This window comes from Canis lupus, chromosome 30, assembly GCF_003254725.2.
Source record: "Canis lupus dingo isolate Sandy chromosome 30, ASM325472v2, whole genome shotgun sequence".
Classification (NCBI taxonomy): Eukaryota; Metazoa; Chordata; class Mammalia; order Carnivora; family Canidae; genus Canis; species Canis lupus.
This window is the reverse complement of record NC_064272.1, coordinates 7,980,964-8,241,618: the sequence shown is the minus strand read 5'-3', so window position 1 is coordinate 8,241,618 and position 260,655 is coordinate 7,980,964. Positions and strand designations below refer to the sequence as shown.

At 47.4% G+C, this 260,655-nt stretch overlaps 12 protein-coding genes and 2 long non-coding RNA genes across 21 annotated transcripts; 5 read left to right on the top strand and 9 right to left on the bottom strand.

Annotated features, from left to right (window-relative positions):
• Nucleotides 1-225: 225 nt before the first annotated feature.
• Nucleotides 226-2,612, bottom strand: CHAC1 (ChaC glutathione specific gamma-glutamylcyclotransferase 1). Its single transcript, XM_025473153.3, has 3 exons — nt 2,226-2,612; nt 1,774-1,809; nt 226-1,317 (listed from the first exon to the last, which is right to left on the bottom strand). Exons 1-3 carry the CDS (start codon nt 2,454-2,456, stop codon nt 916-918), a joined length of 669 nt encoding a protein of 222 aa, XP_025328938.1. The 5' UTR covers nt 2,457-2,612; the 3' UTR covers nt 226-915.
• Nucleotides 2,613-14,641: 12,029 nt separating this feature from the next.
• DLL4 (delta like canonical Notch ligand 4) lies at nt 14,642-24,191 on the bottom strand. Its single transcript, XM_025473154.3, has 11 exons — nt 23,698-24,191; nt 23,323-23,592; nt 22,742-22,799; nt 21,623-21,886; nt 21,161-21,221; nt 20,943-21,073; nt 19,014-19,183; nt 18,625-18,844; nt 16,868-17,570; nt 16,257-16,365; nt 14,642-15,727 (listed from the first exon to the last, which is right to left on the bottom strand). The coding sequence occupies exons 1-11, from the start codon at nt 23,761-23,763 to the stop codon at nt 15,722-15,724; spliced, it is 2,058 nt and encodes a 685-aa protein (XP_025328939.1). The 5' UTR covers nt 23,764-24,191; the 3' UTR covers nt 14,642-15,721.
• On the top strand, nt 21,109-35,378 carry LOC112676100 (uncharacterized). The gene is made up of 3 exons (XR_003146277.3): nt 21,109-21,244; nt 28,540-28,838; nt 29,712-35,378. It is a non-coding gene; the product is annotated as an uncharacterized LOC112676100 (long non-coding RNA).
• An 11,494-nt stretch (nt 35,379-46,872) lies between these two features.
• On the bottom strand, nt 46,873-55,766 carry VPS18 (VPS18 core subunit of CORVET and HOPS complexes). Of its 2 annotated transcripts, none has more exons than XM_025473156.3 (5): nt 55,347-55,766; nt 54,153-54,294; nt 51,521-51,612; nt 49,495-51,365; nt 46,873-48,219 (listed from the first exon to the last, which is right to left on the bottom strand). In XM_025473156.3, exons 1-5 carry the CDS (start codon nt 55,435-55,437, stop codon nt 47,494-47,496), a joined length of 2,922 nt encoding a protein of 973 aa, XP_025328941.1. In that variant the 5' UTR covers nt 55,438-55,766; the 3' UTR covers nt 46,873-47,493. The 2 variants fall into 2 exon arrangements, with proteins under 2 accessions (XP_025328941.1, XP_025328942.1); XM_025473157.3 differs by lacking the exon at nt 55,347-55,766 and adding an exon at nt 55,000-55,140.
• A 22,230-nt stretch (nt 55,767-77,996) lies between these two features.
• RHOV (ras homolog family member V) lies at nt 77,997-80,073 on the top strand. Its single transcript, XM_025473158.3, has 3 exons — nt 77,997-78,299; nt 78,501-78,559; nt 78,748-80,073. Exons 1-3 carry the CDS (start codon nt 78,092-78,094, stop codon nt 79,189-79,191), a joined length of 711 nt encoding a protein of 236 aa, XP_025328943.1. The 5' UTR covers nt 77,997-78,091; the 3' UTR covers nt 79,192-80,073.
• Nucleotides 80,074-94,337: 14,264 nt separating this feature from the next.
• SPINT1 (serine peptidase inhibitor, Kunitz type 1) lies at nt 94,338-107,303 on the bottom strand. 2 transcript variants are annotated; one of them, XM_025473159.3, is made up of 11 exons: nt 107,158-107,303; nt 106,345-106,863; nt 98,623-98,750; nt 98,272-98,410; nt 98,009-98,179; nt 97,808-97,834; nt 97,358-97,483; nt 97,194-97,244; nt 95,815-95,985; nt 95,586-95,633; nt 94,338-95,238 (listed from the first exon to the last, which is right to left on the bottom strand). In XM_025473159.3, the coding sequence occupies exons 2-11, from the start codon at nt 106,778-106,780 to the stop codon at nt 95,018-95,020; spliced, it is 1,518 nt and encodes a 505-aa protein (XP_025328944.1). In that variant the 5' UTR covers nt 106,781-106,863; nt 107,158-107,303; the 3' UTR covers nt 94,338-95,017. The 2 variants fall into 2 exon arrangements, with proteins under 2 accessions (XP_025328944.1, XP_025328945.1); XM_025473160.3 differs by having other exon boundaries at nt 107,071-107,286.
• Nucleotides 107,304-117,037: 9,734 nt separating this feature from the next.
• PPP1R14D (protein phosphatase 1 regulatory inhibitor subunit 14D) lies at nt 117,038-129,562 on the top strand. Of its 3 annotated transcripts, XM_025473165.3 has the most exons (4): nt 117,122-117,500; nt 128,749-128,829; nt 129,012-129,044; nt 129,254-129,562. In XM_025473165.3, the coding sequence occupies exons 1-4, from the start codon at nt 117,246-117,248 to the stop codon at nt 129,317-129,319; spliced, it is 435 nt and encodes a 144-aa protein (XP_025328950.1). In that variant the 5' UTR covers nt 117,122-117,245; the 3' UTR covers nt 129,320-129,562. The 3 variants fall into 3 exon arrangements, with proteins under 3 accessions (XP_035564624.1, XP_048960335.1, XP_025328950.1); XM_049104378.1 differs by lacking the exon at nt 129,012-129,044 and having other exon boundaries at nt 117,121-117,500; XM_035708731.2 differs by having other exon boundaries at nt 117,038-117,500; nt 128,749-129,562.
• Nucleotides 129,563-130,411: 849 nt separating this feature from the next.
• ZFYVE19 (zinc finger FYVE-type containing 19) lies at nt 130,412-137,824 on the bottom strand. The gene is made up of 11 exons (XM_025473161.3): nt 137,633-137,824; nt 136,263-136,384; nt 136,042-136,095; nt 135,527-135,645; nt 135,282-135,427; nt 134,898-135,006; nt 132,070-132,279; nt 131,556-131,635; nt 131,152-131,250; nt 130,933-131,060; nt 130,412-130,848 (listed from the first exon to the last, which is right to left on the bottom strand). Exons 1-11 carry the CDS (start codon nt 137,684-137,686, stop codon nt 130,770-130,772), a joined length of 1,200 nt encoding a protein of 399 aa, XP_025328946.1. The 5' UTR covers nt 137,687-137,824; the 3' UTR covers nt 130,412-130,769.
• Nucleotides 137,825-137,971: 147 nt separating this feature from the next.
• Nucleotides 137,972-179,852, top strand: DNAJC17 (DnaJ heat shock protein family (Hsp40) member C17). Its single transcript, XM_025473162.3, has 11 exons — nt 137,972-138,134; nt 169,575-169,644; nt 169,957-170,015; nt 170,228-170,315; nt 171,701-171,786; nt 172,030-172,126; nt 172,702-172,745; nt 173,201-173,278; nt 173,795-173,875; nt 174,231-174,341; nt 179,659-179,852. The coding sequence occupies exons 1-11, from the start codon at nt 138,057-138,059 to the stop codon at nt 179,779-179,781; spliced, it is 915 nt and encodes a 304-aa protein (XP_025328947.1). The 5' UTR covers nt 137,972-138,056; the 3' UTR covers nt 179,782-179,852.
• C30H15orf62 (chromosome 30 C15orf62 homolog) lies at nt 175,340-179,659 on the bottom strand. The gene has a single exon (XM_025473164.3). It carries the CDS (start codon nt 177,269-177,271, stop codon nt 176,744-176,746), a length of 528 nt encoding a protein of 175 aa, XP_025328949.3. The 5' UTR covers nt 177,272-179,659; the 3' UTR covers nt 175,340-176,743.
• Nucleotides 179,853-180,041: 189 nt separating the features above from the next.
• On the bottom strand, nt 180,042-184,822 carry GCHFR (GTP cyclohydrolase I feedback regulator). 2 transcript variants are annotated; one of them, XM_049104379.1, is made up of 3 exons: nt 184,156-184,822; nt 181,698-181,792; nt 180,042-180,538 (listed from the first exon to the last, which is right to left on the bottom strand). In XM_049104379.1, exons 1-3 carry the CDS (start codon nt 184,234-184,236, stop codon nt 180,415-180,417), a joined length of 300 nt encoding a protein of 99 aa, XP_048960336.1. In that variant the 5' UTR covers nt 184,237-184,822; the 3' UTR covers nt 180,042-180,414. The 2 variants fall into 2 exon arrangements, with proteins under 2 accessions (XP_048960336.1, XP_025328951.1); XM_025473166.3 differs by lacking the exon at nt 184,156-184,822 and adding an exon at nt 183,557-183,788.
• Nucleotides 184,823-188,949: 4,127 nt separating this feature from the next.
• RMDN3 (regulator of microtubule dynamics 3) lies at nt 188,950-205,867 on the top strand. 2 transcript variants are annotated; one of them, XM_025473167.2, is made up of 13 exons: nt 188,950-189,083; nt 189,405-189,598; nt 191,417-191,609; nt 192,042-192,185; nt 198,104-198,389; nt 199,201-199,303; nt 202,038-202,098; nt 203,551-203,626; nt 203,759-203,836; nt 204,253-204,351; nt 204,548-204,601; nt 204,689-204,769; nt 205,215-205,867. In XM_025473167.2, exons 2-13 carry the CDS (start codon nt 189,412-189,414, stop codon nt 205,266-205,268), a joined length of 1,416 nt encoding a protein of 471 aa, XP_025328952.1. In that variant the 5' UTR covers nt 188,950-189,083; nt 189,405-189,411; the 3' UTR covers nt 205,269-205,867. The 2 variants fall into 2 exon arrangements, with proteins under 2 accessions (XP_025328952.1, XP_025328953.1); XM_025473168.3 differs by having other exon boundaries at nt 188,955-189,083; nt 189,507-189,598.
• LOC125754082 (uncharacterized) lies at nt 200,616-204,733 on the bottom strand. The gene is made up of 2 exons (XR_007407446.1): nt 204,612-204,733; nt 200,616-201,360 (listed from the first exon to the last, which is right to left on the bottom strand). It is a non-coding gene; the product is annotated as an uncharacterized LOC125754082 (long non-coding RNA).
• Nucleotides 205,868-207,277: 1,410 nt separating the features above from the next.
• RAD51 (RAD51 recombinase) lies at nt 207,278-242,931 on the bottom strand. Of its 2 annotated transcripts, none has more exons than XM_025473169.3 (10): nt 242,467-242,931; nt 236,034-236,136; nt 233,206-233,343; nt 224,338-224,455; nt 223,311-223,402; nt 218,877-218,971; nt 209,089-209,202; nt 208,365-208,494; nt 208,048-208,169; nt 207,278-207,597 (listed from the first exon to the last, which is right to left on the bottom strand). In XM_025473169.3, exons 2-10 carry the CDS (start codon nt 236,118-236,120, stop codon nt 207,474-207,476), a joined length of 1,020 nt encoding a protein of 339 aa, XP_025328954.1. In that variant the 5' UTR covers nt 236,121-236,136; nt 242,467-242,931; the 3' UTR covers nt 207,278-207,473. The 2 variants fall into 2 exon arrangements, with proteins under 2 accessions (XP_025328954.1, XP_025328955.1); XM_025473170.3 differs by lacking the exon at nt 242,467-242,931 and adding an exon at nt 242,352-242,466.
• Nucleotides 242,932-260,655: the final 17,724 nt, after the last annotated feature.

Here is a 260,655-nt window from a genome sequence, read left to right as displayed (position 1 = left end):
ATCCTGCACGACTCGGAGCACTTCTTGCCCACACTAAGTCCCGAACAATGTCCAAGGGAGTGATGCAACCCTATCAGTAGCCCTGCCTGCTTGGCTGCTCTCTCCCTGGAAGAGAGGGATGGAGACAAAGAGGGGCCCCCTGTCCCTCTTATGTGCCTTCCAGAGTTCGAGCTCTTCACTTGCCCCAACACCCCATCTGAAGAAAGAACCACATTCCAGCACAGATAGTAAGAGATCAGTTTATGGTTAACGGTATGGGACAGACCGGGAAGGTACCGGGGCCCCTAGTAATGAGCTTCCCAGGAATAGACTGACAGACTTACAAGTAAACAGAGGGGCAGGGAAACAAAGCCAAATGCTGAGAGACCCAGGCCCAGCCTCGGTGGCTGTACCTGGGCCCTAGTTCCAGTTCTGCCCTGGGAACCTGATGGATGAGCAGGACCTACAGGTGCCTCAGTTCTTGTAAGGCTCCCATCTCCTCACTCCCTCCTGTCCCCTACCAGCAGGCTGGGACTTCTCACATGTGGTGTATTTCCAGGGCTAGGGAATGGCTGGTCTGGGGGTGGGAAGGCAGAGGCCTGGGTAGCACAGGGTTAGCAGCAGCACTGGGGGGAATCTGGTCAGGCACCAGGTGCCTGGGGCGGGGCACCGCTCAGCAGGGCCCCTTTGTCCAGGGCAGGCCCCCCCCCCTGCCCACCACACCAACATGGTGCAATAAATAGTTTCAAGTACTAAATCCGTGTCAGGCAGGAGAGCTGGAGGCTGGTGGGACAGGCAGAGGCTTATGGAGAGAGGCTCCCAGCCACCCACCGAGTCCTCTCAGTGGGCTCCAGGTATATCAAGTCCACTGTGTGTGCAGGAGTGGTGACCTGGCCCCAATGTCTATGTGGACACTCCCTGCAGGGGCTCAACCCCTCAGACCAGTGCCAAGGCCTGCTCTGCAGGGCAGAAGCAGGGCAGCATGGTGCCCACAGCGTCCACAATGGCTGCCAGGTGCTCATCCTGTGCCTGGGGCCCACAGAGCTGCATGAAGTCCGCCAGGCGCAGCAAGTACTCGAGGTTGTGGCCGGAGAAGCCACGGCAGGCCAGGATCTGTGTTGCAATGGCCTCCTCAGGGGCAGGGCCCAGATAACCAGGATTCTGTGGAGTGGCTACATAAGCCAAAGCCTTGAGTGGTTGGTCAGGGGTATCCTGAGGGTAGAAGGTGACTTCCTTGGTATCATAGCCGCCAAGTACTGCTTCCCGCACGTTCAGGTACTTCAGGGCCTCGCTCACCTGCTCACCTTGAACCTGGTATGCCACACCCCAAGTGCAGCCCTAGGAGGAAACACGAACATTGGGGTCACTCAAAACAGCTCCTGGCTAGTCCCACCCCAGGTCTGTGCTCTATTAGGAAAATGGGCAGAGGACTGATGAGTCGTCAAGAAGCCACACATCAAGCTCATTTTCCCTTTCTTAACAAGAGTTGATAAGGTGGTCTGGCCCCAAGGCCAAGAGGATTCCTACTCAAGAGTGTGGCTTGAGATCCAGTAGCATCATTTGTATAATTAAGAGGAATCTGAGTTTCAGGCCACACTCTGACCTTATTAAATCGGAATCTGCATTTTAAGAAGATGCTCAGGTGATTCTAATGAGAAGTACTTAGCTAGACCACTCTTACCCTCTGCCTGAGAGGCATCTAATCTACCCTATAGCCATGGACCCATGAGCTCTGCCTGCAACCCTTCACGCTAGTTCCCCGGGGTCTCTCTCTCTCTCGACTCAGGTACTTACCTCATGATCTTCGAGGAGGGTCACCACACGACCAGGCTGAGGAGGGAAGAAAGATTTTGAAAAAGACAAGTTAGAAATCAGCTGTCACCAGTGCCAGAGGAAACCCTTATTAACCCTGCTGGTCCCTTATTAACCCAGAGGGTCCCACTCATTCAGAGGGAAGTGGAGAGAGTGATACATGGCTGCAGGAGAAATAGATACATGGCAGTGGCCCAAATCGATCATCAGAAATATCCATCAACATGGTGATCCACAGGATCACAGATTCCAGCCATCACACTGATCCGCGGGGCACAGAAATTGAAGCAACAAACCCCAGGCACAGGTTTACACACTTCCCCCACCAGCACGGAGTCACCCTCTGCCCAGAGAGCCCCGAACATTCCAGGGCCCTGGTGCCCACTACCCTGCCCCCACCCCCTCCCTTCCCCTGGGCATGGTCAGATGCTCACCATCTTGTCGCTGCCCCGATGGAAGGTGTCTCCCTGCCAGAAGCGCCGGCTGTAGCCGCGCACGAAGCCCACACGGCTGTCGCTGTAGGCAAAGTCTGGCCTCCACACCAGGGAGCCGTACCCGAAAATCCACAGCGCTTGGGGGTCGCTGGCATCCCGGGGGCGCTGCGCGGGTGGCGAGGGGGGTGGCGAGGCGGGCGGGGTTTCCTGGGCTGTGGACTCCTGCTTCATGGTGCTGGGCACAGGGACGAGCCCGGCGGCCTCCGGGGCTGGTCTCCGGCGCGGGCACGGAAGGACCGACGGACGCGCACACCTGGCCTGGCACCGCTCGGTCGCTCCAGCTGCGCGGCCCCTCCGGAGGCGCCTTTTAAACCCTCCGGCCGGGGGGCCCCGCCCACCGCGCCGGCTGCCGCGGTGATTGGGGCGGGGCAAATCCCCTTTTAACCAATCACCTTCCTGGTTTGCTTCCCGGTTAACCGCGCCGCCCTCTGAATGGGTAACTGAGCGGCCTGCCCCAGGCCCAGCGCGCCCGCTGATTGGCTCGGCTCCACCTCTGTAGCAAACCTGGCAGGAGTGATGCAACCGCGGGGGAGGTTTCCCCAGCTCCGGCATGCAGCAAGGGCACCTCGGATTGCGTCAGGCGGCGGGCAGTGGGCAGTGGGCAGTGGGCACGGACGGGGACACTGGCCGACTCTCAGGCAGCCCCTACATGGCCTAGGCCCTTCAGGAACCAGCACCGGCGTGGCCCAGGCGGGCGGCTCCCCTGCAGCTCTGTCGGTGCACCCGGTCGGGTCACTGCCACCCCAGGCAGCACGGACTCATTAACAGGGCCAGTGCAGGGGACGTCCCGGAGGAGCTCTGTGGGCGGCGTAGATGCAGTCTCTGGGGCTCCGCCGGGGAGCACACACTTTAGAGAAGCTGTCGGAGGCACCCTCTGCATTCCGTACAGGTGCCTCACGCGGTTGGTCCGCGTGAGCAAATGGAGAAACTGAGTCACGGGGCTGGCAAGGGTTTCTGCAGAAGCTGCGACGCTGAGTCAGGCCGGGGGCCGAGAGCTTACCGGCCTCACGTGAGGGCTACTCCCAGGGCCATGTGTGGAACCCCCTGCGCCCAGGTAGGCTTGGGGTAGAGCCTTTCAGCGCGCTTGCAACCATCGCTGTCACTTGGGCGATGGTGTGGAAACCTGCGGAGAGAGGCCGGAAAGACGGGCATTTCTGCCCTGAGGCGATGGGCAGTTCAGAAAGGACCTGAAAGGTTTGCAACAATGGGGTCATCCTCAGGCGCAGAAGTTCCGGGAGCTTCCGGGAGCCGCAGGCAGGGCAGCCCGATTGAGGCTTCCAGACGGCTGTAAGCAGCTACCGGCTTTCTCTCCGGCTACTGGCCTCCTGGCCTCCTGGCCTCCTGGCCTCCTGACCCACGGAGGGCCGTCGGCCGTCTGGGGTCGGCTCCCTAAGCAGGGGCAAGAGGCTGCCGCCTGGGGGTGTTTCCGGCTGGACAGGGGGAACAGAGACCGCAGAAGGCCTGCCCCTGGAACTGCAGAACTGGCTCGGGAAACAGCTAAGGAGATCCGGGGTGAGCCCTCTGGCAGGCGAAAGGAGCAATATTGCTTCTCATTAGATTCTAATTAGATATTTAAACTAAAAATTATCTGCACCCTTAGTCATTCCCAAAGTGTGTAGGATATATTCTCCAGTAGTAATGTTGTACTACAGTGTGTATAGTATGAAGCTAGTTCTTTAAAAACAAAATAAGGGGGGGATCCCTGGGTGGTGCAGCGGTTTGGCGCCTGCCTTTGACCCAGGGCGCGATCCTGGAGACCTGGGATCAAATCCCACCTCAGGCTCCCGGTGCATGGAGCCTGCTTCTCCCTCTGCCTATGTCCCTGCCTCTCTCTCTCTCTCTCTCTCTCTGTATGACTATCATAAATAAATAAAAATTAAAAAAAAATAAAAATAAAAACAAAATAAGTTAGGGATGCCTGGGTGGCTCAGTCCATTGAGCCAGGTCATGATCAGGGTGTTGAGATCTAGCCCAGGGGTCACGCTCACCGGGAAGTCAGCTTGAGATTCTTTCCCTCTACCCCTCCCCCTGCACTCTGTAAAATAAAGAAACAAATCTAAAAAAAAAAAAAAAAGCTACACATTAATATTTGTAAAAGAAGGGATCCCTGGGTGGCGCAGCGGTTTAGCGCCTGCCTTTGGCCCAGGGAGCGATCCTGGAGACCTGGGATCGAATCTCACGTCGGGCTCCCGGTGCATGGAGCCTGCTTCTCCCTCTGCCTCTCTCTCTCTCTCTCTCTCTCTCTCTCTCTCTCACTATCATAAATAAATAAAAATTTTTAAAAAATATTTGTAAAATAAATAATCTAGAAGAGGGGCGCGTCGGTGTCTCAGTGGTTGAGTGTCTGCCTTTGGCTCAGGTTGTGATCCAGGGTCCTGAGATTTTTTTTTTTAGGGTCCTGGGATTGAGTTCTTCATCAGGCTCCCGAAGGGAGCCTGCCTCTCCCTCTGGCTCTGGCTCTCTGTGTCTCTCATGAATAAATAAATAAAATCTTTAAGAAAAATTATGTGTTTTATTTGCATAGAAAAGAATCCACAAGAACACATGAAAAGTTTCAGTGATTACCTCTGAGTAGTAGGAGCACATGAGATTTGCTCTTTTTTATTTATTTATTTTTTATTTTTTTTTAAATATTTTTTATATCTTTGAGAATTAGCATCTTTTTTTTTTAATTTTTATTTATTTATGATAGTCACAGAGAGAGAGAGAGAGGCAGAGACACAGGCAGAGGGAGAAGCAGGCTCCATGCACCAGGAGCCCGACGTGGGACTCGATCCTGGGTCTCCAGGATCACGCCCTGGGCCAAAGGCAGGCACCAAACCGCTGCGCCGCCCAGGGATCCCGATTTGCTCTTTTTAAAAGCCAATTCAAATTCTTTGGGATTTTTGAAGGGAACATAAACCACTTTTATTTAGAAAAGAAAAAGTCAAAATAAAAATCCATTTTGAAAACAATGTAGTGGGCAGCCCTGGTGGCGCAGCGGTTTAGCGCCGCCTGCAGCCCAGGGCGTGATCCTGGAGACCTGGGATCGAGTCCCACATCGGGCTCCCTGCATGGAGCCTGCTTCTCCCTCTGCCTGTGTCTCTGCACCCCCCCGCCCCCGCCGTCGCTCATAAATAAATTAATAAAATCTTAAAAAAAAAACAATGTAGTAAAAATGCCCGAGGCTGCATAGTCAGGCAAAAATGCAAACTATGAACTATCACATGCACTGTGATTAAAACTATTAAAACAACAATAACAAGATACATGAGGAAAAAGATGGGGGGGGCATCATATACCAATGATGGATGTGTTGAGATATTAGGATTATGGGTGATTTTTTTTAAGATTTTATTTATTTATTCATGAGAGACACACAGAGAGAGGGGCACACAGGCAGAGGGAGGAGAAGCAGGCTTCATGCAAGGAGCCCGATGTGTGGGACTCAATCCCAGGAATCCGGGATCATGTCCTGAGCCAAAGGCAGATGCTCAACCCACTGAGCCACCCAGGCGTCCCTATGGGTGATTCTTTTCTCTCTTTTTCAAGGCTTACAGAATGTAATTTTTTTTTTAATTTTTATTTATGATAGTCACACAGAGAGAGAGGCAGAGACCTAGGCAGAGGGAGAAGCAGGCTCCATGCACCGGGAGCCCGACGTGGGATTCGATCCCGGGTCTCCAGGATCGCGCCCTGGGCCAAAGGCAGGCGCCAAACCGCTGCGCCACCCAGGGATCCCCCAGAATGTAATTTTTAATAATAAAAAGTTACTTTCATTTTTAAAGATTTTATTTATTCATGAGAGACCCACAGAGAGAGAGAGAGGCAGAGACACATTTAGAGGAGGAGCAGGCTCCACGCAAGGAGCCCAATGTGGGACTCGATCCCGGGACTCCAGGATCACGCCCTGGGCCGAAAGCAGGCACCAAACTGCTGAGCCACCCAGGGATCCCCAAAAAGTTACTTTTAAAGAGTCATTAATAGTTTTCTGGTGGCTAAGGGGGCAGAGTATATCAGAATAACCTGGGGAATATTTTCTAGCTGCCCATTCACAGACTTCCTCCCATCCGAACAAAGCCCCATTGGTGAAATCATCAGGAACCAACTCTTGCTCCAAGTACGTTAGGCACTTCCTCCTCTATGCTCCCACAACCCCTTACCTCACTTCTATTTATCTGTCCCCTTCACCTCATGCTTATAACAGAAACAATCGTTTGTTGAATGTTTACCATGAGCCAGGCATTGAGCTAAATGCTTTACATTCATTCTAATTACAAACTTCTCCCCTAATTTGTGAGGTAAATATCATTTCCCAGGTGAGCCTAGTGGAGCACAGGAAAGGCAGGTAAGCCACACATGGTGAAGCCCAGCAAGTCCTGGAATCCAGGTCTGAAGGCAGGTAGATCAGCCCCAGATCCTCCTTGCTGGGAGGCTTTGGATATCCTGCTTCCTGAGAACTCTTGAGAGCTCCCTGAGAGCAGATTTTATCCCTGAAGTCTCAGGGAGACCCACACAGTGCTGGCTCATGGAAGGTTCTCCACAAAACTATGCAGAAGAAGTGGAGCTTTTACTTTGGAAAGGCCAGGTCACCCTGAGGTTCAGAGGAGGAGGAATCCTGAAAAGCACAGTTTCAACCCTGACCCTCTCAAAATCGGAATCCCCACAAAAGTTGGCCCAGGGGTCTTGGCCACCTTCCTGGGAATGTATCTTGCCTGTTCCCATTCCTCGTTTATCTTTGCCAACAAATGTCTCCTTCCCGTCCAGTGGGACACTCCCGGGCAGTCAACCATCCCACTCAGCAGATTCCTCTCCAACTTCTGCAGCAGCCGTACCATCTTTCCTCTGAAAATCCCCTCAGGAAGGGGCTGCAGATGTCATGCCCACAGAAGTACCACCTCATGAGGGAGGATTACTTCCACCTCGAAGAGTGGCACATGATTTGCACATGAGGCACACGTGGTGGCTTCCTTTTTCTGGACCTTTCCCAAATTAATCTTTCCTTATTGTTCCCCTTCAGGCAATCCTTTCTCGTTTCCTTATGATCTGTTCCTTCCCACTTCTCATTCCAGTCACCGCAATCAACCTCTGGCATTAGTGGGCACAATTAGCTGAACAAGGGAAGAGTGCATTTTAGGAGCTCGGGGACTGTGTTAATTTTTTATGCTAAGTGATAAGGTTGCTTTATAAAGCTGCCGATGCCCAAGGGATGAAAATAAAACCTTCCCAGACATGGGCTGTAAAGCCCCAATTGCCCAGATTTGAGCCCAGCTCCACCATTTACCATCAGGCCTACTGTCTCTGGTTCTCAGTTTTCTCAACTGTGAAATGGGGGATAATAGTGTCCACTTTGTGGGTTCTGATGAGGGTTGAAAGAATGTGGGAGCCCTCAATATACTTGGCTCCTTATTATTTTTACTATAGACTTTTCACTTTCCATTTTATCCAGGATAGAGCCCTAACCTACTACTGTGATTCATAATTAGAAATATATAGAGGTGCCTGGGTGGCTCAGGCAGTTGAGCATCAGACTCTTGGTTTCACCTCAGGTCATGGTCTCGAGGTCCTGGGATCAAGCTCAGCATTGGGCTCTCCACTCAGCAGAGTCTGCTTGTTTTCCTCTTTGCCTGACTCCCTGCTTGCACTCTCTCTCTCTCTCTAAAATAAATAGATAAATCTAAAAAAAAAAAAGAAAAAGAAAAAAAAGAAAGAAATATAAATTTTGGCTTCATCCTGTTCCTGGCAGAGCTCTTAAAACCCTTGGAATTTCCTAAGTGATAAGAGTGATAAAGGTGCCTTTTGTTATTCATAACAAGCCCATATCAACCACACCTGAATTTAGTTAATGCGCAGGCCTTTTGGGAAGTCCCTAAGGATGGGGGGGGGGGCGGTTGCTGGTTGCCAGGGAAACCGACCGTGTGATTAGAGGGTTGGAACTCTCAGCCCCAACTTCCAACCTCTGGGCAGGGGAGAAGGGCTAGAGACTGAGTTTAAACATCAGTGGCCAATAATTTAATCAATCACATCTATGTAATGAAGCCTCCATAAAAACCCCAAAGGACAGGGGTCCAGAGAACTTCTGGGTTGTTAAATACATGGAGGTGCCAGGAGGATGGCACTTCCCAAAGAGGACATGAAAGCTCCAGATCCCTTCCCACATACCTTGCCCTATGCATCTCTTCCATCTGGCTATTCCTGAGTTATATCCTTTTACAATAAACCAGTAATCAGTAATCTGAGTTCTGTGATCCACTCCAGCAAATTAATCAAACCTAAGGAGTGGGTTGTGGGAACCTCTACAGCCACTTAGAGGCACAAGTAACCTGGACTTGTGATTGGCATCTGAGGTGGGAGGCGGTCTTGTGAGATGGAGTCCTGAGTCTGTGGGATCTGATGCTGTCTCCAGGCTGGGAGCGTCAGGGCTGAGTTAAATTGCAGGACGCCCAGGTGGTGTTGCAGAATCACTTGATATGCGGAAAACCTACAGGTCTGGTGTCAGGAGGGAAGCAGTGAGGGCGTCTGGGTGGCTCAGTAGGTTAAGTGTCTGCCTTTGGTCCAGGTCATGATCTCAGGTCCTGTGTTAGGCTCCCTGCTCATTGCGGAGCCTGCTTCTCCCTCTCCCTTCCATCCTCCCATGCTCATGCATGCACACACTCTCTCTCTCTGTCATAAATAAAACCTTTAAGAAAAAACAAAAGTGAAAAAAGGTCATAGGAGAGTATTGAGAGCAGATGAGATGCACAGAAGAGTATGTTTTCCTTCACCCTACGTCTCCGTCTGACAGAGTTCAGAAGAATTGAGTGGGTCAGGAAAGTGGTCATGGTATTTTTGATTCAATGGATGAAATCTCCAACTATCTCACCCTCCATTCTTGCCATGCAATTCCCAGATTGTTCCAGCAAAGAAGGTGCTAAAAGAGTGTTTTTAAAAGGCAGATGGGTGATAGTCTGCCCCAAAGCCACTATTAATAGAACAGTTGCTTGAGCAAAGAGATTTTCTGTGTATGTTTGGAGGAGAAAGATGTTAAAATAAGTGAATAAAATTAATAATCCACAATCAATAAGGGCTTTACCTCCCACAGACTTCTGAGGGATAAGTGTATCCTCAGGTCCTTGGCCCCTGTGCAGGGACATAGTTTCTGCCAACACTCTGGCAAAAGGATGGGGAAAAGGAGTAGCTGAATCTCTCAATACAGTCTGCCTCAGATGAGAGAGAGAAGACAGCTGCTCAGCTGGGTATGCCAGCTAGATCCTGGGCCAAGGCGGGAGGGCTCCTTGGACCCTTCTATAAGCAGGGACTGTAAGGATTCCCCCATGCCCTGACAGAGGGTGCATGGGATAGGAAAACTTGGCTCCATGTCTAGCTTCTAAGGAAGGAGGAAGACACAGCTGACAGGGTACCCTAGGGCGGCCAGTGTTCTCGTTATTCAGACCTTGGGCCTTGTCCACCTGGAAGGGGAAGGACCAGGGCTCCAACAGAGGGTGGGATGGGATGGTGGAGCCTCTTTCCCAATTCCAAGGAGAGAGGAAGGCGTCCTTCATGGCAACAGCAAGTGGCTGGCTGCAGGGTTGAGGAGCATTTCAGTGAAGTGGCAGGGATGCTGAGAGGGGGACCATGGGGTCAGAGTCAAATGAATGTCAGACCCTACAGAAATGCTGCAGTGTGGTAGGACCTGGCTTAAAAGAACCCTAGAAAAATAGCCCCTGTGGAGAAGTATGGCTCAGGCCCCCAGAGAACCAAGGAAGTAAAGCCCCTTAAATGAGATCAGCTGGGACACCATCCCCCATGAGCCTACTGCAAATGGGAAGGAGACAGCAGACTTAGATCTCTTTAGAAAGAGCCACTGGTGGAGGTGATACTGAACAGACCAGGCCTAGGATGCTGGGCCTGGCTTGATGTCTGCCAGTGTGGGAAACCGACAGCAACTCTTGGACAAGCCAAGTGGTACGTGCCTGTCTGCTAACCCCCATGGCTGGCTTTGCCTCCAAACTGAGCCAAGAAGCGGGAACACTGGAGACAGGCTGGCCATGTCTGGCAGGACTTTGGCTCTGCCCTGCAGGGGGTGCCATGACACAGGACAGGCTCCTGCCCAGAGCCAACCTGTTGCAAAATCCAGACTCTGGAGATACTCGTTACCTTGTGTCTGGCCATAGCTTTGGCTGGCTTCTTGGAACCTACATCGTAGACTCAGGGGGTCTTTGGGCATGAAGGGAACAGGCTGAGTCCACTCTTGGCCAGAGTGTTAGAAGGGTGCAGGGCCCGAGAGGCAAGGGGAAAAATGTGGTGAAAGCCACTGTGACAGATCTCCAAGGGGAAGGGGAGTCTTGAGGACTTGAGGTCCTGCCATCCCTTCCCAGAGCCAGGATCCCCCTTCCACTACCTCCCACAGCTGAAGTTGACCTGAGCTAGAGGTGTTCCTTAAAGACGGAGACCACCTGGGATCTCCTCTGCCTGGTTGGTCCTAGAGCTACTGCTGGGGTGATCCAGCCAGGCTCCAAGTCCTCTCTGGCCCACCTCCACCCTGAGGGCTGGGATGGTGGCAGCTCCAAAAAGTGGTTTGTTGCCATAAGCTTGAGAAGGATTAACCCACCAGTGGAGGAACCCGTTGCTCACAAGTATTTCATACACCAACTCATTTCAACCTCATAGTAACGTGCAAGAGGTATCAGCAATCTCTGAGAGGGTAAAGATAAATAACTGGGTCGTTAGCCTCTTTGGGCAGAGGCCGTATTTTATCGCCAATACCTGGCATACAAGAGGTACTCGATCAGTGTGGAAGGAATGAAGAAATGGATGGGGGCAGCCCGGGTTTAGCGCCTTTGGCCCAGGGCGTGATTCTGGAGACCCGCGTCGGGCTCCCTCCATGGGGTCTGCTTCTCCCTCTGCCTGTGTCTCTGCCCCCGCCCGTGTCTCTTAGGAATAACTAAATAAAATCTTAAAAAAAAGAAATGGATGGACTTGTCCCAGGTCATCTGGCAATGGGAGGTGCTGCTGCAAAGGAGCCTCATCCTCGCAACTCCGACCTGGTGTTCTCTCCAGCCCGGCCCCCATTCCCTTGCCTCGGGGTGCCTCGGGGTGCCTCGGGGTGCCTGCGGGGCAGGGGTGGCTGCAGCACCGAGGACTGCGAGGTGGGGAGGTTGCTGTCCCGGCTTCTCTGGAAACCCTGAGGCGTCTTTAGGGTCAGCGTGGCACGGTTTGCTCCCGGGGGGTGGGGGGACTGGGGCCCACGGGGAGCCCCGCGGGGCCAAGACGAAAACTGAACTCGCGGCCGCCGCGCCCTCCCCGGCCCCTCCCCTCGGCCCCGGGAGGAGCCCGGCGGAGCCTCTAGCCCCGGCGGCGCGGGCCCCCACGGCCGCGCAGCGCCCTCTGGTGCCGGGCAGCGGGCCTGGCCCTCCCGCCCGGGGTCCGCCGGCGACGCCGGCTTCCCGCGGCCCCGACCCCGACCCCGCGCGGCCTCCCAGGCCCGGGGCGGGACTCGGGGAGGCCGGAGGCGGAGCCCGGCGGGCGGGGGCGACTCCGAGAAACTCGCGGCCTTCGGCGGCTTCCCGGCCCGGGAAGCGAGCCGGGGTCGGGAGGCCGCAAACAGGAAGTCGGGCTTAACAAAGAGTGCGGGGGGCGGGGGGGGGCGCAGGACCTCCGGGGCGCCCGGCGGCGGCGGCAGGTGGAGGGCCCACCCCGAGAGCGCGCCGCACCTGCCTTTCCGCCGCGCCGGGCCACGGGGCCGAACCGTGCACCTGGGCGCAAGGGAGGGCGCGGCCCCCCGGGGAAGGCGCATCCTCTCCCCGGGAAGGGACAGTCACAGCTCCCTGAGTGAATCACTTCCATCCCCTTCCCGGAATACAGCAGGCCACGTGGGACGGAGGGCTGGGGTCCCGATCCTGCGAAGCCCCGAGGAAGGGCTGGGAGAGATGCAGAGGGGAGAGCCTGTGTGTGGGTCTCCCGCGGAGGTGGAGCATCCAAATACACGGAGTTTAGTGGTCTTGAGATTTAGCTTGAGATGGGGGCTGGGAGGGGGGGCCCGGATAAGAGTCACTGTCTTTTCCATCCCTACCTCCTAGCCGGTCTGACCCTGGCACTGAGGCAGGAGGGGGGGCCTTGGTTGAATAAGATGAATAAAGGCATTCCTCGCGTCACAGCCTTTTCCTGACTCACCTCCCTACCCCACAGAGACACCCAGGTGGTTAGCAGCCAGTGGGCCCTGGAAAAGCTGCTGTCCCCAGAGCTGGAGTTCACCATGGGGTCAGATTAGCCTTCAGGCTGGGCACTGCCTCCAGGCTGTAAGGAGCCGCTAAACTGAATTCTCTCATGCAGTACTCATACAAATTAAGCAGGCACTTGCTAAACCCCGGAGAGCACTTTTCAGTGCTTCGTTTGGCCTTGTTTCTGCCAAGCCGGGGACTCTCCCGTATACCTGGACACTGTCAGGAAAGTCTTGGGTGCCTGACCTAGACAGGCAGTTGGACCCCCAGGGAGTGACCTCCAGGCTAGGGATGGAGGGCTTTCGCTGGGGCCTGCTCTCACCCCAACCCACTGGCCTAGCTCTGCCAGGTCACTGGAGGCGGAGCTACAAGTTGGAGCTGCCCAACCCGAAACTGTGCTCAGATCCCCTTTCCCCCAGAAAGCCTAGTGGTGGGCTCTCCCAGCTCCCTGTCTAGGGGATCAGAGCCAGTGAGTGGGTTTAGCTAGCCAGCTCCCCTCCAAGGCTCTTGTCTGAGGCGCTGGCAGCCCATGAAGCCCAGCACAGCCTGGCCGTGTGGACGTGCAGGCTCGCGGGTGTCCTACCTGTCCCCCACATGGGAGCCTCGTCATCTGCCTTGTGTCCCAGCCCAGTTTCCCCAGCCCCCAGGGCCCGGGAGCCGCTTTCCTGTTTCATTTTGGGCAGGAAGAGTGAGGTCGTGTTGTTCTTCCCCCTGCTGCCGGCTCAGGCTGTGGGAACGGTTCCCTGAATGCTTTCCTGTTTGATACCCTGTGTGTGCAGTGAGGGGAACAGGAGGCAAGAGCAAGGCGTGGAGCATGTGCATGGGGGTGAGTGGGAATGAGCCGAGGTCTCTGGCTCCTATGTCTCTGGCATAAGCTCCCGGGTCGAGGGTGGGCATGCCATGTGCATGTGTCAGGGATAAAGAGGAAAAAGGAGGGTGGGTAGCGCAGCATATACTTGGACTCTACAGGCAGCTCTGGTGGGCTTATTTTGCTTTACTGTGGACAGGCTGAGAGCTGGGAGCATCTACTTGACCTTTGTCAGTGGCTCAATTTTTTCATCATTTGCTCTCCGTGGGGTAGGTTTGTGGCCGTAGGGAGAGGACCATGGCCCCCTAGGGACCATCCTGCACCTTACAGGAAGACAGACAGCAAGCAAAGACAAAGTTTCTCAGTGCCTTGGCCTGAGAAACCTGGACTGGGGTTGGGGGGCGGGCAGTGGTGGGGGCAGCCCTGGTGGCTCAGTGGTTTAGGGCCACCTTCAGTCTAAGGCGTGATCCTGGAGACCCGGGATTGAGTCCCACGTCAGGCTCCCTGCATGAAGCCTGCTTGTGTCTCTGTCTCTCTGTCTCTGTCTCTCTCTGTGTCTCTCATGAATACATAAATAAAATCTTTAAAAAGAAAAAAAGAAACCTGGACTCGAGAAAGGCCTCCTCCTCCTCCTCCTCATCCTCCTCCTCCTCCTCCTCCTCCTCCTCCTCTCCCTGCTGTCTTCAGTAAATTCCTGCAGCTCTGGGCAGACCAGGTACCAGACCCTGTACCCAAGTACTCAGCACTCTTGGCCAGCTGCAAGGAGGATAGACCTAAGTTGAGCCCCCCTCCCCCAAGACCAGTGCCCTGCTGGGACTGAGAGAAGAGTAGGTGGGTGCCAGTCTATCTAAAACCCTGCAGTGAAAAAACAAAAAAACAAGAAAACAAAAACCCTGCAGTGGCAGGAGGAAAGACCCAGATGCCATTCTGGTTCAGAGAGCCCATTCTCCAGTAAGCAAATCCTTTTGAAAAGAGGAATGCATGCAAGAGCATACCTTCCCCCAAATTCCTGTATCCTCCAAACTGACTAAGGAGGCTGAAAATTTTTTCAGGCTTGAGGAGAGAAAAGGGGAGAGATTCAGGTCAGAGGGCATATCCCCCAAGTTATGGTGGGAGCATAAGGGGGAAAGGGGAGCCACAGCAACCTCAAGCCAGCAGGCAGGGAAGGCTGGTCTAGGCCTGGTCAGATGTGCAAGGTAGGGCTCTTCAGGGACTGGAAGGAAGCAAGGGTCTGGAGCATAGCAGGCCAAGCCCAAGTGCATGCACGGGTCCCTGGGGGTTCTGGCAGGGGCAGCCAGCAGCAATATGAGGAGTCAGAGAGGACAGAGAGAGGATTCCCACTCTGCATCACAAAGACAGGACCCGAGAAGTAATAAACTCCTGTACACATCTGTTCCATATTATAAATACACATTATATACAAAATAATGTTATAAAATGTAGAAAGGTCAGTGCTTCTGATTCTTAAATTATTGAAATACTAGACTCCAAAATAAACTACAAAAAAAAAAACAAAATAAAAACTCATATTATTGATTTCTGAAGATCGGCTTCAAGGGTGGTCTGGGAGCAGTAGTGGGTGTGGGCAGAGCCCCAGGCTCAAGGCTATAGGGCTGGTTTGAGGGAGGAAAGGGCCACGGTGGCAACAGCACCTGGTTTCTCCCTCACTGGAATTTCCAACATCACTGCCCTGAGCTCCCCGTTAGGCCTGGCTCTCTTGGCTGGCCAGTGGGCCGGGCCCTTCACCTGTTTGCTCACCAAAATCCAGAGGCACCCAAGGCTAGAGGCTGTGGAAACCAAGTAAGGCCTACCAACAGCCTTGCCCAGAGGACCTCAGCCAGGGAGAAGCTGGAGTGGTGTCAGGAGCAAGGCCCACAGGCAGTGGTCAGAGGCACAGAGCAGAAAGTGCTCCTCCCGCTTTGGGCACTCACCTCACCTGCAGGGCAACTCCTGCCAAGAGCCACCCTCAATGGTATCTTGACCCACAGATGGCCCTGCCCACACTGACCTCCTCTCTCCTCTCTGATTTAGACCCAGCTGTTGCCATGGAGCCTGGGCCAAAGGCACTTTTGGAAACACAGATGCCAGTAGAGGCCACAGCAGCTCCAGGCCCTGCAGGGCCACTGCCACTCCCTCTGGAAAACGGGCCAGATCCCAGAGGGGCACTCAGAAGGCCACTGCTGGCAAGGCAGGTCCCAGTGGCACCTCTCCTCTCTGTTCCCCTGGCTGGTGCGGCTGCCAATCTGATGCCAGACAGACACCCAAAGGCGTGGAAGGGTACTGCATCTCTTGGCAAGTTCACAGTCTGTCCAGGTCATGCCATTCCCTCTTCCTCCTGAGAGCAGCACGTTGCATATTAAAAATGTCCCATCCAGGATGCAATGTAAACAATGCAGAAGGAAGATCCAGCTGCTGGGGCAAAGCTGGGATGTGCTGGGAAGGCTCCTGCCTTATACCTGGAGATGACAGGAAGGCAGGGAAGTTATCCTGGAAGACAAGCACTCCCTCCACGGCTGCCCCAGGGCCTCTCTTAGAGAAGCCCATCAGGCAGGTGGGGTGAAGGGAAGGTGGGGTAGCCCTCCCCAGACTTCTGCCCTATTACACCCACATGCCTGCGAGCCTCTGTTTGTGAAGTGGGCCAGTGGAGGAAGCAGTGAGAAGAGGCAGGAGGGGCATGAGGCAACCACTCTCACCCACCAGCAGCTGGGAAGCAGTGCCGGGGAGCTGGCCAGGTGCCATGGCCTCCCAGCCCATCACTAACACAGCAGGAAGAGCTAGGCCAGCTCACCACCACGGCTCCTGTTTCACACCCTCTGTGGCAATGAGGCCAGCCGGGATCTAAGAGCCCCTGAACCTGCCCTGCCAAGGAGGGATTCTGACCCACCCTTCAGGATGGCCCCTGGGGTCGAAAGTCACCAGGCCACCTTCCCATTTCCGAATGGCAGGAGGGGACATGCTGGAAGGGAAGGTGAGCCCAGCACTCACCTCTGTGGCAATGACACATTCGTTCCTCTCTTCTGATATCAAACACACAGACTGGTACATGGAGTCCCTGGGGGAGCATATCGCTGATATCCGACACTCTGGCTTTTCACTGAGGGAACACAAGACAGGCCGGTGAGGGAGGAATGGGAGAGAGCTGGGGGGCAAGCAGGGCACTAACTTAGACCCTGAATGGCCAAAGGACACTGGCCGAGGCAGCTCTGAGAGAAGACACAGGGACTGGGGATGCCCAATGTAGTTTGGGGGGCAGTTAGGAACAGGCCCTCAGCCACAGGCCCCCCAACCTTACCAGGGTCTCAGGCCTGGGAAAAGCCAGTGTTGCTACTCTACATAAGCCAGGCCATGGAAAGATGGAAGTCACGGACAGTGTAGACCTTCGACATTTGTGAATGAATGAATGGATGGATGGGAAAGAGGGACAAAGGAGGGATCCCTGGCAAAAATCTTGTTGGAGGAGCCTCCTGTCAGTAGCAAAACCCCATTTGCTTAAAAGCAGTCAAGGGCCTGGTGCCAGCTTTCCACCTGTCCTGGGGAGCCTAGGGAGTACCATGCAGAGCTCTGTGGCCAGGCCCTGGCCTCCAGGTGCTGCTCACCTGTGTAACCGCAGCGGTGCCTTCTCCCCTAAGCTCTTATCACTGTGGGAATACTTCCCCAGCATGGTCCCTCGCCCCAGAGGCCCTGGGGCCAGATTATAGTCCAATGTGTGGTTCTGCTGTTTGCCACAGTTGGACTTATCCAGGCCACAGTCCACTTCCAGCTCCTTCTTCTGGTTTGTGTTCTTGAGCTGGGCGGCAGGGATCAGGTTGTCCTTCTGGAAGTCCGACAAGTTGTTCATGGCCTCCCTGCCACCATCGTCAGGCCGCCGAAGCCGCAGCTGCCGCACAGCCACTGCCACCATGCCCAGCAACACCAGCACCACCACCAGTCCCACACCCAGAGAGACAGCCACCCAGGGGAAGCTGGGTGGCATGCTCACAGGGAACTCGCAGCGGCTGCCCACAAAGCCATAGGGACAGTTGCAGACAAAGCTGTCCGGGGAGAGGCCAGGGTAGCAGGTGGCCCCATTGAAGCAGGGTCCCGAGGTACAGGCGTCGAGAAGTATCCGCACCTCGCATTGCCGGCCAGAGAAGCCAGCAGGGCAGGTGCACACGAAGCCATTCTCCAGGTCATGGCAAGTGCCGCCGTGGGCACAAGGCCTGCGGGCACAGTCGCTGATGTGGAGTTCACAGTGGGGGCCTGTGAATCCAGGAAGGCAGCGGCACATGCGGTTAGGACCGAGGCTCAGGCACCGGCCCCCTGTGGATACACATGGGGCATAAGTCAGCAACCACCTGGGAACCCCTCTGGTGCAGAGGGTGAGCACCCCATCAAGGATCCCACCACAAACAGCATTGTACCAGGAGTCAGGAGACCTGGGCTTGAGGGTGCCTCTGGCCTTGTAGCCCTCAGTGAGCACCTGTGTAAGAATGACTAGCATCTTACAGAGCTTCACAGTAGAACCGGACAAGTATGCTTAGGTCTGAATCTCAGCTGTGTCTCAAGCTGAAGCTGATCTGACACATGTTGCTTTGTCTTATTCTAAGCCTCAGTCTCCTCACTTGCTATATTAGAGTATAATGCTATCCCCTCCATAGGAGATCTCTGACGGTTAGGCCGGATGACGCATGAAGGCAGGAGCCCATGCCTCGTATATAGTAAATGGTCAAATAAATGTAATTATCAGTTAACAAAGTTAATGGAGTGATTAGCCAGAGAACAGACTCCATCTCAGCTCTTCTAGCCCCTCTCCTGCTCCTGAGGCTTCTCTCCTGCATAGTGTTGTCCGCCTGCCTCACAGTGGGTCACCAGGAGGCCAAGGAGACAAAGATATCCAGTGTGCTTTGCACCCCAAAAGATGCTGAGCATTTTGGACATCTTGTGCCAATGCCAGGCTCCACGTGGCCATGGGGCAAGGCGAGGCCTTTAGAAGTAGGGCTCTGACTATGCCAGGCTGCCAGGCTCCCTCTAGGAGAGATACAAGGCCTCATATATCCCTTTCTCTAGCCCAGGACTTCCGGGGGAGGCTCAGAGGCCACCCCAGCCAGGAGACGGCTCCACAACATGCGAACAGGATGTGAAGCAGGGTGGACACCTCTCCTCCTCCGAAGGCCTGCACCCACAGCCAACCTGCTCCTCTTCCAAAGCCACCCAGCTGATTATGCAAGCTCTTCACCATCCAGAGCAGGTTGGGACCATCTCAGCCTGTCCAGAGGGACAGACCCAGCCTCTCTCCTCTCCTGACTCTCCCTCACCAGAAGGCTCTCTTAGTCCTAAGGCTGGCCCACCAGGGGAGCGAGGCAACAAGACTCACCATTGGCACATGGGTTGCTGGTACACCTGTCTACTTTCTTCTCACAGTTGGAGCCCATGAAGTTGGGGGGGCATTCACAGGCATAGCTGGCCCCCTGGCTGCGCTCCCGGCAAGAACCCCCATTGAAGCAAGGGGAGTCTGCACAGCTCAAAGTGCTGTGTTCACAGTGTAGGCCATAGTAGCCTGGGGGACATAGGCAGCGGTAGCCATCCTCCTGGTCCTGGAGAGAGACCAGAAAGAGGCAAAGTCGGACTCCAAGACTAGTGACTAGGACGTATGGCGGGGAACCCACCTGCCCACAATGCCTTTCATGGCTGTACCTCCACTGGCCATGCATGTGGGGCGACCTGGGCACTACCTCGCCAGACCTGGGCTGGCCTGGGGCTCACCTTACAGCTGCCTCCATTGCGACAGGGGTTGCTGTCACACTCGCTGAGTTCCAGCTCACAGTCCACGCCAGTGTAGCCTGGGCGGCAGGTGCAGGTGTAGCTCCGCTGCCCGCTATTGGAACATGTTGCCCCATTCTTGCACGGGGAGTGGTGGGTGCAATAGTTAAGATCTGCGAAGACAGGGACCAGCCAGCTAAGCAGAGCAGTAGATTGGTCCCTACTTTCAGGCTCCTTGTAGTGCAAGCTCACTGTCCATGTGTGGCCCAAAGCCTGCAGCCCCAAGTCGTCCTGGCCTAGCCACCTTCATTCCTTCTCCAGTCACATATACCAAAGCACCTTGACCCACATCTGCTCTGTGCTACCAACCAAAGTTAAAAAAAAAAAATACAAAAAAAAATACAGTTGGCAGGTGCCTGGGTGGTTCAGTTGGTTAAGCGTCTGCCTTCGGCCGGGGTCATGATCCCAGGGTGCTGAGATCGAAACCTGCATGGAGGCTCCCTGCACAGCAGAGAGCCTGCTTCCTCCTCTCTCTCTGTCTGCCACTCCCCCTGCTTGTGCTCTGTCAAATAAATTTATAAAATCTTTCTAAAAATTAAAAAAATACAGATGGACAACTGCCTGCTAGGTAAGGTCGTAACCACTGGCTGCCAGGGTAGAATGAAGGGAAGGAAGAGGAGCGGATGGATGGCAAGGCCACATGTTGAGGAGGAAGTCACAAAAGGCTTCGTGGAGGAGGGGCAGCTGAGATAAGCCTGGAAGGAGGGATAAAATTTTAACAGGTGGAAATGGTAGACAGGAGGCAAAAGCCACCATCAGTAGTGACCCAGTATTTTTTAAAGGGAAATGCCTTATGAGGGTGTTTTGAAATATAAGTATTTGTTTTCTTATTTGGGAAGGACAGGGAGGGAGCAAACACAGCTCAAACATAGAGATTGGAAGGGCTGTGTTTGCATATGATGAGTGTATGACTGTGTCACCTGGGAGCAAATGTGGGGAGAGGAACAGGAACGAGAATGGGCAGGAACCACAGGTGTGTTCTTGTGTTTGGGGTAGGGGAGAGGAGAGAGAAAGCCAGACACACACACACACACACACACACACACACACAGAATACAGGGGCTGAATTCCAAGCACGAATTGTTCCTCGCACGTCAGGGGCTAGGCAAGTTTTTTCCACCCTGGCAAGCCTCCTGCCCACCCTCCTGGGGCTTGTGCCCGTGTCTCCATGGCAGCAGCCACCCTATTTGACCCTGAAAATGGGAGGCACGTGCTGCAGCTGGCTACCAGGATGAAAGATGAAGGAGCAAAGGCTTCCTCCCCCAAGGTTGGGGCCAGTAGACCCCTACGTAGCCAGAAGAATGACCAGTCGCCCACCCTGACCCAGAAAGAGACTGCGGGCCCTGGACAGCTGCCTGGCAAGTGCAAGTGGGAAAGACCGAGGGAGGCTATTTCTGCCTCAAGCCAAGAAGTCGGTTAGATGCCACTCCGCCCAGAGGCGCAGCTCACCCATAACCTCAGGGCAGCTGGTGGGCACACCCCACCAGACAGCTGTTTAGGGGAGAGCTGCTCAAACAGCCCTGGCAGGTAAGCAAACACTTAGGGGGTTAATAGGTAACTACAAGGTAGAAAGAGGAACTGAGCCCAGTATCCGTCCTCCCAGGCCTTGCTGGAATTTGAGTATGAACTCCAGGCTGCCACCTTGTAGAGCTCCTGGCTTCTCCAGTCACCCTGCCTCCCCAGCACCTGAGCAAGAAGGACTCACTATCTCATTCTAGGCCAATCGTAAGATTCCTTAAAAGCTCCAAGCTCCTTGAAGGATAGTGGGAAAGCCAACTGGGCAGTCACCAAGTAAGAAGGGTGACCACTCTGGTTCCCACTCCCTGCCCATCTGTCCCAACCCTTCTGCATCCTCTCTCTGCCCTGACTCACCCTGGTCACAGAAGAGGCCTCCCCAGCCCTCATCACAGGTGCACTGCCAAGGGATGCTGCAGGTGCCATGGCGACAGCCATTGTGGGGGATGCATTCGTTGCAGAGGCGGCCCTGCCAGCCTGGGCGGCAGCTGTTGAACAAAGGGGAGGCTGAGGGTGAGGTGAGGGCTTGGCCAGGGGACAGCTCCCTCCTCATCCACTTCCTGTCCCCTACTCACATGCACTCCGCTGGCTTGCTACAGTAGCCATTCTGTTCATGACAGCCAGAAAGACAGACAGCTGAGGAAAGAAAACAGAGCGGGGTGAGTTTGGAATGCCAAGGACCCTGAAGCCCCACTCTCCCTGTCCTGGGCCTGGGGGTGCCCCAGCTCTACTGGGCTCACTTCCCACTCCTGGCCTCCCAGAGGAGCCACGGGCGTTTTAAAGGCAACAGGGAAGGAGAATCCAGGCTGAATGGAATGCAGTAATGGGGTCCTTGTGGGCTCTGGCAGGATGGGGGAGGAGCATTAAGAGAGAAAGATCAGAGTCCACGCCTGTCCTAAGCATCCCCACCTGTTCCCGAGGCCCAGCTAGTGGGCAGCCCGGACCTGTTCTGTGAGGGAGGTTAGCTGTGGCTGAAAAGAGGCCACCGTGTTTGCTCCGGGGACCCCTGCCAGGTAGGCAGGAGCTTGGCTGCTTACGCTCTTCGCAGTACTCCCCAGTCCAGCCGGGCAGGCAGGACAGGCTGCCATCTGGCTGGCACACGTAGTGGCCGAAGTGGTCATTGCGCTTCTTGCACAGGCGTGAGCAGCTGTCCCCATAGTAGTTGTCACTGCAGATGACCCGGTAAGAGTAGCGCAGCCTCGTGGGAGGGCTGGTCTGCTCATCCAGTAACCAGTTCTTGCCCACAGCTAGGGAGCCCTGGATGGCGATCTTGCTGATGAGCGCGTCTGGTGGCAAGGCCTCTGAAGGGGCAGAGGGCCAGGTCAAGGAAGGGCAGCCAGTCCCCGGGAGTGCCAGCAAGTGCTGGATCAAAGCAGCTGTCCAGATGACCCCCACCTGCCAGCAAGTGCAGGCCAGAGGAACCCAAGTGTCCCCACTACTTAGCTGCTGTGTGTGTGTGTGTGTGTGTGTCCCTGTGTAGAAGGCCTGATATCATTCAAAAAGGGGACAATAGAAGGATATTAAGATATCCCAGTGTTCTGGAGGCAGAGAGACTAGGAAAGAGGTCAAAGTGGGGAAGAAAAAAAGCAAAGAAAGAATGAGAAGAGGGAGAAAGAAAAGAAAAGAAAAAAAACGAAAAGAAAAGAAAAGAAGAAAAGAGAAAAGAAAAAGAAAGCCAGGCCGGGGTGGACTCTGAGAGCAAGGGGTCCTTTGGTGCCCATTCACGGGTTCTGCCCTCAGAGATGGGTAATGCTTTTCTTTTTCCTTTTCAAAGTGAGAATTGTTGTGCTGCTGAAATATCCTTTTCCTCTGTGTCAGAACAACATCCCAAAGCCATTATTCCCTTTCCAAAGGAGCGGAATTCGCGAAAGGTGTAAAATACAGGAAGGGGCCCGTCAGCGGCGCTGGCAGCTTCGGCCTTTCTCACCGCCGTGCTCCCCGCGTTCCCACGCCAAAAATAACCCGCAGGAAACGCAATTGTGCTCAGAGTCCAGGCAGCTAGCGGAATCCGAGCGTCCAGCGCGGGGCGCAGCTCCTGGCCCGGCTTAGCGTCCTGCCCCCCACCCCCCACCCCGCACTTCCCCCGCCTAGTACAGGTTAACTCTTTCGGCGCTGCGCCGTGTCGCCCCCCTGTGGCGGCCGAGCGAGCTACTCACCTGGCCGCAGGTCGTCTCCCGGCGCGTGCCAAGCTTCGATGATGAGTGAGAAGGTGCCCTGGAGGCCAAGGGAGGGGGCCGGGGAAGACAGAGAGAGAGAGAGAGAGAGATGAGCATGAGCAGGGGCGGGGGAGCTGGGGGTGCCTTGCGGCAGCGGGTTTAATTAATCTAATTGCAGGATACAGTTACAGCTCCCGGGTCAGCATAACGGGTCTGCGCGCAGCACGGCGCGAGCAAGGAAGGTGAGAGAACCCAAGAGATGGGGGCCTGTTAGCGAGAGTCATTCCACGGGGGCAAACGCGCCGGGGTAGTAAGTGATGAAAATCACATCCCAAGAGTGGAGAGAAGAGAGGGCATAGAACTGAAAGAGGGAGACTGGTGGTGAGAGCTTTCCTGAGGATGAGGTCCCTGGAGAGAGTCGGAAGAAAGTATCAAAAAAGAGCGCCCCTTGTTTTTGTTTGTTTGTTTATTTGTTTGGTTTGGTTTGGTTGGAAGCGAGGAAATCTGCGGGGAGGGCTTTGGTCCCAGGGAGCCCCCTTCTCGTCTTCCGTGACCTCCCAGTGCACCCAGGCTGTGCTCACCGGCCAGGTGAAATTGAAAGGCAGTTGGAGAGGGTTGCGTCCCCCGCCGCTACTGTCGTCCCCGACGGCGAAAGAGTTGGTGCCTAACACGGGCGTAGAGACGCTTCCGAAGGTGCAGCGCCCGGGCGAGACGACCGCCTGGAAGTGCTTAAGGCAGACGCGGAAGAAGGTCCTGCAGCCGGGTTCGCACGGCCGCCCGCTGGCCAGTACGCCTCGCTCGTTGGCAAACTCCTGCAGCTGCAGCTGGAAGACTCCGGAGCAGGCTGCGCGCTATTGCACAGGGACCGAGGGAAGGAAGGAGGGGAGCGGTCAGCTCGGCAGACGCCCGGGGCTCAGAGCGCGGTAGGAGGGGGTGGAGGGGGCGCGGGACGTTACCTGCTGCCACAGTGCCACCAGCAGCAGTAGCGCCCAGCCAGAGGCGCTACGGGACGCGACTGCCATCCCCTGGAGCGTCGCTCTCTCCCCGCGCCCGCCCTGTAGCTGGCTTCGTTCGGGACGCCGCTTTCCCGCGCGTCTGTCCGCCGGAGGGGTCCCTGCAAAGCCGGGCTCTTCTGGGGCTTTCCTCCCGCGTCGCCTTCCCGCTCGTTCTGCTCCAACTGCGGCGGTAGGTAATCCAGGTGAGGCCGGCCGGGCGGCGGCCGCGCTGAGGACGTGTCCTCGGGCTAATCCTGGGGCTGCAAGCGGGCCAGTGCTCGGTACACTGCACGGAGGCGGCTTGAGCTGCGGCTCTCGGCCTCGTGTTCCCAGCTTGCGCTCTGCGCCGCTACTGAAACCTGCGCGCTCGGGAGCCTTCCTTATATATATTGGCTCCTCTCTTCGCCGCCTGTCACTCAGAACCCATGGTCACTCTCCCCTCCCCTCCGGGCCTCTAGCGCTACAGCCCCAGCAGGGCCCGGAGGGGGCCTCCGCCCCCGCCACCCCCAGTCCCCGCCAGCCAGTCACGCACGGGTCCCCGCCCCTCGGTGCCGCTCTCAGCCCCCGGGTCCCCTAACTCTGCGCATGTCAAGGTGACCAGTTCTCCGCGACAGAGGGGTTACGGTCCGAGACCCCGGCCTTGGGAGGAGGGGGAGGGCCTGGGGGAATGGGGCGGGAGGTGAGCGAGTGGTTCCCGGATGGTCGTGGAGGCGGAGACACTGGGGAGTCCCCGTGGGCGGTCCGTCCGCGGCCGGAGCTAGTTACCTTCAGCCTTCGAGCAGGTAAAAAGAACCTAAGCTCGGAAAGCGAAAGCGGTGTCGACGGACTTGGATCTCCTTCTTCCCCAGCCTTGAAAGCTGTCGCCACCGCAGTTCCCAACCTGTGAGCGCCCACCCACCTCGCGTCCCCGGCGCTACAGAGAAGCCAGCGGACGCTTTAACCTCTCTGTGGCCACACTGGGCAAGGCGAGAGCCTCGGGTCTAAGACTCGGGGGCTCCCTCCCCCCTCCTGGTGGGCGTCTCCCTCCCTGGTTGCGGGGGGCGTGTCCAGCGCGTGCCTTCTCCCGTCTGCCCCAGCCTGGGCTCCGCCGGTGCCGGCCCCTAGACGCCGGGTCCCGGAGATGGGGGAAGGGGGCGTGGTCCCCGAGGTAGGAGAAGGGGGGCGCGTCCTCAGCTGTATGGTAATAAGGGCCTGGCCCCTCCTCCAGCGCCTCCCCTCACCTGGGTTCAGCTTCAGCTCCACTGACCACCGTCTCCCCCCACCCCGGCAGCCCCAAGCCCCCAACGCGTCCTGTCGCTCCGTTGGGGCAGGGAGGAACTCTCCTGGCTCCAGCGTCGGTTCAAGCCACTGGAGAGCCCTGGTGAGGGGCCGAGGTCGCGCAGACCCGGGTCCTCTCCTCACAGGGAGGACATGTAGGGTGGAACTGAAAGCGCGCGGACTAGTGTGGGTTTCAGATGGCTTCATCCGTCTCGCCTTCGCAGCTCCCCCGGGTGGCCCCACTTCGAGCGGCGGCAGCTGCTTTCCCGGAACCCGGCGTGATCCCCAGAGGCCTTAGACCAGGGAGGGCCGGCTTCTCCCAGTCTCGGGGGGTGCCGGGGATCTCTCTCTGCGACGCTGAGGGCGGCGGGGGCCCGGTGGCTTCAGCTGTCAGCCCGCCCGCACAGCGATGGCTGTCGTCGAGCGATAAGATCGGCGCGGCGGGCGGGGTGGGGGAGCAGCGACGCGGTGCGGGCCCGGGGGAGGCCTAGAGGGGGGTGAGGCGCGGCAGTGGAGCACAACAGCTGCCTAGGCAGCACGGTCTGATTTTTTTGACTTGGGGGTGGTGGTGGAAGACTGGGGGGGGGATGAGAAACAAGAGGTTGGGAGCGTGGGTTGGGGGAGGGGCGAGATGAGGAGATGGGCTCCGGGGTCCCCCACGCACGGCCACCCCTCCCAGCCACCATCTGGCGCGAGCGGGTTGGCGTGGGGAACCGAGGTGGGGCGGGGGCCGGCAGATGGGCCCAGGCTGCGCTCCAGAGTTAATGTAGGTTATGGGCAGGCGGAGTCCCCAGGCCCGAGGGAGGGGGGCCCAGGGCTTGCCTCACAGCGGTCCTGACAAGTGGGTTCCTCACGCCGGCTCCGCCCAAACTCTACGATCCCTAGACTTGCCTAGGGTGCCAAAGAGTGTCCCTCGCTCTCCTCTGCGCTGGCATCCTTCCCTACCTAGTTCTGTCTGCTTCCACCTCCAAATCCTGGCCTGGGAGTTCATAAGAACGCTCTCCTTTTCTGGCGCTTGCACTTGCCTGCCTCTCAAGGGAGACATCCAGTCCTACAGGATGCATCTTGCTCAATACTGGTAGATCTGAAACACTCTCTTACCCCTCTTACACATCCTGACTAATGTGTCCAAACGCACTTTGCAAGCAGTTAAGGACCAAACAAAAATATTATTATCCTCAGAGACCTAGAAATCCTTTTGGAGGAGGAAAGGGTTAAATTCTCCTCATCATCAAAAGGCAATTATGAAGCATCTATTTGCTACCTGGGCCCTGTCCCAGAAGTTCATTATCCTGCTAAGATGCTAGCTGGGCCCTGAGTACCCACCAGCGCTCCAGTCTGCTGGAGTCCCTCTTTGCTCTCATTTGCTGAATAAGAATAGGTCCCGCTGGGGGCCCAGAACTGAAATGCCAGTGTCCACAGCTGGAACTCCTCCCTTTTACTCCTATTAGAGACCAGAAGAACCCAACATGTGTCCTGGGGGCTACCAAGAGCAGGAGGCTGTGAGGCCATTAGAGGCCGCAAATCACAGTGGAGTTAGACCCACCTGGACACCTGCTGACCCTGCCCCTATGCAGACGCTTGGGAATGCCCTAGAGCAGGAGCAGGGATGCAAAGCTCAACTGACCTGGACTCCCCTGGATGGACTGTGGGCCCTCTGAAGGTCCACGGGTCCTCATCCCCACTCACACAGACAACGTCAGGAGTGGAGTAGGTTCCAGGCCTGGCTTCATGCAAGGCCCACAAGCCTCCCCTGCCAGGGGCCTTCTGCTTCTGTTGTCCTCTCCTCCCGGCCACTGCACACAGCACCCCTGCAGGCAGAACCCGCACCTGGGGCCTTAAGGAGCCAAGGTTGTCTTCCAGCCTCGCCCCTAAGCCGACCTCGGGTCCTCAATAGGCGTACAACTGGGGCCGCATAGAGCCTCGGGACCCCTCCCCCACTGAGTAGCCCACCCGCCCCTGCCCCGTCCCCCAGCCGGCCGCGCAGCTCCGTGGCTTCCAGCGTCGTTTCGCCCACCCCCACCCGCGTTCTCCGCTGGGCCGGCGGTGGGCCAGGTAGGAGCGCGGCGGAGGCCGGCCAGCGAGCCCGTCGGGCAGGCCGGGGCGGGGGAGCGGGCCTGGCTGGGGCGGGGCGCTTAAGCCTTGAGGGGCGCCGCTGCGGTCGCTGCAGAGAAGGGGCCACGTGCAGGGAGCCGCGGCCCGGGAGCTGCACAGAAGGCGGGGAGATTTGCAAACTGTTGCTGCCACATGGCTGCTCCTTTCGATCCATTCACATTGAAATGAGGCCGGCGCGTGCCTCATCTGCCGCAGGGCGCTGCCACGCGTCAGCCCGGCCCGCCGCGTGCCAACTGGGGCAGTGGGGCTGGCAGGGCCTGCCAGCCGTGGGGGCGCAGCCCGGGCCCTGAGGCGGGGCGGGGGGGGGGGCCGAGCTCCCCTAGCCGCTCAGGCGCCGCAGTTTCGCGGACCTTGGCCCTGCAGTTGGGAGCCAGCCGACGAGAAAGGACCGGGATGGACGGGTTTCGGAGGGGGGCCAGGATCGATGCCGCCGCTCCCCGCAGATGCGCCCCGGCAGCGCTACTCTCCATCTGCCGCTGCTCGCACCTGCCGGTCAATAAATCGATTTTACAATTTAATGCAGCAGCTTCCCGCCCGCCTGGGACAGATGCCGCCGCAGAACCACCTCCGCCCTCACCCCTCCCCTTGAGGGGCGCCAGCGGTTAGGGCAGGGATTCCCGCTCGGCAGGCGGTGCCCCGCGGAGCCTCGGTCACCTCTTTCTCGAGTCCCTACGAGGAACTGCCTGCTCCGGGTCTTTCCCGCGGAACAGAGTGGGTTTCCCATAGGACAGGCCGGAGACTGGTGGAGGAGAAAAGATGATGACTTAGTGGTAGCCTTGAGGACTCATTTGGGGCCTTTATGGGGGAACAGGATGCAGTGGCTGATGATAATAAGATAGATGTGAGAGCCCCTGTGAGGAGGGAGGTGTAGGACTTGGGGCATGGGCGCCGAGGACACTGAGTCCTGAAGACTCTGTGATAGTGATGTCGGGAGGGTTGAGCTAGAATGGAGCCTCTCCTCAGTGCCCCCACTGGCTGAGTCTGGTGAATAAACATAACATGGACCTGGCTTTTGGCACTCCTCAGCCACGTAGTCTTGAGGCCTTGGGGCTTTTATTTTATTATCATTATCATTTTAATTGGGGGAAAGGGCAAAGAGAAACTCTAGCAGGCTCTAGCTCAGCTCCCCCTCATTCAGGGCTCGGTTTCACTACTCTGAGATCATGACCTGAGCCGGACACTTAATCAACTGAGCCACCCAGGCACTCCTAAATTTTATGTTTAATCTCTATACCCGATGTGGGACTTGAACCCACAACCCCAAGATCAAGAGTCTACAGGCACCCCTCTTGAAGCTTGTAGTCTAAACCCCTGAGTTTTCTCATCTGTGCAATGGGAATAATAATAACAGTAACTTGGGAGGGTGACTGGGGGACTATATCTGATTACACATCTGCAGAGCTCAATAAACACTAATTTCCTTTCCCCCAGGTGACAACCAGGGGCAGACTTGGAGTAGAAAGGAGATCCCTGACATCAAATGAGGTCTAAGAGGAAGGCGAGGAAAAAGGAGAGCTGAAAGCAAACAGTGTAAGGGAAGAAAGCCAGGTGGATCATGGAAAGGAGGAAAACCTTGACTGTGAGGGCCTTTTGTGGGAAGGAGATAGGACAAGGTTCTTGGCTGGAGAGAGAAGACTGGAGCTTCGGGAATGGGTCTGGAGAAGAGATGAAGGGTAGAAGAGCCAACTGCCCGTGGCCTTGGCCTTCCAGAGATGACTCTCCTGCCAAGGGTAAGTGTAGGTCTCAAGATGGCAGCCCTCCTCCTCCCTGTGGTGTTTCAGAGCAGAGGTGTGTAAGAGGAAGGAGAAGTCAACTTCTGAATTGCCTTGGTCATTGAGGTTCCTGGTAGCTCAGGGGACTCAGCCCTCCCCACATCACCAAGAGGGCTGGACTGTCCACTGGCTGATGGTTCATGACTGGTGACCCAGTGTCCCAAGGAATGGATGTCTGGGTGGGTAAAAATCACTGAGCATGAGTCAGAGCGTGTGCTCAGGCTCCTTGTGAGACCAGGAGCATTTCCGTCTTTCAAGCTCCCTGATTTCCATATCCTATAGGCTAGCCCCATACAGTATCTCCTTTGCCTTCTAGAAAGACCAGGGCAGGGGACGCCTGGAGCTGGGGTAACTGGTGTGGACAGGGCCCTCTCCTTCTCAGGGAGAACACTTTGACCTGCAGAGACAATGGGCTCAAGACAGGAGAAGCTGAGTTCCCCTGACCTGAGAAGCCCCTTTCAACTGTCTAAGAAGGAACCTCTCCCCAGGCCTCCTGTGTGATGAAAGGAGGGGCAGGGTCCTCACTGGTGGTGACCCAGCAGCTGTCCCAGCTTCGTTTGCCAAACCCAGGGGATGCCTGGAAAGCTAGGGCCAGGAGCCATGCAGCGGGTATTTCCAGACACCGACAAGTCCGGGGTTTATGGTAGCCTCCACGGCAACTTTCCCAGAGCCCCTGGCTTCCCCTTCCCTAGCTCCTTCCTGTCCCCACCCTAGCAAATGAACTGGGAGGCTGGGGGGTGGGGGGATAGGGAAGGCTCAGGGAGGCCTCTACCCCCATGGAGACCCTCAGGCTGCAAGCCGCACCCCATCCTGCCCTTGCCTCCTGCCCAGATCCCTCAGAGTGCAGAGGACTCAGAGAGGTGAGAAAAGAACGGGGCAAGAGAACAGAGACATCAAGAGTCTACAGGCACCCCTCAGGCACCCTCGCTCACGGGGCAAGAGGACAAAGACACTGCTCCAAGTGATGGGACTGAGACAGAACTTTTGGCCAACTTGAGCTGAAGGACTGAGGGCAGTTGGGCCCTCTGTCTCAGACCAGCTTCCCTAGCTGAGGTGTTTCTTCCTCTGTAGAAGCCTCCTCACTTACTTATACTCTACCCTGGCTGGCTAGCCTCCACTGTGCTCTCCTCTTGTCCCTCCCCAGCATCCAGGTCACTTGTTTCTGAAACTCTCTTTTCTGGAAACTTTGACAGGTGGGAAGCTCTCCGCGGCCCCACCCTTCCCTCAGGCCTCACTCCCCTCTTCTGGCTCAGGCCTTCGTTGGCATCCAGGCTGGGCATCCTCCCTGACCTCCGAGTGGCCCCAGGTGTCCTTCACCTTCCTCCTCCGAGCTGCAGCTCATCTCTTGGAAGGAACTCTGACCTCTCCTCATTTCTCCACATAGCATCTGATCTCTGATCCCTGCTGCCACCCAGGACTTGAAGTGAGCGAGAGATAGGGGACGGGCCGCCCCAGGAACCTGGGAGTGGGGGCTACTCAGATGGCTTCCCTGGGAGAAAGTGTCAGGCCTGAACCAGGAAGTGCTGTGTTTCAAATACTCTCATGTAGAAAGACCTCAGGGACAGGTGCCAGCTCTGAACAGCTACCTGAGCAGGCAGGGCACTGTTCCCTGGAGAAGGCTGAGGAGGAATCTGACTGCCGTGGTCAAGTAGGTGATGGGTCTTAAGCAAAGGATGGTGACTGGCTGTCTCCTTCTCCCACCATGGTCAGAATGAGAGGAAATGGGCTTCAATTGTGGCAGGAAGGATTTAGGTTAGACATATGGGAGAACTTCCTGTGACAGTGTCTAAGCTCTGTATCCCAGTTGTTCATCCAGATTGAACTCTCCCCTGGAGTTGATGAGAATTGCATGTTGATGCTTGCTAATGAGTAACTTGCCTTGCCTGTGATTAGCAAAGAACCTCCAGCCCACAGAATTTCTGTGTCCAGACTCTTCCCCAGGGAAGAAGTCCAGAGAGGCCTGGGAGGCACCAGGACCAGAGCCTCCTTTCAGCCCCAAGGAGTTTTCTGGACAAGCTTAGGCCACTTCCAGCCAATGTCACTTTGCCTCTCCTGCCCCTAGCCCTCTGGCCACCACTCTCAGAAAAACAAGTCCTGTGGAGCTGTCCAGCTACAAGAACTTTGAGGTAAAGGGGCAGGCTGGATTTAAGGTCTGGGAGCTCAGAGAGAATTTCCGGAGCAATGGTGAACACTCAGGATCTCCAACACCAGGGGCTTCAGTAAAAGCCTCAGTTAACTCTATATATTTAGAAACAGGCAGGCTGGGACACTCATTGTGTCCACTCATCCCAGTGTCTTGAGTCCTCCTTGGGCAGCATGAATACTCTTGTTGTTGGAGCATTCTGCTGCCAAGATTCCTGTGTCGCCTTGTGGCCAACTGCCCCCTCTCACTTCCCTTCCTTTCCTAAGTGGCTTGACCCCCTGCCCCTATTACTGCAGCTCTTCTCCAGGTGGAGTGGAGGCTAGGGTGACCTAGGACAAATCCATCAAACTGACAGCAAAAGAAGAGGATGCAGGCAAAAGATGTGTGCACCCCATGGCTAGCTTTCCTGGGGCCACATGTGTATGCTGAGTTTGGGTCCATCAGTCAACCAACCGTGGATGAGTTCTAGCGTGTGCCTGGCACTGGGCTAAGGTCAGTGAGGCCACTTCACTCCTGATGCCGATGGAAAAGAAATGTGATGACCTTTGGAACCAGGGTTCAGGGAGGGAGCGGGGGCTTCAAAGATCCAAAGACGCTTTATGGGAGAGGGGGATTGCACTGATCCTGGATGGAAAAAAAAGAGTGGAACTTAGAGAAAGAGAGGGCATTCCTGGCAGGGAGAATGGAGAGAGGAAAAGGATCAGGGTAGAACTGAAGTAGGTAGAGCTGGAACAGATTTCACACATGGAGGGTGAGACATGAGGTTAGATAGCAGGGTTTGGGGACCCAGTAGGCAAATTCAGATTTGACTGAGACGCAGTAGGGAACCTGTGGGCTCTTGAGCAGAAGAGGGTGTTCAGCCACCATCTGGCAGTGGCATGCAAGGTGGTCTAGAACAGGGAGGTACCAAGGGAAGGCCAGAGGCAGCTAGGAGCCTTTCTGTACTACTGGTGGTCAGGTGTGTACTGATGCCCCTGGGATGGCTGGGCACCTGAGAATGCCAGCCCCCTGATGACCTACTAGAAGAGGTCCCACACTTTTTTTTTCTTCTTTCTTTCTTTCTTTCTTTCTTTCTTTCTTTCTTTCTTTCTTCCTTCCTTCCTTCCTTCCTTCCTTCCTTCCTTCCTCTTTCTTTCCTTTCTTTCTTCCTTCTTTTCTTTTCTTTTCTTTTCTTTCTTTTTACCAGCATCTGCTTTCCAGAAACAGTCCTGCGAACATGACCATCATCAGGACTCCCCAGCTCTAATACCGAGGGTGAGGGCCACTCTGGCCATGCCACTTTCCCTGCCACTTCTCCCACTTCCTCCTTTTTCTCTCAGAGGCCTGAGGTTCTGCCTGAAAGCCCAAACTTGCCTAGAAGAGGATAAAGGGTTGGATCAGGCTTGGGTTCATCTAACCTCAGGCCTGGAGCTCCACAAAAAGAATCCATAGGTGTCTCGAGAAGCTCAGAGTGAGGTGAGCTCTCAAGGACACCTAGTCCAACCCCATATTCTGTGACCAAGAGCTTGAATACCTCCAGGGATTGGATCCTCACTCCTCACCCCCTCTCCAGGCCGATCCTGCTCTTTAGATAGTTCTGGTTAAGGGCAGTGCATCTGCTTACTGATCCAAAAGTCCTGCTGTGGTCGGTGTGGCCTGGTGGCCTGGGAGGGCTCTGTTTGGACTGGGACTCGCCCAGGGGCCTTCTGGAATGGGCAGAGGGAGGGTCCGCCAGCCTCTTGGGTCTGGGCTGGCTCTGCTGGTCCTGTGAGCCCCCTGCTGCGCCTGCTTGGCGCCCTGGGCTGGCGCAGTTTAAGCGTGAGAAGTCCTGGTCAGTTCCCAGCTCGCCCCGGGGGTGGGGCAGCCAGGGTGAGGCCAGCCCTGGTCAGTCCCCCGCGGCCTCACGGCCTCACCGGGGAGGCCAGGCTCAGGTCAGCCTGTCGCAAGGGCCGCCCTCCCCGGGCTGAGATCATCGCCCTCGGCCTCCATGGCAGCCCCCACCCCCAGCTGAGCTCACTGCCCTGGCCCGCTGGGGACATTGTTGTCTCCCGGCCCCTCCCCCGGGCTCAATGAGCTGTTTGTTGGCATGTCCGGCGCGGGCAAGGGGAGGGCGGGCACAGGGCGCCGCACACAATGGGGATTCCGTCCATTCTGAGGTGGCTGCGGGAACCAGGCTGGCTTTGTCCCTGGGACCCTCATTCCCACCATTTAGCGGAGCCGGAACTTCAGGCGGAAGGCCCCGTATAAGAACAACAATGTCGTCACCCTGTCTGTGGGGGAGGGTGCGGAGGCCGGGGCTCCTGGGGCTCAGGGGACCCATGGTCCGGGGCGGCCTGACGGGCACCTGGGACAGGTCTTAGGGCTGAGGCTGTGCCGGAGACCTGAGGGCACCTCAGGAGGCAGATGGGTGCCCCCCCGCCTGCCCGGCCAGGTCATCAGCAGCCTGAGGCAAGCACGGAAGGGGGTTCCCTGAAATCATGGGCCACGCTCCGCTCCTCTGTGTGCAAAGATGAGCCGTAAGGTGCAGAAGGGCTGAGCGCATTCTGTAAGCCCTGTTTGCTGGTGTGCCATGGAGGCGCTGAGTTCGGGGCAGCCTGACCTGCAGGCCTTTCTGCATCCAACTGGGGCAAAGAACTTTGCTCAAGCTGGGCTGAGGCCCATTTCTGGGCCACTAGCTTGGCTAGCCTGCCCCTTCGGAAGTAGCGCTGGCTGCTCAGACAACAAGTGTTTATTTTCTAGTGTGTGGGGGGGAACAGGACGTCATGGCGTTTCCCTCCTGCCTAGTGCTGCAGTGGTTCTCACAGTCTGGGCACTGGTGACATCACCAGCCTTTCCTCCTCAGCCCGGGCCTCCTTGCCTCCCCCTCCCACCCTACCCCAGGCTCTGGCCAGGCTACACAGCTCTGAAGCTCCTGCTTCCGGTGCGGGCACTTCTGAGCAGGTCCTCATGGAGGATGTAAGCAGCTGGGAAGTACTAGACCATCCCCTTGTCATGCCCTTGGCATTGAGGCTGAACCTAGGGATAGCCCCTCTGTGCTCACCCTCACCAGAAGGGTTGGTGTCCCACCCAGGCATGCTCCTAGTGAGATGCTGGCCCTTTAAGGGTCTTGGGAAGCCAGAACAACAGGAAATCCAAACGGCCTCATTAGGCAGCTCGGAGCTCAGCACAGTAATTAGTGCCCTGAAAACAAAACAAGGAAAAGCAGGTGGTGGTGCCCCCCCCCTCAATCTCAGCTGCCCCCGGCATGGCCTGTTAGTACCCAGAGCTAGGCAGCTGGGACTGGAGCCCCTCCCTTCTAAGCCCCCTCACCCCAAGCTCCTGAAGCCTGCTGCCCACTGCCCAGGCCAAGGGTCAGAGCCTAAGCTTCTGGGGAGCGGGCAGTGGCTTCTCAGCAAACTGCTTCCCCTGGGGCATCTGAAGCCCCAGGGGCATGCACTGGGGCTTCCCCTCTCCACAGCCAGGTGGCTACTTGTCCACAGCATCCTCCACCTGTTTGAAAAATGCTGTGATGGGGGCTGAGAGCTGGGTTGGTCTCCTCCAACAGGAAAGGGGAGACCCCTGTGGATCCCAAGCCACGAAGGCCCCCTTAGGAGAAGGGAAAAGCCTGCTCCTATGGTCCTGCCTTTCAGGATCTGTGGTGATTCTCCAGGTGGGCAAGACCACTTGGGCACAGGGGATGGTAACCCACATGCCCTCTGGACAGACCCTAGAGACTTCCAAGCCCCCTCAGTTGGTAAAAGCCTGGCTGGGAGCAAAAAAAAAAGGGATCCTAGTGAGTTCTCTTGCACCAGGCTTGCCCTGGCTCATTTTATCCTTTCCCCCTCTCTTTTGATGCAATTGGAACCTCATCTTGTCCCTGACCCCTGAAATATCTCCTTTTATTTGTACAGCTAGGGGAGGGATATACTCTCCTCCACTTAAGAAACAAATATTCGTTCAACAAACATTTATGGAGCGGTTGCTATACTCCCTGCGCCATGCTGATAGAGTGTTCCTGAGAACGTTTCAGAGAACTCATTGTGATAGCTCAGTACAGTCCTTCTCTCTCTCTCTCTCTTATTAAGATTTTAAAAATTTATTTATTCATGAGAGACACAGGTAGAGGGAGAAGCAGGCTCCATTCAGGGAGCCCAACGTGGGACGCGATCCTGGGATTGCGGGATCATGCCCCGGGAGAAGACAGGAGTCCGGACGCCTGGGTGGCTCAGCGGTTTGGCGCGTGCCTTTGGCCCAGGGCGTGACCCCGGGGTCCCGGGATCGAGTCCCACGTCAGGCTCTCTGCATGGAGCTTGCCTCTTCCTCTGCCTGTGTCTTTCCTCTCTCTCTCTCTCTCTGTCTCTCATGAATAAATAAATAAAATCTAAACAAAATAAACTGCTGAGCCACTGCGTCTCTTCTCTCTTTAAAGTAATCTCTATGCCCAACATGGGGCTTGAGCTCACAACCCTAAGATCAAGAGTCACAAGAGCCAGGTGCCCTGGTCCTTCCCTGTCTTGAGATGGCCTTTGAGTGGAAGGACTGTGGCTCCCTTCAGGTGTGTGTCTCCCCTTAGACCTGGCACTTAGGTGACTGCGACATGTTGACGAACAATCAAAAACGAACAAGAAATGGTCTCTGATTTTACTAGTTTATCATGTAAGTTTACCAGCAGCAGTACCTTGGTAGGGCCCCCAGCCCTTGGTGGTGATCATAGCTCCTGTGCTCATAGCCCAGACCTCCAGGAGCCCTAGGCTTTGTGCAGAGCTAGGGCTGAGGGCATATGGGGGAAGGAACCTCAAGTCCTCCTGAGAATAAAGCCAGCTATGACCCTGGGATATGGGGAGGAGTTACCTGGGCTGCAGGCTCTATGAGGTAGGGGGATGTTGAGCTGAAGGGCTGGGCAGGTTGGATGTGGAGGGTGGCCAGCCTATGGCCAGTGAACAGGGCTGTAATTAAACTGTGGGTAGGTTTCTGGTCACACTCCTGTTGGCCAAAAACAAAGGCCCCAGGCCTCATTACCCAAGAGGAAGAGAGCAGAGGGAAGGGGCAGCAGTAACTCAGATCCTCCTATTGGGTTAGGCAGCTGGCCTCTGGCTGGTCAGCTAACTCTGCAGGCACCTCTGGAGGTCAACCGCTAGGTGGTAATTTCCCAGGGGGTAATTTCCTCCAACCTGGAACTGAGGGGTCAGGGCTGATGGCACAGGTGGAGGGGACCAGCCAGCAAGTGACCAAAGGCTCACAGGGTCATGGAACAGGGGTTTCTCAGCCCTGAGTACACACAAGAAACACCTGAGCAGCTCCCTAGAGGTTTTGATATAATTGTTCAGAAAAGAGGCCTAGGAGGCACTGGTATTTTCGAAACGCTCCCTACATGACCCCGTTGTGCACCTGGGGTTGAGAATCACTCCTCACTGGGAGCACAGGGCCCTGCTTTAAGTCCTGAGGCCTCCCAGAGCCCACAGTGTTGAGAGGCCACACCCACCGGCCGCAGAGCGGAATAGCACAAGTGCCCAGGAAATGGGCAACAGCCTCCTCTGGGCTTGGGGGTGGAGCCTTTGGAGAAGCCCACCCCTTCTTGATCCCCCAGCCTCCTCCCCGCAAGTTACCCCGGGCAGCAACTGGCAGGGCCGAGAGGCAAGGCGAAAAGCCTTGGAGGAGGGGTGTCTGTGGGGTGCCCATGGCCTCTCCCGGATCCCTAGCAGGGACCCTGCCACCAAACCTTCTAGTCCCCCAGACCCTGAAACAGCGACAGCGCCCTGCAGAACAGGCTGGGGCCTGGGAGGGAAGAGAGGTAGACTCGGAGCACCTGAGCTGATGGGGCCTGATCCCGGTTGGGATGTGCAGCTCCTGAATCATTTCCCGGATATAGCTCAATGGCCCAGACTTCAAGGTTTTGGGGGGGAAATCTTTTTTCCAAGTTCCTCGATCTGTCATCCCCCTCCCCCGCCGGCCGGATAGGCCTGGACCAGTGTCCTCTCTCAGCTCCCCCTCAGCCTCCCAGCTCGAGCTTCTCCACTGAACTCCCTGGACATTGTTTCCCGCCTCAGGAAGTCTCTGATGCCCTGCGCTGGATTTTGTTTTCCTTGTTATCGGGACAACTAATATTTTTTCCTGTGCGGAAAAAAAAAAAAAAAAAAGAGAGAGAGAGAGAGATTTTCCCAAGCAGATTACAGCTGTTAGTGAGGGGGGAGGGGGCTGAAGGTTGAGCCCTCCTCCCTTCACCCTCCCCTTCTGCCACCCTTACAGGACCCATCCTTCCATCCTTCCGATCCTTTGAGTGAAGGAGGAAGCCCTGGCCCCCCAAGCCTGCCAGGCCAACTGGAGCTGGGGGCAACTCTGGCCCTGGCCTGGGCAGAAGAGGGTTCTCTCCTCCCTGCTAGGAGGGTTGACCCACGGCTGGGTCACATTTTCAAGGACAGGGAGAAGGTCCTAAGCTTGTCTTCTCTCTAGGGGACGGAAAAGGCAGGCCACCCCACAGCTGCAGTGTGGCAGGACCAAGAGAGAGACCCTGGGAGGAGGGGGAGCACACAGGGGACCCAGCTCTGTCAAACCCTGTAACTTTGGGCGATTCCCTCTCCTCCCGTGCCTCGGGCTCCTCCCCTCACCAGGGACATATTGATAGCTGCCTCACCTATCTAAACGGTTGGGTTGTGAGAATGCAGATGAGATAAAAGTCTATGATTCAGTGTCAGAGGTTCTTCTGACTCAGGTCAGAAGGGTTAATGGCAGGTGTCTCAGTACCTGTGTGACTTGCATGAGGCCCCAACAGCCAGCAGATCAGAAAACATAGGCTGTCCCTGAGCAGGTTCTGTTTGATTGGCACACCCCGGGTGTGTGTGCACACATGTACACAAATGTGAAACACACACACAGCACTGTGCATTCTTCCTTAATCCATGCTCACTTGCTGCATGGGGATGTTGTGGTTCTAGGGACAGGCTGCATGGGCCTTTGGGGTAGGGAACCACAGCAGAACCACCACTACAGCAAGAGAGCCTTATCAAAGATGACCAAGTTTCTTTTCAAGTGAACAGCAACAAATAGAAAAGCTTCACATGTGGGTTACTCAACTGTTTGTGGTTTGCAAAGGATTAAGAAAATGAGCTGCCCCCCATGCCCTGCACCCTCCGGCAAGGTGGGGTGGTCTGCTCTGAGCGAGGCTATCCTGCCTTCATCTGTCAGTGTGGAGGGCTCCATGGTGGGCTGAGTGCAGGAGTGAGCAAGGCCATCTGTCAGGAGGTGGGAGGAAATAGGAAGATTTCCATTTAAACATCTTTTTTAAGTAAAAAATAAATTGAAATTTAATAATATTTCATATGTGTTTTGACTATAGTGTGTAATTTAAACATAAATGTTCATAATCAAAACAGTTTGGAAACCACTACCCTGGGAGACCAAAGCCCTGTGAAGACTTTGTATTCCAGTAGAAGCCCATTTCAGATTGGGTGCTAGGTGAGGGAAGGGAGCTGTGAAGGAGAGGCTGGTGAGCTCTGGGTACAGACTCGCTTAGGCCCTGTCAGATTCCCGGACGCCACCAGCAGTGTGGACCTTCCTGGCTACCCTTTCAGGCCTGCTTATGTCCCCGTAGGGTTCTAGGACCTTTGATTGCCATGCTTCCTGCAAGGGAGAGAGTGGTTCTGTGTGACACTCCCCTTACCCCCGGGGGGCTGGCTAAAGTGTGGCCAGGGTCCCTTGTAAGCTGCCCTGTATGCTGTGTCACCCCCAGGAGAAAAGTCCCTGGCGGGAGGTGGCCTGCTGCCGGGAGGCTGTTTCCTCAACCAGCCAAGGTAAGAAGTGGGGGATTTCCAGCCCTGTCCACGGGGCTGACTTTATAGTACTGGGGGCTGCTCTCCTTGCTCATGCAGCCCAGACCAGGGTGAGGACAGAAACTCCGGAGTTAGGCCCACTTGTTGGCAGGCAGGTGTGAGGCAGCAGAGTCAGCCAAGCCCACAAGCCTCCAGATGCTGCTCTCTGCTTCTGAAGGAGCTGAGCCTGGGATGCAACCCCAGGGCCACACCTGGGACCAATAGGAACCAGCCCTGGAAGACCCAACAGGCATCTTGATGGGGAAGGGGTGCTGGAAATCCAGAGCCACGCTTACTCATGGGCTTGTGGGGAATGACTCAAATTGATGAATGCCCCTGCCTAACCCCAGCTTTCCCTAGTTCTGGTGGTAAGGGGAATGACATCTCAATCTCACCCTGTAAGGCTCCCCTAACTGGCTGGTACTTCCAAGGACATTGGAGTCAAAGAAACCAATGTGAGCCCCTCAGGTGGGTGCCAGAAGCCTCTATTCCAGACATCCTCCCCTGAAAGCTTGACCCCTAGGAATGGGGAGCCGTACCCTAACAGCATTCTCTGTATTCCTGCACAGTTTTCAGCTGACCAGGGAGGGCAGGTGCCATCCTGGTGATTGAGTAGAAAGACAGGTAGGTACTTGTGAAGACCCGGTGATGGTGGTACAGACAACATCCCAGCTCCTCTATTGTTCTACTCAGGCCCAGATAGGGGCTTAAGAAACTGGACTTGGGTGCCTGGCTGGCTCAGTTGGTGAAGCATGCAACTCTTGATCTCGAGGGTGTGAGTTCAAGCCCCACACTGAGTTGTAGAGATTACTTAAAATAGATAAAATCTTTTTTTTTTTAATAGATAAAATCTTTAAAAAAGAAAGAAAGAAGCAAACAACTGGAATCTCTCTCTACCTTCATGGAGATTCTGTGCCTCAGACATTTGTGAGATTCATTTCATTATGCTTGACTTGTGTGTATTTGCCGTGTGCACGTGTCTGTGCTTTGTGCACACATACACATGCTTGCAGCTGGTGTGATTGAGGCATGCCTGGTGGAGGAATAGGCTGGAACTGAGCAGGAGAGTATCTGAGACGTGAAATCATAAATCCAGCCACCACCAAAACAGGCTAACAACATGCCCTGATAATGTGAGTGCGTTATCACCAACCTACACAGCAAACCAGTCTTCTGAGGAGGGTGTCATCGCCTCCATTTTACAAATCAGTAAACTGAGTGGGGCTTAGGGAAGTTAAATGACCAGACTGAAGTCATATAATGACCACATTCATATATCCAGGTCAGAATTTGAACCCAGGTCTGAACCTAGAATTTGAAGGCCATGCCAGAGATCTCTCTACCAGCCTCTCCCCGCACAGTCTCCTTAATTACACAGTCCTCTATTGATTCTTGTCTCTGAGATCCTGGCTGCCCTTGTCTGAGGTAACAGGGCTTTCTTCTCCCCTTCCTGCCTCCCCTCCAGTCCAGGTGGGAAAATGGAGCGTGTTCAAGGCTGCTGGGAGCCCAGGATGCTGTGCGGAGACCTTCACATCCAGCCTGTCCCCAGTTCAGAGAGGGTCTGGCTGGCCCTGGGCGGGATCAGCTGGGGCTGAGTGAGCTAGGGCAGCTGTTTACAGTAAACAGAAAGCTCCTGAGGAAGGAAGAAGGGGAGGGGCTGGGGTCGCCATGGAGACAGGGACAGAGCAGCAGGGCTTCAGGCCTGATCTACTAGCACTGCTGGTGCATCCCTTCCCTTTCTAGAGCCAGAGGAGGCCCAAAGAAGGTCCGGCCAGGGCAGCCTGAGCAGGAGAGGCAGGGGCAGGCAGGTTAGGCCCCAGAGCTGCACCCGCTAAGAACACACTGCCACCTCATTATGTATTTCTACTTATTATTAACAACTAATGTTTATTGATGTTAGGCCCTTGAGAATATGTTTTCTTATTTAATCCTAGCAACAACCAGGAGGTAGGTGTTCAATAGTCTCTAATTTATAGAGGAGTAAATCGAAGTTTAGAAAGATTAAGCCATTTGTCAAAGTCACAGAGCAAAAATTTTGGATCAAAAATTCTGTTTACCAAGGCAGGTAGGTAGATGAGCTAGCTGAACGCTCTGAGTCCCTTAGCGGACGGGGAAACTGAGTCCGTTGGATACCAAGGGGACTTTCCCAGGCTTCTGGCGTTAGTCAAAGAGATTGCTGGGGACAGAACCCATGTGTTCCAGCCCTAACCACTAGACCACACGGCTTCTCCATGGCTTGAGCTGGGAAGGTCCAAAGAGAAACTCCCTTTCCAGCCCCAGCCTGGAGTGTAGACTCTTACCCAGCTAACAGGCTGCCTCTGTGGAGGCCAGGCTGGGCCAGGGTGCCGTGGGGGATGCTGGGGGGTTTCTGCCCACACATATGGTTTCCAGATTCCAGGGGATGAAAAGGAGGCCCTTAGGGGCGGAAATGGGGGATGTGTGATGACAAATTTAGACTGATTGCTTAAAAAAAAAAAAAAAAAGGCCAAGAAACCCTAAAAAATAAAAGCAAAAATTCCGCTAGAATACCAAAGGGAATTATTTGATTGTGAAACTGAGTGCCGTGAGGTGCAGCATGGTTTAACATGGAACAGTATCAAGGGTCCTTTCAACTTTGACTGCACAGAGGATGGAGGGAGAGAAGGCTCTGTCTTCTGTTCTTGGCTTGGCCCGCTGAGCTCTGGGACAGAGAAGTCAAGCAAGACAGCTGGGATGTCTGGAGGTCAGGAGTACTTGCTGGGGCCACTTTCCCATAAGGCTTAGGCCCTTCAGGTAGCTACACTCCAAGGGTCCTACCCACTGGCTTATGACCCAGGGTCCCCACTGCCCACGAAGGGAGTATCGGGAGCAACCCCAGGGAGGCTCCAGCTGGTCTGTACCAGACAGCATGTAAAAGGATGAGCTATAAAGTGAGAGTTTGGGGTATCTCTGAGTTCCAGCCTTAAAGGGAAATGGCCAGGAACAGAAGGTAAAAGAGAGGACAGCTGCCTGGAATTCTGGCCTGCACAGGCCTGAGGGGTCAAAGGTTGGGGGGGACAAGAGGGGCTTCCTGAAGCTCCCAGGGGAGTGCCAGCCAGCCAGCCAGGCTGTTGTGCAAGCTCTGGGCTGGACCCTGAGGGCAGGCTGGCACAGGAGCCACGCCTGGCCCAGCTCCCTCAGCCTATCCTATCTGGCCCTGGAGCAAGAGTAGTGTCCTCTGTCCTCCAGGAAACCGGAACCCCACCCCCCAAAGCAGCACTCCTGTCCTACCTCAGTGGCCATATTCTTTTTTTTTTTTTTTTTTTAAGATTTTTTTAGAAGGTTTTATTTATTTATTTATTCATGAGACACACACAGAGAGAGGCAGAGACACAGGCAGAGGGAGAAGTAGGCTCCATGCCGGGAGCCCAATGTGGGACTCCATCCCAGGTCTTCAGGATCAGGCCCCAGGCTAAAGGCAGTGCTAAATTGCTGAGCCACTCAGGCTGCCCTCAGTGGCCATATTCTATATGCCTGAGGGATTCCTCTCTCAGGATCATCCTGAACCTCTTCCCTAGAATTGTCATCTTTTGAGAGACCAGAGAAGCCTTCTCAAGCAATTCAATCTTCCAATTCCTCTCTGCTTCCCAAAGAGAAGATCAGAGGGCTTTGTGAGGGAAGAGCCACGATAGGGCTTACAGGGTCCCAGTCCCAGAGGAATGAGGCACAGAATGAAGTAGAAGAGAAACAAGCCAACAGGAATTGTTCAGGGGCCCGGCCTGATATGCTGCACTGTTCTTGTCTAAGCTACACTTGAGCCTCCAAGTTCTGTAATATTTATTCACATTTTAGAGTGAAGATATTGGAAGTTCTGAGGGGACGGTTAACCTGACAGCCGGTAAATGGCAGAGACTTAACACTTACTCTTTCCAAATCACTGCCCTTTCCCTCAGCTCAATGCATTTTTAGCTAGAGATGGAGAGTGAGCACAGTGAAGCCAAGGACAGTGTTTGGCTCCCAATGGGCATGGGGGTTCCTATGGTGGATCTCATGGAGAAGGGACGGGATGCTGGCTACAGCTTCACGTCAGCCACCAATTTCTCCTCTGAGATTCAGTATCTGTTAAGTTCACGAGGTGGGATGGGCAGCTCAATGGTTTTCCAACTGGGTTCCTCTCAGCATCCTGACAATCCCACAGAGATTGGGGTGGAGGAATAGAGGACACTAAACAGGGGTGTGGACCTCTCGGCCCAGCTTCCACCAGGGACGCTCAGCATTTCAATTTCAGGCACCAAACATCCATGAAGGCTTTTCTTTGAACAAGAGCAGCCAAGGTCTCGGCACTGTTGACCTTCGGGAGGCATGGTCTAGGTAGTTCAGGTTCTGGGCTGGTGAGAAGCCAGAGAATCTGGTAAGGGAAGTGGGGTAGACCTCGTCTGGGCTTCCAGCCCTGTGGGAGGAAGGAGGTTGGAGACAGAGCTGTGAGATTAGGCAGAGGAGGTGAGCTGCAGATACACAGCGCCTGCCCCCGCACCTGGGAAACAGACTCAGCTCCGACCATCTGGGAACTTCAGCAGCACCCGTTTTCCTGGGGCCAGACCAATGCCCCTTTCTCTTTTCCTGCTGGGCCTGCCTGGGCTTGTTCTCAGTGCACACTGGTTGCTGGTCACCAACCTAGGGCCACCCTAACCTCCCAGTGACCCTGTGTGGTTCCTGACTTCTCAGCTCAAGAGCTACTTCAAGGCAGAAGCTGAGAAACAGCAAAGAGCTTGGGGAGAGGAAAGCACCCAATCAGAGGGTAATCAGCAAGAAGGGCTAATCCCCTTGAGAGAAGAACTGTACTTTGTGCCTCCTTTATCAGCCATCCTAGACCAAAGTTGGCCCCCTGCCTCAGTTTCCCCTTTTGGAGACTGGGCATGAGAATGGCATTCCTCTCCTGGTGGCTTCAGCAGGTAGAGCTCCCTGAATAGCATCCTAGCCACATTCCAGGTGGAGGGGAAAGCTGGGGGCTCTGATTGCCCTGGGACTAGAACTACCTAGCATCCTCCTTCTAGCCCACTGCCCATGCCAGGCCTGCCTCTGACCACCATTCACCCTCAACCTGCTTCAGGCCCCAGCTTCACTCCACACAATCAAAGCTGCCAGCAGGGTCCTTTGTGGTGCTGCTCCCGTGTGGCACTGCCTAGGGGCCCCACCATGGGGCAACAGATGGACCTATGGTCTCTACAGAACAATGGTGGGGGAGGGGCTCTGGCATTGCCTGCCCCAAACAGGAAGCACTGCATGAGCTTCAAAGAACTGGCAGGGCCAAGGGGCTGAGTGCTGGAGCCAGTGCCAGGACTGGCGGCTGCCTGAAGAGATGCCTGCCAGCCTCAGGATGCCCAGCCTGCGGTGGGGGTGGGGCTGCAGTGGCAAGGGCAGCTGTGTCTTGGACGGAGGATGCCTTGCGCCCTTCTGGCAGCAGCCTTTGACCTAGAAGCAGGTTGAGAGAAGAGGTTCCGACACTAGGCTGTTACCCGGCTCCGCTGCCACTCGTCAGCAGGGCTGCAGGTTCTTTCCCAGGCCACGGTGGGTCTGGCCCTCCAGCAAGCAACCAAGAGGCCTGGGCAGGGCTGGCACCAAGCCGGCCGCCCACTCCCTGCCTCCTGCTCCCAGCTGCTCAGCTCGGAGCCTTTTCCTCTCCACTTCCTGTTCACACAGGGGGGGGCGGGAAGTGGAGGGAGGAAGCTGGGGGGAGGCGTGTAGGGGGGACCCATTGAATAAAAGGAATTAACCGTTTCCCTCCTCTGACCTCTGGGAATTTCCGCCTGTGAAAGTGTCTCGAAGAATCTGCAGAGCTCGGGGAGTGGGGAGGAGGTATGCCCCTCCTGGGCCCCTCCCCATCCCTTGGTGGTGTTGGGGCCAGATAACTCCCTCTGCGCCCCCTAACCTTTTGTTTCCCTGGCGCCAGGGGGGCAGCTCCAAGGGCAGCCTGGAGCCTGGTAGCCTCGGAGCCCCCTCCCAACCAATGAGGTCAATGCGGGCCCAGTGTGCAACCTAAGCTCTGGGGTGGGGGGAGGGGGGATGCGAGAACTGGTGGTCCTGGGGGAATGAGCTCACACCCGTGCTGGCCAGCTTGGAGCCCCGTGCCCTACCTGCCAGGGCTAGTGCCCTTGTCCAGCCTGCCTTAGGGACAGAAGGGAGGGCCGCCGGCGGGGAAAGCCAGGGCTCAGACCTGGGTTGTCACACCCTCCGATGGCCACTCCCCGTGGAGCGGTGGAAAGGAGCCAGTGGTTTCGGGAAGCCAGTCGACAGCGCCCCCTCGTGCCAGCTGATGACTTGGCCAGGCAGCCCCCTAGAGCCCTCTCAAGGGCGCGCCTCAGGAAGCACCTGCTCCCCAGGACCAGTGACCGCCCTGAGTCTCCCCCAGGTGGCTTCCTTGTTTACGGGCCTCCTGCCCTGTTCTCAGCGTCACTGCCTGTGGCCACTCCTCCTATTTCCAGTGACAGCTCCAGGAGTAGCTCATTCATCTTGGTCTCTGCCCACACAGCTGCTCCCCCACCACACCCCCTTCTGGCCCTCCCCAGGCTTAGGGCCAAGGCCCCAAGGGCCTTCTCTCTCCCCTCCATTCCAGGCCTTGCTTGGTTTCCAGGGATCTAAGAGCTGTGGCTTCCCGTTGCCCTGACTCAACGGAACCCCATTCTGTCAGTGCCAAGGAAGCCTGAGGCCTTTTTTTCCAGGAAAGAGGAAGCAGCCTAGGACCAGATGGGCAGGCTCCAGAGAGGACAGAAGGGGGAAGGGCATCCCAGGCTGTCTTAGTCAAGTCCTCCGGGAGGAGGGAGCGATAAGGCAGTGTTTGTTTAACTAACATGTATTAGGCACCCATTATGTGCAGAGACAGACAACCCAAGCTGTTCTAAGCAAGTGACCGTGTAAGTGGCAGGTCAAAGTTTAGACCTAATACTGATAGTGGGGAACAGTACCCCTTAGTCCTCTACTGGGCTGGTCTAGGTATGAGGGGAGCCTTAGGCCACATGGGAAGAGGGAACAAGAGCCCTTTAAATCTTCTTGGTACACGAGGAACAGGATTAGGATGTTCTCAAACCACCCAGTGATTACCAACTGCTTCACATTTGCTCCCTCTTGCTTTAGGTGGAAGATGGGGAGTCTGAGGCTCATCAAAGATGGGCAGCTTCTAGCCTGTCCATTGGCAGAGGCCACAAGGAGACACTGTTGTTCTAGTGGTTGGAGGTACCTGAGCAGGGCAAGACTTCACCAGGACTGCAGGAGGTGAAGGTCTTGGAGAAGGGCTAGTCTGCAGGGGAGAGAAAAGCCTGCAGTCACTAGTCAGGGGGCTTCACTCGCCTGATTCTAGGAACACCCACTTATTTTGTTATTTTGTTTCAGTCTGGGCAGCTGATAGACCACACCCATACTGCAGGGCAGTGGACTGTGAACCCCAGTCCATGGAGCAAAGGGTGCTCTCTGATGTCACAGGAAGGCCCCGATCCAGGACTCCCTAGGGTAGCCAAACTACACAAGTGTAATCTGGACAGGGAGGGGCAGGTCACAGGAGTCAGATGAGGAAAAATCTATCTGCCAAACACCATGGATGGTGGCAGTGGCAGTCTCAAAGCTGGCAGAAGCTGGGGATGCAAGGATCCAGGCTGGCAAAGGGAAGGGCAAGCAAAATCTAGCAGGCCTAAGGGCTAATGGCAGGAAGAAGGATGAGGACTTAGATTCATGGTTAGGCAGTATAGACTCTCAGAACATGCTAGGGAGGAACAGACCGAGGAAGCAGCAGTGGAGAAGGTGACAAGAAATCAGTGTCCCCCAGTTGCCTGTGAAGGATTCTGTGGGGAGCAGCACCACCTGCCGGCCAAATAGAGAACAGTTCTTGCTCTGAGAGGATGGGGGGCCTTGGGTCCCAGCTGAAGCCTGGAGGCAGAGAGGATGGAGGAGGGACAAGGGAGTGAGCAAATCACAAGAATAGCAAAATCAATTGGTCACATCTCCAGGTGAGGGAGTGAAGGCCACGGCTGGAAAGCGTTCAGGGTCCCAGCAGCCTCCCTGTGGTAACCCCCTGGAAATGACTCACACACTTCTCAGACCAGCATCAACACAAAGCCATCAAGTCCAGAGCCCCCAGTGCAGTGCAGGCAGTTTAATGCTCCCCAACCCCATCACCCTCTCCCACTGGCCTCCATGAGGCCCTCTTCCCCAGGGCACCCCCACACACCAGAGCCCCAGAAGGTGTACACGAGAGGCACCCACCACTGGCATCACCTTTCCCATCCTCTACGTCCAGGGCTTGGAGGGGCTGTCTTTCGGTTTCTGGGACCTAGGGGCAGATATGGGAGAGGCCTTCCTCTGAGAGAGAAGGGCCATGAAGTGAAAAGAAAGAATGCTAGTCTCACTATAGAAGTGAACAGGATGCCTGTGGAAAGTAAAAAGGAAAAGAGGCCTGTTAGATGGAGGGGGGACAGTGATGGGGTCAGAATTCTGACCTCTCTAGACTAAGGCCCTCTACTGGGAGGCAGGCAGACGGCTTGGCATAACAGCAGCTCTAGAGCAGCTCTGAAGAAGAGCGCGGACAGGACAGTGGCAGAACACACTCACGGATGGCACCTTACAGCAACAGCTACTCCCACTCTCCCTGATGCTGTCACAGCCCAGCAGTCTCAACGACTGAGCACAGACCCCCGCGTGGCCTTCCCCAGAGGGGGCGAGTGCCCCCCGCCGCTTGCCCACCCAGCAGGGCCACACCCTCCTACAGCCAACTGAGGTGCTCCTCCTCATAGCGCTGGGGGTCAATGAAGGGCCGGTCAATGGAGCGGATCATCAGCTCCCCACAGTACACGCACTCAGCCGCCACCAGTTCATCCAGGTCAGCCTTAAGCTGCTCCCGACTGGGCCCTGCTGTGGCTGCCCCTGCCTCGGCCTCCTTGGCACGGGCGGAGCCCTTGGTAGGGGCCGGGGCAGCTCCCAGCTTCCGCTGCAGCTCCTCCAGCCGGGCCTGCTTGTAGGCGGGCAGGCCCGGCCGCACAGCCTGCAGCAGGCAGTCAGCATGGAACATGTGGCCACAGAGGAAAAGGTAAAAAGGCCGGTTGAGCAGGGGGAAGTCGCAGGTGGCGCACTTGTCCTGGGGCTCCACTGCCCCGTACCGGCCCCGCAGTTCCTGTAGGTCTCGCCGGATGCGCTGGGCACTGGCTGTGGCCTCCTCCATCTCCCGCTGCAGCTCTTGGATGTGGTGGTTGTAGGCCCTGAGCGAGCTGCAGATCGCCTCCTTGAAGTGGTCGATGGTGACGAAGTCAGGAAAGAAGGGCAGCACATCCTCAATCTTGAGCAGGGGGCAGCTGGCCAGGCAGGCCATGGCTGTCTGCACGTCTTCCTCCTCTTGCACCACGTGCCGAGCGATCTTCAGCCACAGTTTCTTACGCAGTTCCTCGTCCTCCTCAGGCAAGTCGGCACACTGTTTGGCCAGGTCCACATCCACCTGTGGGGAGACCGTGAGGGGTAGGGTCAAGACCCTTGCCCCCTTGGAACAGACTGTGGGAGACACAGACGCCCAGGGGGAACCTGGGCCCCAGGAGAGGTCCCAAGGAAGGATTCCCAACATTCTAGGCAGCAAGAAATGTGGGGGCTTCTGGGGGTCCAGAAAGGAACCTGTCTCAATCACAGGCCTGGCCCTGTCAAAGCTTTGTACAAGCTACCTACGATGAGGGGGCTTTGATTTGGGCAAATTTATTTTATTTATTTAAAGATTTTATTATTTGAGAGAGAGCGAGTGAGAAAGAGCATGGGTGGGGGTAGGGGTGAGAGGCAGAGGGAGATGGAGAGGTAGACTCCCCGCTGAGCAGGAGCCTGATCTGAGGCTCGATCCCAACACCCCGGGATCATAGCCTGAGCTGAAGACAGCTGACTGAGCCACTCAGGCACCCCTGATTTTTTGCAAATTTAAAAATCATTTAGGGGGATCCCTGGTTGGCGCAGCGGTTTGGCGCCTGCCTTTGGCCCAGGGCGCGATCCTGGAGACCCGGGATCGAATCCCACATCGGGCTCCCGGTGCATGGAGCCTGCTTCTCCCTCTGCTTGTGTCTCTGCCTCTCTTTCTCTCTCTCTGTGTGACTATCATAAATAAATGAAGAAAAAAAAATAATTATAAATAAATAAATAAATAAATAAATAAATAAATAAATAAATAAAATAAAAATAATTTAGGAAGCATATTCAAAATACAGATTTTTGGGCCCCACCTTCAACTTTCTAATACAGCAAGTCCTGGATTCAGACCCAGGAATTTGCATTTTCACTAAGCATTTCATATTATCCAAAGGCACGTGATAACTCATGATTGAAAAATGTAACTCAGCACTCTCCCCGCTGGCAGTTGTGACTGTAACGCAATTACTAGCGCTAGCACATGTGTAGAACTTACCAGCAGGGCAGGCACTGTTCTGAGCACTTTCCGTATACACTATGCTCATCAACCCTAGAAGGGAAGTACTAGAATATTATCCCATTTGTGGCTGAATGATCTGAGGCAAAGAGAGGGTTGGAAATCAGCCTGAGGTCATACAGCTTATTAAGTGGCAGAACCAGACTTCAAACGCTGGCCTCAGAGTCCACGTTCTTAAACTCTATACTATAGCACCTTTCCACAAGAGTAGCCAGCACCCTCTAGCCACAGCCCCCCACTCCAAACCCTCAGCATCTGATGAGACTGCTCTCCAGGCCCCTGTGCTGGAGGGGTCAAAACTCATTGGCTCACCTGCAGGGCCAAGTCCACGGCCTCCTCATACAGCTCTAGGACCTTGTAGACGTGGACACAAGCACGGTGGTGGCCGTGCTCAGCACAAAGCCGCAGCGCATACTTGAGGTCGTAATGCACACGGTGTGGGCTGGCCCCTGCCTGCTCAAGGTAGGCCAGCAGTGAGGCAGGCTGGCCTCGGGCATAGAGCGACAGCAGGTAATTGTGAATAGCCTGCTCAGTCTCGCCCAGCACATTCACGCAGAACTCCATGTAGCGGATGGCCTGGCTCACCTGCTGGGCCTCACCACCCTGGCTGTAGTTCACCAGGGCAGGGATGAGCTGCCGGGCGTCCAGGCGGCTGCCCAGCTCAATCCAAGCATCTACCAGCTGGCGAGGAATGTGACGGATGAGGATGGGTGAGAACTTATAGAAGAGCTGGGGGTCACGGTGGCGAGCAAGCACAGCCAGGGCTTCCTCATAGGCCTCGTGCTGGCAATGGTATGCCACCACCCGCTCATAGTCCTGCATGATCACGGCAAAGTACACCATATGTTCCGTGTCCCCATGGCTGGCCAGCAGTTCGTGGATGGAGGCCCGGCTGGCAAAGAGCCACTCTTTGTGGCGGGGACTGCTGAGGAAGGACCGGAAGCGCTCCCGTGTTTCCCGGTATAAGTTCAGGGCCTCAGGATCACCCTGTAGTGCTCCTAGCCGGCTCAGGTAAAGCTCTGTCAGCCAGGTGGTAAGCAGTGTGGCCTGGGTTCGCTCAGCAGGCTTCAAACTGGCCAGTTTTCGCTGTAGGAACTCAGCTAGAGCCTCCTCCTGTCGGGCCTCCAAGAACTTGAGGGCGATTTCCTCAAAGTAGCTCTGAGTCAGGGCATAGCAGCGGGCGCTCTCCAGGTAACGGCGTTGACGAAAACAGAAATCGGCCTCTCGGGCCAGGACAGTGTCCAGGCAGTCAGGCCGCTCTCGGCAATACTCTTTGGCCAGGTCGAAGCGGTTCATGTCCAGGTAGGTGCGCCAGACATCTCGGGCCTCCCGCTGTACGTGGTAGCGGAAGACGGCTCGCTCAGTGTAGGCCCACAGGTGGCCTGTGGAAGAGTCCTTCACCATGTGCTTCAGTGGCCCAAACTTCTCCAGGAAGTGATCCCGCAGCACCACCTGCCCCGTCAGGGTGCACACTGCCTCCACTCGGTCAACCAGCAGCAGCAGGAAGTGGAACTGGGTCAGGACGATGGCCAGGGGTGGGCTGGCCCCAGGACCTACCCCCTCTGGGTACTCCCAGACACGCTCCTCGCTCAGCAGGGAATCGGGGCGCCCACAGTCCAATGCTCCATACAACACGCCGTCCCCCATCATCCAGGCAAAGGCCCGAGGTGCAGAACGCAGTTTGGGGGTATAGAAGGCCAACTCACTGTAGCCCAGACTGCTGGGGAACTCACGGAATGGGGGTGGGTGGTCAGCGTAGGCAGCAAAGAGCCCCGAGAAGCCCTGGGCCTCAGTTCCCTCAGCTGCTCGGCCTATGAACTGGAAGAGGCGCTGCCGGGTGGTGGCGATCACGAAGCCACGTCCATCAGGGCCTCGCTCGGCCTCAAGGGAGCACACAGGTGCTGGACCCCCTTCTTCATTCAGAACATACAATGGGCGGAAGTAGAGATCCGGGGCAGGGCCGAAGAGCCCACCCTCACTGGCAGAGAGCTCTGCTTCGAAGATCTGGCCTTGGGCAGTGCCGACCAGGATGGGGCCTGTGCTGCTCTCACTGCCCAGTGCCTTGTTCCAGCCCACACTCTCCACCAGCTGCCCCTTCCACCGTGCCAGTGGCCGTACCTTCTGTCCGTTACGGTTCACATAGAGGACCTCAGTGCTGCTCAGAGCAATCAGCAGGTGAGAGCCTGGAGTGGGGGAGAGGATGGCACCTTACAGAACACTGCCATTCCCACCCTCAGCCTCCTCCTTGCCTTTACCACTCTCAGATCCCACCTGCTCAGGCAGTGACCTACCCTCTGCTCCACTCGCCCTCCAACCTCAGACCTCCACCACCATTTACCAGTGTGGTCCAGAAACATCTTGTGAACCTTGGCATCATCCTTGCGCCCCAGCTCCACGTGGTTGGGTTCGTTTGCCTTGCCCAAGTCAATGCTGTTGAGACAAGAATCACAGCATCACTCCAGAGAAGGACAGATCATTTTTTGGAATCACAAAATCACAAACCTCTTTATAACTGATGAAAGCCACAGTCCTTCTGCCCTGAAATCTATATTCGCACATAAAATTCTGCATACAAAAAAAAAAAAAATTCTGCATACAATCCCAAGGGAACTCTGAAATACATACAGGGTCCTACTTAAGAACCCTCCACCCTGAGAATTCTTCCGTTTCATTTTGAGAAGTCACTAAACACAAGTCTTTTCCTCTTCTTAGTAGATCTGCAGTACGTCTGGGAAGACAGGCAACCAGATTGCTAACAGTTACTGAGCGGTTTCTATATACCAAGCACCATGCCAAGAGCTTAACCTAGTAGAGCTCCATTAATCTTCAGGATAACCATGGGGATAACCCGGTTGGCTCAGTCGATTAAGTGTCTGCCTTTGGCTCAGGTCATGATCTCAGGGTCCTGGGATCGAGCTTGGAGCCCCATATCCAGAGAATCTGCCTCTTTTTCTCTCTCTCTCTCTGCTCTCCCCCACCCTCATGCTTGCTCCCTCTCTCTTAAATAAAATCTTAAAACAAAAAAAATCTTCATGATAACCCTGACAAGTGTTCCTGTAAGTTATATTTCCCTTATTAAATTCTTTTCAAATTATATGCTCATTCTAAACAATCAAAGATGTATAGTGATTTCTTCTAAAACCTGCCATTCTCCATAGACAAAATTGGTTTTAATGTCTTTCTCCATGCTTACAACATAGTTGTTTCCTCAGTTTTTATGTTTTAACAAAAAATTCTTCATGTTGTGTCTGTATATATACATATTAATTTACAACTTGCTGGGACGCCTGGGTGGCGCAGTGGTTGGGCATCTGCCTTTGGCCCAGGGCGTGATCTCGGAGTCCCAGGATCAAGTCCCACATCACTCGATTGAGACTGTGCCTGTGTCTCTGCCTCTCTGCGTGTCTCTCATGAATAAATAAATAAAATCTTAAAAAAAAAAAAAAGATACTCAGCATTTAAAAAAAAAATTATAACTTCCTATTCTCACTTGATGATATTTCATGAACATTCTACTGTGTCAACAGATACAGCTCTAACTCACTATTTCAAAAACTGCATAATTTTCCCCTTTATGGCTCAACCATAATTTTACCTTTTTCCTGTTGATGGGCATTCAGTTTGAGTCCAGTTTTTCCTACTACAAATAATGCTGCCAGATTACTTTTCCAAAAACATGGTGGCAATTTACACTGTCACCAGCAGCATGTGAGAGTCCTCCTTTGTGTGTCTTCACCAGCACTGTATGTTACTGTTTCTAATTTTTGTCAATCTGATAGGTTAAAAACATGGTACTGTACAACCCAAAGGCTGAAAATATTTTTAGATGTTTACTAGAAAGGCACAGTTCTTCTTTTGTAAATTGCTGGTTTATATTCTTTGCCCTCCCTTTTCTCCTGAAGTGTCTTTTTCTTATTAATTTGTAAGGGTTTTTTTTAAGGAATAGGGATGTAAATCCTTAATCACGTGGAGAAACATCATTTTTTCCACCATCTTTGACCGTGACCTGATTCAAATGCTTTTTCTTATAAGTTTATCATTATTTATTTACTTAACTAATTTTAGAGAGAGAAAGAGAGAGAGTGTGCACACTCGAGTCCACGAGTGGAAGGGGGTATGGGGAGGGACAGAGGGAGAGGGAGAAGAGAGTCTTAAGCAAGCTTTGTGCTCAGTCCAATGCAGGACTTGATCTCATAATCCTGAGATCATGACCTGAACTGAAATCAAGAATCAGATGCCTAACCAACCGAGCCACTTAGACACCCCTCTCTTATTTTTTTTTATTTTATATTTTAATTTTTTTGAAAAGGGAGGGAAGAGAAAGAGGGACTCTCAAGCAAGCTCCATGCCCAGCACAGAGCTCGATGTGAAACTTAATCTCACAACCCCAAAATCATGACCTGAGCCCAAATCAGGAGTCAAACACTTTACTGACTGAACCACCCAGGTGCTCCCATTAAATATTCTTTTGACATTCAGTGTATTTTTTATATTTAAATCATTATTCTACCTGGAACTTATTTTTGTGATATAGAAGCTTAGTTCTGTTTTATCCCAGATAGTTATTCTGGATAAACGATTTTGCTTGCTGACACCTTTGTTATATATTATTTCCACTTAACGTATGTATGTATGTATTTATTTCCAGTTTTATTGAGATATATTATTTCCATTTATAGTGGATTTACTTTAGGACTCTAGACAGTTCCCCTGATCAATATGACTAATTTGTGAGTTGGTACTATCTTTAACAGATGAAGGGACACATTTAGAGAGACTGGGGATGACTTGCTGGTAAGTGGAAATCTGGGATCTGATCCAGGTCTACCTGATTTAACTATATTAATTCTCTTTGGGAATGGATATTTCTGGAAAATTCCCAGACACCTTTCATCTGCAGTGAAAGAAAGGCCCCAGTCAGTGACCACTAATCTACTCCCTACTCCTAAACCTTTTGGGCTCTCACTTACCGGAGTAGTGTGTCCTTGCCCAGGCTCATGCAGAGCTGATTACAAGAGACGACAAGACTGGTAATACGCTCAGAAGGGGTAAAGTCAATGCGCTGCTTCGTGAAGATGGGCACTTCCTTCTCTAGCTGGGCATTCACATACCCTACAGGAAAGGAGGGAATTAAAGCTTAGCTATGGAAAACATGGAGGAAGGACAAGGAGAGGCAACAAAAAAAGTTTCCACCCCACCTTCCCAACATATTCCTAACCTCAAGCCCTTGGTTAAAAGTTTAATTATCAATATATCAAGTAGTCTGCTAATCACCTCAACAATAGGGATCCTGGGTTCTTTTCACACATAATGACAGCCCTGAGGGGTGGATTCTTTGAACCACAGGCCTGCTGCTGCACTGTCATGTACCTGCTCCCAATGGTACCGAGGGGGAAGGGTTGGATGTTTCCCCTTGTCAATCTTGGGCCCAGCAATCCCAGCTCAACTGAAGTATTCTAGATCCACTCTCTCCCCTCCTCCCTGCCCATGCAGTAATGCTCTGAGTCTCCAGAAGAATGAAGGCAGAGGGAGCCCTGGGGAACAGTTCCAATCAAACTGCAGCTTCTTTCTCTCTAGCTTTTGCTCTCATGTTTTTACCATTGCACAAAATATCCCAGCACTTCAGACTCCTCTGCTCACTCTGTCCTACTTTCTACAAAAATTTCCCCTCAACACCAGGCCGCACCCAGATCTAGCAAAGGCCTAAAATAACTTCATTTTTCCCTGTTCAGTGACGAAATTCCCTCTAGAACCAGCCTTCCTTCCCCTACAACATTCCCCTTCCACCATTTTCTTTGACCACTCTCTTCCTCCCACCTCCAGATGGGGCCTGGTAGGAAAAGCATAAGCTCTGGCTGCCGCCTGAAGCCTAGTCTCAGTTCTCTCAACAGTGGCTCTGTAGACAAGTCACTTCCTTATCTAGGTCCCAGTTTCCTCTCAGGACCCTAGTGGCAGGGCGTAGATCACGAGGCTGCTCTTGCTGCTCTTTTCAAACTTCGACCATCCACCAGCTGGGGGCCGAGAGAGCCTGAGGAGAATCAGGGGCCTAGACCTGGACTTGCACCTCCGGGCGATGAACCGGACCTCTTGGAGTTACTCCCCTGATCGTCCCCCGAAGGTGCCAGGTGAGCGGATAGGGTGAGCGGCACCCTTCACTCCCTTACCCGAGTGGGGGATGCCCACGCTGGGGCAGCCCGGCTGCAAGACGGCTGAGCGGGACAGGGAGTCCTCGTATTCATCCAGGATGGACGCCATGGTGCCCGGCCTCTGGGCCCTCCGTCCCGGGCCCAGGGACTACAACAGGGCTTCCCCCAGGGATCCCCGTCGCCCTGGATTGGAAACTACGTCTCCCCAACCGCGACAAGAACCTGACAGATCTTGGCAATCCGCCGCCCACTCCTCCTCTTAAAATTCCCGAGGATTTTCTCGCTCTCGCCTTATAGAGCGAGAAGCCCGGGGAGCCCACCCCCTGAATCTGGCGCAGTCCTGCACCCCGCTCCCGCCCCCTGAAAGATCACTGGCTCCCTTCAGCCGCTTCCAGAAGATCCCAACCTCGCCCCGGCAGCTCAGCTGACTCCCGCCCCCGGGACGCGCGCCTATAACGTAACTTCCGGGTTCTCAGAACCCCACGTCTGCTCGCGTAGGAACGAATCGCGGCCGGCCGCTAGGAGGCGGGGCCAAGGCGGGGGCGGGGCCAAGGCGGGGGCGGGGCAGGGCCTGGGCCGGGTCAGCCCCTGAGGGCGGGAGCCGGAAGTGCTGCGGGAGCTCTCGGCTGGAGGCGGAGCCCCGGACGCGTCAGAGGGGCAGGCCTGCTGGGGGCCGGGCTGGCCCCGCGGAACCCCGGCCCTTCGGTATAGGACCCTGGTGCAGTTCCGAGCTTTGACGCGAGGAGGCAATCCCGGCTTTTTTAGGCTCTTCCCTTACCGGCTCAGCGCCGTCCAGCCCCAGCCTCCGGGCCGGTCTCCGGCTCCCTGCATGCCCAGGCTTTCCTCCCTCGCACCCTCAGCCTCCTCGTCCGGCTCCCGCTCCGACCTCTCCGAACAGGCCGCTGCCCCGGGTCCTCAGGAGATCCTCCCGCCCCTCAATCTAATCCCTGTCTTGATCCTACCGTCACAAGACAAAGGCAAGCAGCTCTGGCCTCTCCTCTCCCACATAGAGGGGCCCACCAGCTTTCCGGAAGTGACAGAGCTGGTGGACTTGGCCAACGCAAGGCAAGTGCTACCTAACCTGCCTCTGACCGGCTCCACACTGGCGAAGGAATGGCCGAAAACGCCAAGCACAGCCCCGGGGTGTGGGACTGCTTCCATTCACGTACATTCACTCATCCAAAACAGCTTTGAGCACCTACTTTGTGCCTTGCCTTGGGCTAGGTGCTGGAGTCACAGATTAAGTACAATACCGCCCTTGAAGGTCATAAATCTGCAGGGACAATGAACCAGTAGATAATGCTAGAAAAGCAGTGGATGGATTTGTTCAGAAGCTCACTCTTTCACAAGTGAGTGCACACTCTCTGCCAGGCACTGTTCCAGGCTCTGGGGGCCTGACAGACAAAAAGACAGACAAAAGTCTCAGCCCTGGTGAGGCTTACCCAGGGACATGGCCATACCGCTGTGGGAGCACAGAGGAGCAAATACCTGGAAAGCCTGCAGGAATGAGGGACAAGTGATCTTGAAGGTTGGTGAGGAGTCCAAAGCCAGTGTGACTGTGTTTCAGTTTCCCTCTTCCACCTGCCTAGGTCACCCAGACCGAGTATGTTCCCTTCTGGGGCCTATGGACTCTACCTTGTTAAAGTGGAAAGCTACTGGCCAGGGTTTCTGCCATCTTAGCTTTAACCGACAGCCTGTGCCTAATGACTAAAAACTCCTCCTTTGCTCTCAAAAGTGTCCAGCTTTGCACTGTATATTGTGTGGTCGCACTACTCAAGCTGAACTTCCTTGCCAAGCAGGCACAGAGGACTGAACGCTCACCAGCCTCCATCGAGGGCTTTCTGGACCTGGAGTGGCCTTGGCCTGGGAGGAGGCAACAATTTATGGCATCCAAAATAACTTTCGATCAGAGTAGGGGACACCTGGGTGGCTCAGTGGTTGAGCATCTGCCTTACGCCCAAGGCATGATCCCTGGAGTCCCGGGATCGAGTCCCACATCAGGCTCCCTGCATAGAGCCTGCTTCTCTCTCTGCCTATGTCTCTGCTTGTTTTCCCGTATCTCTTATGAATAAATAAATAAACTCTTTTAAAAAAAAGTCTCAGAGGGGCACCTGGATGGCTCAGTAAGGTTCCCACTTTCCTGTTGGAGTAGTCCCTCCCAGAACAAAATCACCAACACCTGAATCTTCGACAAGAGCCTCCTATGTAACCTTAGGGAAAGCTAAGAAGATGAGGGATTCAAGAACAGAAAGACCAAGAAGTGCAGTGAACCACCTCTGTTTGGCTGAAAGTACCCAGCCTAGGATGACTATGGAAGAGCAAATGGAAAGAATAAGGAGACATCAACAAGCGTGCTTGAGGGAAGAGAAAAAAGGGTTAAATCTACTGCTTTAGACCAGTCACCCTTACAAAGCCCTTCAGGTTTAAGGGATAATCCATTCATGACTACCCAGCCTCGAAGAAGAGATGATAACATTAAGGAATTGGATACCATGGTTAGAGAAAATGATGTAGAGGGTCCCTGGTGGCTTAGCAGTTTAGCACCGCCTTCGCCCAGGGCGTGATCCTGGAGTCCCTGGATCAAGTCCTGCCTAAGGGTCCCTGCCTCTCTCCCTCTCTGTATCTCTCATGAATAAATAAATCTTTTTTTTTTAAAGAAAATGTTGTAAAGCTGAACCACGAAACTCCTGCAGCAGAAATTGTTCGACTAAAAGAAGCTGAACCTCAAAATACAGATTTCAGCAAAGAGTTAAACTGAGGACATTTTTTTCCAAAGCACTCTTGAAACCTGAACCAAATGGAGTAAGTTCAGAAGAAATGATGGATAAAGAGGAAAACAGAAAATGCCTGAGGATGTTTCATACAGCCCTCAGGATGAGACACAGATCATAAATCATAAAGCAGAAAGCCACCCTGAAGAAAATATGAAGGACAATATTTGAAAAGAAAAGGACAATATTCATGAGCAGGACGAAACTATTTTTTTTTAATATTTTATTTATTTATTCCTGAGAGAGAGACAGAGACACAGGCAGAGGGAGAAGCAGGCTCCACACAGGGATTCCAATGTGGGACTCAATCCTGGATCTCCAGGATCATGCCCCCAGTCGAAAGTCATGACCCGGGTTGAAGGCAGCACTAAACTGCTGAGCCACTGCTAAGCCACCCGGGCTGCCTGAAACTATTGTTTGTTTTTCTTTTCTTTTCTTTCTTTCTTCCTTTCTTTCTTTCTTTCTTTCTTTCTTTCTTTCTTTCTTTCTTTCTTTCTTTCTTTCTTTCACTATTGTTTCTTATCAACAAACTCCTGAAGCTTCTAGAGGAAGTCAAATGATGGCAGTGAAAAGTCTGTCCCCATCTCCTGAGTCCTTGGCATTGCTAGTTCCAGCCACTCAACCACAGCTCACAGAAGGATCCCATTTCATGTGTGTGTAGTCTCAGAAAAACTATACTAACTTCTGTTGAAACCATTCAAAGCTAAGGACACAAACCTTCAGCAATGTGAGAAGATATTGTACAGTATATTTTACATCTATGAAATTCATAGTTCTAACGCTTTAGGCCTCCGAGCATCATTTTATCACTTCTAAAAAATATTTATTCCAAACAGCTTTAATGGCTCATATGTACACTCTGTAATCTCAAGGTTGTTGTTCTGACACCAGCTTGCTGCTATGATTTCAGAATACATAAGTAAAGGTGCTTTTTTTTTTTAAGATTTTATTTATTTATTCATGAGAGATAGAAAGAGAGAGAGAGAGACGCAGAGACACAGGCAGAGAGAGAAGCAGGCTCCATGGAGGGAGCCTGAATGCATGGTACTAGATCCCAGGTCTCCAGGACCAGGTCCTGGGCTGAAGGCGGCACTAAACCGCTGAGCCACCCAGGCCGCCCTAAAGGTGCTTTTTTAATGTGTGATCTACAGCCAGAGCTTACTTAGTTGCTGATTTTTAGATTTTGATGTTTCTAAAGTTTAGGTGGATTTATATTTCTTTTTGGTTTTTCAGTACATAAATTTAGTTATTATTTCCAATGAAGCTTGTTTACCTTCCCATTTTGGCCACTGTAATGCTTTGTTTCACACTTGATTTGTAAAAATTATATATATATATATATATTTAAAATGTGCCATTTTATTATTGCTAAGTGAAGTATGTCCTGTTTTCTGCTATGATTATTTCTCAGTCAGATTGCAATGTCAGCAGTTACTGCCACACTCTTGTCAGCTTAAACACAAATGTTACGGCTTACTTTTTCTTAAAAATACAGTTTAAAATGTAGGTATTTTGATGTACTGGGCTTATACTTTGATTGGGATAGATGGGTACAGCAATAAGCAGATTTTCAAATCCAGAGTCCCCCTTAATATTTCTTGCAGAGCTGGTTTGGGGGTCACATATTCTTTCAGTTTCTGCCTATCTTGGAAGCTCTTTATCTCTCCTTCCATTCTGAATGAGAGCCTTGCTGGATAGAGTATCCTTGGATGCAGGTTCTTCTCATTTAGGACCCTGCATATATCCTGCCAGCCCTTTCTGGCCTGCCAGGTCTCTGTGCAGAGGTCTGCTGTTAACCTAATACTTCTCCCCATAAAGGTTAGGGATCTCTTGTCTCTTGCTGCTTTAAGGATCTTCTCTCTATCCTTGGAATTTGCAAGTTTCACTATGAAATGTCAGGGTGTTGAGAGGTTTTTATTGATTTTAGGGGGGGATCTCTCTATCTCCTGGATCTGAATGCCTGTTTCCCTCCCCAAGTTACGGAAGTTCTTAGCTACGATTTGTTCAAATACACTTTCTGGTCCTCTGTCCTTTTTGGCGCCCTCTTGTACCCCAATTAAATGTAGATTTTTCCTTCTAAGGCTGTCATTTATTTCCCTTAACCTTTCCTCATGATCTTTTAATTGTTTTTCTCTTTTTTCCTCAGCTTCCTTCCTTGCCATCAACTTGTCTTCTATGTCACTCACTCGTTCTTCTACCTCATTAACCCTCATCGTTAGGTCCTCCAGTTTGGATTGCATCTCATTTAATTGATTTTTTATTTCAGCCTGATCAGATCTAAATTCTGCAATCATGAAGTCTCTCAAATCCTTTATGCTTTTTCCAGAGCCACCTATAGCTTTATAATTGTGCTTCTGAATTGACTTTCTGACATTGAATTGTAATCCAAATTCTGTAATTCTGTGGGAGAGAGTACTATTTCTGATTCTTTCTTTTCTGGTGAGTTCTTTCTAGTCATTTTGCTCAGTGCAGAGTGGCTAAAAACAAGTTGTGCTGGAAAAAGGAAGGAAATAAAAGGGGGGGGGGAAGGGGAAAACGAACAAAAAACAAAAACAAAAAACAAAACAAAAACATAACAAAAAAAAAAAAAAGGAGGGGTATCCTCTGATTCTATATACTATAAGTCCCTAGACTTCCCCTGGAGTTTTCCAGCACTGCTGCTAGGTGTAGAGCTTGCTCTTTCCCTGTCCTTCCAGCTGGTCTTCTGAGGGAGGGGCTGCTGTGCTGATTCTCAGGTGTGTGCACCTGGGGGAGCTGCCCCGCCCCCTGCCAGGTGCTTGGCTCAGTGAGAGTTGTTTATCCTGTGAGGCCCCTGCTCCCTGGCGTCCCCGCTCTGTCCCAGGCACACGGTGACACAGGGAGGAACAACAGTGGCGGCGGCCAGCTCTCCAGCCCTGGAGTCAGCTCCTGCAGTAACTACCGCAGCTCCGGATCCGCACTGGCCTGGATGCTCCGGGCGCGGCGCTGATCTGCACAGCTCGGGGCCGCCTGGGGGCAGGAGAGTTCTTGCTGTCCTGTGCCCTCCTGGCCTCCGCCTGTCCTGTCCGAGGGGAGCACAGGATCCTGGGCTGTGTCCCCCGCACCCTGGGCTCCGGGGCCTGCGCCGCTGGAATCGCGCTCCCGGGGCCGCGCAGCCCCCTCCGCGCGGAGCTGCCTCCTGAGCAGTCGCCTGAGCTGCTCCCGGGGCCCCGCTGGGCGCACACTCCAGCCCTTTACCGAGCTCGGCCCGCGGGGTGTAGTGTGCTCTCCCCTGGGGCGCACCTCCTCTGTTAGTGACCCTGGGAACCTGGAGGCTCCCCTGCCCCTCCTGGGATCCTGCCTGAGCTCCCTGCGAGCGTCTTTCCGTCCGGGAGGATTGGTAAAGCTCCTGCTTCTCCCGGCCTGGGCTTTCCTGTCCTGGGGGCTCTCACCGCGGCCTTAGCCCAGCTCCTCGTGGGCCCTGCCTCCCTTGGATGCTTGCTTATTTATTTATTTATTTATTTATTTATTTATTTATTTATCTATCTATCTATCTATCTATCTATCTATCTATCTATCCATCCATCCATCCATCCATCCATCCATCTTCCTAACTTGATAGAAGCACAAACTCTTCTCACTGTAGCATTCCAGCTGTTCTCTCTTTAAATCTCAGGCTGAATTTGTAGGTTTTCAGGATGATTTGAAAGTTATCTAGGTAAGTTGGTGGGGACAGGTGACTTGGGGACCCTATTCTTCTGCCATCTTGCCAGATTTTCAAATCCAGTACTTAGTTTCTGTACAAATGTAATTATGTTCATTGTGTATATATTATACAATGAGCACATGTGTTAAAGGTTACTTACTATTGTTTAAATATAAATGTTCATATCTCATTTCTTTTTTATGTTAAATAAATGTTGATGTTTTTAAACAAGCAAACAAACAAAACCAAAATAACTTCCAACTGCTCCCTGGTCCCATTTCTGCCCAGAACCTGCAGAGGGAAGTGGCTCTGCCAGCCACGGGTGCTGCCCTGCAGGCTAGGTCCGAGAAGGGAAGATGCCAGAGGTGAGCCATGGACAAAAGGTTTCCACCCTGGGAAAAGGGATCCCAGCTAGGGAACTGCCCTGCCTTGTGCATAAGGCTCCACCCCAGATCACCTGCATTAGGGAAATACAAATAGGTCCAGCCTAAGGTCAGATAGTAATAAAAGGTACATTTACTGGGTATCAACAATTTGCCAAGCACCACACTAAGTTCATAATAGTCAATGTTACTTCATTTTACCCTAATGCTATGAAGCAAGTGCTGCTCTTTCCCTCACCTTACAAAATCAGAAACTGACATTCAGAATGATGGAGCAATTTGTCCAGGATCATGCACGTGGACAGGATACGGGGAAACCAGAAGGCAGTTTTCAAATACAAGCAGATGCTGAAGAGCTAACCACTGCAAACCACTGCACTGTCCTTTTCCCAATGCAAGATGAAGGGAAGAGGGTACAGGTGATTCCTCAGGTCTGGACTGTGCAGAGAAATGCCCTCCTTGCACGGAGCCAGCCAATATAGAAGGGATGTCTCAAAGACCCAAAGTCCTTCCAACTACCTCCTCACTGTCCCTCAAACCTCCCTCCTGGGTTTCACTGCTCTCTGGGATGTATAGGGTGGGGACTGAGTGGGCCTTGCTTACTACAGACTCAGTACATACTCCTTGTTGAGTTGATTACAGCAGTATTCCTCTGCACACTCATTTTCCCAACCTTATGTTGGACTTTGGTCCATGAGAACAAGACCAGCATTCTTATCCCTGCCCAATCACTCACTAGCTGGACACCGTGCACCGGTGATGCTCTTAGTTTCAGTTTACTCATCTACCGAAATACTGTAGATATAATTATATTTACCTACTAGATCTGTATCAAAAAGTAAATGAGGTGATCTAAGTGGAAGCTCATTGCTATAGCAAAATGTCCAACATAGAGCATATGCTCAGGAAACTCAAAATGTGGCTTTAACCTGACAGTCACTCTCAAGTCTACCTCCTCCATGAAGCCTCCCTGGGCTACAACTTCGCCATTAGAACTGTTATGGCTGGGAAGCCTGGGTGGCTCAGTGGTTTGGCGCCACCTTCGGTCCAGGGCGTGATACTGAAGACCCAGGATTGAGTCCGTGTGGGGCTCCCTGCGTGGAGCCTGCTTCTACCTCTGCCTGTGTCTCTGTCTCTCTCTCTGTGTCTCTCATGAATAAATAAATAAAATCTTAAAAAAAAAAAAAAAGAACTGCTATGGCTTTTCTTGTCCTGCCATTTGCTGGTCCTTAATTAAGAAGTGTGGGCTTAAAAGAAAAAAAAGAAGTGTGGGCTTTTTTCTTTGATATAACAGAAGCTGATTGTGGAGAATACCCCAAACAACCTGTGCACAGGAATACTGAAGTGTCTTAAGGAACTCACAGCTGGGGATACAGTTCCACCACCAGCTCTTACCTCTTATAACCTGTGTGGTAGTTGCTACAAGATAGATAAGGGTTGACTGCTGGGCCAGGGAGAGAGAGGAATAGTGTATGAAAGTGGATGAATTTGAGCTAAGACTTGAAGTGCCTGCATGATTTCCAAGGGCCAAGAAGAGAAGGCATCAGGCAGGTGTCAAGAAACTGAAGAGAATAGGATAGGCCTGCAAACAGTGTCAGTTTGGGAGGCTGGGGTGCTGGAGCATCAGGGAGTAGGGCAGTGTAGGAAATGGGATCAGTCATGGCCAGATTATGAAAGCAATTGAATGAGCCCTCAGAAGGCTTTGGCTGGGCATGAGATCATCTGATGTGGGTTCTAGAAAAATGGGTGGTGGCTTGGGTGGAGTCCACATCAGAGAGTATGAGACCTGAGGCAGAAGCAGAGAAGTGGTGAGGGCCCAACCTGGAGAGAGAGTAGACTGGGAAAACTCTGGGGAGACATTTCTGAGGAAAAGCCCACTGGACTTAGTGATAAGTTAGATGTGGGGAAGAAGGAAGGGTTCAGGACAACGCCTGGGGAGACGACCTGGCAGATGGTGCAGTATAACCATTGTCCAGGAGGAAGAAGAGCTGGATGGGGGTGTGTGGCAGAGGTCACATGATTGAGCACAATCTGGACAGTTGTGCCTGAGGCCCCTGCAGGGCATTTACTCAGAGAGACCCAGCATCATGGGGCAGTCATAACTTACTAATAAATATTTATTAAACAATTGCTTAAATGACTTTTCTCATGCTTCAGTTTCTACATTTGTGAAATGAGAAAAATGCTATAGTATTGTGAAAATTATAGGATATTATGCAAATCACTCAGCATTGTGTCTATATCTAGAAAATGCTCAATACAAGTTAACTATTAGTAGTAATTGTTGGGTAAATGAAGGCCCAGACCAAAAGGAGTGATTTCATTGACTTAAGTGATTTTTTAAAAGTTTATTTATTTATTTATTTATTTATTTATTTATTTATTTATTTTAAAAAGTTTATTTATTTGAATAAACAAGATTTTACTTGTTTATTCATGAGAAACACAGAGAAAGAGGCAGAGGGAGAAGCAGGCTTCTTGCTAGGAGCCTGATGTGGAACTTGATCCCAGATCCCAGGATCACGCCCTGAGCTGAGGACAGACGCTTAACTGCTGAGCCACCTAGGTGTCCCTATTTATTTATTTAGTAATCTCTACACCCAATATGGGGCTCGAATTCACAACCCTGAGATCAGGGACTAATGCTCTTCTGATTGAGGCAGCCAGCCTCCCCAAGTTAGGGTTTAAAAAAATTTTTTTTTTTTAGATTTATTTGTTTATTTGAGAGAGAGAGAGAGAGAGAAAGAGCAAACGCAAGTAGAGGGAGAAACAGGAGAGGGAGAGAGAGAATCCCAACCAGTCTCTCCTCACTGAGCATGGAGCCCAATGCAGGGCTGGATCCCAGGACCTCAGGATCATGCCCTGAGCCCAAGATAGATGCTTAACTGAGCCACCCAGGCACCCTTTAGGTTTTATTTATTTTTTTTAAAGATTTTATTTATTTATTTATGAAAGACAGAGAGAGAGAAAGGCAGAGATGTAGGCAGAGGGAGAAGTAGGCTCCAGGTAGGGAGCCCATTGTGGGACTCAATCCTGAGACCTCAGATCACACCCTGAGCCAGGGGCAAGTGCTCAACCGCTGAGCCACCCAGGAGTCCCTAGGTTTTATTTTTAAAATACACATTCTTTTTAGAAGTTTTAGACTTATGAAGAAAGTGAGAAGATAATAAAGGGTTTCCATGTACCTCACATTCAGTTTCTTTTACTATGAACATCTTACTTTAGTATGGCATATTTGTTAAAATTAGTAAATCAGTTTATCGATACATTATTATTAACTAAAGTCCATATACTTTATTCAGATCTCTTCAGTTTTTTTTAACGATTTTATTTATTTATTCATGAGAGACACACACAGAGAGAAAAAGAGGCAGAGACACAGGCAGAGCAGGCTTCTCATAGGGAGCCTGATGCGGAACTCAGTCCCAGAACCCCAGGATCATGCCCTGAGCCAAAGATAGATTCTCGACTGCTGAGCTACCCAGGCATCCATAGGAATTTGTTTTTATTTATTTTTTTAAAGGTTTTATTTATTTATTCATGAGAGACACAGAGAGAAAGGCAGAGACACAGGCAGAGGGAGGAGCCTGATGTGGGGGACACATCAGGAAGCCTGATGTGGGACTCAATCCCGGATCCTGGGATCACACCCTGAGCCCAAGGCAGACGCTCATCCGCTAAGCCGCCCAGGCGTCCCTAGGAATTTGTTTTTAAATTTAATTTTTATTTTAATTATCATAAAAAGGTATAAATTTTAAAACAGGGCCATAAGACTTATTAAGGAAACTCATCAGTCCTTTTCCTCATCCCCCGTTAAACTCTATCTGACCTGTCTGCACTCATCTCTCAGTGTTCCGGATGTGCTGATCTAGGGATGTTCCCAAAAGGCACATGCCTCTGCAGACATTTGAGTATTTGGTCTTGGGAGTTTGATCCCTCTGGAAAGACTTTGCTGATATCCTTCCCCTTGCCAGCAATAGGGCCCTCTCCTAGGTGCTCCTCTAGCCTCTAGCACTGTTTGCCCATGTTATGATCACTCTGCATTACAATTGTCTGGTAGTATCTCTCCCTCTCTCCTTTCCTGTTCCTTCACTCTCTCTCCCTCTTCCCCTTCTCCTCCTCCACTGTCTCTCTCTTTCCTTCCACCCCTCTTCCACTTCTCACCCCTTCCCCCTCCTACCTTTCCCTCCCCCTCCCTGGGGTGGCTCTGTATAAGCTTCCTGAGGGCAGGGACAGGTGCACAAGTACACCCTCTCCTAGGACAGAGCCTGGCACATTCTTAAAATGTGTTGAAGGAAAAAAAATATGTTGAAGGGAAAAAGGCCCTAGCTAATGCAGAACACCTCTTCTCAATCCTTTATAAGAGATTGTAAATCTCTTCTCTTTCCTATTTGGTTCCCTTCCAAATGTTTTCAAACCTATCTGAATGGCCCCAATTTTCAAAAAGCCTTCTCCCCTCCCCGATACTGTTATTTCTCTTTCACTGAGTTAATGTCAAAACCCTACCCAAGGCATGTGTGGACCCAACCTACCTTCTTTCTTTCTGCTACCTTCTAGAATTATAGGCTCAGTGGTCCCAGAGAAGACACTAGAAGTCAGGGAACAGAGACACTTTTTTCACTTGTCTGTGTGGGAAATGAAAGCATCCTCAGTTCATTGGTTCTCAAACTGAGGCTCACACGTCCTTAGGGGTATGAGAGGCTCTCCCAAAGAGACACAGAGCGCCAAGGAAATCAGTGTCCGCAGCTTCCCTCATCTATTTCCTAAACGTTATCAACAGAAGAAGGTACCTGGGAAGAATAAGCAGGTTCTCTTTCACCTCCTCTGCTCCTATTTTTCAAAGAATAACACACCACTCACACAGTGGGATGGTAAAACCAAAACCCTCCACACAATGGTGCTTCCTTTAGGGCATAGAAATCTGCAGGGAGTCCAGCAAAGAGACCTCTGGAATTATTGCTGGTATTCTTACAAAGAACAGGTAATAAATCCTTTGTACATCAAATGGTTTTTGGTTCTCTAATTTGAGTACAATTTGAGAATCTAATCAGGTGCTGGCTTATTGAAAAAAATTACTAACATTTTTGGCATATAATTTGGGATGGAGTCAAATAATCAGCTGACATTGCTATATCAAACCTTCTGTTCCCATCTGACGTTTATGTGAACAAGCTTTACTCACATTTAGATCAACACACACACACAAAAAAATAGATCAACACAAAACAAAAAAACATAGGAAGATAATTGATGCTAAACTTTGTCTCATTCAAGCATTCTATCTATGAATAAATGAACTAATTGAAAAAACCAGGGGCGCCTGGGTGGCCCGGTTGAGCATCTGGCTCTTGGTTTCCACTTGGATCATGATCTCAGGGTCATGGGATTGAGCCCCGTGTCAGGCTCAGTGATCAGTGTGGAGTCTGCTTGGGATTCTCCCTCTCTCTCACCTCCTCCTCCCTCTCTTCTCCACCCCCCATTCACTCTCCCTCTATTTATAAATAAATAAAATATTAAAGAAAACAAAACCTGGGCAGCCCAGGTGGCTCAGTGGGTTAGCATCGACTTCAGCCCAGGCATGATCCTGGAGACCCAGGATCGAGTCCCACGTCAGGTTCCCTGCATAGAGCCTGCTTCTCCCTCTGCCTGTGTCTCTGCCTCTCTCTCTATGTGTCTCTCATGAATAAATAAATAAAATCTTTAAAACAAAACAAAACAAAACAAAAAAATAGCCCTATGCATCTCATCAAGAGATGTATTCCGAATATAATTTTACTTTTTATGTATAATTATTTTAATCAAAATGTATGTTTTGATCAGTTGAATAATAATTATAATGATAACTTCATTCAAAAGACAACAACGTTGACTTAGAACCTCACAGTAACAAGAAATATATCATTACAATGTTCAAAAACATTTATATACTAATTAAATATAAGGAAACCTGGCTGGCTCACTCAGTAGAGTATGCAACTCTTGATCTTGGGGTTGTGAGTTTGAGCCCCACTTTGGGTGTAGAGATTACTTAAAAATAAAATATTAAAAAATAATAATTAGGATAAATCATCAATAAAAGTTTTTGATCATAACATATATTCTAGTAAGACTGGAACATTGAAAGAGAAAATAAACTATGTAAAATTTCCAGCTATGAAAATAGAGCTCTGTCACATTTTTTAGGCCACATATTTTTAATTTTTATTTATTTATTTTAAATATTTTATTTATGTATTTATGTATTTATTCATGAGAGACACACAGAGAGGCAGAGAGATAGGCAGAGGGAGAAGCAGACTCCCCATGGGGAGCCTGATATGGGACCCGATTTCAGAACCCCGGGACCATGACCTGAGCCAAAGGCTCAACCACTGAGCCACCCAGGTGCCCCAGGTCACATATTTTTTAAATGGATACATTTTTAAATACATTGCTTTGGTATTTCCATGCCAATGCATAGTGTAAAAGAATGAGGTAATAGTTTTCTTTAAATATCAATATTCATTGACAAGAATGCTACAAGTGACATGCTTTGGAACTTTTTGGTCTTAAGATGAAAAGTTTTAAGTTTTAAGTTTTAAGTTTAAGTGGTCAGTAGAGTTTTATAAACTTCTTTTAGAGGGTATTGGAGGCTTGGTGGGGTCCATGTTTTGTCTCAGCACCACTTAGTTGGGACCCCTCCCAGGTTGGCTTTTGTTCTCCACAATAAATATTGATATTTAAAGAAAACTATTACCTCATTCAGAATATGGAACATAACAGCCAGTTGCTGCTAGACAAATCACCTACCTGCTCTGGGCTCCTCTCCTTTCCTTAGCTCTAAACTGTGAAGGTGGAACTAGACCATCTCTAACATTCTGTGGTTCTCTGAACGCCAAACCATTGGCACAGTCCATTTAGGGACAGTGCCTAGGGAATAATGATTTTCAGGGCAATGTCTCAGAGCTGGTTGCTATGCTTCTTATCTATCCCTCAGTTTAGGAGACGTTTCAAAAGATGCCATAACCAGGAAGCCTTCTCTGATTAATGTAAAACCCAGTAAAATCTAACAACCAGCCCTCATCCTGCCTCCAACTAAATGTATCCATTACGTCATACCGCATACGTCTGAGCTAACTTGCCTGTAGACTCACCTATGTGGCCTCTTACAGAAACGAAAAACAATAGCAACGACACAACAATAAATCTCACATATTTCAGAAAAGCCACTGAAGGGTGCCTGGGTGGCTCAGTCAGTTAAGATGATTAAGACGGAGCCCTGCTCCTCACCTGGGAGCCTGCTTCTCCTTCTCCCTCTACCCCTCCCCCTGTGTGTATTATCTGTCTGTTTGTCTCTCTCTCTCAAATAGATAAATGAAATCTTCAAAAAATAAAGATAAAAAAGGTCACCAATACTTAGTGTGAAGTTGTGAACTCAATGCTGAAGGGAATATAAAATGCAGCCATTAACAGCTGCTTAACAGGCATTTTATTAGCTAGCAGTTCTGCGCCGGGGGTATTTACCCAAGAGAAAGAAAACATCTGTCCAGACAAAGATTTACACACAAATATTTATAGTTGCATAATAGCCACAAACTGGACACAACTCAATCTATTGACAAGAGAATAAACAAATAGTGGCACATCTGTAGAATAGAATGCTATTCAGCAATAAAAAAGAACAAATTACCCTGACATACAGTGAATCTCAAAAACAGGTTTAGCACAGGAAGCCAGACATAGAAGAGAGTACACAAAGTATGCTTCTATTTATTTGAAATTCTAACGAGGCAGAAATTAAGCTTTCTCAACAGAAAACCTGATCAACATTTGTCTAGGACCTGGTATAGGGGGGTAGAGGATTGACTAGAAAGGAATAAGAAGGAACTTTTTTAGGGGAGATGGAAATATTTTATATCTTGACTGTGCTGGTGGTGGGGACTATCACACCTTCTATGTAATATCTAAATAAAGTTGATCACAATACAAAAATTTAAAAAGATCTCTGACCAAATGTTGGAATGTAATCAGTATTTACATGGCAAAAGATAAAACAATAGATGACCTGCTTTGTAGCCCATAGATAATTCTTTAATTTATTAATTAATTTATATATTAAAAAATTTTTTTATTTATTCATGAGAGACACAGAGAGAGAGGCAGAGACACAGGCAGAGGGAGAAGCAGGCTAGTTGCAGGGAGCCTGATGCGGGACTTGATCTGAGGACCCCTGGATCACCACCTGAGCCAAAGGCAGATGCTCAACCACCTGGGGAATCCCAGCACATAAATAATTCTCAAGGGGAGGACTAAAAAGATAGTGGTGGTGGAGCACAGACCTGGGCTGCACAGTCCTGGCTGTCTCAGATTCAAGTCCTTGGGCTAGTCACTTCACCTCTAAGGAGACTCAGTTTCCTTATCTGTAAAATAAAGATCATAACAATACCAGGATGTTAGGATGATAACTTCAATAAAAGTGAATTTCTTTTCCTGTTCCCTATCTGGGTCTCAGAAGACAAAATTCTGAGTCTTACCTTACTTGACAAATCTGTGTTGTTTACTCTCAGGCAGGGCCATGACTTCATCAGAAAAAATTGCCCTGACCCAGGGAGAAGATAATTATAATAATGGAGCACACTTGCAGAATACTTTCTATGGTCACCATGCTAAGCATTCTCCATAATTCATTTAGTTCCCACAACATTCTATGAGATAGGTACTATTCTAACCCCATTTTACAGTCAAGGAAACTGAAGAAGACAACAGCTAGTAGGTAACACAACCTGGATACTAATCCAGGTGCTGTGTTCCAGAACACATGCTCTTGACCATCAAGCAAATATGTCACTTATTGACAAAATTGTAATTTGAGATAAAGGAAGGGAAAGGAATTTGATTTGGAAATACTAGCTTTATACAAATTTAAATGTGAACAAACCCCAGTACTTTCACAAAATTGTGAATGATTTCATGTGGGTCTGGAAAATCCTGCTCTGTTTCTGGTTCTAGCTGCTGCAGCCTTTCTGAAGAGCACGCTGGACTGCTAACAGGAGTAAAAAAAAAAATGGGGTGACCGGCCCTCCTTATTTTATTTATTTATTTATTTATTTATTTATTTAGAGATAGTGCATGTGAGCAGGGGAAGGGCAGAAGGTGAGGGAGAAAGAGAATCTCAAGCAGGTTCCATGTTTTCAAAACTAGTGAAACAGACAGTGGGTTCAGGGAAGGGGAACAGTTAGTGTAGGGTAGAGCAAAGTAGGGAAGTAGATGAGCTCTGTTTTGATCACTGCTGTGTACCCAGTACTTTCTACAGAGCCTGGCCCAGAGAGTAAGTTCTGAAAGAACCTCATGGAATGAACGAATGAAGGGAACAGACTATTCATAATCCTGCCTTTCAGAGGTAATCATTATTTACTTGTTGGTGCATTTCCCCCTTTTTTCTAAATACAAAAGAAATATATATTTTTAATTTCTTTTTTTTAAAGATTTTATTTATTTATTCATGAGAGACACAGAGAGAGATAGAGAGGCAGAGACACAGGCAGAGGGAGAAGCAGGCTCCATGCAGGGAACCCGATGTGGGACTTGATCCAGGATCTCCAGGATCATACCCTGGGCTGAAGGCGGTGCTAAGCCGCTGAGCCACCCAGGCTGCCCTATATTTTTAATTTCAATAACTTTTTTCTGTACAAAAGTAACACGTTCATTGTAGAAAAAGAAGATGCTAATAAGCAACATATTATTAATAGCTAACATGTGCCTGGGTGGCTCAGTAGGTTAAATGATTGACTTTTGATTTCAGCTCAGGTCATGATCTCAGGGTCATGAGATGGAGTCCTGTGTCAGGGCTCTGCCCTCAGTGGGGAGTCTGCTCCAGATTCTCTCTCCCTCTCCCTGTGCCCCTCCCCCTGCCATGCATTCTCTCTCTCTCTCTCAAATAAATAAATAAATAAAATCTAAAAAAGAAGAAGCAGCCGCTAAGCAATATGACTTATTTTAAAAAATGGCTATCATGTACTTGGGGCACATTGTATGTCAGGCAAAATAATCTTCCCACCTAGTGGTAATGATTCCACATTTTAATATACATCCTTCATATAGGACTCTCTTTTATTCTAACTGCACACTTTTTTTAACACTTAGGCTCAAACTGTATATATAACTCATATCATTTAATATTATCTTTTAACATTTCCTCATGTCATGGAAAATTCTCTTAAGGATCGTTTGCAGGGCTGGAGGATGTAGGATGCCAGGTAGAGACTCAGACACTATCCAGTGGCTAACAAGGCATCATTACAGGCTTTGAGTGAGATAGTGACAGAATAAGTTTTCTGTCTTAGGAAGCTTGGGTGCACCAGCAATGTTCCAAGCAAAGATGGGAGGCAGACAGGAGGTGATTATTGTGGCAAACGATGCTAGAAGGAAGAGGGGAGTCCAGTACTCCAAAGAAAGGATTGAGGCGGTGCCTGGGAGGCTTAGTGGTTGAGCATCTGCCTTTGGTTCAGGTTGTGATCGCAGGGTCCTGGGATCGAGTCCCGCATCAGGCTCCCTGAGGGGAGCCTGCTTCTCCCTCTGCCTGTGTCTCTGCCTCTCTCTGTATCTCTCATGAATAAATAAATAAAATCTCAAAAAAAAAAATACTGGCCAGGGCTTGAGTGCAAGGTCTGGGTGAGTAAAAGGGATTTGAGGGAGGCAGTAGCAGTTGGAATTAGCTAGGTGTAGAGGAGGTAGAGAGAAAGACAGGGAGGAACAGAGGCTAAAGCTGAATTAGGAGGTGGATGCAGGGCAGGGCAGAAGCCTGAGCCTTGGGACATGGAGGACATGGATGGGGTTGGGTTGGAGAGCTGACTAGCAGGACCATGTCCTGGGAGGACACAATGAGGCCATCTCAGACCAGGCCTCTGAGTTTGCCACCAACTCCCTCCCAGGATGCAAGAACACCCAAGTAGAGAAACCAGTTAAAAACCAATAACTGTGGGGGCATCTGGATGGCTCTGTCGGTTAAGTGTCTGCTTTCTGCTCAGGTCATGATCCCAGCATCCTGGCATTGGAGCCCCACTGAGCTCCCTGCTCAGCGGGGAGTCTGCTTCTCCCTCTGCCTCTCCCCCTGCTCATGGTTCTCCACAAGTACATGCTCTCTCTCTCTCTCTTGCTCTGAAATAAATACATTAAAGAATATTTTTAAAAAACCACCAATTAACTGTGCAGTCTATTTTTTGTATGTGTAGTTGTATCTTGTAAATAAATGTTGTTTTCCCCAGCTTTACTGAGAAACGAAGTGTTAAATAGACAATTCTTTCCCAGAGCTCCTTCTGAGCAACAGACCTGAGTTGGAGGCCTCAGAGCTGAGTATGCATGGAAACTGGAGAAAGTCTGCTCTAGGTGCATTTCTCTCACAAAAAGCCTGCACACTAAACTTGCTAAGTAAACACTACCCCACAACCAGTGTTTTTTTGTTAACGCCCTTTTCAGTAGTAGGAAAATCACAATGGTGGGGTAGGGGTAGATTTGTTTGGTTTGCTCTCGCTGTGGTTTTGCAGTAGGTATCTCAACATATGCAGGATTTTTAAATAAGATAAGGGAACAACAGAAATGCCTAAGAACTTGACCACACCTGAAGACGAATTTGTAAAGTGTCCACCACTTACTGGCTTCTTTAATGTTGGGCAAGTCCCCTTTTGCTCCTCTGGGCCACCAGTATATTGACCCTCTCCCCCAGCCATCTCACTTGGCTTCCTGGAAGACAGGGAAACTAAAGCACTTTTATAAGTCTAAGTCCCACATACTTGTGTCAGACATTCTGGAAATAAAATGTTATTCCTGCCATAATTCAATGTCAGGGCCATGCTTAGTTTTGGGGGTGTTTTCTTTCTTTCTTTTTTTAAATAAACTATTTAGAACAGTTTACATTTACAGAAAAATTGACAGAATAATTTCCATAAACCTCCAACCCAGGTTCCTGTTATGAACATCTTGCACTACCTGGTTATATTTGTCAGAATTAATGAACCAGGGGCACCTGGGTAGTTCAGTGGTTGAGTGTCTGCCTTCGGCTCAGGTCATGATCCTGGGGTCCTGGGATTGAGTCCCACATCAGGCTCCTTGCATGGAGCCTGCTTCTCCCTCTGCCTGTGTCTCTGTGTCTCATAAACAAACAAACAAACAAACAAATATTTTTTAAAAAGAATTAATGAACCAACATGGATACATTATTACTAACTAAATTCATATTTTATTCAGAATCCCTCAGTTTTTCCCTAGTGTCTGTCCTCTTTCAGCTCCAGAATCCCATCCAGCGAACTACATTACATTCTCCTCAGGCTCCTCTTGACTCTTTCCAGTTTTTCAGACTTTCCTTGTTCCCGATGGCCTTGACAGTTTTGAGGAGTACTGGCAGGCAATTAGTAAAATGTCTCTCCAATGGAACTTTTTAAAAAAGATTTTATTTACTTATTCATGAGAGACACACAGAAAGAGAGAGAGAGAGAGAGAGAGAGAGAGAGGCAGAGACACAGGCAGAGGGAGAAGCAGGCTCCACCCAGGGACTGGATCCTGGGTCTCCAGGATCACGCCCTGGGCTGAGGATGGCGCTGAACCGCTGAGCCACCCAGGCTGCCCCAATGGAACTTTTCTGACATTTTTCTCACGATGAGACTTCGGTTCTGGTAGGGAAGACCACAGAGGAAAAATGCCATTCTCATTGCATCATATCAAGGACACATACTATCAGCTTGACTTATGATATTGATCTTCATCTTGATCACCTGGTTGAGGGAGTGTTTGTCAGGAGTCTTTGCTGTGAAGTTACTCTTCCTCTCACCCCCCTACTTTATTCATTGTGTCCTCCTTGAAAGAAAGTCGCTATGTGCAGCCCACACTTAAGGAGTTAGGGGTTATGCTCCTCCACAAGGTTTGAGTATCTACATACATTATTTGGAATTTTGCACAGGAGATCTGCCTATTATTGTCTATAAATTCATGTATTCAATCATTTATATCAGAATAGACTAGTCAATATTTATTTATTTATTAAATATTTTATTTATTTATCATAAGAGACACAGAGAGGGGTGGAGACACAGGCAGAGGGAGAAGCAGGCTCCCCACAGGGGAGCCTGATGTGGGACTCAGTCTCAGGACCTGGGGATCACAACCTGAGCCAAGGCAAGATGCTCAACCACTGAGCTACTCAGGCATTCCTACCTGTGAATATTTATTTCATACTTTGGGTTATAATCCAGTACTCCTTTATTGTGTTGTTCAAATTGTTCCAGATTTGGCCCTTGGAAGCTCTTTCAGTTGGGTCTGTGTCCATTTGATGTACCTCCATCTTCCCTTTGTTTTGTTTAGGACTTCCTCACTTTCTGTACCACAGAATGCTCCAGGCTTATCTTGTGTATTTTCTTCCCCAGTTCTTGGATCAAACATTTCTCTAAGGAGAATGTTAGGGCCAAGTTTTCATCTTAGCAAATGTGTGTCTGGCTGGAAGTTAGGACAGATGATCTGTTGGGTGGGCAGGAAAAAGACTCAATCCACCTTTAGGAGGGGACTTTCCCAGCAGTAGCAGCTACAATTGCAAGTCCTTAGCTGAGAAACAGGTGACTCATCAGCTCCCAGGGTTGTCTCCACCCTCCCCTTCTTGCTGGCAAGACTGTCCCTAAACCAGCTCAGACAGAGGGACCTAGGTCAGAAAGTGTCCCCACCCATGGGGCCAGCTGTGGGCCAAGTCAGGGCTTTTTCCCCATGCCCAGCAGACAACTCCCCCCATTTGTGTATTATTTATATATACCCTCCATACCTGGAGAAAGGATTAAGCAAGATTACCCTCAAATTTACAACTACAATAAAACTATTATTAAAACTTGGGCAAAAAGACATGAGTTCTGTGAAGAAGAGCCTCTCTGTGTGTATATGTGTGTGAAGTAATTTTGTCCCAGACACCTGGTTCCCGAATCACAGATTGCTAGCACCAGAAGGGCTTTCAGGAGCAAACAGGCTTCACCTGTCATTTTATAATGGTAAGATGCATCAAGTAATTTTTCGGGAATCACATAGTTAATGAGCTGAAGAAGTAGGCATACTGGATCTCCTGATATACACAGGTCTTTTCAAATCCTCATTCTTGCCTCCCTTTCCAGGAGATAAAAACAACAACAACAAAAAAAAACTCCAAAAATACCTTTTGGACCTCCTGGAGGATATAATGGCAAGATAACACTTCGGGGCCTCTTTCACTTGCTAGATAAATAAACTTATGTGGATATGTCTGAGGAGTACTGGGGCTATAATTCGGGATTATTAGCATCCCCAGATACGGACGTAGGGAGTGTAGGATGTAGACATTGGGATATAGAAGCAGATATTGAGGAGGATACTACCATTTCCCACACTCAAGATTTTAATGGTTAAATCAGCAACTTTTGGGACACCTGGGTGGCTCAGATGGTTAAGCATCTGCCTTCGACTCAGGTCATGATCTCTGGGTCTTGGGATGGAGCCCTGCATTGGGCTCCTGATTCAACTGGGAGTCTGTTTCTCCCTCTTCCTCTGCTTCTCTCCTGTGCTAATGCTGTCTTGAATGAATAAATTTTAAAAATCTTTTTAAAAAGTCAGCAACTTTCTAGGTGTTGTCCCCAACTTTTGACAAGGAAGAAAGGAAGGGAGGCAGGAAGGAAGGAAGGGGAAAAGGAAGAAACATAAAAACCAGGGATCCTGAGACTTTTTCCAAGAGATTTAGAGATTTGGGTTTATGGATTTTTATACTACCAATTGTTTAATATTCATGGACTCCTCCCCTCCCAACACTATCCCTGCAACAACTCAAGAATGAGGTGTTCTCAATGATCATTGTATAAGCTGAGATGAAAGACTGCCTTAGAATTCAGAGAAAGGATTCTAGGCCTGGTGTCACTTGGTGTGTGGCTGAAATAAAGAGATGAAATTAGCTCTCTTGGTGACCTCACCTTCCTAGAGCTATCTGGGATATCTTGCCTCAGTCTGCAAGCTCTTTTTGGGGCACGGACAGTGGGTGGCCCAAAACGGCATCAGCAAATATGTAACTACTATGTGCTTTTGATGAGGATGATGATGATGAAGATAATATTAGGGACTTTGGGGATTTAGAAAACACTCAAATGGAGAATTGTCCTTGGAGACCCTCTCCAGCTAGATTCTCAAAGTCCCTTAGCAGAGTATAGTGAAGGTGTTTAAGTCCTCCTCCAGGCCTAATCTGGAAGAAGCTCTTCCCCTGGGAGTACAGTAAGTTCCTGATGTGTTCATGTTTGAGTTTATCTCCTGTCTTTTTACAATCTGTTTTGTTTTTTGTTTTTTTCCCTAAGATTTATTTTGAAGTCATCTCTACACCCAATGTGGGGCTTGAACTTCCAAGCCTGAGATCAAGAGTTGAATGCTCTATCAACTGAGCCAGCCAGGTGCTCCCAGGACCTATATATATTTCTTAAAAATCATCCATTAATCAAGAAAATTATTATCCAGACATTCCAGACTTGTGCAAACATCTATCTAGCTTTTTTGTTTTATTTTGAACAAAGGCTTAATTTGAACGTGCTGTTTTATGTGTGCTGCAATTTGCTTCTTCCTCCTAACAATAAATCCTGGATCTCTTTCTCTGCCATGATACCTAGGTCTGCCTCATTCTGGCGATTCTTTGTCCTTCTACCAGTTCTCGTTCTGCCTCTCTTCCTCCCGGACGTTTGTGATTGCCGGGTCTCGTGGGGTGCACTGCGGAGGGCGGCCCTGCAGGAGGCCCGGCAGGAGGCCCGGCGGTGGGCGGCGCCCGGGGCCGCAGGGGACATGCAGATGAGGTGGGCGGGGCCCCCACATATACCCAAGGGAAGCGGCGGGCGGCGCGCCCGGCCGTGACCGACCCAGCCAGAGGCGGCTGCGGCACCTGCTTCCCCGCGCGCCGCGGAGCCTGGTCCCGGGCTGCCCCCGGAGCGGGCCATGCCCCCGCGGGAGCTGAGCGAGGCCGAGTCGTCCCCGCTCCGGGCCCCGACCCCTCCCCCGCGGCGGGGCAGCGCGCCCCCGGAGCTGGGCATCAAGTGCGTGCTGGTGGGCGACGGCGCCGTGGGCAAGAGCAGCCTCATCGTCAGCTACACCTGCAATGGGTACCCCGCACGCTACCGGCCCACAGCGCTGGACACCTTCTCCGGTACGTTCAGCGGCCCCGGCGGCCGCGTGGCTGCGGGTGGCGTTGTGCACCGGCGGGCGGGGGCCGGCGCGGGGGCGGGAGGGCAAGGGAGCCTCCCGAGTGGGAGGCGGGAGCGGCCCCCGAGGTGGCGCTGGTGAGGTCTGGTGGGGCAGAGGATGCGCTTCCTAACTCGCTACCCCCCGCCCCGCCCTGACCCTGTAGTGCAAGTCCTGGTGGATGGAGCGCCGGTGCGCATTGAGCTCTGGGACACAGCGGGACAGGTGAGAAGCTGGGAGCAGCCTCTAATGGTCTGGGAGAAGGTGGGCTGGAGGCTGGGAGGACCCTAGATGGATAAGGAATGAAGAAGGTCTTGAGCCCTTTGGAGTCTCAGGCCTGCAACCCCAGGTCACAGATTCCCATTACCTGTGGCAAGGAATACCCTACTAATGATCAGGCCTTCCCATCCTAGGAGGATTTCGACCGCCTTCGCTCCCTCTGCTACCCGGATACCGATGTCTTCCTGGCCTGCTTTAGCGTGGTGCAGCCCAGCTCTTTCCAGAACATCACAGAGAAATGGCTGCCCGAGATCCGCACTCACAACCCCCAGGCACCCGTGCTACTGGTGGGTACCCAGGCTGACCTGAGGGACGATGTCAATGTACTGATTCAGCTGGACCAGGGGGGCCGGGAGGGCCCGGTGCCTCAACCCCAGGCGCAGGGTCTAGCCGAGAAAATCCGGGCCTCCTGCTACCTCGAGTGCTCTGCCTTGACTCAGAAGAACCTGAAAGAGGTGTTTGACTCGGCTATTCTTAGTGCCATTGAGCACAAAGCCCGGCTGGAGAAGAAACTGAACGCCAAAGGTGTGCGAACTCTCTCCCGCTGCCGTTGGAAGAAGTTCTTTTGCTTTGTTTGAACAGCCGTGGCAGCTAGGGAGTGGTAGGCCTAAGACCACAGACTTCTGGAAACTGGGGTACCTCCCGGGATCTTTGAGGGGGATACTGGCAGGACCAGACCACTCCAGGGGACCCAGTTCCATCTGAACGCTGTGAGGACACAGGCCTCTAACTGCCCACTCTAATAGGTGAGGGTGGGGCCAGGCTCTGATTTGGATTTCCGTGGTCAAGGCTCACAGAGAAATCCCAGCACTTTGATTCTCATGGGGGTGGTCCTAACAGTGTCGGCCACCTCCAAACAGTTTGGGATCCAATTCCCAATTTCTTATCATGAGCCCTCAGGTCGGCCCTGGCTGAATTAGGACCCCTAATTCAAGGGGTCCCCACCTTGGTGCAGGGTGGGGAGGAAGGGCCTGGCAAAAAGCCAGGCATTTTGGAGGGCAGGAGGGGGTCCAGTCCTGATTTGGAGAAAAGTGTGGGATGGACAGGGTGAGACAGAGGTCAAGGAGAAACAGAGGGAGCAGAAAGTAAGGCCTTGGAGGCAGGCTGGTGAGGAGGCAGGACAGAGGGCTAGGTTTGGAAGGAAGAGCAAGGAGAGCAGAAAAGTGGGGCAGCTGAGGAGCAAGGCCGACACCTGGGCTGCCCTCTGCCCCCAGGGCCTGGGAGGGCGGGGCCGGTCCCTGGGAAGAACTGGGACTCAGGGCTCTCTAGGCACTGCCCAAACTGGCTGGGCCAGGAGCTGGGCAGGAAGTGAGAGGCAAGGCCCAGCAAGAGGAAGGGGGGGGAAGAGCAGCGACCTAGGGCCTGGATGAAGAAGGGGCTGGGGTCACCTCTTTCTCCAAGGCCACGGCCTAAAAGATAGAGCAGTACAGAGTCTACAAATAAAGCCTTAAGTTACTGAAGCTGCTGTCTCTGTGTCAGTTCCTGGAGCTGTCTGCCCCTTGCCCCCTCAGAGCCCTCCTCAAGGCCCAGCAGCCAGGAGAGAGATGGGTTGTCCACCAAAGAACTGAGGCCAGACCGAGAGGTGGGGGCTGGACCTGATGAAACAGTGTGATGGGAACTGGACTGGGGGGGGGGGGGGGCGGGCAGCAGGTCTGGGGCTTAGCTGGTTCCCAGGAGAGCTAGCGTGGGAAGAAGCCTAGGAACGGGTTTCCCCAGGTGTCAGCGCCAGAGCTACTTTCCCATGACCTCACCAGGCGGGTGTTGCCCCTCCCCTTTGCCCCTCCTTTCTAGAGCACCTCGTTCTCTTGGTGCTGGGGCTCTGTGGCAATGCTGGGCCCTCTAAACCTTCCTGCTCTGATCCTTCCAACTGTCCACAGGATCTTGGGGGTGGGGTGGTGGGGGCACCTGTTTCAGAGCCCAAGCATGAAGGGACTCCATATAGCCTAAACCTCAACTACTGGCCAGACTCCTGGGTCAATTTGATTGGACCTGGTCTTCAGTCTTGGCACTCGAAGTCCACATAAGGACCTATCGAAGGTCAAGGTGCCCGTTGTCAATAATTTAAATAGAAGTTTGGTCCCAGACAGAGGGAGAAGCAGGCTTCTCCGGAAGCCCAATGAGGGACTCCATCCCAGGATCCTGGGATCATGCCCTGAGCCAAAGGCAGATGCTCAGCCACTGAGCCACCCAGGTATCCCCACTTTATTTTACCCATAAGGAAAGTGAGATGCTATTACCAAGTAGCTGTAAGAGCGCTTTGTGAACTCTAAAGTTCTGTACATGGGTAAGTGTTATTCTTGTGGAGAGGAAATTCTAAGGCACACCTGGGACACCTGCTAGGTAACTGCTGGGCCAGGTGAGCGTGAGCTGTGTCCCAGCCCAGCTGCATCTGCAGGAAGTAACAGCTGCCTGAGTATGAGACAGAGCAGGGCTGAGGGACAGAAACCCTAGCCAAGTGAAACCTGAGATAATCCCCGAATTCAGTTTTAGCCAAGACTGTCCAGCTCATGTCCCACCAGGGCCCATCCCACAGAGCCCAGCCATCTCCTCTCCCTTTGTGCCCCTGCTCCTCAGGTGGACAGCATTGCAGCCAGGTCCTGAGGGGTCTCACAGCCCAGCTCCACGGTCTCTGTTACTTCAACCCAGCACAACACACTCCCCACCACCCTCACCCCTACCCCACCCCGGGACAGAGAACTGGGTTCGAGTTCGGGCTCTGACATCAACCATGACCTTAGGCAGATCATTTCCTTTCTGCATGCCTCAGTTTGCTCATTTGCAAAATAAAAGACTCAGAATTCTGGATTAGAGGTTGTCAAACTGCTTTAAGGTGGCTTAGAGGTGCCATGAGTAGGGAGAGGATGTCTAAAGGCCATCTGTGAGGCTCCCCACTGCAAGCTTCTGCTCTGATTCTCTGTGATGGTATCAGCACATGCATGTCACTCTCCTCTTCTGCTGGGTCACTAAGCCTGGTCAGCACCTCTGTCAGCCTTGCCCTCCTCATCCCTGCCACTACTGCCCTCCAACCAGGTGCCTTCCCTCTGGCACCTTTCCAACTCAGGACCGTCACCAGCTCTTGTGCCCTGTGATAAATTCCCAGGCCCTCTTTTCAACATTCAAGGCTTTCTCAAATCCAACACCAACCTGGACCAGGTCAGCTGGTTCCAATGATCCCACTCCCTGATCCCCAGTTATTTTTTTACTTCTGATTTCTATGTCTTTGCTTTTGCCAAACTGTCTGGCTTGCAGAGTGCCCCCCACCAAGCCCTGTTTCTCTTCTAACCATCTTTTAATATCCCCCTTTCCAGGAAGTGTCTCTTACTTGTATTAGTGTCCACACAGCTCTCTTGGCACTTCGAGGGCACTCTGAATTTGGTCACTTACACAGATTGCATCTCTCCAGCAAAATAGTCCTCTTCAAGCCTCTGTGCTCCCACAGGGTCTTGGGCTCAGGTAATGTTAGCTGTTGGCCCTTAAATGCTTAAGATACAAAGCCAACCAGTGAGCCATGGAGGAAACTCTGAAGATCAGGTTCAGCTCCAGGTATGTATCACTGAAGCCTGGAGATGGGCATAAGAGCAATGGGTTGCTGGAAAGGCCCTTGGAAAGGCAGAGACCAAGCCTATGTGGGACAGGTGGGATTTACCTCTGGTTCCAAACCCACTGACTTGTTCTGCTTCTGTTTCTCTCTATAATATCTGTTTTATCTTTTTCCTTCCCCCCCCTCCATTCTCGGATCTAAATTTAAAAGACTATTGATTATATTAATCAGATCAAATTATATGTTTCTTACATCTACATTCTTTTTTTCTTTTAAGATTTTTTTTTATTCACGAGAGTCACAGGCAGAGACATAGACAGAGGGAAAAGCAGGCTCCCTATGGGAAGCCTGATATGGGACTCGATCTCGGGACCCTGGGATCTCAACCTGAGCCAAAGGCAGATAAATGTTCAACCACTGAGCCACCCAGGTGCCCCTTACATGTACATTCTTATATGGCCTTATGAATATAAGTTGTTTTTAATGTCTGTGTAACAAACTTTTAGCTGATATTTTAAATGTTTTATTTTCCCCATAATAAATAGTCATAGAAAAATTAGAAAATCCAAAGAACTTTAAATTTTGTAATAGTCTTAAACTACTTAAATTTAGTAATAGTCTTAACGCCCAAAGATAATCAGTAGTAACATTTTGATGTATTTCCTTCCAGCCTGTTCTATGCATATTTTGGAAGTTTTTTTGTGTGATCATGCTGTATATACAATTTTCTATTTTGGGTTTTTTTTCATTTAAAATTTTAACAGGGGCACCTGCCTGGCTTAGTTGATCTTGGAGTTGTGAGTTTGAGCCATATGTAGAGTATAGCAAACACTTAAAAAAAAGTTTTTAAGGGGTGCCTGGGTGACTCAGTTGGTTAAGTGACCGACTCTTTTTCTTTTTTTTAAAGATTTTATTTATTTATTCATGAGAGACACAGAGAGAGAGAGAGGGGCAGAGACACAGGCAGAGGGAGAAGCAGGCTCCACGCAGGGAGTCTTACGTGGGACTCAGTCCCGGGTCTCCAGGATCACACCCCGGGCTGAAGGTGGCGCTAAACCTCTGAGCCACCCAGGCTGCCCAGTAGTATTTTTTTAATAAAGATTATTAATTTGGAGAGAATGTGTGTGTGTGAGTGAGAGAAGGGGCAGAACAAGAGAGAGAATCTCAGGCAGACTCCACATCCAGTGCAGAGCCAGACGCGGGGCTCAATCCTACTACTCTAAGATCATGACTTGAGCCAAAATCAAGAGTTGGTTGCTCAACCAACTGAGCCACCCAGGCACCCCTATTATTACTTTTTATGTAGGCTTCATGCTTGATGTGGACCTGGAACTCATGACCCTGAGACCAAGAGTTGCATGCTCCACTAACTGAGCCAGCAAGGTGCCCTGATAAATTAAATTTTAAGAGTTTTTCATGTTATTGTAAACTCTGACCAGAGGCTGTAACCATATGTGTATATTTGCTTACTATTTCACCCTGACCGTAATTTCTTCAACTAGATCCTGATTTGGAAGCATTTAGGTTGTTTTCCTTTAACTTCTTTTTCTATTGTCAATGAGACTACGTCAGCATTTGATTATTTTTTCCACCATGGGTTGGTGACCATCTACAGAAAAAAAGTTCTTCATCTTTGGTTTGGAGCCTGGACCCCATATAATCTCAAGTGGCTCTTAGGAGAAAGCTTGGGTTTCTGTGTATGTATGACTCGGGGGGGTGGGGGTGGGGGTGGGGGTAGGGGTGCTTTCTGTTGGAGCATGACTAGCAGATTGTGGGTGTTCAATAAATACTAAATGATGACAAGGTGTATGTACATCGTCCATTTGTGTTCACACATATTTCACTGTGTCCCTGTTTTTGCTCTTGCATTTGTATTTAAAATGGTTATTGTCTTTGTGCAAAACTCTGAATAATTCCATATATGTATCTATGTCTATCAATGTGGGTGTCTGTCTTTATGCAAGATATGCACAGCTCTGTATGTGTATGTCTTCGCACCCACATGATGTCTGCCCTTAGGAGTGTGTGCATGTGTGTGTTTTAAGATTTTATTTATTTATTTATTTATTTATTTATTTATTTATTTATTTATTTATTTATTTATGAGAGACACAGATTGAGAGGCAGAGGGAGAAGGCAGGCTTCCTGCAGGGAGCCTGATGCGGGACTTGATCCCAGGACCCTGGGATCATGACCTGAGCCAAAGCAGACACTCAACCACTGAGCCACCCGAGCGTCCCAGGACTGTATATCATACACAAATCTATGTGTGTGTGTGGGTGTGTGTGTTGGTCTCTGGGCCCATGTGTGCACATCTAGGTTGGGCCCAGTTTCTTGGGGGCCGTGTGTCTCCGTATTTGCGTGTGCCTAGGCTCCACTCTGTGTGGATCTGTGAGGGGGTCCCTCTTCGGGTGCATCCTTGTGCAGGGCCCTGGCGAGTGTGTGAGTGTGTGCACCCCTGAAGCAGCTGGGAGCGGAGGGTGCCCAGGGCAGGGGTGACGCACCCTCGCTGAGCTCCCCCGTTCTCTTGGGAACCAGCTTGGGAGAGTGAGATGGAAAGCAGACTGCGTCAGGAGCACCAGCCCCTTTTGCAACCAGCCCAGGCCCCAGGCGGTTGGTAACCGCGGCTCTCACAGGTCAGACCTGCCCACTGTACTTGGCTGCCAGGAAACCGGGCTCCCAGCAGGCCTGCTCTGTCAGCGCCCTCCTTGGGTCCGGGCCAGATCGGCCACGGTGAACAGAACTCAAGTCAGCCGAGGGGCCACATGAGTCACCCTGTGGCAACAGCAGGGAGTGACTTCCTGGGCAGCGCTGGCTGGCCCGGGGAATCACGGCTCTCTGTCCCTGATTGCAGCCATGCTGAGGCAGCCTTACCTCCTCCACTATCACCTTTCATTCTTACAACTGAACTTCTCATAAGTGCCAATTTTCAGCTGAAGAGACTGAAGCACAGAGCCCCCTGACCAAGGTGAAGGCCGAGCTGAGCCTTGAATCTGGATTTCCTGACCCTGGGTCCAGGCCTCTTCCTAGTGAGTCACCAGGGCTCTGGGTTTCTATCCCCCTACCCCTGGAAATGATTCTCTTAGAGGGCAGGGCCAGGAGTCATGGTTTTGGAATAGATTCGCTTGTCCTAGGCTGGGGAGTGGGGCAGAGGGAGACAGGGCCAGAGGTGGGGTGTTGGGAGAGACGTTAGCACTGAACCAGGCCTGCCCTCCTCGTGGAACATTTTAAGGGCTTTCTTTTTTTTTTTTTTTTTTTTTAATTTTTATTTATTTATGATAGTCACACAGAGAGAGAGAGAGGCAGAGACACAGGCAGAGGGAGAAGCAGGCTCCATGCACTGGGAGCCCGACATGGGATTCAATCCCGGGTCTCCAGGATCGCGCCCTGGGCCAAAGGCAGGCGCTAAACTGCTGTGCTACCCAGGGATCCCTTTAAGGGCTTTCTTAAAAAGCCCAGAGGAAGAACAGAGGATTTGTCCCATAACTGGGATGGCCATGACATTCATTGTCAGATTCAGGATATTTTTGAGATTGAATGGGAGCTCTATTAATAGGCTGTCCTTATGGCCACCCTACTTGTAACCCCTTTGGAAGGCAGAGCCAGTCATTGGAGTTAACAAGGAAGCCTCCTTGACTCTCACCTGCACCAATCCACTTCTCTCCTAGGTGTCCAGGTGATTCTCTGGCCCCTCAGCAGTGAGGGGCATCAGTGAAGACTTTGGGCCCAGCAGGGGCATAGAGGCCCCTTGAAACTGGCAGAAAATCAGCCAGAACAGACCGTGCCCTGAGACACCTGACCCATGATGGCTTCCTTCCTCAGACCTGTGACCATGGTCTGCTGCCTCTGCCCATCTGCTCCCCCTCTCCAGTACCCTGTACTAGTTGGGGAGCAAGCAGAGCCTGCCCCCAGAGGTCTCCCTCTGGGGATAGTGAGATCACGGTCCTGGTGAGACAGGGGACCCTTGATTCCTGGGGCACCACCCCACCGCTGCCCAATGGGCCATGTGCTCTGCTGACCACCCCATCTCCCATGGGGCCTCCTGTTTAAGCTCCGTCCCTGACTTGCTGGGCGACTTTGGGCAAATTACTGCCTTCCTCCTTGTCTGAGTTTCTCTCCCTTGTGAAGTGGGGCTAATACTTTCTGCCCCTCCCTGGCTCCCAGGAGACCTGCAGGGATAAGCAAGATAATAGTGGGGAGCTGATTTGGAGGAAGCTATTGAGAGCCAAGTAAGTGGTATCAGTGCTGGCCCATGTTTACATGGGTGTAGACCTTGGGTTCCCAGCATCCTGGGGCTTGGGGCCAGCCCTGAGAGCTTCTTGGCCTGGCTCCTGGCTCCTTTGTCCCACTTCCAGAGAAAGGACAAAAACCAAAGCCAGGAGTCTGATTGTCTGGAGAAGATGATGCCAGAGCAGTACGTTCGGAGCTCAGGAATACTGGCTTTGCTCTGTCCCCAACCACTGGCTGTGTGACCTTGGGCCAGTCACTGCCCCTCTCTGGGCCTCAACAACTTGACTCTGGCAGCCTCCCTCAGCTCTGTACTCAAGGATCCCTAGTCTATACTCAGAGGCTGACATCATGGCTTGGGAGATACAAAGGACTTTGTCATCTAGTCCTTTCCTTTCCTTAGACTATGATGGGCCCCTTTTTGAGGGCCACAGACTAACCCTGCTCAATCTGATCAACCCAAGTCCTAAACTGGTTGCAAAGGGATCATTCGGGAGAAGGGAAGGGGGTGAGAGAAAAATCCGGGGGGAAGACCACCCCAAGTGAGTTATGGGTCAGCAGTGTAGTCTCTCGTACTCTGTCAGTGTTTCTTTCACCTTGTACCTTCAGCCTCTCCCTGCACGCTTAAAACCTGGCCCAGGCCTCACTTCCTCCCACAGCTGTCCATGGAAAAGGGTGCTGGCTCTTGTCCCCTTCCCCACAACACCTGCGACTGCCCCTGCCTCCACCTGCCGCCCTTCCTCACGTCTCTGCCTGGCTCCTCTCCTCAGCTGGCTCCTTCCTGACCCTGACCCTGGCAGGCCTGGACACTCTTCACCTTTGACCCGCTCTCTTCCTGGCCTCCCGCCTCCCCTCCAGCCATCCCTCCACCCACTCCTCCTCGGGATCCTCTCCCTCCAAGCAGAGGCTCTGTCTCGGCGTTCAGAGCAGCGCTTCCCTCTCCCAGCCACCTCCTGCCTCTGCATTCCCCCTCCCCCCCTGCTCCCAAACCCGGGCTCTCGGCCCTCCCCACCAGGCCCAGACCCTCACACCAGAGGAGGGCCTCGCCAGGACCCTGCGGAGCTGACTGTGTGGCCCAAAGGCAACAGAATTCCTCTGTTTTTGCCTCCTTCCTGGTCTTTCTCGGTGTTCTTTCGTGCTCTTTTTTTTTTTTTTTTGGTCTCCATACTACTTTATACTCACGTTATTTCATACTTTATAGACCTTTTTAAGCTGCCTTTAAATCCTTCCTCCGGAAGGCAAGGCATAAGCAAACAAAAACTAAGTAAGCAATCATAAAATCAATAAAAGCAGTCTCCTTCTGGTACCTGGGAGCCCCTCATCTCCTCTTTGGTTCTCTCAAAGCTGCCCCTCTCCCCCGGCCCCGTGTCCGCTGGTGGCTCTGTCGCCCATCCAGGCTCCCAGGACAGAAAACCTGTAGGCTCCACTGACTCCCTGCGTACTCTGGCTACCTCTCTTCCGCAGATCTCAGAAGCTCTCTCTTCTTTTTACCCTCCCCACTGTCTCCATTCCATCCCATCAGAGAGCTGCATGGTCTGACCGCTTCTTTCTTTCTTCTTTCTTTCTTTCTTTCTTTCTTTCTTTCTTTCTTCTTTCTTTCTTTCTTCCTTCCTTCCTTCCTTCCTTCCTTCTTCCTTCCTATTTCTTTCTTTCTTTCTTTCTTTCTTTCTTTCTTTCTTTCTTTCTCTTTCTTTCTTTCTTTCTTTCTTCTTATTTCTTTCTTTCTTTCTTCTTTCTTTTCTTCTTTTTTGACGGTGTTTTGTTTCTTACTGAATAGATCTGAATACTTTTTCAAAAGAATAATTTTTTCTTATTACAAAAGCAATAGACAGGGATCCCTGGGTTGCCTCAGTGGTTTAGCGCCTGACCAGCACAGGGCATGGTCCTGGGGTCTCCGGATCGAGTCTCCCATCAGGCTCCCTGCGTGGAACCTGCTTCTCCCTCTGCCTGTGTCTTTGCCCCTCTTTGTCTCTAATGAATAAATAAACAAAATCTTTTTTTTTTTTTTTAAAAAGCAATATTTATTATAGAAAATTTAGAAAATGCAGGCTGACAAAAAAAGGAGAAAAAAAAGACCACCTGTAGGGCAGCTTGGGTGGCTCAGTGGTTTAGTACTGCCTTTGGCCCAAGGTGGTCCTGGGGATCCGGGATCGAGTCCCACATCCAGCTTCCTATGTGGAGCCTGGTTCTCCATCTGCCTGTGTCTCTCATGAATGAATAAATAAAATTAAAAAAAAAAAAAAAGGAAAGAAAACCACCTGTAATGTTATCAATGAGAGGGAACATTTGGGTAAATGTGTTTTTCCAGTTTTGTTTCGTTGTTCTAAACATATAACTTTTTCTTTTTTTTAAACCTTGCAACAAGGAGCCTCTCGATTTCTTTCTCAGTTCATTTTCTTGGTCATTCCGGTTCCAGGTTCCACTGATATAACCCCAGGAGCCACAGTAGTCATGGGTTAGAGAACATAGTCATTCTGAGGGAGACTGTGGGAGAGTTTGGGCCACCCTTCCTCCACCTCCTCCCCTCATGCTCCCCACTCCCACCCCACCCCACCTGGACTTCTGGGTTTGGGGTTATCAGATAGTGCTATTGATAACAACTCCTCCCAAGGGGAGCTGAAAAGTGTCTTCCCAGGTTGTAGCCTAGTGGTTGGGTGGGGAAGGGAGTGGTCTTATGCAATAGGGCAAACCACTCCTTCTTCAGGGCTGTTTGTTTAAGTGGGCAGGGATGAGTTTGGGAGAAACAACCCAGTTTTGTCAGTGTTTAGTTGAACTGTTGGGACCAAAGCATTTTAGAGAAAACGCCCCAATATGGGAAGACAGGTTGCCTTATAAGGGATAAGACGATGGGGGTCCCAAAGTTGAATGGCTGGGGTGGCAGGCTGGGTGGAGGCTATGGATGTGTTAGTGCCTGCACAGCTCAAGAGGACCCAAACTCAGGGCCTAGATCGCTGCAGGAATGTGGGCCCCAGATGGCTGGTCTCCCAGGTTTTTACAAAAAGCTAGAAAAGTAGATTTTTTAGATATGAATTTTCCCGGGGGTGCTGGGGTGGCTCAGTGGTTGAGCATCTGCCTTTGGCCCAGGGTGTGATCCTGGAGTCCTGGGATCGAGTCCTACATCGGGCTCCCTGCGTGGAGCCTGCTTCTCCCTCTGCCTGTGTCTCTGCCTCTCTCTGTGTGTCTCTCATGAATAAATAAATAAAATCTTAAAAAAAAAAAGAAATGAATTTTCCAGACTCTTTAAGTGTTAGTAACTATTTTTTTCTTTTTTTAAAAAAAAAGAAATGAATTTTCCAGACTCTTTAAGTATTAGTAACTAATTTTTTTCTTTTTTTATTAAAAAAAAAAGAACTGAATTTTCCAGACTCTTTGTTAGTAACTATTTTTTTTCTTTTTTTTAATTAAGATTTTATTTATTTATTCATGAGAGACACACAGAGAGAGGCAGAGACACAGGCAGAGGGAGAAGCAGGCTCCACGCAGGGAGCCCGATGTAGGACTCGATCCCAGGACTCCAGGATCACACCCTGGGCCAAAGGCAGATGCTCAACCGCTGGGCCACCCAGGGATCCCCTAAGTGTTAGTAACTAATTAAAGAAATTAAACCATGGTTTGTGTCAAAGCATGGTTGGCTGCCAGTGTGCAACTTTTTGACAAGCCTTCACTGCACATCTACTAGGTACATCACACAGGGTACTCTAATTTACTTTGTGTGGTTTTCTCCCTCTTTCACTCTCCTGTGGTAAGCCCTCTAGTGATAGGGCCTCTAAACCTAACCCGTCCTTAAGGCTGAGTTGTTGTTTTTTTTTTTAGGAAGTATTTTAGTTCGTAATTTTATTTTATTTTATTTGAGGGAGGGGCAGAGGGGCAGAGGGAGAGGGAGAGGGAGAGAATCTTAAGCAGGCTCCATGCCAGCATGGATCCCCACTTGGGACTTGATATCTTGCAACCCTGAGATGGAAACCTGAGTGGAAATCTATTTCCAGCCTCTTAGCCTACTGAGATGTCCAAGCACCCCTTAAAGGTGAATTTGAATCACTCCTTCCCCTGCCCAAATCTGTCTTCCCCAGCATTGCCTCTACCCACCAGGCTTTTCTTCTCAGGGCTTGAGTCAAACTGAGCAGCTTGTTGCACCCCAATCAGAACAAGACCCATGATCACTGCTGCTTGGCTTTTTCTCATTATGATTTTGTTGTGCCTGGAACACCCACACCCACCTGCTCATCTCTTTTTAGACCTCCTCCACAAAACCATTTTTCAACCTTTGTCTTAATTTCCATGGCTCGACCAGCCTCTGCTTTGTTCAACCACCATTTGTTAGACTCCTTGTATCCACAGGTAGGGCCTGACATGGGGGATACTGAGGGAAATAAGACTCCAGGGATGCCTGGGTGGCTCAGTGGTTGAGTGTCTGCCTTCAGGCTCAGAGAGTGATCCTGGGGTTCTGGGATCAAGTGCCTCATCAGGCTCCCTGCAGGGAGCCTGCTTCTGCCTCTACCTGTGTCTCTGCCTCTCTCTGTGTGTCTCTGGATGAATAAATAAATAAAATCTGAAAGGAATGGGGATCCCTTGGTGGCTCAGAGGTTTGGCACCTGCCTTCGGCCCAGGGCGTAATCCTGGAGTCCGGGAATCGGGTCCCATATTGGACTCTCTGCATGGAGCCTGCTTCTCCCTCTGCCTGTGTCTCTGCCTCTCTCTCTGTCTGTCATGAATAAACAATATCTTTAATAAAATAAAATAAAATACTTGAAAGAAACGAAGAAAGAAAAGAAGAAAGAAAGAAAGAAAAGAAAGAAAGAAAGAAGAAGAGAGAGAGAGAGAGAAAGAAGGAAGGAGGAGGAAGGAGAAAGAAGAAGAAAGAAGAAAACGAAAGACGAACGAACAACAGACAGCCAGAAGTAACCAAGCCAGCCACGAAACCTAACGCACGACCCCCCGCCAGACCCGACCGCCCCAGGCACGCCCGCGCACCCTCAGCCCCAGCCCGACCGCCAGCCAGCCACGAAACCGACCGAAAGAAAGAAAAGAAAGAGACAGACCAGCCTCCACCCCTGGGGCACCTGACTGCCTCAGTCAGAGGAGCATGTGACTCTTGATCTCGGGATTGTGGACTTGAGTCCCATATTGAGTGTAGAGGTTACTTAAATGAACTTAAGAAGGAAAAAAAAAAAGACCCCAGCCCCAGTCCTGCCCAAGGAGCCTCCTCCCTTTGAGTGCAGAAATATGTACTACCATGGGCCACGTGCGGGCCCCAGAGCTGTACACAGCATGGGAGAATGGAGAGGGCATCAATGGGCTTTGGCTGGAGAAACAGTGAAGGCTTTTTGAGCTTCATCACAGGGTTAAGCAGAGGCTTACCAGGGCAAAGAGGCATTTGAGGAGAGGCAACAGCCTGTGCAAAGGAATGGAGGTGTGAAAGTTCTGAGACAGGGAGTTACTTGGGTGGGGATGGAAAAGAGGGTGGCTGGGAAGGTGATAGAAACAAGCGGTTTGGGAACCAAACTGTTTTCTTACGGTATTTGCATTCCTTTTGCCTGCACTCCACAGTGTAGTTTCCAGAAGAGCGGGGGCTGCATCTCAGCCATCATTGCTCCACACTCGCTACCTGTCTGGGACTGTGCACCTTTGCTCAAACCCCTGCAGTGAAAACACTGCGCCTGGTAGTGGTGGGAGCGCCCCCTAGCGGCCCCTGTGCGATCCTTCCTCCCGTCGTCCTAGTTGACCTGCTGAGCCCTTCCTGCATCCCTGATTTCACTGGGAATGGCACTTTGCCTGGCATCGTCTCACTTCATCTCCACCCCTCCCTAGGAGGAGGATGTTCCTTTCTGGCCAACAAACACTTATTAAGCATTTATTTTGTGTTGATCACTGTTGTAGGCATTGGGATACAGAATTTCTTGAGTCATCACCTCAGCCTTGGAAGCGCTTCAGAGATCTAAGGGATAAGGGGGTTTGTCCCCCCATTTTGAGCCTTGAAGGACAGATGAATGGCTGGCATGGTATAGAAAGTCGAAATTCAATGCCCCATGGAACAGGAGCGGCCAAAGCAGAGTGACAAGCCCTGCCCCTGCCATCTATCCACTACCATTTACTAAGGTCATGGAGGGGATATGGGGTGATGGAGATCCAGAGACGACTAAGATACCACCTGTTGTCTCCAGAGTTTACAACCCAGAGGAAAGACAGGTAAGTAAACAGGAAGGAGAAGGGGGCACTCGCTGCTCATTGTTCTACTAGCAGACACCAGGGTGTGTCTCCCACGTGAGTGTGCGTGGGAGCATTTGTGAAACAATTAGGCTGAAAGACGAGAAAGGAGGATGTGGTCCAGGCTGAGTGCAACACATACAAAAACACATAAGTGAGAGTTAGCCATCAAAAGGAGGCCCAGAAAGGTTCTACTCCCCAACCCCCAAGATTTATTTGTCAGAGACTAAGAGTGAGAGAGCACAAGCAAGGTGAGGGGCAGAGGGAGGAGCCCGATGTGGGGCTCGATCCTAGGACTCTAAGATCATGCACGACCTGAGCCAAAGGCAGATAGATGCCCAGCTAAACTACTCAGGCACCCCAAGGTTCTGCTTCTTGACCAGGGTGCTCATCTCCTGGGTGTGTAGTTACAGAAATTCATTGAATTGTACTCTTATAGGAGTCAAATATGTACCTTTACCTTCAGTCATTTGTAGCTCCCAACCTCACATCTTCATTTTTTTCTTAAGATTTATTTATTTGAGAGAGAATCCATGAGCAGGAGGGGCAGGGGAGAAAAGAGAGAAAACCAACCAGACTGCGCCAAGCACAGAGCCTGATGCAGGGCTCGATCCCATGACCGTGAGATCATGACCAGAGTGGAAAGCAAGAGTTGGACGCCCAACTGACTGCCACCCAGGTGCCCCTCCATGTTATTTTTCTCTATAGCGATCATCACAATCTAAAAGTATCTTTGGTAAGACTAGGAGTCATGTTGGGATTTGAATATGGTCTTCCAGTACCAGTCTAGGACCCTGGGAGTCAGCTTTGCTGAGTCAGCTTCCTGGATTTGGGGGATAATATACTTTTATCACTGGGCTGTGTGCCAAGGCAATCACTCAAGATACATAAAGCACGTACACACTGTTTCCAGTGTGCGTATCTTGACAATATCAGACTGGCTGTGTGTGGCACATGGAAGCTCAAAATATAATTTGTTGAAGAAATGCATTAAAGGATGGCACGCCTTTTTTTTTTTTTTAATTTTATGTATTTATTCATGAGACACAGAGAGAGGCAGAGACACAGGCAGAGAGAGAGAAGCAGGCTCCATGCAGGGAGCCCGATGTGGGACTCGATCCTGAAACTCCAGGATCACGCCCTGAGCTGAAGGCAGACGCTTAACTGCTATGCCACCTAGGCATCCACCTTTTTTTTTGACACCAAACAAAAAGTGGCAGAAATGAATGGAGGGGTGTGGGTTAGAATACCTCAACTAAAGGCTCGTAGGCCTTAATTCAGAGCCTGGGGAGCAACTACACTCCTGTGAAGAAGCCAAAGCTTCTGTGGGTGGGCAGTGGTGGGCAGCGGAGACAGTGGTCACCTGGGCCCCCACACAAAAAGGAGTGAAGATAAGGACCAGGGTGCAACCCCGTGCTCCCTCCCTCCCTCCCCTGAATTCTCCAGTACAGGCTCAGTTAGGATCTGACCCAGCTACTGAGCAGGCTTATTTACAGGCTCCAACCAGGAAGAAATGCTACTACTGGGCAGCACTACAGCCTCCCCGGGCCCCTTCTACCCTGGCCCTCTCACCCCTCCCCTCTGGTGGTCAAATCTGGCAATTCTTTCCACCCTCAGGGGCTGGGGCAGTTTCGGGAAGGGTGGGAAAACCTGCTAAACAGGGTGGCCAAACCTGAACCGGTTGTACAGGGCGGTCCCATCTCCCCCCAGCAGCCCTGTCCCTCTCCTGGCCCACAGAGCAGAGGCAGCAGCCTCACAGAACCAACCATTTTATTACACTGTGGGTGTACTGGGGCCTGTGGAAGGCAGGGGAACGGGAGGGGTATGATACCTGAGAGCCCTGGGGCATGTGGGGAGGATACAGCACATCAGGCACCGCAGGCTAGGCCAGACCAGACCAGGCCTCACTCTTGGGCCAAGGGAAGAGGCTGCCTCTTCCCACTCCTCTTATCCGTCCCCATGGCATTAAATAAACAAAAAAGCAACTCTATACAGCACAAAATATACAGGGAGGTCCTCCCCCCACTCCCCCGCCCTGGACCATGCAGGGTGGGAGGACAAGCTTTGAAGGGCAGGACTGGGGGTCCTTCAGCTTCTGACATTGTTCCAAGCCCCTTCCTGACGCCACAGGGTGGGGACAGGCAGCTTTGAACAAGAAACAAACTCCAACTTCTTCTGAAATCCTAGGCAGACAGGTCCATCTGTGCATGGAACCCTGGGCTCAAAGGTTTTCTGTTCCTCCCAGACCCTGGAGCTTTCTCAGGAACGAGAAGCCTAAGCTTAGTTAAGACATCTCCCAGGCTGGAGGAGTCTGGTCCCAAAGTCTTCCCTAGCCCAGGCTTCCATCTTGGCAAGGAGGAAGCAGAGGGCTAGGCAAGAGCTGGAAAGAGCCTGTGAGAGCCTTAGGTTGAAGGGCCAAGGCAGCCCTAGCTTCAGAGGGGCCGAGTTGTGTGGTTATAGACCAGGTGCTCCGTGTCCTCTGTGGTGGAGACTGTGGAGCTGGCAGGGGTAGGCGGTTGGGGGTGGTGGTGGTGGCTGTGGCGGTGTCTGTAGAAGCTCTTTCTCTGGTTCTTGAAGAAGCAGTAACCCAATATGACCACCACCACCACGATGCAGGTGACCAGGAGCACTGCAATGACCACTTCCACAGAGCCTGGAAGAAGGGGCGTAATGGAGGAGAGCTCCCAGGGCTCAGCTTGCGTGCCTGCCCGCACTCTGTGCAAAAGGGACCAAGTCAAACAGGTGCCAGGTGTGGAATGACCTCCAGCACACGAGCAGCTGGGCTCAAGGAAAAGCTTGGGACTCTGGTGGCAAACACAGGACACGTGCTCTACTGTGCTTCCTTCCTCTACCCATGGCAGGTATCACCACGGACTGTGGCACTGTCCCTTTAGCCAACCTCAGGATCCTCAACTCAGGTTTAGGCGGCCACAACCAATCATGTACAGTTGATCCCTGACAGGATAGCTACTCACCCATGAGAGAGCAGACCAGGCTTACCTATGTTGGGAACAGGGCTTTCGCGCCGCAGGCCGAAAACATCCTTCTCTACAAAATCATGAGGAGAGAAACAAGAGAATACTAAAGGCTCGGAGATGGCTGCTCCTCAGTGCCCCCAGACCACCCTCTGCCACCCTGTTCCACTGCCATTCCAGGTACTCTGATGAACTGGGACCAGAGCAGAGTGCCTTTCCCTTCCCCAGCCTCTGCGCCCCACTGCCCAGCTCACTGGAGATGCCACGACAGGATGCAAGACACTGCTGCTCCTCCTCAAAATTGTTCTTGTTGCCATAACAACCACCATAGGTAAAACGGGCGCAGCGTTCACTGAAGGGGTTGTAGTACCAGCGTGGGATGTTCTCTAAGCAGAGGCCTGTGTCTGGCAGGTCCACACAGTGCCCTGGGGAATAAGGAGCAGGCCAGTGGGTGAGTGAGTCCATGGGGGGGGCCTCCCTGCCACCATCCACCAGGCTCCACATGGTTGCTGCTTGCCACCTCCTGAGCTACCTCATGCTAGTCTCAGTGAGGGGCCCCAGCAACAGCTGGCCTTTCTGTAGTTTTGACAGAAGCAAAGACAGATAGATGCTGGACGACAATTTTAGGCGCAAAAATACCCACACTGACTCACGTAACTACTTTTTTCAATTTTCTTTCTTTCAGCTTTTCCAATTTTGTTAAGGTCTTGGCTTTCTCTCCAGGACCAGATGGTCTTCCCCCCGCCCAAGGATTTATTTATTTATTTATTTATTCATTCATTCATTGGAGACACAGAGAGAGGCAGAGACACAGGCAGAGGGAGAAGGAGGCTCCTCATGGGGTGCCCAATGCAGGACTCGATCCCAGGACCCCAGGATCACGCCCTGAGCCAAATGCAGATGCTCAACCACTGAGTCACCCGGATGGTCTATCTTTTCACAAAGAAGGTTCAAGGTCTGAGCCCTCGTAGGCAACAATGTCCAGCTAAAATTTATTAACATTGTTTTATTACAGTTATTTTAATAGTTAATCTGGATCTGCAGCATGTCATAGTGGCTTTCCATGTATGCTAGTGATGTGAAATTTTCTTTAATACAGTAAGTTTATTTTTATTTTTTAAGTGTTATGAAGGGTTTTTTTGTTTTGTTTTGTAAACCAGTTTTTAAATTTTATTTATTTATTCATGAGACACAGAGAGAGAGAGAGGCAGAGACACAGGCAGAGGGAGAAGCAGGCTCCCTGTAACAGGCCTGATGCAGGACTCAATCCCAGAACCCTGGGATCATGACCTGAGCCAAAGGCAGACGCTTAACCACTGAGCCACCCAGGTTTCCCTAATACATTAAGTTTAAAAAGCATTTGAAAAAAAAAAAAAAAAAAAAGCATTTGATATATAGGAAAAATGATAAGTAAACAACATCTCAGTGATATGCTGGCATGGTTAAATCTCTGAAGGTGTTAAGAGGAAGCCCAATGCTTAGGAAACACAGAGCTGAAGAGAGCCCAGGAGCCCGCCAGCTTTCTACCCATAGCCTGGCACACCCAGCACACTCCTCGGGCACCCTGGAGCAGTGCATAAGGATGGCAGTGCCAGCCTCTGTCCTGACCCATGGGACCCAGGGAGGCTCTCACCTTTGTCACTGGGGAAGTGGATGTTCTGGAGCTCCTCGAAGCCACTGGTGTCTGCAAAACTGAAAGGTCAGAGGCCCAGGCCCCACGAGGGTCTCCCGGGGTACAGGGTGCACAGTCAGGCCTCCCCTCCGCAGCCCACCGACCTTCCCTCTCCCAGTCCTCACATTTCTCACAGGTGGCCTCATCGGAGGCATCAGGGCAGTCGGGAGTGTCGTCACACTCCAGGAAGCTGTCGATGCAGCAGCCGTTGCGGCAGCGGAACTCAGTGGGGTGACAGGTGCCAGAGCACACTGGGTGGGGCAGGATGGCGTTGAGGGTGAGATCAGGCTCGAGCATAGGTCACCGAGTACCAAGAGCCCATCATCTACCTGGCCTTCTCTACCCCAACATGGCATTATGATGTGTTCCCTGCTCCCCTCCCAGCACGCCCCGAGCCCTCCTACACACAAACTGGGCAGATCCTAACAGAGTGGGGGGCTGAAAGAGGTGGGGTGCTTGTGGTCCTTCCATGTCCAATGGGTGCAGGAATGGGCTGGGCAAAGGGAGGTGGAGCAAGAACAAAGACATGACCTGACAGCAGGGGTGAGGTTGATAGGGAAAGGAGCAAAGCTCACCTGGACGGTGCCTATCCATGGAGGGGCCTGGGAAAGAAAAAACAGAGGAATGAGAGGAGTCAGGGCCAGGTCCCGGCAGGGACGAGCTGATGGGGGTGCCTGGGAATGGAGAATAATCCTGGCCGCTGCCCTGAACAGCAGAAAGACCACCCACCCAGAGGGAAGTCGCCTAAGTCCCAAAGCTGCCTCACAAAGGCCCACCTTGCACATCCCGGCAGGCTAGCTTGCACTCCTCTTCCCGAAGATAGTTGTTCTTATTGCCCAAGCAACCTCCGTAAACGAAACTCTTGCAAATCTGTTCTTTGGGGTCGTAGTACCAGCGGGGGAAGGAGCCGCGGCAGCGGCCCACCTTGTTGGATGCGAGGCAATATTCTGGGGGAAGGAAAGCTTGTGAGGGGTCCCTGTGGGGCCCCATCAACAGAGGGGGCTGGCTCCAGGTTCTGTCCCCCCACCTCCTCCCTCACCTTCTGTCTGCTTGGCAGACAGCACAGTAACTGTGACGTTGGCCGTGCTCTCTGGCTTGTCTGAGTCAGCCCCTGTCAGCTGGAACCGGTAGGTGCCTTCCTTGAGTCCCCACAGCTTCACCTGGTCCGGCTCACTCTTCTATACACAAGAGTAGCCATTAGGCCAGAACCCCCAACACCCTTCAGCTGCCCCAGGTCCTCTCAGCCACATAGCCCCCCATAGGGAGGGCAGAGGGACTTGGTATTAAATGGATCCTCAGCTTCTACCCATCCCACCCACCTGGAACCTCAGGTTGGCCTGTGGCCCTGGAGAGCTGAGATGGGGGTCAGGGAGCCAGCCCAGTGTCTCACCTCTATTCTGACATCCGTGTCACCCTGCAGGAGGTACCAATCTGTGTTCTCCACACCCTTCAGCACCAGGGGTTCCTGGGGCTGTACCTTCAAGTCTACGCCTGCCCAGGACTTGGGAATCCGGGACCCTGAGGAGGAAGGTAAGGTCAGGTCAACTCTCCCTGAATGGACCAGAGCTCTCCAGAAGTGGGGAGCAATGTGGACCACATGCACACGGAGACCAACCTGGGACTCAGCAGCCTGCCTGGGGCTCAAGCAGGGGCTCACAACTAAATCAACATCCCACTCTCTCCTTAGATATGTCTTTGGTACACTGAAGGCATTTTTAATGTTGTAAATCCTACTTTCAGAAGCAAAATACTGAATAGCATGTGCTATTTGGTCCCATTTAAGAAAAAAATATATATGGGAGAGGAGCTTATTCCCATTTTCTATAATAAGCAAGTACTTGTGCTAATTGCTTTTTCTTTCTTTTTTTTTTTTTTGCTAATTGTTTTTTTTAAAAAAGGCTAAAGTAAGGGGGCACCTGAGTGGCTCAGTCGGTTAAGTGTCTGCCTTGGACTCGGGTCACGATCTCAGCGCTCTGGAATCAAGTCCCCCATCAGGCTGCCTGAGCCTGCTTCTCCCTCTCCTTCTGCTGCTCCCCCTGCTTCTGCTCTCTCTCAAATAAATAAAATTTTTTTAAAAAAATAGGGGATCCCTGGGTGGCGCAGCGGTTTGGCGCCTGCCTTTGGCCCAGGGCGCGATCCTGGAGACCCGGGATCGAGTCCCACGTCGGGCTCCCGGTGCATGGAGCCTGCTTCTCCCTCTGCCTGTGTCTCTGCCTCTCTCTCTCTCTCTCTGTGACTATCATAAATAAATAAAAATTTAAAAAAAAATTTAAAAAAAGAAACATTCTAATTTATAAAAAAAAAAAAAAAAAAGAGTTAAAGTAACAATATTTTTGAAAAGCCAAATACATAAATATGTAATTAACTACTACCCCTCATTCTGCTGGTCTGGATTGCTGTTAAGAAGCCCGGCCTGGTAGAAGTCTGAAGCAGAGAGTCCCTGGGCAGCAACGTAGCAAGCCTTGGTGGCTTTAGTCATAGGAGGAGGGTGCCTTTACCACCTGAGATAGACTCTGCCTCTCCTTACAAGGGGTCTCTCGGGAATCACACCCTCCCTCAACCTGACAATGCCCGTGACTGAGGCTTCCTCCAGTGGCAAGTTAGGGGCCAGATGAGAAACAAGCACAGGGCAGGATTCCTGTCTGTAATGGAATGAATGGTGGGACCCAAAATATAAGGCTATGTCTAACTCCAGAATTTGTGAATGGGATCTTCTCTGGAAAAAGGGTCGTAGCATAAGTAATTAAGTTAAATATCTCCTTATGAGATCATTCTGGATTAGCTGGGTAGGCCAATCCAATGACACGTGTCTTTATAAAAGAAGAGGAGAAAACAGAATAAAGGAAAGCCATGTGAACACAGAGGCAGGGACTGGAGTGATGCAGCCGCAAGCCGAAGAATGCCTGGAGCCGCCAGGGGTGGCAAGAGGCAAGGAAGGAGTCGAGCCCGCTCTTCAGAGAGACCGTGGCCCTGCCAACACCTGGATTTTGGACTTCTGGCCTCCAGAACTGTAAAACCATACATTTCTGTTGTGTGAAGTCACTCAGTTTGTAGTAATTTGTTTCAGCAGCCACAGAACTGATACACTGCCTTTGAGGGGCCTCCAGTCCAGCTGGGCAGATAACACCAAGCACCAGAAAGCAAATGCAGAGAAGAAACGCACCAAGATAGAGCAAAACACGGTGTGTGTCCAAGACAAGGAAGTGGATGCACAGAGGGGGAAGAGGCCACAGCAAGTTAGAGGAAGGATGGAAGGCTTTCTGGTAAAGGGAGAAAGGATTTTTTAATTCTTTTGTTTCCGCTTTTTTTTGTTGTTGCTGTTTGGTTGTGGGCAAGAATGTGCTGCGTTGTTGCTAACAGCAGAAAATGCGAGCAAAGGTCAGGAGCTGGGAATTTGCAAGGCAGGTCTGGCTGACATGAAAAAGGCCAACGGGGCGAGACATACCTCAACGGGCCCTCAATACAGAGCCAGAGCACGTGGACACAGCAGAAGTGACATTCAAATATTCAACAGCTGGCGCTACAGGAAGGGGTCAGGCATAGCCATGAGCAGTGGCACAGACGTTGACCTCCTAGATCTGTGATCGAGGTCCAGGAGTCTGAAGGGGGGGTCCAAGCGCCTGGGCAGCAGGGGCACTCCTGAGCTCCAGGCAGCAGCTAGTTACCCCTCCTTCTGGAATGACTTCTACGGAGGAAGGCCAGAGAGTGGACTGGCACTGCGGTTCAGGCATGTGCGAAGGGAGTAGTCTGAATTAGAGGGATAGCTAAGGGCATGGGAAGGACGATGTGAGAAGTGTGCTGGACACACTTGAGGTTTCCGTGTCTGTCAGGCACGGTGAACTGTGCAGGAAGAATTGGGAAACAGGCAGAAAGGAAAACAGATCTAGAGAGAACTTGGGGGTTGAATCAGAGACGTTGACCTTGAGAGGCGGAAGACCAACAAAAGAAGTGACCAGAAGACAGAGGAAGTGTGCGTGCGAACTCCTGAGCGGCCAGAGTTGGAGAAAGATATGGAGTTGTGTCTATTAACAAAGCTGCCGATAGTTTAATGTGTGCTGGCCACCACATATCATCTCCCTGCATCGTCTACATTAAGAGTTGGCAAACTATGGCCTGCAGGCCAAATCTGGCCCACTACCTATTACACTTTTAAATGGTTGAAAAAGGGGCATCTGGGTGGCTCAGTGGTTGAGCATCTGCCTTTGGCTCAGGTCATGATCCCAGGATCCTGGGATCGAGCCCTACGTCTGCCTATGTCTCTGCCTATGCCTGTCTCTGTCTCTCTGTGTCTCTCACTAATAAATAAATAAAATTTTCAAATAAATAAATAAATGGTTGAAAAAAATCAAAAGAAGAGTATTTTGTGTCATAGGAAAAGCACCTAAAACTCAAAAAGATTTTTTAAAGATTTTATTTATCTACCTGACTGGGGGGGTGGGGAAAGCATGAGCAGAGGGAGTGGTAGGCAGAGGGAAAAGGAGAAGCAGGCTCCCCCAGGAGCAGGGAGCCTGATGTAGGGCTCGATCGCAGGACCCTGGGACTACGACCTGAACCAAAGGCAGATGCCCAACCAAATGAGCCACTTAGGCGCTCCTAAAACTCAAATTTGTGTCCATGAATGGGAATAGCTTCACTTACTCGTTTAGATATTGTCAAAGGCTGCTTTCATATTACAGGAGAGCTGAGTGGCTGGGACAGAGATTGTATGGGCCACAAATCATAAGATATTTCCTATTTGAAACCTTTTACAGAAAGTTTGCTAATCCCTGGGATGCCTGGGTGGCTCAGCGGTTGAGCATCTGCCTTTGGCTCAGTCTGGGCCTGCAATGGGCTCCTCACAGTCCTTCTGCCTCTCTCTCTGAGTCTCTCGTGAATAAATAAAATCTTTAAAAAAAAAATAAAGTTTGCTAATCCTGATCTATGTTATGTACCTTCCTAACCATCCTGCCACAACTGCATTCTTGCCCCTTTCCAGATCAGAAAACTGACACAAGAGAGGTTAAATGACTTGCCCAGGGTCACTCAGTTTTTGAACAGCAGAGCTGGGATCTGAACCGTGGTCTGACTCTATAGCTCATGGTCTTTCTAAAACTCTGTGCTACAGTTCTCCCACCTACTTAGATTTTGATTTTTTATAATCTCAGGTTTTTTTTTTTAACTTAGGTAATACATGTATATATGAAATAGACAATTCAAAAACACAAAAGAAAAAAAAAAGTACTTAAGAGTTGGGGCACCTGGCTGGCTTAGCATGGGACTCCTGATCAAGGGGTTGTAAGTTTGAGTCCCATGTTGGGGGTAGAGATTACTTAAAGAGTAAAATCTTACCCCCAAAAAAGCATAAAAAAGTAGTGAGAATTAAATCTTGTCTTTTCTTAACCTTTTTCTCCTTAATCTTTCAGGTTCATCTCACCAGAGGCATCTGTTCTTACTTTTTAAAAATATTTTATTTATTTATTTATTTATTTGAGAGAGAGAGAGAGAGAGAGATCATGAGCAGGGAGGAAGGGCAGAGGGAGAAGCACACTCTCCACCGAGAGGGGAGCCCAATGAGGGATTCAATCCTGGGGTCATGACCTGAGCTGAAGATGTTTAACCAACTGAGCCACCCAGGCACCCCCATTCTTACTTTTTATATGTGTGTGTATGTGAATATCAAGAGATAGTATTGAATTCAGAAGCATGCAAGTTCATCTTCCTGTTCTCCCCACGACACATTTTGGAAATAATTCTGTAGCAACATGTAAAGAGTCTCCCTTATTTTGGGTTGCACAGTACTCATTATGTGAATGCACCAGAACTTACAACTTGGTTAGCCAACACACCAGTCTTCTCTTGATTTAGATTCTTTTTTCTTTCTTTTCCTCTTCTTTTCCTACTAAGAGCTAAACCATATTGTCTCAGGTTTATTATTATTATTAAAACAGCACTACCATGTCCAATTATAGGATGTGTTGACGGACATTTAGATTGTTTCCAATTCTTTCCTATTATAAACAATGCTACAGTGAGTAACTGTTAAGTTGGTTTATGTACATATAATAGCTGCAAGATGAACTCCTACAAGTGGAACTGTGTTGAGGGTTATGTGCATTTACAGGGTTTTCAAAAAGTTTTTATTTATTTATCCATTTAAGTAACCCCTACACTCAACGTGGGGCTTGAGCTCATAGTCCCGAGATCAAGAGTCGCGTGCTGTTCCCACCGAGCCAGCCAGGGGCCCCCGTTTACAGTTTGGATGAATACTGTCAAACTGCCCTCTCTTAAGGCTCTACAGAGAGTTATGCCAAGCCTAAGAGTGAGCTGAAAGGAAGAAGAGAAGGTAAAGAGATAAGAACAGCTGGTAGGAGGTTGAGTCACAGAGATTCTTTTATGATGAGGCAGAGAAAGCAGAGCCAATGGGGAACTTATAGAGGGTGGACCCCAGGGGGAAGACCGGGACACACAGTTGACAGTGAAGGGTTGGGAGGGGAGAGCTTCCACAGACAAATATGTCAGATGCAGGTGCAGAGGCCTAGAGGAATGAGCAAAGGCTCATTCCTGGCTTCCAGGGGTTGGGGGGAAATAAAACCTGAAGAGCACGAAAGAAAAGCACCTGTCTGGACCGAACCTGCACACTGGTGGCTTGGCCGGCAATCAGTAAAGTGTCCAACAGGGGCAGGTTCTGGGGTGGCTTCTGAGAGACAAACCCCCAGGGGTGGCTCCCGCCTTACATTTTTCAGAAAGTCATCTGCTGAAGACAAGACCACTTGGCAGTCAGATAGGCTAGCCCCACCAGCCCCAAGGGTGGACTGCGGAGTGATGGGTCAGGCCTCTGGCCGAACCAGCAACAGCCATCCAGCCCCAGGCCCTGGGAGCAAGGGGCAGATGCCCCACCCTACCACTCCCTACTTCCTATCCCCAAGAGGGCAAAGGGCCAGAGGGGCAGTAAGGCCAGCCCCTCCCACAGCTGCCAGGCATCTCCTGGAAACACAGGCTCCACCTCCTAAGCCACTCACTCCTCCAGTAGAAGGAGGGGGCAGGCAAGTGACTGGAGAGAAGGAAGGAGCAGGGTGCTTGGGAGGCTGTAGGAATCTAGACTGGACTGGCCTGGCCACAAACAGGGAAAGGGGAACAAGCCAACCCACCCTGGGGAGGATTTCTCTACCCAAGGCAAAAGTAAAAGGTTTAGATGACCTGAGCACCTGCCCACCTTGCCTGTCTCAATCCAGTGGAGCCTCCAGGATGGCTTTATCCTGTTCTTTCCCATATCCAACCTCTAGCCAGACTCAGCAGAGAATGGACTCCTCGATACCAAATAGCTCTCCCCACCCCGCAAAGCACTACAGCACCCTTAAAATGGCCTGGAGCTCACACTCAGTTCACATCCTACCCGGCTCCCTAAATGACCCAGGAAATCCCCACTCCACCCTATGTTGTGCCAAATAGGCCAGTCCAGGGTGGGGTTTTGGGTGGGGGGTGTTCCAAATGAGGAAGGCTGGTCCCTAGATCATGTGGCCCCATGCAGCTCATCTCCCTGACTGGAACCCAGAGTTTTAGGTTCTGGCCCTGGAGTGGGACTCCCATGGACCCTGCATCAGAGCAGGAAGATACAAGCAGCTCAAGTCAATTAAAGTCATCACCACCTACACTCTCTGCTACTTCCTTGTGGAACGGGCTCAGGCCCTGGCCCAGTGGGATTCAGAGATGGTGCCCACTCTCCACCTCCTGCACCCAGAAGTCCCATCCTACCTCTCCAGTGGAGCCAGGAGAGCTACTGGTAGGATAGGGAGATGAGTGGGTCCTTAACCTGAGAGAGAGCCTGGCCCAGGAAAAAGCTGGAAAGTCTTTTTTTTTTTCCTACTTTCCAGAACTGAGCACCAGCCCAGACCTGGCCTCTGAGTTCCCCGTCTCTGGTTCTATCATCTGCTGGGCTGTCTTGGGTGAGAGTGCTAGGTTTCCACCAAAAAGGATGGTCTTGTGTGGAAAAACAGCACGGGACTTTTGGAGATCCTGCCTGGGCTGAGTCCCACGTCTCCCATTTATGGGCAGTGCTATCCTGGGCAAATTATTTACCACAGGAGTCAGTTTCCTAACTTAAAAGGTGGGATGACAGCTAATAGCACCCTTTTCAGAAGTAGTTGTCGGGAGGCCTAAGTCAGAGGTTGAGTGGCACAGCAATCAGTAAACTATAAAGTGCTAACAGAAGTTATCAGTTGTGACCCATCCCTGCCCTGGAGCCCCACTTGGCCAGAACAGCAGGCAGAAAGAATGGGGGAACGAAGGTCCCTGGCGGGGCCCTGATCCCAGCTAACTTCTCAGTCCCAGGAGGAAGGAGGAACCTCCACTTTGCCCTTATCCCTTGAAGTAAACAAGGTGAGCAGACCTGGTAGCTTAGCTACCACATCCTAAGCTGGGAGAGCCCTGCCTGGCTCACCAAGTACACACACACACCTGCCTGTACAGCTGACATCCCTCCCCTACCAGGTATACATACCAGTGGGCTGACTCACTGGGCAACCCTCCTCACCCCCACCCCCAGAGCCTCTGGCTACAGTGCCCACAACACCACCCCTTCCCCTTTGAGGTCAACCTCTGACTGGGCTTGTTCTTCAGCATCTGGGGTCTGGCCACCAAAAGGCCAATAGGTGGGAAGAGGGGGTGCAAGAGAGATGCTAACCAGTCCCAGTCCAGTAGTAGAGGAGCAGACTATTCTTGCCCAGGCTCACTTGACAGAGCCTCAAGGTGCCCAGAACAGTGCTTGGCCAGGGGTGTTTAGCTAGTAACCTGGTGGCCTCCAGACAACTCACTCCCTGACTCAGCCTATCAGGGTCAGCAATCGGGAATCCCGAGAGGAGCTGCCTCCTCTCTCCCAAACGCACATCACGAAGTACCAGCCCTTTCAACATCCCGAATTCCGGACCTAGAGTTTGGGCTCTAGAGTATTCTCTCTCCCCATTCACTCACGTAGGCTGCCCTTTTGTGTACTGTTTATACCGCCTAGTCCTAAGGAGTCGGGGCAGAACGAGGCTGTCCTCCTCACTCCTTTCGGATGCTCGCCTCCCCCAGGGCTCCAAAACCAGCCCCCTTTCGAGTCTCCCTACGTCCATCCAACCCGCTCCCCTCGTCTTACCGCCGAAGCCCTGGGTCCGCAGCTCGCGGTAGGAGCGGTAAACCTCTCGCGTGAGGTAGTTGATGAAGCCCTCCCTGGGCGCGAACTTGCACACGAAGTTCTGCTCGTAGAGGCAGTTCATCAAGAAGCAGGCGGCAATGGCGTCCTCCCCGCCGTCGGGCTGCAGCTCCACCAGCGCCAGGTTGCAGCTCTGGGTGGTGCAGCAGGCGCGCACGCAGTCCCAGCCGCGGCGCACGGTCGGGGAGCCCAGGAAGGTGGCCCCGTTGCTCACCGAGGCCTCGGTATCGAGCACGAAGGCGGGCACCCCGGCGGTAAAGCGGTCCAGGCAGGCGGCTCCCGGGGGCGGCCCGGCCTGGGTGCCCGCGAGGTGGAGCGCGCACAGGAGCCACACGGCCAGCGCTGGGGCGCGGGCCCGAGACGAGCGGACGCAGGCCATCGTCCTCCCCGGGGCCGTCGCCCTCCTCCCCACGGGGCTCACCTTCACGCTGCGGGCCTCTGGGCTCCGAGGGTGCTGGCGACCTGACAGAGGGGAGGGGGCGCGCGGGGAGACAGCGGGTCGGCCGGAGGCTTCGAGCCAGCGCGCCGGCCGGCGGGAGTCGAGGGCAGGGCCGGGGGGCACCGCGCGCGGCGGGAGCGACGGGGGACGCCGGCCCGGCCCTCCCACGCGCGCCGCGGTGAGCCGGCCCCCGCCCGACGGCCCGAAGGACGGCTAAGGAGCTCACGTACCCGGACCCACACCGCAGCACAGAACAAAGGGCCAGACATGCTCCGAGCCCGCTCCGTCCCCGCCTCGCGCTCCGGGGCCCGGGTTACCTGCGCAGGTGAGCGGGGTGGGGCCGGGCCTGCCGAGGTTCCGGTCCCGGCTTCCTGCGCGGCTCCGGCCGCCGCTTCCGCCCCGGTGCCGGGTGCGCTGGGGCTCGGCCGCCTCCCTCCCCAGGTTTCTGGTGAAACTGAGTCAGTGAGGCCGGGGCGGGGCGGACCAGAGCCCCAGCACCGCCGGCCCCGCCCACACGCCGCGACCGCCGCGGGCCCTGCCCCGCCGAACTCCGCGCAGCCGCCGCCCCGCGGCCCCCCTGCAGGTGCGGGCTGCTCCCCGGCTGCGGCTCCGAGCCCCGGCCCTAGGCGGCGTCCCTCCAGGCTGCTCCACGCCCGCGCCGCCGAGTCCAGCCTCGCGGCGGGCCCCGCGCCCAGAAGTGCAGCCGGATCCCCGGGCCCCGGGCCCCGATCCCCGATCCCCGATCCCCGATCCCCGATCCCCGGAGGCGGCACGGGCCGGGACGCTGCAGCGAAGTCGCCCACTCGGGGGGCGGGCGCCGGGGGCGGCTGCCTCCCGCCTCCCTTTCCGGTCGAGGCCCCCATTCCCAGCCCCGGGCCCGAGGCGCTGGTGAAAGGGCTGGGGGAGGAGAAACGGGGGAAAGCCCGACACACAGGATCTCGCCGGCGCCGTCAGCCCCCGGGAAATCATTTCCATCTCGTGGCGGGAAGAGATCCCCAAAGCTGTGGGGCTGCACCTTTGAGAACTGGAATCCGGGACGCCTGCTCCAGCGTCACCGCCCTTGCCACCTCCGGGAAGCCCTCCTTCCTGCCAGAGTGAGCTACAGGCGATTCCCTCTTCCATGCTTCCCAGATGGACCTGCAGGAGTCCCATTTGGTTTGAGGTCCTTCTTTATCTTGTACTAAGACTTACATTCTGGCTCTCTGTCGGAGTGGAGTCCTTGTTAGCTCACTGTTCTGCTGCCTCCTCCCCTGGAACACAGGTTCCGTCTTCTCTCCCACCAAGAGGGTGCTCCTGGCCAGGAGCTGGTCACCTGCTTCTGGGAAGCTAGAGGTTCCAGCTCACCAAATTAGTTGAGATAATGACCTTCACAGAACCGAGGGCTCCTTGAAGAGTGGGCGAAGAACTCCTTTTAAAGACCATTCCTACAGAGCAAGATTGGTCCTAAGAATGCTCTTCCAAAAAAGAGATTCCACGCCTTTTCACAATGACTTAACAAACCCCGCCCAGTGGAACGTTCTTCCTAATTTCTCATCTAGAGGAGCTTTACCTACTAGGTCCTCTAGCCAATCCTTTGATCATTTTCCTGGCTGAACTGCAACATCCCCCCAGCTGCCTACAGTATGGATGTTGGGGGTGGAATCTGGGGTCTGTCCTTCTTTGCATTTTCTGCTTTTCTTCCACTGCCCCAGGCACAGTGGTGGACATAGGGCAGTGATGTTATGCTGGGAATGAAGCAAATGATTGTGCAGTTACTGAGAAGAAAGGGTTTTGTTGTGAGTTGATTTCTGCCTCCCCCAATACCTTATACACACAAGAATCCTAACACAGGAGACTATTACCTTATGCTAACATTACACAACCATAAATTTATCATTATATCCATCCACACCATTACAAAAACCTATATTTATCAAGCACTGACAATGCCCAAACCCTCAGGTTCCTAAGCACTTCCCACACATTGCCCCATATACTCAAACCAAGAAAGCAGGTTCTATTTTTATCTTCAATATACAGATGAACAGACAGGCTTCGACAGGTAATGTGGCAGGTGGCAGAGTAAGATTGGCGTCCAGACAGGCAAATCCCATTGCTTTAGTGCCTAAACCCTGGGCTTTACTGCCTTGCAACTCTGACTTCAGCCAGACCTTCCACCCTCACCACAGATTTTACTTGCCTAAAGCATAAACTCATTTTCAAGTTTCAAGCAACCACCCTTAGTTAAGATACTAACCAATGCACTTGACACAGATGATTGCTTATGCTCACAACCACTCTGAGAATAGTTTCCATTTTGCAGAGAAGTTTACTAGCTCCATCCAGGTCACAGAGGGAAGAGCAGGAGGCAAAGCTGGATGGGGGTTGAGTATGTGGCCTTTAGACTCAGGCTCCTGGGTTTAATTCTCATCTGCCACTTAGTGTCTGTGTGGCCTTTGGCAAGTTATCCCCTCTGTGCTGGTTTCCTTGAACACGATGTGGGGCCTTGTAGGTTATTATGAGGCTTAAATGAGCTAATACAGATCAAACATTTGATACCATGAGTGCCCAATATATGTTACCTGAAAAGGGTAACAGAGCCAGGATTTTATTCCAATCTCTGACATCAAAAACCGTACTTTTCCCACTACCTTATGCTGCTTCCTACATATTGAAAAGAATAACTGCACGAGACAGAGGAAAAAAGACTAGGATAGTCCACCCAAGTGGTGAAAGTGATGACATTGAATGGTGGGAAGATGGGGTAACATTTTCTTTCAATCATTTCTCGTTTTTAAATTACTTTCCAAGTTCCGTTTAGTGAGCAGGGAAGACTTCTGTAATGAAGACAGAAATATATCATGACAACCTCTACATAAATCATATTTATCCCCAGATCATTCCTCTCTCCACATTCTCTCCTGGCCTCATTGTCCCTGCCACTTTGGAGTTATCTGTGCCCCCTGCCTTTCCTTGCAAACAACCAGCCAGCTCCTGGGTCCTGACAGTCTTCCCTGGGAATGGATCCAGATCAGATTTGTCCCTGATTTGTTCAGAGACACAGAGAGAGTGTGCGGCAGAGGTCACCTCCAGACTTCAGGTCTCTTGACTACCCAGTCTTGAGCTCTTTACATGATTTTGCCCTGTCTTCCTGCAAAGTATTCCCAGATTCCTAATTTTTTTTTTAAAGATCTTTATTTGAGAGAGACAGAGGCAGAGATAGTGAGAGAAAGCACAAGTAGGAAGGAGAAGAAGAATTAGGCTCCTCGCTGAGCAGGGAGCTGGATGTGGGACTCCATCCCAGGACCCTGGGATCATGATCTGAGCTGAAGGCAGACAGTTAACCGACTGAGCCACCTAGGCGCCCTGGTTTTCTAATTGTTTATTGCAAGCCCAAGAGGAACTGTCTGGATGTGTTAACTCTTTTGTTAGACCATGTGGCTTACCCTCCTCTGTGAGGCTGGGGAAGAGTAGGCCTGGGTTTCTGCTACAGGCTTCATTCTTATTTGCCATATCACTGGTACCAACCATTGCTCTTAGGATTGGGTGTTTTGGTGAGAATATTCAGTCCCTAACATGACTGCTAGAAAAGGAACACTGAGTGCCTTGTCCCAGATGGTGATCTGATGGTTTCTATAAGTAGGTGTGCTGGGTTGTCTACAAAGCTGGCCAGCAAAGATGGTAGACCATACCTCACCCTCCTGTGTGTGTACACTGCTCCTCCCACCAAGAGGTGGTGTCTATCTTCCCTTGCCTTTGAATCTCTTTTCCTTTGACCAAAGGACATACAGAAGTGGTACCCTGTGACCATATGCTTGCATTTTTCCCTCTTAGAGCCAGCTGTGATATAAAGAAGCTTGACTACCTTGCAGTAGAGAGAGGCCCCCCAAAGAGAGCCAGCCCCTGGACGATGGGAGATGTGGAGGGAGTGAGAGGCATGCAGCTAATCTCACAGCCACCCTGGCTGAGTGAAGCCATCTTCTAGCCAGAGGCCCAGTTGAGCTCCCTGGCAGAGACCAGCTGCACCTGCCAAGCCCCGCCCAAGATACAGAGTCATGAGTAAATAAGTGGTGGTGTTTGTGTTATACATTTACATTTTGGGGTGGTTTGTTATATAGCAATAGTAACTGCGATAGAGGGATATTTACAGAATAAATATTAGTTTAATTATTTAATGATCATAAACAATACATTTTATAAATAAACTTCAGTTTGGTTTTTAAAAAATACTTTTTTTTAAAAATTTATTTATGATAGTCACACAGAGAGAGAGAGAGGCAGAGACACAGGCAGAGGGAGAAGCAGGCTCCATGCACCGGGAACCTGATGTGGGATTCGATCCCGGGTCTCCAGGATCGTGCCCTGGGCCAAAGGCAGGCGCCAAACCGCTGTGCCACCCAGGGATCCCTAAAAAATACTTATTTATTTGAGAGTGACAGAGAACATGCCCATGAATGGGGGAGGGGCAGAGGGAGAGAGAATTCTCAAGCAGACTCCCAGCTGAGCACAGAGCCTGAGGTGGAGCCAGATCCCAGGACCCTGAGATCATTCATTACCTGAGCCAAAACCAAGAGTCAGACATTTAACCGAATGAGCCACCCAGGCCCCCCCTAAATAAATTTCAGTTTTAATGTTCTAAGTCAAAGCCCATGAATTCTCTTGATAATGCAGAACCAAAAATTTTTAGTAAGGAATTTGGGGGAAAGTAATGCAATATTTTTCAAGGTGAGGCCACTATCATTGGTTCAATCTTTTTTTTTTAAATATTTTATTTATTTATTTATACATGAGAGACACACAAACAGAGAGGCAGAGACATAGGCAGAGGGAGAAGCAGGCTCCAGAAAGGGAGCCCAATGTGGGACTTGATCTGGGGACTCTGGGATCATGCCCTGAGCCAAAGGCAGACGCTCAGCTGCTGAGCCACCCAGGCATCCTTATTCAATCTTTATTTTAAAAAGATGGGTCCTCTTGGATAATACCTAAAAGAGGCATTTTGAAAGAACTCTACTAGTGTCAGAAATGCTCACACAACATTCCAGTGTGGTAGGTGGTCTTTAAATGGCTACCAGTGGTCCAGACCTGCTGGTATCACACCTTTGTGTAATCCCCTCCCTTTGAGGGTGACTGGGCCCAGTGACAGGGCTTTTGGTGAATAGAATACAGCAAAAGTCATGGGATGTCACTTCCTAGATTAGGATACAAAAAGACTGACCTCCATCCTGCTTGCATACCATCCTCCTCTTAGAGCCCTGGTTCTAGTGGAAGCTAACTGTCATGTGGTGAGTAGTTCTCTAGAGAGGTCCTTGTGGCAAGGAACTGATGTCTGTGACCAGCATCCATGGCCAGCACCTGACTTGCAGCCTTCTGAGAATCCCTGCCCCAGAGGAGCCAGCTAAGCCACCTACTAAAGCTGTGATATAGTAAATAAATAAAATCTTTTAAAAATAAAAATACAAAATGAAAATATAAACTTATTTCTTGAATAATAATAATAGTATTTAAAGTTTCCCAAATAATTACATATTGTATATTAGCATTTTCTCAACTGTGTTATATTTGCATAGATAAAAGATTAGAAAGAAATTTGCCAGAATGTCAGTTAGCAGTGGTGGTTTTTATGTGGTAGAATTTGGGGAATTTTTAATGTTTTAGAAAATTCAGAAGTGTTTCTAAAATGATTGTTTTTCTTTTATAATAAAAAACTTAGGGGAATCCCTGGGTGGCGCAGCGGTTTAGCGCCTGCCTTTGGCCCAGGGCGCGATCCTGGAGACCCGGGATCGAATCCCACATCGGGCTCCCGGTGCATGGAGCCTGCTTCTCCCTCTGCCTATATCTCTGCCTCTCTCTCTCTCTCTCTCTCTCTGTGTGTGTGACTATCATAAATAAAAATAAAAAATATTCTTTAAAAAAAATAAAAAACTTAAAAAAAAATTTTAAGTGATCTCTACACCCAATGTAGGCTTGAACTCATGACCCCAAGATCAAGAGTCACAACTTCTACTGACTAAGCCAGCCAGGCACCACTATAAATAATTTTTAATAAGAGAAGAGGCATTTAAGAATAGCCTAGTTCTGATGGTGTCTGTCTGAGGCTCATTTTATCCCACCATGAGACCTAGGGCAGGCCAGGGGAGCAGGGCAGACACCCTCGCCTCTGCCCAGACTGGCACCCTCTTTGTTTGCCCAACCTGATATGGCCCTGTGGTCTTGGTGCTTTTTCTTTCCATGTTATCTTGGGGCATGATTCCTTTATCTTGGCAAACTAACTGATGAATGGTGACGCGCGTATGTCAGTGAGAAGTGCATGAATGTAGAAATGGAAGAATGTTAATAAAGAGCCTTACACATAAATAATAGCCATAGCTCATTTGTGTGCCATTGAGCTTCATGGGAGCCATTCTGCATGTTCTTGCAAAATCTCCCCAACCTCCAGTTTACAGATGAGGAAACAGGCTCACAAAAGCTCCATGCGCGAACTTGTCCGTGTTCCTATGTGGGCATCTATGAAGTTTGCAGATGTTGTGTCTCCAGTCCATCACCAAGTTCTGCTAAATAGTACCCCCTAAGTAGCTCTCCACTGTCCCCTTCTCACTACCGACACTAGTACCTCCCCCAGTCAAGCCCCATAGTAGTGGCCTCCTAACTGATATCCTTCAGACTTTTTGCACCCTCTGATTCTCTCTTTAACAGGCAGAGTGATCTTTTGCAAATTTAAAGCCAAACATGTCAGCCTATCCCATCACTGTTACTTAAGATTTTGCTGTGACTCCCAATGCTCTTAGGATAGGGACAAAAATTCCTTAATGGAATTTTATTTTTTTAATTTTATCATTTTTTAAAAGATTTTATTTATTCATGAGACACACACAGAGAGAGGTGGGGGCAGAGACACAGGCAGAGGGAGAAGCAGGCTCCATGCAGGGAGCCCGACGTGGGACTCCATCTGGGTCTCCAGGATCACACCCCGGGCTGAAAGCAGTGCTAAACCGCTGAGTCACCTGGGCTGCCTGATAATTTTTTTCTTCTTTTTATACAATACCTATTGGTAGACCAAGAAACTAGTGTTCTATAAAATATACTTTGGGGCAAATTTCTTTTTTTTTTCTTAAGAATTTATTTATTTATTTATGAGAGACACAGAGAGAGAGAGAGAGAAAGAGAGAGAGAGAGAGATTGGCAGAGACATAGGCAAAGGGAGAAGACATGGGACTCAATCCTGGGTCTCCAGGATCACACCCTGGGCTGAAGGTGGCGCTAAACCACTGAGCCATCCAGGCTGTCCTAATTTTATCCTTAATATGGATCACAGGACCCTGTGTAGATACCTCTGTCCCTTCTGCCTCAGAACTTGTGTTTCCCTCCCTCCTCTCTCTGTTCTAGTCCCATTGACCTTTTAGTCCTTGTATTCAGTGTCTCCCTCCTGCCACAGGGCCTTTGCATTTGCTCTGACTTCCGCCAGATTCACTTCTGCTGGTCTCTGTGCCTAGTTAACTTCTATTCATCCTTCAGAATTCAAATCAGACTCTTACCACTTGCTAGGTCACATCCTCAGTAGACATTCTTATAGTACCTTTGGCCTTTTTTTTTTTTTTTTTTTCAGATCACTGAATGCAATTGTAGCTTTACATTTATCTGATTGGTTGATTAACATTTGTTTATTTTTACACTAGACTATAAGTTCCATGAAGGGAGGAACAGAGTTTCTTTTCGATCACCAATCCCCAGGATGGAACATAATGCTTGGCCTACTAGAGGCACTCATAAAATCTTTGTTATTAAGTGAAAGAGGTAATGAATGAACAAAACCCATTGAGTCTTCTGATCTGGTTCCTTTTCCTGAAAGGACTCCCAAACTCTTCACAAGACAGGAAACAGAAGATGGAGGGAACTATCATAATAATGCCTGCCCATCACAGAGTAAAACAGGTAATCAAAATAACAGCTGAGTCTACAGGCTGCATTCTAGAGGCCACCCTACCACCGCTCATTTCTACCCTCTTCCAAAGAAGCCCAGGAAGGAAACCACTGCAGAAAAATCTGTCAGCAAGCCTTTGGCAGACAGAGCTTCACCAGGAAGGCAGAGAATGAGAAGACAAAGAAAGGAAGGGAATGGATGTCTACTGAGAAGGGACTCTGTATTTGGACATATATGATATTATATATATCAACTCATTTAATTCCACCCCCCTCAAAACGCTTTGTTGCAGATGAGAAAATGGACTCAAAGAGGTTGTGAAATGTGAAGGTTATATAAAGCCAATGCAGGGCAAAAAGCTGAGTTTGAACTCAGATCTGTCAGCCTTCCTCCAAAGTCTGAGCTTTTCAGGCTACTTTCGTGTTGTGCAGCCCTCAAACACCTCCTCCAACTTAGAGCCCCAAAGCTTTTCATCATTAAAGACTCATCATATTGGAGGTACCTGAGTGGCTCAGTCAGTTAAGCATCTGACTCGGTTTCGGCTCAAGTCATGATCTCATAGCGTGCATACTCTCTCAAATAAATCTTAAAAAGCAAAAGACTCATCTGTTAGTTATTATCTAAAGCTCTCTTTCAGGAGTCAGTGTAGGATGGTTTTGGTCAATACATTGGAAACAAACTCAACATTTTATTATTTTTTTAAAAGATTTTACTTATTTATTTGACAGAGTGAGCAAGCGAGCATAAGCAGGGGGACTGGTAGAAGCAGAGGGAACGGGAGAAGCAGGCTCCCCGCTGAGCAGGGAGCCTGATATGGGGCTCGATCTCAGGGTCTTGGGATCATGATCTGAGCTGAAAGCAGATGCTTAACTGACTAAGCCACCAGGTCCCCAGAAACTCAACATTTTAAAGGAAACTAATTACTGCAAGACTTAAAAAGAAATATATTAACAAAAATTGGAATGTAGAAAGTAAAAGGGGATGATGAAGTTAATTTCCCATTCTTATTGAGGAGACAAGAGATACTGTTTAGAATGGAGGGGTGACAAATATATGATACTACACAAAGAGATAAATGTTGATCACAGGGGAATTAAAACAGAAGCTGTTGGTGTTGCTTCTGGGGAGTAGAGCTGGGGAGAGGAGAAAAACTTTCATTTTTTGTTCATTTGTCCTTCTGAGCTGTTCATCTTATTAAAAATGACAGTGTTTTTCTGTAACTTTTCTAAAAAGTTTAGAAATTTTTGTTACAGGGTACCTGGGTGGTGCAGTCGAGTACCCTACTCTTGATTTCGGCTTGGGTGGTGATCTCAGGGTCCTGGGATTGAGTCCCGCATCAGGCTCCTCACTCAGTGGAGAATCTGCTTGGGGTTCTCTCTCCCTCTCCCTCTCCTGCTCATTCTCTCTCACTCTCTCAAAATTAATAATTTTTTTTAAGATTTTATTTTATCCATGAGAGACACACACATAGATAGAGGCAGAGACACAGGCAGAGGGAGAAGCAGGCTCCATGCAGGGAGCCTGATGCAAGACTCGATCCCGGGACTCCAGGATGAAGGCAGGCGCTCACCTGCTGAGCCACCCAGGAATCCCCCAAATTAATAAATCTTTAAAAAAAGACAGTTTTTGTTATAAAAGACTAAACAAACATACATTTCCTTTATGATGCAAGTACTATATGTTTAGAACTAGTAGTCTTGTCACCTGGGTAAAAGTTAGGTCTGCAGGTTTCCTCAGTATCAGGAAGAAGAGTCAGGGGAGAGTCACGTGATGATCAACATGGCTTCCCAAGCAGTTGCTTCTAGGGAATGGGCCTGGGAGACAAGCTTGATTGATCTACCTTTGCAAGCACAGGACCAGGCTGACAGAGGAGCACCTCTTCCCTCACTTATTCATAAGGCAGCTCACGTTCAGACACACCCAGACACAAGAGGGTCCGATGAGGGCCAAGGATAGCCATTCGTCCAACTATTCCTGGTGACACTCAGGCCCCATCAGTGCCACCCTCAGAGCAGGAACTCCTACCTGCTCAGGACCCTGCTCCGGCAGGATCTATGGACTCCAGCTCCTCTTGACCCAGGTGGATCTAGTCCTAGACTAGATCTGCCATCAGGCTCTCAGGCGAGTGTGACTCCGGTCTTGTTCACAACTGGCCAGAGCACCAATCAGAGCCTTGCACCCCTCAGAACCCAAGGGTCCCTACTTCCTCCCAAGGCATGGGAGGCTCTTGACCTTTGCTTATCAGAAGTGTATATCACTTTGGGCTCTAGTAGCTGCAAAAAAAGAGGGCTAGGGCACAGCTCAGGAGTGCCTCTCACTGGCAGCAAAGAGCCAAGAAACTGACATTCCCAGCGCCAGATAGTCCTATTGATCTTTGACCCTCTGCTCCTCCTCCTTCCTTTCTTCCCTGCTGGCCTCTCCCTCTGTTCTCTGTCTCCTCACTTCCTTGGCACCCTTGCTCTGACCGGTGGTGTTTCCCAGATCCTTGCTCACGCCAACCCTTCTTCCATGCTGTCTTCAAGCCCTACTTCCTGCACATCTCCCAACCCTGATGGGGAGAACCCAATTAAGAAGGTCCAGTGGACTTCTGGGAGGAGGAGGACGTCATCCACAGACTCAGAGTCAAAGTCCCATCTCGACCCCTCCAAAGTGCCCAGGTCCCGGAGACCCAGCCGCCTGACGGTGAAATATGACCGGGGCCAGCTCCAACGCTGGCTGGAGATGGAGCAATGGGTGGACGCCCAGGTTCAGGAGCTCTTCCAGGTGAGTGACAGTGAGGCAGCAAGGGAGAAGGCAGGGTGCCTGGGACAGAGCCTGCTGGGAGACCTCAGGAGGAGCTGGAGGGCCAATGTGAGATGCTCCCATGGAGAGAAAGCTTCTCCTAACAGGTGAAGATAGATTTGCAGTCCCAAAATCTGCCTCCCTCTGGTCTGGGCTCTGCCTCTAATGCCCTTAAAAATCTGGGCCAGGTCTTTTTAACATTCCTGAGACTTAGTTTCCTAATCTATAAAATGAACCTATCAATGCCTGTCACATCTCTTTTGTGGGATTTTTTTTTTGAAGTTCAAATGAGATAGAAGAGCTATTTTTATTTATTTTATGTCTTACTCTCATCCTCAACACACATACATGTCGAGAGCTACATTGTCAAATACTATCGTTATCAGCCATGTGTAGCTATTTACCTTCCAATTAATAAAACAATTAGTTCAGTCCCTTGGTGACTCTGGCCACGTTTCAAATGCCGATAGTCCCATGTGGCAAGTGGCTGCCATATTGTCAGCATGTGTAGAGAGTATTTCCTTCCCTTCAGAATGGACAGCTCTGGACTAGAATGAGTCCTTGGCCCTGGCTCTGACGGACTCCTCTCACCTCCCCCTGAGAAAAGGACGGGTCTCTGCCCTTTGTCACGAGAAGTGGCACTTTTTTCCTCAGATGACTAAAGATCGGGATCCTAGAATAGTAACAACTGCTGTTTCTACAATGGGAATAACATTCTGGGGGGAGCCTGGGTGGCTCAGTCAGGTAAGTGTCTGCCTTGGGCTCAGGTCATGATCTCAGCCTCCTGGGATTGAGTCCTGCATTGAGCTTCCTGCTCAGCAGGGAACATGCTTCTCCCTCTCCTCCCTGCTCATCGTGTTCTAACTAGGTATCTCTGTGACTCTCTCTCTCTCTCTCTCTCTCAAATAAATAAAATCTTTAAAAAAAGAGAGAGAGAGGGCAGCCCCGGTGGCGCGGTTTGGCGCCGCCTGCAGCCTGGGGCGTGATCCTGGAGACCCGGGATCGAGTCCCACATCGGGCTCCCTGCGTGGAGCCTGCTTCTCCCTCTGCCTGTGTCTCTGCCCCTCTCTCTCTCTCTGTGTCTATGAATAAATAAATAAAGTCTTTAAAAGAGAGAGAGAGAGAGAGAGAATAACATTCTGAACACTTAGTTCTGTGTTAGGCACAGTGCCTAGCCCTTGACATGCATTACGCATTCGGCTGTCCCCCCACTCCCTTAGATAGGTATGTTTTACCGTGGAGGAAATGGAAGCTTGAGATGTTGAGTAACGAGCCCAAGGTCACACAACCGGGAGACCGGGAGCTGGGGCTCTGCCTGCGGAACCTGGGCATTTAGGTAAACAGCTTAGTGGGTCTCCACCCCTGAGGTACTTCAGAAAAAGCCTGATGACCTGACTGCACCCCAACTGACTAAATCTATTAAGGTGGGGCCCAGACACTTGTCTTTCTTTATAATCTCCACAGTTAATTCTAGCATGTGGCTGGCTGAGAACCACTGTGCCAAGCCAGAGACCAGGAGTCCTCCTTGTCTACATACCGTGGGTCCTTCTTTCGCCTCCTTCCTGACTCCATTCCTATCTTTTCTTTTCGGGGACAGTGGGGGGGGCTTGTCACATTTCCAGGTAAGGGCTGTGTCGGTGGCCCTGCTGTTGGGGGTGGAGAAGAATGATGCATGTGGCCCGGACTGTCTTGTGAAGCTCACTGGGTCATGTGTTAGTTTGGTCCAGGTGTCGACCCTGTCCTCTGCAGTGTCCTGGGCTCACTTGTGCAGGGTAGGTAGGGAGATGCTCTTGAGCTGGGCGCAGGAGAGGCATGCTTTCTTGGCTTGCTTCTGCTCTGCCTCCACTGCCAGCACCCTCCCTCTCCGGATCAGTTTCAGTTTCAGACTGTTGGGCACTTGCATACAAAATCTCATATTTCAGACACCTCAGAGCAAACTTTCTAGGCATCAGAGAAAGACACTAAGCAAAGCACCAGGTTTTGCAAGATCAACACGGGGGGGCGGAGAGCAATATAATAAAGAGCTCATAACATTGGAAAACAGGATATGTGGGAGGACCACTCCCAGGCAATGACGGAAATAAAATACCTGGCCTGTGGTTGCCATGGCAATTGTCCAAAGGTGCCAGGCAGCAGTTCCTCTCCCAATCCCTGCTCTTTTCAGCAGGAAGCAGCCAAGTGGTGGGGGAAGCCCCAGGTGGCTGGTCATCTTGGGAGAGATTGAGGCAACAGTGTCTCCAGGCTTAGCCTGACCCAGTTTTACCTTCATAGAGCCTGTCTCCACCCAGCAGGCTCTCCCCAACACACCCACCTTGGATAGCAGTGCCGGCAATGGTTGCAGGGATGCATTGATACTTGTTCAGTTCGATTTGATGGAATCCAACCTTACTTTGTTGGAGGGCCCCACCTCTTCTCACTGGATATGCAACCTTCTCTGAGGTCTTCAGAGGAACCAAGTCTGGGTTCAACAAAACAAACAGACTTGGGGCCTTAGAATTCCTATTGTCCAAAGGTGGAGTGTGGATTTGGCTCTGAGCAAGGATATAAACACTAATGAGTTTTTGCCAAGGGCACCAATCACTGTACAGGATATTGTCGACCACTCTGGAGTTTTGAAAACATTCCTTTCCTATAGCTTCTATGATAGCATCTTTTCCTGGTAGCAGCTGGCATTTTGATGTAGCCCTTCTGATGTGATGACATCTTAAGAAACAATCTATTAGACTTCCAATTTTATTTTTAAAAATATTTTATTATTTATTCATGAGAGACACACACAGAGAGAGAGAGAGAGGCAGAGACACAGGCAGAGGGAGAAGCAGGCTCCATGCAAGGAGCCTGATGTGGGACTTGATCCCGGGTCTCCAGGATCAGGCCCTGGACTGAAGGTGGCGCTAAACCGCTGAGCCACCCAGACTGCCCCAGGCATCCAACTTTAAAAAAGTATGGTTAACGAACATATGAAACAGACACTTGTTAGCTCCTCCCTGAGCCTTGCTCCACTGCTGGTTCTCAAGGCAGAGAGTTCAGGAGGAAGGGGAATGAGTATAGAGTGAAGGTTAGAAAGCAGTCAAATCAGGCAGCATCTGGCAGGAAACTGCTATATGAAATATTGAGTCACAATTTTACACTTGTTCATTTCAGCAGGAGTCATTTGATATATCCACTCATTTTCTGAGAATTCAAAAAAATACTTCAGGGAAAGAATATCTGGTTTATAAAAAAAATAAAATCTGGCTTATGATATCAGCTCATAGTCTCAATTTCAGACTATAGCTGCAATCTCTCAGTAATATGCATACCTTATATTCAAAATACATGTGGATAATATCATAAGTGATGTGAAAAGGTTTTTTGGGGGGCCAGACTAGTACTTTCTATTTTTGTTTTTTTTTTTAGAGGTTTTATTTATTTATTCATGAGAGACACAGAGAAGAAGGCAGAGACACAGGCAGAGGGAGAAGCAGGCTCCCTGCAAGGAGACCAACACGGGACTTGATCCCAAGACCCCAGGATCACGACCTGAGCCAAAGGCAGACACTCAACCACTGAGCTACCCAGGCGCCCTCAAACTAGTACTATTTTAGAGGTAGAATTCTAGTAATTAGAATGCAGCTTTACTATTCAGCCCCCCGCTCCACCTTCTGAGATTCCAATTGCACATATGTTAGACCACTTGATATCATACCACAGGTCATCAAAGCTCTGTTCTCTTCTTCCTCTCCCTTGCCTGCCCCCTGTGAAGGTTTTTTTCTCTCTGTGTTTCATTTTGACTAGTTTCTGTCACTGTATCTTTAAGTTCAACTGATCTATTTTTGGCAACATCCAAATATGCTGTTAACTTATCTAGTAAATTTTTCATTAAAAATATTGTATCTTTTGAGGCGCCTGGTTGACTCAGTCAGTAGAGCATGTGATTCTTGATCTCTGGGTTGTGAGTTCGAGCCCCACGTTGGGTATAGAGATTACTTAAAAATAAAATCTTTTAAAAATATATATTGCATTTTTAAAAAAGATTTTATTTAATTATTTGAGAAAGAGACAGAGAGAGAGAGGCAGAGAGAATATAAGCAGAAGAGAGGCAGAGGGAGAATCAGACTCCCTGCCAGGCAGGAAGCCCCATGTGGGACTCGATCACAGGACTCTGAGGTCATGCTCTGAGCAAAAGGCAGATGCTTAACCGACTGAGCCACCCTGGTGCCCCATATTGCATTTTTCATCTCTAGATGCTCCATTTGTTTTTTTCCCATATATTTCATTTTTCTCATTACTGTGTTCATGTTTTCCTCATCTGTTGATTCCACCATCTCTGTCATTTCTGGGTCTGCTTCTATTAACTGATTTTTCTTCTCTTTATAGGTTACATTTCCTGATTCTGGTATGACTAGTGATTTTTGTTTGGATACTGGACATTTTATGAATTTTATCTTACTGGGTAACTGGATTTTTTTTCTTCCTTAAAGCATTGGGCCTGGGATCCTTGGGCTTTAGTGCCTGCCTTTGGCCCAGGGCGCGATCCTGGAGACCCGGGATTGAATCCCACGTCGGGCTCCCAGTGCATGGAGCCTGCTTCTCCCTCTGCCTATGTCTTTGCCTCTCTCTCTCTCTCTCTCTCTGTGACTATCATAAATAAATAAAAATTAAAAAAAAAAAGCATTGGGCCTTGTTCTAATAGGCAGTTTAGTTACTTGTGGCTCAGTTTGATCCTTCTGAAGCTTGTTTTTAAGTTATGCTGAGTCTAGAGTAGCCTTTCATCTAGAGAATAATTTAACCCCCAGTAAAGTATGGCCCTTCTGAGGTCTCTATTGAATTCCTGCATGATAAACGATGACTGTCCACTCTGGGTGAGGGGAACTTGATATTCTTCCCAGTCCTGTGTGAGGTCTGTTCATCTCTGGGCCCTTGGGGCCTCACAGTACCTGGCCTTGTGAAGCTTTACCCTATGAATGTGCATCTTGTGTTCGGCAAAGACCCAACAGAACCCTTATGCAGATTTCTGGAGGTCTCTTTCTTCATGACTGCCTCCTTTCCACAACTGTGCCTAACAACTTCCAACCACCTCAACCCTGAACTCTGATGTCTGTCATATCAATATAGCGAGACCATTGTGCTCTGCTTGGGAACTCTCTCTGCTCTGTGGTCTGGAAATTGTCTCTAGGAGGAAATTCAGGGCAATTACAGAGTTTACCTCTTCTGTTTCCTTTCTCTCCCAGGTAGTCCTGAGCCACCTGTTGTCTAATGACTGTTAATATATTTTTGTTTAGTTTTCTAGTCCCTTATGGTAGGAGAATAAATACAGACCCTGTTACTCCATCATTTCCAGAAATATAAATATCTGGTTAACTCTTACTTAGCCTTCAGGTCTCAGATTAGATGTCATTTCCTCCAGGAAGCCTTCCTGCACCCCAGGTTTGGTTCGGTTCCCTTTCCATGTGTTCTCAAAATATCTTATCAGAGTGCTTATCATTCTGTGTCATAACGGCCATTTCATTTGTCTGTATCCTTCAGGAGACAATAAGCTTTGCAAGGGCAAAATTATGTCTGTCTGTCTTGCTGTTATGGCCCTAGCACTTATCACAACACTTGGTGTATAGCATGTACTCCATTAAAAGAATGAAAACTGAACCAGATGAGCTAGAAACTAAGGAGGCAAAAAGGAAAGTCTAGAGCTTAGGGTGAAAGACCTAACTTAGAACTCTAGCATTATTTATTTTAAAAAGGTATGGAAGAACCAAAACTGTTAACAGTGATTACCTGTTGGCAGTTGGAGGAATGAGAGGACAGGTGAGGCTTTAAGATTATTTATTTATTTATTTATTTATTTATTTATTTATGAGAGAGAGAAAGAGCATGAGCAGGGGGAAGGAGCAGAGAGAGAGGGAGAAGCGGACTCCCTGCTGAGTAGGGAGCCCGATTCGACTCAGGGCTCCATCCCAGGACCCTGAGATCATGACCTGAGCCACAGGCAGATGTTTAAGTGACTGAGTCACTTAGGCACTCCTTTCTTTCCTTTTTTTTAAAAAACAAAACAAAACAAAACACCAACATTATTGAGATATAACTGACAGAAAATAAAATTTGAAGTGTATATTGGGATGCACTTTGCCAGGTGTAACTGCTACCCCAATTATGATATGGAACATTTCCGTTGTCTGAAAAGTTCCTCCAAATAACCGTTAGACAAATTATACTTGTTACTTATTGTATCTGTTTCTATTATGTTTCTTCCACTTGCCTCTAACATGTGGACTCTTGGAGGACAGGATCTTTGTTTTGTTCACTGAAATTCCCAAGTTCATGGTACCACATTAATAGCAGTAACTGAACACATGTTTGTTGAGTAAATAGTTTTTAAAGGATTAGATAACCAAAAGGAAAAAGTGAAATTATCAAACCTCTAGAGAATGTAAAGGTGAATATCAAATATTTATTCAAATGAGTATGAGAAGAACTTACCAAGCATTTAAAGGAAGAAGGAGAAGGAAAAGAAGAATAGCAGCAGCAGCAGCAGCAGCAAAATCCAACCTGGAAAAGACTATTAGTTACATTAAACTATATAAACACAGATATTTCCCCAACTCCTTCCTCACACATGAATGGTATTTCCAGGGGCACATGGGTGGCTCAGTTGGTTAAGTGACAGACCCTTGATTTCGGCTCAGGTCAAATGATCTTATGGTTGTGAGATTGGGCCCTGTGTCCAGGCTCTGTGGTCAGCAGGTAGTCTGCTTGAGATTCTCTCTCCCTCTCCCTGCCCCACTTGTGCTCTAAACAAAGAAACAAACAAATAAATATTTAGGGTGCCTGGGTATCTCAGTCTGTTAAGTGTCTGCTACAGCTCAGATTCATGATCCTTGAGTCTTGGGATCAAGCTCTGCATCAAGCTTCCTGCTCAGTGGCGAGTCTGCTTCTCCCACTGCTCCCCTTCTGCTCATGCTATCTCTGTCTCTCTCTTTCTCAAATACATTTCAAAAATATTTAAAAAAATAAAAATTAAAAAAGAAGTTTAAAAAAATCTTCATTTAAAAAGATTTATTTATTTATTTATTTATTTATTTATTTATTTATTTATTCATGAGAGACACACAGAGAGAGGTAGAGACAAAGACAGAGGGAGAAGCAGGTTTCCATAGGGAACCCGATGCAGAACTTGATCCTGGATCCCACAATCATGGGATGCAGGATCCCATGATTGAGCCAAAGGCAGATGCTCAACCACTGAGCCACCCAGGCGTCCCAAGACAGCAGCTCTTGAAGCATATTCTGGTGACTCTGGTGTTCCCAAGACCCTTTCAGAGGGCCTACAGTTATTTTCATAATAATAATACTGAGATGTCAATTGTCTTTTTCACTATGTTGACATTTGCACTGATAATACAAAAACAGTGGTGGCCCTTAGTGAGAAAGTGGCAATGGGGGCACCTGGTTGGCTCAGTTGGAGGAGTATGTGAGGTCTTGGGGTTGTGAGTTTAAGCCCCACGCTGGATGTAGAGATTAGTTAAATAATAAACTTAAAGGAAAGAAAGAAAGTGGCACCATCCTGTACTAGTGTTACAGGAACTTTTATTCCCTTAGTGCCTGTGGTCTTGGTCAGAGCACTTTGAAAAATGAAGAGGCCCCAAAGATACAGAAGCAATGAAACGCTGGGACACCTGCACCCCAATGTTTATAGCAGCAATGTCCACAATAGCCAAACTGTGGAAGGAGCCTCGGTGTCCATCGAAAGATGAGTGGATAAAGAAGATGTGGTTTATGTATACAAGGGAATATCACTCAGCCATTAGAAATGACAAATACCCACCATTTGCTTCAACGTGGATGGAACTGGAGGGTATTATGCTGAGTGAAGTAAGTCAATCGGAGAAGGACAAACATTATATGTTCTCATTCATTTGGGGAATATAAATAATAGTGAAAGGGAATAAAAGGGAAAGGAGAAGAAATATGTGGGAAATATCAGAAAGGGAGACAGAACATAAAGACTCCTAACTCTGGGAAACTAACTAGGGGTGGTGGAAGGGGAGTAGGGCGGGGGGTGGGGGTGAATGAGTGACGGGCACTGAGGGGGGCACTTGACGGGATGAGCACTGGGTGTTATTCTGTATGTTGGCAAATTGAACACCAATAAAAAATAAATTTATTATAAAAAGATTAAATTAAATTAAAAATAGGGGGAAAAAAAGAAAAATGAAGAGGTAAGCCAGACAAAGCGTGATGGGCAGGAAGGCAAAGTTTATTGAGCAATAGTACAAAGCTTCCAAAGAGAGTGGGGACCCGAGAGGATTGCCATTTTGGCATTCAAATCTAGGGGGTTTTATAAGCTCTTCTGCAGAACTATAATGAGCATCCTGAGTGTGGGCCCCTTGTGGATTGTCCCCGAAGGTGTGCTAATCAGGGCTTTGATCGTGTACCTGTATACCTATCAGGTTATTGTTCACGTGTTAATGGTCTTCTGGGCTGACATTTGGAGACCGTCTCAACTTGTGATAGTGACAAGTTGAGGTTTATGGTTAATTGTTTCATTTCAGGCAGTTTTGCAAAAGTCACTTCTGCAGAGGGTGCTAGATGGGATGCTGTTGTGGTCTCATCTAAGCTGTAAATCAGAATTCTAGTGCAGTTTTGTCTTAGCTATCCCAGCTAAGACAGCTGTTTTCTTGTTGGGGATCCTGGCCCTGACTACCTAATTGTCCAACTAACTCCTAACACAAGTCATTACCACCATGCCACTTTCACTTAAGAAAGTCCTTGATGAAGCAGTAAACCACTAAGTTAATTAAAACTTGGTGAATTGAATTGACACCTTTGTTTTTATTTTTTTTTAATTTTTATTTATTATTTATGATAGTCACACACAGAGAGAGAGGCAGAGACAGAGGCAGAGGGAGAAGCAGGCTCCATGCACCGGGAGCCCGACGTGGGACTCGATCCCGGGTCTCCAGGATCGCGCCCTGGGCCAAAGGCAGGCGCCAAACCGCTGCGCCACCCAGGGATCCCTGAATTGACACCTTTGAATTCACCTTTTTAATAGACTTAATTTTTAGAGCAGTTTAGGTTCACAGGAAGACTGAGCAGAAAGTAGAGTTCTTCCCATGTTCCCTTCCCCCCACACACATGTGCACAGCCTCCCCTGCTATCAACATCCCCCACTAGAGCAGTACCCTTTTACAATCAGTGAACCTACACTGATCCATCATTAGCTCCCAAAGTTCATAGTTTGCTTTTGGTTCACTCTTGGTGTTGGACAAATGGTTTGGACAAATGTGTAATGACATGTATCTACCATGATAGTATTGTACAGAGTATTTTCTCTGCCCTAAACATCTTCTGTGCTCCACCTATTCATCCCACTTTCCCTGTTAATCCCACTGATCTTTTTACTGTCTTCATGGTTTTGCAGACAGAATGTGGTATAGTTGGAATCATACAGAATGTATGGCCAATTTCAGATTGGCTTCTTTCACTTATTCTAGGTGTTTACAGTTCATTTAGATCTTTTCATGGCTTAACAGCTCATTTCTTTTAGTGCTGAGTAATACTCTATTGTCTGGATGTGCCACAGTTGATTTATCCATTTACCTATTGAAGGACAGATTGATTGCTTCCAAGTTTTGGTAATTACGAATAAAGCTGGTATAAACATTTTTATGCAGGTTTTTGTGTGGTTATGTTTCAAATTCACTTGGGTAAATATTAAGGATCTTGATCACTGGATCATATAGTATAAGTGTGTTTAGTTCTGTAAGAAACAGCCAAAATGCTTCCAAAGTGGCTATACTATTTGACATTCTCACCAGCAATGAATGAAGGTTCCTGCTGTTCCACATCCTCACCAGCATTCGGATTTGGATTTTTTGCCAATCTAATAGGTATGTGGTGTATCTCATTGTTGTCTTAATTTGCAATTTCCTAATCACATATGACGTTTAACATCTCTTATGCTATTTGCCATCTGCATATCTTCTTTGGTGAGAGATCTGCTCAGATCTTTGGCCCATTTTTTTTATTGGGTTGTTTCTTTTTTATTGTTGAATTTCAAGACTTGTCTATTTTGGACAATAGTCCTTTATCAGATACATCCTTTGCAAATATTTTCTCCCAGTCTGTGGGAGTCTTCTCATTTTCCTGAGCTCCTTTCATTTTTAATTATAAATTCTATTGTTTCAATTATTTCACTGACTATAATAACTTTTGAAGATAGCCTTATTGAGATGATTCACAATGCCATACAATTTCACCCACTTACAATGCACACTTCCTAAAGTTTTAAGTATCTTTGGGATTATACAACCATAACTTAATTTTCAGACATTTTATCACTGCAGAAAAAATCCTGTACCAATTAGCAGTCACACCTCATTCCTTACCACTACCACTCCCAGCCCTAGGCAACCACGAATGTACTTTGTGTCTCCATGGATTTACCTATTCTGGACATTTCATACAAATTGAATCATGTAATATGTGGCCTTTTGTAACTGGCTTCTTTCACTAACAATGTTTTCAAGGTACATCCATGTTGTAGCATGAGTCAATGCTTTGTTCCTTTTATTGCTGAGTAATATTGTATGGCTACATTATATTTTATTTATCCATTTATCAGTTGATGGAGATATGTGTTGTTTTCACCTTTTGGCTGTTGTGAATAATGCTATGGGCATTCATGTGCAAAGGTTTGTGTTTCCATTTCTCTTGAGAGTAGACCTAGGAGTGGGATTGCTGGGGCAGATGAGAACTTTTTTTTTTTTAAGATTTTATTTATTTATTCATGAGAGACACACAGAGAGGAGCAGAGACATAGGCAGAGGGAAAAGCAGGCTCCATGTGGGGAGCCTGATGTGGGACTCAATCCCAGGACCCTGGGATCACAACCTGGGCCAAAGGCAGATGCTCAATCACTGAGCCACCCAGGTCCCAGATGAGAACTCTATATTTAACATTTTAAAGAACTGCCAGACTGTTTTCCAAAACAGCTGTACTATTTTATATCTTTACCTACAATATGCATAACTTTTGAAATTAAACACTCTTTTTAAAGAACTCTAGCCTTGTTTCAGATAGGAGATAGTAGGTCCTAAGTGTTAAATGGAAGAATGAACAGGTGGTTTGAGGAGGATGAGGAGATGGACTGAACATGAGAAGCAGGGTAGGAAATGGGGGAGCCCCTGACAGTGACTTTTACTCCAGCACCAGCTGGCAAGGCCTCTCTGAGCCCCATGTGATTCCCAAACAGGATCAACCAACTCCTGAGCCTGAGATCGACCTGGAGGCTCTCATGGAACTATCCACAGAGGAACAGAAGACTCACTTGGAGGTAGAATGTAGGGCTGGGCTTAGAGTGGGAGGAACCCAGGAACCCAAGTTTTGCCTCCCTGAGTGGCATGGGGAGAACCAATTCAGAAGGGAGGACTCCTGGGAGGTTGCATAGAGGCTGCATAGAGGCTTGTGGGAGACTGCTTTGGCTCAGGAACCCACTCTTTGCTCTCTTCCACCCAGGCTGTTCTCCAAAACTGTCCCCGCCCTACAGAGGTAAGGGATGCCCTGCTGCTCTGGGGGTAAGAAGGGCCTGGGGGGAGGCAGCTAATGGAAAGGAATATTTGAGAGGAAGGCTTGGCTCTAGGTTCTTCCCCTCTTCTCCAGCTCCAGAAACATGGGGTCGGGGGGAGATTAGGGAGGGCAGTGTGGTGGGTGGGTGTGACCCCATGCCTTGATCTCACTCACCCCTGTTTCTCTCTCAGCCTTTTATATCTGAGCTGCTCAGTGAACTCAAGAAACTCCGGAGACTCAGTCGGCCTCAGAAATAAGCCTTGTGAGACTACTGTCAGCAGCCTCAGCACTGCCAGGCCTGCCCTGAACCTCTGAATCCTGGGCTGAGAGGCAATGGCCCTTTGGGACACTGACAAGGAACATGGAAGATGAGGAGGGACATTTGGACACCCCTAGTATATGTGCAGTTACAGCTGGGCTTTCTGGAAGCCATTCATGGCTGTTGCCCAGTACTTTCCTTGGCAGCTAAGTAGATAAAGCCTTTGGGAGTGCCAGATGAATGGAGTGTGGAGCATATCTGTCCTGAGGGATGGGCAGTGGGGGGATGGGGGTGGGGGTGGGCAGGTAAAGTGATATACCAGAGGGTCAGCATCCTGAGCCACCAGGCTCTGTCCATACCTCCTCTGTCCTTCTATACAAACTGGCCTCAGGAATTCAAAGGTCACAGTTCTGCTTTAGAGCTCATAATCTAGCAAGGGCCAGAGGCCAAACGGAGGGCACCAGACTAGGACACACAGCATCCTCCATCACCAACGACAGGAGCCCAGGTTGTAAATACTAGTTCTGAATGCCAGAGGAGAGGTAACAGGGAAAACCTAGCTGTCTCCCTAAATGAGTCAGGAGGCATCAGGCTGAGGACTATCCAGAGCTGGCTCCAGTCAAGCAGCAGAAAGAGAAAAAGCAGAAGCTAAGCAGAGAGGCTAGGAGTCAGCTCTGGAGGTGTTGCTGGAAAGATACCGGGTCTGAATGGCAGGAAGGTTGAGACAGGAGCCCGGAGAGGTGGCATCCTTTGGGAGTTAGGCAGGAAGCAGAGTATGCATTCACTATTTGTGCATGCATTGTCTGAGTACCAGGGAGGCTGAGAAATCCAATATGGCGGAGCCTGGGGGCTATACTGGGGTGCCTGGAGCAGGATGCACAGTTCAGATCAACTAAGCAAATATCCATGCTTACTTCATGTGAGGCCTCCAAGGTGGATGGGACTGTTTCTGCCTGGAGAAGCCTGCAGGGTGGCCCCATCTTTTTGCTCACACCACAGGACTGAACTTTGCGTTGAAGTCCTGGTCTTGCTACCTCTCTAGGGGCTCAGGCTTAGAGTCCACAGGGTTCTAGAGATAAGAGATGCTGGGTTCAAGGAGTTAACATTTTTTATTAGATCCACTAAGTCCCAGGGAAGAGCCCTAGGCCCTTGACCAAGTTTCAAGGCTCATCACCCTTAGATTCAGTCTCATCTTTCCCCACCATGCCTCATTCTCAGTCCAGACTTGGCTGTTGGAGGGCTCCTGACTTCTGCTTTCCCTCTGGCTCCCCCAGTTATCATCTCAAATAGAGAATCCTTCCTCCTTCTGGGGACACTGAGGCTCAGGAAAGGGCACATCCACGAGCAGTCTAGCCTGATGCACTCCTCCATTGGGTGCCCTGAGGCTGGGCTCAGGGGCAGGCGCACTGGCCTGCACGACTGCCTGTGGGCTTGCCTGCCTGGCTTCCTCAGTGCTCTCGGCCTGCACGCGGGGGGCAATAGGCAGACGTCTGATGCTCCTTAAGTTCAAAGGCATCATGGCCTTCCCTACGGAGCAGAGACAGATAGGTCAGGGATCATAGGTGGCCCTTGACTTCTCCCAGTGGAAAAGAACATTCCACCTGCCCTCACCGGAAGCAGCGGGCACAGTAGAGGTCCCCGTCACAGTCAGCGCAGCGCATGGTGGCATCCTCATTGCAGATGCAGCACCAGGGGAGCTCTTCTTCCTCAGCCTCAGGCCTGGTGGCCACGGCCTTCACCTGCCAAGACCAGAGAGGAATGGGGAAAGTAAGGTGTGGGAGATCACTGCAGGACCAGATGGCTGTGGTGGTGGCCAGGGGCTTTTCTCACCTCAGGCTCTGCCCTGCAGGACTGGGCCCGAGCTCGGACAGCAGGCTCCGCAGGGATGTTAAAGCCACTTGCCTCATCCAGGGCAGCTTCTTCAGTGAGCTGTGGACAGGGTGAAGAGGTGCAGCTCCCTGTTCCAGGCCTAGACACTGACCCTCTTCCCCACGAATAATTCCATGCTCTGTGGCCTTAACTTCTCAACTCATCTCCCTTTATCTGTTGCCTGTGGCTACTGATACCCCATCTCAAGGGGCCAGTGGGCAGGACAGTGGGGCCCCAGCCAGAATATGAGCTGCAGAGTGGCTTCAGCATGAGAGAGGAGGCAAGGTGAATGGAGCCTGGTAGGTGGCGGGGCAATGAGACAGGGACAGGACAGGAGGTGGTCAGGTGGGTAAGGCAGGGCCTACCTGCTGCAGAACTCTCTGGATGGCCGTCTCCTCATCCTCATCCTCATCACTGTCTGGGAGGTGATAGTCCTGGAGGGTCACTTGGAGGAACAGGTACAGGGGGGGAAGGAGTAATGTGTAGAGAGTTCACCTCAGTAGCTGTACTGCCCCCAGGAGCTGGTTTGCTTTCTAGTGGCACTTGTTCCAGAGCTAGGCAGCCTCTGTCCCAACTGATCAGATCCTGCCCCTCCCTGCCCTACCCTACCCTTCAGGGCTAGAGGACAGGAGCGGAAGATTGCTTCTGAATGGACTGAGGGTCCCCAGGCCCTACAACTGCTATGTATTCCTTTTCCATTTCTTTGCCCCGGTACCTTCCTTGTGGCTCTGGGCAAAGCTTGAGAGACCTCTGAGCACAGGAATTCCCAGCACCTGGCTCAGCATGGCAGGGAGTAGTCATTTTGTAGAGGTTGGCCTGGGGGTGTGAGTGGGGAAGCCTGCCCGATGGACACAGTGAGCTGCTACTTCCAGCCTCTACCTTTGTCAGGGTCTTGTCCCCGCAGTACGGCCAAGCGCTTGGCGAGTGCCAGGATCTTCTCCTGCCTTGTGTTCTCTTCCCGCAGCTCAATGGCTGCTTGGGCCAGCAGCCTGCTCTTCTCCTCTTCCAGGGACTGAGTGGCCTGCCCCTTGGAAGTAGCACTTTGGCCCCCGGGGCCGCCTCGGTTGAGGTCATTCTGGATAGAGGCAGCTGGAAGGAGAGAAATAGTCAGGGAGGCAGAGACAGTCCAAGATCTCTCATCAGAAGCCAGTGAGCCCATTTCTGAACTTCCTTTAAAAATCACAGGTTAGGGGGGGATCCCTGGGTGGCTCAGTGGTTTAGCGCCTGCCTTTGGCCCAGGGCACGATCCTGGGGTCCCGGGATCGAGTCCCACGTCAGGCTCCTGGCATGCAGCCTGCTTCTCCCTCCTCCTGTGTCTCTGCTCTCTCTCTCTCTCTCTCTATCATAAATAATAAATAAATAAATATTTAAAAAATAAAAATAATAAAAATCACAGGTTAGGAATGCCTGAGTGGCTCAGTGGCTGAGCCTCTGGCTCTGGCTCAGGGTGTGATCCCAGGCCAGGATCCAGGACTGGGTCCCACATCCCACACTGGGCTCCTTGTAGGGAGCCTTCTTCTCCCTCTGCCTATGTCTCTGCTTCTCTCTCTCTCTCTGTCTCTCATGAATAAATAAATAAAATCTTAAAATAAAATAAAATAAAAATCATAGATTATCAGTTTTTTATTCAGCACTAGCTCCTGTGGTTTATATTACAAATAAAATGAATCTTTCCTCCATTTTTCCAAATACAAAATACTAGTAATCTTAGGCATGTTTTTTTTTTTTCAACTACATCCATCTCTACCCCTGATATTTTTACATGTTGCCCTTAGAGTGGGTATCCCATGGTATGAGCATCACTGCCCAAGATGAGGACACAGGGAAGCTAAGCCTCAGTCAGCCTCTCTGCCTCACAGGCTGGACTGCATATTTACAGAGAGCAGCACAGAGAGAACACAAAGAAGATGAAGGCTAGGCAGGAAGAGCTCTACCAGAGTGGCTGTGGCTTTGACATGGTTCCCTTTAGCGAAGCATTTCAGAACAAGAGGTTCAAAATCAGATAGCTTTGGGTTTGAGTCCCAGCTCTGTCACTTAATACCCATGACCTCGGTCAAATTCCTTAAGCTCACTGAGCCTCAGTTTTCTCACTTATAAAATATAGATAATAGTATATACAAGATTATGGAGGGCATTCAATGTGATTATGTCTCTAAAGCAGGGTTTCTCATACTTGATTCATTGATATTATGGACAGGATAATTCTTTGTTGTAGGGACTGTCCAATGCACTATATGTTTAGCAGCATTCCTAGCCTCTGCTCTCTGGATGCCAGTGGTACCCTCTAAGCTGTGACACCAGAGAGTCTCCAGATATTGTTATATGGCCCCAGAGGGAAAATCATCCTTGGTTGAGAACCACTGCTCTGAAGCATTTGAACAGAACTGTCCAACACAATTTTTTTATAACAACAGAAATGTGGGCAGCCTGGGTGGCTCTGTGGTTTAGCGCCGCCTTCAGCCCAGGGCATGATCCTAGAGAGACCCGGGATCGAGTCCCACATTGGGCTCCCTGCATGGAGCCTGCTTCTCTGCCTGTGTCTCTGCCTCTGTGTGTGTGTGTGTCTCTCATGAATAAATAAATAAAATCTTAAAAAGAAATAACAGATATGTTCCATATCATGGTCTGTATTTGTGCTGTCCAAGACTGTAGTTTAATAGCCCTTGAAATGTGGCTGTACCACTGAGAAACTGAATTTTATTTATTTTTAAAGATTTTATTATTTGAAAGAGAGAGAGCACAAGCGCATGAGTTAAGTGATGGACAGAGGGAGAAGTAGACTCCCTGCTGAGCAGGGAGCCCGATGTGGGGCTCAATCCCAGGATCCTGGGACCTGAGCCGAAGGCAGATGCTTAACTGACTGAGCCACCCAGGTGCCCTGAGGAACCAAAGTTTCAATTTCATTTAATTATTATTAGTTTTAAGTAGATCCCACCCCCAGTGTGGAGCCCAACACAGACTTGAACTCACAACCCTAAGACCAAGACCTGAGCTTTGAGATTAAGAATCAGATGCTTAACCGACTGAACCACCCTGGTGCCCCAAATTTCACTGAATTTTAAATAAATTTAAAATTTTTTTTAAATTTATTTATGATAGTCACAGAGAGAGAGAGAGAAAGAGAGAGAGAGAGGCAGAGACATAGGCAGAGGGAGAAGCAGGCTCCATGCACCAGGAGCCCAACGTGGGATTCGATCCCAGGTCTCCAGGATCGCGCCCTGGGCCAAAGGGAGACGCTAAACCACTGCGCTACCCAGGGTTCCCGAATTTTAAATAAATTTAAATAACCTGTTCCTCATCCTTATCATCATCATCGCAGAGAACATTCACTGAACACTTACTATGAGCCAGGCAGGGCCTTAAGTGCTTATTAGATGATCTCATTTACTTCTTGTGATTTCCCTGTGAGATGGGTTTTACCACATATGCCTCCATTTTATAGATGATGATAGTGATGCTTAGGGCAAGTAACTTCCCCAGGGTCACAGAGCTAGTTTAAGTGGTAGTATAAGAAATCACTGTCTGATTCTGAAGCCCACACACTTATCTGTGAGGCTTACACTGGCTCCTGTTAGAGCAAACCATGGTTTACAATGTTGATTGTTCTCTGATTTACATTTGTGTCCCAGAGAGTGGGCAGCAGGGTTGTTCCCACTTGGGGAAAGAGTGGGGGGCAGGTCTCTGGGGGATTCAGGTGCAGAAGTTACCTGGGCCTCCTCGTTCTGAGCTCTCATCAATAGCCACCTCCGCTGCCAGCTGTGTCAGCAGATCCTGTGCCTGCTGGGCTTGGGTCCTGGTGTCTGGTGGCTGATGTGCCTGCTCAGAGGAGGGAACTTCAGTGGGGAGCAGGTTAGGGGGAGGGCAAAACTGTGAGGTGCAGAACAGTCTAGGTTAGGGGTGGATGCTGAAGAGTTTCCAAAGCTCAGGGAAAGGGGACTAATCTTACACTCCTTCCTCCCCCACCCCTTCCTACTGCTTGTCCCTGGTTCCTTGGCTTGAGGCTCAAGAGGTGAGGGTGGGAGGTTTTGCCAATGTATCTGGGCTTCTGCTAGGCCCTTAGCCTAGGAGCCCTGTCCCCCACAAGCACCTACCAGCTGGGAGGTCTGTGAAGGCAGAACTCTGCCCTGTAGTGCAGCAAGCCGTGCCTCCACCTCCTGGGTGGAAGGGATGGAACCCTGGGGGTCATCCCTCAGTGCAGCTAGCCTGGCTTCTATCTCCGCCTGTGAGGCCACTGACTCTGAAATTGGTATAGAGAAGCCTTGTAAGACCCAGAGGAATCCTAGTCCCAGGAGGCCTAGATGGTACCTTTTAGGTCACCCTGTCTGCCCCCACTCACTGGGCTTGTTCTGTTGGCGGAGCCGTGCTAGGCGCTCAGCGATGACTTGGTCTTGCTGGATCAGTCCCTGGCTCTGAGGAGTTTTGGGCTTCCGCTTGGCTTCCAAGGCTGCCACGCGCCTGGCAGGGTATGAGATAAGGTTCTTGAAGAATGCAGAAGGAAGGGGTGAAGGCACCTACTCACCGTTTCCCATTCAAATAATTTCTAGGCATCCAGGGAGGCCTCCAATGGACAATATTCTGTAGTCCTCATTCATGTCACCCTGCAACCCAATCCAGCTGACTAACCGGAGGGTCTGGCTGAGAAGACAAGGTCTACCAAAGACCTTGCCCAGCCTTCTGGGGAGAGGGCTGATGAGCTACTTTTTGAGCCCAAGAGGGCAGTCAGGAGGCTGAGAGATAATATTCTCCTGACCTTGTGCTCATTTGTTCTAGAGGCTGGGAAGAGAGTCCTACTCTTTGGCTCCTTTGTCTTTTCCCCATCCCTATTTGCCTCTCTGTTCGTTCAACACTTACTTCTTATAGTTCTGAGGTGGTGACCACTTGGAGGCATTGGCAGGAGAAGATCCTCTATAGAGAAGAAAACTGGTATCAGAAGTCCTGCCATCTGCCAGTCAGTACCTCCCACTCCAAACACTTCCTGAGCTGATCTCTAGCCACAGAGCACAAAGCTGTGTGGGCTGGCCAGCTGCCTGGTACCATGCTTGGCTAAACTCTCGCCCATGTCAACTTCTCACCTGGTCAGGACCTCATGGCACTGCTTGCAGACTTTCTGCTGAGTATTTCCAGTCCGGGGCACCGCTGCACTGAAGCTAAGGCAGCCAGAACAGAAGGCCCGGCCACAATTCTTACAGCCGTACTGTAAGAAACATGAAGTAGGGGATCCATCTCTCACCCGCCCCTGTAGGCTCCTCCCTGGGACTCTCCAAGCACACAGAGAGGGAAGACACTGAAGTTGTGACCAGCTGCTGGGAGGAGGAGGAGTGGGGCCCCTAAGGCCTGAGGAAAGACAGGGGTGGAGGGTAAAGCGATTCCTCAGTCTCCAGTCTTTTATTCAAATCAAGTAAAGCTTTATGCAAAATTCCCATGTTTTCTATCCTGTCTTCAATTCCCCGACACTGGGGTGTAGAAAACAAATAGGTAAAACTTCATGCTGCAGGCCACTGACTCTTCAACATAGGAGAATCAGAGAGTGCAGAGCTCTACCTTTTCTGCCTTAGCAAAGATGGAGGATGGCTTGTCTTCAGTATAACAATAGCCTCCATTTATTAAACACTTATTGTGTGCCAGGCACTAAGTTCAGTATGTAACATTCATCATCTGACAAAATGCTCACAATTTATGCACAGTAGTTACTCAATCCTGATGACCACCATTATTATTCCTATCTTAGGTTCAGAGAGGTTACATGACTTGCTCAAACCAAGGTCATTCCATGGATAAGACAGCTGAGTTCAAATCTGAACCCTGACCACCCTGATTCCAAAACCCAGGTTTCAGGTGCTACACGATCTGCCCCCCTAACTGTGCTATTCATTCATTCACTATGGTACCTAGCTCCTGGTCACAACTGAGCAGAGGAAGCTCACTAGGAGAATTTAGGGGCCTGTGCAGAAGACAAAAAGAGACGTTGCCATGTGCCCTGGGAGCAGGACGAAGTGCAGTAATCTAACTCAAAAAACCTGGTAAGGGCAGGCTGTGTGATGAAGATTTCAGGACAGAGAGTAAGGGGCACGGTGTGATGGAGAGTAATCGCAGGGTAGTAACTAAGACTGGGCTGCAGAGGAGCAGTGTGGAGAGAAGGAAAGAGCTGTATCTCATACACTTGGTGGACAGAAAAGCCTACCTTTCTAGGAAGGGCAGAAGGGTGCTCTCCAGTTTATAGGGTACTTTCACCTCCAGCACATCGCTGGACCCTCGTGCCAACCCCGAAAGCGAGGGAGCGCTAGCCCCATTTTATAGAAATGGAAACTGAGGTTCAGTGACTTCATCAAAACCACACTGCTGTAAAGGGGCCATAAAACCAAGTCTACGGACTGCAAGTCCTGTGCTTTTCCTCCACGCCCCGTCCTCCCTGGCCCTTCGAGCCCGCGGGGAGAAGACTCGCCTCCTTCTTGAAGAGGGTAAACTTGACAGCACAGCCGTAGCACCTACTCTCCATTCTCGTGGCCGGCGCGGCGACGCAGGGTCCACAAAACCGAGACCACTCCAATCCGGTCCGGGGACCCTTGGACTTTCACTAAGTCCCGCCCCACGCCCCACGCCCCCAGCGCATGCTTGCCGCGGCCTTGGCAGGAAAACCGCGATCTGCACGCTAGCCCGGGAGCGGGAACGGCGGGCGCGGAGGCTGCTGGGAGGCGTAGTTCATTCACGGCTGCTTGCTTCCCTCAGAGGCAGTCAAGCCCGATCCAGTACACATTTCCCAGGGGGCTAAGCGCCATTCAGTCCGTTTGGGGTGACAGTCCCCGGGAATCCTTACGCACGCTTAGACTCTTGGGAGTTGTAGTACGAATCCAGTCAGGGTTGGAACCATGGCGGTGGCCAAGGAGCTCTTACAGATGGACCTGTACGCGCTGCTAGGTATCGAGGAGAAAGCGGCGGACAAAGAGGTGAGAAGGTGGCGAGGAGGGCCGAATCCGACCGGCCTGGAGGTTCTTCCTGCCTTGGCGCCTCGACAGTCCTGGCACCCGCTTTCCGGGTTTGGGCGAGCTCTAGGCGGGGAGTGCGGGGCGGCCCGAGGGCCTCAGAAGGTGGTTTCCCATACATTTCCTAGATGGTCTGAGGGTCTCAGAGGAATTGGGGTGTACAGAATGGAGGCTTCTCGCACGCGGGGCTGTGCTTTCCCTCTGGCCCTTGCGGAGGCAGCTGGGTGAACCTGAGAGGGAACCCTAGTCCCCTCCCCGCGCCTGCGCAGTGTCAGTCTCTGAGTCTGCCTCTGCCTTTTTGTGCCTCGAGCTGCTTCATGTAGTCACCCCCTTGAGGGCTGGCTTTGCTAAGAGCCTAGGGCGGAAAAAAGGCCTGTCTCAAGGCTCCTTTACTCTCTTTTCATCCCTTTCTTGGCAGTGTGACCTGTGACTCTGCCATCCCTGTTCTCGGCCCGTTGTTGCCCCGTGAAAAAGTGCTAACGGGCTCAAAGCCGGAGGATCAGAAGAGTAAAGGCAGATGGCCTGAAGTTCCTCGGGAAGGTGTTGATAAAGATGCCAGGGAGTGGGATACTAACCGATTAAGCTGTAATTAGGATTTCTGTTATCTTCCCCTGGATAATGGTGGAGGTTGTAGCGGTGTAGGAAGGGGAGGCAGGTAATTCATCAGATGAAAATTAATGCTTACGAATGTCCCTGTACTTCATGGGCTGAGTGAGCTTGTGAGAAGCAGCAGCTCTGGGCAGAAAAGCAAGGAGACAGATAGGGTCCTGAAGGAGAGATTGCTGGAAACCTGCACATCACTGTCCCAGGCAGCAGCTGAAATCAGAAGTGGGTCATGGATGTGTACAGAGCACCAAAAGCCTCTGCCATACCTGTCTCATAAGTATTAAAATTTCAGTATTAATAATGCCCAACACCTATATAGTGTGCTGGGCACTACTCTGGGTGCTCTATATTTTTAAATTGTTAAATTTGTTCTTCATTAATAGTGAGAAATTACCTTGGACATTTTGCACCAAATATGCCAGTGTGTTGGAATCCTGAAATTGGAACTTCTGAGGAAGGCAATTGGGAGCCTTTGATCTGAGTCTATTACTCAGAGGTGAAGGGGGATGGATGAGCTGCCCCTAAGGGAGTTGGGTGAGACCATTGTTTAGCCAAGAGACCAAAGTCTAAATGGGCCAGTATCCAGTTTTCACTCAGATGAGATAAGGAATATGTGAGAAGGCTCTTTATAAAGGGTAAAAGGTGCTGTTCCTACCTGTTAGGAGTGGAGGCACAACTATAATATAAGGGAGAACATAATAAATTCCTTAAGAGGGATACAGACAGAGTTCTGGGAGTGTTCAGAGTAGGATAAGGTGGCTTCTAGTTTGGGAGAAGGGGTGGGGAAAATAGAGAAGGCATCCGAAGCCTTAAAAAACAGGCGGAGTTTGGGTGTGTGGAGATGAAGAAAGGATATTCCACTATACTATCTGTATAGTCCAATTTGCCTAGAGCATAGGCCAAGAAGAAAGAGTAAAAGAAGATAAACTTTGAAAAGTAGATTGGAACCTTTGCATACACTGGCTAGCTTCATGGTAATGGATACTTTTTGGTAGCAAGGGAGACCCAGGCCCTGGTGTCCCCTCTCCTTGGTCCCTTGCCTGTCCCATTCTAGGGGTGCTGGAGGACTGTCATATATAGAGCATATACAAGGAAGGCCTTCTAAGCTTTGGTTGTATGGTCATATAGTCTAAGGGTTACTTTGGGTCCATGGAAAGGTGACACAAATTGAGTAAACCCGGGATCCCTGGGTGGCGCAGCGGTTTGGCGCCTGCCTTTGGCCCAGGGCGCGATCCTGGAGACCCGGGATCGAATCCCACGTCGGGCTCCCGGTGCATGGAGCCTGCTTCTCCCTCTGCCTGTGTCTCTGCCTCTCTCTCTCTCTCTCTCTCTCTCTGTGTGACTATCATAAATAAATAAAAATTAAAAAAAAAAATTGAGTAAACCCTGAAATCATGTATAATATTGTGTATTCATATTTGAGGAGAGGAGTTAATTCTCACTCCAAAAAGGCTAAAGAAGCCATGGTCTAGGCCAATCTTGTATTAGTGATGGTGAAACAGAAGCTCAGAGAGGTGCCCAGTGGGGAGTCTGCCTCTCCCTATCCATCTGCCTCTCCCCTACTCATTATCTCTCTCCCTCTTTCTTGCTCTCTCTCAAATAAATAAAATCTAAAAAAAATTTTTTGTTGATGAATGAAGTAGTGGCTTCAGAGACCACTACAACTTTACATGAGAGTGAGGAGACTTGGGACAGTCACTGCCTCTCTTAGGGGCTCACTGTCCTCAAATGTAAAATGAGGGAGTTGGGCAAATTCTGGCCTCAGGGGTCAAATGGCCCATGACATGTTTTTGTAATAAGCTGTGAGCTGAAGAATAATTTTTACACGTTTAAAGGATTGTAAAAAACAGACTTAACTCAATAGTAAAAAATCAAACATGATTAAAAAATGGGGAAAGGGGGACACCTGGGTGGCTCAGTGGTTGAGCGCCTACCTTTGGCCCAGGGCATGCTCCTGGAGTCCCAGGATCGAGTCTCACATTGGGCTCCCTGCATGGAGCCTGCTTCTCTCTCAAACCTGTGTCTCTGCCTCTCTGTCTCTCTCTCATGAATAAATAAATAAAAACTTTTTTAAAAATTATTTTTATTTTATTTTATTTTATTTTATTTTATTTTATTTTATTTTATTTTAAATAAAATCTTTTTAAAAAATGAGTAAAGGGGGATCCCTGGGTGGTGCAGCGGTTTGGCGCCTGCCTTTGGCCCAGGGCACGATCCTGGAGACCCGGGATCAAATCCCACGTCGGGCTCCCGGTGCATGGAGCCTGCTTCTCCCTCTGCCTATGTCTCTGCCTCTCTTTCTCTCTCTCTCTCTGTGACTATTATAAATAAATAAATAAATAAATAAATAAATAAATAAATAAATAAATAAATAAAAATTTAAAAAAAATGAGTAAAGGACTTAAATAGACGTTTCTCCAAAGAAGATACATAAATGGCCAATAAGTACATGAAAAGATAGATGTTTAATACCACTAATCATTGGATAAATACAAATATCTTAAAACCACAGTGAGATACTACTTTACACCCATTACAATGGCTATTAATAAAAAAAAAAACCCCGCAGAAAGTAATAGGTGTTGTCAAGGATGCGGAGAAATTGGAACCTTTATTGGAACCTTTATGCATTGCTGGTGGTACATCTGCTGTGGAAAACAGTGTGTTCAGGGACCCCTGGGTGGCTCAGTGGTTGAGCGTCTGCCTTCAGCTCAGGGCATGATCCTGAGGTCCCAGGATCAAGTACCATATTGGGCTCCCTGTGGGGAGCCTGCTTCTCCCTCTGCCTGTGTCTCTGCCTCTCTGTGTCTCTTATGAATAAATAAATAAAATCTTTTTTTTAAAAGGAAAACAGTATTGTGAGTCCTCAAAAAATTAAACAGAATTATATGATCCAGTATATACCCAAAAGAAGTGAAAGAGACCCAGATAGATATTTGTACACCCATGTTTGTAGTAGCATTATTCACAATAACTAAAAAGTGGAAGGAACCCAACTGGCCACCTCATATTCCTCTTCTGTGAGTTTCCTCAAGTAGTCAGATTCATGAGATAGAAAATAGGAATGGTGGTTGCTGGCAGGAATGGTGGTTGCCAGGGGCTGGGCAGTGGAGGTGGAAGGAGGAGTTAATGTTCAACTGGTATAGAGTTTTAGCTTTACAAATGTAAAAATTTCTGGAGACTAGTGGCAATGGTTGCACACTAATGTGAATGTACTTAATAACAGAAATGTATACTTAAAAATGATTAAAATAGTGGAGTGTGTGGGTGGTTTAGTTGGTTAAGCATGTGACCCTTGATTTTGACTCAGGTCATGATCTCCGGGTTGTGAGATCCAGCCCCACATCGGGACTGTGTGCTGGGCATGGAGCCTGCTAAAGATTCCCTCTCTCCCTGTCCCTCCACCCTGCTTCCCCACCTTGCTCTTGAACCCTCTCTCACTACCAAATCAAATCAAATAAAAAATGGTTAAAATGGTAAATTTTATGTTATGTATATGTTATTTTTTGATTTTTAATTTTTTAAAATTAAAAATAAATATATAATGAAATATATGTATAATATATATATAATAAAAAAAAATATATTTTTAGAGAGAGAGTGTGAGTGACCTGCAGAGAGGAGGGGCAGAGAAAGGAAGAGAGAGAATCCTAAGCAGGCTCCACACTTGCCTGACACATAGCTCAGTCTCATGACCCTGAGATCATGACCTGAGCCAAAGTCAAGAGTCAGAGGGTCAACCAACTGAGCGACCCAGGCTCCCCAGTTACAAATATTTTATAATGAAAACAGCCAACTAACCAAACCAAACAAAAACCAACCCAAAGAAGAATGTTTGACAAAGATCATATGTGGCCTCCTAAAATTTTTGGCCTTTTGCAGAAAATGTTTGCCTATCCCACCTGGAGTTAGGGGAAGTTCAGTTCCACCTTTCTGTACATTGAACTACCCCCTTTTGCCATCCTCCTAGCGCAGCAAACCTAGGAGGCCCAGAAGTAGGTTAAAACACCACCACTGGTGGAAATTTAAAGACTTGGGAATTCCTAGGTAGACATTTTTGTCCACATTCAAGCCTCAGGAGATAGGCAGGGCACAGTATGATCATCTTGTAGAAAAGCCTTGAGTTGAGGATTTGATGTAGAAATGCTCCCAGGAAGAGGATCGTGCCCTGGGAATTCAGTCCCTTGCTAGAACCTGAAGCTATGGGCCTGATTCTTACATGCTCATGTGCACGTGCCTCTGTGTGTGTGTTTGTGTGTGTGTGCACACATCGTGCACACACATGCACGATCCCCTTTTCCCCCACATTCATTCATTAACTCTGTGTCTGCTGCAGCAGCACCCCAAGGCCTGCCAAGATGAAGAGCAGGTCATGAATTAATGCCATTTGCAAACCCCTAAGAGATTCGGAATTAATCTCAGGAATTATCCAGGTTCCTGCAGTGGCCTTCTAGCCTTCCTCCTAGTTCTGCTCTTGCCTCCTTGAGCCTCTTCACACAGCAGCCAGAGTGAGCCTTTAGAATGTGAATCAGATTGTGTCCCCACTGCCCTAACGTCCCAGTGGCTATTCCTCAGTCTTAGAATGAAACCTGAAGGCCTTCCCTGGCCAGTGGGGCTCTTGTTGCCTTTCCTCTATGTGCTCTACCATCCTCCCCTTACTCACTAAGCTCCTGTCATCTCAGTCCTCCTGTGATTTTTTTAAATTGTGCTAAAATATGCATAACATAAAATTTACCATCTTAACCCTTTTTGAGTGGACAATTCAGTGACATTAAATACATACCCATTGTTGTGCAATAATCACCACAGTCTGTCTCCAGAATTTTTCCATGATTCTACACTGAAATTCCATACCATTAAACATTAAATTCCTCATTCCTTTCTCTACTATTCTACTTTTTTTTCTCTGTGAACTTGACTATTCTGTGTACCTCATGTAAGTGAACATACAAATATCATATATTTGTCTTTTTGTGTCTGGCTTAATTCACTTAACAATCTTCTCAAGGTTCATCCATGTTGTGGCACATATCAGGATTTCCTTCCCTTTTAAGGTGTTTTTTTTTTTTTTAACTTAAGTGGGTTTTTGTTTTATTTATTTTTATTTATTTGTTTGTTTGTTTGTTTTTAAGTAATTTCTACACCTGATGTGGGGCTGGAACTCACAACCCTGAGATCAAGAAGTGCATGCTCTCTCTCTGTGTGTCTCACGAATAAATAAATAAAATCTTAAAAAAAAAAAAAAGAAGTGCATGCTCTGAGCCAGCCAGACACCCCCTTTTTAAGTTTAAATAATATTTCATTGAATGTATATGCCACATCACCACATTTTGTTTATCCATTTATCTGTCTACAGACATTTGAAGGATTTCTGCCTTTTGACTATTGTGAATAATGCTCCTGTGAATAAATGTATAAATATCTGTTAAAGTCCTGCTTTCAGTTCTTTTGGATATATACCCATAAGTGGGATTGCTGGATCATATGATAACTTTACGTGTAATGTTTTGGCAAACCTCCATACTGCCTTCCATAGCGGCTACACCATTGCACATTCCCACCAGCAATGCACAAGGGTTCTAGTTTCTCCACATCCTCCATAACACTTGTTATTTTCTCTTTTTTGCGGGGAGAACAACCTTCCTACTGGATATGAAATGGGCCTCCAGTGACTTTTTTCAAACTCATCTGATACATTCTTGCTTCAGGGCCTTTATACCTGCTAATCCTTCTGCTTAGAACATTCTTGTCTGGCAGTTGTATATCTTATATCTCATGTCTGCATCTTACTTGATTGCTATTCAAATATAAACGCCCTCAGAGAGGCTTTCCTGACCACCAATTTAAATTAGCTACCCCACACCACTACTCTGCTATATGTTTCTAAGTAGTACATCTCCCTAGTGATGCTCACTACCACAATGTATCACATACCCATCTGCTTACCATTGGTCTCCCCAATAGAATGTAAAAAATCCAAGAAGGAAGGGACTTCTTCTGTTTTGTTTATTGCTGTGTCTCTAGCCCTAAAACAGTATCTAGCACTTGGTAGATGATGCTCTATAAATCCTTGTTGGGTGATTGGATGAATATGCATTATTATTTTCTTAGCAATACTTTGTGATGAAGTGAAATTACTAGACCAAAAGTAAATATATTTAAAAGTTTTTAAGACATTAAAAAAAAATCTGTATACCCAACATGGGGTTCAAACTTACAAACTCGGGATCCCTGGGTGGCGCAGCGGTTTAGCGCCTGCCTTTGGACCAGGGCGCGATCCTGGAGACCCGGGATCGAATCCCACGTCAGGCTCCCGGCATGGAGCCTGCTTCTCCCTCTGCCTGTCTCTGCCTCTCTCTCTCTCTCTGTGTGTGACTATCATAAATTAAAAAAAAAACAAAAACAAAAACAAACTTACAAACTCGAGATCAAGAGTTATCATGCTCTATAGACTGAGCCTACTAGGCACCCCTAAAAGCTTTTTCAAAGTTGTCTTTCAGAGAGGTCATACCTACTTCACTCTTGCCAGGTAGGCAGGATTGCCCATCTCTCTGCTTGGAGCCCTGGCCCTGACTCTTGAAAGCAGCATGCTCTGTGCCCAGTGCCTCGTGTGTGCCCAATGTCCTGCCTAGAACATTGGACCTTTATTGAATCAAATTTTACAGTGTTCTCCGTATTTTTTTTTCTGTATTTCTTTTTTGTTTCCTTTCCTATTCTCCATGTGTGTTTCAGAGGAGCATAGAAACACTTACCACAAATATCTGATTCCACAAACTTTTATTAAGTGCTTTCCGCGTGTCAGCCTCAGAGTCTGGTGCTAGGGTTGTAAATGTGAAGAGAGCGGTCCCTGTAGGGTTGCCCCATCTTGTTTCTACCTTTCCATCTCTTGCTCCATCATTTTGGAACACGGAGGTTAAAGTTGATAATTCTAGAAGTTGATGTTTTCTAATCAGATGATTTAGGGAGTTGTCTTAACAAGTAAGGCCAAGAATTGTTGTTTTTTACATCTACCATGTGTCAAAAGTAGATGAAAATTATAATACAGAATATCAAGCACTGTTGGGAATTGTAAATGTGCTTTTATCATCATCTTAGTACTTATTAGCAGTGATAGGTAAGTGGACTTTGACTCCAAATCATTGTAAGTCATTGTCTCCATGACTTACCTTGTTGTGATCTCGATTGAATATTTTACCTCTGTGTGCTTTGGCTTCCCTGTCTGCAAAGTGAGAATGATGGCAATTGCTCCTTGCCAGCATTGTGTGAGGCTTGATCCAGGTCAAGCATTTATTTTTTTATTTTATTTTTTAAAGATCGATTGATTGATTGCTTGATTGATTAGAGAGAGAGAGAGAGAGAGAGGGACGCTTGGGTGGCTCAGCGGTTGGGCACCTGTCTTCGGCTCAGGGTGTGATTCTGGAGTCCCGGGATTGAATCCCACGTTGGGCTTCCTGCATGGAACCTGCTTCTCCCTCTGCCTGTGTCTCTGCCTCTCTCTCTCTGTGTCTCGATTGAATGAATGAATGAATGAATGAATGAAAGAGAGAGCACACAATTGGGGGGGAGGGGCAGAAGGAGAGGGAGAAGCAACTTCCCCGCTGAGCAGGAGCCTGATGTGGGGCTTGATCCCAGGACCCTGGGATCATGACCTGAGCAGAAGTCAGATGCTTAACTGACTGAGCCACTCAGGCGTCCCCAGGTCAAGCATTCAGCATGGCGCCTACACAGAGTAAATACTCACTACATGTTAGCTCTTGCTGTTAACCTTGCACCTCCATCTTCCTTACACTGTAAGCACTAAAGTCAGGTACATATCTACCACAACTCACATCTAAGGTTGCCCTCCACCCCACAGCCCTACTCACTCATTTCAGTCCTGACAGATCAGTGCTGACTCGGTGATTCTCACAGCAGTCAGGGTAGAAAGGAGGTGGGGAATCAGGTAGAGTAAATTTGAGGATCAGCAGAGTTCACTGTTTAGTTCAAATCTACAGCTGAGTGGAGTATATCACTAAGGACAAGGTACTATGTGGGCATGGTGGGGTTTATTTTTATTATTATTTTTTAAAGATTTTATTTATTTATTCATGAGAGACACAGAGAGAGAGAGAGAGAGGCAGAGACACAGGTGGAGGGAGAAGCGGGCTCCATGCAGGGAGCCTAATGTGGGACTCGATCCCCGGTCTCCAGGATCACGCCCTGGGCCGACGGCAGGCGCTTAACTGCTGAGCCACCCAGGCGTTCCCTCCCCCTTTTTTTTTATGGTAGGGTTTAGAGCTGAGTAAGACATCAGTCTGCTTTCTGCCAGCTCACACAGTATAGTGAACAATAACTACATAATAGTGGAGGTAGAATGAAAGAGGTTCCATTAAAGTATTTAAGGAATGTGCTCACTTTGGCAGCACATATACTAAAGTATTTAAGGAAGATGCTGTAGGATTGAGGAAAGTATGAGTCATACAATGGCCGGGTTGGGAAGACTTTCCAGAGGAGGTGTTTCTGTGCAAGACCTTGAGGAGAGAAAAGCATTATCGCAGCAGGGATCTTCATGGTCGTTGACTTTCTTCGTTTTATAGACAGGAGGATTGTGGTCCAAAGAGGTTATGGAACTTGCTCAAGATCACCCAAAGAGTAAGTGTCAGACCCAGACTGGAGCCCCAGTTTAATATTCTTCCCACTCCGGGACGCCTGGGTGGCTCAGTGGTTGAGTGTCTGCCTTTGGCTCAGGGCGTGGTCCTGGAGTTCTGGGACTGAGTCCCACATCAGGCTCCCCGAGGAACCTGCCGTACCTCTCCCTCTGCCTGTGTCTCTGTCTCTCTCTGGGTGTCTGTCATGAATAAATAAATAAAATCTTTAAAAAATATATATTCTTCCCATTCCTGTGTAGCTGACACATGTCTTTGTTGTCTATTGTAGCCTTACTTTTGATTTGAAGCCCTTTGAAGGGTGCATAACTCACTGTCTTGGCACGTATTACTTGATTAAGCTAGTACTTGAGAATGCATTTTGATGAACTCTTTCAAGATTCAGACTTTTTTTTTTAAGATTTTTATTTATTTATTCATGAGAGAAACAGAGAGAGAGAGAGAGAGAGGCAGAGGGAGAAGCAGGCTCTATTCAGGGAGCCCGACACGGGACTTGATCCCGGGACCTCAGGATCAGGCGCTGGGCTGAAGGCAGTGCCAAACCGCTGAGCCACCTGGGCTGCCCCAGACTTTTTTTTTTAAGATTTTATTTATTTATTCATGAGAGACACACACACACACAGAGAGAGAGAGAGAGAGAGAGGCAGAGACACAGGCAGAGGGAGAAGCAGGCTCCACACAGGGAGCCCGATGTGGGACTGGATCCCGGGACTCCAGGATCAGGCCCTAGACCGAAGGCGGTGCTAAACCGCTGAGCCACCCAGGCTGCCCCTCAAGATTCAGACTTTAAGTCTGTTTACCAAGAAAACTACCAAGGGCACTTGATACTGACATTTTCAGGAAGGGATGTTGTATTATAGCATGTAAGTTACTTTAAGGAAAAGGCTATTTTACCTGTGTGCTAGCTAATACCTTTATTTAAACTCCATATATCTGTTTTCCTCTAGAAGGGGATACACCAGCATTCTTTCTTCCATAATTAAGAGTAAGTCTTTGAGTCAGAGGACAGAGAAGGGCTTCAGGGAACAGCATGAGCATATAGGTATAGAAGTTGAAGTGCCTGGCATCACAAGGAATGGGCAATTGCCCAGGATGTGTTGAAGATATGGCAAGAGATCAATCTGAAAAATGTGGTATCTTTGGACCTCTAGGCACTACAGTGGTTGGACTTGATTCTATGGGCATTTGGGAGTCATTTCTGGATTTGAGATATGCCTGAGTCATCTACCATCTCTCAACAGGAACCTTTCCCAAAGCCTCTTACTTCCAGGCCAGGCTTTGAGGCCCTGAGGTTGGGCACCAAGCCTAGTTTCTTGTAATGATAGTCATTCATTCATCAAGGACTTGACTAGCACTGGGCAGTCCCAGAAGCTAGGTCTCTAGTCCTCTCAGCATCTCTCTGATGTTTAACTCACTCTTGAGTCTGGCTGGAGCTCTAGATTTTTGAAGTTACTTGGCTGCCTCTTAAGTCAAAAGGAGTGATTCATTTGTATTAGCTGAAAGTTGTTCATTAGCATTGAAGATAATACCTCACATTTATATGACACCAAAGTGCTTTCACATAAATTATCTCATTTGATGTGATCTTTAAGACAGGCCTGTGAGATAGTCATTGGCTGTGGCTGCAGAGCTGTCCAATTTATAGATGAGAAGACTAAGATTCAAGAATTTAATTGATTTGCCCAGCATAAGATGGCTAGTAAATGCAGAGTGCTTGCCCAAACCCAAATTTCCTACTTCTTTTTCAGAGCTTTTTCCATAACCCACACTTCAGGAGCAATTAGGGCAACAAGAGATGGGTTTGTGAGCCCTAGAGAACCACATGACTCCATCTGTGACACAGATATAGATTTGACTCTGAGTAAAGCTGCCCAACCTGCGTCAACCTGAGAGGTAGACAGCTTGAGGGAGGGCGTTAAGATGTGTGTTCAAACTACCCCTATGCAGTTTTCATTTCAGGTAGGGCAGCATTCAAAATATTCCGCATCCAGGGATGTGTGGCTGGCTCAGTTGGTAGAGCATATGATTCTTGATCTCAGGGTTATAAGTTCGAGCCCCACATTGGGTGTAGAGATTATTTAAAAATAAAATCTTAAAACAAACAAACAAAAGGGTATCTGGGTGGCTCAGCAGGGAGTCTACTTGAGATTCTCACTCTCTGCCCCTCCTTAGAGAAAGAGAGAGGGAGAAAGTATTTGAGCAGGGGGAAGGGCAGAGGTAGAGAGAGGTAGAGAATCTCAAACAGACTCTACACTGAGCATGGAGCCTGACGTGGGGCTTGATCCCAGGACTCTGAGATCATGACCTGAGCCAAAACCATGAGTCAGATACAACCAACTGAGCCATCCAGGTGCCCCAATAAATAAATCTTAAACAAAAAATCCAAAATGGTCTTTATCTGAATAATTACTTTCCCAGTTTTTACTGTTCCTGAGTACTGTTATCTAGTTTATTATCATTTTTCCTTGAATTGACTCATTTCTACTAATATAAATTTGTCTTTATAGGAAACCAGTATATTACAGGGAAAAAAGGAAGTGAATGATATATAGGAAGTATCAAGGCCTAGAGAGGAGGAATTCTGTACTCTGAGAAGTGCCAGAGACAGGGCAGAGAGAATGGCTTCGGGTCTGGGGACCCAAGTCTCCAGGGGTTGAGGGTGACAGCAGGCAGTGGGGAAAAGTGTGGGGCAGTCAGACCCAAGATATCTGATAGATGTGAGGGGTGGGAATCTACAATCTGAGGGAAGCAAGTGGGCAAAAATTTTGGAGTCAGCCTAATACAGGGATGATTAGGGTAAGGAAGGGAGGGAGGAAGTGGGGCTGTAGATGGGGCTCCAGGTGGGTAGCTGCTTTGGGGAAGTGGGCTGAGAAGAATGGCAGGGCAGGGGTTGAGGCCCAGGAGGGAGTCCTGGGAGGGCAAAACGAAGGGGGAACCTAGAGGTGAGAGCCTGAGGGATGGGAGGAGCTGAAGAGTGACTTCAGGGATGGTCCAAGGACCCAGATCCAAAGGGGGCAAAGGGCAACATTTGGGGAGAAGCAGGTCAGGCCCTGTGCCCAGTCCCAATTGTTCCAGGCTGTATAGGTCACTGGGTCTGGGCCATGGGCCATGGTTAGCAACCTGAGAAAGATGTTGGTGTGAGATTCAAGTTCCCCCCGAATCATCTCAGTACCACCAGCCAGCTCACATTTGGGAGTACTGACCTGAGGGAGCTGGTCTGGGGGTGGCTGGCACCCTGCTTATAATGAGCCTTAGGAGCAGTACAGTTTTTGTAGTACCAGGCATCTGGGGATTTCTGCAGAGCTGTTGCAGAGTGGGCCACAGGCTCTCAGGAATGAAAACGATCAACATATCAGACAGAAGGGACTTTTGCATCAGTGCCCAGAGATCTTTGGTTCACTTCCTGCCTGTGACATCAGGCAGTCACATAACCTCTGGGGTTCCAGCTGGTGCAGGGATGAGGAGATGTCTGCCTCTCCGAGGCTTGGGGGAGAAATTAAATTGCTGCTTGGGCCGTGATTACTGACTGTTCCCATTCCTGCACCCAGACCTGATAATGGTTTTCTTGCTGATTCACTGGGATGGTTTGTTCTTTCAGTACCTGTTGTCCCACAGAGTGGTCCCCTTATCTGTCTTCTGTATCTGAGTATGACCTGTGAGTCTGGCTTTTGAGAACCAGGCTTAATTACCTGTACCACTTACTTACCTGGTTCCAAGTTTTATTATAAGAAAGGACAGCAGCCTTTAAAAAAAAAAACTAACAATGATCTCTTCTTTGTAGGGCACCTTTCTTTTAAGTTAATGATGGCTATTTTATGTTTATGGGACCCCTTAGCACCTTTGTTTTTTTGAGTGAGTCAGGAGTTCATTCCCCTCAAGAGGTGAAACTAGAGTCAGGTGGACTGTCAGAGGCCCTGCTGTGTGCCTGGCACAAAGCCCAGTGGAGATGATGGGGGACCCGCTTCCCAGCCCACTCTCCTGCTCTGGGCTCAGATTGCTACAAGTGGCAGAACCAGTTATGGAGCCTCCGGGAAAGCCTGGGTGGCTAGTAATTCATGATTCATTCTTCCCCTCTGGGATGTGGGTTCTGGGGGATAACATTTAGTTCCCATTGTGGTTCTGACAGTCAGCTCTAGTGATTTTTTCCCTTTTTTCAGACTTGGTTTCTCAAGAGCGTTAGCAGGTGGAAAGGTAAATTGTGAAATAGTGGTGAGGTCTCCCAGGGTCAGGACAGCACTCACTTCTGCTCCTCCGTGGGCCTGAAGTAATTGACAGAGTTGAGGCTTTTTCATTGCGTTTTGGTTAAGAACAAATGAATGTTTGCCCCTTTCACTCAGTAGGTGTGCCTACTGAGTGCCAGGTGCTATTCAGTGCACTGTTCTGGGCCCTGGGGATAAACAAAACTCCCTGCCCCATAAAGCACGTTCCTTTTTTTGTAAGGGAAACACTCATACTTTCCTATACCTGTGGGCTCTCATTTGAGATACAATTATAACAATTGTAAAATGAAAAAAATTTTTTTAAAGATTTTATTAATTTATTTGAGAGGGACAGTATGCGCTTGAATGGGGGGAGGGGCAGAGGAAGAGAGAGAGAGAGAGAGAGATAAAGGGAGAGGAAGAAGCAGACTCCCTGCTGAGCACAGAGCCTGATGCCCAGCTCCATCCTAGGACCCTGAGATTGTGACCTTGAGCCAAAGGCAGACGCTTAACTAAGCCACCCAGGCACCCCTGAGAAAAAACGTTTTAAATTAAATTTTTTTTTTATTTTAAAAATTGTAAAATTATTTTATTTATTTATTTGTTTGTTTATTTATTTATTTATTTTGAGATTTTATGTATTTGACAGAACAAGTGAGCACAAGCAAGAGGAGGGGCAGAGGGAGAGGGAAAAGTAGGGAGCCTGAGGCAGGGCTCAATCTCAGGACCTCCGATCCGAAGGCAGACTCTTAACCAACTGAGCCACTCAGGCACCCCCAAAATTGTAAAATCATTTTATTTTTTATTTTTTATTTTTATTTTTTTGTAAAATCATTTTAATAGAACCAAAGCAATTGGTGTGCCTCTCTAGTTTAATTGGTAGAGCCTGTGACTCTTGATCTTAGGGTTGTGAGTTTGAGCCCCATGTGGGGTATAGAGATTACTTAAAAATAAAAGATTTTAGGGGTGCCTGGGTGGCTCAGCCGGTTGGGTGCCTGCCTTTGGCTCAGATTATAGTCTTGGGGTCCTGGAATTGAGTCCTGTGTCAGGGTCCCTGCTCAGCAGGGAGTCTGTTTCCTCCTCTCCTTCTGGCCTTCATCCCACTTGTGCTTTATCTCTGTCTCTCAAATAAATAAGTAAATAATCTTTAAAAAATAGAAAACAAATATTTAAAAATTAAAAAAAAATAAGAGAACCAAACAGTTTATCTGTTTTTCCAGACCATACCAGAAAAGAAACAGCAGGTTAGAAGCACTTTTAGGGAAGAGCTGGCTTCTGGCACCAATTAGTAGAGACTGACTAGTGAAGAGACAGAAAAACTATAGAAAGAGTAGAATTTAAAATTATCACCTTCTAGGGAAGCATAGGAAAAGCTTGACTCTTTGCCTTCATTGGCACCTGAATGTGTTGCTCTATTCAGTAGTTTATGTTCTGGATGTTAATCCTGAAACACAGAAGTCAGACTAAACTCAAGTAGTGTCCTAGATGGGTGCCTGGGTGGCTCTGTCGGGTAAGCGTCTGCTTTCAGCTCAGGTCATGATCTCAGGGTCCTGGGATTGAGCCCCATATCGGGCTCTCTGCTCAGCAGGGAGCCTGGTTCTCCCTCTGCCTGCTGTGCCCTCTGCTTGTGCTCTCCCTGTCAAATAAATTAATTAATTTAATTTAATTTAATTTAATTTAATTTAATTTAATTTAATTTAATAAAAAGAAAAGGAAAGAAAGTAGTGTCCTAGGATGGAAAAGGGGAATAGGGAGACAAAAACATCTTAGAAAGATGTCGGGAAAAAGACTAGACTTATGCAAATTAGAATGTAAAGTTCTCATGGAGCTTCTATTCATCTGAGATCTTTGTCTTTCTGGAGCTGGGCCTTGGAGACAGCCTGGTCTTCTGAAAAATCATGTCTGTTCAGGGAACGTTGGGTGGGAAGCCACTCAAATGTCACCTGGCTCTTCCTCTTTGTGTAGTCTCAGGCAATGCAAATGAATGTTTCCAAGTGCTTAGGGAGGCCAAGGATTTAGGGGAAACCCACAAGTAAAGAAAGTTGCAAGTGTTAAAATCAATTCAGTAGCCTTTGGCAAAATTTTTTCTTTTTTTAAGAATTTATTTATTGTGATCCCTGGATAGCTTAGCGGTTTAGCGCCTGCCTTCGGCCTAGGGTGTGATCCTGAAGTCCCGGGATCGAGTCCCACATTGGGCCCCCTGCATGGAGCTTGCTTCTCCCTCTGCCTGTGTCCCTGCCTCTCTCTCTCTCTCTCATGAATAAATAAAATCTTTTTTATTTTTATTTATTTATTTTTAAGATTTTTTATTTATTCATGAGAGACAGAGAGAGAGAGAGAGAGAGAGAGAGAGGCAGAGACAGAGGCAGAGGGAGAAGCAGGCTCCATGCAGAGAGCCCGACGTGGGACTTGATCCCAGGTCTCCAGGATCACGCCCTGGGCTGAAGGCGGCGCTAAACCGCTGAGCTACCCGGGCTGCCCAATAAAATCTTTTTTAAAAAAAGAATTTATTTACTTATTTATAATTTTTATTTTCTTAGAGCAAGCAAGGGGCAGGGGTGGAGGGTAGGAAGAAGGAGAAGGAAACAGAAAATCCTAATGACCTTGAGATCATGACCTGAGCCAAAATCAGGAGTTGGAAGCTTAACCACCTGAGCCACCCAGGCACTGCTAAAGATTTTGCTTTTAGGTACACCTGGTTGCTCAGCGGTTAGCGTCTGTGTTCTGCTAGGGGCGTGATCCCCGTACTCCTGGGAACTTGTCCCGCATCGGGCTCCCTGCATGGAGCCTGCTTCTCCCTCTGCCTGTGTCTCTGCCCCTCTCTCTGTCTCTCATGAATAAATAAATTTTAAAATCTTAAAAAAAAAAAAGATTTTGTTTTAAGTGCTCTCTACACCCAACATGAGGCTCAAACCCACAATCCCAAGTGAATAGTTGCATGTTTCAGGAGCTAAGGCAACCAAGTGCCCCAGCCTTTGGCAACTTCCTGAGTTTGCTTCAACTTGAGTGATCCAGCCCTTGCAGACTCAGTTTCATGGAGGAGCTGCCATCCCTGATGCGGATTAGATAGTCCTAGCTTTATCCCATATCATTACAAATAGGATCTCTCTGTTTCTTTCTTCTGAAAGTCCTTCTTCCTTCCCAACTTTATCATACTTATCATATGTTGCATCTTTTTGCCCTGAATCCAGCCTCTTGAGCTGCCAGTAAGACAGGATTATTTCATAATAAACAGTATTGACACTGAGCGCTTTTTCAAAGCTTCAGTCTGCAATCAAAAGGTCTGCTTCTGGATAGTTGTGTTTATATGATGAGAAATTCTTTAGGCAGCAATCACTTTGGAATGCTGGGTAAAGCTGGGAATCCAGTTTGTAACACAAAATACCAAACTCCAGGCCAACTGGTTCAAAGTCAAAACTGGCCTTCCAGGCTAAAACCCAGGAATGGGCCCTGGCCAGGACAGGCTTACTAGCTAAATATAGTAATAACTAGTTAATCAGGACAGACACACTTGACCAGCATTCTTAGGCCAGCTGGGTTTTGGTTCAGAGCCACTCTTAGAAGATCTCAGGCTACCTACCCTGCCCTCTACTCTTTGAAGGAGAGTATTTCAGAACCTCTGGGGGCTAACCAAGGATTATACTTTAGAACTACACCCCCAACCATGGATTATACCTTAGAAATATACCCCTAGAACTAGCCCACTCCATCTCAAGAATTCAAATTGGGCTGACCTGAGCCCACTGTGGACCCACATCCATCCTTGGGATTGCTGTCAGCTTGGCATCATTCTGGGCTGGTGTCACAATTTACCTTCCTCCCAAAATTGGATAGGCAAGAGGTTTGGGACTTATATTGAGTGCTGAGTTTTTGTCAGGTACTTCACATGGATTTATTTTATTTTATTTTATTTTATTTTATTATTTTATTTTAAAATCCCCACAACTATGCTGTGTGTAGGAGATACTTCCTTCACACTGTAGTTGAAGAAAGCTAAGGCTGAGTGAAGTGCAACAATTTGTCCAAAGTCATGCTAATAGTATACAGAAGATTCAAAATTTAAAACTATGTCTGAGGCAGCCTGGGTGGCTCAGAGGTTTAGCGCCGCCTTCGGCCCAGGGCGTGATCCTGGGGACCTGAGATCGAGTCCCGAGTGGGGCTCTCTGCATGGAGCCTGCTTCTCCCTCTGCCTGTGTCTCTGCCTCTCTCTCTCTGTCTCTCATGAATAAATAAATAAAATCTTAAAAAAAATAAAAATAAAAAAATAAAACTACATCTGTTGGATTCCAGAACATTCTCTCTTTCAGTGAACTATGCTGCCGTCTAGCTTAGAATAGTAGAAAGAAGCTGAAGATCCCTATATTTTTTTAATTGAGATATAATTGACACATTATATTAACATAATGACTTGATACGTGTGTACCTTGTAGGATGTACACTACAATAAATCTAACATCTGTCATAGTTATGCTTTTTTTTCTTGTGGTAAGAACTTTATCTCTTTAGGAGCTTTCAAATATACAATACAGTATTAATAAATCTATTGGCACACTATACATTCCATTCCATGACTTGTGACTTAATTTATAAGTGGAAGTTTGCACCTTTTGAGCCTCTTGACCCATTTCATCCAACTCCTACCTCTGGCGATCATGGATCTGTTCTTTGTATCTATGAGTTTGGGTTTTTTGTTTGTTTTAAATTCCACAAATAAGTGAGATCATATAGTATTTGTCTTTCTGTCTGACTCGTTTCACTCAGCACGATGCCCTCAAGGTCCTCAACATGTCCCATGTTGTCAAAATTGGCAAACTTTTTTTTTTAATGGCTGAATGTGTGTGTGTATGTGTGTGTGTACGTACCACCTCTTTTTCCATCAGGTGGCTTCTGTATCTTGGCTATTGTAAGTAATACTTCAATGAACGTGGGAATGCATGTATCTATTCAAATTAGTGTTTTTATTTCATTTGGATAAATACCCAAAAGCAGGATTGCTGTAACATGTGGTAAATTCTATTTTCAATTTTTTGAGGAAACTCCATTTTATTTTCCATAGTGGCTGCACCAATTTACATTCATACTATCAGTGCATGAGAGTTCCCTTTTCTCCACATCCTCACCAACACTTGTTATTTCTAGTCTTTTTGAGAGTAGCCATTCTAACAGGTGTGAGGTGATACCTCATTGTGGGGTTTTTTTTGTTTTTTGTTTTTTTTGTTTTTTTCTCATTGTGTTTTGATTTGCATTTCCGTGATGATGAGTGAGGTTGAGCAACTTTTCACATGCCTTTGGCCATCTGTATGTCTTTTTTGGGGGAAATGTCTATTCAGATCCTCTGCACATTTTAAAAATCAGATTGTTTGCATCTTTTTTGCTACTGAGTTGTATGAGTTCTTTTTATATTTTGAATATTAACCCCTTATCAGATATATGATTTGCCAATATTTTCTCCCATTCCATAGGTTGCCTTTTCATTTTGGGGTTGGTTTCCTTTCCTGTGCAGAAGCTTTTTAGTTTGATGTAGTCCCACTTGTTTATTTTTGTTTTTGTTGCTTTTGCTTTTGGTGCTAAATCCCAAAAAATCATTGCCAAGGCTAATGTCAAGGAGCTTACCACCTATGTTTTCTTCTAGGAGTTTTATGGTTTCAAGTCTCGCATTCAAGTTTTTAACCCATGTTGAGTTGATTTTTGTTTATGGTATAAGGTAGGGATCCAATTTCATTCTTTTGTATATGGCTGACCAGTATTTCCAACAGCATTCATTTATTGAAGAGACTGTCTTTTCCTCATTATATATTCTAGGCTCCTTTGTCATAAATTAATTGACCATATATGTATGGGTTTATTTGTGGGCTCTCTATTCTTCTGTTCCATTGACTTACATGTCTGTTTTTATGCTCTGGCTTTGTTCTTTTTTCTCAAGATTGCTTTGGCTATTTGGTCTTTTGTGGTTCCATACAAATTTTAGGATTTTTTTTTCTATTTTGATGAAAAATATCATTGAAATTTTGATACAGTTTGCACTGAATCTACCGATTGCTTTGAATAGTAAGGACATTTAAACAATATTAATTCTTCCAATCCATAAGCACAAAATATCTTTCCATTTATTTGTATTATCTTCGATTTCTTTTTTTTTTTTAAGATTTTATTTATGTATTCATAGAGACACACACACACAGAGAGGCAGAGACACAGGCAGAGGGAAAAGCAGGTTCCACGCAGAGAGCCCGACGTGGGACTCGATCCAGGGTCTCCAGGATCACGCCCTTGGTTGCAGGCCGTGCCAAACCGGTGGGCCACCGGGGCTGCCCTTATCTTCGATTTCTTCGTCAGTATCTTACAGTTTTTTAGCATACAATTGGTTCACTTCCTTGGTTAAATTTATTCCTAGGCATTTTATTCTTTTTGATGAAATTGTAAATAGAATTTTTAAAAATTTTATTTATTTATTCATGAGAGACACAGCGAGAGAGAGGCAGAGACACAGGTTGAGGGAGAAGTAGGTTCCATGCAGCAGCTCGATGTGGGACTCGATCCCAGGACTTCAGGATCATGCCCTGGGTGGAAGGCAGGCCCTCAACTGCTGAACCACTCAGGCATCCCAAGATTGTTTTCTTAATTTCTATTTCTGGTAGTTCATTATTAGTGTATAGAAATGCAGGGGATTCCTGGGTGGCTCAGCGGTTTAGCGCCTGCCTTCGGCCCAGAGCGTGATCCTGGAATCCTGGGATCAAATCCCGCATCAGGCTCCCTGCATGGAGCCTGCTTGTCCCTCTGCCTGTGTCTCTGCCTCCCTCTTTCTGTGTGTCTCTCATGAATAAATAAATAAAATCTTTAAAAAAAAAAAAAGAAAGAAAAAGAAATGCAACAGATTTTTGTATGTTGATTTTGTGTCCTACAACTTTACTGAATTCATTTTTTCTAGCAGGTTTTTAAGTGGGGTCTTTAGGATTTCTTGTTTCTAAAAATAGTACTTAGCACTATGAGCTTCCCTCTTAGAACTGCTTTTGCTGCATCCCGTTAGTTTTGGTATGTTATATTTTCATTGTCATTTGTCTCAAGATATTTTTTATTTCTCTTTTGATTTCTACTTTGACCCCTTCATTGTTCAGTAGTATGTTGTTTAATCTCCAAAGATTTGCAAATTTTTCAGTTTTCTTCCTGTAATTGATTTCTAGTTTTTTATACCACTGTGGTCAGAGAAGATACTTGATATGATTTCAATCTTGTAAAAAAATTTTTAAAGATTTACTTATTTATTTGAGAAAGAAGGTGTGAGTGAGTGGACTGGCAGACAGAAAGGGAGAGGGAAAGCAGACTTCGCAACCCTGAGCCCAAGGCAGATGCTCAACCACTGAGCCATGCAGGCATCCTGCCCCTCAGTCTTTCAAAATTTATTAAAGTGGGACGCCTGGGTGGCTCAGCAGTTGAGCATCTGCCTTGGGCTCAGGGTGTGGTCCCGGAGTCCCCTGATGGAGTCCTCCCCTCAAGGAGCCTGCTTCTCCCTCTGCCTGTGTCTCTGCCTCTCTCTGTCTCTCTCATGAATCAATAAATAAAATCTTGAAATAAAAATAAAAAATAAATAAAATTTATTAAGACTTGTTTTTGGCCTAACATATGATCTATCCTGGAGAATGTTCTATGTATGCTTGAAAGGAATGTATATTTCTGTTGATTTCGATGGAATGTTCAGTATATGTCTGTTAAATCCATCTGGTCTCATGTGCAGTTTAAGGCTGATGTTTACTTATTTATTTTCCATCTGGATTATTTATCAATTGATGAAAGTGGGGTATTAAAGTCCCTATTATGGGCAGCCCCGGTGGCGCAGTGGTTTAACGCTGCCTGCAGCCCAGGGCGTGATCCTGGAGACCCAGGATCGAGTCCCATGTCAGGCTCCCTGCATGGAGCCTGCTTCTCCCTCTGCCTGTGCCTCTGCCTGTGCCTCTGCCTTTCTCTGTGTGTGTCTCTATGAATAAATAAATAAAAAATCTTAAAAAAAATAAAGTCCCGGGGATCCCTGGGTGGCGCAGCGGTTTGGCGCCTGCCTTTGGCCCAGGGCGCGATCCTGGAGACCCAGGATCGAATCCCACATCAGGCTCCCGGTGCATGGAGCCTGCTTCTCCCTCTGTCTGTGTCTCTGCCTCTCTCTCTCTCTGTAACTATCATAAATAAATAAAAATTAAAAAAAAAAAATTAAAAAAAAAAAAAAAGTCCCTATTATTATATTGTTGCCTATTTCTCCCTTTAAGTTTGTCAATATTTGCTTTATATATCTAGGTGCTCCTATGTTGGGTACAAGAAGATAAATATTATATCTTCTTGATGGATTGACTTCTTTACCATTATATAATGACTTGTCTCTTATTATAGTCTTTATCTTAAAGTTTATTTTGTCCAAGTATAGCTACCTCAGCTTTGTTTTGGTTGTATAGAATCTTTTTCCATCCGTTTACTTTTAGTCTGTTTGTGTCCTTACTTCTGAGTTAAGTCTCTTGTAGGCAGCATGTAGCTGGGTCTTGCATTTTAATCTATTCAGCCACTCTGTCATTTGATTAAACATTTAGGCTTGGTTTTTTTTTTTTTTTTTTTTTTTAAGATTTTATTTTTAAGCAATCTCGACACCCATCATGGGGCTCGAACTCACAACCCCAAGATTAAGAGTTGTATGCTCTACCAACTGAGCCAGCTGGGTGCCCCTAGACTTGTTTGGCTTCTTTAAAGTGTTTTTTTCTTGATTTGAAAAATAATACGAGCTCATTATAAAAAATAAATATCACCTATAGCTCCTCTCTTTCTATTTTTATATTTTCATCTGGTGAGGATGAGCTCCCCATGCAGCCTTTTGTGACACCAGCCTGTTTGAGGTGGATTGTTACAGGCGGCAAGGGTAAAAGTCTAGACTTCTGGTAGGGGTGCAGTGGGGGCCACTTTTTTTCTATGGTGGAGGAGAACAGTTATTGTCTGTAGTACTGATTGCATGTTTTTTCATTGAATGGATTTTCAGTATCATAATTACCTCTCATGTCATAATTTCCTCATTTGTGAAATGTGGATTACAATAATTTCTACCTCATAGGCATGTGTTAAGTGCTAAATAAGTTATTATATGTAAAGCACTTCAGTAAGAGCTTGCCACACAGTAAGCATTGTGTAAGTGCTAGCTACTTTTTGTTTGTTTTGGAATGTAAACGATTTCTGGCTTTATCTATTATAAATAATGACATAAATGAATACCAGTTTTTATAATACTGAATGAATTTCTAAATATTTCTATAGACAGACTGTTAGAAGAGGACTTGCTGGATCAAAGGGTCTGTACTTTTCAGAGCCTACTGATATGTAGGACCAGATTGCTTTCCAGAATCACCAGGTCAATTTACATTCACTACAAAGCCTCCAACATTAAAATCTCATCCATCTTTTTTACTTGTTATCAATTGATAGGTGAAAAAGGATTTAATCTTTGTGTGTGATGCTGAATATTTTTTATTTTATTGACCATTTATATTCAATAAATTATCTTCTTATTTTTTCTCTATTTTCTTGTGGGTTTTATTTTTCTGTTTTCTTTTTCTTTTTTTATGTGTTTTCTTTTTCTGTATGAGTTTTTTTTAGATGCTAATGATTATCTTCTCATATATTCATATTTCAAGCAGATACTTCCTTTAGTTTTCATTTCCCCATCTATTAATTTTGTCTATTATTTTTTACCTAGAGGAATTTAAATTTTTTTCATTGTAAATTTAGTCATTTTGTGTATGCATGCACACGTGTGTGCGTGTGTGTGATTTCTTCCCTTGATTTAATATTTAGAAATTTCTTCCTAATCCCATCATTTCCGTTATTTTAGGTTCTTTTGGTTTTGTTTTTTATATTTAGTGTTTTGATCTATCTGGAATTATTTTGGTATATGGTTTGAGATGAATATTTAACTTTTTCTTCACTAGTGTAATCAATTTTAATAATACTTTTTACCATATGTTGAATTTTTACATTTATTAGTGTTTGTTTCTTGGCCAGGTTTATATATGCCTTCAATCTTGCGTTTGTGCTTTTTATGATACACTTTCATAGCTGACAGAGAATGTCGAGATTTAAGTTCTTTGGGCTTAGAGATCCCAAAAGCCTCTTTAGTCATTCATTCTTTTTTTTTTTTAAGATTTTATTTATTCATGAGACACACACACACACAAACACACACACACACAGAGGCATAGACACAGGCAGAGGGAAAAGCAGGCTCCATGCAGGGAGCCTGAAGTGGGACTCGATCCCGGGTATCCAGGATCACACCCTGGGCCGAAGGCGACAGTAAACCACTGAGCCACCCAGGCTGCCCTAGTCATTCATTCTTGATAAAGATTCACTACTCTTGAACTCAGCAGGCCTATTACGTCTGGCCCTGCTCATCCACACTGTGGATTGTTCTACTCTCTGTTTTATGAATCACACAAAACTTATGAAATCACATTAATTTTTTTATATTTTCAGTATCATCTCTGAGTAATTTTTATCATTCTTTAACCTTTGTTTTCTCCTCTTCTTTGTCCAGAGTGTGTTTCTTTGCCTGTGTGTATGTTCTCACTCCCTAGCATTTCTTCATCCCAGGTCTGTGCATTAAAACCTGTTTGTATGAGGGGCTCCTGGCTGACTCAGTCAGTAGAGCATGTGACTCTTGGTTGGAAGTTCAAGCCCCATGTTGAGTGTAAAGCCTACTTTAAAAAAACAAAACAAAAACAAAACAAAAACCTGGTTGTGTGAATGTATTCTTTTCTACTCTTCTTCCATTACTTTTCTTTGGTTAAAGTTTAAGATTTTGTTTTTAAGCAATCTCTACACCCAACATGGGTCTTGAACCTACAACCCATAGATCAAAAATTGCACACTTCACCAACTGAGCCAGCCAGGCACACCTGGTTGAAGTTTTCTAATACTCAAAATACCTTTTGATAAAAACATTTTTATTTCCATGCTTTATTGCAACCATGTCCTTTTTTTTTTTTTTTTTATGTCCTTTCCTGTTTTCAGTATCTTTCCCTCATTAAAGCAAAACTTTTTTTTAGGCTGTTTTTTTTTTTTCACAAAGTATTGCCCACACCTAACATGGGGCTCAAACTCACAAACCCAAGATCAAGAGTCTCATGTTCTACTGACTGAGCCAGCCAGGTACCCCTAAACCAAAACTCTTAATATTTCTCCTCTAAGCTGGTCTGGGATTCTAAGAGAAGTCAGGCTCTTTCACACACTCTGTCTTGAATCTCCTTTATGGCTCTCCTGGGAGAGCTGCTCACCTTTTAGACCCAGCTCAGATATTACCTCCTTTGGGAAGCCTGCAGGGTTAAAATTAGTCACTCTTTTCTCTGTGTTTCCATTCTCTTTTTAAAAATTATTTTATTTTATTTACTATATTTTATTTTTAATTTTTTTGTAAAGATTTTATGTATTCATGAGAGACACTTGTTTGTTTTGTTTCTTAAATTCCACATATGAGTGATCAGATGGTATTTGTCTTCTCTGACTGACCTACTTTGCTTAGCTTAATTTGCTTCTTGTTACCCTCTGGCTCAATCCACATTGTTGCAAATGTAAGATTTCAGTCTTTTTTATGGTTGAATAATATTCCACATCTTTTATCCATTCGTCAGTTGATGGACACTTGGGCTGCTTCCATAGTTTGGCTATTGTAAAAATGTTTCAGTAAACACTGGGGTGCAAGTATCCCTTTGAATTGGTATTTTTGTATTTTGGGGGTAAAGACCCAGTAGTGAGAGTCCTAGATCTAGGGTAGTTCTATTTTTAATTTTTTTGAAGAACCTCTGGTGGCTGCACCAATTTGTATTCCCACCAACAGTGCATGAGGGTCCCTTTTTATCCACGTCCTTGCCCAACACTTGTTGTTTCTTGAGGTTTGGTTTTTGTTTGTTGTTGTTTTTTGTTGTTGTTATTGTTTTTTAAGTGAGCTCTACACCCAATGTGGGACTTGAACTCATAACCCTGAGATCAAGAGTTGCATGCTCTATGGATTAAGCCAGCCAGGCACCCCTTTTTCTCATGTTTTTTTTATTTTAGTCATTCTGACAGCTGTGAGGTAATATCTTATAGTGTTTTTTTTTAAATTTTTTTTAAATTTTTATTTATTTATGATAGTCACAGAGAGAGAGAGAGGCAGAGACACAGGCAGAGGGAGAAGCAGGCTCCACGCACCGGGAGCCCGACGTGTGACTCGATCCCGGGTCTCCAGGATCGTGCCCCGGGCCAAAGGCAGGCGCCAAACCGCTGCGCCACCCAGGGATCCCTAGTTTTGATTTACATTTCCCTGATGATGAGCTTGGGCATCTTTTCATGTATCTGTTATGTCTTCTTTGGAGAAATGTCTGTTCATATCTTCTGCTTTTTCAAAAATTGGATTATTTGGTTTTTGGGCATTGAATTCTATAATTTCTTTAGTATTTTGAATAATAACCCTTTATTGGATGTGTCATTTGCAAATATCTTCTCCTATTTAGTAGGTTGTCTTTTAGTTTTGTTGTTTTCCTTCACTGTGCAGATGCTTTTTATTTTGATGTAGTCACAATAGTTTATTTTTGCTTTTGTTTCCCTTGCCTCAGGAAACATATCTAGAAAAATGTTGCTACGGCTGATGTCAAAGAGATTATTGCCTGTGCTCTTTTCAAGGATTTTTCTGGTTTCAAGTCTCACATTTAGGTCTTTAATCCATTTTGAGTTTTTTGGGTATGGTGAAGAAAAGTAGTCCAGTTTCATTCTTCTACATGTGGCCATTTGTTGAAGAGACTGTCTTTTTTCCTTTTTATATTTATTCCTCCTTTGTCAAAGATTAATTAATTGACCATGTAATTGTGGATTTACTTCTGGGTTTTCATTCTCATGGACCACTCTTAGGGCATCACATACAATAATGTTGTTCATTGTTTTCACAGCTATCTTCTTGCTAAACAGTGTCCTTTCTCTTCAGTATCAGGGAAGTACCTGATTTTTTTCTATACCCCTAGCGCTAGTCAGCCTCTTTATTCCTAGGTAGTCTATCAGTGGACCCAGGAGGTAGGATAGATTCAGTGCTATACTGAAGGGCTCTTGGAGAGCTCTCTGCCTACCTTTAGATACCCCTCCTCTGGAATGAATACCAGCCTGACCTCGACTGTCTGGCCTCACCTCTATCTTTGCTAATATCCAGCTAGTGCATGAGACTGGTAATTTTTTCCTATAGGATCTCGAAATATAGAATGATCAGCCCCTTATACCTTTAAAGAGTGGTTTGGAAATTGAGGTCCAGGCCAGGCCTGGGAGTAGGGGGTCCAGGATACATCGATTTGATTAGGGCAGCTGTATTTAGTTGTAAAACATTATGAGTATGGAGCTGGAAGGGCAGGGGTAAATAAGATGGGATCGATGGAGATGGAGGTAACCTAGGTCTAGTTATGCTGTTGCTAAAACAAGCAAGCAAGCAAACAAACAAAACCTAACCCGGATGACACTGTTAAAGATATTTCTCAAAAGGACACATTCTGAAAAGAGAATAAGGAAGCAAACTAATATAGATAAATTAACTTCCCATTATTACACAATTCTCTCTTTTCAGTTTGAACTGTTTGTTTCCCTATTTAAGTTAAAAAAAAAGTTTTCTTTTTTTTTGTTTCTGTGTCCCCTTTTTATAGTTTTGCAGCAGAATGCCTGACATGAAACATAATTGCAAATATTCAGCTGTGCATAAGAGAATAGTACTTAAGTACAAATGGAGACATGATTCTTTTATTTTTTTTTTAATTTTTTTATTTATTTATGATAGTCACAGAGAGAGAGAGAAGCAGAGACACAGGCAGAGGGAGAAGCAGGCTCCATGCACCGGGAGCCCGACGTGGGATTCGGTCTCCAGGATTCGGATTCCCGGGTCTCCAGGATCGTGCCCCGGGCCAAAGGCAGGCGCCAAACCGCTACGCCACCCAGGGATCCCTGATTCTTTTTTAAATAAAGGAACACAACTCAGATCCCACCTGGGATTCTAAAGTCTGTGTGGCAAAAACAAAAACAAAAATAAAAATAGTTTTCTGATATAGAACATCCAAAATGAATTATAAAATGAATTATAAAACAAACAACAGTACTTAATATCATTCCCTTAGAATAAAACCCATAAAGCATTCTCTCAAAAAAAGAAAAGAAAAGAAAAAAGAGGGCAGCCCCGGTGGCTTAGCGGTTTAGCGCCGCCTTCCGCCCAGGGCGTGATCCTGGGAGACCCGGAATCGAGTCCCACGTCCGGCTTCCTGCACGGAGCCTGCTTCTCCCTCTACCTGTTTCTCTCTCTCTCTCTCTGTCTCTAATAAATAAATAAATAAATAAATAAATAATCTTTAAAATAATAAAAAAGAAAAGATAAAAGAAAGGGAAGAATGTGCTACCCATGCTCTATCTTGCTTTCTTATTGGTCCTTTTGCCTCCTCTTTCCCTTTTACTATCTCTTTCAAATTTACGAAAGGGAACATACGATACATTTATTTATTTGTTTGTTTGTTTGTTTTTTAAGATTTTATGTATTTATTCATGAGAGACACACACAGAGAGAGGCAGAGACACAGGCGGAGGGAGAAGCAGGCTCCATGCAGGGAGCCCGACGTGGGACCAGATCCCGGGTCTCTAGGATCACACCCCGGGCTGCGGGCGGCGCTAAACCGCTGAGCCACCCAGGATGCCCGAAACACATGATACTTTTAATGCCCCATGATACAAAAGAAACTGTTTTTCACAAAATGTCCTGACATTGGTAGGCCACAGCCTTCATCCTGGTCTTGAAGTCCATTCTGATGGCAGGCGGCTTTCACTTTTAGGTGACAGACACCCTCTCCTCCCTGCTTCTTCCTTTCACCCGTCTCAGAGAGAGAGGAGGGAGAGAGAGTCAGAAACAAAACACAAAAGACTATTTGCTGGCACGATCAAGGAGGAAGGTTTATTTTATTTTATTTTATTTTATTTTATTTTATTTTATTTTTTATTATTTTTTTAAGGAGGAAGGTTTAAAAGGTTACTCACCATGCGGTTAACCCTGGAACCTTGAAGAGAGGGTGGGGGAAATGGGGAAAGAACATTAGTATTGTTTTACTTATTGAAGAAAAAAACAACAAACAAAGGGCCCTAAAACATAAAGAATATATAATAAAGAAAAAGAAATGAAGCCAGGGGCACAATAGAGGCGGCGAAAGAGAGAAAGACAAATGATAAGGGCTGAAAGAGTAAAGATGTTTCAAATGTAAACCGTATATAAAACTATCACCTCTTCCCTTATTATTAATATTTTAACAGTGACAACAGAGCTAGATGTTATTTTTTAATGGTGAAAGGCTAGATTGGTTTGGGGAGGCAAGCAGGTGGGCCGGGTGAGCACAGGTAGACGATTGGGAAGGTGGGAGTGTAGGAAAGCACATCCACTGCTCAGAGCCTGTCCTGGGAGTAGGTTCTGTCTCCTGGGCTGAGCCTGCAGAGCCCTGAGAGCCCGAAGGTTGCGGTCGCCCAGGCGGGGAAGGTGTGGTGTCCGCCGCAGCCCAGCAGGTGGCAGCACATCCCAGAGATCCTGGGCTGGGTGGCTGCCTTCCCTTGGCCCCGGAGGTGCCAGTGGAGTGAGTGCGGCACCTGTCCACACCCCCTCCCTTGGTGGTGCTGGCTGCTTTGCCTCTGAAGGTCCTTACTTAGCAACTTTGGGTAGAAGTATTTATTGGTTTCCTCTGAGGAGCCTAGAAAGCCAGTCGGCTTAGCTACTTGAAGAAGTCCTGGGTCCAGAGGCTCCTTCTTGCAGGAGGTTTGAGTGGCAGGTAAGGCGTACAGGCAGAAATGAGGGTAAGGCCTCAGGAAGCAGAGGCAGATTCTGGGATTTTGTGCTCTCCCTTGTCCTTAAAACAGCTGAGTGGGCAATATATGATAGAGAATTTTGGTGGCTATGTTTTTTTATTCTTTACTAACATAAGAAATAAAACTTTTTTCTTTTTAAATTAGAAATACAAGATAAAAACTAAACCTCTCCACCAAGATAACCCCTGTTGGCAATAAAAAATGATAATAAAATAAGATCTGTTTAAGGTTTGAAAATTTGAACTATAGAAAAGTATATAATAAGTAAATGGGGTGCCTGGCTGGCTCAGTTGGTGGAGCATGTGACTCTTGATCTCGGGGTTATGAGTTCAAGCCCATCTTGGGTGTAGAGAGAAGTGTTTCCCTCCCATCCATCCTAAGCCTCTCTCCAAAGGAAATCACTCTTAGGTTCCTTATGATAAGAAAAAAATTTTTCTGGGTGCCTGGGTGGCTCAGTGGTTGAGCGTCTGCCTTTGGCTCAGGTCGTGATCCCAGAATCCTGGGATCAAGTCCCACATCAGGCTCCCAGAAGGGAGCCTACTTCTCCCTCTGCCTGTGTCTCTGCCTCTATCTCTGTGTCTCTCATGAATAAATCAATAAAATCTTAAAAAAGAAAAAGAAAACAGAGGCACCTGGGTGGTGTAGTCTGTTAGGCATCCAACTCTTGGTTTTGGCTCAAGTCTGAGCCCTGCATCGGGCTTCATGCTCAGCACGGAACTTGCTTAAGTTTCTCTCTCCCTTTCCCTCTGCCCCCACCCCGCTCTCTCTCTAAAATAAATAAATCAATCTTAAAAAAAAAAAAGAAAAGGGAAAACAAAGGCTATGCACATGTCCAAGTATTTCTATTTATAGTATTTGTATTTATTTTAAATCCTGAAGTGATCATATTATATATAGTTATCTAAGTCTTGTTTTTTTCATGCTTCATGTACCTTGAAGATCTTTTATTTTTGAGGTATAATTGATATAACAATATTGTCTTGGTTTCTGGGGTACAACATAATGATTTGGTATTTGTATATATTGCAAAACCATCACCACAAGAAGTCTAGTTAGCATCTGTCACCATATATAATTACAATTTTTTTTTTTGCTTGAGATGAGGACTTGAAGATCTTTCTAGTCAACACGTATAGACCTCTGTTTATCATAGTATTTTTGATGTCGATTCTGCACAAAGAGCAATGGAGCTGCCCTACATGTGCCACTCACGACAGAAGCCCTTTTTAAAATTTTTTTAAATTCCTTTTTAAAATTTATCATAGTATTTTTTAATGGGTGTCCCTGTTGATGGAGATTTTGAGTGGTTCCCATGGGAGCTGATATAAACATTGCTGCAGGGGTACCTGGCTGGCTCAGTCAAGTGGAGCATGTGATTCTTGATCTTGTGGTTATAGGTTTGAGCACCACATTCAGTGGAGAGATTACTTAAAAATAAAATCTTTAGGGGTGTCTGGGTAGCTCAGTTGTTTAAATATCTGACTTCAGCCCAGGTCTTGACCTCAGGGTTATGACTTCAAGCCCCATGTTGGGTTCCATGCTGGGTGGGAGCCTACTTAAAAAAAAAAAAACCACAAACACACACCAAAAAAACCACAAACTTTTAGAAAATAAATAAACCCTAATGCAGTGGACATCTTTGTATATTTGCTTTGGGATACTTTTACAAGTCCAAATTCCTAGGAGTGATCAGAAGGCAAATATATTTTAAACCTTGATGGCTAAATTTTTTTTCAGGAGGGGTGCCCAATTTACATGCCCACCAAGAGTGTGTGAGTGCCTATTTCCAGGTGGCTGTAAAGAAATCTGACCCTGCCCAGAGCCCTTTTACATCCTTTCTGTTGACACTGGTGCTCAGCAGGAAGGAGACCCAGCTCCTCTGCTGCAGGACAGCAGTCAGCTCCCTCTCTGGCTTTTGCCTCCTCCACTGCAAATCTCCTCAGAGTTTGTGAGGTGACTGTTTCAGTATGGGAAACAACAGCCTTTCTTTTAGTGAGGGGGAGTACACTTGGATTCCCTTTATTGCTTCAGTGAGATTTTCCTGTCTGTCCTGGGGTGAGAGAGTGAATAACCACATCTTCTGACTCTTCCAGGTGAAGAAGGCATATAGACAGAAGGCCCTCTCCTGCCACCCAGACAAAAATCCAGATAATCCCAGAGCAGGTGAGACTCTTCTAAGTGTGGGAAGGTGAGACCTGCTCACGTGGGCATGGTGTCTTCCCATCTCTGCTTCCGTGTGAGTGCTGGCATACACGCATGCAGCCTGGCTTTGGGTGTGTAGCCCCAAGCCTGCACTTTGCCTGCTGGGGGTGTCTGGTCAGCTGCCTATACGTCCCCCTTCCCCTTGCTGGTCCATCATCTGCTGATGTCGCCCTTCCTACCAGTCTGTGGCTTCTTTGAAGTGCTTTTCCAAGGGAGCACACCATCATCAAGCCTGACTTCATTTTTCTCCTCTTTTTTGATCTGTATTTTTAGCTGAGCTCTTCCACCAGCTTTCTCAGGCCTTGGAGGTACTGACCGACACTGCAGCCAGGGTAAGCTCCTCCTCCTCTATGAATTGTCCCCTGTGGTTAGAGACCACTCTGACACCTCGGCCTCAGTCCCCCATACTCTGCCATGCAGCAGTCCTTGCTGCCCCAGCCTGGAGGCCTGGTCAGGCTGCCTCCTGACCGCTAGGGGGCTACATGGCTACGGTCCATGCTTGTCCTCAAGCTGATGGCTCCCCGGTGTTCCTTTCTCCTGCCAGGCTGCATATGACAAGGTCAGGAAAGCCAAGAAGCAGGCAGCAGAGCGGACCCAGAAACTTGATGAGAGAAGGAAGAAAGTGAAGCTTGGTAGGTGACATCATGGTGCTGGGTGGCCTGTGGTTTCCCTGGGCCATCCGCATGCACCCATCACCTTTCTTCCTAGAACTGCAGTTCTAGCATCTCACAGCTTTTTGGCTGCAGCTCTGGGCAGAGCCCTGCTCTCAGGGTGGATCCTAAAGGACACTCTTAGGAATAACAACAATGACTAGATTTACTATTAGCTAGCATTGTGACAGATGCTTTACAGTCTCCTTTAATTATCACAACTATCCAAGGAGGTGGGTATTACTAAGTCCATTTTTTATAGATAAAGAAGCTAAGGCACTAAAAGGATAAGAACTTGCTGAAGCTGGGATTTAAACCCACGCAGTATGAGTAAAGTCTGTGTTCTTGTTCAGCATGCCATTCTGGGTCTTTTGATGCATTCCAGCCTCACTTCTGCACAGAGCTTTCATTCTTTGGAGGTGTATTTTTATTTTGGTGTATTTTGAATATCGTAACATCTACCCACTCCAAGCGTACAATTCAGTTACTTTTAGTAAATTTCCCAAATGGTACAACTGTGACTATAAATCAGTTTTAAAATATTTTCATCACTGCAATAAGATTGTTCCAGGTAGTTTTTACCCAGTATTTCTCCCCTTCTTCTTATCTATTTGACATGCATATATTTAATATGTACATATACCATCCCAATACATTTATCTTGCTATCAAAAACAAACAAAAACCCAGAGATTCTAGGTAAGTAATTGCTCAGAGAAGAAAGCCATGAGTCCCAGGCCTGGGATGATGGTTTGTCACAGCACCTGGCCTGGCCTAGGGCCACAGCAGGTTTCTCTTGGAAGGTGGGAAGGGCTCCAGGTCATGGGGTGATGTGTGCTCGCTTCAGCAGCACATATACTAAAATTGGATATGGGGTGATGTCCTCACACAGAATCTGCTATCCCTTTAGGAGCCACCATGGTTGGGTGGTAAATGTGAGCTGAGAGGGAGGTAAAGAAGACAGTGGGGACTTGATCTCTGTGGTGGGAGAAACATCAACACCAAGGTTGAGGTCAGGTTGTGATGCCAAACCACAGGAACAGGCCAGCAGCTCCACCCTTGGCATCCCTGCCACATGGCCCTGGGCTGCTGACATAAGCACCCACCCACACCCTGTTCACTGATCAGAGAACCAGCTTGGTCAGCGTGAGCTGACTTAACTCTTCCAGACCCCAGCCACTGGAGCCTATATTTCATCTGTGCTATGACCTTTCTCAATTCAATAAACACTAACTTATGAAGCTCATGGGCATGGAGGGAGGGTGCAGAGTTACTATATGTTTTGATCCTGCATGAGATTTTGGGCGGGCTGAGGACATGTAGAAAGCGCTTAGACCAGCCATTGGGTCATTCACCTCTTGTACCCAGACCTGGAGGCCCGAGAGCGCCAGGCCCAGGCCCATGGCAGTGATGATGAGGAGGAGAGCCGGAGCACCAGGACGCTAGAGCAGGAGGTGAGCATCCAGGCATGCTCGCCTGAAGCCATCAGCAAGAGGAGGAGGGTGGGCCTAAGTGGCTGTCGTGGCGGGGATGGCATGCCCTCTCCCTGTTCTTCTGTGGGATCTGGGTAATCTGTCCCACCTGCAGGTTGCTGGGCCCTAGCTTACAGGTGGAGCCTCCCAGGGACCTTCACAAGGTGAGCCAACCTGGAATTGGATCTGCACAGAATTGTCACTCCCCCTAACCCCGCTCTGCAGATCGAACGCCTTAGAGAAGAGGGTTCCCGGCAGCTGGAGGAACAGCAGAGGCTGATCCAGGAGCAGATACGGCAGGAACGGGAGCAGAGGTTGAGAGGTAAGCATCCATCACCCCCACCCACTTGCCCTCTGAGGCAGCTCCAGATGCCAGAGCAGCCACACTGGCTGCTTGGTGGAGTTGCTATGGAGGCTTCCACCTGCTTGGAACCCTGGGGGCACCTGACTCACATATGCCACCTGTTCCTTCTTCCCACCACTTCTCTGAGGCCAATTGTCTTTCACTCTGCCTGAGATCTCCTGGCCCTTTTTGTCGGAGTCCTAAGCAGAGCTGGCTCTATTTTGGAGCAGATCAGTAGGGGAAAGTCTCTGGGATACTTTGTTTCAGTAGAACTGTGGCATTTGTGCCTCCATCTCATCCTCCAGGAAAGTGTTCAGAATCCTTCGCTGGCAGAGTGCTAATCGTGGCCCTCAGCAGGCTGCTGGGCAGACCATCCCTGAGGTGGCAGCTTCTCTGGATGGGGGTGGGATTGCCTCTACCTTCCCCGTGAAGCTCATCAGCAAGGCAGGCAGGCAGTTCTGGGTTGTGTCTCCCACAAGTTCTGGGTTGTGTCTCCTATAGAGAACCTTCTGGCTCCCTCCTGTCTACCTTGCTAATTTTCCCAAATTTTTTAGGAAAGGCAGAAAATCCTGAAGACAGAGGAACCCCCAAGCTAAAGGTGAGCCTTGTGGGATCCCTGAGGAACTGCACACTACCTCTTGCAGCAAGAACAGATGCTTCTGGGGGATTGAAGGGTTCTGGTAGAGACACTGGGTCTCTGGGAGCCAGCAGCACTACCCACATCCTTCCATCCTCCACTGCCTGGGGATCAGGATGGCCTCTCGGAGCTTGCCACGAAAGGCCCTCCTAGCCCTGGTGGTTGCTGGGCAGCACTCCTCAGAAGCCCTGGAAGGAGAGCATCTCATAGGGCTGGAAGTGCGGCTTTGGGTGAGCAGGCCGCCCTGTCTGTCCATCTTCAAGAGGAACATGTTTTTGCGGGGGTGCCTCCTAGACTACAAGTGCCTGGAAGACTAAGTGCCTGGTGTCGCTCAGACTGTAAAGCTCAGGTGTGGCGCTGGGACCATTCAGGCCAAGGTCAGTGTTTAATAATGACCCTCCCTGCTGTCCTTTCAGCTAAAATGGAAATGCAAGAAGGAAGATGAGTCAAAAGGCGGCTACTCCAGAGATGTCCTCCTGCAGCTTTTCCAGAAGGTCTGCTCTGCTGCCTTCCCCTTTTCCCATTATCTCCATCTGCATCTCAGCGAAACACCAAATCTCTGTGGGTAAACTTCCCTTAACATTTCTACCAGCCCTTTTTTCTGTCTCACAGACCATAGGGCAGCCTGGAGGCTTTCTCCAGCCATGGCCCTCCAGTCCCTGTGTTGCCATATGCCTTCTGCCCTGGTCTCACCTTCCCTTCCCAGCTCTCGCCCTTGCCATCTGAGTGTGTGGGGAGAGACGAGGTGGGCAGGTGGCACAAGACCCCCGTCCCCTTCCCCACTATCCGGGGCAGTCTGAGTCTTCTTCCTTTGCCCAGCTCTCCTTTGCTGTTCTTCCGTATCCCAGCAAAAATCTTCTTTCTTTCCCATCTCTGATCCCTCTCCGGGGATCTCAGCAACAAAGCATTATCCCCTAGCTAGAAATGCTCCAGCAGGCCTCAGGCCAACGCAGACTTGTCTTGCACCTGAAGGCTGAGCCATGCTTACTGGGAACCCCTTGTCCTCACAGTACGGAGAGGTGCTCAACCTGGTGCTTTCCAGTAAGAAGGCTGGCACTGCCGTGGTGGAGTTTGCAACCATCAAGGCTGCGGTGAGTGTTGTGTGAGGCTTTGGGGGGCACTGGTGGCCCCACTATTCCAGACTAGGGAGCCAGTACTGTGGGCCCTCTCAGCTTAGGTATCCACAATCCAACCCCATTCCTGGGAGTAGAGGCACAGCCAGTGAAGGTAAGGGCAGAAGAACGCTCTGGGGATGAAGGAGAGCATAGACTGACTCTGTTTCCTACTGCCTGGCTCTATACCCTCTGCCCTCCTGTAGAAGCTGGCAGGCCTGTGAAGTTGCTTGGTTTTGCCTGGAGGATGAGAGTGGTGGTTCTAGTTCTTTCTGAGAGCCACTTTATAGCTGTTTGGAGCCGTGTGACCAGAACTGGGTACTGTGTTTGGCAGGAGCTGGCTGTCCAAAACGAAGTGGGCCTAGTTGATAACCCTCTGAAGATCTCCTGGTTGGAGGGACGGCCCCAGGGCATGGGGGGCCCCAGACATGCAGGACTGTCACAGGTAAGGAACCATGCCTCTCAGCTGAGTCTGCTCAGGGTTTGAGGGACCTTTTCCTGTTTGGGCTCTTCTTAGGGCCCTTTCCTCCCAAATCCCAATTTGTCAGGAGCAGAGTGAGAAAGGCAGGTTTGCCAACCTGAACAGGACTGTGGTTCTGTTGTCTTCTTGTCTCTGAGTGCCAGGACCTACCCCGACCACCCCCACCCCACCCCCCCGCCCAGAATTCTTAGACCTTACTTTCCCCACACATCCTGGTCTCTTTTGTGCTCTCACTGTCGTCCAGAGGGGCTTTCCTGGCCCATGGGCTGCTTGGCTGTGGTGAAGCATTCTTAGACTACCTGGTGCTGCAGGGAAGGAAAGGGCAGGCCATGTGAGCAGCTGCTTGCTCCCCAGCTCTGGTTCTTCAGGTGTGTCTGTGGCTGCTCCAGACAGGGGCTGACCATCAAGAGGCAGAATTTCCTTAGAAATGACGCTGGCTACTCTGCTGGCACTGGGGCACGGCCTGGGTGCACGCCTTGTGGTGAAACACAGATTGCTGCCGATTGGCGCTGGTGCTGGCTCTTAGTCCTCACAGCTCTCTGTGAGGGCTTTTGTTCAGCACCTGCACAGGCACACATGCACACGTGATCCTGATCACACCACCCCACGTGGGTGGGACAGAGAGCGTTTGGGCCCAGAGCTGTCCCTTCTCCGAAATGGCCTGCAGATCTGTGTGGGAGCCTGAAGCTGCTGTGTTCACAGAGTGCTCCGTGGGGGGAGGGGGTGGGCCCCCAGGGGCTCACAGGGCTTTGCTCTCATTGCCTCAGCACCCGCCCCCCCCCCCCCCCCCCCCCCCCCCCCCCCGTGCTCCTCAGCTGGCTGTGAGGACTGGAAGCTCCCTAGGAGTGTGTCTCAGATCCTGGACAGGGGAGGAAGATGAACTGGTCAGAGCCCTTCTTTAGAGACCTCATTCCCCACTGTTAAGTTGCAGCATTTCACAGCCCCAGATGACACTCCATAAGCCATGTTACAAAGAACTTTATTCATTATTTCCTGCATCCAGAGGGGAGCCTTTCAACTCAGCAACAAGTCCGCACAGAGGAGGGAAGGGGGAAGACACAGATCTGGGTATGAAAGCAGTGTGCATCAAAGCTTCCTCTCCCCCTCTACCATGCTCAGAGAGGCCTGGAGGGTCAGAACCACGTGACCCATTGTGTTCTGGTTTCAAGTCTTCTGTCCAGGCCATAAGGCAGGGGCAGTAGCATACCTTTGGTCTTGACCAGTGGGCTCAGCGCTGGATGGCAGGCCCCCTTCATCAGCAGGTGTGGGCAAAGCAGAGCTCCCCAATCCTGGTGGAGGATTCTGGAGACTAGCTGAGCTCCTTGACTGTAACAGTCACGAATTTCATGCCCATCCTTGATCCAGTCTTCCTAAGCTCTTTGGGCAGAAAGGGAAATCTGCCACTGTTGCTACATTTCCCAAGTGTTCCCATCAATAATAATTCTGAGAACTCCCCCGAGCAGCCCTTTGCTAGCTGTGTCTGTCCTTGGGCTGGCGTTCCCTACCACCACCTACCTCGGCACCAGGGAGTGCCTTGGGCAGCTGCGTTGGAGGCTTGTTTCTTTGTCCCTTTTCTGCAAATGATTTGTTTGGCTTTCTCCCAAGTATAAGAGTACAACTTGGCCCCTCTGCATGCCTCACCAGCCCCTGCCTTCCCCTGCAGGTCCTGTTGGGCTCCCCCTCTCCACCACCCCGTGCTGCGGCACTTGTGGCTCCAGGCTGTGGTCTAGACCAGTGCTGCCCAGTAGGGCTTTCTCGGGTGATGTCCGTGTTCAACCTGCACTGTCCCGTGGTACCATTAGTCACATGTGGCTGTTGGACATCTGAAATGTGGCCAGTGCAACCAAGGAACTAAATTCTTAATTTTACTTAATTTCAATTTGAACAGCCACAGGTAGCCAGTGGCTTTCCCCTCAGGTCTCCCCACTTTGCTCTTTGGCCTGGGTTGAACCGCTCTTGCCTAGACCTATCCTGTGATGTCTCTCTGTTAACCGTGGCTGCAGAGGGGGCTGGTGCCGGGCACTTGATTGATCTCTGCAGTCCATATATCCTCCTCTCCCCAACTCCCCCCCTGTTGGCCTGTGCCTGCTTTCTATGGTTACAAGCATGGCCTCCCTTTCCCACCCTGGCCAACTGCCTTCAGGGCTCCTGCCAGCAAGTGCCCCCTCACAGCACTTCCAGCTTGTCTCTGTGCCTCTGTCCCCCCCGCTCCAGGGTGACAGAGAAGACTGTTCAGGACCTGGAGGGCAGGCAGGATCCTGGATTCTTATCCCTACCTTTTTCTTCATCTGGAACTGACCCCTTCTTCCTGGGTCTCCAGGCTTCTGCTCTTCCAGTTACCCCACCGCTGCCCACCTGCACCCCATTCAGAAGCTAGGTTCACTTGGAAATTGCTCCCTCAGCATCTGTAGAACTTCCTCAAGAAGTGAAATCCCCAGGTCCACTTTGAAGGAGAAGAAGGGATCATTGAGGTCTGGAGCAGGTGTCCTCTGGGAAGGGGGAGTGTCCAAAAAGTTGTCCTCAGAGTAGTGGTGGAGGGCGCCCGCCAGGGACAGCGCTGAGGGCAGGGTGGCCGAGTAGTCAGTGGTGTAGGCAGGTGGGGGCTCCAGGATGTTGGGGCAGCTGGAGCTCTCTCGATAGAGGCGTGGAGGCTTGGGTGGGGCCAGCAGGGTGGCCCGGGGCTGCTCGTCCCCCCACAGAGGCAGGCGCCGACCATCTGGCCGGCCTCGCAACTCCCGGATGACCTCTCGGTTGCTGTACTCCTCATGGTCCCCACCAGCTGTGCTCGCCTGGCTAAGCACACTGCCCTGTCGCCGGAGTCGCCTCGGCCGCCCCAGGCTCAGCCGCTTCAAGAAGGAGGCGTTGCGGAAGGAGCCTTTCCGCCAGGTCTCCATGGCACCCAGGGGAGCCAGCAGACAAGCCTGGTACCTCAGCAGCCCAGTTCAAGAGAAGCTAGGGACCATTAGGTTCCTGCTGGAGCAGCGAATGGCAAGAATCCGGAGACCGCCCTAGTGGGCTAGAAGCACAGACTTTTGGCCAGCATCTTGGAGGGTGGGAGGAGATCCTGGGAAGAGGGTGCTTTTGTCCTGGAGAGCAGAGAGGTGGGAGTTCCTGGTGACAGGGGTCTCCCAGAGTGACAGGAGTGGCCTGGTGACTTGATAGGGCAGTGGGAAAAAAACCCAAGAGGAAGAAGCAGCACTTACTGGAGTCAGAGTCAGAGTGCAGGGGGCTCCCTGAGGTGCCAGAGCTGGATCTTGAGGTGCTAGGGCAGCCTGTACAGCTTCCTCAGCATCCGGCTCCTCCAGGTGGGCCTGAGTTCACCTACCCTCCCCGGCCCCTGCCCCTGGCTTCAGGGCAGCGCGGGGCCAGGCCTCTCTGCCGCAGCTCCCGGACTCTGATTAGTGGCTTGGCTGTTTGTGCCAGTATGCGGCAGTGGGGATGTGTTGTTTTCAGGTGACTCAGTCAGGTGGGAAGCCGGGTTTCATGCTCTTAGGTAATTGCAGCATCTGGGGACCGGGATTGGGCCAGCTGTGGCCAACACCCCAGGGCAGTGGGGAGCTTTGGATTCCCCTGAGGACTCTCTGGGGGCAGTCCTGCTTTGTGTCACCAGTTGCCTCCTTTTGCCCCCACAGCAGTATGGCCTCGGAGCCCTAGCTGGTGGGCCTGGATCCCCAACCCCGCTCCATCCCCCAAGTGTCTGGGAGGGAGGAGCTCAGGGAGGGTGGGAATTAATTGAAAGGCAGGCATGTGGAACAGTTGTTGGGGAAGGAAGAGAGACCTGTCACTGGTGTGGGTGACTCAGTCCTGAGGCCTGGTGATGGCCCTCATTAGCCAACCCTGCAGGTATGAGGGGGAAGAGGCAGAGGGTGTGTTAACGGGAAGCAGCCCCATGCCTATAAAGGGCTGGCTCCTCCCTTGGCTGGGCTCAGGGCATGCCTGGGTGACTCTTAAGTTTGCTCTGCAGAGCAGCATTACCTGAAGGTGGGAGAACTGTCCTCCCCTCAGCCTGCCGCCAGGCAGTTCCTCAGCTTCCCGGATTTACTCCTGTGGCCTCAGGGTCGGGGGGAGTACTTGAGGGCCACGGTCCTGCTGCTTCCTATCCTGCCTTGCTCCAGTCCTTTCCCTTGGGTTGCCTGGGCCTTATTTGGGGACCCTCTGTAGAAAAGGCTGGGCCACATGGGGCTGCACTATCAGCAGTGCCTGGGCCTGGCTGGGAGGGCACCTGTTCTCGGCGCTGCCACAGCCTGGGACAGATGAGAAGGCTGGGACTGTCAGAGAAGCAGGGGGATCTGGACTGAGTCACACTTCCTGGTTCTGTACAGCCCTTGCTTCAAACCTGTTGGCCACGGTCTGGCATATTAACCCCAGCCACTCCCTTCATAATCCCCAGGTCACTGACCACTGAACTTCCCTCCCTGGCTTTTTCCGTGAGTGCACACTCACTGGGTCTCGAACAAGGCTCAGCAGTCGGCCCTGCGTTGCAACCCCTGGCCTGGCTCACTTCTGCGCCAGTTCGGGTGGTCTTCACACTTCCCACAGCTTCGGCTGTACTGATGGAAGAGGTGATTTCATTCCCACTGCAGACCTTATCAGGGCGTGGAGTTGGTGGATCAGAGCTCCGCCAGAGCTGTCGCTCCACCCCACAGCCTTGGTGCACTGGGTTGGTTGTTTGTTATTCTTTTGATTATTAACGTACAGCACTCTTTAATCCCCCGCACTGTGCTGGCAAGATCATAAAAGAAAAAGACACAGGCCCTGCCCTCCGGCAGCCCTGGCGTGTATTTTTAGGAGGCAAGCGGCCTCATGCTTGCTTCTCCCAACGCCGGGCCCATTGAGGCTGCGTCTCGGGTAGGGCTCCCTCCCCTCCGGCCTGGCAGGAGCCCAGCAGGAGCTCGACGGCGGGAGGGAGGCAGCTGGGAGGGGCTGTGCTCTCCGAGGACGTTTCTGGACGTTTCTGCACCTCGCACAACCCCTTCACCGGAAACCGGCGAGAACCAGGAAAGGAGTGTCCAATACAGGGCAGGGAGGAAATGAAGGCAGCCAGGGCCTGGCTGGCGCATGGAGTGATTCAGCCGGAGATGAGACGGCGCAGGGCTGCCCCATGGAAGGCCTGGGGCGGGGGGCTGAGAGCTGCTGGAGATGGACGCGAGGGGAGCCCCCTGGCAGGGCCCGGGCGTCCGCACTCCTTGGCTCAGGTTCAGCCTAGGCCCAGTCCTGCAAGTCTGGAATGCGGGGCTGTGCCCTGCGGTGCGGCCCTGACCTGGTGCCCCCTGTCCCCCAGGGCTCGGTGCTGTCGGAGAGGGACTACGAGAGCCTCGTCATGATGCGCATGCGCCAGGCTGCTGAGCGGCAACAGCTGATCGCCCAGATGCAGCGGGAGGATGAGGTGGGGCAGCCCACGTAGCCCTCAGCCCCAGCGCACGCAGCCACAGCCCTCTTCCTAAGCGTCACCAATAAACTTTTTTTTTTTTTTTTACAAGAGTCTATCTCTATTGCATATGTAGGTGTAGGGTGCTGGCTCACCCATGTGTGGCCCTGGTTCCTGGGCTCTGCCTGAAAGGGTTTCCCCCAGGCCTGCTTCTCCCTTCCCGGGGGAGGGCAGACGTCGCAGGAGGCGTTCCTCGCAGCGAGGGTCACTGCGCCAGCAGAGCAGAGGAGCCACCATTCATCACAGTCCTTTATTGGCTTGGACTAGCTCCACAGGACCCTCCTGCCCGCCAGGGCCATCCTCCTGCAGGGCTCCCCGGTCCTGGCCAGGAACAAGCTGGCTCTTCAGGCCCCTCAGCCGGCTCGCAGAGCACAGCCTCCCCCGGGGCTCTCAGCCCGGGAGAAGCTGGAGGAGCAGCTGGCGGCGGGGGCGGGGGCCCTGCCTCTCCCACTGGCTGAGGCAAGTTTCAGCAAAGGCCATTCACTGCCCAGTGCCACCAGGCTAAGGAAAAGGACAAGTCGGGAAGAGAGGGGCCAGGCAGTGAGTGACTGGGGATTCAGGACTGGGGCCCATGGCAACCGCTCAGAAAAGGGGTGCTCGGCGTGAGAGTCACTCCTTGTGCAGGCACCACACCAGCGTCTGGCCCACCCCTGTCATGCTCAGCACACGGAAGCCCTTGCGTTCCAGCTTGTCCAGGACAATGCGGGGAGGATCGTTGACAAAGTACTCATAACTGTGAAGAGAAGGGGGAGAGGGGACAGCATGAGGGGGACAGCGGAGACCCCATACACACCTGGTATCTGCTGATGGCCAGGCCTGGGCAGGAGTCCTGGTATTTGCTGAGTGCCTTCTAGGTACTAGGCTAAGTGCACACTCCTTGCCCCCTTCCCTGTTAAGCACATGGCTTGCATATTTTGTTTCTTCTTCCCAACAACCTACAGAAGGTTCCCATTTTATAAATAAGAAATCTTGGAGGGGTTGAGTTGCTTTCCAGATGTCATACGGAACCTATGTAAGTCTGCTGACAGCCCCATGTGCCCTGGGCCACTGTACTATTTAGGAGGAATGGCCTTTTCTCTCAAGGCCCTCCCACGCTGCCAAAGGGCTCTGCCCTGCAGTCCTGGAGCAACAAGTTGGCCCCTAATAGCTCCTGGCTCTGGGTGCTGCTCCCTAGCACAGAGAATGCTTGCTGTCCCTCCTTTCAGGGTTAACTGAAGGTGAAGGGCTCCAGTCAGATAAACAGCTCGAGCCCCAAGCTGGGCATCTTGAGACAAATGCCTCATGGTAAAGGAATGGGGTTGGCTTCAGCCCTCCAACCTTGACCCAAGGGGCTCCTCCTTCCCCTCTTTGAACTGGGGCTCATTCTTGCAACATTTCTCATGAGTTCCAAGCCTGTGGAGCTGGTATGAAGAATGCCAGGGGAAGTGGCCAAGTTCCCAGGCAGCAGCTGAGCTGGAGGTAGGACCCAGGCTGCCGCAGAGTTGAGCTTTCTTACTCAGATAGTTCAGGACAGAAACCTTTGTCTCTGTGCCTGTCTTTGTCTCTATAGGGTCCAGCTTCAAGATAAGAGGACACAAAAAAAAAAAAAAAAAAAAAAAAAAAGATAAGAGGACAGGATAAGGAGTATTCCACTTACAGAGTCCTCCATCCAGTCTGACTCTGTCCTGGGGTTCCCTTGTGAAGGGAGGGCCAGTGAGAAAGCTTTCAGAGCAAGCCTGGGGGCTGCAGTAAGACCACAGACAGGACCAACCCTCAGAGGACGGATCCCCATGGTGCCGGCAGGGCCTCTGAGGCTGGGCAGTGGCATCATCCCTGGGCTTGGTTGTGTAAAGGAATTAGGAACAGGTCTTGGGACCAGCATAGAAAAGATCCTTAGGAATGCCATTACTTACAAGTTGTTTCCCAGGACGCTTCTCTTTGAGGCCCCCAGATAGCGCATCAGCTCTGGATCTGAGTGCTCATCACCCACCATGGTAGGGCCCACCTCCTGCAAGGTAAGCCACAGTGGCTGCTGGGTTGGCTGCCAGAGAGAGGTGGAAGGTCTCCGTCCATCCTCCCCTGCCTGCTGGCCCTGAGCCAGTCTCAGTTCAAGGCTGGTGAGGGTGCTGAGGCACCTGGGGACTAAGCACAGGCTGGGGAGGGGTGGAGCCCTCAGTGTTCAGGCAGGGCAAGGTGAGGTGTCCCTAGCCCCTCCAAGCTGAGCTGCTCGTTGTCCGCCTACTGGCAACTTCCTACCAGGCATCACTACCCATGTTTGTGTATATCAGAATCACCTGGAAAACAGAAATGAAATATACGTCCCCACAAAAACTTGTACAGGAGTGTTCAGAGCAGCACTGATTCACAAGACCCAAAAAAGTGGAAACAGCCTAAATGTTTGTCAGCTGACAAATGGATAAAGTAAACTGTGATGTAGCTACACAATGGGATCTTACTTGGCAAAAAAGAGGAATGAGCATCCTACAATATGGATGAACCTTGAAAACCTGGAAGTGAAAGAAGCCAGGCCCAAAAGACCATGTATTACCACGGAAAGTAGATTAGTGGTTACACAGGGCTGGGGGCTCGCGGGTGCGGGTAGTGAGGAGTGACTGCTAAGATACAGGGTGTGGGTACAGGCTTTCTTTTCAAGGGGATGAAATGTTCTAAAATTATGGTGATGGCTGCACAACTCGAGTATGCTTTAAAAATACTGTACACTTAAAGTTGGTGAATTCATGACCTATGTATGCTATATATCAACAAAGATATGCATTTGTATATATTTACATATATGTAAATATATATTTATATATTAATATATATTAATATATAAAAATATATTATATATATTAATATATATTTACATATATTATTATATATATTTATATATATTAAAAATCCCCCGCAGAGCACTGAATGCCCGAGCCCCAGGCTTAGAGGGTAGTTTGGGAGGCCCGGGAAGGGGCCCAGGAGTGCACATTTTAACTGCACAAGTATCTGGTTCTCCAACCACTGCCCTAAGGCACTGCCGGGGCCTCACCTGTGCGCGGGGACCTCCGCGCCTCCCCCCCCCCCCCCCCGCCCCCACCTCCACCTCAAGGGAGCTGTGCACCTGCTGACGGATCACCCAGCACTTAGGGAGTGCGAAGGGGCGCGGGTGCCAGCTGGGGCGCCCAGTCGTACCGTTCTGAAGTTAAAAGATTTCTGGGGCGACCAGCACCGTCTTGGACCAGGAAACTGCACCCAGAGAAAGGGGCGTCACTTCTGACTCCGAGTGGTCTCCCCCTCCTTCTCTCCTAAAGCCTTCCAGGAAGTGCCCGAGGATGCCGTTAGTGGCTGTAGGGGGGCCAGGCGCTTGGCAGAGGTGTTCTGGCGTCTTGGCGCGTCTTTTCCGAACCTCTTTCCCCCAGTACTTCCCCCCCCCCCCCCCGCGGGGCTGCGCTGCGTAGGGCGGTGGGTGCTGCCCACGTGAGGCCAGGGCGCCCTGGCTTTCTCGGGCGGGCAGGTGGGGCAGGAGCCGCAAGCGCCCGGGTCACTCGGCCGCGGGGACGCACGCACTCCACCCGCTCGCCGTCCGGCCGGGGCGCCCCGGGAGCCCGGCGACGTGGGGGGCCCCGCCCCGCCGCCCGAGGGGGCGTGTCCCGGGCGGCCTCCGGCCCGGGTCGCAGGCGGGCGCTGCCCGAGAGGGAGGGGCCGAGGTGCGGCGGCAGCGCCGCGTGCCCCGGCCGGGCCCCAACCCTGTGCCAACTGCGGGCCGGCGGCTACTCACCATGCGGGTCTGGGTGCTGATGAGCACGTAGGGCATGGTGCGCGCGTCCGGGCCGGGCTCCCACCAGGGCTTCGGGCTCGGCGCCGACGCCTGCCCCTCGGCCTCGGGACTGTGCCCGGCGCGCCGAGTCCACTTACTCCGGCTCCGGCCTGGGGCGGCCCCAACCCCGGGCGCCCGGCCCGTGACCGCCGCGCCGGCCAATCAGGAGCAGGCGCCCGGGACGCGCCCCCGCACTTGACGATTCGGGGCCCGCCTCCTGCCGGGGGCGCTGCTCCCGGACCCCCGCGCGCGGCTGCCGCGAGGAGGGAGAGGCCCGCGGGGCTCGGCGGCTGCCGCGGCCCCTGCGCCCTCTTTCCGCGCGCCTCGGGCCCTGGGTTCCGAAGTCCTGCTGCTCCCCGGCCCCGGCCCCGTGAAGCAGAGCGGGGAGCAATCGGCGACCCTCCCGAAGGTCTCTCCCAAGCTCCAGCCCAGCCCACCCGGGACACCTTAAAGCCCTGGGCAGATCCCACTCCCCGTCCCCGGACGCGGCCTCCGCGGCCTCCGTCGGCGCTCGGGAGACCGGGGCGGGGGGTGGGGGGCGGGCACTGCCGAAGTCCCACCTCGCGCGCCCTGCGCCTCCGCCTCTGGCTCCGATTCCTGGCAGCGTCCGAACCTCGCATTGCCGTGCCCCCCGGGTACATGGGTAAAGGGACTGAGCCCTCGGCCGTGCGCCGGCCGCGCGGGGCTTGAAAGCGACGGAATGTGGCCCTCACGTCGGAGGGCGTCCCGCCGGGCCGACCAGATGCGGCGCGCGGGAAAAATCCGAAAACTCCGAAGATTCTTTACGTGCCCTGTGATTAGTTCTCTGAAAAGCAAAGCGAAACCGAAGCAGTCTGACCTTCCCTGGCCCCGAAGGGCCCTCGGCGGGCGCGCTCTGTCCCGCGGCAGCTTCACGGCCTGCAGAGCGCGGCAAGGGAAGCAGGAGGCTGCGATCCTGAACGACTCGTACTGGTCTAATTGGTTATTCCGTACTTTCTACCACTATTCCTCACCTCCAAGACTAACAATTTAGCTAGAGAGATAAGATAGTCATGCCTACCAAAGGGTTCGTTAAACTGACAAAGGATTAATGCTCAGGATATATTAACTCCTGCAAATCAACAAAAGACAAGTCAATAGAAGAAACATGGGCAAATGACTTGACTAGACACTTTCGAAAGAGAGAATGGAAATGGCCAATAAACCTATAACATGACATTCAATATTATTAAAAATCCCAGATATGCAATCAAACTACATTTTATTTTATTCTTTTAGAATTTATCTATTGGGGTGCCTGGATGGCTCAGGTCATGATCCCGGGGTCCTGGGATGGAGCCCCACATCAGGCTCCTTGTTCCACGGGGAGCCTGCCTCTCTCTCTCTCTGTCTAATAGATAGAGACAGACTGCACCACAGGGAGGGGCAGAGAGAGAAGGAGAGAGACAGTCTCAAGCAGACTCATGGGCTGAGTTCAGAGTCCATACTGGGCGAATCCCACCACCCTGAACCCTGAGCCAAAACCAAAATTCCAAGGTTTAATCCACTGAGCCACCCAGGTATTCTTCAAACTACATTTTAACTGAGTGCCTGGTGGCTCAGTCGGTTAAACGTGTACCTTTGGCTCAGGTCATGATCCTGGGGTCCTTGGATTGAGTCCTGAGTCAGGCTCCCTGCTCATCCGGGAGCCTGCTTCTCTCTCTCCCTCTGCCCTTACTTCCCACTTGTGCTTGTGCTTTCTCTAATAAATAAAATCTTACAACAACAACAACAACAACACACTACATTTTAAACTACAATGAGATACTACTTCAGTGATTTGCCAAATCAATCAATCTGTAGACATTGAGTATTGGTGAACAGGTCTAACAACTGGAATGCTACTGTTGGAATTGCAAAGTGTTGTGATTGATACAGTCACCTTGGAAAACAACTTGGCATCATCTAGCAAGGCCGATGTTGTGCATGGGTATGACCCAGCTAAATGCCTCCTAGATAAACCTCAAGAAAACTCACTCATCAGGATACATGTATTAGAATATTCATCACAGCACTGTACGGACTTAGCAAAAAAAAATGGAAAAGGTCTTTATGTCCATCACAAGTGGAGTACATTTTTGGTTGATTGATACAGTGGAAACTGCATAGTGATGAAAAATGCTAAGTGAAAAAGTAAATTCTGGGAAAATAGAGAATAATTCTACTTGAAGCTCAAAACCTGCAAAACTAAACAATACATTGGAGATAAAAACATGATTAAATTATAATTCAATAAAAAATGTGTAGTTAAATTATAAAGAAGAGTAAGGGAATGATAAATGTAATATTCAGGGCAGTGTTTACCTCTGAGAGAAGTAAAACAAACCAGGCAGGGACAGCCATTCAGGAGTCTTACAAGGCAAAAGCGATGTTCTCTTTCTCACAGTAGGACCTGGGTGCTAAGGGTTATTATACATGTCCACAATCTTTATTGTATTATATGTATAATTTTTTTAGCCATTAAATATTTAATAAGAACAATTGTTTAAGTGTCAATTACCTTAGTAGTTAGACGCTGGGGGGCGGGGGGAGCCACGGTCTGAGGCATTTGACTATGTTGCCTCTCTTGGAAGAGCCACGTGGGCAGATCTCTGGCTGTTTGGGGCAGAGATGAGAACAGGAATTTGGGGTCTGCTCTGCTTTCCTCTCTCTGGTCAGGATGGGGTGAGGAGGAGGAGACAGGAAGGCAGTGCATATCTCGGGCTCCCAGGGCTTTATTACATTTGCAAAACTGGTCTGCAGATGCCACACAAGATAGAGAGCTCGCTCCATCCAGAATCACCCACCCCGCTGCTGACTGCTCTGGCAGCCACATGCCCACCAGATAACATCTTTAATATCCAGGGGGAAATGAATTCCCCCGCTTGGTCTGCCCATCTGGCCTTGCCTCTTGCCACAATTTATCTGGCAGATCTTTCTCCCCTGCAGAAAGAGGAGAAATTGTTCTTCTACAACTCAGTTTTTCATCATGAAAGCATTATCTAAGTGGCCAGGCCTGGATATTGGTTATTCTTTCTTTCCTTTCTTCCTCCACATTCAGCTTCTATGGGTGGCGTCTGCATTGGAGCTCAGGGGATGTGGAGATGAATTGAGCACGAACCCCATCCTGGAAGAGTGAACACTCCAGTTGGGTAGCCAGACTAGAAAGCAAATAATCATGGCACCAAATGTAATGGAGGTAACGAAGCCCCAGGAATAAAGAAAAACAAAAGATTAAGTCCACTAAGGTGGTAGTCTGGGAAGATTCTCCAAAGGAAATGGCTTTTTATTCTCTCTAAAAGTTAATATTTTTTCTTATTACTAAAGAAACACATGCTTATCTCTGAAAAAATGAGAAAAATTATGGGAAAAGTCTATAAAAAACACTCTTTTCTCACCAGCAAGACAATTATAGTGTATTTCAGGATATACCAACTGAACTAAATCCTTAAAAATTAATAGGCGGTCTTGGTAAATTTCTATTCCTTAAGCTGTGGGGTGGGAACCTTGTCTTTAAATTGTTCTTGTTCGTTACAGTGTACATTATATTAAACGTACTCTCTTATTTGTAAAATATCTCACAATTAAAAAGTAAATAGAATATCTAGTCAAGGATTTGAGAAGGACTCTTAGATGTTTCAGCTGTGTCTAAACAAAATTTTAACTTGAAAGAAATGCTGATGGTAAAACTGGAATTGTACTCCTGTATTTTCAGTTTTTAAAAATATAAGAAGTTACATAAAATCTCAAAAGTAAAGTGGAATTATAAAAATCAATGGGCCATGGTGATGTTAATATAAAATAAAAATAAAAACTTTTTAAAGAAGATTTTATTTATCCATTCATTAGACACAGAAGAGAGGCAGAGGGAGAATCAGGCTCCCTGCAAGGAGCCCAAAGCAGGATTCGATCCTGGACCTCAGGATCACGCGCTGAGCGGAAGGCAGATGCTCAACCGCTGAGCCACCCAGGCGTCCCTAAAAATAAAAACTTAAAACTGTCAAGTTATTTTACCAGCAAAAACATAGATTTATTTAGGAATAGCAGAGGTTTGCAATCCAGGACAATGAACCTGCAACAAAACCGTAGGCAAGTTCAACAAAGAAGAGGAATGTTATTTTATGGAAAAGAAAGAATTTGGGAGGAATTGTTTTGAACACCAATCTATTGAAGAGAAGCAAGAGTTTAGGGTGATGATGGTTTCTCATTGGCGGGTTTGTAGGGGCAGGGTAGCCCATTTATTGCAGGAGATGCAATGTACATCTTTTTCTGTGGGAGCCTGTAACTTATGATTCTCTTCTTCTTCTTCTTTTTTTTTTTTTATGATTCTCTTCTGTTGAGATTCTTCTTTTAGGGGTCTGTAATTGACAATTCTTCCTGTAATTGACATTAAGTGGTATAGTTGCCCCTTCCAGCCTTCCTTTCTAGCAGCCTGTGTCCACTTTAGTGGTTTCCCTTTATTAATTTTCACAATGGACACAGAACTCCTGAAGAATACAGATTTTTTTAAAAAAATGAAATGGTTTCTGAGTCAATTTAAGCAGAGATCAACTCAAGTTTCAGCCAAATGTTTAAAAGGTGTTATCATTAGAAGAATGAATCTCATTTACATTTTGGAAATGGAAACCAATTTTTTTTTTTTTAGATTTTATTTATTTATTCATGAGACACACACAGAGGCAGAGGCAGAGGCGGAGGGAGAAGCGGGCTCTCTGAGGGGAGCCCCCGGGGGACTCCATCCAAGGACCCTGGGATCACGGCCTGGGCCAAAGACACTCAACCACTGAGCCGGCAACCCAGAAAACCAATTTTTAACCCTGTTCTTGATTAAGGTGCTACAGATCATGCAAGGTTTAAGGTTTTTTTTAGTGCTGGGGTTTGCATCTATTTTATGAATTTTTAAGCGCCAACCGGCAGGAGCTGGCCCTCGAGTCGGGGATCTCGAGCAGGTAACCACCAATTCACCTGCTGCAATCTGAAGTGCCAAACGGGCCACTATCTTGTGCTCAGTAATCGAGTCGAGTAAAAATGCACAAATAAATCAAGTCGAAATCAAATAAAGTCTGAGTTCTGACAGTGTGTCAAGGAAAGGTGGGGAGCAGGTGGGGTTGTCCAGATCGATCACGCGTTGGTCTAGGCACAGGCGACGGTAGACGCAAACGGAGACAGACATTCGGGAACTGCAGAAAAACTGGTGTGACTGGAGGGAAATGGAACCTCATCTGGCCAGACAAGGTGCTGCGGGAGCCTCCGACCTGGTCTCCCCGGCTCCTCCTCCCCACCTCCCTTTCCCGTTCCTCGGTTCCCCTCTCCCGCTCCCTGCCGGCACCGCCCCTCGGCAAGAGCGTGGGCGGAAATGGGGCCTTGCAGGTCATCTCTCCGCGCCTACCTAAGGGCGCGCCGGGCTGCTGGCGCCGCTCGATGACGTCACGGTCATTGACAGCGTGCGGCGGCGGCCGCGGTGGCTGCTACCCGGGCTGGGGGCGGCCGGGTAAGGGTCTGAGTCGACCTGCCCGGCCAGGGCGTCCTCCGGGGGCGCGGGAGGTGGCCCAGGGCTTGCAGCCGGGGCCGGGGGGGCCGTGTGCAGAGCCGTGGGGTTGGGGGAGGGAGTTAGGAGGCCCAGAAACCTGACTCTGAGAGGAGGGCGGCGGGTGTGCTGGAGGGGAGGCCCGGCAGTCGGGCACCGGGGTCTGGCGGCAACCTCCGGGCCGGGATTGGGGTGAGGGTAGTCGCGGCCTCGGGAGCTTGGGGCTGGGAGGAGCGCGCTCACGAGTCTCTCTCCCCCTGGCCCCGGTGCCTCGCGCGGCTGCAGGTGCAGCATGTCTAGACTGGGGGTCCTGGGCGGCGCCCAGGCCGGGCTGGGACTGTTGCTGGGCACCGCCGCGGGCCTTGGATTCCTGTGTGCCCTTTACAGCCAGCGGTGGAAACGGAGCCAGCGCCACGGCCACAACCAGAGCCTCCCTAATTCCCTGGACTACGCGCAGACCTCAGAGCCAGGACGCCAGGGTACGAGCCGGTCTCCTGAGACCAAAGTCATGGCTGACGGATAGGCCTAGGGTCCGGGCTGCCTTGAGAAGAGCCTGTGGGACAGGAAACGGAGGGGGGTGGGTACCTGAGGGTTTCACCTTTTTGTAAAGCTTACTGAAAAGGCAAGCAGTCTTCCTCTTCTGTACTTTTTCCTATAATTGCAGGAAAAGGCTTGTGAAAAGGCTGTTTAGCTGTCACTTTTAGTTCAGGCCACGTTTTAAAGGTACTTAGTGTTGGGTGAGGTGTTTAATAAGTAGAGAAAGTCCAAAATAAGGCAAAAGGGAAAACTAACCTCAGGGGAATTAAGCCTTAAGGCTTACGTGTTCAATTATGTGTTGGAATTTGAAAGGAACTTGGAGACTATCCAAGTTTTGTTTTGGTTTTGGTTTTTTTTTTTTTTAATCCTTTTTAGGAGAAAATCGAGATTCAAAAAGATTATGTAACTTTACCCAGGTTGTCACAGAGCCATTAAGTGGTAGGATTGGGCCTGGTCACCTGGTCCTGTGGACTTCCAGGGCATGGATGTGGGGTGCATATACAGTAGAAGCTTACTGTTGCTGGAAGCCAGCCACAGCTGAAATAGGTAGTGCTTTTGTCACTTTGACCTTAAGTCATTTGAGCAAGGTATCTAGGGCTGGTTCAAACCACTCTCAGGTGTGTGTAATAGAGGAGCATTGCGGTCACCTCATCCCACGTTAATTGGGAATGAGTGTTTTCTCTGATTACCAAATGCCAGATGGGTTGGAAAAGTTAGCTTTAGAAGAGTCTCCAAAGAGCTATCAATTTAGATTGCAACTGTTTGTCCACATTTTATAACCTACTGGTAACCTAGTAAATGTGCTTGTCTTTCCTTTTCCTTGTGGTTTGTAATTTCTTGGCAGTAGATGTTTGGAAAATGTGGGCCAAGTTCCCAGAGATTTCTTTTTTTTAAGTTTCGTTTAAGTGATCTCTATACCTGACATGGAGCCCAAACTCACGACCCCACGATCAAGAGTCGCGTGCTCTACCAACTGAGCCAGCCAGGCCCCCCAGAGATCTTTCTTGCTCTACATTCTTGAATAATGTTGGGTGTGTACTGTAATCCAACCTAGACCCTTAACTAGATTTCCTTGAACGCATTTGTGCTTCCCTGGACTGTGGGTCCTGCCTTCCTGGTTTCTTTATTTTTACATTTTCCAGTAGAGTTGCCTTGGGTAGCTACCAGTTTATTAGCATTTATTGTTGGAATTGACCCGGAGCTCAGATGAGGGCTCAGGAATGGTGTTTTTCCTATGGGGAGTGGATGGGCTTTTCTCAGCATACCTTTTCTCTAAGTGTCTGCTTTCTCCTTGCCTTTCTCGAATGATACTAAATGAAGTCCCTGGGAGGAGCTCAGAGTTTTCCTGGCTCTTCTTTGTGAAGTGAAAGCTCAGAATTTGAGTAAATTCCCTTTAGTTTTGCTGTATAGTTAGTACTGACTGCCTGGTATCTGGGAACTATCCCGGCAGGCCAAGGGTTTGTTTTCCTCTTACAGGGCAGTGCTCTTGGCAAGCATTTTACATTACCTGCTAAAGACCCCAATGTGGAAGGTTCTTGGAACAGAGTGGGCTCTTGTTTAGAAATTGGGATCTTGATTTTTTTCTTTGAGTAGTTACTCGAGACTTACTACCAGGACGTAGCTGTGAACATAAACTATCTGAGCCTCAAGGGTTTTTGTAAATTGAGCTCCAGTGAGAAGCAAGTGTTCTTAAATTCCAGGTCCAAGGTCTTTCCCTCACCCTGCCTCAGGAGCATCACTGTCTGCTCTCCTTCCTGCAGTGAGGCTTCTCCGAGCAGTCCCAGGGGAAGCGGGAGATGCTGCAGTGCTGCTCAGCCTTCCACGAGAAGGGCAGGAGGAGGTGCTGGACCGCCTGGACTTTGTGCTGACCAGCCTGGTGGCCCTGCGGCGGGAGGTAGAGGAGCTGAGGAGCAGCCTGCAGGGGCTTGCTGGGCAGATTGTTGGGGAGGTCCGGTAAGTGATGCAGCCCTCTGTCCTGCCTTGTTCCTGCCCGCCAACTTTTCCCAGCCCCTAGAGCTTTTTCAACTGGGCTGTGCCCTGGCCTTTGTTGCTGTGTCTAAGGAAGAAGCCAGTTCTATAACTTCTCACACAATCGGCAGGGAAGCTGTGTGCTTGGTACCTTGCCTTCCATAAGTTCCTTGCCGCTTTTGGGCTCTTATGGTCTGTTGTAGCAGCTGAAATGCTTTGTTCTGATTTACCTGGTCTGCCGCTGCAGGCTGGGTCCAGGGAGAAGCCTTTCTTGTTCTCCTGAGGGTAGAAACCCAGGATTTTCTCTGGCTTCGGCCCTTTAATGAGCAATAGTAGTAAGACGTTCCCTCATGGGGAGGGGAAAGACAGACTGTCTGGGGCCCAATAGCACCATCTCCAAAGGGGCCTGCCTTTCAGATCTCATATGGAAGAGACCCAAAGAGTGGCTCGGCGGCGAAGGTTCCCATTTGCCCGGGAGAGGAGTGACTCAACTGGGTCCAGCTCTGTCTACTTCACGGCCACCTCCGGAGCCACGTTCACAGATGCCGAGAGCGAAGGCGGGTGAGTCATTTCTCTTTTAAGCACTTGTGGCTTCAACCAGGTTATGTTTTGTAAAAGTACTATTTACCTATGGAAAATTCACACTGAGCTGCTATAAATAATTTTGGGAACATGGTAAAGGTATAAATGAATAAAATAGGGAATTGGTTAAATAAGAAAAACCATCCACCTTATGTCACCCAGGCAAATGAAATGTTAACAGTGCTTATTGTTGCATCTGTCCTTTCCTCTGAGTAGGTTTTTAACACAGTTACTGTAATTCTTATTTGACTATTTTTTTAAAAGATTTTTTATTTACTCATTTGAGAGAGAGCACAAGTACAAGGGAAGCAGAGGGAGAGGGAACAGCAGACTCCTTGTTGAGCAGGGAGCCCGGTGAGGGGCTTGATCCCAGGACCGGGGATTATGACCTGAGCCGAAGTCGCTTAACTGACCGAACCACCCAGGAGCCCCTGTTTTCATTTCTCCTATAACATTAGTTGGGCATTTGCCTGTACTATCACAAGGACTTTATAAGCATTTTTTAATGACTTTATTTCCTTCAGTCAGTGGCTAAGCCAGGTTTATAGAGCCTTCTAAGCACTAACTGTGCTCCCCTCTCCTAGAAGGTCCTTTCTTCCCACATGGGAGGTTTGCTCATGCTCCCGTGCCTTTACAGGTTGGGAGCTGGCTGTCCTGAGTGCTTGGTAGCTCAGCAGGTCTGACCGTAGGCCTTACCGTGATAACGGGGAACAGCAGCAGGAGTCTTGTGGACAGCCTCCAAATGTGGTCAGACTAAGGACTTTTTGATTTGAAGTCACTAGTACCATTTTGAAACTTTGGTCTCAACCATGGAGTCTGAATGAACATCTTTGTTGTGGTGCCTGATGCTGTCATTGGCAGCTTCTACCCTTGTCTGCTGGTAGCTCTTTGAGGTCTCGAGGCTACCTTTCTTCCTCCCCAAGGAAAAGAGTGGCACAGAGAACAGCCCAGCCTTCTGCTGGGACAGAAGGACTGATTCAGCTATAAACATGCAGGGTGATCTTTGCAGCAGTGGCCTTCTTTAGCAGAAACACCTTATGATATTAACTAAGTTATTTTTCCCCTGTGGCAGACACCTTGCCAAGGACTTTAGAGCCATTTCCTTATCTAATTGCCCTGGGGATCCTATGAAGTAGGTGCTGTTCTTCCTTTTTCTCCGATGGAGACTTTAGGCTTAGCAATGTTTGATGCCTCACCTAGAGTTATACAGCTATTAAGTACAGGCTCAGGTGGGCTCATCTGCAGGGCTGTGAGGATCTGTGATCTAAGGCATGGCTTGGTTGTGGGGGTGTGGAAAGGCTTTTACAAGAAGACAAGTCCCATGCAACCCTTGAGAGTTCTTCCCAAGCTGCCACAGCTCCCTGCCCAGGGAAGACCCACCTATGGCAGCACAATCTATTCAGTACCTCTTACTCAAAAAATTTCAGCCTCATTTTCTTGTTTGGGACAATACATTCTCCTGCCTCTCCTCATTTGGTTTTCTAAGAAAATTAAGAATATTACTCTCTTTTTCCTTTTTACTGCCACTGGGCATCTGTCCTGGATTTATTAATTGCTCAGACACCTCTTGCAATAAGCCAAGTCTTGGTAAGAGCTTTAGTCCTCCATTTGTGACTACTGTAGTTGAGGTTATCTGATCATTCTTATCTGTATCATCAAGGGCTAGTGGGCGTGGCCCTTTTCAATTACCTAACACTTCTGTTTCCAGAAGGCTGTTAGAGGAGGCAGCAAAAATGGAATTCATATTTGACACATCTGGACTGAAAAGAAAGAAGGACAAAGTAATGGATAGTAGATCCTGAGATTTGAGTTTTTCTTTTTTTAAAGATTTTTAAAATTTATTTATTCATGAAAGACAGGCAGAGGGAGAAGCAGGCTCCATGTAGGGAGCCTAATGTGGGACTCATCCCAGGTCTCCAGGATCACACCCTGGGCCGAAGGCGGGGCTAAACTGCTGAGCTACCCGGGCTGCCTGAGACTCAAGTTTTTCTTTTCTTTCTTTCTTTCTTTTTTTTTTTTTTTTTAAAGATTTTATTTATTTATTCATGATAGACACAGGCAGAGACACAGGCAGAGGGAGAAGCAGGCTCCATGCAGGGAGCCCGATGTGGGACTCGATCCCGGGTCTCCAGGATCATACCCTGGGCCAAAGGCAGGCGCCAAACCACTGAGCCACTCAGGGATCCCTGAGACTCAAGTTTTTCTCTGCAACCCGTTGAAGCAGGTCACTTGGGTGGGAAACTAACATTTGTAGGAGGATGGAAAGAAAGAGACGTCATAGCTCTGCCCAAGATCAGGACATAGAACTCAAGGCCTTTAATGATGATTTTAAGAAGTTGTACAAGGGACACCTGGGTGGCTCAGTCAGTTGAGCAACCGATTCTTGATTTTGGCTCAGGTCATGATTTCAGGGTGGTGGGATTGAGCCCCCAGGTCAGACTCTGTCCTCATTAGGGAGTCTGCTTGAGGTACTCACCTTCTCCTTCTGTTCCTTCCCCCAGTTCACACATGTATGTGCTCTCTCTAAAATAAATAAATCTTAAAACAAAAAAAGGTACAAACTTCTGGGAATTGTGAGAGCCAGGGGACTGAACCAGGGAAGCTTGTTTTGCTGCTTAGGGCCTCCCTGGGGCTTTGAGGGTCATAAATGGAAAGACAGGCCTATCAGCCACCTGTATGGGACCAGAGGAACGGTGGTTTTCTTAATTACCAGCAGGCTTAGCCCATGACTGATTGTGGCATGTAGAAGCTGATGGTGGTACATGGTGCAAGACTCTGGTTTAGCTGGCTGCTATCTGGGGCAGTGGCCATGGTGAATAATTCTTTTTGCCATGGTTGGTGCCATATAGGTCAAGGGGGAATTTTGGGAGGAGACCACAAACTATGGAATGGTTTTGAACATACGGGACCAAAGGAGGCGTGCTTCTTTGAGGGATGAAAGGCTGAAAATATTTAATAGCCTATGCCATTGAAAGCTGTATTCCCTTTTTCCTTTTCCAAATAAAATAGCAACTTTGAGCTCCCAGGGGACCAACTGTGGCAGAGGCAGAATCACTGTGTGATTCATGTGGGTCCATGAGCTTGTTCTTTTTTTTTTTTTTTAAAAGGTTTTATTTATTTACTCATGAGAGACACACAGAGAGAGGCAGAGACATAGGTAGAGGGAGAAGCAGGCTCCATGTAGGGAGCCCGACGTGGGACTCGATCCTGGGTCTCCAGGACCTGGGCCAAAGGCAGATGCTCAACCGCTGAGCCACCGAGGTGCCTCCATGAGCTTGTTCTTAAACACAGGACCAAACATAGCTTTAGTTCTCTCCTAGTCCAAAACCACCTTATCCTAAAACACCAGCTTCTCCAGCAAGCCTTCTCAGCCAAGGATTGCCCGAAACCTCATTGCCACTCCTTCTTGGCCATTTATCACCTCATTTACATTGCTCTTATCTACCCCACCACTGGGAGTCTCTCAGCCCTGGTTGCCTTTGAATGCTTTAGCTCAGCCCCTCTAAAGGGGCTTAGGAGGAGTCAAAAGAAAGAAAGTTAATTATCAGAAGGGAATATGTGTATAACTGAGTCCTTGATCACTGACTTGTGGGCCCTCCTCAAGGGGTAGAGTAGGGTAGCTCTGGCCTCCGCGGGAGCCATGGGTTCTCTTCCGTTTGTGGGAACAATGTGTTCCAGCCAAGGGCACAGCTCCAAAGAGCCATCTCAAAGGTCCCTCCCAGGCCCTGGCAGATCTCAAAAGCCCCAGGGCATGTTAAAAGGACACCCCTGTCCCTGGTGGATTTCTCCCGGGGCTGGATTGGTGTTCTGAGATGTGTGAGAGCATGGTGTGACTATAGAGACAGCCTTCATACCTGCGGAAGCCCCGGAAGCTCATGGGGGCTGATGTCTGTGCTCATTGAGCAGGTGCTTGCCCACCCGCTGCGTGCCAGCCAGCAGGGTGGCAGATTAGCGAGGCAGCTCCCTGATGTGGGGCTGAGGTGTGATAAGAGCCTCCCTGCCTCACAGGCCCCACCAGCAAAGTCCCTCCTGACCACTCCTCCTGCTCAGCCATGCGAGCTCCCTGGCAGTGCTGGACATCCCTCCTGGCTCAGCTCACTGGAGAGACTATGCTGATACTTATGCTCTAGGAGGGAGAAGAGCAGGGGTCCCTCGCTGGGAGACTCCTGATTTGAATGCCTTATTGGAGGGAGTTCAGCAGGCAATAGTGTCTCCCCTTCTTTCTAGTAATAGGAGATGTGAGACTCTAGCTCTTTATCCAGATAGCCCATTTACCCATCTTGCCTTTGGGCCTGCTGGGCTGAGTAGGAGGCTCTGGTAGACTCTGATTTGATTCTCTCATTTGGGCAGGTTATTGTCCAAGCCTTCAGAATTGGTTGGGAGTCTGTCTAGGCTGCCTCTGTGTGGTCTTGTTCGTCACCACCCAAGTTCATTGTAAATCTGATGCCACTTCTCTTTGTCCCTTTAATTTCAAAAGTTTTTACTGCAGATTGCTAGAGGGGAAAGAAGTTGGATAATATATTTAAAAGTAAGGTGAAGTTAAGGTCAAGTTCCTGTAGTAGCTGTTCCTGGGGCCCTTTTTTAGATGAGTGTGGAAGCTCCTCTGTGAAGCAGCAGCAGGGACTGGGCACTCGGTCTGGTTGCTCACTTGGTACCTTCCAGACGAAGCCTGCCTCCTTGTGTCTGGCTTTCTGGCCTACCACTTGCAGCCAGACTTGATGCTGTTTTGTCCTGCCTTTACTTGTAGGTGCCTCGCTCATTTCTCCTTCAGGCCTGTTTTATGCCAGGCATAGGTATCCTGTCCCTATTTTTCATTCTAGGATGGAGGAAGGCATATCCCTAAATGATCCTAAGGTCTTGCCTGTGCTTCAGAACCTTCTGGCTCTGACTGAATCTGCTTTTCTTTTACTCAAGTCTGGAGGTTTCTCTGGTATCTGCTTCCAGGCCCTAGAAGTCCGACATTGTCCTCTGCTCAGTTTTTGTCTGAGTCAGTTGGCAGTTGGGGAGAGCACCCTAATCAGCCACTGGTGAAAGCCAAGATCCAAGAGAAACGTGGCCTCCTCTTCAGGGAGTGCTGGGGGCTCCAAGAATAGACCTATCCTTGGATAGGTCCGGCTTGTGGCGGCCCCAGAGATACCTTCCCAGGTGGTTCTGTTTGCATCTTCCTCTCCTGAGTGTAGCTGCAAAGTGGCCTTTCCCCTCCCCCAGCAAGTTCCTAAGGTTTCCAGGTGCTTTTCTACTGTGGTTCAGGTTTGGTTGCTGACAGGACAGAGGTGTACCTTGAATTGGGAAAGAAAATGTAGATATTTGGGTTGCCCATGGCCTCAGAGGCTGGCACCCACCCATGTTGTTTCTGGTGGGTGCTTTTGGCTGATAAAGCAAATGTGACTGACAAACCCTTAGCCAGGCTCACATCTACCTCAGATCAGCTCCACCTACATTATGGTTTTTATCTTAAGTATTCCTTTTTTACTTATAAAAATGTATGTTCACTAAAGCAATCATATATGTTAAAAAGTAGAAAAATTTCCTTTAGTTCTTTTATCCTGAGTTCTACTAGCAACATTTTGATGCATTCCTTTCTAGGCTGCTGCTTTCTAGCCTTTTTCTTTTTCTGATTATCTAACCAACTTGGTGGTAGCTCAACAGGGGGTTCTCATATTGCCCCCAGCTGGTCACTCTTTCCATCTAGGATCATTTTCCCAGCCCATAGTTCCCATAGGAAGCTTTCTCTCAAGCACTAATTTCTGCCCCTAAGTGGTAGAAATGGTTTTTACATGGCGCTCTGGACAGCAAGCAGCATCATAAGAGCCCTTCTTTGTGGGTGGGAGATAGAGCCTAGAGTCCTGAGGCTAATACTCTCCCTTGACTCTGTCACTTACATTTCTCTGCCACAGTTACACAACAGCCAATGCTGAGTCTGACTATGAGCGGGACTCTGACAGGGAAAGTGATGACGGGGAAGATGAAGTGAGCTGTGAGACTGTGAAGATGGGGAGGAAGGATTCTCTGGACCTGGAAGTGGAGATGGCTTCGGGCCCGGTGGCCAGAGCCCCGGAGACTGGAGGCTTCCCTGGCCTGGACGATGTGCTGCCCCTCCTGCAGCAGGCTGACGAGCTTCACCAGGGCGGCGAGCAGGGCAAGCGGGAGGGCTTCCAGCTGCTGCTCAACAACAAGCTGGTGGTAAGGCTCCAGCTGCCTGTCTGCCCTTATAGCCTCCCAGCCCCCCTGCGAATGGAGGAAGGCCACTGTAGTTTCTAAGCCTGCAAGGTGACATAGGAAGGGAAATGAAGGTGAGGTGACTGGTTCTGCATGTATCCCTCAGGGTTGCACATCCTATTCCAAGTAGGCCATGCACTGCCTCTTGGGGCCTAGGTGTACCGCCTGCCCCAGAGCTTCCTCCCTATGGTCGTCTGCCTCCTATAGAGCTATTGCAAAAGAGCTCTCCTTCTTAGAGTAGAGAGAAATGTAGAAAGAGCTGGAATATTCTTTTCCTCTTTTATTTCCCTTGAGGTAGAGCCCAAGCTGCCTGCCCTACTTGAAGTTTCCATCACAAGTGACAAATGTGTAGGTCACTCAACCACAGTTCCCTCTTCTTCTGGTTAACTGCCAGAATTTGTGCTCACCAGCTATAAATGCCCCAGTTAGAATTTTTCCTTTTCTTGGGCATTTTCACATTTTTCACTATCAGCTAGACTTCTCATTGTGCCTCATTTCATCTTGGAGTTGACCTTTCCTCCTCACAGTATCAGGCCAGAATGCCCTCACTCTGAAGGTTATGCAATCTACTGGCTAGAGATGACGCAGCATCAGTTAGCTAACTGCAGGTGCGAGGTCGTGTGGGGGTGGAGTGCTATGCATAAGGCTGGCCTGATGTCAGTTTGTAACACTAGCTTGGAAACTCAAAGGTAGGGCATGGGGAGAAGGCCAGAGCCCCAATTCTCTGCAGCTAAGGAAGAGGGGCCTCATCCATCCCTCTCTGTTTGGTCTGCAGTATGGAAGCCGGCAGGACTTTCTCTGGCGCCTGGCCCGGGCCTATAGTGACATGTGTGAGCTCACAGAAGAGGTGAGCGAGAAGAAGTCGTATGCCTTGAATGGTAAGTGCTGACAGATTCCTGACGGGAAGGTGACTGACTGACTCTAAGCATAGAGCTGGCCCGTGTGTTTGGGGCTCTGGGGAGCCACCAAGATTTAGGCTGTGGGGGCAGTTGTGGCTCATTTACTCACTAGGGACAAACTGGTTCTCAGGGACTTCTTCCTTCTTGAGATAGCAGTCTCTGCTTTCCCTGCACATCGTGATTAATTACAGGTGTAAATGTTTTTAGGGGTAGCCATATCATACTAGCATAATTCTTTGTTCTCACTCCCAAGCTGTAAGAGAGGCCAAAGTCTGCTTTCTTAATCTAATCAAAAAAGAAGTGGTTTTCTTTTCTTTTCTTTTTTTTTTTGCTGCTGCTTAGAAATCTGGTTTGAGTTATGGAGGCTGTAAGGCAGGTATTCTCTAAGAATATGAGTAGAGTGTGTTTGGTGAATGCCTACAAGAAGCAGTTTGGAAGAATGCTACTAGCTTAGGAGTCCTAGGGATCTACCTAACAACTGTTGCCAAAATCTGTATCCTGGCAGGTAGGGTGCATATGAATTATACCAAACTCAGGGCTTGTCCCTATCTGTCATGTCATGTAGAATCATGGGACTTTGAAAAATCACTGGTTTTGTGGGGAAGATGTGTCCTGCTTAGCCACACACCACAAGTTGGGCACTGTCAGCAGGCTTCGAGGTCTTGTGATTCAGTTAGACATCTAAAGTTAACTGTTGGGCAGCCTGAGTGGCTCAGCGGTTTAGCGCCGCCTTCGGCCCAGGGCGTGACCCTGGAGACCCGGGATCGAGTCCCGCGTCAGGCTCCGTGTATGGAGCCTGCTTCTCCCTCTGCCTGTGTCTCTGCCTCTCTCTCTGATTGTCTCTCATGAATAAGTAAATAAGTAAATCTTTAAAAAAAAACAAAAAACTATCCAGGGCGCCTGGGTAGCTTAGTCGGTTAAGCATCTGCCTTCGTTTGGCTCAAGTCATGATCTCAGGGTCCTGGGATCAAGCCCTGCATTGGACTCTCTGCTTGGCGGTGAGTTGGCTTCTCCCTCCCTCCCTCCCTCCTCCCTCCCTCCCTCCCTCCCTCCCTCTGTGATCTCTCTGGATCTCCATCTCTATCAAATAAATAAAACCTTCAAAAGAAAAAAAAAAAAGATATCCACTTTGGATAATTACTACCTCCTCACTTAGAAACATTGAATCTTTGCTAATGTAGAATGTGACAATACCTCAAGGTCATTGTTTTAAGCATTTGTAGAATTGTCAATAAAGAACAGGCCATCGCTTCTCGGCCTTTTGGCTAAGATCAAGTGAAGAACAGGCCAGTTGAATTGAATGTTTATTGATACAGATCCTCTGAAAGATGATCTCCAAGTTTTAACAGACGGTGTTACTGTTTGCTTTTTTCTTTTTAAAAATTTCTACATTCCTTTCTAAGTTTCACAGCCCTGTATAAGTCTGCTCCTGCTGTAGGACAGATGGAGTATCGTTAGAGGTCCTCCTAGAATTTCCCTTTTTAGGACCATCCTTCATGGGTCTAAAGGTTTTCATTTTGTTCTCTCAAAGTTGGACTACCACGAGGCAGCCGTTCTGTGGGATCTCAGGTGGGGTATCTTTTCATCCCTCCCAAGTTGGCAGGAAGGTACTCTCAGCTCTTATTTTTCTAGTAAGATCATGCTTTGAAGTGGGTAGAGAAAAATCCACTAAGACCGTGTCCCTCACTGATGGAGCCACATATTGTTTAGAAAGCGGAAATTGAGCTTGGGGTGAGGGGAGAGTTTCTTATCAATCAGCTTGAAAAATATTTATACAACATTATACCATAATTACTATCATTTAAGTATGAGGAAACATTTCACATCAGCCAGCCTATCACCTCAACCCATTACGTTTGCTCCAGCTTCTCCATGTTCCTTTTGAAGTCATCTCCATTTTAATCAAAGGAGAAATCCCATTTCGCAGTGTGTTCCTTTCTCCAGTGTTGTAGGCATGATGTTCCTCAGCTAGAGGAGATCCTTTTCAAGAGCTTTCACGTTTAGGCCTCGATTTATCAGTCTTGCTGCCTAGAAAACTAAGCAAATGTCATCTCTGGTCAGACATTTGCCTCTGTTGAGTTTTGGTCTAGAGCCCTGATTAATGTTCTTAGATCATAGAGTTTTTTGAGAATTTGATCAAGTCAAGGTAGTCCTTCTGAATAAAATGCACATGTACCTAAAATTTCATACAACTTCAGAAGGATTCATAGACCTGAAGCATGCTCATAATCCTCTAGGGTAGGGTCTTGTTAGGGACAGTTTGATTGCCATTGGGTTCTTTTATATTTAAAAAGCTGAGGGGTACCTGGTTGGCTCAGGCGGTTAAGCGTTAGACTCTTGGTTTTGGTACAGGTCATGATCTCAGGATTGTGAGGGCAAGTTTCACAGGGGGTTCTGTGCTCAGCATGGAGTCTGCTTGAGATTCTCTCTCCCAACTCCCACTGCTCAAGCACACTCTCTCAAAAGCTTTGAACACATCAGGTAGGTGTTGTTAAAAGGTAGCTGAGCAGCTGATGAGAGAGATAGGAAGATTGAGGTGAAGCAAAAGTTATCCCTGAGAAACTATTTGCAGCTTTCACTCTGTTCAAAATCAAAATTATTCTAAACAAGTTCAGGTTGGGTAGGGTTTGGTAAGAGCTAGAGCAGTCATTCTTGCCACAGTCCCTTGTGGAAGTGTGCCCTTGTTAACTCTGGATCACCTTTGTCCCTACAGGAAAAAAAGAAGCAGAGACTGCCCTGGAGAAGGGGGATGAGAATGCTGAATGTCACCAGTGGTAATAACACTCTGCAGGGTTCTGAAAAGAGCTAGCATGAGTTGAGTGGAAGAGAGCCAATTCTCTGCCAGAAGAAACAAGGAGAGGGAGCTCTGGCCTTTATTACCATATGGCTGGGCCTAACCGAAACCAGGGACACAGGGGAGTTTTCTTTGGAAGGGGCCCTGGAGAGTGAGGCAATGGGGATTTTGGAGATTTTTTGTTGTTGTTGGGGCTTGGAGAAATATGTAGCTTTTTAAGAGTCATCCTAGCTACAAAATTTGTGGATTCTTGGTTTTTCATGGAGGCCGGCATAATTTGTAGCTCCTTTGCCCTGCACAAGCTTTTCTTTCCCCTAACTGCGATCCCTGGCTGGTGGTGGACTTGGCTTCTTTGCTTGGCTTGCATGACTTAAAGTGAATGTGAACTCACCCCCAGGAAGTTTAGTTTATTAGTTTACTAAAACATCAGTCCTGCTTGTTGTCTCATGTGAGGCAAAGTTCTGCCAGCTTCCATGGGTCAAGGCCAAGTTGTGTCCTAGGGCCTTGTTCCAGCACCTCAGAGTTTTAGTGAAAATTCCCCTCCCACCTCCCCCTTGCTTTCCATATTTCTGTCCTCAGATTCTGTCTGCAAGAGTTTAGAGGCCAGGTCATTCATTGCCACTTCCCTGTGGAATTCCTTTGAGCTCCTAGACTCCCAAGGGTAGAAACTAGTCTCATACTTTATTGGGGAACAGCTGGCTGGATGAAATAATGAACCTCTGGAAGTGTCTGATACAAATGCCCTTGAATATTTAGTGAATATATGAAAAAGCAACATGGGTCTCTAGACACTCATTTGTCAACTGTGCTTCTAGAAACAATGCCGGGGGTGGGGGTGGGTAGTGAAGCTATTGTTTTTGAAGAGCGGAAGATGGGAAGCTGGCTGGCTGTGTTCCCTTGGGAGGGAGTGGAGGACTGAAATCTGAAGCCTTTCTTCCTCTGCTTCTCTTGGCTCCCAAATTAACATGAGAATTTCCTGGAGTATCCCATCCCAATTTATCCTGGAGTACAGCTTCCCAAGGATATGCTTATATGCTTCTTAAGCTAATGAGACCTGCTCAGGAGATAAGAAGCAGTGTACTTAGGTTCCTTACATTTTGATGCTGATTATTAGAGATCTGCTTTTTAAGTTTTTATGACCCCCATTGGCTCTACTCATTCTATGGGGAAATGGGTGGAGACTTAGACTGAAGCATTGCCTAAATGTTAAGTATGAGAAATTTACTGTGGTGGATCTACTTTTTGTACCTGGCATACTTTGGAGGATTATGAGACTACCAGTGTTTGCCAAAGAATATTGGGACCACAGATCTGTGAAAAAGAGGAATTTTTATACATATGGAAATGCTATTTTCAGCTGTAGAGTGGGAAAGGGACAGTGGATGGGAAGCCCGTTCCTTGTCTCTGAGCTTGCTGCGGCTTTCCCCCTTAGGTATGCAGTGCTTTGTGGTCAGCTGGCTGAGCATGAGAGCATCCAGAGGCGCATCCAGAGTGGCTTTAGCTTCAAGGTGAGGAAAGGCTTCTTTTCCTTCCCTTGTGCTGCTCTTTCCTAGCTCCTTGCAAAGGGTGTTCCTACAGTCTCTATGACTTGCTCTTCTTCCCTTAGCAATTCTGATGTATATTTACATTTTTCCTCTCAGGAGCATATAGAAAAAGCCATTGCTCTCCAGCCAGAAAACCCTATGGCTCACTTTCTCCTTGGCAGGTGGTGCTACCAGGTAAGCTCAATTTCAGGGCCTGACATTGGGGTTTTAAGAGTCCTGTTAACAGGGATCTTGCAGTGAAAACCTGGGAGCAAGATCCTCAGCCTGGTCTGGCTCAAGAGCCGTTTCCTCTGAATGGTGCTATTACTGGTGACTTGACCAGACCTCTTTGACCCTGTTTTCATATTTGATGTTCTTAAAGATACTAAATTTTTTATTCATGGGGCATCTGGGTAGTTCAATTGGTTAAATGCTCGACTCTTGGTTTTTGCTCAGGTCATGATTTCAGGGTTGAGAGGTGGAACCCATATCAGGCTCTACACTCAGTGAGGAGCCTGCTTGAGATTGTCTCTCTCCCTCTGCCCCCCTCCTCCCCAGCTTGCACTCTCTCTCAAAAAAAACTTTTTATTCACTTTGATGTTTTGTGGCAGGTCTCTCACCTGAGCTGGCTTGAAAAAAAAACTGCTACAGCCTTGTTTGAAAGCCCTCTCAGTGCCACTGTAGAGGATGCCCTCCAAAGTTTCCTAAAGGTATCAGGAGGGGATGGATTTCTTTCTGGTAGGGGACAATTTTATGCTTGCCTGTTCTATGGGAAAATCAGAACCACCTGGACAGGATATAAATATAGAATCCCCTGGATCTAGACTGGAAAGTTCTATTTAATAAACTTCAGCCTAACTTAAATTTGGCAATTCCCTAACTGAAATGCCTTCCTCCCTTTTCTAGGCTGAAGAACTACAGCCAGGATTTTCCAAAGCAGGGAGGGTATATATTTCCAAGGTAAACTCACCTGCCTTTTGCAACATAGATGAAAGTCCAGTCTCCTGGTGGTGTTTCTCCCAGGTTTTCACTGTTGTCTCTTTTCAGTGCTACAGAGAACTAGGGAAAAACTCTGAAGCTAGACAGTGGTTGGAGTTAGCCCTGGAGCTGCCAGATATCACCAATGAGGTAATACTTTGAAGATTTTTTTTTCTTTTCTTTTCTTTTTTTTTTTTTTTAAGATTTTACTTTTTATTCACGAGAGACATAGAGGCAGAGACACAGGCAGAGAGAGAAGCAGGCTCCTTGCAGGGAGCCCAATCTGGGACTTGAACCTGGAATCACACCCTGAGCCACCCAGGCATCCCTGAAGAGCTTTTCTAATACCAGATTCCATTATTGAATCATGTGACCTATTCAGGAAAGAAAATCTTCCCTTAAGGTCTTATTTCCCTATATAGAGTCTATATTTTTGCATATAGGCTCCTTTGTATATATCTTACCTGGGAAAGGAGGCAGATTCCATAGGCGGCAGGCTATCCTGGGAAAAACAGAGCTCAGAAGGGGGACAGTATCACTGGTTTGGGAAATGCTGGCTTAGATTTTTGAGTACTGTCTTATTTTGTCTCCCTAGGATTCAGCTTTCCAGAAGGACTTGGAAGAATTGAAAGTAATTTTAAGAGAATAGTCACATTTCAGTGACTTGAAGGAACTGCCCTGCTTAGATCATCCGGAATCTAAGACTGCTTAAGTGAGGGTCCTGACTCCCGGGTTTGACCGGTATACATAATCATTCCCCAATTTCTTTCCTGTTGCCCCCTGGTTAATTTATTCTAATCCCTTATCTGAAATTGGGGAAGCACTTAAGGCCTGGATTGCTGTAGAAGTGAATTCTTGAAAAATCAAGAGTAGTATACATAGCACTGAAGGCTGCCTTCAGCCTGCTGATGAGGTGGATGAACTTCAAAGAGCTATAGAAACAAAACACAGAACTTGTACTCCCTAATCTTTTCTATTAATATTTAACACCAAAGTATAGAGTTCTAAGGCTGTCTATCTGGGTAAAAGGAAAGGTCAGGGCAGCCCATGGATAGTGCCCTCTTCTCACGTATCATGTGAATTTTAACTATTCCTGGGCCGAGAGGCTGGACGACTTCACTTCCAAAGTCCTGATAGCTTTTGGAAGGACACCAGTGTGTAAGGCTTAGGAGATTGTGGAACAATGTTCTGAGGAGTTGCCTGGAATATATTTTGGTACAAACCTGAAATAAACCAAATTTGATTATATTCCCCTATGTTTGCCATCAGCTCCTTTCTTGCTTGACATTTCCGTAATTGTTTCCTACTACTGAAACTAATGCAGACAAATAGAAGATAAATAGCACCAAATAGTTTAAGCTCTTGGGTTAGTTATATGTAAAGCACAAAGAGCTTATTTTAGCCTAACAAGGCCTATTCCACCTAGTTCACGCTTAGGGCCAAAATCTCACCTGATAAACTCCCATCTACAAGAATAATTGAGACAAGTTTATAGGACTCAAGGATTAAAATACTTTTATACAAGAACCAAACTTCTATTCCAGAATCTGCCACTCTGCCTTACTATATACCATTCCATGTTTGGTTTGTGGTACAGAGATGAAAGAGAAGACCAGAGACAAGGCTGCATCGACTGGGTCTTCCTATCTCCCTACATATAGTATGATCAACAAAGGCAACAGCAGAGATTTTCTAGGCCTCTCTGCCCAGTCCTGGCTGAGAAGCCTTTGAAATTCAAAGAGCTGTTTAAAAGCCATCCTGAGTAGAAGTCCGAAGGGGAGGATCCCAAACCACTAAAGTAGAATAATCTAGACAAGTGTCAAGATTCTACAACACAACTCACAAAAGGCCACTGGAAAGTCATGGGCTATTCATCTTGTAATAATCTCTACTAGACCGAATGATAATAAGCTCAATCATGAGTGTATGACTTCACTTTAAAATTTTCAGTTTAGTGCTGCCTTTGGCCGAGGGCATGATCCTGGAGACCCAGGATCGAGTCCCATGTCAGGCTCCCTGCGTGGAGCCTGCTTCTCCCTCTGTGTCTCTCATGAATAAATAAATAAAATCTTAAAAAAAATTTTTTTTTTCAGTTTTAAACCATTAGAAACTGATGACCCAGTGCCAAAAAGTTATTTTATGGCCCTATCTTGAAATATTCAGCTTATACAAAAATAATTCCTATAAACAGCACAAATAACTACTTTATTAGCAGCCCCACACTAAATCTACTTAAAGAGCCTCTGAAATACTTTGAGATTTCAGAATTATCTTGAGTTACTCTTAGTAGTTAAAAAACCAAGCAAGTAGACGGTAACGGACTGATGGCCCAGTAGGCTTGTTCTGTAGCCCTTAACTAAAAACAAACTTTTACCTAAGATAATTCAGGCAAACTAACTTAACCTGCTTCTGATGGAAAGAGTTTTACTGGCAGAAGAAAAAGAACCTGTGAGGAGACCCACTTTCTTTGCCACTTAGGCATTTTAACATTACCCAAACAGAAAAGAATCCAGTCTTCCCAGCTTATGTCTGCAAGAAAACCAAAGATTGGCCAGTAGGTAGCTGTTAGTCCTGAATCAACCCCAAGGCACTATGTCAAAGGTATTCCTTACTTCCCCTGAAATAATTCACATAGAAATTAATACGCTTCAGTCGGAATAAACATTTCAGATCAGTCTGTGACTACTGACCTGTCTCCTGTTAATACCATCAGAAAAGCCGATACAATAACTGTTTTTCCAGAAGCCTTTTTCTGGCAGTCACAACAGGAAGAGGCCTATGAAGAACCCCAGGGAGCAGTCCTCTTCATTAGGCTGCAGCACTTAAGGTTTCTCACAGGACAACCCCCAATGCTTCAGTCTTTGGCATCTCCCACTCCATCTGCATTGATGGCAAACATAGCTTCAGCTTCAGGAAGACAGGGAGAGTCGTAGATTTTGCAGATTCTGGTTTCCCCTCTTCCTTTCCTCAGATACAGCCTGACCCAAAGAGACAGACCAGTTATTATAATTTTAAAATCTTTTTCCTATTCATGGTAGATCTAAACTTCTTCAGACTTAAATACTTCTTAGGACTTTGGGGGAATCTTTCTGTATTCTTTAGGGGTATTTCCAACCTGGAGGAATCCACGCCTACTCTGCCCGCCCGCCCCTTAGTGGATTTTCCATATTGAAACAATTACTTTCTTAATAAGGGAGAGGGATATCCTTCATATTCATTCTTGCATATTTGAGGGCTTTTAATTCCTTTATAAACTAAAAGCAAACATACACACTAACCAGAGCATGACAGTTCTGTCTAGCCAGGGACTCCTGGGTCTAATTATACAAATGCAGCTTTAACTGGTTTTAAATGGAAATGCTGTATCTTCATGTCTACTTTCATTAATATGACATTCCAAGACAAAGTCTCCTATTCCATCACTTTACCTGGTTGTTGAGGCATGAGCAATGATATTTCCTCCAATAGGTTTTTTAGGATCTGCAGCAAACATGGCTGCTCCATCCACTTGGGCTACCACCTGGTTGGTGATTACCACTGCTACACCAAACTGACAGAGAAAGGATAAATGTCATTTTTTTTGTGGCCAAAGGACCTTATTGCTGCCACCCCTTTCTCCACAAAGTAATGAATGATTAATATATCTCTTCATATCTGTTATCTTTATGACACTAGGCTCTGACGTTCTGGCCTCCCAGCAAGCCCCTGAAAATTGGGCATTCTCTGTCCCCATTCCCCAACTTACCTCATCAGCAAGTCGCAGAAGCATCCGCAGAAACCTGGCCAAGTGCATCTGCCTGGCAGAAAGCTCCCCTCGACCTGAGTAGTCTGTTCTGTAGAGGGCAGTGGCACTGTCTACAATTAGCAGTGCATACCTATAGGAAACAAGGACTCTATGAAGCCTATTTCGAGCCTGTGTCAGATTGTGCTCCCTTTCTCAGTACCTTAAACTTTCATATTCGTAGTTACACTCATACATAAATGTTTTATTAAAATATTTGTACAGCATTCATGTCTGAGGCACTATATAATAAGTAAAATTTTCAACCAGTTCAAGAGAATTACGGCTTCATTTCTTAGTGACTTGACCCGAACCCCAACACAACAGTGTCAGACTAAGAAGGACCAAAACTTAAATCTTCCCATTTCTTTCTTTCTTTCTCTCTCTTTTTTCTTTCTTTTTTTTTTTTTTTTTTTTTTTTGGTAAATTTATTTGACAGCACAAGCAGGGGAAGTGGGAGAGGGAAAAGTAGACTCCCTGCTGAGTAGGGAGCTGGATCCAGAGCTCAATCCCAGGACTCCAGGAGCATGACCTGAGCTGAAGGCAGGCACTTAACCAACTGAGCCACCCAGGCACCCCCTTAATCTTCCCATTTCTAATTCAAGTTATCAATTTGGCCAAATAGTCTACATAAGACTTAGGGTTAAGGGCTCTAGGCCATATTCAGTGTCTTCTACTGAGCACATACCTAGATTCTACCATCATGGCTGATGCTTGGTAAAGGAGCTGGGTCTGGTGGTCTGTGTTGAACCCTCGAGCATATGCTACATTATCCAGGACATCACTGCCAGAGAGGCCATATCTAGAAGAAAATACAGAACATTTTTAGACTGTAATGAAAACTCAGGCAGACTGGAAATTATTCTCTAGCAAAGACATTGCTTGATTAGGTAAGAATTGTTAAGGCTAAAGAATACTAATTCCCGGGGCACCTGGGTGGCTCAGCGGTTGAGCATCTACCTTGGGCCCAGGGCGTGATCCCAGTCTTGGGATCGAGTCCCACATCGAGTTCCTTACATGGAGCCTGCTTCTCCCTCTATGTCTTTCATGAATAAATAAATAAAATCTTAAAAAAAAAAAAAACTAATTCCCCTTTTTAAAATATATTTTTAAAAAATTTATTTATTTATTTATGATAGTCACACAGAGAGAGAGAGAGGCAGAGACACAGGCAGAGGGAGAAGCAGGCTCCATCCACCGGGAGCCCGACGTGGGATTCGATCCCGGGTCTCCAGGATCGCGCCCTGGGCCAAAGGCAGGCGCCAAACCGCTGCACCACCCAGGGATCCCCTAATTCCCTTTCTATTAGAAGTCCAGGCAAACTAGAGAGATGTCAGCAGCAACTGCTTTGGAGTAGATCTACTGAGCAGGACTTCAGAATAAATCAAATTTAGTCTTTGAGGACTCCTGAGCAAAAACAAATTTCCAAATATAATGTTTCAAATGTTCTCCTGGAAAATCCAAGACAATAAGACGGAACTGAAACAAAAATAATGAATCATCAATTAAATTCATATAAACTACTTTTAGGAATAAAACTTTTTTTTTTTTTTTTTTTTTTAAGAGGGAGGTGGAGGGGGATCCCTGGGTGGCTCAGTGGTTTGGCGCCTGCCTTTGGCCCAGGGCGCAATACTGGAGTCCCAGGACCGAGTTCCGCGTTGGGCTCCCGGCATGGAGCCCATTTCTCCCTCTGCCTGTGTTTCTGCCTCTCTCTCTATGTCTATCATGAATAAATAAGTAAAATCTTAAAAAAAAAAAAAAGAAAAAAAAAAAAAAAGAGGGAGGTGGGGAAGGGTAGAGGGAGAGAATCTTAAGCAGGCTCTACACCCAGCACAGAGCTGGACTCAAGGCTCGATCTCACAACCCTGAGATCATGACTTGAGCTGAAATCATGAGTCAGATGCCAAAGGCAGATGCTCAACCGCATGAGCCACCCAGGCACCCCTAGGAATAAAACTTTCTATACAAGGACTAGGGATGCCTGGGTGGCTCAGCAGTTGAGCATCTGCCTTTGGCTCAGGGTGTGGTCCCAGAGTCCCGTGATCGAGTCCCACATCAGGCTTCCTGCATGGAGCTTGCTTCTCCCTCTGCCTGTGTCTCTGCACTGTTTTCCTCCACCCCGTGTCTCATGAGTAAAATGAATAAATAAAATATTTTAAACAAGGACAAAACCTAGAAGTTCAAAAGAAACAAGTAGATTTCGTTTCTCCTATTCTCCTTTCTTGCTAATAACTAGTTACAGTTAAGACATTATATGACATGTATCCAGTATGGTTAAATAAGTAACACCTTAATTCATATTATACCTCAATCATTTTTTCCTTTGCATTAAAAAAAAAAAGGCAAAATAGGGGCACCTGGGTAGCTCAGAGACCAACGATTTTGGCTCAGGTCATGATTTCAGGGGGGTGTGATCAGACTGCATATGGCTCCATGCTGATCATGGCCTCTGCTTGGAAATCTCTCTCTCCCACTCCCTCAGTACCCCCTACATACCTCTCTCCCCCTCTCTCTCAAAAGGTAAATAAGGTATTTCTTACTTTAAAAAAAATAATCTAAAAAAAAAATAAAATAAAATAAATAAATAATCTATTTTTTTTCCACCTTTGTAACAGCTACCTAAGACATGAATGCTCAACGTGGTATGAGGAGGACAATTTTTATTCTCATTAAATATACCATAATGGGGTTTTCTTAAAGATTCATTTATTTTAGGAAGAGGGAGAGCAGGGAGGGGAGGGGCAAAGGGGGAGGGAGAGAGAATCTCAAGCAGATTCAACACTGAGTACAAAGCCCCACACTGGGCTTGATCTCACAATGTTGAGATCATGACCTGAGCTAAAACCAAGAGTGGGACACTCAACTGACTGCATCACCCAGGCACCCCAATGGGGCCCCATTTCTTCAAAGGTATTTTGATTTTATCCATCTATTGAGACACAACTAAACGCCTGCATTTCTACAAAGCTTCTCTGCACTTTTCAAATAGATGTGATTCTCCTCCTTCTGCACTTCAGAAAACTTGCTTTAGGCCTTTTTATGGCATTTGTGAGGAGCTACCTTATTATTCTTTTACTAGCCTACAAATTCCTTGAGGGAAAAGCACATTTTTCAATACCTAAATTCTGAATAAAGCTTTTATCCACAACCCAGAGAATCATCTCACATTCACTTTAACCCAAGTAGTATTTTCATATTAGTGTTACCTAAAATTATTATAGTCCAAAAGTAAAACACTGACTCCCTTATGTTATAGTTTAAATCTTTTTTTTTTTTTTTAATTTTTTTATTTATTTATGATAGTCACAGAGAGAGAGAGAGGCGCAGAGACACAGGCAGAGGGAGAAGCAGGCTCCATGCACTGGGAGCCCGATGTGGGATTCGATCCCGGGTCTCCAGGATCGCGCCCTGGGCCAAAGGCAGGCGCCAAACCGCTGCGCCACCCAGGGATCCCCTTATGTTATAGTTTAAAAGAGAATCTATTTAAATAAAATTCAAGGCATTGTAATTCTTTGAAAACCCTAACTTCCTTTGTTTAGATTTCTTTTTTTTAAGATTTTATTTATCTATTTAACACACAGAAAGAGGGAAGAATACAAGCAGGGGCAGCAGGCATAGTAAAGGGAAAAGCAGACACCCCCACTGAGCAGGGAGCCCAACATGGAGCTCGATCCCAGGACCCTGAGATCATGACCTGAGCCAAAGGCAGATGCTTAATTAACCCACTGAGCCACCCAGGCACCCTTATGTTTATGTTTTTATCAGTCTTTGACAGAAGCAGTCTATTCTATGTGGAGACTCTGATATTCAGAAAAGCATGCACTGCATTAAACCTATTCTTCTGAGATTTAGCTTTATTTGTCTTCCTCTGGTTTTTCCTCCCAGAAAGAATAGAAAAACAAAAGAATATTCTATCTAGGAGTTGGAGAGAACACTATAATAAGTTAGCGATCAACATCAAGAGATCCTACTCTCACCAAGTTTATTTTCCACATCATAAAATGGATTCTTCATACTAGGGACAGACTTTGTAGTTTCCTAGACAATTCACCTGCTATTCTTTGCCATCAACAACACAAGTTGAAGTTTACTTTTGGCATTAAGTGGATGGATGACGATAAGTTATAAAGTCTGGGCATGAAGGTAAGGAGATAGACTAAGGATAGTTTTATCTTGGAATCCTGACCAAATAGATTGGGAATAAGGAGATAAAATTTGGGATGCCTGGGTAGCTCAGTGGTTGAGCATCTGCCTTTGGCTCAGGTTGTGATCCCCAGATCCTGGGATTGAGACCTGTAGCATCAGACTCCCCATGGGGAGCCTGCTTCTTCCTCCCCCTCTGCCTATGTCTCTGCCTCTCTGTGTCTCATGAATAAACAAAATCTTAAAAGGAGATGAAATTTTCCATATTTAAATCATGGATGTAAGAAAAAAAATTCAAGAGGCTTAAGTACCATACCACAAAAGTCTAGATTTGCTCAAGAAACACTGATCCTGGGATGCGCCTGGGTGGCTCAGTGGTTGAGCATCTGCCTTCATCTCAGGGCATGATCCTGGGGTCTGGGGATAGAGTCCTGCATTGGGTTCCCCACAGGGAGCCTGCTTCTCCCTCAGTCTATGTCTCTGCCACTCTCTCTCTCTGTGTCTCTCATGAATAAATAAATAAAATTAAAAAAAAAAAAAAAAAAAACAGTGTATCATCTACCAGGAAAGGAGATTATCTTTTGCTATCAGAATATGGGTGATTTACTAGGAAAAGAGTTATCCTGGACTTTTGGGTCAGCAGTGTTCACAAAAAACACCATCGGGATCTCTGTGATTACATTCCTGAAATAGCACATGGAATTTTCAATTCCCAAAATGTGGAAAAAGCTGGTTGGAAATAAGTGTCATCATCGCATAGTGTTTCCAGAACTTCCTTAAAAGAATAACCTGTAACACTGGTTTAAAAAAAAAAAAAAATTCCTGGGCCTAATCTAGACTTACTAAATCATGATTTGGGGGGAGGAGGTGTGGTAATTTGTATAGTTAAATACATCAGGTGATTCTTAACATATAAATTTGAAAACCGGCTGTACTACCTCAAGGAGGTTCTGGCATTCTTTCCTAGTATTTAAAAGAGATGGTGACGCTGGGGTGCCTGGGTGGCTCCATTAGTTGAGCATCTGGCTTTTGGTTTTGGCTCAGGTCATGATCTCATGGGTTGTGGGATGGAGCCCCATGTTAGGCTCCGTGCTCAGTGGGGAGACTGCTTGAGATTCTTTCTCTCCCTCTTCTCCTCTCTAAAATAAATAAATCTCAAAAAAAAAAAAAAAGTGGTGACACTGTACCTATCAATTATGGCCATGGTTCTTAAACTTTAGCAAGCACGTGCATCACCTGGAGAGCTTGTTAAAACATTGCTGGACTAGGGACACCTGGGTGGCTCAGCGGACACCTGCGTTCGCCTCAGGGCGTGATCCTGGAGTCCTGGGATCAAGCCCCACATCAGGCTCCCTGCAGGGAGCCTGCTTCTTCCTCTGCCTGTGTCTCTGCCTCTCTCATGAATAAATAAATAAAATCTTTTTTAAAAAAATACTGAATGAGGGGATCCCTGGGTGGCTCAGCGGTTTGGCGCCTGCCTTTGGCCCAGGGTGTGATCCCGGAGTCCTGGGATCGAGTCCCGCGTCGGGCTCTCAGCCTGCTTCTCCCTCTGCCTGTGTCTCTGCCTCTCTCTATCATGAATAAATAAATAAATCTTAAAAAAAAATACTGAATGACCTTTTCCAGGGGTTAGGGATACAGTGAGTGATCAAAACAAAGCCCTGTCTTCAGGATCAACATTCTACTATCTCATCTATCCTATCTGAACACTCAATTATGTTAGTGAGCAAAATTTTAATGATTTTATCAAAAAAACTCATCTACTACAACAATATACTTAAAAATTAAAAAGTATGATTTCTGTACAAGAACAAAAATAACTTTAGGAAGAAGATACAGTTTAGTATACTCATCATTATAAACCTAAGATCAGGCTGCAAGAAAGAAATTCTTTCTTCCTGATAGATTCTGTAAGCAGATGCAAAGAGCTACAATTATTGTTCCAACCAATTTTTTTTGCCTCAATGGTGTATATTCGATAGCTTATATTCCTCGAATTTTTAACTGGGAAAGATAGTTTCATTATAATTCTAAAACTAAAAAAGAAAATTCTCCTCCAATTAGCCAGGCAAGTTCCAACTTGAGTCTGACATCTCAATATTCAATTAAATTATATTTAACCACTAGGATTCAGGAAAATGTATGGTACAGAACTAAATTATCACATTTGACCCCTAGACAAGGAAAAATATATAAAACAATTTTGAGAGTTTATTTGAAAGATGTATGAGGGGACAGAGAAAATTTTGCATTCTTAACCAGCTTTACTGAGGTATTCTATACGCCATCAAATTGAACTGCTTTAAGTGTACAACTGAATGACTTTTTAGCAATAAAATTTGCATAGTTGTACAACCATCATCACAATCCAATTTTAAAACATTTCCATCATTCCCAAAAGATCTTTCAAATCGATTTGTAGTTACTTTCTATCCCTACTCCTTTCCCCAGGCAACCACTAATCTATAGACTTTATAGATTTTTCCCTTCTGGAAATTTCACATAAATGAAATCATACAATATGAGGTCTTATGTCTAGCTTCTATCATTTAGTATATCTTCTGAGGTTCATCTATGGCATAACATGCAGGGGTACTTCATTCAATTTTATTGTTGAAAAAAATTTTTATTGTTGAATAGTACTCCACTGTATGCATAAACCAAATTTTGTTTATTCATTCATCAGTTGATGGGACAATGGAGTCATTTCCGGTTTGGGGCTATTATAACAATACTATAAACATCTACATACAAGTCTCTTATGTGGACATGTTTTCTTTTTTTAAAGATTTTATTTATTTATGAGAGACACACACAGAAGAGAGAGGCAGAGACACAGGCAGAGGGAGAAGCAGGCTCCTCACAGGGAGCCTGATGTGGGACCCAATCCCAGACCCTAGGATCACGACCTGGGCCAAAGGCAGATGCTCAACTGCTAAGCCACCCAGGCATCCCTGTGGATATGTTTTCATATCTCTTGGGTATATAACCAGAGTGAAACTGCTGGGTTATATGGTAATTTTATATTTAACTGCTACATTGTTTTCCAAAATGGCTATAGCACTTTACATTCTTACCAGCAATATATTAGGGTTCCAGTTTCTCCATCCTCCCTCACATTTGTTACTACCTATTTTATTATAGCCACCTGAGTAGTGGTAGCTCATTGTGGGTTTTTTTTTTCCTTCTGTGTTTTTTTTCCCTTTGACTAACGATGTTGAGTACCTTTTCATGTGCTTCTTGGCCATTTATCTTTAGAGAAATAGCTGTACAAATCCTTTGCTCATTTTTTAATTAGGTTGTCTTTTTATTGGATTTTTAGAGGTCTTTGTATACTCTGGATACTAGACCCTTCAGAAATATGATTTGCAAATATTTTCTTACATCCTTTGGGTTGTCTTTTCACTTTCTTAATAATGTTCTTTGAAGCACAGGACTTTTATCAATGTTTTCTTTCATGGAATGCTTTTTGGTATTGCATCTAAGAAATCTTTGTCTGCCTCAAGCTCACAAATATTTTCTCCTGTCTTTTTGCCTGAAAGTTTAATGTTTTAGTTCTTACATTTAGGGCTACCATTCTTAAAATAATAAACGTACATGACATACAACTGACCATTTTAACCTTTTTAAAAATATATAGTCCAGTGGCAATAAGTACATACCTATGCTGTGCAACCATCACCACCATCCATCTCCACAACTTTTTATCATCCCAAACTGAAACTCTGTATCTCTCAAATAGTAACTCCCAATTCTCCTATCTCCCTGCCTCTGAGGACCACTGTTCTATTTTCTGCCTTTACAAATTTGACTATTTCACATAACTCATAGAAGAGGAATCATTACAATCTTTGTCCTTTTGTAACTGGCTTATTTCACTTAGCACGTTTGTAAGATTTATCCATGTAGCATGTGGGAGAATTTCCTTCCTTTTTAAGATTGAGTAGTATTCAAAAAAAAAAAAAAAAAAAAAAAAAGATTGAGTAGTATTCCATTTTATGTTTATATGACATTTTGCTTACCATTCATCTAGTGATGAATAATCGGGGTGTTTCCACCTTTGACTATTGTGACTAGTGCTGCTATGAACACTGGTGTACAAGTATCTGAGTCCTTGTTTCAATCCTTTATATACTCAAAAGCAGAATTGCTTAATTATACTATAATTCTACATTTAATTTTTTGAGGAGTCACTAGACTATATCCATTTTTGTCAATTTTATGTAAGGTGTAAGGGTCTAAATTTATCTTTGCATGTTGATATCCAACTACATTAGCATCATTTATTGAAAAGACAACTACTGAGGAACCATTAAATTTACTTGGCATCTTTGTCAAAAATCAAATGATTTTATATATATGTATATATATAAAAGATTTTATTTATTTATTCATGAGAGACAGAGAGAGAGAGGCAGAGACACAGGCAGAGGGAGAAGCAGGCTCCATGCAGAGAGCCTGACATGGGACTCGATACCAGGTCCTCCAGGAAGGCGGCGCTAAACCCCTGAGCCACCCAGGCTGCCCCAAATCAAATGATTATAAACATAAGAGCTCACTTCTGGGAAGCCCCGGTGGTGCAGTGGTTTAGCACCGCCTGCAGCCAGGGCGTGATCCTGGAGACCCTGGATTGAGTCCATCAGGCTCTCTGCATGGTGCCTGCTTCTCCCTCTGCCTGTGTCTCTGCCTCTCTCTCTGTGTGTGTCTCTATGAATAAACAAAATCTTAAAAAAAAAAAAAGAGCTCACTTCTGAATTCTCAGTTCTGTTCCACTGATCCACATGCCTGTCCCATTCCAGCATCATACTATCTTAATTATTGTTGCTTTAAAACTAAGTTTTAAAATTAAGACCAAGGCCTTCAATGTTGTTCTCCCCTGCTACCCCATAATGTTTGTTTTGACTATTCTGGGTCCTAGACATTTCCATATAAATTTTATCATCAGCTTGTTGATTTCTGCCAAAATGCTTCCTGAAATTACAGTAGGGATTGTATGGCTCTCTAGATCAGTTTGAGGGAAAATTATGACTTAAAATATTGTTTCTTTCAATCCATGAATATGGACTATTTTTCTATGTAGATCTTCAATTTCTTTCAGCAATGCTTTGTAGTCTTCAGTATTTTCCTATTTTGATTTTTGATTGCTTTGACAGTGAACGGAATTCAGTGCTACTGTGAATGATGGAATTGTTTTCTTAATTTTTGAGGTGTTCCTTTCTTATATATTGAAACACAATGGATTTTTGCAGTGACAATGGATCCTACAACCTTGCTGAACTAATGTAGTTCTAGTAGTTTTGTGTTTATGTAGATTGCTTAGGATTTTCTACACAGGATTATTTCATCAGTGAATAGAGAGTTCTAGGGCAGCCACAGTGGCCCAGTGGTTTAGCACCGCCTTCAGCCCAGGGCCTGATCCTGGAGACCCGGGATCGAGTCCCACGTCAGGCTCCCTGCATGGAGCCTGCTTCTCTCTCTGCCTGTGTCTGTGTCTCTGCCTCTGCCTCTCTCTCTCTCATGAATAAATAAATAAAATCTTAAAAAAAAAAAAAAAAAGAGGTCAATATCTTCCATCCAATCTAGATGCCTTTTATTTCATTTTCTCACCTGTCGGCACTGACTAGGACCTCTAGTACATTCAGAATACTTCACCTTCAGTGGAAAGTAAGTGGTGAGAATGGACATTCTTGTCTTGTTTCTAATCTTAAGGAGAAAGCATTCAGACTTCCACCATTAAGTATGATAGCTATATGTTTTTTTGAAGTAAGACATGGTCCTCAACAACTATGGTTAAATTGTCCCTTTTGCCTTTCAATTATGTCAGTTTCTGTTTTACATATTTTGGGGCCTGTTATCACAAAGGAATATGTTTATAACTGTTCTATTTTCCCAATGAACTTTTTGTTATAAAATGTTCCTCTTTGTCTCTAGTAATATAGTTTGTTTTTTTTTTTTTGTTTTTGTTTTTGTTTTTAGTAATATAGTTTTTTGTCTTAAAGTCTGTACTGTCTATTAGTATAGTCATTCCAGTTCTGTTATGGTTACTGTTTAGATGCAATATCTTTTCCCATTCTTTTTCAACCTATTTGTATCTCTGAATCTAAAGTTTCTCTAGAAGAAAGCATATAGTTGGATGTAGTTTTTTATCCAGTCTGATGATAACCCATAGATTTTGAAGAGTGCTTCCCTCTACTACAGAAGGTCATACTTCTGAACATATAACTTCGGGATACAGAGCATTAAGGGAAGAAACACTCTTCAGACATACTAAACCTGGTAATCACTACAGTGACAGGTGTAGTCAGATTTCTCTCATCTAATTCAGCAACATACCTCTCAGCCACTGCTAGCAGCCGTTCTGGCCTAAAGGTACCTTCAGTGTCAATGTACATGGCCTTTCCTTCTCCTCCACCTCGGTCAATGGGAAGCTAGACAGAACAAAAAGAACGGTGTGGAAATGAACACTGTACTTGTGATATAACTAACCAACTTCCCTACCCACCCCAATAAGGCAAAGGGAAAAAACAGTTTCAAGAGTCAATCAGAAGCTGAGAAGAGGCATTCCCTTCTGACAGAAATAGAGCTAGGAGATATGAAAGTATTCCAAAGCATGAGAAGCCACAGTCATGCCGGAGTTGGATTGCTTAGAAATACAGTCCAAGGGGTGTCTAGGTGGCTTAATTGGTTTAAGCATCTACTTTGGTTCAGGTCATGATCCCAGGGTCCTGGGATTGAGCCCTGTATCAGGCTCCCTGCACAGCAGGGAGTCTGCTTCTCTTTCTCCTCCTGCTCCCCTACCCCACCCCACTAGTGCTGTCTCTCAAATAAATAAATAAAATCATAAAAAAAAAACTATAGCCCCAAATAGGTGATAAAATTCTATGACTGAATACCAACACAAGATTGAAGAATTCTCTCGAGTACAGACCTTCGAAATAGCATTTACTACCTTAGCTTTAATAAGTTAGAGACCCTGATCCAATATCCAATTAATTTTATCACATCCAGACCACATACTTATTAAGCAGAGCTCGCTTCTGCAAGTTCCTAAAGGGGCTTGGCAACACCCCAGGGGCATTCTTATTAAGTTTAAAGAATGACTAAGAAAGAAGAAAAACGGTGTTTATTCAAACAGTAGCTACAGATGTTAAAAATAAAAGGAGGAAAAGGAAAATAGAGTTTAAAAAAAAAAAAAAGGAAAGGAAAGAGGAATGCTATCAAAACTATCTTACTAGCTTAAGGAAATCTTGGTTTTAGGCTTAACCATCCCATGCCACACACCTTGGAGTTCTACAGATTTTAAATGAATGATGCTAAAGCGTAGTTTCCATCCTAGCAATCTACTCTGGAGCCATAATTCACTTTTAAACTCTTAGGAAAATCCTTTAGGACATTTTACATTAAGGGCCTAGAAGCATCAAATTTTCTTTCTCCTACATTTCTGAGAAAAAAATTTTCAAAATTATGCAAGTACTATATGTTTGTATTACAATTCACACAAGGGATGCCTGGGTGGGTTAGCGCTTGGGAATCTGCTTTGGCTCAGGGTGTGATCCTGGGTTCCTGGGATTAATCCCACATTGGGCTCCCTGAGAGGAGCCTGCTTCTCCCTCTGTGTCTCTGCCTCTGCCTCTGGCTGTGTCTCTCATAAACAAATTAATAAAATCTTTAAAAAAATTCACACAATACAGAAATAAGTAAAAATTGAAAGCTCTTCTTCAGGGATGCCTGGGTTGCTCAGTCAGTGTTAAATATCTGCCTTCAGCTCAGGTCATGATCCCAGGGTCCTGGGATCAAGCCCTACCTCAGGCTCCCAGTTCAGCCTCTGCTCCATCCTCATGCTCTCTCTTAATAAATAAACAAACAAACAAATAAAATCTTTTTTAAAAAAAAGCTCTTATCATTCCCCTCTTCCAGAAGTAATCTTCCAGATCATTATCTACATATTTTCTTTTTTTTTTAATTAATTTTTATTTATTTATGATAGTCACACACAGAGAGAGAGAGAGAGGCAGAGACACAGGCAGAGGGAGAAGCAGGCTCCATGCACCAGGAGCCCGACGTGGGAATTGATCCAGGGTCTCCTGGATGGGGCCCTGGGCCAAAGGCAGGCGCCAAACCACTGTGCCACCCAGGGATCCCCATTATCTACATATTTTCATACAAACACTCTTCATATGTGATTGTGCCATTACTATATGACCTTGAGAATATTAATCTTTTTTTCTATAAAAAGATCCCTTATGGGATCATTCTGAAGATTAAATTCACATAATGCGTTTATTAGCACAGTGCCTGACATACAGAAAGCACTTTAAAAACTGATGATATTCTCCACCTCTAAGGCAGGATTTGTTAATCTGGAAAGGGAAAAATGATTATGTTATCATTTCATCAGTTGACAGATAAATCTTTCAAATCCTAAGAATCCATGGAAGGAAAAAAGTATACATATACCACAAAAGAGGGTCTTGACAGAGGAAAGGTTTGGAATCACTGGCCAAGAGGACAGCAAATGCTTAGTTTTTTGGGGAGGAGAAAATCTTGACACTCAAGGGGTTAAGACATTAAGGAATTAAGATGAATGAAGATCCCCATTTTTCTCACTTTCTGTTACCTCTAGTACTAACATGAAAGGGCGTTCTTTTCCAGCTCCATAGACCTCTTTGGGCAGAAAGGAGACCGTAAGTGGCCAGGTATCAGTATGAAAACTGATAGAAAAGTAGACAAGGTCCCAGTGTATTATTGAGCCAATTTGAAGGGGATGGACTGCATACTCTGCACTCCAGCCCATTCTGTTCCCTCCATCTTGCCCTCCAGTTCCATTGCAGTCATTGTGTTACTGGACTGGGGCACCGCCACCAAGTTAGCTATTTTTAATAACTATTTAGTACCATAATTTAATTCTTCTTCCTATTTTACAGTGATGCAGGTTGTTTTGAACTTTCACCATTTTATAATGCCGTGATGTAAATTCTTTATATATTTATCATTGACTACATGCAAATAGTTGTGTTAGCCACATTTTCTGTTAAAGGGCATATGCATTTAAAAATTGGAATTTACAATAAATTGTCTTCTCTGAATTTTAACATTACTCTAGTACTTTAAAGGAACATGGTCTGTTCATTTTTGTAATCTTGGCTCTCAACTTTATATAACTTCATTATTAGACAGAGTTTTACAGATAATGTTTCGATTTAAGCAGTAAGTCTAACATCCTCTCTATACCTCTAGCTCCAGCTCTTAGACTGCTGAAATGTAATCCTTTGTTATTGATGAATTAGCATCCTTTCTCTCTCTTCTTTTTTTGGGGAGGGGGGTAGGGGGAGAGAGAAAATCTCAAGCAAGCCCCACGCCCAGCACAGAGCCAGACATGGGGTTTAATCTCATGACCCTGAGACCATGACCTGAGCTAAAATCAGGAGCCGGACCCTTAACCAACTGAGCCACCCAGGCACGCCCTGTATCTATTATTTCAATAAAACATGATTTTAGGCATTAATTCACTGGGTCTGTTTCCAAATCCTACAATGAATGACAGCATAAGTAAAACAAGTTTTGTAGGAGATACTTATTACAGAGGTAGAGAAGAAAACAGAGGAGGAGTAGAGTTCCTGAAAAGGTGGCAGGAAATAGTAACCAGATATACCATCACACTATAAGTAACCAGTAACCACCACACTATAAGATGGGGCTTTGAAAAGGAAAGAGACACTTTTCTCTCTGTAGCCCAAGATAAGAAAAGATTGTTATAAATGCAGGTGGATTTATAAATTTGATGTAAAGAATAGGTTGGTCATTGGCTGAGTGAGGGCTGAAGAAAAGCATGAAGGTTTGAAAAGAAAAGACATGGGGTGTCTGGGTTGCTCAGTGGTTGAGTGTCTGCCTTTGGTTCAGGTCGTGACCCCAGGGTCCTGAGTTCAAGTCCCGAATCGGGTTGCCCTGAGGGAGCCTGCTTTTCCCTCTGCCTTTATCTCTGCCTTCCTCTGTGTCCCTCATGAATAAATAAACAAAATATTAAAAAAAAAAAATGGAAAGAAAGGACAAAGCATAAGAACTATCTTATTGAATGGGAAAAAGAATGCCTACATAAATTCAGTAGGTCTACCAAGCAATACTGAATGTTAATTTAAGGTCTGTCAACTTGAATGTAAAGTGAAGACAATCAGCTTTATGGTATGATTTTTCTCCAGTATGATCAGCCATTAAGAAACAGGCCCTAATGGGATCCCTGGGTGGCGCAGCGGTTTGGCGCCTGCCTTTGGCCCAGGGCGTGATCCTGGAGACCCGGGATCGAATCCCATATCAGGCTCCCGATGCATGGAGCCTGCTTCTCCCTCTGCCTGTGTCTCTGCCTCTCTCTCTCTCTCTGTGACTATCATAAGTAAATAAATAAAAAAAAAAAAAAAAAAAAAAAAATTAAAAAAAAGAAACAGGCCCTAAGAAGACAATTCTCAGAGAAGACTGAGAAAGGTTCATCTAAGACTGACATCTCTTTAGGTGGGGAATGTAAATTTAAGGAATGACTTCAATGATGAATCATAAAATCTAGACTAGTGAAGAGGGCAGGTGAAGATAGGAGAGGCCTAGTGGATGATAAAGTATCTGAAATCAATGATGTGAAAGTTTCTAGGACGTGGAAGAATTCTGCAGTAGGTGTCTAGGAGTCTTAGGGATAAAGTGCCCTTAATGTCCATCCCAAGAGATACTCGCAAATAGCAGGAATCAACTCATTTTTGATTTGGTTAGACCCCAAAAGCTCACCTGGCATGTAACAGCCAGTGTATGACAGATTTGAGTCTTCCCAGTTCGGAATTCTCCAAACATCTCTGTGATGGATCCAGTCTCAATTCCTCCTAAAAGAGCAGTAAGAAACACCTCTTAGCACAATACAAATGTTTAGAAACAATAATCAGCAATGTCCTTGGAGCTCATCAGAAAGATGTGATACATAATTTGGAAATCCAATTTTCAATAGGCAGTAACTTAAAATACTTTTTAAATTCTGATATAATTCTAGATTTACATAAAATTGCAAAGAAATGTACAGGTCCCATGAAATCTTCATTCAGCCTCCCCCAGTGTTAACATTTTACATAACCACAGTACAGTATCAATATCAGAAAACTGTAGCCCACAGAGTTTGTTCAGATTTCTCTAGTTACAGATACACTCATCTCATTTGTATATATGTGTAGAATTCTAGGCAATTTTACCATATCTGTAGCTTCAGGTAACTACCACCACAGTCAAGATACAGAACTATACCATCACAAGTCAATAAGCAGTAATTAAAAAACTATAGATGCGGGACGCCTGGGTGGCTCAGCAGTTGAGTGTCTGCCTTTGGCCCAGGGCGTGACCCTGGGATCTGGGATCGAGTCCTGCATCAGGCTCCTTGCCAGGGAGCCTGCTTCTCCCTCTGCCTATGTCTCTGCCTCTCTCTTTCTGTGTCTCTCATGAATAAAGAAATAAAATCTTGAAAGATATCATCTAACATTTACTAAATGTTTCCTCTGTACCTGGCACTGTGCTATACATATATACATAGGATTTCATTTAATTCTAATCACTTATAAGGTAGGAAGCAAAAAAAAAAAAAAAGGTAGGAAGCCTAATTCTTATTATGAAGATAATAAAACTGAGACATAGAGATATTAAGTAATTTGCATACTTCTCTTATCTCTTATTCATAACTAACACATAAATCTCCCCAAATACTTCAGTTTTGTTCTGTGACCCGACTGCTTTGTCAACTGCAGTTTACAGCAGAGGGTAAGGATTATTATACCTTGAAGTAGCTTGTCAAGTTCTTTGGAACCAGTAGTAATTTGTATGATCTCTGATCGCCTTTGGTGGAACTCAGTTGCAGTAGTGAAACCCATTGGAACTAACTTAGCTGCCTCAGTCTGGGAAAAAGAAAAAATGTCAAATCCACAAAATATGATTATCAGTAAAATAAAAATCAGACATACTACAGGAAGATATAACATTTAATAAAATTTCCAGAGTGATTTCTCTTTAAAAAGCCATCAAAATACTAATAGTTCTAGGATTATTTTCTCTCTCTGGCAACTAAAGGAAAAACTAATTTAAAGACTCCATTAAGACTAATTTTTTAATTGCTAGTTCAAGTAATACATCCACATAGTAAAAAACAAAACAAAAAACCCAAAAAAACTATTAGACACCCACACATAGGTACTTTGCCTGACTTATGACAAATTTGACAATACAGTGAGAAGTCTAACAAAATATGTAAATCTTCCTTTACTATTCCAACAACCACAGACTGTATCTCTTAACTTTCTACTTTGTTAACTGAGAACCTCTGTCCTTCAATCTCCCTCCATATCTACTTCCCTATTTCTGTCAGCTATATCTTTTCTTTTATGCTATCAAGGCTGAAAACATTAAATCTCATCTGTGGTCATTGATAAGTCTTCAATAATCAGTCAATTGATTAATCCCAAAATTTAAAAATAAATGCACTCAGAGGCAACTGGGTGGTGTAGTTGGTTAAGAATCTGACTCTTCATTTCAACTCAGGGTTGAGATTGAGCCCTGCATTGGGCTCGTGCTCAGCATGGAGTCTGCTTGAGATTCTCTCTCCCTCTTCCTCTGCCCCTCCTGCTTGTGCTCACGTGCATGCGCTCTCTCTAAATAAATCAATCTTTAAAAAAAAAAAATACTAGAAAAAGCACACTAAACAAAGCAAGCAGAAGGGAGAAAATAAGATTAGAGTAGAAACTAATAAAATAGAGACTAGAAATAAAATAGAGAAAAATCAATGAAACCATGAGTTGGTTCTTTGAAAAGATCAGGAAAATTGATAAACCTTTAGCTAGATCAAGGGGGGAAAAAAGACTCAAATCACAAATCAAGAATTAAAGAGAGGACATTATCGACCTTACAAAAACAGAACTCTATGCCAACACTTAGATAACTTCAATGAAATAGGCAAATTTCTAGAAAGACACAAACCATTAAAATTCACTCAATAATCCAAAACTCACAAAAATCATCCAAGACACAGATGATTAGTTGAATCTAAATTTGGTAAAATAAACTTAGTCTGACTACAATAAAAAAAAAAAGAAAAATCTGAATACACACATATCAAGTAGTGATTAAATTTGTCATTTAAAAACTTCCCACAGGGATCCCAGGGTGGCGCAGTGGTTTAGCGCCTGCCTTTGGCCCAGGGCGCGATCTTGGAGACCCGGGATCGAATCCCACATCGGGCTCCCGGTGCATGGAGCCTGCTTCTCCCTCTGCCTATGTCTCTGCCTCTCTCTCTCTCTCTCTCTCTCTCTGTGACTATCATAAATAAATAAAAATAAAAATAAATAAAAAAATAAAAAATAAATAAAAACTTCCCACAAAGAAAAAAGAAAATCAGGGGTACCTGGATGGCTCAGTCGGTTAAGCATTTGCCTTTGGCTGAGGTCCTGATCTTCAGAGTCCTGGGATTAAGCTCCACATTGGGCTCTCTGCTTAGTAGGGCAAGGAGTCTGCTTTTCCCTCTGCTCCTCACCCCACACATGCTCTCTTAAATAAATAAAATCTTTTTTTTTTTTTAAAGATTTTATTTATTCATTCACGACAGACACAGAGAGAGAGAAGCAGAGACACAGGCAGAGGGAGAAGCAGGCTCCATGCCAGGAGCCCGATGCGGGACTCGATCCCAGGACTCCAGGATCGCGCCCTGGGCCAAAGGCAGGCGCCAAACCGCCGAGCCACCCAGGGATCCCAAATAAATAAAATCTTAAAAAAAAAAAAAAAAAAAAAAAAAAAAGGAAAATCAAGAATAGTTGAGTAGGTTTAAATTATTCTCTAAACTTCTCTAATACTATTTTACTTGAAAACTCATTACAGTGTTTATATTACAGCTTTATAAAATTAATTCATTGTAGAACCAGTGTGCTAGAGGTACAATTCTTTCACTTACGTTCCGTTAACAACTCAATGTCCTTCATAGATTTCTGCTGTTAAATTCAAATGATTTCTTTATATATATGCTACCCATTTCAAAATCATGGTTTTACCTTGCTTTTAAATCTGAGTCTTTCTCTAGTGTTTTCTATCATTTCTCAAATTTACCAACCTCTCAACCTTACCATGTATTCTCCTGAAACCCTTCCACCTGAAGTTCCTTCTCCTCTCCAAATTGGGCTATCTGCTCTCTAAGCTAACTACTATCCCTGATCCTCATTCGCTGAGTACTTGAGTTGGAATTTAACATAGTTCTTTGTTTTCCACCCCATTTTGTTAAAGTATGTCCTCAAGTAACTTCCTAAGAAAGTGAATAAGAGAAAAATGTACTAAATTACTTCCCAAAATAATTCTTCTGCCTGAGTACTTAATAAAATTGTTGCAAAAAAAAAATTAATTAAAAAAATATTTTTTTAAAGATTTTATTTATTTATTGAGAGAGAGAGAGAGAGAGGCAGAGTCACAGGCAGAGGGAGAAGCAGGCTCCATGCAGGGAGCCCGACACGGGACTCGATCCCTGGTCTCTAGGATCACACCCCAGGCTGCAGGCGGTGCCAAACCACTGCGCCACCGGGGCTGCCCCTAAAAAAATAAAATTGCTGCAAATAGAATTCTAGATTTAGGGGCACTTGGGTGACTCAGTTGGTTAAGCATCTGCCTTAAGTTCAGGTCATGGTCTCAGGGTCCTGGAATCTAGCCTCATGTTGGGCTCCCTGATTAGGAAGAGTCTGCTTCTCCCTCTCTGCCCCTTCTCCTGCTCGTGCTCTCTAAAAAATAAAATATTAAAAAAAAAATTCCAGGTTGAAAATTATTTTCCCTCAGGGGTACCTGGGTGGCTGGCTCAGTCAGCCTGTGACTTCAGCTTGGATCATCATCTCAGGGTCCTGATATGGGTATCAGGGTCCCAGGTTTGGCGTGTCCCTCTGCACCTCCATCTACTTGTTAGCACTCTCTCAAATAAATAAAATCTTAAAAAAATAAAATTATTTTCTCAAAGAAGTTTGAAGGCATCCCTCTACTAGCTTCTACCAGTCAGATTTCTTTTTTTTTTCTTAAGATTTTATTTATTTATGAGAGAGAGAGAGAGAGAGGGGCAGAGACACAGGCAGAGGGAGAAGCAGGCTCCATGCAGGGAAGGGAGCCTGACGTAGGACTTGATCCAGGGTCTCCAAGATCAGGCCCTGGGCTGAAGGCAGCACTAAACCGCTGACCACCCGGGCTGCTATACCAGTAAGAAATGTGGTCTTGGGCAGCCCTAGTGGCTCAGCGGTTTATCGCCACCTTCAGTCCAGGGCCTGATCCTGAAGACCCAGGATCAGGTCCCATGTTGGGCTCCCTGCATGGAGCCTGCTTCTCCCTCTGCCTGTGTCTCTGCCCACCGCCCTCTCTCTGTCTCTCATGAACAAATAAATAAAAATCTTAAAAAAAAAAAAAAAAAAAAAAAAAAAAGAAATGTGGTTTTTCTGGGCACCTGGATGGCTGTTGGTGAAGCATGCAACTCTTGATTTCAGGGTTGTGAGTTCAAGCCCCACATTGAGTATAGAGATTATTGAAAAAAAATAAAATCTTAAAAAAAAAAAGAAAGAAAGAAAGAAAGAAAGAAAGAAAGAAAGAAAGAAAGAAAGAAATGTGGTCTGATTTTTGTTCCTTTAGAAAATTGCTTTTTTCCCTCTGAATGCTTTCAGAATCTTTTTATGATTGGTATACTAAAATTTCACACTCATGCGTCTAGATGTGGGTCTTTGATACTTCATGAGTTCTTACTATGTGAGACTTCTTCCCTTTTGCTCTGGCAAATTTTCTGCTATTATGTCTTTGAGAATTTCTTCCCTTCTTTTTTCTATAATCTCTCTTCCTGTAACTTCTACTAATCTTCAGGAAAAAACAAGATTAATGAGAATTAGAAAATAAAAATACCACAGCAGGAGGGTGGGTCAGATTGTAAACCAATATTGAACCCTACTTAACATATGCTAAAATATTTAGGGGGAAATGTACTGACATCTACAACTTTCTTTGAAAAGTATAAAAAAAAAATCCAAGATGGACTGATTGCTGGATAGAGAGATGAATAGACAGGTGATAAGTCAAATATATTAAAATGTTAATGGCAGAGTCTAGATGGTGGGTATATGAGTTTTCATTGTAAAATTCTTTCAGCATTACAGTAAGTTAAAAAATTGTAGTAATAGGAGCACCTGGGTGGCTCAGTGGTTGAGTGCCTTTGTCTCAGGCTGCAGGGAGCCTGCTCCTCTCTCTGCCTATGTCTTTGCCTCTCCCTCTGTGCCTCTCATGAATAAATACATCTTTAAAAAATGTTCTTAAAAACAAAATGCTAAGAAAAAAAACATAGGAGATGCTTTCCATCTTTGTCACTTTAACTCCTAAATTTTCTAGACTTACAGGAACATAATATTATTACCAAAGTGAAAGGTGAAGTAAAAAACCATGCAACAGCCTAATCTGGGAGAACTACTATTCTCACACTTACATGATAAGTTTAGTTCATCTGTGCTAGGGCAAGTCTTAAATTGATAGTTTTGAAATAACCAAGAACCATCAAGCTTTGTACATAAAACATAGAATGGTGAATAAAAGGAAAATCCGGGGCACCTGGGTGGCTCAGTCCATTAAGCGACTGACTCTTGGGATGCCTGGGTGGCTCAGTGGTTGATATGATCCTGGAGTCCTGGGATCGAGTCCTGCATCAGGCTCCCTGCATGGAGACTGCTTCTCGTTCTGCCTGTGTCTTTGCCCCTCTCTCTCTCTCTCTCTCTCTCTCGATCTCTCATGAATAAATAAAAAAAAATATTTTTTAAAAAGTGACTGACTCTGGATTTCGGCTCAGGTCTTGATTTCTGCTCAGATTGTGATCTCAAGGTCCTGAGATCAAGCCTGCATGGGGCCCTGGGCTCAGCAGGGAGTCTTCTTGGGATTCTCTCTCTCCCTCTACTTCTTCCCCAACTGCACACATATGTGTGCGTGCTCTCTAATAAATAAATCTCAAAAAAAGTAAAATATTTCAATAAATAACTGCTGAATCTATCAGTGCTCACAGTACACCAAGAGAACACAGTTTAACCAAAGCTAATTAAACTCTGTAAATGTGGAAAAGATCACATAAAACTCTGTTACCCGCTGAATGAATTATTTCTTTCATAAAATCTTTCTCAACAACTTTGATTTATATACAAAAATGGATTTTCTTTATTTTCCTTTCTCCCCTGCAAAAATGGATATTCTTGCTAAAAATCTCAATTTCAGGAATGCCTGAGTGGCACAGTCGGTTGAGAGTTCAACTCCTGGTTTTGGTTCAGGTTGTGATCTTAGAGTTGTGAAATTGAGCCTCATGTGGGGCTCTGTGCTCAGCATGAGCCTGTTCCAGATCTCTTTCCCTCTCCCTTTGCCCTACTCATTCGTGCTCTTCTTTCTCTCTCTAAAAAAAGAATAAATCTTAAAAACAAGCAAACAAACAAACAAAAAACTCAATTTCAAAGACTTTGGGGGAATGAGAGGGAATAGCCACAGTGACCGAAGAAATCTTTAACCTTTAAAAGCAAATAACATCATCAATCTTTACCCACTAGAAATTCACAATTATAAAATGTCTGAAAACAAAGAGGACAGAAAAATAGACCTAGCTCCATATCATTTTGTAAAACTCATTTTGCTTTATTACAGGTTTGTATTTGTATTTTCTTTTTTCTTTTTTTTTTTTTTTTAAGATTTATTTATTTATTCAGAGAGAGAGAGAGAGAGAGAGAGAGAGAGGCAGAGACACAGGCAGAGGGAGAAGCAGGCTCCACGCAGGGAGCCCGACGTGGGACTCGATCCTAGGTCTCCAGGATCACACCCGGGGCTGCAGGCAGCGCTAAACCGCTGCACCACCGGGGCTGCCTGTATTTGTATTTTCATAAAAGCAGGACACTGATCTGATTTCTAAAACTAAGGTCTGACAAGGCATAAGGAAAGATCCTGTCAGGATTTGTTCTGTCACAAATATTAATGCCCAGAAAGAAAAAACAACAAATAGGACTTTAGGGATATCTACAGGTTTAGTATCAGAGACTCTTTTGATGTGTTATTAGGGGCTCAGAACTGTCCTCTATCAAGTCACTACTTCCACAAAAATATTTGAATAATATAATAAATGCCAACTTCAGAGGCTCCTAGGCAGCACAATTGGTTAAGCACCTGACTCTCGGTTTCAGCTCAGGTTGTTATCTCAGAATCTGAGCTCAGTTTGGAGTCTGCTTGAGACTTTCTCTTCCTCTCCCTCTATCCCTCCCCTCTCTGCGTGCTCATGTGTGTGCACACACGCTTTCTCTAAAATAAATAAATCTTAATAAATAAATCAGTCTTTAAAAAAAAAAAAGACAATTTCATACTTCCATAGATCGCAACATCTTTCCTTTAAGGACTTAAATTAAGAATTAAAACTTTTAGGGCACCTAGGTGGTGCAGCTGGTTAAGCATTCAATTCTTGGTTTTGAAAAAAAAAAAAAAAAAAAAAAAAAAAAATTCTTGGTTTTGGTTCACTCAGGTCATAATCTCAGACTCTTCAGACTGAGCCCCATGTCAGACTCCTCAGTGCACTGTTGGCTTAGGATTCTCTCTTCCTTTGCTCCCTGCACCCCACCCCCAATACCTGTGCTCTCTCTCCTTTCTCTAATAATATATAAAATGGGTGCCTCGGTGGCTCACTCGGTTAAGTGCCTTCAGCTCAGTTCATGGTCCCAGGGTCCTGGGATCAAGTCCAGCAATGGGCTCCCCAATCAGCTCTGCTTCTCCCTCTCCCCCCAACCCTGCTTGTGCTCTCTCAAATATTTTTTTAAAAAATAAAATAAATGTTAAAAAAAAATTACAACTTTTCAGCCCCGAGTTACTATTACAAAGTGGTCTAAATAAATGAAGTAAAACCCCTGCCAGTGCTTAAAAATTCAAAGCTCTTAATACTCAATAAAACAGAATTCATCATATTATGCATATATTAATATCTCTGATATGAGATAGTAAGAACTCATACTCAAAACTCTCAGCTATTATTTATTTGACACTGTAAGACAGTTAAGCTACCCAATAACAAAGGATGCAGTCTTTTTTGAAAATTCCTTAGCCTTTGAAGATCTTTTCAGAGAAAAACTTCTGTGATTATAATAACATAAAATATGAAAATGTAATTTTATGGATATTTACGCTACATAAAAGTTCAGGGGTCAAACTGTGTAACCATATAAATACCAAGGGATGCCTGGGTGGCTCAGCGGTTGAGCATCTGCCTTTGGCTAAGGGCATGATCCCGGAGTCCTGGGATCAAATCCCACATCGGGCTTCCTGCATGGAGCCTGCTTCTCCCATTGCCTATGTCTCTGCTTCTCTGTGTGTCTCTCATAAATAAATAAACAAAATCTTAAAAAAAACAAAACCGAAAGATAAGTACATAAAATAAAATGTAATCATACAGAATTGTGAATGGTAAAAGAAAAATTAATAGTAACTGTAAGATACTGGAGGGAAATGAGAAAAGATCATAATATAATAGAATGAAAATAACTGGATTCTAGTCTTAGTTCTTCCACTGCCTACATGACCTTAGGTAAATAATTGAGCCATTGTACCTTAAGTTTCCTCATCTGTAAAACAGAGGTAATACTAGCCCTATTTTCTCAGTGTTGTTATGAAAGTCAGATGGGAATATATATGAAAAGGATGGGATTCCTAGGTTACTACTTCATTTCCATTAAGCCAGTAAAATCACCTTTACATCATTAAGGTTAAAAAAACAAACAAACAAACAAAACAACTAAAAACTAAATGCATGATTTGAAATCACATTCTTTCATCATTAAACAATCTTGCCTGTGACTAGTTAACAAGAAATAAAAACAGCTTTTCTACCTGAAAGTAAAACCTGTTTATTTTACAAAATGAAGAGACTTCAGAATTGAGGCAAAAATAAAAATTGTTGGGCAGCCCAGGTGGCTCAGCGGTTTAGCGCTGCCTTCAGCACAGGGCATGATCCTCAAGACCCAGGATGGAGTCCCACATCGGGCTCTCTGCATGGGGCCCGCTTCTCCCTCTGCCTGTGTCTCTGCCTCTCTCTCTCTGTCTCTCATGAATAAATAAAGAAAGTTTAAAAAAAATTTGTTCATGTTCTTACCACCTAGAAATAACACCACCAATATTTTAGTGTATTTATCCTGTGTATGTGCTATATATAACAAAATACACATTTTTAAAACCATGTATATATATATACACATTTACATGTTTTATGATGCTGCTTTCTTATATCAGGAACATCTTCCTATGTCAATGAATATTTTTTGAAACTTTTTAGTGGCTACATACTAATGAATATATTTCTAAGGCCTGAAATCATAATTTCTAGAAAGATAAGGAACATACCACTCACTGCTGGTGGGAATGCAAACTTGTAAATCTGGTAGGACTCACATCCCATGAAATTGTCATTTCCTTGAGAGAAAACCCCAATTTATGCACGGAGGCACATACTAAGATAATTAACTAGGGCACTCACCTCTGGACAGGGGAATTCAATGACACAATGAGGAAGGGAGGAGGAACACTGTTACCTTTCACTGTATATCTTTTTGTACTTTTCCTCCTAATGCCTCCCTAAGGCTACATAAGCAGTACTTACCAGAATTTTGTCAGCTTTGGCTTCACTAATCCCTTTAATACTTATTAGTTCCTTCTTTGGTGCATAGGCAACAGCCTCCACAGTATGGAATCCAGCTTCTTCCAATTTCTTCACATCATTGGCATTTATGCCACATTGCTGCAAGGGAAGAAAACCACGGATAAATTTATGTAAGCTTTGGGACGCCTGGGTGGCTCAGCGGTTGGGTGTCTGCCTTTGGCTCAGGGCATGATCCCAGAGTCCCCGGATCAAGTCCCACATTGGGCTTCCTGCATGGAGCCTGCTTCTCCCTCTGCCTGTCTCTGCCTCTCTCTCTCTCTGTCTCTCATAAATAAATAAATAAAATCTTTAAAAAAATTTTTTTTTAGTAAGCTTCAGTTCTCTAATGTGGATGGATATTTGCCCTACCCACTTCAGAGGTGTTTTGAAGAACTATGATATTATATGCAAAAGCTTTGAAAAGTATGCTGTACATATGAGGTATTTAATAACAAATTATCAACCTTTTCATTTTGAAAACCAATACTTTCAAAGTAGTACTATTTCATGTACGTATTCACATCATGAATTGGGACTAAACCCCTAATTCACAGGTACTGGGAATAAATCTGTAACTCTCAACCTTTTACAACTAGGACTCTAAATAAACTGAGAGCCTAAGCCCTAAAAAGCCACCTTAAAACAGTGTTTCTAATGTTTTCTACATTAAGCACACATAAGAAATGATTTTTTTTTTTTTTTTAAACACTAAGGTAAATAGGTAAGACTGCCTCAGGGCTGGGATGCCTGGGTGGCTCAGGGCATTATCCCAGATTCCCAGGATCAGGTCCCGCATTGAGCTCTTTGCATGGAGCCTGCTTCTCCTCCCTCTGCCTGCGTCTCTGCCTTCTTTCTGTGTCTCTGATGAATAAATAAAATATTAAAAAAAAAATTAAAAAGACTGCCTCAGGGCTAAGGGTAGAAAAATGACTAGAAAGCTCTAATCTAACAACTGATATTAAAAATGGGGAAAAAGGGATGCCTGGGTGGCTCAGTGGTTGAGCTTCTGCCTTCAGCTCAGGGCATGATTCCAGAATGCCTGGATCGAATCCCACATCAGGCTCCGTGCACAGAGCCTGCTTCTCCCTCTGCCTATGACTCTGCCTCTCTCTCTCTGTGTGTCTCTCATGAATAAATAAATAAAATCTTTAAAAAAAAAAGTGGGGGAAAAGTGGAGTGCTCTGGATGTCTCACTCGGTTAAGCATCTGCCTTGGTTAAGCGGCTGCCTTCAACTCAGGTCATGATCCCAGGGTCCAAAGATCTAGCCCCTCATCTGGCTCCCTGCTCAGTGGGGAATCTGCTTCTCTGTCTCCCTCTGCCCCTCCCCCTACTAGTGCTAGCTCTCGAATAAATAAAATCTTTAAAAAAAAAATGGGGGCAAATTACTTTTGGTCAGGGATTCATACATCAGTTCTTAAAATAAACCACCCAAAGGCACCTCTTCCTACTTATATTGCAAATTCAGCTTTGGTTTTATTAGCCACCACAACCATGACTGCTGGGACAATATTAGTTGGTGGTGGAATGGGTATGTATTTGCAGGTTGGAAAGGGTTTGTGAGAGGGAAGACCATACTATTTGCCCATAGAAACAAGGTCTACTACTAATATTTAAGCAATAAGCGGGACGCCTGGGTGGCTCCGTGGTTGAGCGTCCGTCTTCAGCTCAGGTCGTGGTCCCAAGGTCCCAGGATCAGGTCCCACATCAGGCTCCTCATAGGGAATCTGCTTCTCCCTCTGCCTGTGTCTCTGCCTGTGTCTCTGCCTGTGTGTGTGTGTGTGTGTGTGCACGTGTCTCATGCATAAATACATAAAATATTTTTTTTAAATATTAAGCAATAAGCAAAATGCATGTATGGCTATAAGGATGCTCATGATACCAGAAGTTATGACTCTGAATATTTATCACAAACTTGTTTAAATTAACTTCTGGAGTCTTAAAGTTTAGCTAGGATTTTTTTTTTTTTTTTAATTTTTATTTATTTATGATAGTCACAGAGAGAGAGAGAGGCACAGAGACACAGGCAGAGGGAGAAGCAGGCTCCATGCACCGGGAGCCCGACGTGGGATTCGATCCCGGGTCTCCAGGATCGCGCCCTGGGCCAAAGGCAGGCGCCAAACCGCTGCGCCACCCAGGGATCCCTTAAAGTTTAGCTAGGGATGGTAGGAATATGTATAAAGAGACAGAAGAACGAAGGCTTTCTCTGTTTTCCCTCCTACTTCTTTCAGCCTATCTCATCTGCACTCACACTGTGGGGGCCTCTATACAACGGGAAGAGATAGCACAAGGCCCTAGCTGTGGCACATGATGATCTCAGTCCTGAATTGGAGCTTGGCTCTTATACCTTAATAACCACAAACCCTTCTCCCTAACCACGACAGCTGTCTTACTAGTAATAGTAACTTCAGCACAGATATGAGTCAATGGAGAGCTACTGTTCCTCTCTCTTCTTGGCATAGCTGTCCCAGGCCACTGTAATTCCCTGGTAGGTAACACAGTATAAACATCAGAGACTCCACCTAGGAGTTTCTTAGTTTTTGACAATCCAACTCTGAGAAAGAAAAATGATAAAGTAGAAGAATTCTTAACAGAGGAGATATGGCCAGACATGTTTAGCAACTATCTTAAGCCTTTCCAAAGGATCCTTCACAACACTTCTGAAAACTCTAATTTGGGTCTTGACCTTAGGTAATAAATTAATGGTTTATATAAAGGTTGTGATGTCTTCCAATAGGTAGAATATTCTACTCTAGCATTATAATTCCAAAAAATACAATTAAGCACATACCTCTAATCGTGAAATAGGTTGTGGGCCAAAGCTCTCTTCTTCCACTGAAGTATCTGCATTTGCTTCAAGCTGCATTTGCATAGCCATTACTTTGCATTTAATACTGAAAAACATAGATGGCCAGAAAAAGTACAGAGCTGCAAAGTTAGTTTTAAAATAACTCTCTGAAGAATTGTTGGTCTTCTGGTCTAATCACTGACCTACCCACAGCAGGAAAAAAAAAAAACAAAAACATTTCTCACCAGCTTTCCCTTCCATCGAGCTAGTTCTATCAGAAATAGTAGAAGAGAGGATCCCTAGGTGGCTTAGTGGTTTAGCTCCTGCCTTCGGCCCAGGGTGTGATCCTGGGGTCCCGGGATTGAGTCCCATGTCGGCTCCTAGCATGGAGCCTGCTTCTCCCTCTGCCTTTGTCTCAGCCTCTGTGTGTGTGTGTGTGTCTTTCATGAATAAATAAATAAAATCTTAAAAAAAAAAAAAAAAAGAAAGAAAGAAAGAAATGGTAGAAGAGCCAGGACTAGTCTGCTTCTTAAAGATGCACAGCTTACCTAGACCAATTATGCCCCCATTCCCCCGTTTCATATTCCTTCAGGGTAGGAGCCAAGTCTTATTTATTTGTGTACATCCCATGATACGTTACATGTTAGGTGTTTGGTAAGTTTTTGGTAAATGAATGTAGACTTTCCAAGAGTCTACTTAAAATTAAGAAAAAAAGAATCATGAAAGTTTGTTAAACTGTTTCAATGTCATTGTTCCTTTCCAGCAAACAGGGTTTGAGGGTGGTGGGAGAGGAGTAAACTAAAGGTACAGAATAACTGCCCATAAGCCTCTACTTCTTTTTTTTTTTTTTAAGATTTTATTTTATTTATTCATAGAGACAGAGACACAGGCAGAGGGAGAAGCAGGCACCACACAGAGAGCCTGACGTGGGACTCGACCCCGGGTCTCCAGGATCACGCCCTGGGTTGCAGGTGGCGCTAAACCACTGTGCCACGGGGACTGCCCAAGCCTCTACTTCTTCTAATGATAAGACATTAAGTTGACTGGGATCCCTGGGTGGCGCAGCGGTTTGGCGCCTGCCTTTGGCCCAAGGCACGATCCCGGAGACCCGGGATCGAATCCCACATCGGGTTCCCAGTGCATGGAGCCTGCTTCTCCCTCTGCCTGTGTCTCTGCCTCTCTCTCTGTGACTATCATAAATAAATTAAAAAAAAAAAAATTAAGACATTAAGTAGACTGAGAGAGGTACTTCCCATCTTAGCCAAGGATCATAGCTTGTAGTCACATATTCTGCTTCTAATAGGAATGTATGAAATTAAAACATCACAATTTTAATCAATTTCAGACCTCACTGAATGCAAACGAATAAATAATATTCAAGTACCCTGTTCAGTCTAAAACCTTTTCTATAGGCATTAAGTCCATACCTAGTCAGGTTATTATGATAGTTAAGATTGCTCAGGTTGAAAAGAATGGAGAACAAAACTTTTAATTCTCTTCAGTGGTGTTAGTAAAATGAAAAAGTCTTATTTATTAATTTTTTTAGATCTTGAGAGAGAGCACGTCGGAGGGCAGGTAGCAGAGGGAGAGGAAGAATCAAAGAATCTTTTTTTTTTTTTTTAAAGATTTTAATTATTTATTCATGAGAGACATGTAGAGAGGCAGAGACATAGGCAGAACGAGAAGCAGGATCCCTATAGGGAACCTGATGCGGGACTTGGTCTCAGGACTCCTGGACCACGACCTACGTGGAAGGCAGATGCTCAACCACTGAGCCACCCAGGTGCCCAGAATCAGAGAATCTCTTTTTTTTTTTCCCCCAGAGAATCTTAAGTAGGCTTCAGACCTAGCACAAACCCCAAGGGGGCTGGATCACATGACCCTGAGATCATGACCTGAGCTGAAACAAGAGTCAAAGACTTAACCAAATGGGCCACCTAGGCACCCTAAAGGTAAACAAGTCTTAATGTTCACAAGAACAAATGAACTTAAACCACACCAAAACAATCTGGACAATTTAACAATCAGGATAAATGTCACTCAAAAAAGAACACATATGAAATCTCTATTCTTCAAGATTTGACAGAAGGGGACCATTTCTTTTTTTGAAGATTTTCTTTTTTTATCTGAAAGAGGGAGAGGGAGGGAGCCCATGAGGTGGGGGAGAGGGCTGAGGGATAGGGAGAAGCAGACTCTCGGCTGAGCAAGGAACCTGATTGGGGGAGGGGGGTCCCCCCCACCCCCCATGAGATCAAGCCTTGAGCTGATGGCAGCTGCTTAACAACTTTTTTTTTTTTAAGATTTTTTATTTATTCATTCATGAGAATACACAGAGAGGAGAGAGAGAGAGAGGCAGAGACACAGGCAGAGGGAGAAGCAGTCTCCATGCAGGGAGCCCGACGTGGGACTCGATCCCAGGTCCCCAGGATCACGCCCTGAGCTGCAGGCGATCACGCCCTAAGCTGCAGGCGGCGCTAAACCGCTGAGCCATTGGGGCTGCCCTTTTTTTTTTTTTTTTCTTTTTTTTAAGATTTTATTCATGAGAGACAGAGAGAGATAGACAGACACAGGCAGAGGGAGAAGCAGGCTCCATGCAGGGAGCCTGACGTGGGAGTTAATCCCGGGGCCTCCAGGATCACACCCTGGGCCAAAGGCAGGTGCTAAAACGCTGAGCCAACTGGGCTGCCCATCTCCCAACTTTTTTAAAGTAAAGTTGATTCACAATGTCACATTAGTTTCAGGTGTCCTAGTTTCAGGCGTACAATATAGTGATTTGACGAGTCTGTATGTTATGCTATGCTCACCGTAAGTGTAGCTACCATCTGTCACCAAACAACACTATTACAATATCACTTACTATATTCCCTATGCTCTACCTTTTATTCCTGTGATTTTTTCATTCCATAACTGGTAGCCTGTACCTCTCACTCACTTTCACCCCTCTGCCCATTCTTCCTCCTCCCCTCTGGGAACCATCAGTTTGTTCTCTGTATTTATGGGTCTGTTTCTGCTTTTTGTTTGTTCATTTATTTTTTTTACATTCCACATATAAATTAAATCATATCATATTTTTTTCTCTGTATGACTTATTTCACTTAGTATAGTACCCTCTAGGTTCCCCCATATTGTTGCAAAGGGGAAGATCTCGTGTGTGTGTGTGTGTGTGTGTGTGTGTGTGTGTGTGTGTACATATCCTTTATCCATTCATGTGTGGATGGATACTTGGGTTGCTTCCATATCTTGGCTATTATAAATAATGCTGCAATAAACAATGGGTTGCATATATCTCTTCAAGTTAGTGTTTTTTCTTTGGGTAAATACCTAGTAGTGCAATTACTGGATCACATGGTATTTCCATTTTTAATTTTTTGAGGAATCTCAATACTGTTTTCCACAGCAGCTGCACAAATGTAAATTAGTGCACCAACAGTTCATGAGGGTTCCTTTTTTTCCACATCCTTACCAGTCAGGCTCCCCTATTTCTTATCTTTTTAATTTTAGCCATTCTGGTAGATGGGACATAATATCTCATTGCGGTTTTGGTTTGTATTTCCCTGATGATTAATGATGTTGAGCACCTTTTCATGTGTCTGTTTGCAATTAATTTGTGTCTTCTTTGGAAATGACCATTTGTTCTTAATTAGTTCAGATGCAGATCTCTTAGATGGCAAATTTAGCATAATGTATATCTCTGATAATGTTAAATACTGGAATCACCTGAATGCAGTTTAAATTTAAACATCTTGGGATGCCTAGGTGGCTCAGCAGTTGAGCGTCTGCCTTCGGCTCAGGGTGTGATCCTAGAGTCCCATGTCCCACAATGGGCTTCTGGCATGGAGACTGCTTCTCCCTCTGCCTATGTCTCTGCCTCTCTCTGTGTCTTTCATGAATAAAATCTTTTTTTTTAAGATTTTTTTTTTTTTTTAATGAGAGAATGAGAGAGAGAGAGAGAAGCAGAGACACAGGCAGAGGGAGAAGCAGGCTCCATGCAAGCAGCCCGACGTGGGACTCGATCCAGGGTCTACAGGATCAAGCCCTGGGCTGAAGGTGGCACTAAACCGCTGAGCCACCAGGGCTGCCCAGAATAAATAAAATCTTAAAAAAAAAAAAAAATTTAAACACCTCTCTTCATAATTTATGAAGAAGATGGAATTACAGAGAATGGAAAAAGGATTTTTTTTTTCAATAAAAAGTGCTAGGTTGATGGGAGAGCCTTACAGAATAAGAAAAAGAACAAAAACAAAATAAAACACTGCACATACAGAAGAAACATCCGTTTCCAATTCGATTACAGATCTAAATATAAGAGGTAAAACAAAGCTTTTGGAATATAGGTGAATGTTTTCATGACTTTGGGATAAAACTTTCTTAAAGCAACAACGAAAAAAAAGACTGAAAAATCGGACATTTAAACTTAAAACTTCTATCCATCAAAAGACACTATTAAGAAAATGAAGTCAAACTACAGGTGGGAGACAAAATATTTACCATATATACAACTAAGGGCTGATAATTAAAATATATAAAGAACTTCAAATCAGCAAGAAAGGCAACCCAATAGGGACACTTGGATGGCTCAGCGGTTGAGCATCTGCCTTTGGCTCAGGGTGTGATCCCGCAGTCCCAGGATCGAGTCCCACATCGGACTCCCTGCATGGAGCCTGCTTCTGCTTCTCCCTCTCCCTCTCTCTCATGAATGAATAAATAAAATCTTAAAAAAAGGAAAGGAAAGGAAAGGAGAGGAAAGGAGAGAGGGAAGGAGAGAGGGAAGGAAAGAGGGAAGGGAAGGGAGAAAGGCAACTCAATAGAAAAACAGACAAGAGATTGGAACAAGTACTTCAGGATAGAAGATGTCCAAATGGGCCAAAAACGATGAACCAATGCTCAACCTGACTAATTATCAGGAAAATCAAAATTAAAACCACGAAGTATTACTATATGCCACCAAAACAGATAAAATTTTAAAAGATTGACAATATCAAGTGTTGGCAAGCATGTGAAAAAACTAAACACTCATACACTGCTGGTGTAAATGTAAATTGGTAGCAGAAAACTGGCAGTAGGGATGCCTGGGTGGCTCAGCGGTTTAGCACCTGTCTTTGGCCCAGGGCATGGATGCGGAGTGTCGGGATCCAATGCCACACCGGGCTTCCTGCATGGAGCCTGCTTCTCCCTCTGCCTGTGTCTCTGCCCTTCACTCTCTTTCATGAATAAATAAATAAAATCTTTAAAAAAAGAAAACTGGCATTAAATGTGGAAGTTGAATATAGACAAATGCTATGACCCAGGAATTTCAACGCTGTATTACTAACCAACTGAAAACCATACACGTTTGTACCAAAACATACGCAGGAATGTTCTCTGCAGATTTTCTCATTTAAAAACTCAGAAACTAGAAACAACCCAAATGTCCACCATGGGCATGGGCAGAATGAATAAGGAATTCAATACAGAAACTAAAAAGAACTATTACTATATGCAAAAATAAGTACGAATCTACAGACAGAATGTTGAGCAAAACCAAACACAAAAATATACATAATATGGGGAAACTGGGTGGCTCAGCGGTTGAGCATCTGCTGTCGCTCAGGTCATGATCCCGAGCTTCTGGGATCGAGTCTCGCAGCAGGCTCCCTGAAGAGCCTGCTTCTCCCTCTGCGTCTCTCATAAATAAATGAATAAACAAAACCTTTTAAAGATAGATAATATCAGTTACACAAAACTCAAACACAGGCAAATTTAGTCTTTGGTGTCAGAAGTCAATACAGAGGTTACCTTTGGAGAGAACAGGGGATGTTGGGGTGCTGACAACGTTCTATTTATTGACCTGAGTAATGACTGCACAGGTATATTCTTTTTGAAATCAGAGGCGTATACTATACACTTCTGATTTGTATATTCTTCCATACGCATATTACACTTCACTTTAGCAGTCAAAAGAAACCACTTCACTACAGATCATTCCCCAGGCATCATCACACGAACGGCCTGAATTAGCTAATGAAAACGCCTTTTAGGAAATTGGAAGCTGGTACTCCGTAAGCAAAGCAGGGTGTAATGGAAAGAGGATTAACCAGAAATCCGGAAACCCTGGCCCCGACAGAAACAGCTGTGACGTTAAATCACAACACCTCTCTGGATCTCGGCTTTCCCGCCGCCCCCACACCCCCACCCCCAAACCGGGTGTTGAAAATGAAGGCCTCTGAGGTTCCTTCTAGCTCTGGAGCCTGGGGACCACTTCAGTTTTTGCCACAACGAGCCCCGACGGTGGGTTGGGCCCGGGCATGACCCTGCTCCGCCCCGCCAACTCCGGTTTCTCACTTGGCGCAGAGGGGCCCATAAGCCGGCTGCCGGCGGCACGGGCTCCGCCCGGTTCGGCTACTGCGGGGACGCACCGGGAGGCAGGAGGGGCCGAGTCTACGCCTCACACGCTCACCTCGGTCCACAGCGCTCCTCACTGCCGGGCTGCGCGCTCCGACTTCTGTCCGCGGGTCCGGTCCGCGCACGACTCTGGACGGGCTCTGGACTCCCTCCCTTGCTGCCAAATTTTCTACTCCCTTTTTGCCGCCTTCCGCACACAACCCAAGCGAGCTTCAGCTCCCAACGACGCCCCTAAGGGCGCGTCAGTCTCCTCAGGCTGGGTCTCAAACCGCAGAGCTCCCTCCGGGGAGTGTTTGGAGATCCCGCCAAATTCTCCGGCTGGGTCACGCCAGCGTCAACGTAACGTCTCCCCGCCCCCTCGGCCCCGAGGTCTAGCCCGCTCTGCGGCTGCTCGCGAACCCTAGTTGGGTCCAAGGAACTTGGTCTTGCCTCATGTGAGGCATTTCCCTCTTCCCTTTACCCCTAAAAACTAATTCACAATTTGGGAGTCGCCGCTTCCTTCTCTTTTACCAGACCAAGGACTACAACTCCCAAGAGGTAGTGGGGTGGGTCGGAGACTCCATCTCCCAGCAGGCACAGGGTCGCACACCACTTTAGCGCCTCACCCCTGCTGGGGGAAGGTCTGGCTCTAGAGAGCTGCTCTCGATTTGCCTCTTTAGTTTCTAAACCTGGACGTTTAGTCTGAGCTTCCGATTTCGTCAAATTCCCGGAGCCTGGGGTTTTCCTTCCAGGCCCCTGGAGGTGGTAGAGCTGAGATGGAACTGGAAACAGCTAACGAAGGGGAGAAAAATGGCTGAAATATTAGTCAAGTCTTGGTACTTGAGATTTGGAAGACTCCCGAGGGCAGGAGACACTGATTTTGAGAAAGTAAACCTTGTTTACTGGGAAGTTGGACCTGTGTGTGACTCCGGTTTTAAAGCGTTAATGGGGTTTCCTGGGCAAAGAAACGGAGATGGGAGACTTAGAGCACTATGGGTATGGAAATAACGTGGTCAAGCGATAGAATTGTCTGATGAAGGAGGAAAAGTGTCCTAGAGACGCTGATACTGGAAAATTAACATTTCATTCAGGTTATGAAGAAGCTTAAGGCCATGTGTGGAGCTTCAGTCTTTATTCTTTAAGTAATGAGGAAATCATTAAAAATCTTATTTTTTTTTTTAAGATTTTGTTTATTCATGAGAGACACCCATAGAGGCAGAGGGAGAAGCAGAGGAAGAAGCAGGCTCCCTGGGGAGCCCAATGTGGGACTCATCCCAGACCCTCAGATCATGAACGGAGCCAAAGGCAGGGGCTCCACGCTGAGCCACTGAGGCACTCCTCATTGAAAGTTTTTGAGGGGATCCCTGGGTGGCGCAGCGGTTTGGCGCCTGCCTTTGGCCCAGGTGCGCGATCCTGGAGACCTGGGATCGAATCCCACATCGGGCTCCCGGTGTATGGAGCCTGCTTCTCCCTCTGTCTATGTCTCTGCCCCTCTCTCTCTCACTGTGTGCTTATCATAAATAAAATTAAAAAAAAAGTTTTTGAGCAGAGGAGTTCTATGGTTTGATCAATCTTTCCCCTACTACTACTTTATTTAGATCTATTTTTCCCCCACTACTACTGTATATTTGTGGAGTGCTTTAAAGTTCATAAAGCTTGTTTGGTTTTTTTTTTTTAATTTATTTATGATAGTCACAGAGAGAGGCAGAGACACAGGCAGAGGGAGAAGCAGGCTCCATGCACCGGGAGCCTGATGTGGGACTCGATCCCGCGTCTCCAGTATCACGCCCTAGGCCAAAGGCAGGCGCCAAACCGCTGCGCCACCTAGGGATCCCTAGCATAGCATTCTTAATCTCAAAGATGCTTGTAGTCTATTTGGCAAAACAATGTGCAGGTGATATAAGTTCAATAACACAGCAACACTTGATTAACAGTGGGTTGTGCGTGTGGAGAGGTGGGCTCCCTGCAGGGAGTCTATGCAGAACTTGATCCCAGAACCCCAGGATCATAACCTGTGCTAAAGGCAGATGCTCAACCACTGAGCCACCCAGATGCCCTAAATCTGATATTTTCCAAATTTTTCCAATTTCTTAGGAGCCCAGTAGTACTTACTGTTCTTGAGATCTATGAGATACTCCTACATTCCTTTTTTTTTTTTTTAATTTATTTATGATAGTCACAGAGAGAGAGAGGGGCAGAGAGGCAGAGACATAGGCAGAGGGAGAAACAGGCTCCATGCACTGGGAGCCCGATGTGGGATTCGATCCCGGGTCTCCAGGATCGCGCCCTGGGCCAAAGGCAGGCGTCAAACCGCTGCGCCACCCAGGGATCCCCTACTCCTACATTCCAATAAGTCTCCCTTCCATTTCTTCTGCTTAACCAGTTTGAGTAGTTTTCTGTTCCTCACTTCCAAGACAACCCACTAAACACTTGGAAATAAGATAAGCTAGAGTTCTTACTAACAGTTAAAAATATATAACAGTTAAATTAGCAAGCCGTGTGATTATTTACAAATGTGTAATTGAGGGGCATCTAGGTGGCTCAGGTGGTTAGGTGTCTGCCTTTCCCTTGAGTCATGATCCTGGGGTCCTGGGATCCAGCCCAGTGCAGAGCTTCCTGCTAAGCAGAGAATCTAATTCTCCTTCTGCCTCTCCCCCTACCCCTCCCTCTCACTCTTTTTTCTCAAATAAGTAATATCTTAAAAAAAATAAATGTGTAATTTAAAAGTTTGGGATATATCCTAAATCAGTCTAATGACCTATCTGAAATCTTAAGAAGGTAACCTCTAGTAAAACCAAAACTTAATCATCAGAAATCTAATCTTTTGTCTCAAGAAAAATGATCTGGCATAGTCAGCCTGTAGCAGAGTAAGGGAAATCCAGAAAGGGAAACCCACTGTCAAGTCCAAGTGATCCGACTGAGTAGTACAAGGATGATCCAGTGCACCTGGGTGACTCAGCAACTGAGTGTCTGCCTTCAGCTCAGGATGTGATCCTGGATCCTGTGTCTGGGGATCGAACCTCACATCAGGCTCCCTGCAAGGAGTCTGCTTCTTCCTCTGCCTGTGTCTCTACCTCTCTCTCTGTGTCTCTCATGAATAAATAAATAAATCTTAAAAAAAGAAAAAAGGAGGGAAAAGGTAAAAAAAGAATTAGATGTTTCCTTAGCATGATCAAGAAAAAAACATAGATATACCAAACAAACTGCCATTATCTACTTACTGGCGAAATGTTAGAAATACTTCTGTTACAACCAGGAGCTGGGGCTCCTGGATAGTTCAGTAGGAGGAGCACGTGACTTGATCTTGGGGTCATGAATCTGAGCCCCATGTTGGGTGTAGAGATTAAATAAAAAAGAAACAATATTGCATACTGCCACTATTATTTACTATTGTCCAGGAAGTGTCACTGGGTATAATAAAGATAATAATAAATAATAAAAGATGTAAATGTTGGGAAAGATTTACAGATATGATTATATACTTGGATAGTTTAAACTAAGTACATTAGTGTAACCATTATAAAATATAAAAAAGATCACTTTATTCATCTTAATAACTAATTAAACAACGTAATAGAAAAAAGATTCCATTCACAATAGCAACAAAAATGATAAGTGTCTAGAAATAAACTTTTAGAAATGTTCAGGACCTCTATGGAAAAATCTCTGAAAGTATCTTTCCAGAGGAGAAGGCTCAAAATTATCAAGTAGAAAACTCTTCAGCATCAGCGAATTCCCAGTAGAAATCCTAATGTGATTCATGGCAGTCACCAGTGGTTGCCTACCCAATAGCCATTGCTCTGTATGGTTAAGAATTTAGTATGTGGAAAGAGGCTCACTAGTGAGATTTTGGATGACTCTGCTTTCATCTGTATTCTTTATATATTATTTGAATTTATTTTGTGTTTATCATGATAATTTAAAAATTGTAACAGGTCAGCCCAGGTGGCTCAACAGTTTAGCGCGGCCTTCAGGCCAGGACCTGATCCTGGAGACCTGGGATCGAGTCCCACGTTGGGCCCCCTGCATGGAGCTTGCTTCTCCCTCTGTGTTTCTGCCTCTCTCTCTCTCTCTCTCTCTCTCTGTCTCTCTCCCCTCTCTCTTTGTGTGTGTGTGTGTGTGCGTGTGTGTGTGTCTCATGAATAAATAAATAAAATGTTAAAAAAATAAAAGTAAAAATTGTAACAAAAATGGGCAGCCCCAGTGGCTCAGCGGTTTAGCTCCGCCTTCAGCCCAGGGCATGATCCTGTAGGCCCGGAATCAAGTCCCACGTCAAGCTCCCTGCATGGAGCCTGCTTCTCCCTCTGCCTGTGTCTCTGCCTCTCTCTCTCTCTCTGTGTCTCTCATAAACAAACAAACAAACAAATAATCTTTTTAAAAATTGCAACAAAAATATAAAATGCCTTGGAATAAGTCTAACAGGAAAAGTACACATCCTATATAAAGGAAATTTTAAGATATTAACGAAGGACACAAAACAGAAAAGCATACTACTGGATAAGATACCAATTGTCCATGAGTTGTTCTTTAAATTTAATATAACATGATCTTAATAAAAACTACATTAAGAGTTTTGGGGTAGGAATGCCTGGGTGGCTCAGTGGTTGAGCCTCTGCTTTCGGCTCAGAGTATGATCCCAGTTTGGGAATCGAATCTCACATCCGGCTCCCTGTGGGGAGCCTGCTTCTCCCTCTGTCTATGTCTCTGCTTCTCTCTGTGTATCTCATGAATAAATAAACTCTTTAAAAAAAAGAGAGAGAGAGAGAGAGAGTTTTTTGGGGAACACAAACAAGCTAGTTCCTACCTTTATATGACAAAAAACAAGAAGAGCTAGGAAAACCCTGAAATAAGAGGGCCTGAACTGACCAGATATTAAAACATATTATGAAACTATAATTACAGGGGCTCCTGGGTGACTCAGTTGGTTATGCGTCTGACTCTTGATCTTCGATCAGGTCATGATCTCAGGGTCATGAGATGGAGCCCTGCTCCAGCTCCAAGCTGAAGGTGGAGCCTACTTAAGATTTTCTTTCTCCCTCTCCCTCACACCCTCTCCCGCTCTCTATGTCTCAAACAAACAAACAAACAAAACCCCACACCTGGGATGCCTGGATGGCTCAGTGGTTTGGCATCTGCCTTCGGCTCAGGGCATGATCCCAGGGTGCTAGGATCGAGTCCTGCATCGGGCTCTCCTCAAGGAGCCTGCTTCTCCCTCTGCCTATGTATCTGCCTCTCTCTGTGTCTCTCATGAATAAATAAAATCTTAAAAAAAAAAAACCCCACAACTATAACAATTACAAAGGACTTGTACAATAAGATAGGTCACTGGAACAGAATAGTTGTATCGGTGTCTTAGTTTCCTATTGCTGTTGTAACAAATTACCAACAAATGTAGTGGTTTAAAACAACAAAAATATATTATCTTACAATTCTGGAGGTCAAAATTCATAATGGGTTTCACTGGGGTAAAAACAAAGTTTTGGCAGAATTGTGCCCCTTCTGGAGGTCCTAGGAGAAAATCTGTCCCCATGCCAGTCTCTAGCATCATCTGCATTCTTTGGCTTAAGGTTCCTTCCTCCCTCTTCAGAGTCAACAATCTCCTTCTCTGACTCTGACATCCTTACTTCCTCTTATAAAAACCCTTGTGATTACATTGGGCCTACCCAGCTAATCCATGATAGTCTCCCCATGTCAAAATCCTTCAAAGGTTCTGCAGAGTCCCTTCTGCCATGTAAGGTGACATTCACAGGTTTCAGGATGTGGACATCTTTGTGTTTGGGGGGGTGGGGTGGCTACTACTGTGCTTACTGCACTCAGATATGAATACATAGAGAAATTTAGTATATGATTTAAAAAAAAAGGCATGCCAAATCAGTGGGGGAAATAGGCTGTTTAGTAAGTGGTGCTGGGATGGCTGCATAGCCACGTAGAAAAAAATTAATTTAGATCCTTATAGTTTATGTTAGGGTAAATTTCCAATTGGTTCAAAGATATAAATGTAAAGTATTAGGTCAGGGAGCCTGATGTGGGACTTGATCCCCCAACTGGGATCACGCCCTGAGCCAAAGGCTGAGGCTCAACTGCTGAGCCACCCACACGTCCCTGAAAGTTCTTTAAAAAAAAAAAAAAAAAAAAAAGATTTTATTTATTTATTTGAGAGAGAAAGAACGTGTGCATGAAGGGGAGTTAGGGACAGGGGGAGAAGGAGAAGCAGGCTCCTCACCGAGCAGCAAGCTTGACCCCAGGACCCTGAGATCATGACCCCAGGAAGACAGACACTTAACCTACTTAGCCACCCAGGCACCCCTAAACCATGAAAGTTCTAAGAGAAATGATAGATTTGAGGAAAATCTAAGTAGGACACAAATTCAAAAGCTATAAAAAATTTGATACATTTGATTACATATTTTTAAAATTCTAAATGGCAAAACACAAAGTTAAATAATATATAGACTAGGGGCAAATCTGGTGCGCAATGATCACAAAGAGTTTATTTTCTCTTACACTTAAAGATGTCTTATAAGTCAATGAGAAAGATTAACTAAAAAAATGGGCAAGGTTTATCAATAGCACACAGAAAAGGAGATAAAAATTGCTGTAAAGTATATTTAAAGAAACTCAATCTCACACATACTGAGAAAATGCAAATGAAAACCATACTGCTACACCCTAAGTTTAGGGAACCAGGCACTTATTGCTAGTAGAATTTTTTTTTAATTTTTATTTATTTATGATAGTCACACACACACACACACACACACACACACACACACACACACAGAGAGGCAGAGACACAGGCAGAGGGAGAAGCAGGCTCCATGCACCGGGATGCCCGACGTGGGATTCGATCCTGGGCCTCCAGGATCGCGTCCTGGGCCAAAGGCAGGCGCTAAACCGCTGCGCCACCCAGGGATCCCACTAGTGGAATTTTTTTTTAAAGATTTTTAAAAGATCCATTTATTCACAAGAGACACAGAGAGAGACAGAGACACAGGCAAAGGGAGAAGCAAGCTGCATGCAGGGAGCCCTATGTGGGACCTGATCCCGGACTTCAAGATCACGCTCGCCCTGGGCTGAAGGGAGGCACTCAACCACTGAGCCACCCAGGCGTCCCTGCTGGTAGGATTAATACAACTACAATATTTATGAAAGCAATTAGGTGGTATCTGTGAAAGTAATAGATGCAACTGGGCTTTGAATCAGCAGCTCCTTTTCTATATGGTTGTCCTATGGATAAACTTACAAATACGTGACATGTTGACATTGTTTACAGTAGCAAAGGTTGATAAATGTCCTACATGCTTATCAATAGAGCTATGATACATTCATCCAGTGGATTACTATATAAATAAAAGGAAAAAATATATGTCGGAAGTTCTTTATGTACTGATCCCAACCTATCAAGATACTTAGTTAAGTGAAAAAGGCAAAATGGAGGATGGTGCGTATTGACAAGCTATTATCTGTGTAAAAAGAGGGAGAGAAGAAATATATACTTACACACTCATACCTACTTGCACACATGGTCTCTTTTCTACATAGGATAGCTTTGGAAACATAGACAAGAAACTGGTAACAATTGGTTGTCTCCAAGAAGGGAAATGGGGTGTCTGGGAGACTGAATAAAAGGGAAAATTTTCCTTTTTTTTCTGTACTATTTGAACTTAGGTCATGTGAATGTGTACCCACTCAAAAACTAAAAATAATACAGAGTTAGATTCAATTATTTAAAAAGAATACTTAATAAAACTTTTTGGAAAAATTTTAAAGGATGGGGGAACATTAAGAGCAAGAATTTGCCATAGTCTGGGAAGAAAGAAATCATATTTGATATTAAAGATAGTTGAAGAAAGGGGTGCCTGGCTGGCTGTGTTGGTAGAGCATGCCACTCTTGATCTTGAGGTTGTAAGGTTGAGCCTTATACTGGGGCTAGAGTTTCCTTAAAAAAAAAAAAAAAAAAAAAAAAAAGTCATAGGAAGATACCTCCCTTATGGAACAAAAGTAATTCATCAGACTTCTCTACAGCCTGGATGAAATGACTCTCAGAACTATACTACCTTTAGTTACTTGGTCTCCAAGCCAACCTTTTTTTTTTTTAAATTTTATTTATTTATTTATGAGAGACACAGAGAGAGAGAGAGAGGCAGAGGGAGAAACAGGCTCCATGCAGGGAGCCTGATGCGGGACTCGATCCCTGGGACTCCAGGTCCTGGGACTCCAGGATCACACCCTGGGTCAAAAGCAGGTGCCAAACCGCTGAGCCACCCACGGATCCCCAAGTCAACCTCTTTTTATTTCCAGTTTTTTGTTTTGAAAAAAATCAAGCCTACAGAAATGTTGAAAGAACAGTGCAATTAAACACCTATGTACCTATTACCTAAATTCATTGCTTATTAATATTGTGCTATATTTGTTTTCTTTCTCTTGTTTTTTTTGCTCTCTCACACATACATTTATACACATAAACATGTACACTTTTATTATCATTTTTAAGTGTGGATTTTGAGCTTTTGACCCCGAGATCAAGAGTTGCATGCTCTATCAATTGAGCCAGCCAGGCACCCCACACATAAAGGCTTTTAAAAAGCCATTTGAGGGGTGCCCGGGTGGCTCAGTTGATTAAGCCTTCCCCTGAGGTCATGATCTCAAGAGTCCTGGGATTGAGCCCCACATCAGGCTCCCTGCTCATAAGGGAGTCTTCTTCTCCCTCTCCTTCTGCCCCTCCCTCCCACTTGTGCTCTTTCTCTCTCACTCTGCTCTCTCTTTTTCTCAAATAAATAAAATAAAAAATTTAAAAGCCATTTGAAAGTAAGTTGTAGACATGTATTTTCTAATAAGGACATTCTCCTCTATAATACCATTATCACACCCAAGAAATTTAACATTGACACAAAAATATTATCTAATATATATAGTTTATATTCAGATTTCCAAGTGTCACCAAAATACATTTAATAGTTAAAAAGGAAGCAACAGATCCAAAATAGTCATTTGTGGTAAGCCCCATGTCAGCAAACCAAGACTTAATACCTAACCATTCCCTGGAATGTAACCTTTAGTCAACATGGAAAACCTGGTCAACACTAGTCAGATAATTCACCAGATGGATCCCTTCCATTCCCCTCAGAAGGGCAACTTGCCTGAAAGAATGCATTCTTTACTACTAATTTCCTTTCCCTGCCCTCTTTTGGCCTTCAAAACAACCTTCAATTCTGTGCAGTCCTCAGAGTTCCTTTCTATTGCTAGATGGGATGCTGCCTGATTTATGAATTGTTGAATAAATTACTTCAAGTGTAAATTTAAATTTTAAGATTGAATTTTTGTTGTTTAATATGGGTTGTGTTTTTATTTTTCTTTAAGATTTTTTTATTTATTTATGAGAGACACGGAAAGAGAGGCAGAGACACAGGAAGAGGAAGAAGCAGGCTCTGTGAAGGGAGCCCGAGGTGGGACTCGATTCCGGGTCCCCAGGATCACGCCCTGGGCTGAAGGCAGGCGCCAAACCACTGAGCCACCCAGGGATCCCCTGGGTTGTGTTTTTTAAATACAGGATTCAACCAAGGATCAAGCGTTGCCTTTCGAAAGTCTCTAGTTTCCTGTAATCTAGGAGGGTTCCCCTACCTTTTTGTGTTATTTGATTTCATGACATTGACTTATTTGTTTGTTTGTTTGTTTTTAAAGATTTTATTTATTCATAAGAGACACAGAGTGAGGCTGAGACATGGGCAGAGGGAGAAGCAGGCTCCATGCAAGGAGCCTGACATGAGACTTGATCCCAGGTCTCAGGGATCACGCCCTGAGCCAAAGGCAGATGCTCAACCACTGAGCCACCCAGGCGTCCCAACATTGACTTTTTTAAAAAAAGATTTTATTTAGGGGATCCCTGGGTGGCTCAGCGGTTTAGCGCTGCTTTCTGCACGGGGTGTGATCCTGGCGCCCCGGGATCGAGTCCCATGTCGGGCTTCCTGTGTGTGAGCCTGCTTCTCTCTCTGCCTCTCTCTTTCTCTCTGTAACTCTCATGAATAAATATAATCTTTAAAAAAATTAAAGCTAAAACATTTTTTTTACATATTTTATTTGTTTATTTATGAGAAATACAGAGAGAGAGGCAGAGACATAGGCAGAGGGAGAAGCAGGCTCCCTGCTGGGAGCCCGATGCCAGACTTGATGTGGGACTCGATCCCAGGACCCCAGGATCCTGACCTGAGCCAAAGGCAGGCACTCAACCACTGAGCCATCCAGGTGCAGGGCATCGACATTTTTGAAGAGTCCAACCAGTGTCTAGAAAGTGTCCCACAGTCTGGATTTGGTTACTTATTTCCTCATGATTAGATTCAGGTTAAACTTTTATTTTTTTAAGATTTATTTATTTATTTATTTATGAGAGACACAGAGAGAGGCAGATACATTGGCAGAGGGAGAAGCAGGCTCCTCACAGGGAGCCTGATGTGGGACTCGATCCCCCAACTGGGATCACGCCCTGAGCCAAAGGCAGACACTCAACTGCTGAGCCACCCAGGCGTTCCCAGGTTAAACTTTTTAAAAAATAAGAATACTAATATGTATCAAACAATCTAATCTCCTTACCAATCCAATTTTCCAAGTACTCTGAAAAAATGGAAAGAGTGCTTGGGAAGCAGACATGCATGATAAATAATTGAAATACATTTCTAGAAGTATTTTTTTCCAGTTTCAGCTAAATACAGTTTTTTTATGATTTTTAAAAAGATTTTATTCATTTATTTGACACACACACAGAGAGAGTGCACAGCAGGAGTTACAGAGGGAGAGGGAGAAGCAGGTTTCCCGCTGAGCAAGAAGTGGTATGCAGGGCTTGATCCCAGGACCCTGGGATCATGACCTGAGACAAAGGCAGACACCCAACCGCTGAGCCACCCAGGTGTCCTTTTCACTGAAAAAAAAAAAAAAAAAAAAAAAAAGATTTTATTTATTTATTCATGAGACACAGAGAGAGGTAGAGACACAGGCAGAGGGAGAAGCAGGCTCCCTGCAAGGAGACTGATGCTGAACTTGATCCTGGATCCCGGGATCACGCCCTGAGCTGAAGGCATACACTCAACTGCTGAGCCACCCAGGCGTCCCCATCTTTTCACTTTCTTAATAATACCCTTTGATGCACAAATGTGTTTAATTTTGATGAAATTTGTCTATTTTTGTTGTGTTTTGGCTGTCATCTCTAAAATTCCATTGCCACATATCTGGTATCATGAAGATTTACCCTTATGCTTTCTTCTGAAAGTTTTAGCTCTTACATTTTAAGTTCTTGATCTATTTTGAGTTAATTTTTGCAGGTGGTAAAGGTAAGGGTCCAACTTCATTCTTTTGTATGTGGATATACAGTTTTCCCAGCACCATTTATTGAGGACTGTCCTTTCCCCATTGAATAGCCTTGGCACCCTTGTAGAATCATTTGGCCATATATGTGAGGGTTTATTTTTGGGCTATTCCATTATATTGGTCTTTATGACAGTACCATATTGTTCTGATTACTGTAAATTTGTATTGTTTTGAAGCCAGGAGATGCGAATCCTTCCACTTGGTTATTATTTTTCAAGAGTTTTTTTCACTATTCAGTGTCCTTTGCAATTCCATATAAAATTTAGGACCAAGTTTCCATTTTGCATCCTGCAAAAATGGTTGATGGGATTTTGATAGAGGTTGCCTGCTAGCTGTACATACTTTACATAGTATAGCCATCTTAACAACTTGTCTTTCAACCCATGCGTATGGGATGTTATTTCATTTATTTAGGTTTTTAATTTCTTCCAGCAGTGTTTTGCTTTTTCCAGGGTACATTGCACTTCTTTGGTTAAATTTATGACTAAAGGGGGATCCCTGGGTGGCTCAGCAGTTTAGCACCTGCCTTTGGTACAGGGTGTGATCCTGGGGACCTGGGATCGAGTCCCACGTCGGGCTCCCTGCATGGAGCCTGCTTCTCCCTCTGCCTGTGTCTCTGCCTCTCTCTCTCTGTCTTTCATGAATAAATAAAATCTTCAAAAAAATTTATGACTAAATATATTTTCTTTCTTTTTTGGGGGGCGGGGCAGAGAGAGAGAGAGAGAGGAAAGAGAGAGAGGAGTGGCAGATGGAGAGGGAGGGAAAGAGAGAATCTCATGCAGCCTACATTCCCAGCATGGAGCCCAACAAGGGGCTCTATCCCACCACCCTGAGATCATGACCTGAGCCAAAATCAGAATTGGACACTTAACCCACTGAGCCATCCAGGCACCTCATAAATATATTATTCTTTTTTTGATGCTATCATAAATGGAATGTTTTTCTTAATTTCATTTGTGGGTTGTTCATTGCCAAGTATATAGAAATATTATAGATTTTTTTGAGGTTGCCTTTCCAACTTTATTCATAAAATTATATATTTAGATTATAGAACATGATGATTTGGTATATGTACACACTGTGAAAGGATTCCCAACATTGAGTTAATTAAACACATCTATAATCTCACATATTTATTTTGGTAAGAACACTTAAGTTCTATTCTCTTAGTAAGTTTCATTACACAATATGGTATTATCAACTATAGTCACCAAAATACTATTGATTTTTGTCTTAATACTATTGATTTTTGAATATTGACCTTACCTCTTGAGACTTTGCTGAACTTATTAGTTTTTAAAAGATTTTATATATTTGATTCATGAGACAGAGAGAGAGAGGCAGAGACATAGAGGGAGAAGCAGGATCCCTGTGGGGAGCCTGATGCGGGACTTGATCCTAGGACCCCAGGATCATGCCCTGAGCCAAAGGCAGATTCTTGACTGCTGAGCCACCCAGGCATCCCTTAACTATTATTAGTTCTAATAGTTTTTGGTGAATTGCTTAGGACTTTCTCTTTACTATATCATGTCATCTGAAGAGTTTGACTACTTTCTTTTCTAGTCTGTATGCCTTTCCTTTTTCTTCCTTAATTGCCCTAATCATGTATAAACAAAACTCAGAACACTTTTTATGACGAAATATTATTTTGCATAAAAAGGAATCAAGTACTGCTACACACTTTTTTTTTTAGATTTTATTTATTTATTCATGAGAGACAGAGAGAGAGAGGGAGAGGCAGAGACATAGGCAGAGGAAGAAGCAGGTTCCCCACAAGGAGCCAGATGGGGGACTCGATCCCAGATCCTGGGATCACGCCTTGAGTCGAATGCAGATGTTCAACTGCTGACCAGGTGTCCCCACACTATAACTTGCCTGAACCTTGAAACCTTATGCTAAATGAAACTAGCCATAAAATACTGCATATTATATGGTTCCATTTACATGAAATGTCTAGAAGAAGCAAATTTCTGATGATAAAAAGTAGTTACTAGTTGCTTTAGGGTGGGGTGGCTGGGACATGATGTAAAGATAGGGAGCAATACCTAAAGGCTATGGTTTTTATTTTTCATACACAAAACCCAGCATTTATTACATGTAATGGAGGGGACTTCAATCTAGTGGTGAATGAAGCATAGGGCCTGCAGGTCTCTCAGCCCCTGGCGCTGAGCAACTCAAAGAACACTGCCTCCTTGTGGCCTCACTTTTGGCATATGTGGTGCTTAGTTGTTACCCACAAGGGGTCCTGGGACTTGCCAGTGATGATCTGGGTTAGTCTACTTGTTGTGTGATTAGGCCAACATAGATGCAGCTGTTGTCAGCTTCCTGCTGGTAATCACAATTCTTGCACACACAGAATAGATGGGGTTCTCCTTGTCCTCCTTGGGATAAAGAATGTTCTTACATTTCTAGCAGAATTGACTGCCCATGAAACCCAGCTAGTAGGTCCCATATAGTTCCTTAGTGATACCTAGAAGTTTAAAAAAAATTGTGGTAAAATACACATAAAATTTGATATTTTTATTTACCTTTAAAGATTTTATTTATTTATTTATTTAGTAAAGATTTTACTTATTTATTCATGAGAGACAGAGAGAGAGAGAGGCAGAGACACAGGCAGAGGGAGAAGCAGGCTCCATGCAGGGAGCCTGACGTGGGACTTGATCCCAGGTCTCCAGGATCACACCCTGGACCGAAGGTGGCGCTAAACCGCGGAGCCACCAGGGCTGCCCTAAAGATTTTATTTATTGACGGAGAGAGAATGTAAGTGGGGAGAGGAGCCTGTCATGGGGCTTGATTCCAGGACTCCAAGGATAATGACCTGAGCTGAGGGCAGATGCTTAACTAAGTCATGCAGGCACCCCTGACAATCATTGTACAAACTTAAGTGTACAGTTTAGTATTGTCAAGTACATCCATTATTATGCACATAAGCTCTAGATCTTGCAACAGGTAAATTCTATACCTAATAAACAACTCCCCTTTTGCAACTCCTTTTTTTTTTTAAGATTTTATTTATTTATTCATGAGAGGCAACTCCTTTTATCTCTATGAATTTGACTACTCTAGGTATCTGATATAAGTGGAATCACACAATATTTATCTTTTAGTGACTGGCTTATCATATATATACATTATAGCATGTCGGAATTTTTTTTCCTCCTTAGGGCTATCTCATTGTATGTATATAATGGCACATTTTGTTTATCCATTCATCTGTTGGTAGACACTAGGATTGCTTGCACCTTTTGGTTATAAGGCAATGAATATGGGTGTACAAGTAGCTGCTTTCAGGATGCCTGGGTGGCTCGGCGGTTGAGCATCTATCTGCCTTTGGCTCAGGGCGTGATCCCAGAGTCCTGGAATGGAGTCCCACATCAGGCTCCCCACAGGGAGCCTGCTTCTCCTTCTGCCTATGTCTCTCTGCCTCTCTGTGTCTCTCATGAATAAGTAAAAACTTAAAAAAAATCAAAAAACAACAACAAAAAAAAACCCCACACAAAAAAAGTAGCTGCTTTTACTTCTTTTAAGTATTATACCCAGAAGTGAAATTGCTTGATCACATAGTAATTCTATTTTTAATTTTTCGCGGAGCTACCATGCTGTTTTTCCATAGCAGCTGCACTCTTTTATTCTCCCACCAATGGTACACAAGGGTTCCAATCTCTGCATCCTTGTCAACACTTGTAATCTTTTCGGTTACATTCATTATAATGGTTGTGAGTGGTATCTCTTTTTGTTTTTTTTTTTTTTTTTTTAAAGATTTTATTTATTTATTCATGATAGTCACAAAGAGAGAGGCAGAGAGGCAGAGACACAGGCAGAGGGAGAAGCAGGCTCCATGCTGGGAGCCCGATGTGGGATTCGATCCCGGGTCTCCAGGATCGCGCCCCGGGCCAAAGGCAGGCGCCAAACCACTGCGCCACCCAGGGATCCCTCTCTTTTTGTTTTTGATTTGTATTTCCCTAATGTGAATGATGAGCATCTTTTTTCTTTTCTTTTTTTTTTTTTTTTTTTTTGCCATTTGTGTATCTTCTTTGGAGAATTATCTACTCCAGCATCCTTTACTTTTTTTTTTTTTTTTTTTTTAAGATTTCATTCTAAGTAATCTTTACACATAATGTGGGCCTCGAGCTCACAACCTCAAGAGTCGCACACTCCACTAGCTGGACCAGCCAGGAGCCTCCCTTTCCTCATTTTTTTTTATAAAACTTTTTTTAATTTATTATTATTATTTTTTTTTATTTATGATAATCACACAGAGAGAGAGAGAGAGAGAGAGGCAGAGACATAGGCAGAGGGAGAAGCAGACTCCATGCACCAGGAGCCCAACGTGGGATTCGATCCCGGGTCTCCAGGATCGCGCCCTGGGCTAAAGGCAGGCGCTAAACCGCTGCGCCACCCAGGGATCCCTTTCCTCATTTTTTGAGTGGTTTTATTGTTGTTGTTGAACTGAAGGAGCTTTTTGTGTATTTTAGATATTAAACCCTTGTCAAGACTTACAAATATTTTCTCCCATTCTTTTATTTATGTATTTGAGAGACAGAACATGAGTGAGGGGAGGAGTAGAAGGAGAGGGACAAGCAGACTGCCCACTGAACATGAAGCTCAATGTGGGGATCGATCCCACAACCCTGAGGATCATGACCTGAGCCGAAATCAAAAGTTGGTTGCTTCCCTGACTGAGCCACCGAGGTGCCCTATATTTTCCCATTCTATACATTGCCTTTACATTATGTCCTTTGATGCACAAGTTTTAAATTTTGATAAATCCAATTTATCTATTTTTACTTTTGTTGCCTGTGCTTTTTTGGTGTCATATTCCAGAATTTATCGCTAAATTCAATGTGGCAAAACTTTTCCCCTATGTTTTCTTGTAAGAGCTTAATAGTTTTAGATCTTACATTTAGTTTCTTTGATCCGTTTTGAGTTAACTCTTGGATGTAGTGAAGATAAGGTTCCAACTTCATTCTTTTGTATGTGGATATCTATATTTCCCACCACCATTTGTTGAAAAGTGGATTATTTTTTGAGGTGATGAAAATGTTCTAGAATTGTGGTTACACGTATCTGTGAATGTACTAAAAATCACTTAACTGTGCACTTTAAAAGGTGAATTACATGATGTCAATTAAATTTCAGTAAAGTTTTAAGAAAAAGAAAGTTAAAAAAAATAAACACAACATGGAATACTGGTCCTCACTCTTAGTGTTTCTGATTCAGCAGGTTAGGGTAAAGCTGACACTAGTAGTCTAGGGACTATTAGCTCAGAGAAATGATAGTTTCCGGAGGAACTTCAAGTAGTTTTCTTTTACTATCTTTAAGAGACACAGACATAGGGAAACTATGGTTTGTGTCTGGTTCTTATTCTCAGGTCCTGACATATTTTAATCTTATCTCAGTTTTCAAATAAGTGGGTGTTTCTAGAAGGGGCTTCCTTCAAAGGTCTACTGAATACATGGTAAAAAAACCTGAAAAACCTCTTCATAAAGAAACACTACTTAAAAAGATTTCATAAAAAAAAAAAAAAGAAAAAAAAAAAAAAGATTTCATATAATAAAGTTATTTTAATAGTGAAAAAAACAATTTCCAAAAAATTTTATAAAAATAGTCAATCCTTTGAACAAATGCGAATAATTAGGTAAATGTAAATATTACAATTATGTAGAAACCCAGGAAGCAGAGACTATAATTACAAGCCAAATCATTCTTGGAGTTGGTCATTCCAAGTTACCAAAATGGATAAAACAAAACTACTTCTCAGGTTTGCAGAAAAGAAAGAAAACAATTCTAGTAGGAGAACTAATTTAAGTTTCTTGGGAAACAGACCATATTGTGGTGACTGTTTTTCAAGGAGTTCATGGAAATAAAAAACATCTACATTTTGATTTTTATGGAAAATAAATTTTATGTTGACTTTTGAAGCTTAAAACAGACCATGTGATCTTTTTTACCGATAGCTCAGAAGTAAAAGGCAATTTAAGAGCGAAGATGAGGGGGCAGCCCGGGTGGGTCAGCAGTTTAGCATTGCCTTCAGCCCAGGGTGTGATCCTGGAGACCTGAGATCGAGTCCCAGGTCGGGCTCCCTGCATGGAGCCTGCTTCTCCCTCTGCCTGTGCCTCTGCCTTTCTCTCTCTCTCGATGTCTCTTATGAATAAATAAATAAAATCTTAAAAAAAAAAAAGTGAAGAATATTCATTGGATTCATAGGACTTTAACCTGATCCTAACGTATAAAGCGAAATTGTTAAGGAGTTAGTTTAAAAATGAAAATATATTTTAGTTTCGAATTAAATATAAAAGAAACAAAAATTATCATGATTAGGATTTAACTAAAGTTTGGGTAAAAGTTTTTTTTTAATTTTTATTTTATTTTTTTTTGGGTAAAAGTTTTTTTAATTCCCATTAAATTCATTACTATTGCCAGAACTTGACAAAATTGGTGGTTCTGAATGTGATATTGCTTGAAGTACAATTATCTGATAGAAATAGACTGAGAATCTTGCTAAAGCATCCTTCAGAAAGATGGAAATTGCCCAGGCAGAAGAGTATCTCTCTATACAGCTCTATTATCTCCTTACTACATCATAAACACACAAAAAAGTTAATATATTTACATATGTGTACTGGGCCAAAATGAATTAACTTTCCCTACAAAATTATACTTACTAAGAAAACATTAGTAGACATTATATAATAAAAGAAGGCAAGGCCCTCAAGAAAAGATGGCAGCCATTTGAATAGCTGAGAGCTATTGCTTTTTCTTAATAAGAGTTTTGGAATGGAGAAAAAGAAGGATGAGTAGTTTGTAAACAGATTTATCTCTATATATTCAGAAATTCCTGATAGGCAGACGCCAGGCAACTTAAAAATCATAGCTCTATATATGAGGAAATGGCTAATGTTTT

Bases quoted from the DNA above. Each gene is read 5' to 3' on its own strand.
- DLL4 (XM_025473154.3), bottom strand. From the start codon at position 23,763: ATGGCAGTCGCGTCCCGTAGCGCCTCTGGCTGGGCGCTACTGCTGCTG. The intron at 21,887-22,741 runs GTGAGTAGCTCG...CTGCCCCTTCAG, and splicing joins GGGAGACGACCTGCGGCCAG to AGGCCTTGCCACCAGACGCG. The intron at 16,366-16,867 runs GTGAGCAGCACC...GTGTTCCCTCAG, and splicing joins GCACCGCTGCGGTTACACAG to TGAAAAGCCAGAGTGTCGGA.
- C30H15orf62 (XM_025473164.3), bottom strand. From the start codon at position 177,271: ATGGAGACCTGGCGGAAAGGCTCCTTCCGCAACGCCTCCTTCTTGAAG.
- RAD51 (XM_025473169.3), bottom strand. From the start codon at position 236,120: ATGGCTATGCAAATGCAGCTTGAAGCAAATGCAGATACTTCAGTGGAA. The intron at 224,456-233,205 runs GTAAGTACTGCT...TCTTTTTCCCAG, and splicing joins CCAAAGCTGACAAAATTCTG to ACTGAGGCAGCTAAGTTAGT. The intron at 208,495-209,088 runs GTATGTGCTCAG...TGTTTCCTATAG, and splicing joins GCCATGATGGTAGAATCTAG to GTATGCACTGCTAATTGTAG.
- RHOV (XM_025473158.3), top strand. From the start codon at position 78,092: ATGCCCCCGCGGGAGCTGAGCGAGGCCGAGTCGTCCCCGCTCCGGGCC. The intron at 78,300-78,500 runs GTACGTTCAGCG...CTGACCCTGTAG, and splicing joins AGCGCTGGACACCTTCTCCG to TGCAAGTCCTGGTGGATGGA. The intron at 78,560-78,747 runs GTGAGAAGCTGG...TTCCCATCCTAG, and splicing joins TCTGGGACACAGCGGGACAG to GAGGATTTCGACCGCCTTCG.
- SPINT1 (XM_025473159.3), bottom strand. From the start codon at position 106,780: ATGGCCTGCGTCCGCTCGTCTCGGGCCCGCGCCCCAGCGCTGGCCGTG. The intron at 95,634-95,814 runs GTGAGCTGGGCA...ATGATTTTGTAG, and splicing joins ATCCTGTCGTGGCATCTCCA to AGAAGGATGTTTTCGGCCTG. The intron at 95,239-95,585 runs GTAAGCCTGGTC...CCCTTCTTCCAG, and splicing joins AAGCCCTGTTCCCAACATAG to GCTCTGTGGAAGTGGTCATT.
- DNAJC17 (XM_025473162.3), top strand. From the start codon at position 138,057: ATGGCGGTGGCCAAGGAGCTCTTACAGATGGACCTGTACGCGCTGCTA. The intron at 138,135-169,574 runs GTGAGAAGGTGG...TGACTCTTCCAG, and splicing joins AGAAAGCGGCGGACAAAGAG to GTGAAGAAGGCATATAGACA. The intron at 174,342-179,658 runs GTAAGGAACCAT...CCTGTCCCCCAG, and splicing joins GACATGCAGGACTGTCACAG to GGCTCGGTGCTGTCGGAGAG.
- RMDN3 (XM_025473167.2), top strand. From the start codon at position 189,412: ATGTCTAGACTGGGGGTCCTGGGCGGCGCCCAGGCCGGGCTGGGACTG. The intron at 192,186-198,103 runs GTGAGTCATTTC...TCTCTGCCACAG, and splicing joins GATGCCGAGAGCGAAGGCGG to TTACACAACAGCCAATGCTG. The intron at 198,390-199,200 runs GTAAGGCTCCAG...TTTGGTCTGCAG, and splicing joins TGCTCAACAACAAGCTGGTG to TATGGAAGCCGGCAGGACTT.
- CHAC1 (XM_025473153.3), bottom strand. From the start codon at position 2,456: ATGAAGCAGGAGTCCACAGCCCAGGAAACCCCGCCCGCCTCGCCACCC. The intron at 1,810-2,225 runs GTGAGCATCTGA...TTCCCTCCTCAG, and splicing joins ATCGGGGCAGCGACAAGATG to CCTGGTCGTGTGGTGACCCT. The intron at 1,318-1,773 runs GTAAGTACCTGA...GTTTCCTCCTAG, and splicing joins CCCTCCTCGAAGATCATGAG to GGCTGCACTTGGGGTGTGGC.
- ZFYVE19 (XM_025473161.3), bottom strand. From the start codon at position 137,686: ATGGAGAGTAGGTGCTACGGCTGTGCTGTCAAGTTTACCCTCTTCAAG. The intron at 131,636-132,069 runs GTAGAGGCTGGA...TGTTCCTCCAAG, and splicing joins GGGACAAGACCCTGACAAAG to TGACCCTCCAGGACTATCAC. The intron at 130,849-130,932 runs GTGAGGGCAGGT...TCTGCTCCGTAG, and splicing joins TACTGTGCCCGCTGCTTCCG to GGAAGGCCATGATGCCTTTG.
- VPS18 (XM_025473156.3), bottom strand. From the start codon at position 55,437: ATGGCGTCCATCCTGGATGAATACGAGGACTCCCTGTCCCGCTCAGCC. The intron at 54,295-55,346 runs GTAAGGGAGTGA...CCTTTCCTGTAG, and splicing joins CGTGGGCATCCCCCACTCGG to GGTATGTGAATGCCCAGCTA. The intron at 51,613-54,152 runs GTAAGTGAGAGC...TTGTCTCAACAG, and splicing joins GGCAAGGACACACTACTCCG to CATTGACTTGGGCAAGGCAA.
- GCHFR (XM_049104379.1), bottom strand. From the start codon at position 184,236: ATGTACCCGGGGGGCACGGCAATGCGAGGTTCGGACGCTGCCAGGAAT. The intron at 181,793-184,155 runs GTGGGACTTCGG...CTTACCTTGCAG, and splicing joins GGAGGCGCAGGGCGCGCGAG to GAGGTGGGCCCTACCATGGT. The intron at 180,539-181,697 runs GTAAGTAATGGC...TTCTCTTCACAG, and splicing joins AGCGTCCTGGGAAACAACTT to TTATGAGTACTTTGTCAACG.
- PPP1R14D (XM_035708731.2), top strand. From the start codon at position 117,246: ATGCTGTCTTCAAGCCCTACTTCCTGCACATCTCCCAACCCTGATGGG. The intron at 117,501-128,748 runs GTGAGTGACAGT...ATTCCCAAACAG, and splicing joins AGGTTCAGGAGCTCTTCCAG to GATCAACCAACTCCTGAGCC.